This window comes from Ursus americanus, chromosome 32 (assembly GCF_024610735.1).
Source record: "Ursus americanus isolate L20-20 chromosome 32, mUrsAme1.1.p, whole genome shotgun sequence".
NCBI lineage: Eukaryota > Metazoa > Chordata > Mammalia > Carnivora > Ursidae > Ursus > Ursus americanus.
Genome location: NC_142158.1, coordinates 503789 through 789447, shown reverse-complemented (window position 1 = coordinate 789447; position 285659 = coordinate 503789). Strand labels below are relative to the sequence as shown.

At 44.2% G+C, this 285659-nt stretch overlaps 9 protein-coding genes, 4 long non-coding RNA genes and 16 other non-coding genes across 43 annotated transcripts; 8 read left to right on the top strand and 21 right to left on the bottom strand.

Moving 5' to 3' along the window:
• Nucleotides 1-2410: 2410 nt before the first annotated feature.
• TRNAA-UGC (transfer RNA alanine (anticodon UGC)) lies at nt 2411-2482 on the bottom strand. The gene has a single exon. It is a non-coding gene; the product is annotated as a tRNA-Ala (tRNA).
• Nucleotides 2483-6070: 3588 nt separating this feature from the next.
• Nucleotides 6071-6143, bottom strand: TRNAF-GAA (transfer RNA phenylalanine (anticodon GAA)). The gene has a single exon. It is a non-coding gene; the product is annotated as a tRNA-Phe (tRNA).
• Nucleotides 6144-12160: 6017 nt separating this feature from the next.
• Nucleotides 12161-12232, bottom strand: TRNAA-AGC (transfer RNA alanine (anticodon AGC)). The gene has a single exon. It is a non-coding gene; the product is annotated as a tRNA-Ala (tRNA).
• A 7973-nt stretch (nt 12233-20205) lies between these two features.
• TRNAA-AGC (transfer RNA alanine (anticodon AGC)) lies at nt 20206-20277 on the bottom strand. Its single transcript has one exon. It is a non-coding gene; the product is annotated as a tRNA-Ala (tRNA).
• Nucleotides 20278-27587: 7310 nt separating this feature from the next.
• Nucleotides 27588-27659, bottom strand: TRNAA-AGC (transfer RNA alanine (anticodon AGC)). Its single transcript has one exon. It is a non-coding gene; the product is annotated as a tRNA-Ala (tRNA).
• An 8199-nt stretch (nt 27660-35858) lies between these two features.
• On the top strand, nt 35859-35931 carry TRNAR-CCG (transfer RNA arginine (anticodon CCG)). The gene has a single exon. It is a non-coding gene; the product is annotated as a tRNA-Arg (tRNA).
• A 1298-nt stretch (nt 35932-37229) lies between these two features.
• On the bottom strand, nt 37230-47654 carry LOC123794454 (uncharacterized). Its single transcript, XR_015722626.1, has 3 exons — nt 45988-47654; nt 41988-42129; nt 37230-39066 (listed from the first exon to the last, which is right to left on the bottom strand). It is a non-coding gene; the product is annotated as an uncharacterized LOC123794454 (long non-coding RNA).
• A 1608-nt stretch (nt 47655-49262) lies between these two features.
• On the bottom strand, nt 49263-52444 carry LOC148107280 (uncharacterized). Its single transcript, XR_015722627.1, has 2 exons — nt 50869-52444; nt 49263-49950 (listed from the first exon to the last, which is right to left on the bottom strand). It is a non-coding gene; the product is annotated as an uncharacterized LOC148107280 (long non-coding RNA).
• TRNAL-CAA (transfer RNA leucine (anticodon CAA)) lies at nt 52345-52450 on the bottom strand. The gene is made up of 2 exons: nt 52413-52450; nt 52345-52390 (listed from the first exon to the last, which is right to left on the bottom strand). It is a non-coding gene; the product is annotated as a tRNA-Leu (tRNA).
• A 6994-nt stretch (nt 52451-59444) lies between these two features.
• TRIM27 (tripartite motif containing 27) lies at nt 59445-76805 on the bottom strand. Of its 2 annotated transcripts, none has more exons than XM_045800656.2 (8): nt 76083-76805; nt 74824-74919; nt 72477-72731; nt 66081-66103; nt 64259-64374; nt 64095-64127; nt 62600-62626; nt 59445-61069 (listed from the first exon to the last, which is right to left on the bottom strand). In XM_045800656.2, exons 1-8 carry the CDS (start codon nt 76500-76502, stop codon nt 60474-60476), a joined length of 1566 nt encoding a protein of 521 aa, XP_045656612.1. In that variant the 5' UTR covers nt 76503-76805; the 3' UTR covers nt 59445-60473. The 2 variants fall into 2 exon arrangements, with proteins under 2 accessions (XP_045656612.1, XP_045656613.1); XM_045800657.2 differs by having other exon boundaries at nt 72477-72707; nt 76083-76800.
• A 29-nt stretch (nt 76806-76834) lies between these two features.
• LOC123794456 (uncharacterized) lies at nt 76835-89836 on the top strand. 4 transcript variants are annotated; one of them, XR_006780204.2, is made up of 4 exons: nt 76835-77549; nt 77919-78124; nt 79913-80009; nt 83688-89614. It is a non-coding gene; the product is annotated as an uncharacterized LOC123794456 (long non-coding RNA). The 4 variants fall into 4 exon arrangements; XR_015722605.1 differs by adding an exon at nt 89623-89836 and having other exon boundaries at nt 76852-78124; nt 83688-84027; XR_006780203.2 differs by having other exon boundaries at nt 76852-77549; nt 77950-78124.
• Nucleotides 89837-93395: 3559 nt separating this feature from the next.
• On the top strand, nt 93396-93501 carry TRNAL-CAA (transfer RNA leucine (anticodon CAA)). Its single transcript has 2 exons — nt 93396-93433; nt 93456-93501. It is a non-coding gene; the product is annotated as a tRNA-Leu (tRNA).
• A 299-nt stretch (nt 93502-93800) lies between these two features.
• TRNAQ-CUG (transfer RNA glutamine (anticodon CUG)) lies at nt 93801-93872 on the bottom strand. The gene has a single exon. It is a non-coding gene; the product is annotated as a tRNA-Gln (tRNA).
• Nucleotides 93873-97295: 3423 nt separating this feature from the next.
• TRNAL-AAG (transfer RNA leucine (anticodon AAG)) lies at nt 97296-97377 on the bottom strand. The gene has a single exon. It is a non-coding gene; the product is annotated as a tRNA-Leu (tRNA).
• A 639-nt stretch (nt 97378-98016) lies between these two features.
• TRNAM-CAU (transfer RNA methionine (anticodon CAU)) lies at nt 98017-98089 on the top strand. The gene has a single exon. It is a non-coding gene; the product is annotated as a tRNA-Met (tRNA).
• A 1813-nt stretch (nt 98090-99902) lies between these two features.
• TRNAK-UUU (transfer RNA lysine (anticodon UUU)) lies at nt 99903-99975 on the top strand. The gene has a single exon. It is a non-coding gene; the product is annotated as a tRNA-Lys (tRNA).
• A 2159-nt stretch (nt 99976-102134) lies between these two features.
• Nucleotides 102135-102207, bottom strand: TRNAM-CAU (transfer RNA methionine (anticodon CAU)). The gene has a single exon. It is a non-coding gene; the product is annotated as a tRNA-Met (tRNA).
• Nucleotides 102208-108019: 5812 nt separating this feature from the next.
• On the bottom strand, nt 108020-108092 carry TRNAF-GAA (transfer RNA phenylalanine (anticodon GAA)). The gene has a single exon. It is a non-coding gene; the product is annotated as a tRNA-Phe (tRNA).
• Nucleotides 108093-108474: 382 nt separating this feature from the next.
• Nucleotides 108475-108546, top strand: TRNAE-CUC (transfer RNA glutamic acid (anticodon CUC)). The gene has a single exon. It is a non-coding gene; the product is annotated as a tRNA-Glu (tRNA).
• Nucleotides 108547-112024: 3478 nt separating this feature from the next.
• TRNAL-AAG (transfer RNA leucine (anticodon AAG)) lies at nt 112025-112106 on the top strand. The gene has a single exon. It is a non-coding gene; the product is annotated as a tRNA-Leu (tRNA).
• A 3678-nt stretch (nt 112107-115784) lies between these two features.
• Nucleotides 115785-131022, bottom strand: ZNF311 (zinc finger protein 311). Of its 11 annotated transcripts, XM_087858102.1 has the most exons (11): nt 129639-131022; nt 129224-129302; nt 127823-127939; nt 125700-125791; nt 125291-125441; nt 124841-124945; nt 121182-122602; nt 119502-119591; nt 119125-119235; nt 117977-118056; nt 115785-116819 (listed from the first exon to the last, which is right to left on the bottom strand). In XM_087858102.1, exons 1-8 carry the CDS (start codon nt 129645-129647, stop codon nt 119544-119546), a joined length of 2022 nt encoding a protein of 673 aa, XP_087714228.1. In that variant the 5' UTR covers nt 129648-131022; the 3' UTR covers nt 115785-116819; nt 117977-118056; nt 119125-119235; nt 119502-119543. The 11 variants fall into 11 exon arrangements, with proteins under 11 accessions (XP_087714228.1, XP_087714227.1, XP_087714229.1 ...); XM_087858101.1 differs by having other exon boundaries at nt 119125-119591; XM_087858103.1 differs by lacking the exon at nt 119125-119235.
• Nucleotides 131023-131089: 67 nt separating this feature from the next.
• Nucleotides 131090-172028, top strand: LOC123794458 (uncharacterized). The gene is made up of 4 exons (XR_006780207.2): nt 131090-131407; nt 131961-132024; nt 132524-132733; nt 170359-172028. It is a non-coding gene; the product is annotated as an uncharacterized LOC123794458 (long non-coding RNA).
• Nucleotides 139147-140095, bottom strand: LOC123794428 (olfactory receptor 2W1-like). Its single transcript, XM_045800609.2, has one exon. The coding sequence runs from the start codon at nt 140089-140091 to the stop codon at nt 139147-139149; it is 945 nt and encodes a 314-aa protein (XP_045656565.2). The 5' UTR covers nt 140092-140095.
• Nucleotides 172029-172638: 610 nt separating the features above from the next.
• On the bottom strand, nt 172639-173598 carry LOC123794430 (olfactory receptor 2W1-like). The gene has a single exon (XM_045800610.2). It carries the CDS (start codon nt 173592-173594, stop codon nt 172650-172652), a length of 945 nt encoding a protein of 314 aa, XP_045656566.2. The 5' UTR covers nt 173595-173598; the 3' UTR covers nt 172639-172649.
• Nucleotides 173599-189745: 16147 nt separating this feature from the next.
• LOC123794459 (olfactory receptor 2W1-like) lies at nt 189746-190690 on the bottom strand. The gene has a single exon (XM_045800669.2). The coding sequence runs from the start codon at nt 190688-190690 to the stop codon at nt 189746-189748; it is 945 nt and encodes a 314-aa protein (XP_045656625.2).
• A 16461-nt stretch (nt 190691-207151) lies between these two features.
• Nucleotides 207152-208096, bottom strand: LOC123794431 (olfactory receptor 2W1-like). Its single transcript, XM_045800611.2, has one exon. The coding sequence runs from the start codon at nt 208094-208096 to the stop codon at nt 207152-207154; it is 945 nt and encodes a 314-aa protein (XP_045656567.2).
• An 11639-nt stretch (nt 208097-219735) lies between these two features.
• On the bottom strand, nt 219736-220684 carry LOC123794460 (olfactory receptor 2W1-like). The gene has a single exon (XM_045800670.2). It carries the CDS (start codon nt 220678-220680, stop codon nt 219736-219738), a length of 945 nt encoding a protein of 314 aa, XP_045656626.1. The 5' UTR covers nt 220681-220684.
• Nucleotides 220685-235266: 14582 nt separating this feature from the next.
• On the bottom strand, nt 235267-236224 carry LOC123779396 (olfactory receptor 2W1-like). Its single transcript, XM_045800612.2, has one exon. The coding sequence runs from the start codon at nt 236209-236211 to the stop codon at nt 235267-235269; it is 945 nt and encodes a 314-aa protein (XP_045656568.2). The 5' UTR covers nt 236212-236224.
• Nucleotides 236225-263992: 27768 nt separating this feature from the next.
• LOC123794511 (olfactory receptor 2W1-like) lies at nt 263993-264941 on the bottom strand. Its single transcript, XM_045800676.2, has one exon. The coding sequence runs from the start codon at nt 264935-264937 to the stop codon at nt 263993-263995; it is 945 nt and encodes a 314-aa protein (XP_045656632.2). The 5' UTR covers nt 264938-264941.
• Between the last annotated feature and the right edge of the window lie 20718 nt (nt 264942-285659).

Genomic DNA, 285659 nt, shown 5'->3' with positions numbered 1-285659 from the left:
AGCTAAGGGGAGAGAAAGCAGAGGCTTAGGCCTGGGGGAGGAGGGTACAGAGGGGAGGGGAGGAGGGTGGGGAGCAGCAGGATTTCTTGCGAGGACGGGAAGGAGCGGCCAGTGAGCCACCGAGTCTCCGTCCGCAGCACAAGCCTGACTTAACCTAAGGAGACGTTTGAATTACGACTCACTCGTATTATAGTTTTTAGCCATTTGATCCTGGACGAGAGAACTGGCCGCATTAGTAGGGCTGCACAAGGAGCCGGGGTGAGAGTCCCAACCGCGAGGGTGGAGAGGACAGTTGCACTTGTTGCTGTAGGGGCTTGGAGTCCTCCGAGCTTGGGTTTCCAATTGAGAAACTCAAATAGCTTGCTCGGACCCCAGGCATTTTGGTAGGTGAAGTCTCCTAGCGCCCATTTGAGTTCATCCGTAGAAAACTCAGTGGGGTCTTTGGTGGGACCTGCAAAGTCGCCTGAAACTATTGCTCTGGGGTTGGACCTGGACTTTGGAAGTTGACAGCTCTCTAATTCCACACAACCTCCCCCCTCCCCCCTCCCACTTTAGTGTCCCACGCACTATTTGCTTAAATGCCCGGAGAAAACAAGCAGATAGTAGAAAATACGTGAAATGACTACGTTATCTCCCATGCGTCCTATACAAATAATTGGCCCCAAGGCGCACGGCCAGGCAGCAGCAGGCAGATTTCTGAAGCCGGTCTGTCTCGCCTCTGGAGTGCCTGCTGTAGATATTTTCCCAGGAGAAGGGGATCTGGAAATAAGGACACCCCAGCCTGGTGGAGGGTGAGAATTACCAACTGGAAACAAATTTCATTCCCTCCCAAAGACACTTTGATCCCACAGGAAGTAAGTACCCAGATAGCCGCAGTTTTGAGACCACGGAGCTTTGGAATTTCTGAAAAGGTGCTGTGATAAGGGGCGCCTGGGTGGCTCAGTCGGTTAAGTGTCAGGCTCTTGACTTCGGCTCAGGTCCTGATCTCAGGGTCCGGAGATTGAGCCCCTCATCAAGCTCCGTGCTGGGCGTGCAGCCGGCTAGGATTCTCTCTCCCTCTCCCTTGGCAACCCCTGGCTCCTCCCCCTGCTCGCACTCTCTGTCTCTCAAAAAAGGGTCTGTTACGGACTGAATTGTGCCCCCCCCCAAATACATATGTTGATGCCCTGACCCCCTGTGTGACTATATTTAGGTCGTTAGGGGGGTAGTAAAGGTTAAATGAGGTCGTGCGGGTGGGGCCCTCCTTGTAAGAAGAGGAAGAGACACCAGGAGTATGCACAGAAAGGAAAGGCCACGTGGGGCTACAACAAACAGGGAGCAGGCAGCCGTCTGCAAGCCAGGTAGAAAGGTCTCAGCAGAAACCAACCCCGGGGGCACCTTGGTCTTGGACTTCCAGCCTCCAAAACCATGAGAAGATACATTCTGTTGTTGAAACCACCCGGCCTGTGGTATTCTGTGACGGTGGCCTGGCAGACTAATGTAGGTGCCAACCGTGCCGCAGAAATTCCTGGGAGTGCCCTGGTCAGACAAAGCTGCTGTGATAGGCTCGGCCACGGAAGGACAGAGGAAGAGGCTGTCCTGACCTGCGGAACCATCCAGCACACCTGCGTTCTCGTCACCCTTTGCTTTGCATCTCTTTTCCATCGTGACAGAAAAACCTTTTCCTACCTCTTCATATGGGGGCCTTCATTTGATGTTAACTGGGGTTTGCAGGCAATGTTGTATTTAAAGATTTAGAACAATGGTAAAAACAAGATGGCGAAGAAATATAGGAAAATTAGTATTATGGAATATCAGTTGAGAATGTGTTGATCCCTATTTATTTCTTTCGTGTTCGGAAGGCCCCTAATTAATTCCCTGACAATCTTTTCTACCTCGTCCAGCATCCTGTGGCTCGCTCATTCACAAGGACTCGGGGTCCCCTGCCCACTGTAGGACTGAGCTGTTGGTGGCACTCTCCATGCAGGTCCTGGGGGTCCCAATAGAGCAGCCAATGGGTTTATGCTGCTTTCCTTTTGTCTTTGTCCCAGAAAACGAACTAAAGAACATGTAGGTGGGGCGACGCTGCTTCTTCGTTGTCTTTCCCTCTCTTTCATAATAGCACGCAGTGGGAACCGAGGTGAGTCGCTCATTCATGTGCTCGGCTTTGCTCGGTTCAAGAGATGCTGTTATAGGATCCCGTTCTCCCCTCCCCCTTCCCTTTGTCTTCTGTCCGAGTCGCCTTAGGTGATATGGAGGTTCACAGCAAGAGATGAAGGAGAAGTCAAGGCAATCTGTTAGGTTATGTTTTTTCGTTCCATATGTGCAGGAATGGAAGAAGAAAAAAGTTAGGAGTTCTAAATCAGTATTTTTGAAGAATGGCTTTGAATGATGTTAGGTCAGAAAGGTTCGGAAAAAAGGATGTTTGGTCTGGAGGTGCCGGGGATCGAACCCGGGGCTTCATGCATGCAAAGCATGCGCTCTACCACTGAGCTACACCCCCCTTTAAGGGTGCCCCTTGCTAACGCTTATCTGGAGATAAGTGTTGTTTTCTAAGGCCCTCGATCCCTGACTGTCGTAGTAGCTCAGTGGTAAGGGACATCAACAGCTGCTCTGGGCAGGAGACCTTCAGGAACTAGAGAAGGGGACTGATTCTTCAGAGTGCAGAGCTTGAAGTAGAAGGCAAAAGATTGGAAAGATGATAACCCGAGAAGTTCCCACTGTGGCTTCAAACCATGGTTATAGTTTCCTTCTCCCATTGGGTACCACTGGACACCATTCTCCTGGCAAGGAATCAGTCAAGCCCCGCTTTTCAGCTCTTTTGATTTGTTGCAGATAAGGCTGCAATAAGCATAAGGGTGCATATATCCCTTCAAATTAGTGTTTTCATATTCTTTGGGTAAATATCCGGTACTGCGATTACTGGATCGTAGGGTGGTTCTATTTTGGATTTTTTGAGGAACCTTCACATTGTTTTCCACAGTGGCCGCACCAGGTTGCATTCCCACCGACAGTGCAGGAGGGCTCCTTTTTCTCCACATCATTGCCAACACCTGCTGTTTCTTGTGTTGCTAATTTTAGTCATTCTGACTGTTGTGAGGTGATATCTCATTGTGGTTCTGATCTACATTTCCCTGATGATGAGTGATATTGAGCATCTTTCCATGTGTCTATCGACCATCCGTATGTCTTTGGAGAAATGCCTGTTCATGTCTTCTGCCCATTTTTAATTGGATTATTTGGTTTCTCGGTGTTGAGTTATGTAAGTTCTTTATAGATTTTGGATACCACTCCTTTATCAGACAGGTCATTTGGAATTTTTAGAATAAAACCAGAAACATTAAGGACAGGTTTCACTGAAAGAGGGACTAGAGAAGTATCATGCGTAAAACTGATGGGTGTGTGTGTGTGTGTGTGTGTGTGTAAATACTGAGGACAATTATCTTGACAGTTTGATGTTGTAAAATATTAGGCTTATGATGCTTTACAATATTAGGAAAGTTTTCAGAAACATTGGTCAGTGCTTGTGTTGCACTTGGAGAAAACTGGATATCTGTCTATTGGAGTCTCAGGAATTCACAATAAGAAGGTATGCTTTTCTTTCTGTTTGCCCCATGAACAAGATGGGAATTTTTTTTAAAAAATTAAATGTCTGTAGCCATCTTCAGACTATGGATTCATGTAATACAAAATTCTTCAGATTTCATCTAAATTTAGAGACAGAGCACATTCATGCCACGCATATTCAGTTCAGAAAATCTGCAAATATATAAAGTATATGTTTAACCCATCACTGTCCAAAATGGTAGCCGGAGCCACACTGAGTATTAAACACTTGAAATACTGAGATGTGCTGTAAGTGTAAAATATATGCCAGATCTCAAAGACTTTATTTGATATTTAAAATGTAAAATATATCACTAATAATTTTAAGATTAATTGTTGAATGATGTTTTAGACATCTCAAATTATTTAAATATATTTTTAAATGAATATAACTTGTTTATTTTTTAATGTGACTACTATTAAATTTAAAATTACAAAAGTGGCTCTCATTTATGGCTTTATTATATTTCCTTAGGACAGCTCTGGCTACAGAAGACATTATCTGCTTAGGTGCTCTTTTGGGGGAATCCTAGAGCCAGAGACTATGAAACATGGTCTTCCATACCATGCAAGGACTGGACAGAATGCACTCATATGAATGATCTCCTTTGATCTTTACAGACGTTCCCCTTCTATGTAGACATCATGGACCTTATTTTTAGGGTACTGAGTGGAAGGCTAATTATGTTTGGGAATTACCATAGACCTTCCCCCTCAATAGAATGTAAAAGGAAGCATTCCTGTGCTAGGCAGTGAAACACGCAGTGATGCTGTTTGTCTGATCAAATATTTTTTAATGAGACAGAATGCAAGCTTCTGAGTTAGGCGGGCTCTGTGGCGAGTGGACAAAGTATGGAATTTCAAGCTCCTGTGAAGTCAGTGTCCCTACCCTGATGTTGATTCTCACTTTGTACTGATTTTCCACTTGCAACTTGAGGCAGTTTTAACCATTTTCCTCACACACGGTCCAGAGTTGTCAGGGAAAAACAGATACTGTGGTGATGCTGGGTGGCTCAGTCGGTTGAGCATCTGACTCTCTTGGCTTTGGCTTAGGTCATGATCTCATGGGTCGTGGTATTGTGCCCCACATTGGGCTCTGTGTTCAGCGGGAGTCTGCTTGAGGTACTCTCTCTCTCTCTCTCCCCCACTTTAATCCTCCCCCAAAAAATAAATAAATCTTAAAATTAAAAAAAAAACTGATATTGTGGGGCGCCTGGGTGGCACAGCGGTTAAGCGTCTGCCTTCGGCTCAGGGCGTGATCCCGGCGTTCGGGGATCGAGTCCCACATCAGGCTCTTCCGCTATGAGCCTGCTTCTTCCTCTCCCACTCCCCCTGCTTGTGTTCCCTCTCTCGCTGGCTGTCTCTATCTCTGTCGAATAATAAATAAAATCTTAAAAAAAAATAAATAAATAAAAAATAAAAAAATTAAAAAAACCTGATATTGTGAAACCAATATATTGAAAAGATAACAGTTCGAAATGACACAAGAATGACCTATTATTCCCAACAAATAATTTCCAGGAAGAAGTTGAAGGAAAATATGGGTTATTTGTACCTGAATCTTGATGACTTTACTGTCCATTTGCTTTTATTTTTCTGTATTCTAGGTTCCCTTATAAATGTTCAACAGATTAATGCTTACTGCAATGTTTATTTTCATTCTTTCCGGAATACCAAAACAGAAATAACTTAAGATGTGCAAATTCTAGACACGGGTGCAAGACCGAAGGAATGTCTTGTCAACAAGAAAACTCAGAATATTCTTACAACCATTTAAAAGCTTAGTGATACTCAAGAGTGTCCCTTATTCCAGCAGTTTATTTTTTATTTATTTATTTTTTAAGAGATTTTATTTATTCATCTGTCAGAGAGAGAGAGTGCACAAGCAGAGGGAGACACAGACTCCCCACTGAGCTCAGAAGCTGATGTGGGACTCTATCCCAAGGCCCTGGGATCATGACCTGAGCTGAAAGCAGTCAGTTAACCAACTGAGTCACCTGGGCATCCCACAGTCCAACAGCTTGATAATGGAGTGGACTCAAGATACAAACCCGGATTTTCTGATTGCAAAATTGTCCTTGCACATACCACACCCTCACACACACACACACCATGTACACCCTACTACACACACTATAGGGGCTACTTTTCCAGTTTTCAGGTTTCTCCCCTACGATTCTTGTGATTAAAAACCACCCCCCACCCCCCACACACACCATCAAAACAGAAATGAATGGTAAGTGGAACAGCATGTAGCATATTGGAATTTCTTAGATTTTAAAACTTTAAATATTCACTCTGTCAGTTAACATTTCATAGAAGACCTCAGTGAACAGAAACCAAAAGAGAGGTGATAAAAATGGGAATGTACACTCCGTGATCAGAGTTGCAAGAAGAAGTGAGAGTTATAGGTATAGATTACTTTCTGAACTGGGGCCCAACCCTTGTATAAAGGGGAGGTGTCCATACCAAAGCAAAACTGAACTGCCGAAACCCGGGATCGAACCAGGGACCTTTAGATCTTCAGTCTAACGCTCTCCCAACTGAGCTATTTCGGCTGCTGAAAACCACCTTTTTTAGTCATTCTTTCAAATAGTAAAGTTTTCGTTTGCAGGGCCAGGGTATTCTTCAATGTCCGTTCTTATTTTATTCAATGTCATCCGTTCACTTGCCCAAAAGGACAGGCGCTCCGCTGAAATCCGTGTGTGGAAATAGGATCTTTGGAGACCGTGGACCAGTTCGCAGGAGAAATGGGGAGAAATTGGTAAAAACAGGAAGGTGCTTTCTGCGTGGTCGCCTTTGGCTGTTCCACGACTCACACCGCTCAGACAATGGAAAGAATTCAAGCTGAAATGAGGGAGGGTCTTCCTTCGGTGGTTTCTCAGCTCTTCAGCGACAGCGCCGCGGGGAACAGAGGATTCCTGGGCACCGGGACTGGGCTTCTTGCTCAGGGCCGAGGAAACTGGGAGCCAGCCGTCTGCTTCCCCTGTCCCTGCCCTTCCCGGGTCTTTCCAGCGCCGACACTGCTCGCCAGCCGGGGCGGAGACCCAGCGCACAGAGGCGCATGGCCTCGGGGACAACCCGCCGGATAATGCGGTCCCTCCCGCGACAGCGTGCCAAGCGTGTTTGTAAACGGAGAAAAGTGCAGGATTGCCCGAGACCAACAGGGAGATGCGTAGGCGTGGTTTCCAACCTTCTCCCAAGGAAAGGACGCACCAGCCCGAGCCACACCTCGCACAACAGAAAGCCCTCCTTGAAACATGAGTCCTATTTCCTGAAGGGTCTTCAAATGCAAGACAGTAGGCTGGCTGGACAAATGCAGGAGGATGGCAGGTAAGATAATACAGTCTGTTCCTGAGACTTGTACCGGGTCAGCCCCAGCAAACTGCCTGAGGTTTGTTTTCTGCAAAATCAACAGGAAACAGTACCTGCTTGAGTGGCTCAAGGTGGTTAAGCAGCTGCCTTCTGCTCAGGTCACGAACCTGGGGTCCTGGGATTGAGTCCTGGTAGGGCTCCCCGCTGAGTGGGGACCCTGCTTGCCCCTCTCCCCTGCTCATGTGCACACACTCTTTCTCTCTCTCTCTCTCTCTCAAATAAGTAAATAAAATCTTAAAAGAAGTACCAGGAAGATCTCTGGATGGAACTTTCTCCTGTGTCTTCAACACCTCTCCCCTTCTTTTCTTTTTCCTCTTCTTAGAAAGTTTTTCAAGCCTGCTCCTCCTTAAGAAAGGAAGATGAAAATCAATCAATTAATCAATCAATCTTAAAAAAAAAAAAAAGGGCAGGAGGCACCTGGTGGCGCAGTTGGTTAAGTGTCTGCCTTCTAAGCGTCTGCCTTTGGCTCAGGTCATGATCCCAGGCTCCTGGGATCCAGTCTCACATTGGGCTCCCTGCTTAGCGGGGAGCCTGCTTCTCCCTGTCCTCTCTACTTGTTCTCTCTCGCTATCTCTCTCTCTAATAAATAAATAAATATTTTAAGAAAGAAAGGAAGATGAGCCACAGTCTGAGAAGATATTTCAATACTTTAAATTACAGAAGGCTCTTATTTGGGATATGTGAATAACTTCTACAAAGCCCCAAGAAACGGTTAAAATCTCAAAAAGAAAGAGCAAATTAGCATGCACTTCACAAAAGGGGATACCCCAAATAGCCAATAAGCAATTTAAAAGGTGTTCAACATCTTTGCTAACAAGGAAATTCAAATTTAAAAGCAATGAAATAATACTTCTCTTCACCAGTATCACCGGCAACTTAGAGGAACTGACAATGTCAAGACCCACTGAGGACGTGGAGCAACTGGAACTCTCACGCATTGCTGATGAGACGGGAAACTGGCACCCACGCTGGGAAACTATTTGGAAACATTTTCTTTAAGATTTTGTTTTTTTAGTAATCTCTACACCCAACGTGGGGCTCAAACTCACAACCACAAGATCAAGAGTTGGAGGGCCCATCAACTGAGCCAGCCAGCCACCCCTACAAATAGTGACTAAAACAAAATATACATATAACCGCTGACTCTGAGACTCCGCACTTGCATTTATGCCTGAGAGAAATGCATGAGTGAAGGGGAGTAGAATGTGCCACCCCAAAATATGCCACTTTGGCATATTGATTATTTGAATTAAAGGTATTTGAGAAATAGCCAGAGCAAGGACATACTGATTCTCTTTGGTGTCCCTGAAAGCAGGAGATAAGTCTCTTATGTGAAAGGTACCTCCTTGTACCAGAGGGTGGAAGGCATTCTTAACACCAGAAACAGGGAATTTAGGGTACAGAAAGCTATATAAATAAACCTGTTCCTTCCTCACAATTTACTACCCCAAGCCCAAACCCCTTTGTCTTGTAAATTCTTTACAAAGTATGGTTTCATTGTTTAAGAGCTATAGAAGCTTCCTGCTTTGATCATTTCTTTGAGTTTCATACTTTTGTGGGGTCTTCATATATATGAAATTAAATTTGTTTTTCTCCTGTTAATTGATCTTACATGAATTTATTATAGTGTTGTTGCTGTTGCCCAGATGCTAAAATTACATTTTTCTCTGTCAGGGCATTACTAACATCTGCCACATCTATTTTAAACCACAGACCATTAACTTGAACCCAACTATATGAGAAACTCAGAGACCTTGAATTAAGAGTACAGATGTAGAATTTAGAAACATTCCTAATTATTTTACAAGTCTATTGTCTTACATTAATTTCATTTTTGGACCAGCCAAAGAACCTAGAAGGGAAGAAGGGAAAAAATTCCACCCCCTACACTTGAAAGACATGTACAGGAATGCTTGGGGAAGTGTTAGACAGGTCAGCCAAAAACTCGGAGCACTCCAAATAGGCTTCACACATAAAATGAGTTAACAAATTGTGATGTGCAGTTTTCATACAATGGAATGCTTCCAGAGCAATGAAAATCTGCTACTACCAACAATACGGGTGAATTCAATTTTTTAAAAGATTGTGTGGAAGAACCCTCAAATGAGTACATGTTGTATGACTCTATTTATATTATTTCAAAACACAAGAAAAACCACTCCATGGTGGTAGACGTCAGAAAGTGATACAGGTTGTGATGAGGCCCAAGGAAGTTCCCAGAGCTGAAAACTCTTGGCTCTCTGCCTGAGGTGTTGGTTACCTGGTGCATGCATGTGTCATAACCATCGAGCTCACTGATTAAGCCTTATGCATTTTACTTTATATAAAACCTCAGTTTAAATAACAAGAAAAGAAGAGCGGGGAAAGAAGGATGTCCTTGAAAACCTCCCCGCCTCCAGGACATACTGTCTCTTCATTACGGCTTTTCAAACTCTGGTCGCCACACTGGTCACTAAGAACTGGTTTCATCCATCTGTGAGCCTTCGAAACTCTTACAATTCGACAGTGCGGGGACTTTGGACTCCTTTGGTTAAATAAGGTAGAAACAATTTCAGGGGTTTTCCAAATTTCAGGAACAATCATCTCTGGAGCCAGGAAATGGCATCCACAAGGGACCCACCTTCCGGGTGAGTTTTAATGAAACCCCGAGTTTGTCTGGACAGGTTCTCAAATCCCCATCTCCAGTGGAGGCTTTAGCCCAAATTTGGTAGGAGGGTACATTTGGATGGGAGGTTTGGGATTATTTTCTCCAAAACTATTCTGATTCTTCTACAGATTCTTTCTCCCCAGCACAGGAAACCTTCCTCGACTGAGGGTCTGCCCCTGGCCGCGCACCACGCCCCAACCGGGCCTGGACTCTGCCTGTGCTGGAGAAGAGCTGACCGGGGAGGAAGGAAACTCTATAGAAAGTGATGTGGAAAATGTCAGCGCAGAGATTCAAGTGGGCCATGAGAGTCCTGGGGGTGCGCTGGGCCGCAGTGAAGTCTTTGGGCGCACAGCGCGCGGAGCGGAGGGGTGCCAGGTGCAGGGAGGGGGCGCGGTGTTGGGAGGGAGGAGGGCAAGGAAAAGCATCCTCGAGAGGAACAGAATCTGCGGGCAGATGAGGCTGGGGAAGCGACGCTCCCATCCCTCCGCGGCTTCCTGCAGGTGTGAGGCCAGAGGAGCGCTCCTTTTCTCTCGAGGGAGGCGGGCCGGTCCCACCGGAGGATCTGGCCCGTTTTGCCCTGGGCTGTAGCGGCTTCAGAGCCTCACGGTTCTGGGGCGCTGGGCGGACAGGCTGCGCGCTCTGGGGACGCGTGAGGCCGACTTCTCGTTTGAAGCCCCGGCGCTGCACAGGTCGGCGGCTTGGGGACCCACCGGCAGCTGGGGGATTGGGCACGAGCCAGGTGCTGCGAGCGCTGTGTTCGTGAAAGTTTTACCTGGAATGCGAGAGAAGCAAGTCCTCATTTCTCTGCTCCACCTCCCCCTAACCTAGAAAGCAGCTCCCCGAAGTCCAGCTTTCTCCCGAAGGGACTGTTGGCCCTGGCGAGGCGCGCCTTTCCTTCTCAGGCCTGCTCCTGCCCCAGCACAGGGCCGGCTCACCCAAAGTCGGGGAGGCCCGCAGAGTCGCAGAGTCGTGCAGGGGCAAAGCCAGCAGTCAGGCGGGTGGTTTGTGAGCTCCGGCGGGGGGGGGGGGGACTGGGAGGGAGGGGGGTGCATTTTGGAAGATTCCCAGGATTCTTGGCTTCTCTCCATGGAAACGAGGCTGCTTTTCTGCCGTCTGGGTGTTGAGTACATTGACTGCTTCTTTCCTTTGGTGAGTGAAAATAAGACTAGGTTTTAAAAACAAGGTGGTGTTAGGAGCTTGCATGGTGTCCTGCGGACTTCTGTTGAGGTCCCGTGATGTCAGAATCCGAAATTCTGCGAAGAGCTCTCTGCTCTGGAGACAGGCTGCTCCGCAGTCTGGAGGGGAGGTGTTCCTGGAGAATCAGTGCATTGAGGGTGAAAAGATCTACGGTGTTGGGGGGCTAAGAGCTCCTTCTTTGTGGGGAGACAGAGAGATGAGCCGTCCCCCAGGCTGATGTTGGACATGGGGGTTCTGAATGTTCGCCACCTCAGACCAGAGGCACCCGTAGAGCCCCGGAGAAGTACGTTTCTCTCGACCTGACTTCAGCTGAGGTGACTGCTGTCTTTTGTCACTTGTAGCTGGCGGTGTAACGGGTTCCCTGTGAGTAAGCTGCAGAGCTGAGGGTCTTGGATGGAAAAGGCACGTCCCGCCGTCCAGCGCCGGCAGTGAAACCGAGTGAAGTGTTTCAGTGAAGGCTTCTCAGCCCTCTGCAAGCTGGGCTAGAACGAGATAGAATAATCATCATAATAATAAACCGTAAGAGAATGTGAGTGCTTAACCCTCTGATCCAGAATCAGACAGCGTGTCCATTAGGCCACATGGACGCATGTTTCCAGATGGTTTCAGATTCCGCACAACTGGAAATCATGTGGTTGGGAGGACTGCTTGCTACTGTTGGAGGCAGCTAGTGAGGCTCTAACAGGAAGCCTGGAGGCCAGCAAGGAGGAGGCCACGGCCGGCTGTGGGGAAGGTCAGAGGCCTGTCCTGGCCGCATCCACAAGCAGCCGGATCCCACCAGACATGCCCACGATGGCGGCGCCTCGACAGGAAACCCCTGAGCGAGTGAGGAGGAAAACCCCCCCAAATCCTGCTTCTAAGAAATCCCCACCCCAACTAATGAGTATTCCACACCCTTGTGAACAATTGTCAATAAAAGATAGAAGCCCAAACCCCAGGGCACACAGCTCTCCTTCGAGCTGCCTGCTCTCGCATCTTGGGACGGTATTTTCACTTTAATAGACTTTCCTGCTTGTGTCCACTGTGCTGTGTCTGTCCTTGAATTCTTTACCGTGAGACCAGGAACCTTTGGCAACATCTTCTCAATGGGCGGGGGCGGGGCCTTGGGGCCTGGGATCTCCCCATTCACCTGACTACACGGCAGGCTTCTGCAGCCTCCTGTTGGGGGCCCACATGCCCGTGACCGCTGAGACTGCTGGCACAGGTGTGCTGAGTAACAGATTAGCCAAGAACTTCCGTGCAGGAGCAAGACTACCTCCTGTGTCCCAGCCAGGCTAAGAAAGAACCGGGGCGGCCAAGACAACTCAAGTTTGACCGGAGATATTTGGGGTGCAGGTGGAGAAGGGAAACCAAAAGTGGAGGTGCTGGGGATCGAACCCAGGGCCTCATGCATGCTAAGCATGCGCTCTACCACTGAGCTACACCCCCATGCTCTTGCTGGTGTTTCGTAGACCTTTAACGACCCCGTGACTGCCGTTGTCTGAGTCTCAGGACTAAGTCAGCAAAGCAGAACCACGTCCTGTTCAGTTCTTGCTCCTGAGCTGCCTGCACCGCATCCCTTCTGCGGCACAGCTGCTCTGGGAGAAAGGCGCCAAGTGGTAGAAAAGCTCCTCCTCCGTGGTCAGCTCAGGATCAGCCCTCCTCAGAGCCGCTTCCCCTCCAAGGGGACCGCCTGGAGCACATTTCCATCCCGCCGCCTGCGTGCTTCCCTGCAGAACATTCTTTTGCAATTTTTCTGAGTATTACTTTTAGTTTTCTTTTAACTCTTGAATACATCAATGTTTTACATAGTAAAAAAAATGAAACCGACCCAGGTGTGTGTACAACTACTCTGAAACTGAGTACACCCAGAAGCAACTCGATCATAACACAACCACATTGAAAAGAAAAAGAACAGGTCCAAGTGAGTGTTTCACACAGTGCTTTGTCTTAATTGTAAAGACAGGGGGGGAAAGGCAAACATCTTAACCTCTACGTAGCAGATTTTTTTTTTTTTGGTAGTGTTTAAGGGTATAGAAGTTGTGATATTTTGTGTGAATTTATTTTCATTTGTGTGTATCTGTGTGAATTTATCTTTGTGCGATTGGAAAAATGAATACATATTTGGTGTCGGAAATCGAGGCCGTCTCTGGTAGAGAAGGAAGCAAGGAAGGAACAGCCCTGTTGGCTCTGGATGGGTATTTGAGGCATCAGTGTGAAATTATACATATGTAAATCTGCCATTTCCCCAGATTTATCTGCTAACAGGGCCTAGAAAAAATTATACATCTGTAGCAAAAAGCAATGCTAGCCCATTTTCTTGATTTTTTTTTTTTTAGATTTTATTTATTTATTTGACAGAGAGAGAGACAGCCAGTGAGAGAAGAAACACAAGCAGGGGGAGTGGGAGAGAAAGAAGCAGGCTCCCAGCAGAGCAGGGAGCCCGATGAGGGGCTCGATCCCAGGATCCCAGGATCCCAGGATCCCAGCATCCCAGCATCACGCCTAGAGCCAAAGGCAGACGCTTAACCACTGAGCCACCCAGGCACCCCCATTATCTTGGTTTTTAAATACCGTCCCCCACTAGAAGGAACCAGAGATACTTTTAGGAATCACTGACTCTAGGACTGGACTGGGGAAAGTACAAGGTGAACTTAAGGTATCTTTCTGTGCTAGAATGTAGGTGCTTAAAAATGATGGGGAAAATTCAGAAGGACCCAGAAGCCAACTTGAAGGGCCTCTCTCTGGTCAAACTGGACACACTTTGAGCATAAGTAATGACAAGTGATTATAATCCTTGGATACTTAAATAAATAAATATGGAAGAAGGGAAGATTTTCCTTATGGTGGTGTGTGAAGTAATAATAGAAGTAATACTAAGGTTAGAAAGTCACCCCTTGGCTGACATCAGAGCAATGACAGATTCGGGCAGAATTCATACATCAATGCTAAAAACAGCTACAGGTTTGATGGGGATCAAGATTTTATATAGTCTCAGAGCATTTCCTTATAGGTTACTCACTAATTACAAGGGGGAATGATAATTTTAAGGGGAAGAAACCTGGTGAACACAACCTTAACCAAGTGATCCAAGCCAACATCACTAATAATGGGAACCTGACATCACGTGCCTCCTGGTGTGATGGAGGGAAACACGTTTCTGGATATCCCTCTCAAATACTCACAACCTGAGTCTAGTCTAATCACAACATAAATTGAAGACCATTTTACAAAACCATTGGCATGTGCTGTTCAGAAACCTGTCTATCTCATGAAAAGCAAGAAGCTTGAGAAACCATTCCAGATTAGAAAAGACTAAAGAGAAACTAAATTCATATGTGATGCTGGAATGGACCCTAGTTTGGGACAGAAATTTCTATAAAGAATTTTGTTGGTAAAATGAAAGTTAATATGGACTGTATATTAGATAATATTATTTTACCAGTGTTAAATTTTCTGAATTCGAAATTTGTGCCGTGGTAAGGAAATTTCCTTGCTCTTAAGAAATATATGCTGACATGTATAATAAAAAGATTATGATGGAAGTTTAAAATAAAAAGATTGTGGATAAAAGGACATAATGTCCAAAAATGGTTTTCAAATAGTTTAGAAAAATAAGAATATCTCTAGGTAAGTAGGTAGGCAGACAGGTAGGGAGGCAGATGGATGGGTAGGTAGGTAAGTAGGTAGGTAGGTAGATATCTAGAGAGAGAGACAGACAGACAGACAGAGGGAGACACCTGGGTGGATCACTTGGTTAAGTGTCTGCCTTTGGCTCAGGTCATGATCCTGGGGTCCTGGGGTCCTGGGATCGAGTCCTGCATCGGGCTCCTTGCTCAGTGGGGAGCCTGCTTCTCCCTCTGCCTGCTGATCCCCCTGCTTGTGCTTTCCATCTCTCTCTGAAAAATAAATAAGCAAAATCTTTTTTTAAAAAAGGATGATAGGTTTGTTGGTTATTGAGGGAGAGGCGCACAGTGCTCTGGAATGATCCCAGCCTTTGGACAGTACCTGCTTCTCAAGAGGTTCCTGTCCTATTTAAAATATTGCTAAGCAGAACAAAGATGCAAATTTGCCCATTTATAATATTAGAATTTAGCAGGTGTTTTGCTCTGCTTCCCTTTCAGACTAAGGACAGCTGAAAGAGATTGAATTTCTTTCTCAGAGCTGGGAGGCAAAGAGGGGCTGCTGTGGTTGGGAAAGAAGCAGTGATGATGGGAGACAGAGTGAGGCCTTGAGTGGACTAGGAATTTTGAGGCATGCCTGGGAAACGCAGAGCAGGAGTGTGGCCGGGAAGCGGTGGAGGCAATAACTGTTCGTTCACGACAGTGGAAATGTCTTAGATATCTGTGGACTACTTGTCTTGTTGTTGGGTGCCTAATAATTTCCATTCTGACTCATACCAAAAGCTTTTTTTTTCTTTTTTTTGCCATTTCTTCCTAGTAGCATGTTTGGTGGTAACTGATATTTCTGGGTGTACTTTTAAAAGAAGGTAGGATAAAAGAAGGGCGTGATGGAATTGCAGAGTATGAAATAGCTCAGCACATGCGGGCTATCTGGGTGATTCAAAGCAGTTGTCTGTCTGTCTGTGTTCATGTTTGGCAGACTCCAGCTCCTGGACAGCTGTCGTTTTGGGGTAGCACCCCCCCACTGAGTCATCTAGTGTCCTGGCTTCTTGTGGGACCAAAGTTTTGGTGATGGACGGAGGAGGTAAGCAGAAAAGTCAGGGGAGCGCTGGCAAGTAATGAATCATTGAACACGACATCAAAAACTAATGATCTGCTGTATGTTGGCTAACTGAATTTAAATACATTTAAAAATTTTTAAAAAGAATAAAAGTCAGAGAGAAGACTTTTGATTCCTCCTCCTAAAACTTCACAGAAAGGAAAGGAGGCCAAAGTACTTTTCCTCAGACCTCTCGTTTTCTTCGTCCCTTTTCTGCCTTTCCTTCTCTGGATGGTGGTGGGAAATAGAGGCCAGCACGACAGGTGCGGGGGCATGGTGGCCCACTCGTTTTGAGCTCAGGGCATCCTAGGCTGAGTAAGGGCTCCGAACATAGCAGGTGTCCGCCCCGGCCCCTGCGTTCCTTACAGGGAAGGAGTGTCTTTGCAGGTGGGATTGCATCAGGGGTCTTGAAACGGGCACCGTGCGGTGGGCCCGCTGTACGCGCAGGTGTCCTTACAGGGGAGGGGAGGGAGCAGCGCGACCCCGGAGGCCGAGCGGGGGCTTGCGGCGGCCAGGTCAGCCCTGGGGCAGCCGCCGCGGCTGGAGGAGACTCGGGGTCTTCGGCCCCCCGCGGGCGGCAACACGTCACCCCCGCCCAGGGCAGGAAGAGACCGTGAACATGTGGTCTGCCCGCCGCCTGGGGTGGCTCCGGGGCTCGCGGAGTCTACACAGGGTGGCGTCGAAGTGAACGCGCTGGGTCGCGTGTTCGCGAGGACGAGGAAGCCAAGTAAGAAGCAGCAGGGCGCAGCCCGCGTCCAGGGGACGGGAGCGCGCGACTGGAGGTGCCGGGGCTCGAATCCGGGGCCTCGGGGCCTAGTGCATGGGAAGCACGCGCTCTCCCGCTGAGCTGCACCTGCTCTGCTGTCCGGCTGGACGCGTCTCCCCGCGGTCCGCGCTCGTCTCTGCGGCAGGCGGGCGGGAGGCGCAGAACGCGTGACTCCGCCAGGAGCGAGCCCCGGGGCTGCGGAGTCCTGACCCTTTAGCGCACGAAGCTCAGAGGGGGCGCGCGGTGGGGAAAACGGTCGCGGGAAAACTGACCGGCTCCTCCGCGGAGGAAACACCGGCGCTGCTCGAGGCTCGCTCCGCAGGAACGTCCGGGGCACGAGGGCGGTGGGAAGGCCCCGGGGAGAATTCGAACCGGGCGCCTGGCAGCGATGAAGGCCTGCAGCGGCCGAGAAGGCTGAGGGGTCGTCGGGGCAGTGATGTTCACGGCGAGGACCACACCGCGCGTTCAGGGGCGGAAAGGACGGGGGATTGCAAAGCGAGTTCGCAGGGAGCTAGCCGCGCGTGGGGAGACCAGCTCTGCCTCGGTTTCCAGAGCTAGACAGACGGAGACGCGTGGAAGAGGCCCGGTCCTCTCGAGCACAAAAGAGAGGCTTGCTGTGAGCGCCGTTGTGCGGGGGATGGAGGGACGTGGAGAGGAGGCCAGGGCTGTGCTTTGGGGCGGGTCAACACACCCCTCTATAGGGTCCCCGTGGCTGCAGCTCAGTGAACCCGCCCAGTGCCCGGACCTGAATGCTGGAGCGTGGGTGTGACCCGGGCCCAAGTGCGACAGGCAGTGAATAGAACGAGATCTGAAAGTGTCCAGAAGTTCTGGAGTCAGGAGCTCGTCTACTGATAGCTGTGAAACCAAACCCAAAAACACTTCTTCCGAGCACCTAGGGTTCACACTGGTTAGCACCATGGCCTGGACACTTCCATGGAAGACCCCGAAAGATGCCTTTCCTGGTATCAGCCTCCTAGCAGGTGTTCTCTCTTCTTCATTCACCTTATGTCTTTGCTATATTCGTAAGTACATCGTTGAGTCTCTTAAAATTCACGGACCTTATTGACGTGGCAGAATTTCTCTCTTGGTTGGCCCATGGGGCTGGTAGAATAGATAGGAGGACACGGGCGTCGCAGGTCTCCCTGGAATTGAGTGCTAGGGAAGTGGTGTCCACAGAGCCCTGCAAGCTCTTGTGTGAGGTTGTGTGTGTGTGTAAGTGTTGGGAGGATGCGTGGAATATTATCTAGGCTGTTTCATGGTGTGAATACACAACTGTGAAAGTTGCCAGTGTCATCGAGCAATTATCCTCTAAATTGCTCCTGCAGAAACCTAGATACCAGTTAGATTACTGGAAGCTCCTCACTAAAAGGTTTGGGTGGGCTTTTTTTCCTGTTTACCCAAAGGTACACCGAACACTGTAACTGTTTATTAATTTTCTCTGACAACATTCAGACTCTCTGCCCACAGCATGATCGAAATATCTGCTCATGGGGACATAGTAGGATGAGTTTCAAATATGATTCTTCTTATGAAATAACCATTTATCTCATAAGATAGAATTCATTCATACTCAAGAAACCTGAAGAGAGTTCCAGTACATTTCTAATGCATCCAGGACCCAGGGGAAAAAATTGTAACTGGTTGGGTGCCATTTTGAAAAAGTTGACAGACCCCAAAGAGTGGATTTTTCACGTAAGAAGCTTTTATGTTGTGCTCCAGAATTTGAATCCACACTTTGGGTTTGTTGTTTTTTTTCTTGGTGTTTACAGTGTCTCACCTTGTTAACATGGACAGGGAAGATTCGTTCTATTGCTCTAAGTCTCCCACCTTGATTAAATGTGAAGGAACTGTTTCTACACTAGGCAATAAAGGTTTAAATAAACTTTTTTTCTCCAATTAAATATGTCTTTGAAAAAAATAAAGCATGTCTGCTCTCACCTTCCTGTGCAGTCCGTGGTCCTGCCCCACTGCGTCCTTGCTCACGTTCACAGAGGGTCCCACACATGGCCACATCTCCTTTCCTCTAAGAGTTTCTTAATCTTTAATTTCTCCCCGAGAAACCTAAACAAAAGATAAGCTTGTTGAAAGATAGAACACCCAAGTAAAACATGGTTGAACTTCCAGAATTCATCTATGGTGTACTTTAAAATGAGTCACTCTTATCCTGAGTCAAAGTTAGGCACAACTTGCTCTCATAGAAGTACTTCAGTCAGCATATATTATTTGTTTTATTGGCACGTAATTTTAAAAATTTCCATCCGATATTTCCTATAGCTTTCTCATACTAAGCTCTTGGCTTTTTCACCATATCCTCTTCCCTTTTGAATTAGAGGTGGATTTCCATGGAGAAGTCTATGCTTGGAAGGAAGGGGAAAAATTTTTTTTTTCTATTTGGGCCCGAGCCCTAATATAATCCACAAAAACAATGGTGATAATTGATGATATTCTTTCTCATATTTTGTCTTTTTTCTTTTTGCAACTTGATGGATTCCCATAGTTGGGGCATGTGAATAATTTCTCCTGGCATGGAAGGTATAAGTGGCAGAAAGATATTGTGAAATTACACCTTGAAAACAATAAAAGGGAAAGAAAATATGTCAGCAGAACAGAGAGTGAACTATTGCCCCCGTTAAAGAAAGTCTGTCTCCTGCACTAGTTCTGAATCTTTTATGGAGAAGTAAATCCCAAAGCCAGGACATCTGAACTGGGGAAAGAATTTCCCTTGGAACTTATTTCCTCCTTTGAAAATTCCCTGATCACTTCACAGGGAAAGAGGTGTTCTGACATGGTCTTTGTTCCGGGAACAGGATTTTCCCAATGGCTGCACAATCCTTCAGCCCACACTTCCACTGTGGTTGCTAAGGCTTTTAGATCTTCACCACCTATCCCAGGACTTAGTACACGAAAGTGGGCTAATACCAAAGTTCCTAAAGATTTGATGAGGAAGAAGCAGCTGAGTATGGAAGTGATTACAAAATATTATCCTACTTAAAACGTCGCTGAGCAGAAACAAAGATACAAACTTCCCAGTTCATACTGGAAGTTAGTACAGTTCTGATTGCAAAACTTCCAAATTTTTATGAAAAATAAAAAGGAACTTCACATCAAATTCAATTATGTATGTTGGTTCAAAAATATTAATAAATACTATATTACCATGGGAGAGAACAAGGTCAATTATTAGAACACAAAAATGGTCCAACAATAGAAGGACAATTTTGCAATTATTTTCCTACATTGGAATAGGAAATTGGAAAAAATTAAAATACAGGCATATATTTATAAGATATACCCACCTGAGCCACGTCCCAGGACCCAAACCCGTGCTTCTGAAAGGTTAATGTGCAAAGGCGTCTCTTAGGGATCAGGTTCTAGTTCAGAAGGCCTGGGGTGGAGCTGACCTCCCGCGTTTCCAGCCAGCTCTCAGGTGCCGCCCATTCTTGGTCCGAGGACCGCACGGAGAGAGAGCGCATCCGCCTCGGGTAAGATTCCTCTGGAAATCCCCTAAGCCATTCAGTGAATTGCAGCTCTCGGGTAGGAGCAAAGTCAGAACCAAACTGGACATGAGTTTTTGGCTGTTGGGATGTTGAGCAGACGCCCCCGGTGCGGACTCGCGCGCGTCTGCAGGGTGACGGTGGCCACCGCGGCCAGGAAGCAGAGGAACTAGGAAAATGGTCTGCGAGCCCGTGTTTCTCTCTCCTTAAGCGTCTCCGTCCTCACGTTTCCTTTCCTGCTGTTAGTAATACTGCAAAAAGAACCGAGGCGACAGCCCCCGCGCCGTGCCGGAGCCCAAGCTGCCGCGCCCGTCTTCCCGGCCACCTGTCCCCGCTCGCCGGCGTGGCCCCTGGCCGAGCCGCGGGGATCGCAGACGTGGCAGTGCGGATACCAACGGCAGAGAAGGGAGCGAAAGTACAAGGAAGACCGGCAGCAAAAGTGGAGGTGCCGGGGATTGAACCCGGGGCCTCGTGCATGCTAAGCACGCGCTCTACCACTGAGCTACACCCCCGCGGGAAAACGCCATGGCCTGAAGTCTATTAAAGGGGAGCGCAGGCGCTTCGGAGCCGGTTTCGGCAGAGGCAGCCCCGGGCCCAGGGCCCCCAGTCTCGGGTCCAGGACCTGAGTCCCTGTCGCTGAAAGAAGAGAAACCACGTTCTGGACCGGAGGCCCGTAAGTATCCCGGATCTGTCCGCGCCGCCAGCGGTGCCCGGGACCAAGTCTTCTCTCGGGTCTCCTTGCTCTCCTTTCCCCGCTCTCCAGGCTGCCAGAAAGCCACCAAGCATAACGTGGGGACACAGAAACAATGCGTGGGCACTGCCTGGGCTCCAGAGCAGAGGGCGACCGAGGAGGACAGGTGCACCGGGCGGAGGGCGAGCGGACACCGCCCCGGGCCAGGCTCTGCTCCCGCGAGGCGGCGGGGGCGGTGCACCTGCCGCCCACACCTGCGCCGCCTGGGCCGCCGCGTGGTGCTCGCGGGCGCCGCGCCCCTCTCTGCAGCCGCGCGAGTCCGGCCCAGCACAGCCGCACGGGGCACGCCGCTCACTTAGGCAAAGATACACTGACGCAATGCGGGTCCCCAGTGCTTCTCCAACTAGACAGTGAGAAGTAAGAGAACCAAATACCCAGCCAGGACGTTAGAAAACGAGCAACAAAATAAACCAGAGGAACCAAAGTAAACTAGAAGAAGGAAGGGCGGCTGGAGGCAAAGGCAGGCAACAATGGGTTTTTAAAAAGTGGAATAAACAAAGAAGCTAGACATTTGAAAAGGCAACAAAATAGACCTCTAGCTAACCTAACTAGGAAAAAAGAAAATAAGTGCAAATACTTAAAATTGAACTGACTGGAGAAAGCAACCATCAAAACAAAAGAGCTTTTAAAAAAAATTAAAAGAAACATCATAGCACAACTCAGCAAATGATTTGAAAACTCAGATGAAGTGGATTTGTGAATACGGTTTATCCAAATTAATCCTTGTAGAGACAGGATTAAACAGACCATTACTTTAGAAAAAAAGAGAAAATAGTTGAAGAGGCACACCCCCAAAAGAGTATCAGGAAAAATACTTTCACAAGCAAATTCTACCAAACTGTTAAATATCAGAAAATCACGGTGCTCCTTAAATAATTCAAAGCAAAGAAAAAGAAGAAAAACTTTCAATTCATTACACAAAGTGAGTATAACATTTACCACAAACTTTCTCAGTTTGCACCAAAAATTAAAACTACAGGCCTATTTCACATAATACAGATGTCCAACTGGGGGTTATTCCAGAAATGCAGAGATCTCTCGTTATTGAGAAAGACATCGACAAAGATTCTCTTCTCCACCAAACTCTGCTCAGGGTCCCCTGCACTCCTTTCCAACTGGGTCTGGATATGTGGACTTCATTTCTTCTCTGCATGGTTCAGTTTCAGCAAAAATCCTTCCTTGGGTCAGCTAGAGTCCCCCGTCCTCCACATCTGATGACCCCCGATATCTAACTGAGTTCCTCCATCCTCCCCCAGGTGATGTAAGATCACCTTGGCCTGCTTCCAGCAAGGATCCTGTTAGGTCCATTTAGCCAGAATCCACCCGTCCCCCTGATGTTTCCTCTTAGTAATTTTCTATCCACCAATGGACCCCCACCCCACTCTTGGCTATGAATTCCTCCTTGCCAAATACTGTATTTGGAACTGGTCCCAGTTCTATTCTGAGGCCTCTTCCCCCTATTACAATATTCCTGAACAAAATCTGTTTTTCCTGCTTAGCTCCTATGCAGCTCTGGCTTATCTTTAACAACATTAATACAGAACATCGACCATCATGTTGAGAAAAAACATACACGGTTATCTCTATAGTTTCAGAAAAAGCATGTGACAAAAGACAACATATATTTAATATCGTAGTGGGTTGAATATGTCCTCCAAAAATTCACATCCACTTGGAACCTGAAAATGTGACCTTGTTTAGAAATAGGGTGACCTTATTTGTGACCTTAATTAGAAATAGGGTCTTTGTAAATGCAATGAGTTAGGAGGAGACCGTATTGAAATGTGGTGAGCCCTAAAGCCACTGACTGTTGTCTTTATAAGACGAGGAAAACATGCAGACCCAGAGACGCCCTGCGGGAAGGAGGCCATCCCGTGATGCTGGCAGAGACGGGAAGTGGAGGAGTGCCAGGTGCCTTCCGAAACTAAGAGGAGGCAAAGAAGGAGTCCTCCCTAGAGACTCAGCGGGAGCAGAGCACTGCGGACACCTTGATTTTGGACTTCTGGACTGGAGAACTCTTAGAGAATAAATCCGTATTGTTTCAAGTCACCCAGTTTGTGGTAATTTGTGAGAGTAGCCCTGATAAACGGACACAAATATGCTAAAATCACTCAATAAAATAGGAATTGATGGACACTTCTCAGCATGATATTTTTTGTCCCGTTTTTTTTTTGGTGTCCTAGTCCTCATGTATTCTGAAACACCCCCCCACTCCACTTCACATCGAATCTGTGGGGTTATGAGAAACAGAATAATGATACAGTATAGATAAGAGACTTTGATAATACGGAGGACAGAACTCCAAGCGCCTGTTTGTCTGGGTGTGAGACTCCATGTCTCTGGGCCTCTACTGAAAATCGTGAAGGAGCTGGATATAATCGGACTGAGCAAGAGCCAATCATTGATTCTACACACTTTACTTGGTTCTATGGCGAAAGTTTTGTTGTCTTTCTATTTGCTGGTAAACCACCAAAAGGAGATTCTGATTTAAAACCCACCTGACCCTCTTTAGGCCAGTGGCCTGAAGCATGGCTCAAAGTAGAGGAGGAGCTGCTTTAATTCACTACGTTCAGTCAGTAGGGCGGGTGACTCGACCTCAGGGTCATGAGTTCGAGTCCCATGTTGGGGATAGAGATTCCTGAAAAAAATAATACAAACACAGTAATTTGAAGAGGCACATGTACCCCAATGTTATAGCAGCAATAGCCAAACTATGGAAAGAGCCCAGATGTCCATTGACGGATGACTGGATGTGGTGTATACACACACACACACACACACACACACACACACACACACTGGAATAGTACTCAGCCATCAAAAAGAATGAAATCTCACCATTTGCAATGACATGGTTGGAACTGGAAGGTATTATCCTAAAGTGAAATAAGTCAATCCGAGAAAGACAAATACCTTATGATCTCACTCATGTGGAATTTAAGAAAGAAAACAGAGGATCATAGGGGAAGGGAAGGAAAAATAAAATAAGATGAAAACAGAGGGAGAGAAATCATAAGAGACACTGAACTCTGGGAAACAAACTGAGGGTTGCTGGGGAGGTAGGTAGGGGGATGGGTAGCTGGGTGATGGGCATTAAGGAGGGCACTTGATGTGGTGAGCACTGGGCGTTATATGCAACTGATGAATCACTAAATTCTACCCCTGAAACTAATAATACACTATATGTTAACTAAATTGAATTTAAATAAAGAATTTTTAAAATAAATTTAAAAAAAAAATCTGAAAAAAACACCACACACAGCACCCAAACCCTAGGTTCCTCTCCCTTCACTGTCCCGGAGACCAAAGCGGTCATCTGCACCTGGAGCTGACTGTGTGTCTAGGTCGGTGTGCTCGCCGCCTTCAGCAGCTGTCCTCGGGGCTGTAGCACTTGCTGCGTCCGTAGTCTGCATAGACGGTGTACGTCGTGGTTCTCCCGAAGGGAAGCCTAGCACCTGTTAAACACAGTTCAGAGGAGGGGAGGTGGGAAACAGTGACACAGAGAAGAATCTTCTGATTCACCAGTTTTTGTGAGCTATGAAAAGACATGCATCATATGAGCAAGACTATATAAAATGGAAGTTCTAAAATAGAATCCTGTTAGGATTCATGCCAGAAGGGGCTGACGCCTGTGCCCACTGCCAAGCTTTTCAGGGGCAAAAGGTCTAGTGAGGTCAGACATGAGTGTATTTACAAGCTGGTGAAGGAGATGGAGGTGACTGACCAGAGTTATCTGCTGACACGAGTGTACTAATGAGCCTCATTGATCTCTTCATCAGACAAAGGGGACTAGCTCCCGACTGCCACGTGCTGACTGATAGTCCCCGTGAACAGCTGTGATGTGGCAGTGGTTCAGATCTTTAAAAATTCAGGGTGTACTTCTTTAAATGCAGTAAAGGAACCTACCTACCCCTTTGCCAACATCTACTCAGATGGTGAGACTGAGAGTTCTGTGAGTGGGAGAACCTGCTAGAAGTTAAGGCTTAACATCTACGCTGAGAGTAGGTGAGACTGTGGTGCTGCAATGCTGTGGAATGGGCTCATGGAGGTTTTCTTGACTTGACACAGAGCTGACACGTAGTGTTACATAGTTTCAGGTGGACAAGAGGTTCTGTACACGTTACGCTGTGCTCACCACAATGGAAACAGATGTTTAACTGTCTTGGGAACCTCAGTTAAAAATTGGAGGGGCACCTGGGTGATTCATTGCTGAGACTCTTGATCTCAGCTCAGGCCTTGAACTCAGGGTCATGAGTTCAAGCCCGGCGCTGGGGTCCACGCAGGGTGTGGAGCCTACTTAAAAAAATTGGAAAATGTTAATGATTTATTAGAGGAAAATCAACCTCTGAAACAGTTGTGGATCCTGAAGCCTATTCTAAAGAGAGACTGTTGGAAGCTAAAGAAAATTCCCTAGACCCCTGCTCTCGGTATGTAAAACAGTTTCTCCATGTGACTTTGAGATTCGGGAAGGACATAATCAAAAACAACAATCTACCATCGCAGACAGTTACTGGCCCTCTCGACTCATCCACAGCACATGACTCTGGTGTGCCCACGGCGGCCGTCAGGTGGCGCCTACACCGTTCTGCGGAACTTTGAAGGGTCTTACTGACGAAAGCGCTGGTGAGGACAAAGACAGCTTCCTCCAGACCTTTAAGTTGTTGTTAGGAAAAGTTTGCCCACACGCTCTTTGGGTGGCCGAACCTTTTCTATCTCTACTTATCATAACCCTCCAAAAAAACAAAACTAAACTAAAGCTCTGGTGAAATTCTTAAGATTCTCCCGTTAAAACATACAAGAGAGAAACATACAGAAACTGAGAAAGCCGTCCAAATTAAACATTTTCAACTTCTCAGAAGAGCGGTCTTTATCCAAAAATTCTACCTTTAGTCCTATTTTAAGAGAAACTGAGGCATGTTAAAATGTTTAAGAGTTTATTTGAGCAAAAACGGATTCGGGTCAGCCAGTGGCACACTGGCCTCCCCCCCACACAAGGTGGGGGGACAGACTGGACACAGAGAAGCCCCAGAAGCAAAGAAGGCAGTTATTTGATTGGCTAGAACGCCCCGGTGGCTGTGATCGGTTGTCCTTATTGTTTCTGTTTCCAAACCTTGAAGCACAGATGGGCTGTGTTTTAATCTGCTTATGCAGACATCAGAGCCCCTCCGTCCACTGGCCTCCGTGTGTAATTGCATCAGAGCCCCTCCGTCCACTGGCCTCCGTGTGTAATCGGTGGAAGAGTCCTAAGATAACGGGACCTACACCACAAAGGCCTTGCAAACCCTTCGCATACAACACCGCGAGAGGACCCCGTAAAGTTCAGATTGACTTCTTCCTCTGACACATTCTACCCTGTCGCCGAGGGAGTTCAGCACATGCTGCTCCAAATATGGCATTTGGGTGTATTAAATATTTTAAGCTGAAGGACTCAGAAAACAGCAAAAGCAGGAAGGTCCCTCTGAGCTCCCCTGTGGCCCTTCTTCCCTGAAACAGGTCCTCAGAGGGGACCTGTGAGAGACACCCTCCCTATGATGGAAAGGAGCATCCTTACTTCCAAAGACAAAGGGATGCCAAGCAGACCCCTAAAAACAAACCTTGCTGAGTTCCCCCCAATTTACTACAGTTTCCTCATACTCCTTACCCTCTCCTAGGCCTGCGTGACTGCCCTCTCTGCAGTAACCTGGCAGAAGGTACCCAGGGCTGTGTCTTTGGACTTCATCTCCTGGGCAAGGCTCTCATGTCACAGTGTCAGGTAGCACTTCTATTAAATAAATGTCTGTTGTCTTGTCCTGTTAATCTGTCCTTGTCATTTTAATGTCAGTCCCAGCCAGGGACCCTAAGAGGGTTGAGGAAATCTTTTTCCTCCCCTACATAACCTTCTAATTTTGCAAGTATTGTCACAGTTTAATGGAAATATACAGCCCTGTGTCCAGCAGGGACAAGGTGTATTTCCAAAAGGGACACTACCAGACACACATACATGAGTCAGGAAACTGGGTATTTTGGGAAGGACAGGCAGTGAGGTTAACCTTAGAAGTACCTTGGAAAGGTTTGGTTAAACAAATACCCCCTAAAACTGTGGAGCATGCGCTCCCTATCGTGCTTACCCAGCGGCAACAGGCGGTGTGCCCTGGGGCCTCCCGGGGCCATGTTTCCTCCTCTGCATATGGAGTCCACACTCCACTTACCGGAACCCCTGGAATTCTCTGTTCAAACAGTCCTATGGTCCCTTCTTCCAGGGCGTGCCCAGGCCTCTTCTCTGAGGCGGTCCTTCCAAGGGCGGCCCATGCCGTTGGCACGCATGCTCCCAGGCCCCGCAGCTGGCCCTTGACTGGCTCTTTGCCAGGGTGTGTTTGAAGCTTGGAAGTGTGTGTTGAGCTGTTCACACATGCAGGTGCAAAGCCCTTCAAAGTGTGGGATGGAGCCAGGAGTGGTAAGAAAAGGGCATGGGGGCTGTGTTTTTACTTTCTGATTCCTCTCCTTAATGTATCTTTCAAAATGAGCCAAGCAGGTGCGTCTTCAAGTCAGATAAGAAGGATTTTTATCCAGACCCGAAGCTTGCTTTATGCCTTAAAAGTTCCTGTAATTAGTCAGGAGCAGCGAGTCACAGAAATGCACAGAACGTATAACGGCAGAGGGAGGGGGTGGGAAACCGACCCGGAAAGGAAGGCGCGTGTCCCCGGAGGAGGGTGGAACGGCTGCAGAAGAGAGCGCCAGGGCAGCTGCGGGGAACTTCCCGGCACCGCGCCCTGCTTCTCTTCTCGCCTTGCCCTTCGTGCGCGTCTTCTCTTCGGTCATGCTGCGGTCTGGCATTTCTGTGCCGCGCTGGTTGACGCGGTGCCGCGCGTGCTCTCGGGGTCGGGGAATCCGCAGGAGCAGGTGCTGCAGACCTGGCGTCCGGGGTGCCGCTCCGGGCCTGGAGCGGAGACGCGTGAGCTCTCCTGGCTTTTCCTGTGAGTTCAGAGAACTGCAAGAGAAGGAAAGAACGAGAAAAGAAGCGCGCAGCAGACACAGTTTAACAAACGATAAGGCCGCCAGGCTGGAGGGCAAGCAAAAGCGGATTCTCAAAAGTGGAGGTGCCGGGGATTGAACCCGGGGCCTCGTGCATGCTAAGCACGCGCTCTACCACTGAGCTACACCCCCTCACGCTTGCAGCAGGCTCGGAAACGCACCTATGGCTTCTCGCCACCGGTTGCCGCCGCGACAAACGGCGGCTGGCCACGTCGAGGTCAGTCCTAGGACTCTCCGTCCTAGACCGTCCTGCGGCCGGGCTCCCCGTCTGGTCCGCAGACCTCACTCCGTCGCCACCTGCCGGGGACGCGCGGCCGGGCGCAGGGCGAGGTCTGCGAGGGGCCTCCGTGCGGGGAGGGCGGCCGGAGAGCCGGGGGCACGCAAGATGGGAGGGGAACTGCGCGCGTGGGGCACCCGCGGGGGCGCACCTGCCGCGGCGAGACACGGACGGCGCGGACCGGGAACCGCGGGGAAGGAGCCGCTCGCGGGCGCGGCGGCCCTGCAGCGCCCTCTTCCGGCCGGAGCCCGCCCCGACTGCAAAGACGCGGAAGGCGGGCCTTGTCGCGGGAGGCTGGGTCTGCAAAGGCCGCTCACCGCCCAGCGGGCTCCAGACTGTGCTGCGTGGGCCGCGCCGCAGTGCGCCGCTGTGCATGCGGATTATTTCCAGGGTAGGGCAATCAAGCCCCAACGGACTCGGGAAGGACTCTTGATCGCCCGCTTAGTTGACTGCCCGAAGAATTCAGACGGGGAGCCTGCACCGGGAGGAGAGCTGTCCCGCGGACAAGCTGGTCTGAACACAAGACAGACTTCTCGGCACGCCGGGCAGAGCTGTATTACCAAGCATTGACCCTTGCCATCTTTTTGTGAATTGCTTTCCTTGCCCTCGAAGTCCCTAAGTCTCGGCATCTGAAGAACGGCTGCTTTCCCTCCCCGGCATCGCTAGCTCTGTCCCCATCTGCATCTGTCTGGGCGCGGGAACCAGCCTGTGGTCGTCGGGCAGCAGGGCCGGGTGGGGAGTGGGCCTCCTGACTGCAGCACCGGCTCTGCTGCTCGCCTCCCCCTTCGCGTGCTTCGTTGGGAATCTTGCGCAGAGAAAACACAGGGTGCGCGCAAATGCGTATGCTTTACAAGATTCTCAGAAAAACACGAAGTTTCTGGATGTAGGCCTCCGAGCGCATTGTACTGACAGGATCCGAGGATCGAGCTCTATCCATGGGCGTGCAAACCACGTCCTTCTCCTCCAAGGGAAGAACCGTTGAGCCGGGCTTGGCCCTGGAGGCCTTACACGTGCCGCTGGCCTTCTGCTGCTCACACGCAGCTGAAGCTCGAAGCAAATCCGAGGAGCAGAACTGGGGGGATAAAGGCAGAGCCAGGGCTGCCACACGATTGCACAGCCAGTTGCTCAACGTCTGATTAATCATGGACCCGGTCTGTCCGCCCTAGGGAAGGAGGCCTGGTGGTGGTACGGGCGCTCGTCCAGTGGAACAGGGTGAAGGCCTCAACCAGCAGAGGCTGCGGAGATGGAAGGATAGGACCTTCTGAACAGAAGGAAGGGCTTAGAGTCTCCAAGTTGAAGACACAGCGTGCCCTCACGGGATGCACACCCGTCACTTGAGTAACGTGGGTGTCCCTGTCTTTCACCAAGCTAGTGAGCTGGGAGCTGTAGGATTTCTGCTTAGTTACTTGTTTTTATTTGTGGTCAGTGGGATGGGACTTCTCTGTTATTTCCTTCTTCTCACATAAACACTTGTTGAAATCGCTTTCCGAGCCCAAGTTGGAGCCACTCCTGCCAGGGGGTGTCACGTCAGCAAACCGAAATTTAGGTAACTGCCACATCCCTGTGAATGACCTGCTTGGCCAGAACTGCAGAGTATCCGGTGATTCCCCAAACACCAGGCCAACTGGGCCTTCTGGCCCCGAACAAGGTTGACGTGGCCCCAGCCAACCAGCAAATTGTTGTTTTTCTCTTCCTTGTTCTTTAGTCTTCCTGCTATAAAAGCTTCCTGCCTTTTACACCATTTTGCAGTTCTCTGCAAGGAGACTATCCATTTCACGAAGAGTTGAAGTTTGTTTGTTTCACCTCAGTGGTTTTCCTTAATCATTTTTTAAACACCAGAAAAGCATCTTGAATTCAGCAGGAGGACTTGGAGATCTGAGCTTCCCGCCACACTTCCCTCACGGGCCAAGGTTCTTTTTCACTCTCTCTTCCCAGGATGCTGTGCAAGAGTGGAAATGCGGTTCACATATGAAAACAACTTCAGGGGTGCCTCGGGGGCTCAGCGGGTTAAGCACCTGACCCTTGGTTTCATCTCAGGCCATGATCTCAGGGTTGTGAGATTGAGCCCCAGGAGGGCTTCCCACTCAGTGCAGAGTTTCCTTGGGATTCTCTCTCCCTCTCCCCTGCACTCTGTCTCTCAAATAAATAAATCTTAAAAACAAACAAACAAACAAAAAGCCTTCAAGGATTCCCCAAATGTAACAACAGTTTGAAAATATGCTTGGCATTGCCAACAATAAGTTGTGAGGAAAAAACAAAAAACCAACACCTCTTCTAAACTATATTGAAGAAATAATTTAACCATGTTAGAAGACTGAATTATCTATTTCTCTCTAAAGAAAATAATACTACAAAACTGTTGTTATGTGAAAAGTAATAAAAATAATGCAGCTAAATAACATAGAAAAAACAAAGGTATATTAATAAGTTAACTTTTTGTGATGTTTGTGGAATTCATCAACATTTCAAAATTTGTAATTTGTTTCAATTTAATTTCTTACTCTAAATAAATATTTACTTTCCTAGCTAATTTTGTATTCACACTTTTGTATTTTTTTCCTAAAGATGGCCCCCAATAGTATATAAGCATTGGTTCCAGAGGATGGGCATCTGCCCTGCCACTGAATTTTAAAAATCATGCATCTTGGGACACCTGGGTGGCTCAGTTGGTTAAGTGTCTGCCTTTGGCTCAGGTCATGATCTCAGGGTCCTGGGATTGAGCCCTGCGTCGGGCTCCCTGCTCAGTCTGCTTCTCCCTCTCCCTACTCTTGTGCTCTTGCGCTCTCTCTCCCTCTTAAATAAATAAATACAGTCTTTTTAATAAAAAAATATAAAAATCATGCATGTTTACCCCAAACATTGTTACCCAAAGCAAAACATTATGATTGATATAGATATATAAGGAATTGAGAGTCCAGTGCTGTGACGTTGACTTGAACTCTCCTGGGGCTCCCCTCTGCCAGCTTGAGTCCTGCTCACAACAGCGTTGCTTTCTAACCTAGACGCTGCTAAGAGTTATTTGTGGCCACGGTACCACTAACTGTTTGACTGTGTTGGCCACGAATTGTTTGACGTCATGTTGGGAAACATTAGTACCAGGAGCGGCACACCCCTTCCTTGTGCCCAGTACTGCTTAGCAAGGTAAGGACGTACGGCCAATTTGAAGCTCACCTTCTGACCTCAGTCTCGGCTTTCTTTTCTTGCTAGAGAAGAACATTCTCAAAGCTGAGGTACTCTGACTTGAAATAATTTCTTATTGGACAATTCTGTAACGCAAAAAGAAAATAAGCCTGATTACTAACATAACATAATAAAAAATTTAAAAAATAAATTATTTGTTGAGAAAAATAAATGAATATAAAAAAGAAAAGAAGCCTGAAATTACTGGTTTTCAGGGAACTTGAGCTGCCCCTCATTATCCCCAGTTCGTTCCATCAGCAGTTCTCACGTGTCTTATCGGAGCAGCTCCACATCTCGCATAGAACCCACAGCATATTCAGGATATAGTAACAATTTTCAGAAATCCTTGAGCAGCTGGTGAAAGAAAAGCAATGTGGCCACCTAAATGATGGCAGGCTGTGAAATAACATTATGTACACTTCCAATGGCATTTACAGTGTTCTGCAGTATATTTTTAAAAATTACATTTTCCTCATAGGGGAAGGGAAGGAAAAATAAAATAAGATGAAAATAGAGAGGGAGGCAAACCATAAGAGACTCTTAACTCTGGGAAACAAACTGAGGGCTGCTGGAGGGGAGGTGGGGGGGGATAGGGTCACTGGGGGATGGGTATTAAGGAGGGTACATGTTGTGATGAGCACTGGGTCTTACATAGGACTGATGAATCACTAAATTCTACCCCTAAAACTAATAATACACTATATGTTAACTGCATTGAATTTGAATAAAGAATTTTTTTAAAAAAATAAGTTTTCCAATTCATTTAAAGTAGCTTGTGTAAACTTGACTCCAAACCTTTCCAAAGCTGAATGAAAAGGAAACAGAAGACTGATCTCATTCATGTGTATTGTTGCAAAAATTATGAACAGACTGTTAGCATGTTACAGTGAGCACCGTATTGAACTAATACTTTCCCAGGAACATGAGAATGATCTATCATCAAGAAAAAAATCATTATTAAGATGAATTAATAGCTTGAAGGAGAAAACATGAAATGAATTCAGTAGGTGTCAAAAGGAATTTGGAAAAATTCATAATCCAAATTGGTGCAGCTACTATGGAAAACAGTATAGAGGATCCCCAAAAATTAAAAACAGAACTACCATATGATCCAGCAATTCCCCTTCTGGGTATTTGTCCAAAGAAAGCAAAACACAAAGTGGAAACGGTATCTGCACCCTATGGTTACTGAAGCGTTACTTACAATAGCCAGGGTATGAGAAAAAAGCCTATGTATGCGTCGACAGATGAATGGGTGATATACAGCACATTTTATTTATATATATGTACATATGCATGTGCGTGTGGATAGATAGATATAAAATGGAATACTGTCCAGCCAGAAAGACAAGGAAACCCTGCCGTTTGTGACAACAGGCATGGACCCTGAGGCCTTTATGCCGAGTGCAATAAATAGACAGAGACACAAATACCATTATGATCTCATTTATAAGCAGAACCTAAAAGAAAACAAAGCCGCCCAAACCCTCATACATACAGAGAACAGATCAGTGGTTGCCAGAGTGGGGGCAAGATAGGTGAAGAGAGTTAAAAGGTGCAAACTTCCAGTTATAAGACAAGTAAGTCCTGGGGATACATCATACAGCATGGCGACTAAAAAGGAAAAAAAACTCAAAAATCAGAAACTTTCCCAGGCAGATTGGAGAAGATTGTTTCTGTGCTTCTACCATATCCTAAAACTAAAACAAGATCGTCCTTGTGAATCCAAAGCCAACATCATATTTAAAGAATAATGTGGTCGGTCTAGTCTAACCAAGTACAAGAACAATGAAGGGAAGAAAGAAAAAGTACAAAATTGGGTTAGGAGAGATGTAATGATGTCAAGATAAAAATCCAAGAGAATCCAGTAAAGAGTTTAGACGTCAGATGTTCAACGTGGTGTGATGAGCACTGGGTGACACACTCAACTAATGAATCATTGAACATTAGATCAGAAACTAACGATGTTCTATACCTTGGCTAACTGAATTTAAATAAAATTTTTTTTTAAAAAAGAAGTTCAACATTACCTCCTCTGGAAGTTTCTAAAGAGTGCTACTTAATTGTCACGCAAACCTTCTTCCCAGCTTGGACCTGCAGTCCACCTTCAAATTTCTAAATTTGTTTGTTAGGGGTATTAAGATTCTTCCCATCTGTATTTTCACTCTTTGATCAAAAGATTATTAATAAAATCACAAACTCTAGCATGCTCTTTGTCTCAGAATTATGTGTCAATTGGTTTTGTTTCTGCCTTTTGGGCCATAACAGAACTGGCAGGTCTATAGTTTGCTGGGCTGTATGTCAGTCCTACTCCCCAACCCCTAACCCTCCCTATTGCCCCCATCACCCTTTCAGGGAAAAGCTCCCAGATATTCAACCATACCTTTCTGTATTAGTGGAAAGCAGCATTCCTTTGCCTCCCTAAGGAACTGAGGGGCATGTCATGGTTAACGAAAATGCAGAAACTTTTGCAGCCCTGTGATTTAACAAATTGGGATTAGACAGCTATAGATAGCTGTAGATGTAAATATTATAATGTAGGAATGTTTTCCCTTTTTTCCCCCTTCCTTCACATTTCCTTGTTTGCTCTCTGAAGTATAAATTCTAAGATTTTAGCCCTAAAGTTACTTTTAAGGCAGTGCAAATATGTTGATTTCTAATTATGAATGGGGGAAGGAAAATTTGTTAATCAGGCAAAGGAGGGGAAGGGGAGAGAGACAGAAGTTAGGGTCCAATAGATTTAGGGAGAACGTGTGAAGCTTTTTTTCAGTGAGGTTTGTGGCAAGTGGGCCCAGCCATTACTTAGTTTGCTGAAAACAGAGGACACATTCGTCTCTGTCCATCCAGCCCTCCCCAGGGCTCGGGCACTTTCCCTGGTCGATACTAGCAGTCTGGGAAGCCAATCTACTGGAAGATTGCCTTGAGCAAAGAATCCACATAACGTTGAATCACTAAATAGCTCAGTTGGCAGAGCATTACTTAGACTGGAGGTTTGAACTTCCGTGGTTAGATCTTGCATTTCACTGAAATTATTTTCTCACGGCCCTATTCCGAAAGTAATTGACTGAGGACCCCCACTCCTTGCAGAAATAAATATGTTAGAGTGACAATGCTTGGTGAACAGGAATTGCAAATCTTTCACCTTTTACCCAAGGGATATGGTGTGGTTCAGGGCATGATCCCCCCAAAATGGCAGCAGCCATTTCTCCTACCCGCGAAATAGGTCATAAGACCATCTAGTGAGAGGCCCCTTCCCTGTACTGAGAGGAAAGGAATGTCCAGAAAACAAAGGAAAATCAAGAAGAATCCTAACGAACAGGCTTTGCTGAGCCTCGCCCAATTTACTACACTTACCCCATACTTTTTGACGTATACCATTTCTCTCTGGCTACCCACTCTTCATCAAACCCAGCATAAAAATATTCAGCTTACACCGTTTCTTAGGGTCTTCACTTCCTCATGAAGGTGCCCATGTCACCCAAAACTTACATCTAATAAATTTCCATACTTTCTTCCTGTTAATCTCTTTGTCCTTTTAATTTTTGGACACAGCCAGAGACCCAAAGGGGTCACTTTTTCCTCCCCTACACTACCTTCCTAAAATGAATTGGGATATTTCTGTCTCTTTTTGTGCTCTGCAGCTATTTCTATAACCCACGTGTTATTAGGACGCATCTTGCGCTCCTTCTGGGACACCCTCCGCGCACGCGCGTCTCTCCCTGGTCCGGGTGCCTGGACCCCAGCCCTCCCCAGCAGGCACTCCAAAAATGCTGACCGGAGGATTGGGCCAGAATGTGGGTTTTGCCTTAATCCCCAGGGAAGATACTGCTGGAGAAAACCTGCAGACATGGGCGACATTGGCAGGAGAGGCCCTCTCCGTGGGAGAGTGGGAGAGCGGAGGAGAGAACTTTGCTTTGACTTGGGTTTGCTTCAAACAACTCGTCATTTTCAAGGGACCCAACCATCAAGTCCCTGGACAGACGGGGGTTACTGCTTTACTTCTAGGGTTGGACGATTCACACCTCCCCTGTTCCACCCACACTCCTGGTGGCCGTGAAGCTTTTCCAAACCGCTGCTGCTCGGTGGACTAAGCCGCAAACGAGTCAGGGGACACCACCGCGTCGAGGACAGTTCCACTCCTTGTCCCCGGAGCTCACAGACACGGAGTGGCCAGCCTTCCTCCGGGCTTGTGCGGCCTCCCCGGCCCGCAGCGCCCTCGAGGCCTCCAGGCGGCCCCAGGCGGGCCCCAAGCAGGTGGCAGCATCAGCCCCGCGCACCTGCGCCGGCTCTCCGAGCATCGGTCAACGCCTCAGTGATGCTCCCCTCCAGCAGCCAGCCTGCCTTTCCTGACGTGCAGCTGTGCGCCCTCGCGGGCCCTGCACGGTTCGTGGCTCAGCTGTGCGCCCTTGAGGGCTCTGCACGGTCCGTGGCTCAACTGTGCGTCCTCGTGGGCCCTGCAGGGTCGGTGGTTCAGCTGTGCGTCCTTAAGGGCTCTGCACTGTCCGTGGTTCAGCTGTGAGCGCTCGCGGGCCCTGCACGGTTCGTGGCTCAGCTGTGCGCCCTTGAGGGCTCTGCACGGTCCGTGGCTCAGCTGTGCGCCTTCGCAGGCCCTGCAGGGTCCGTGGTTCAGCTGTGCGTCCTTGAGGGCCCTGCAGGGTCCGTGGTTCAGCTGTGCGCGCTCGCGGGCTCCGCACTGTCGGTGGTTCAGCTGTGCGTCCTCGCGGGCCCTGCAGGGTCCGTAGCTCAGCTGTCGGTGGAGCTAACCTCGAGCAGCTCTGTAGTAGCAGCATCCCCAGCACGGGCCGCGGGAAGGACCCCTCCCCACTGCGCCATACACTCTTTATACCCAACGTAGTAAAATAGACCTACCAACTGGCCGCGTGGCCTAATGGATAAGGCGTCTGATTCCGGATCAGAAGATTGAGGGTTCGAGTCCCTTCGTGGTCGCTGTTTTCTTCCGCTGCCGGCGGGTAAGGCGTGTATGGTTCCCTCCGGTCCGCTGAGCAGCCTTTTCCTTCTCATTTAACAAGCGCACGCGAGCTGTCTGCTGTGCGACACTTGCTTCACCGACGGACAAGACGCAAGTAGCAGGTGTGTCCTCAAGGCGCTTCCTTTCTAGTAGACAGATGACATCAAGTAGACAGAAACACAATGACCAAAATTTGTTACAAGTCCTAGGAAGGGGGATAAGCGACAGGCTGAGATCAGGAACACGGATGGGGGGCGGGGTCTTCAGGCAGAGTAATCCTGGCAGGAGAAACTGCTAACTCGTGGACAACCTGGAGACACCTGCTCTTCCCTAAGCTCAGGTCACTGAACTTTTTTTTGGGGGGGGGGGAGGGGAAGGGTTCACTGAAAAAATCAGTGAAAAGGGGGTAAGGGTGGGTTGAATTTCTAGGCACAGGATTCCCTATGACTGGGGCTTTGTACGTGGTTTGAAATCAGTGTTCTCCAGATTTCCTTTAGCTACCATAAATACAGCACTACCTCCCAAACAGCGATCGCAGAGAGAAGCCTAAATAAAGACAGAAGGCACGAAGGCTTTTGTCCTAAACTGAACTGTCCTCCGGAGCAACTTCTGTTAGTTGAGTCGTGATGGGTTCAGTTTTTAGCACGAGTGCAAATGCCATAAATGGATCTGAACAGCGGGGAGGTTCCTCAAAAAATTAAAAATAGTACCACTAAAAAAATGATCCAGCAATTCCACTTCTGGGTATAGATCCAGAAGAATTGAAAGCAGCAGCACACCCATGTTCATAGCAGCATTATTCACAATAGTCTAGAGGTGAAAGAAACCCAAATATCCTTGGAAGGATAAATGGATAAACAAAATCTGTATATTCATACAATGGAATATTACTTTGTTTTAAAAAGGAAGGAAACCCTGTCACATGCTACAACATGGATAAACCTTGAGCTTGTTAAGTGAAATAAGCCAGTCACAAAAAGACAAATACTGTATGATTCCACTTACACAGTTTCTAAGACAGTCCAATTCATAAAAAACAAAGTAGAATGGTGGTTACCATTCAGTGGGGGAAAGGAAAATGTGAAATCGTCAAATGGGTATAAAGTTTCAATTTTGCAAGATAAAAAGAGTTCTGCCGATCTCTTCCACCATATAAATATACTAACACTACTTACCACACTTAAAAATGGTTAAGATGGAAAATTTTATAGGTTTTTAAATCACAACTAATAATACACATATAAATGATTTTTTAATCATTTAATCATTATTTTAAATCACAACTAATAATACACATATAAATGATTTTTTAATCATTTAATCATTATTCATGTTTTTTAAAAAATCATTTGATCATAAACATATGGGTTTGTTTCTGAACTCTCAATTCTTTTTATTAGTTCTTAAATTTTACTTCCGGTATACTTAACAAATGGTGTTGTATTGGTTTCAGGGGTGCAATGTAATGAGCCGACAGTCCCATTCATGACTCCGTGCTTGCCACGGTAAGTGTGCTCCTGATCCCATCACCTATGTCCCCCATCCCCCGCCCACCTCCCCTCTGGTGACCATCAGTTTGTTCTCCGTAGTTGAGAGTCTGTGTCTTGGTCTCTCTCCCTTTCGTTCATTTGTTTTGTTTCTTAAACTGCACATGAGTGAGGTCATGTGGCATTTGTCTTTCTCTGACTTATTTCGCTTAGTGCAATAGTCTCCAGAGCCAGCTGTGTTGTTGCAAATGGCACGATTTCATCCTTTCTGAGGCCGAGTAATAGTCCGTTGTGTACATGAACCTCACCTTCTTCATCCATTCATCAGTCGACAGACACCTGGGCTGCTTCCGTAATTTGGCTGTTGTCAATAAGGCTGCAACACACACAGGTGTGGCTATATCTCTTTGAATTAGCGTTTTTGTATTTGGAGGGTAAATACAAACGTGGAGTCTAGGGCAGTTCTATTTTAACTTTTTGAGGAGGCTCCATACTGTTTCCCACAGTGGCTGCACCAGTTTGCATTCCCACCAACAGTGCACAAGTTTCCTTTTTCTGCACATCCTCACCAACACTTGTTGTTTCTGTGGTTTTGATTTTAGTCATGCTGACAGGTGTGAGGGGACATCTTGTGGTTTTGACTTGCATTTCCCTGGTGATGAGTGACGTGGAGCATTTTTTCATGTGTCTCTTAGCCATCTATGCGTCTTCTTTGGAGAACATTCAGGTCTTCTGCCCATTTTCAAATTGGATTATTTGTTTTTTGGTGGACTCCCCATTCTACTCCACTGGTCTGTATGTCCACCCTTACGCCATTAACCACACAGCTTCGGTTACCTGAGCTTTCACTAAGCTTTGAAATCGGAAGTGTGAGCCCTCCGCCTTTGTTCTTCTAAGATCGCTTCAGCAATTCATATTGAAATGTAGTATGAATTGGAGGAACGGCGTTTTCTTTTCTGCAGAAAAGATTGTTGGAACCCTGATAGGAATTATATTGATTGTAGACCACTCTGGGTACTATTAACACCGTCACAACATTGGTCTCCCTATTTAGGGACCCTGGATGTCCTTTCTGGGTCCTCTTTTCTTCTTTTCTCTCGGGAATGTTTATAGATTTCAGCGTACAAGTCTTTCACCTCCTTGGCTGAATTCATTCCCAGGTATTTTATTCTTCAAAAGCTATTATAATTGGGATTGCTTTCTTCACTGTCTGTATGGATTGCTGTTCACTGCCGGTAGATAGAAACGGAACTGACTTGTGTGTGACTGTCTTGTACTCTGCAACTTGCCGAGGTCACTTGTTAGCTCCTGTGGGTTCTTTGGGATCGTGTCCTCGGTGAGTAGAGACTGCATGTTTACTTCCTTCCCAATCCGGAGGCCTTAGATTCTTCTTGTCCAATTGCTCTGATTGGAACATTCAGTACAACGTGAATAGCATAGTGGGGAGAGAGGCACCCTTGCCACATTCCGGTCTTAGGGAGAAAGCGTTTTCAGTGTTTCAACATTGAGGATGATGTTCACTGTGGGTTTTTCATAAATGCCCTTCATAGTGTTGAGGAAGGGCACGCTGTCTTAAGTGGTGAAACACAGTCTCTTTTTATCTCATGTTCCATGAAAGGGGGATATCTGTAATAAAATTGAATGAAATGCACTTAAAATAGGAATACTGTGTCATTTTCACAAATTCTACATCAAATTTATTAAGGATCCCAGAGCAGAGAACTCGCTGAATTCTGTACTAAAGAGTCCTGGTCTAATGATGCAGAGAGAAGTCGCGTTTGGGTACTTGTCCCGTGGTTTCCCTGGGCGCCTTCTGCTGCTGGAGCACATTCGCCTCGTTTGTGCTCGCTCGTCTGTGCAGCTATCAGGGACGTTGGTCACCTGTCCTCTGCACCTACTTTCTATGCTGAATATTCTGCCCCTTTTAAAAATGTATCTTCATTTTTAGTGAAGCAGGAGCTCTCCACCATTCATGTGAATTTTAACTTGACTTTTAGATCTTAGACAAGCTTTACCCTGGGGAATATTGACTTCACAATGATAGGAACTCAACTGTTAGGGTGAAATTTAGTTAGTCCAAGGATAGCTTAGTCAAACCCGCATTTCCTGCTTGATTTAATTTTTAATTTTTTTCTTTTAAAGATATGGAACGCTTCCTGAATTTACATGTCATCCTTGCGCGGGGCCCACACGGATCCGTTCACTTTAACACTGGTGTACGCGTGCCCAAGCGAGCACTGTTCTGCACACGTCAAAATCCAGAGAAGTGATGTGCGGACCTTCTGTTATCCTCCAAACAGTTGCAGTTGGTACACGGCCGTGTGGCCTTGCCTACGCACACTGGATTCACTTACAAGCAAGCTGCTCTGTGTAAAGATCCAAGGAAAGACGGAGCAGTGACTGGGAACTGAATGCTGGGGACAGGGAATGATGACCCCCCGAGAGAACTGCTACGATTTCTTTCACAATCTGTGGGCTGTCCGAAAGTGCCGTCCACCTAAATTCTTATTCTGCGAAGAGGTCTATGTTCTCAAAGGGTGCCTGGCTGGTCAGTTGGAAGAGTGTGTTACTCTTGATCTTGGGGTCATAGGTTCAAGCCCCATGTTGGGTGTGGAAATTACTAAAAAAAGAAAACAAAAAACAAGAACAAAAAGAAACCTAGAAAAAGAGAATGAGGCAGTGAGGTGAGGGAAGACTGAAAGGCTCTGTCAGCAGGGGACATTGGTTCTTAACTGCAAAAACCAAAATGTATTTCTACACCTGTAGGGAAAGGAGGAAAAAGGCAGACCATGCAACGAGTTTCCACAAAATTACATTTACTTAAAGGATTTTTATTCTTTGAGTATGTGCTTTTTAGTTCTGATATTTAAAATGCTTTTCCTTTTGTTCTGACACTTTAGAAATTAATGATTAATAATAAAAGTTGTAGCTTCAGACCCATGGCTTTATAGTTATCTAACACATATCAAGTCAGTGAGTTAAGCAGCTGACTCCTATCTCAACTCAGGCCTTGATCTCGGGGTCTTGGGTTGGAGCCCCACACTGGGCTCCAGGCTGGGTATGGAGCCTACTTAAAGGAAAAAGAAAAAAAGGAGAAGGAAAGTGCTGACTGTCTGTAGCTTAACGCCTCCTTGGCTGTTTGCAACCACTGAATGTAATTCTGAAACCTCGAAGCATCGGTAGGCGGAGTCTGGCCGACTTACATAAGCCGCCAGAGCAACAGGCCCCTCCGTCTAATGACCTCCTGCTTTAATTCACTTATCACACTACGTGGCATTCAGATAAAAGAAACGCACCACTTTTGATAAAGAAGAGAGCACAGTTCAGTCTTACTTGCAACTGGAGCCTAATTGAATTAACAAACCTCAGTAATTAAAAAGAACTATCAAGCCATGAAAAGGCATGCAAGAGCCTTCAATGCATACTTCTAAGTGAAAGAAGGCTACATACTGTGTGATTCCAGCTCCATGACACCCTGGGGAAAAGCAAACTACAGAGACAGTAACAGGATCAGTGTTGCCTTGGGTTCACTTGAGAACAGGCAGAGTGACCCCCAGGGCAGAGAATCTGTCATGTATGGGACTGTCATGATGGGTACAGGACACTGTACATTTGTCAAAACCTACAGAATCGTACAGCACAAAGGGTGAGCCCTAATGTAAACTATGAACTTTAGTAAATAATGTATCAGCATTAGCATCGATTGTACCAAATGTAACAACATGTAACAAATGTAACAAAAAACTAATGCAAAGTGTTAATAAGGGAAACTGTACTGTGAAGAGGAGGAGGGGGTATATGGGGACTCTGCATGAACTGCTCAGTTTTTCTGAGGGATGGGGGCGGCACAGCGGAGGGGGCAGTCTCAGCAATCACTGAGCATGCATTCACGGCATCCCATCTCAGTATGGCACACCTCTCCTCCCCTGGGCTGACCATCTCTCAGTATAGCCACCCTTTCTAGAGAACAGTCTCCAGTATCCACCTGTGACAGAGAAGCAATCACAACCAGCAGTGAGGAACGGGCCGGAGACCCCAGAATCTAAGTGCTTCTTAAACAACTTACACGAACTTTCCTTGTTTCCGCGGCCGCCTGCACGCTCACTCACAGACATAACTGCTGTTGCCTTCCATCCACTGTGTGAACTGAGATTTGTCACTGACGAAACTTGCAAAATCAATTAGCCTTAGTCAATCTGCTTTCCTGCTTCTAAAATGTTAACTGCCCTTCCATTTTCCTTGCTGTTGTGGGTTTGTGCATTTTTAAAAATCTTTCTAGTCTGGTCTGGGAGGGAATTAAATTAGTTGCTCTCGTTATTGTTATCTTTACCTACATGGTCACATCTCCGGTAATAAATAGTACAATGTGCTCTTAAAACTTTATAGGAATGATACCACACACTCAGCAACTTCTTTCTTCAACCAACATTGGAATTTTGGCCCCTATTCTTGTCAACAGCCACAGACATAGTTTATTTCCTTTAATTGCCATATTGCATTCTACTGTCTGACTGTAATAATTTTATTTATTCCTATATTTGACATACTTTTAAAAAATGTGTTCGGGGGCGCCTGGGTGCCTTAGTCCATGAAGCGTCTCCCTTCAGCTCAGGTCATGATCCGGGAGTCCTGGGACCGAGTCCCTGGGTCCTGCTTCTCCCTCTGCTGCTCCTCCTGCTTGTGCACTCTCTGTCAAATAAATAAAACCTTTTAAAAAAAATAGAATAGGGGCGCCTGGGTGGCTCAGTCTTTAAGCGTCTGCCTTCGGCTCAGGGCGTGATCCCGGGGTCCTGGGATTGAGCCCCATATCGGGCTCCTCCACTGGGAGCCTGCTTCTGCCTCTCCCACTCCCCCTGCTTGTGTTCCCTCTCTCCCTGGCTGTCTCTCTCTCTGTCAAATAAATAAATAAAACCTTTAAAAATAAAAAAATAAAATAATAGTGTTTTCAGTTTTCATTTTGCACACCAGCACTTGGAGCCTGCCAGGCTTGCTATACACATACAAGTGTGTGACACACGGAAGTGTGAGTGAAAGAACATGGACGGAGCACCATCAGAGAAGCACTCAGCTCCTGATGTTGGGGTTATGAGTTCAAGTCCCACCTTCGGTGTAGCACTTACTTAAATAAGCTTAAAAAAAAGAAAGAGAACACAGAAAAGCTAGTGGGATTGGGAAAACGAATAAAAGAAACTCAAATTGCACTAAACACAATATGGTTTAGTCAAAAGGAATAATTCTCACAGGACCATAAGCATTCTGTAGTAACAAAACACTATCGTGACAGGAGTTGTATGCCTTTATCATCAAACAAGCCAAGCAAAACCTGGAATCCAGTCTGATCCCTGCTTTTCTCTTTAAGTCATTAAATACGAACAATGTCCTTTCTTCTTCAAGAGTCCCGTTAGAGCAAGAGGACCCCATCGAAGTGGAATGCAGACCCTGCAAGGACAGGGCCTTCAGCTCCCCCCAGGTGCTCTGTCGGAGCAAAGCTCACAGCTGCGTGCACCCCAGGGGCTGCTCCGGGAACAGAGCCCTCAGCATCAGGACCAGGGAGCTCTTCTGCTGGCAGCAGGCACGGATGTCCTTCTTCAATCACACTCTGTAGTAATGCCCAACACACTGGGTGAATGTGCGATTGCCCCACCACGGGCAGCAAGGATGTCACAGTCCCCCGGTGTCCCCTGATCGAACATTCGTACCCATGAGAAGGGGCCCTGCAAGAGTATTTTATCTGCAGCTGATATAAAGTAATTGCAACTGAATTCTCCGGTATGACATACTCCAGTGTGAGGATTTTAGAAGTAGACAATGAAAGGAAAACACTGAACTGGGATCCCTCATTGAAATTTGAAGGATTACAAAGAAATTTAGAAACATTTCCATAGGATTATTATTATCTGTGCTTCCAAATGTTACCCAGCAAAATCACTTCCCTGATAAAGTCTGGCTTAAAACAAAACAAAACAAACAAAACAAACAAAACACCTAAAATGAAAATAAAAAGGGAAGTTTAAACTTTACAGTCTCTGCATTTGGGGACAATATAAACCACGGGATATGAATTCATGAACTCTTTCTGCTGCCACGGCTGCACCTTTAATGGCTGATCGGCGGTCAGGACTTTCTTGCATTTTTCTACGTAACATCATCCACGATCAACACCAGACTCAGAATTCACACGGCCACTTAGTTTGCTGACAGTGCTTAAACGATGTTAGAACATGTAATGGGAAAAGGATCCCTTTTATAACAATAAATTTAAAAAACAAAACCTTAACAAATGCGGAGGGTTTCTACTGGGATTTTAAAAAACTGCTGCCTTATAAAAAGGAAGACTTCAATAAACAGAAATATAGGCCTCGCTCTTAATCTAGGAATTCAATGTAATCCAAATGTAAACACAAATAGTGGAGGGGGTGAAGGAGGGAGGTAATAGCATGATACTAACGTTCACCGGGGAAAATGAACACATACTAATCAGAAAAGCACTGTTAGAGAGCAGTGAGGAGGACCAGCCTTACTAGACATGAAAAATATATCTTATAAAGTAAGATGAAAATGCAAACCATAAGAGACTCTAAACGATGGAGAACAGAGCTGCTAGAGGTGGGGGGGCAGGGATGGGCCAGACCGGGGACGGCACTAAGGAGGGCACCTGCTGTGGGGAGCACTGGGCGTTGTGTGTCAGAGACAAATCACTGAATTCTCCAGAAACCAATACTACACTATATGTTACCTAACTTGAATTTAAATAAAAAGATAAAAATTTAAAGAACTTTTAAAAATGTATTTGAAAGCTACAATGATTAAAGCGCATTAGTCCTGGAGAAGAAATGGACCAACAGGAGGAAGTGGGTCCACCTGCCCACACCCGTCGCTACCAACCTAGAATCCCTGCGGACAGTGAGGTGACTGGGCTACACCACTTTACGTCGTCCAGGGTCTACTTGGTCCAAACTACTTGGTAGTTTGGTCTACCCCTGTAGACTTGTATCAGCCCCCCCGCCTCCCGCCTCCCGCCCGGGTACTTGAAGTCACAACAATCTCACTGATCTAACTTCATCAGTCCAGGACTGCACAGATTCCCTGTAATTAGGAAAGCCTATCTTTCCTTGCAATATGTGTTTACAAGTAAGATGAAATCATTCAGGGGGCTCCCGGGTGGCTCAGCCGGTGAAGCGTCTGCCTTGGGCTCAGGTCATGGTCCAGGATCCAGTCCTACATCGGGCTCCCTGCTCAGCGAGGAGCCTGCATCTCCCTCTCCCTCTGCTGCTCCCCCTGCTTGTGCTCTCTGGCTCTCTCTCTGTCAAATAAATAAATAAAATCTTAAAAAAAAAAAAAAAAAGATAAAATCATTCCAACTGACTTTTTAAAGCTGAAGAACCAAATATGTCACTCTATTTATGCGATCCCTTAGTGAATATTTAGGACAATATGTTTTCTGGATAAAAAGCAAATACTAAAGGTAATGCAAAACAGCACAGCTAGTTTGGAAATCAGTCTGGCAGTTTTCCTGTAACGTTAAGTACACTTACTATCCGACTCAGCAATACCACCTCTACGTATACTTATCCAAGAGAAATGAAAGCGTGTTCTCAGACAGACTTCATTCATAATAGCCAAAAACTAGATACAACCCAAACGTCTATTAACTGGCAAATGAATAAGGTACACCCATACACTGAAATTCTACCCAGCAATGAAAGAGCAGGAACTACTGACAGTACTACACAGAAGAACCGCAAAGCATCGCTGTGCAATGAAAGAAGCCAGACACAAAAGGCGACGCTGTGATTCTACGAAGTTCTAGGTAAGTAAACTACAGTGAGAGAAAGCGAATTGGCAGCTGCCAGTGGTCTGAGATGGGGAAGGGACTGACTCAGAGGAGCAGGAAGGAATGTTTCTAGAGCATGAAAACTTCGTGTGGACAGCTTTATGGCCATTGACTTATTTGTCAAAGCTCATGAAATTGTACTCTTACAACTGCTGGATTGTATTGTACCCCCTCGAGCTGGTGAAAACAACAGCAGCGCGAACACGCGGCCATCTATGGCTGCAGTTTGTCCGTGCAGGACGGCCCAGCTGGGCTTGGTGGGGCTGTTCCTCTCCCTGCACCAAATGTGAGTCTCTCTCTCCCTGCGCACATTCTAGGAGTTACCAGAACACCCCGTCCAGAAAGCTGACCTTGAGCCTAGTAACAGGAGATCGCACAACAGCAAGAGAGGTTCATTTGTACGCGGAAAAGGTCATTTTCCGTATTCATTTTGGTAGCTAGGTATCTGCACTTGCTGAAGCAATGTTCCACTATCTGCCTCTCTTCCCGAGGGCATCAACAGAGTAAAGAATCAGATGTAAGAGAAAAATCCCTGAAAAATCCTAACAGGATAAAAACAAACCCCTAAGCTAGTAGCTCTATGTTTAGAAAACACTGAAAGTTGTCCACTCTGGAAGTGCCGGGTAGATGCCCCACCCCCACCCCGCAGACCAGAGACCTGTACCCCTCCCCAAGGACAGCTCCATTCTGTCCCACCTGCTCTCCCAGCTCACCCAGCTCCCCCTCCAGACTCGCCAGCACAGCCGCGGCCCGCTCCCCGCACCCGGGCCGCAGCTCCTCGGGCAGGACGGTCTGGAACTGCTCTGGCACCAACCGGTCCAACATCTGCTCCTCGCCGGGGTCTTGGACTTCGGCAATCGGTGGCAGAGCTCACCCAGCCCCGTGCCACTCAGAGCTCAAGGGGTCCAGGTGTCTCTGGATAGCAAAACTGTCTGAGCACCTGCGAAAGAGCTCCCTGGTACACAGCTTCTCCCTTCGAACGCGGGCGTCTCCTTTCCGAATGCGCGCACGTTCCTCCACCTTCAGGGTCACAAGCCCCACAGGGTCCTCCGGACTCGGAGGCTCAAAGCTCCAGCTCCGCTTGGCTTCATGGTCTGCTGGACTGAAATAACCCCCCGCGTGCACTACGCTCTCTCGGCTGAGATTCCCCTCGAGGTTCTTCAGTGTGGCAAAGGAGGAGGAAACGCTACGAAGAACAGGACGGCCGAGATGCCAGATACATTCCGACTCAGGAAACTATAAAGAAAGACCAATAGAAAAAAACCGCTGAAGTTATGCACACGCTACAGAAAGACAATTTCCATAGTTGTTCGTAAGCAAAGACGAGCGATCACAAACTCGAACTGCCAGGTAATGAAAGGTTCTCGCTTTTCCTGCTGCCCCGCCAATTGGCTGCCCCTTCCTCTGCGATTCACAACGAGCAGGTGTCCCCCCCTCTTGGGTACCGACCCGGGACGCAGCTACTGAAGTCCACACCCCTGTCTCCACCCCAGGGGCGAGTACCCCGTCTATACAGCACATTCACACCTAAGAGTCCCTTCCGGTTTCTGAAGCGCTGCTGATACCCAGCGGGGCCCCGGGCTCGCCCAGCAACAGGAGCGGCCAAGGGGCCTCACGGGAGCTCCCGGCCCCGCTTCACGGGGGCTGCTGCTCCGCCCCTCGCGGCCGCGGGGAGGAAAGAATTCTCAGGCTGGCGCCGAGGAGCGGTCAGGGAGCGGGCTTCACACACACGCAGGTGGGCAAGAGCGAGTACAAGCAGGTGGAGGCGGGATGGATGAGCACCGGCGCACGTCAAGGTCCCGCGTCTTCATGCGCGGCCCGGCCACTGAACGCGTTGACTCTCCACCCCCGGGGGCGACTTCTACCGTGAAAGCCCAGCGCGGGGGTCCGTCCCGGTGCGGACCGCTTGGGTCCGGCGCCCGCCAGACGCTGGGCTCAGCCCCTCCCTCCGCATTCCTGCCGGATGCGCGGCGCCAGAGGCACGGAGTTCACGGCGGAGCGCGCGGGGTGCGGCGTCCGGGTGGGGGGACCCGAGTCCAGTCCCCGCTCTCCCTTCCGCCAACGTCTCCTTGATGTCACAACCAATGAGGCTAAAAAGAAATACTCTGCAATTCCAAGTAACTCCAGGGCTCCGAAAGGGAAGCCCGGGACGGTCTCGAGTTCAAGCGTCTTCCTGTGATACTTCCCCGCGCCCCGCACAGCGCGCGGCCCCGCGGGAGCTCCGGCGGCCAGCCTGGAGGAGGCGGCGTGCGCGGGGCCGCCGGGAGGCTGCGTTCGGGCGAAGAGCGCGCAGAGGGGCCCAATCAGGCTGGGGCAGCCCTCCGGCCGCCCCGCTGCTGGCCCGCCGCCCCCTCCAGCAGCCTCCCGGCAGGTTCCGGCCGCCCACCTGCAGGCCCACCGCCCCCTCTGAGGGCTGAGCAGGTCTCCCACGGGAGCCGGGGCCGCGCGCGCCGCGGGAGCGGAAGTAAAGATCCGCTGCCGTGGACCTTAAAGAGGCGGGTCCTAGAGCGGCCGGCGGGGGGAACCAAGGTCGCTCTGGAGGGCTCTCTAGGACGCGGGCGGTCTCGCGCTCTCAGTGGTGCCCCAGTGTCTGTCGGCTGCCCCCAGACTGCTTCCAGGTCGTCCAGCTGTGAACACTGTGCCCGTCCCTCCAGAGTTAGGTTTGCTTCTCCCACAGCACCTGCAGACATCTTTCTTTGTCCTGGGAACAGGTGCACGTTGCACCATTACCTCACTGGATCCTGGAATAAGGCATGAGGTTCAATGGTCTGAGAGTCAAAGAACTTTAAACTGGGAGGTGGCCTTTTGCCACAGGCTTCATGATTTTACTGAGCTGCAGTGTTTTCCTCCCAGTCCTGTGACAGCAGAATTCTGCAGTTTGACACCTTTGAAAAGCCATCGCTTGATTAACTCAGAGTCCACAACCTGTCTAGACTCACTTGGGCTCTAAAACCTGAACAAATGTTAATTGCTTCCCCTAACTTTAAGTAGAGGAAGCAATGGATGAAACTCCCAGAAAAGGCTTTTGTAGAATTCTGAAACTTGTAAGAGGGGAAAAAGAATTTTCCCTCTATCCTTCTAAGTTCTTGGTTGGGGTCCCGGTAACAAAAGCGTTGAACGAGAGAAAAACACAAGTTTACTAACGTGTATATCTCATCTACACGTGGGAGAGACCCACGGAAAAATGAGTGACTGTCAGAGGTGGCTTAGAATTCAGGCTTGAACACCATCTTCTGCCAAAGACGAAACAAAGAGGGTGTAGGGGAGGTCAGTTACGGGAGCTGACCAAGAAAAGTATAAACAGCAGTAAGGTCTGTTAGTACCTTCTTGTTTCTTGTGATTTGGGGTCATCCTTCTCTTCCTCATACAGGGGAGACACCCTTACAAAAGGGTAACTTGTACTCTGTTTTCAGAGCTTCTGCTGTGTCTGCTGTTTCTCAAAATAATCCTTATGCCAAAAAAAGCATATTTTGCTACCCTTCAAACTCATGCCTTATTATGATCCCTTTTCTTATTATAATCTCTTGATTTGTGACCATATTTTGAAAGGAAGGAATAACGATCTTATACCCTTTCCCTTCATAACATGTAAGGACATCTTCCAACTTCCTTGAGCTGTCCAGATCAAGCTCCTCTAGCAGGTTTCTCCAGGTCAAGACATATATACTTTACTTCTAGTTTCACTCTTTAACTCTTTCAATTGATACAGGCTATAGACATGGATGACCTCACCCAGCTCCAGCATGGAGACTGAGCTCCTCAGTATTACAAAGTCAAGATTACAAAATCAAGAGTTACAGGGGTACCTGGCTGGTTCACCGAGCAGGGCACACGACTCTTGATCTTGGCGTTGTCAGTTTGAGCCCCATGTTGGGTGTAGAGATCACTTAAAAATAAAATCTGAAAAAAAAAAAAAAAAGGCTATTGGTGGGCTGGAGAATTATTGCAAACTGGAGGGTGCTTGCCACGATGTGATGAGATAAATGCCTATTTCCCACTTTTTAATAAATTCAGCTCTAAAACCCAATTCCATATGAGCGTACTAGTGAAATAAGGAAGATGTTTCAGTTTTGAAGGTCATGATCACAGCCACCTCCACTGTGAGTTTTGTCAGGAAAAATTTTCAGAGGTTTGAAATGGATGACACCAGTTTCCAAGGTACGTTGAGAAGGACAAGTGTCTTAGTGCAGCTGCTGTAGCAGAATGCCACAAACCCGGCAGCTTAACTAACAGAAGTTTGTATCTTAAGAGTTCCAGAAGGTGTAAAGTCCCAGATCAGGGTGGTCCATGAGGCTGGGTTCTCGTGAGGGCCCTTTTCTGTGTCTGAAAGCCTGTCTTCTTGCTGTGTTCTCACATGGTGGAAGAGCACGGTGGGGAACCAGGGTCTCCCAGGATTCCTTACAATGCCCCCAATCCCATTTAGGAGGGTTCTAACCTCATGACGTCTTAATCCTAGTTACCTTCCACAGATCCCGTCTCCTAATACCATGACGTTGGGGGTAGGGTTTCAACATATGAATTTTGGAGGGACACATTCAGTCTGTACAGTGATTTTCATTGATTTTGAGCTGTCTCACGACTCTCCGAGTTGTAGGAAATGGATAACAGTACAAATGGTTTTCATCCACAAAGATGCAAATGCAATTATGTCCAGTGGAATGCAAACGATCATTGCCCTGGAAATTGACAGTTAAAAAAAAATCTGTTTGTAAATTTACTTCAGCATTCCGGATTGTCTATAAATATGTAGTACTTTGAATTTTTTTTTTAATTTATTTTTAATTTTATTTTCTTCTACATTTTTTCCTTTAAATTCAATTAGTTAACATAGAAGGTATTATTGGTTTCAGAGATACAGGCCCGTGATTCATCATGAATTTTCTTTCAAGCCAGTTGTAACATCTTACTGGTTGTAACATTATTCAACAGATACTCATTTGTATAACAGTCATAAATTTACCTTTTTTTTTTTTTTTTAACACAGTCTTTTAACAATTTGGAAACCAGGGGTATACACTAATGACAGAAAGAAAATACCAACTTGTGGCTGGCAAATGTAGACTGAAGAACACAGTTTGGATCTGAGACTAAACTGGGCTGTCTCTACTCCTTCTTCCCATGTCTATACCTGCAACCCAGTAGATACACTAACCCAGCAGCTCTGTGAAGGCACAGGTACTCCATAAAACTACCAATGCAAAGAGCTAAAGAGACCACAGCACAGCTGAACATTAGTGCCACCCAAAAATGCGGATCAAAGAAGGAAAAACTATTACTCTTCCTCGGATTTTTCTTCGTATGGGGAGGACAGAGGCAAGGGTGGAGAAAGTTAAGTCTCTTCCCAATAATTCCAAGACGCATTTGTGTGTGGAACAGAAAGGGGACAGTTCCTCCTAAGAAGTAGTTTTGTAAAAATTCTGTAATCATGTTTTTTGGTATTTGTTTTAAAACTAAAATTAACCTTTTAAAATCCAATATGCCAGACATAGGAGAAGTCAGAAGCATCCTTATTCTCTTCCCTTCTACAATTTTCCAGGTGAAACAGCTACCATTTCCTCTCCCTCATATTATCTTCCTGTCTTTCTCTAACTCACCCAGTTCTCCATAAGAAGCTACAAATTCTTCCAGAGTCTTCAGAAATCCGTTTATCTGCTCCTCTGAAAACGATTTTATGAGGACAGTGGTTATACGTGCATGTGATATTACGTGCCGTACATGTGTGTATTTAATAATAATAGTAGAGATCTTGTAAGAATTCGTTTCATGTCCCCTCGCTAAGCTTTCATATTTCATTTCACATCTCACTTGACCGCAGTTAATGTAAATACTGCAGGGGTGAGGCTGGTGGGTGGTACTGAAACCCTTGGGCTCCGCCGTCTGAATTCAGACTGTGGCCCGGCACGTGGAGCAGGTGGATCTTGTCCATGCTGAATGTCTCCCGAGAATCGTGTTGTTGAGTGAAACAGCTTTCTTTTCACCTGCACCGTCTCTCACGCTTTGACGATTCGCATCAAATCAGTGATGAGGTGGGTACGGTCACGAGTGGTCATGATGACAGAACACACGGTGGTTCAAACACGAATCTTCTAGAGCCGGCCTCAAGCGTTTAGTCTCAAGGCTCGGGACTTAACTCTTCTCCTGAGAGAGAAGGGGAGGGTGGAAGGTGTTCCTGAGGCAGAGCCGAGAGCCGTGTAATTGTAACATAAGCACAGGGCAGAAACGTGCTCTTTTTAAATTTACTTGTTTATCCTATCCTAGTTTCTACTTTTACTGCCACAGCCCCTGGCACATCATAAGCACGCCTGAAATAGTTGTCGGATGAACGGTAACTATACCTTAAATATTTAGGGGGAAAAAAGCGGCTAAAGGAAGCCGGGGGCAGGTGTCCCGGGGAACGGTGCGCCGCGCTTGTCAGGAAGAAGGACGTGTCCACGCGGCGAGCACCGGGCTGTACTGGGCGAGGACGTGTCAGCGAACCGCACGTGTGCAAACGGCTGTCCACGGTGGCACGTATGCAAACGCAGGCCCAGCAGACGCGCAGGAACACAATCCAACAGCGAGGAGGGCGGCAGGGCCGTCCTGCTCTCGTCTCCAGTTAAGACGGTGCTCAGCGGGGGCCAAGGACGCGTGAGATGCACAAAGACAACGTCAGGCCGCGGCTGCACGACTGCGGGACACGCGGAGCGGCACAGAGGGCCCGTGCAGGGCTTCCTGGGCAGCGCGGCGGCGCGAAAGTGCTGCGGGAGTATACGGGACGGGGACGCTGGAGAGAGACACCGCCATCACGCCTCCCTCCTCCACACCGCAGGCGGGACTAGCCCCAAATCTCGCGCTTTCCACATATCTCGCGATGCCATCCTCTAGTCGCCTCGGCTCCCTTAAGTCTGCACGAGATCGCTCAGCTTTCAAAATGTATCGCGATATTTTAGCTTTCGAGATTTTCGGTGTTTTAACAGCCCCGTAAGAAAATTTTAGGTCAGTTTTTAATACTATAGGTTGGTAGGACCTCTTTTCATGCTACTACCACCGGTCTAGTTGTGTAGGAAATTAGAGGGAGGAGAAAAATGATGTGTCAGAAGTGGGATTCGAACCCACGCCTCCATTCGGAGACCAGAATCCCCAGCGCGGGGAAGCGGAGCTTGAGTCTGGCGCCTTAGACCACTCGGCCATCCTGACACCTTGCGAAAGATGAGAGGTTTTCTACTAAAGTCGATGTGGAGGAGTGGCGCTTCTGTGACGTACACCGGCGCGCTGGCGGGAGCGCTGACGCCAGAGGCGCCGCCGGCCCGGGAGGAGGACAGAGCCACCTGTGGATGGGAAAGGAAACTCCGCGGGAGGAGCGCAGGTGCCGCGGCGCGAGAGCGGACACGGTTTCCCGCGGCCCCACGGCGGCGGGCGCGCCTCGAGGACCGACAGCCGGCTTCCCCAGCCCTCTGCTCGGCTCCCAGGCTCTTGCCCTCACGCACGTCCCGGCGCGCTAGTGCTTTGCTTTTGACGAGAGAGGAACGACAACACACGAACAGAAGACCCCAATTCCGTGGCATGGCCCCCGCGTCCCCACAAGTGCCCCGCACTCCCGGGAGTCTGTTGGGTTCCGAAAGCGCCTGCGCCCGGGCTCATCTGTGTAGGGACAGGGACCGGGGCAGCGGCAGCGGCAGCGGCAGGAACAGGACAGGGACAGGACAGGGGCGGGAGCAGGGACAAAAGCAGGGGCCCTACTCCCGGTCCTCGGGGCGCTCAGGGCCGAGCCCCGCGCGTCCGCTGTGAGGTCGGGGACGACGGGGGCCCCGCGCCACACCTGCCGACGCAGGCTTTCTCCGCTTTGCCAGCTCTGCGCGGAGTCCTCCGAGCACCGGGCCCGGAAGCCGCGAGCCGCGACGATAAGCCCGCGTCCTCCCGCTGCGCCGAGAGCCCCCGGGGGCTGGGACACGGCGCGGAAGCAGCCCTTGCAGGGCCGCAGCGGCTCCGGGACCGGCCCGCGCGCAAGGTAGGGGCTCAGCGCGTGGGTCCGACTCGCCTCGGCCGCTCTGCTGGGGGCTCAGCTCAGGGAGCAGAGACGGATTTGGGAATTTTAAGTACATTTTGTCCCAATGGGTTATTTTCTGTATTCACACAAAAACGTTGTTCTTTCTGCAAGGCAAAGGTTAGGTCTCTTTTCTTCCTGAAAAAGATAGTTTGAGTGTTGGTAGCTCTATCTTAGATTTCCAGAGGCCCTTGGTTTCACACCTGTTTTTGATAGTGAAGGAGAAAACGGCTTTGAACTCTACGGAATTCCTTATTCACTCCCATTACGAATCTACGACCACGTGACGAGCGTGACTGGAGAGGTTTAGTTTTATAAACACAAGCAGCTATGAAATGCAAAGCTGCTGTGCGTGCAGCTTACTGCCATCAGTGTCATTCCTGTGGCATTTTCTGTCACGCTACCTTGTGAATAAAATTTTTCTATAGAAATTATTTTAAAACTCACACTGATGACACATTTAATGGTTTTCAGCCTGCTTTGTGGCTAATTTTGTTACTTGATGTGCTAATTTGGGCAACTTAATTTACATTTTAGCAATCTGTGTAGATAACTAAAAGCCCAGTTAAGTATTTTATAATTTTAGGCTATTTGTGCCACGCTTGGGTTGTTGTTTGAAAGAAAGAAAATACACTTCACATATTTCTGCACGTTCACCTTTACCTCTAAATAAACCCGTAGGTGATTTGATGAGTAAATGAACATATTTCTTGTACATGCACACCAAGGACATACTTGTGGCTAAAGTGATTGATAATGTTGTGCAAAGGATAGTTGTCACCACCTCATTTCTTTATGGTCCATATGGAATAAACATCTTGTATACTGTTAATTCTGTAAACACATGCATGTTCAAAAGCTCTATGGTGGTCTTGTAATCTTAATCTATTTTAGATATTTTAATTTTTTTCCCTCTTGGAAAATACATCAAGTATAGTGTAGAAAATACTTCATGACATTTTCATATAAGGTTATATAACTTTTTGTACCTAAACATGAAATTTGTTGTAGAAAATTCTTTAAACCAAACATTTTAATCTAGGACTTGTTTAATCTGTTCCTTGAATCTATTTTTTTGTGGGTCTTAAAAACATATCCAAAAATCCATTGCTAATATAGCAATAAAAATACTTTGGGTACTGACAGCCTCTCTGGAGTGTGTATATATAAAACTGCAAACCTGAATTCATATTCTTTTCTGTGATACGTTGTACTAAAATAAAAACACTTTTGCACCATTTTTAAAAACAATTTTTTCTTTGGACGTTGGTACCAGATTTACTGTAAATGCTGCTTTGGGGGGTGAAACATTTTATTAGTGAAGATACAACCAGAACACTAAATTATGGATAAAAATTTCAGAATAGGTGGCATAGTAAATACTTTTAGGCTTCATTCAAAATTCATTTATTATCAAACCATGCCATTTTTTCTGGAAAGGAAAAAAAATGGTGTGTTTTTCATTGTTAGGTTACATTTTTCTGTAGGAAAGAGGAAATTTCTTGGTCCATGTTGTAATCCTCACTCATACTCCAATTTTAAGGTTGTCTTATGTGTATTATAGTAAACAGATGACTTTGAGATTCAAGGCTCCTAAGAGTTTGATTTGCTTATTTTTCCTTAAAATAAATACTGTCTTTCAAAAAGAAGAGGAAGGAAGGGAGGGAAGGAAGGAGAAAGGAAGGGGAAAATAGTAGTGAGGAAGACAGGAAACAATGGTTTCCTAATTTCCCTCCCTCAAAGATGTGAAATTTGCTGTACTTTCTTTCAAAAGCTGTAGTTATATGGGAAGGAAGTTATCCCAGAAGTGATTCTAGAGGTGGCAATTGTAACCTCTTAAAAATGTGTAATTACTACCTTTTTTCTAATTGCAAGCTACTGCAGATGCCCCATATCAAACCAGTACTGTTGAACATTGGATTATTTCCAATTTCTCTCTTGTCAGCAACACTCTAAAGAACATTCTTGTGTAGATAAATATTTTCAAATACCTGTAATTATTTCATTACATTTCTAGAAGTAGAATCCCGAGATGAAAGTTTATCCAGTTTTAAAGGCTTTTGATACATACCGTCCAAGTGCCTACCAGAAAATCTGAAGCAATCTAGAGACGTCCAACCTGGCCAACAAAGGATACTACGATTAAACAGCAGAACATTTTCATGGGTGAAAGGTGGCATATTGTTCCATAGCTTTACTAGTGAGGCTCAACATTCATGTTTGTTGTTAACTGCTTATTACATTTCTACTGATGTGTTCATCTTTCCTTACTGATTTGCGAAACTCATTATATGAAAGATAAACCCTTGTGATAGTTTCTATTTACCAAGAACCCAGGCAGAAATTCCTTTTACTATATTTAACCTTTTAATCTCATTGTCCCTTATTTAGTCAATTTTCATCTCATAGAAACTATGAGCTATAAAATTAACTAGGTTCCCTTAACAATCTTTAAAAAAAGCCAAGGCGTGGGTCATATTAGTTTCCTGTCATCATGCTATACATTTACTTGTATTCTTGGGTCACTTTTGCCCCATCCTGATTTCTCTTTCTTCTTTTATGGCATGTCAAACTCCTGCTCCTTTCTGGACTAAGGTGAGGTATAATACGTATTTTTACTATTTACTAGCATGATTTACCGTGCAGTAGGACTCCCCCATCCTACATTTTTATGAAAACGTCTTCCACAAGACGGATTTTGAAGGACCTGAAAATTTTGAAGGGTAGAGGGAACTAAAAAGAAAACCAGCTGACAGTGGTGGTCTATATAAATTTTTTTTAAAAAATTTAATTCCCAACCTCGAAATGAATGTTTTATATGAGGCTCATAAACACATCTGATACTCTTTTGATTATCACGTCCAAGGAACGGGGATAGGGGTGGAAATTCAGGGGACGCTACATTGGAAATGGAATTGGCCACAAATTGATGGTTGAAGCTAGGGGACACTATAGGGAGTTCATCGAATATTTTCCTCATTTTTGTGTGTACTTAAAGGTTTCCATAGTGAAGAGTTCAATACAGGGGGAGAAAGCATCCATAATCTCATCATAAGCATCTGTTAATACTTTGGCATATTTCTTTCCAGTTTAAAAAAAAAAACATGTAGGTTGAGAAATGTGCAATCTCTACACTAAAATAAATTATCTCCTCTTTTCCTATTACATTCCTGTGCATCATAAACCCCAAACTGGATTTGGCAATTGTATCCCACACTGTTACTCAGACAAATCCTGTGCGTTCTGAATGGGGAATCAGGGAAGAATGTACCTCAAAAAGTTACCTTCAAATGCCCTGGTTACATTTCAAACTTCAAATATGAAATTAAGCCAACAAATAAGCCAAATCTGAGATATTTGTGCTTTCTCTCCAGTAGGGAAACAGGAAATGTAACAGCCACTATGGTCATATTCAAGTCTGTCTGGAGTTGGAAATGCGAGCTACTCGTCACCTACCCTGGTGTGGCAGGGCTTTCTCACGATTCCTGAGACCTCACGCAGGGGGAGTTCCTGGGTTAAGGAGGTGCACGGTTTCGGGATTTGGTTACATAATCACGTAAAACTTCTATTGCAGGCCCGAGCTAGTGAGTCCCAGCCCCTCGGCCTAGGAAGTGCAGCCGTGGCATTTCAGCCTCCTCAGACCACGGCGGTCTGCAGCACACATCTCACTAGCCCACAAATCAGCTTTTGTGGCTACTTCTTTCATTTTACTTTTTCTCCTCTTAACTGACTTTATTAACTTTTCCAAGAACAGAAGCCATGTTCTCTCGTATCCTCCTGGGGAGTCAAGTTCAGCTGGGGTCCCCAACACTGGGTAATTGTCATTTGAATCAAGGAGTCATTGTCCCTCATTTGTGAAGAAGCACCAGACCCACCACCAGTACACTGAGAAAGAACCTTTGACGTTTTTTTATTTTGCTGGGAGATGTGTGATTTCCACCTACTCTCCGGTGGGGATCGCAGGTAAGGAAAGGCATTGACGAACGGCTCATCGACCGTAACGACAGTGATTTGCTTTCAATCTCGTAGCACCTGTAAGTGTTAGGCAGTTACCCCAACTATTTCTCATCTTCTCAACTGCACACCCAGGGGGGTGGGGGTGCGGGCAGGATCCGTGTTCAGTTTGTTCTCCTTCTCTGCGCCGGCCTCTTCCAGGCCTGTCTGCTCTCGGGGAAGATGCTCTTCTCTGCCTGCCAGGCCAGTGCCAGACAAAGCAGGAGCAGCTGCAAACACACAGTGATGTCCTGGGGCAGGAAAGGTCTGAAGAACGAGCTGCTGAAGTCCTAATATGTAATTACCCACTTCCGACGTAATGAGGAGAACCAGACAGGAGCCAAAGGGTGGTACTTGAGGGGCCCCAACCCTGATCCCACGAATTCAGACGCTGCTTACCTTTCTGCAGATGTGTAAATTTAGAATGACTTACAAGTTCATTCAACCTCACAAAAAATGGCAGGGTTTTTTTTAAATTAAAAAATGTTTAAATACCTATGAACCCACCACCCACAAGAACCAGAAGATAACCAGTGACATACCAACCTCTCCCTCCACCTCTTTGCCATCCCCCCACACCCCCCACTGGAAACCAGCCCTTTTGTTCATACTGTAAAGAGGGTATCGTAAGGTATGTGGTCTTCTGACACTCCCAGCCCGCATGGCTGGGAACACTCATCTCGAAGCACAACCACATCACACTGAACCCAACACACTCCTCGCGATCTAGCTGCCGGGGCTGTTACTAGAAATGCTGCTCCTAGAGCACTGGGTCTCCTGGGGATAAGCAGGCCCACCGCGAGCCCCCCCGTGTTAGCCTGGAGACCGCTCCAGCGCTGGCCCAAGGACTGGCCGCCACGCCAGGGATGTGCTTTCCTGGTCACCTGCAAGGCATCCTCTTTGTGGGCTCTTATTCCTCCTCCCTGCTCCCAGGGGCTAAACTAAGTGAGGCTGGGATGCGGTTTGGGACTCTCCACCCAACTTTCCGACTGCAGACCCTTCCACCTCGAGTAGACAGTTCCTGTTAAAGGCAGATACCCCGGTCGATGGGCCGGCACGTTAAGGCTTCCAGCCAACGCTCTGCCTTCCCACGCGGAAAAGCATAATCACATGTCCTGAGGGGAAGGACAAGGAGTACGTGGTCAAGCGTGTCATCTCCATTTGGCTCGGCAGCTTCCTAGCTGTGCACCTCAGATGAGCCACGGACCCTCTCTGTGCTTCAGTTTCTGCATCTGTAAATTTTTTTTTTTTAAAGATTTTATTTATTTATTTGACAGAGACAGAGACAGCCAGCGAGAGAGGGAACACAAGCAGGGGGAGTGGGAGAGGAAGAAGCCGGCTCATAGCGGAGGAGCCTGATGTGGGGCTCGATCCCAGAACGCCGGGATCACGCCCTGAGCCGAAGGCAAACGCTTAACCGCTGTGCCACCCAGGCGCCCCTCTGCATCTGTAAATTAAGGGCAACCCTACAAAGGGCACTTGTTAGGAACATTCAGAAACTGTGTGCCTCGCCCGTGTCTGTGTCCGTATTTTACATACACACACTGTATCCTCACGGAAGCCCCTCTCCACAGGCCCTGGTTACGTTATTTCCTTGACCAGAATGAAGAGATACATGAAGGAGGACATGGTATCACCAATTCCTGATCTTCAGCCATGGGACCTCGATGCCCCGTACAGGACAAAGTACAGACCACACCATCTTGTCTCCTGAGCCCATGTCCAGACACAGAAAAGACCCAAATCCCTGAAACGGAGCTGTTCTTAGCCTGGTCTTGGCTCCTCAGCACGTGGCAACCTTTGCACCCGCAAGGGCTTAGGCTGGTGGCCGTGGGCTGGGAAGCCAGGTCTGGGCCCTCCGATCTATGCCGACCATCACTGCATTATCCCACACCAGTTACGAAAAGGCCTCGAGAGAAGCCTGTCCTAGTGAAATTGCGAGATCAACCAATACAGAGCTGTAAGCTGCGGACGGCCAACACTGCTTTCTCCCCACCATGGGAGAGTGACATGGTCCGCGTCCAGTATCAAGTAAAATATCGGCCGGAACCGGATTCGGGACCCGTAAGGGAAATCACCACCACGAACCAACCCCTTCGATCCCACTCCAACCCCTACGACCTCACTCCCACCAAGACCCAGAAAACAACAATGTAAACAACATCCATAGTCACTTTATTTTCAAACAGAGGGTCATGTACCCAAAGGGAAGCAGGACTAAGAACCACTGGGGGGGCTGGAAGTGATCTGCCTTCTGGCCCCAGACTGCCTCGGGGCCCAACGGCTATGGGGATGGAACTGCCCCCTGATGGTACACGCATTAGAAAGGTCAATTCCCCCATTCCCCAAAGGAAATGGGGAAAAGGAGGCAAAAAGTCAATGGGTCCCCAGAACACTGCCTCGGAATCATTCCAGGGATGGTGTGTGACTGACCGTCAGTCCACAGATGTGAGTGGGGGGGGGGGGATTCTAGAACGATGGGTGGTGTTGGCAGAAAATTATCCTGGACGGTGTGCACCCGGCACCAGGATACGGCTTTCATTAGAATGAAGGGAGCAGACAAAGCCCTCGGAAAGATACAGAGGCAAAGAGCACATTGATTAGAACAGTATCTCGTAACAGCGGGGGGGCCACTTCCCACCATTACTGTAAAATAACTAACTAATCAAAACACATATAGGCCTCTTGAGTGGAGTTAATAAAACTACGGCGGAATGGGAATCAGGGAAAGAGGTACTATTCCCAAAGGAAAACGGGGTTAGAGGGAGCCATGCTGACAGGGCCAGGCAGGTCCAGTCTAAGTTCTTAGAAAGGAGCCCTGGTCCCGACACAGCAAATATCCACGATCACTATGTGGGACCGAACCAGGGGAAGCCAGGCTGAGCCACGGGGAGTACGCTGAATGCTCTCCAAGGATTATCCCTACTCTGCATCCCCCCCCAGTACTGTGTCAAACCGAAGTGTGGGGACACTGGAGGTGGACATGGGGTTTTTACTTCTGGGCAATCTTCTGACAGTTTGCACGGGAAGGGAAAGGACAGCGGACACCCCGTCTCCCACGGCAGGGTCACGGGCAGTGGCAAGGACATCCAGCTGCGATAAGCGGGACGAGGCCAGGCAACAAGACGCCTCAGGCCTGGGGTGGGATTGTGGCCAACAGCCCTCCTGGCCGGGTTCACCTCCTCAAGGGGAGGTCTCCATGGAATGAGCGTGACTGCCAACGTGGCCAGAAAACCCATCGATGCCACTCATGGGGCAGATGATGAGAGGGGCTGCGCTCTTCCCTCCCGAGTAACTCAGACTGAAGTAGGGCCGCACGGGCCCACAGAAGGTGGCGTGAGAGAAGGTAAAGGTGTGACACCGCTCTGTCACGTTGTAGAAGGAGACCTCGCCCGCGTCATAGTCCAAGAAGATCCCCACCCGCTGGAGAGGGGTCCGCAGGGGGAGGGCCGTCATCGGGGAGGTCAGAGCCCAGTATTCTTTCCCGTACCACAAGGACACGGCCCAGAATCCATTCTGGGGGGCGGAAGTGACGCCACCTTTTCTGCACACCGAGTCTTCACAGACACCTATGGTCCACTTGGCTTTATCTCCCACCTCCACCTCCCAGTAATGTCTCCCAGCGATGAAGCATGGAGAGCCCAAGACACAGGGGAACAGGTTGAACCGCTCAGGGTTGTCGGGCAGGTCCTGCTGGAGGTAACTGTACCGCACTTGCCGCAGGTTATCGGAGAGGATCAGGCTGGGGTAGGCTGTGTCTGGGTCCAGAGTCACATCCACTGCGGAGACACCGAGGGCAAGGGGGCGGTCAGCCGAGGCCGGGACGGCACACCCGAGGACACCCAGCGCGCCTCCCACGTCCCCCCATGGACAGAACACGAGCAGCCCACGCAGGGCTGCGCTCAGCCTCGAAAGTCGTCCTGGAGGTTACAGGTATTCAGAGTGCCGAAATTATACCTCCATTCCCTTTCCTTCAAACATCTCAAGCCACACTGCCCATCATAAACTGAATTCCCAACTTAAATTTGGGGTTCTGGGTACGTAACTAGGGGACTGCAAACCTGTGTCACCTTCAGGGCCGCCTGGGTGGCTCAGTCGGTTGAGCGTCTGACTCTTAGTTTTGGCTCAGGTCATGACGTCAGGGTCGTGACAGGCTCTGTGCTCAGCGCGGTGTCTGCCTCGGTTTCTCTCCCCCATCCCCTCTCCCCCATCCCCACGTGTTTGCACGCTCTCCTTCTCTAACATAAACAATCTTAAAAAATCACTTTTATATCCTCCATTCCACGAGATCTTCCCCAGCACATGCAAACCCCATTCATCTTCTTCTAATGTCCAACGCAACACCCACATCTTCCCGAGAAAGCTGCTGTTAACCGGCCATCACGCTCTCCCTCTCCTAAACCTGAAACTACCCCCCGTGTCACGTCCTGGGGTGTTCAGTATCACAGCTTCCTGCTTTAGAGCACTGGTATGATTCTCTCCGCTGCTGCTCAATCTTGCTCAGGGGGAAAATTCCCAGCACTACCTCCCCGGACCACAGCTCAGGCGGGCTACATGACGCCCACAAAACGTTCCTGACGGGCAACCGTGGGGGTGACCGAGAGCCCCGGGTACTAGGTCCGTGGTCCAACCATCCGTGCACAGCAGTCACTGATCTGTCCCCCAGCTCATAGGTGTGCCTCGTACCTCCAACCAGACACCCAACTCCAAGCTCCTCCCTTCCCCCTACAGAAGCCCGCACGGTGTTACACAGTGCAGGACACGCGCACGGTATCCAGCTAATACTTGCTGAAGGACGAGGTATGGGGCACAGCGGTGGACACCGTAGAAAGGACACCTGTTGTACGCCTCTCTTCCACGCAGCTAAGATGTGAATACCCCTGGGACCACAGATGTACCCAGTTTCCCGACCCTTCGGTGATGCTGATGGTCAAGGAGAGCTGAGTTCCTGCCCCAGCACAGAGGGGATGACCCGAGATGCCTGCACCCCTAGCCCTCAGAAGAACAGTCGGGCCCCGAACTCCTGGCAGGACGACTGCAGAGCACACACGGCCCCCGAGCACGGCAGGCAGCGCTCCCCTGCTGGGGCGGCACCCGAGCCTGATCTGCCTCCAGCTCGGAGGCATTTTGGGAAGCACAGATACTGTAAACACAGAAACAACCCATGGTTTTCGTGGGTGCTGTTTATCACTCTGAGACGCGTAATCTAAAGAACCCCAATTCAGGCGATTTCCAAAATCATTCACACTAGTACTTGGGTCTTTAGGACTTTTTCTCCTGTTTCATATGGTTTTGTGTCCAACACCTACCTGAGTATAACTGAGCTTCTCTCAATTCTGAAAGAACAAGAGAGAAGGAGTTACGACATGTATTTCCAAGAACCACCTAACTGAAGGGGCTCCCCTGAGAGTCCCCGTAAAGCTACAGTCTCATCAGACAGCCCGGAACGCCTGTTGCCAGTCGTGTGCTGACTTCTCTACACAACCTGTGACTCCATCGTTGAACCAAGAGCCCTAAGGGAAGAGGGACTGGGAACTCTGGTGGAAGGGTAACCACGTGCTTGAGACGGGTAGTAAATGGGGTCAAACTGAGCCGAGATCAAGAATTCCACCCCCCAGCGGGCCAGCTGGCCCTGCAGGGGGAAACACGGTCCCACGTCCACGTCAGACGCGACTCTCAGCTTTCCTAAGCCACCTCCGTGCTAGGGGCCGGTGCTCAACTGGGTGGTGCCCACTACCACGCTGGGGCGGACAGGACCACTCACTTCGCGCCACTCAGCAGTGGACAAAGCATGTGCACAGTAAGCTCTCACAAGCCTTTTAAACGGCAAGAGAGGAGGAGAAATCAGTGAGAGCCAGATCACGGAAGGCCACGCCGTCCGGCGTCAGGCACCGTGGCCAGTGCGGTTTGTCCCTATTTGTTTGACTGTGGAAGACACCTGAGTGTCCCCCATGTGTGTATCTGAAAAGATAAAACGCAAACAAGGTCTCAGGATACGTCCTACAGGAAACCAGAGATGATGGGGATCCGTAGTTTGTAACAAGACAAGGGTTTACCAACTTACAGAGGTTTCGGATCCCACTAGACAGTCCAGGGATTTGAGCACTTAGGATACAGCCAAATGTCACCGAGTGCGACCTCCCTGTGCTCGACCAGAACCAGACTGGCATCAAATTTTCCGGTCGGAAAATTTTACATCTACAAGGGCTTCCCTTGAATACCTAACCCACTTGATTTAATAAACATAATACAAGGTTTATTATACGTCAGGCTCCATTCTGAAGGCTTTAGAACTTAATCCTACAACCTCATGAGGTAAGAACTATTCTTGTCCTCATTCTACAGGTGAGGAAGTCAGCGTAGAATCCTTCCTAAGTGCCAGAGCTGGGCCCAGGGCAGCCGGACTCCTGAACCCCCGCTCCCGTCCTCGACCCGGGCTGCTTGATTCCCGCCCCCATCCCCACCCCCAGCCTGCCCTCGAGCGGGAGGAGAGCAAATGAAATGCAACCAGGATGGTTTCTGTTCATTCTTTTTCCCAGTTAAAAAAGAATTAAGCAAATTCTGGATTAATTTTGGGATTGCCTGTTTTTCACCTCAATACAGACTGAGAACTGAGTGCATATAAAGGACGTCATATTCAAAGGAGAGGCTGTGAATTGAAACAACTGAAGCAAAAGGAAGATGCAGCCGATGAGAAGGCGGGCCAGTGGGTGCCGCCCCCTCCCATCGCCCCCCACTTCTAAAGTAGATGTCCACCTTCCCAGGAACTTCAACATCAAAAACCCAGTAAATACATAAATTTACCTTGGATTTTCTCCATATCTGACTGCATTTTTTCTAGGGGAGAAAAGACGACATTCAGTTTGCATCCCACATCTGGCCGGAGAGTCTGTCCTCCCCTCAGGCACGACAGATATTCAGAGCACGATCGCATTTCCCCTAACGGACCCCTCCTCTCCTCCTAGTACCTGTGAACTGCTTGAGGCTCTCGGTCAAGAACAGACATTTTTGCGCAAAAATGTGGATTTTCTCTTGCAGGTCTGGAGGTGTGATCCAGGGCTCAGGGATGCGGATTCTTTCAGCCCTATGTTTAACGAAAAAAGAAAATGAGTAAATCCCTCCCCCAGCCCCGCCACTTGCAGAGCCCAGACCAAGCCTGGGTTAAACTGACCGGCAGTCTTTAAAAGCAGCCACCCCAGCTCTCTCCCTATCCTCCTCCTAGGCTCTGATCCTCTAAACATCTTACCCATTTTCATTCCCCCCACAGCACCTAGCTCATGGACTTTCAAATGACTTGTCCTCAGAAAGGTTTACTGAATTAAACTGAAGGTAAGGCTGACCTTGCCAGAAAGCACTAGATTCCTAGACAAAGTCCTGGAGATTCAGGGTGGGCAACAACCCAGAGCCCTCAGGTTCCCAAGTACGGTGAGAACCCCTCCAGACAGGTACGCGCCCTGCTCGGGGGTCCATGGCAAAAACTGATTGCCGGCTGCCTCCCTAACATCCCTCCCCCCATCTTCCAAATTATACGGGTTCGTGGCTGCCCCGTCTAGATGTGACCTTATGACTGGGTTCTGCCCAATAAGAGGTAAGTAGTGTCTCGCAGTAATTTGAGAAGACTGCTTAGAAAGGAGTATGCTGTGACTTACGTCCCCCGTGTGGCTGGCATTCCATTTCGGACTGTCAGACCGAGGACCACAACTCAGGGACAGCAGGAGAGTGAGGGAAGGAGACCACCAGCCCAGCCCAGGGCTACCTACCTGCACATATATGGCGACGATGTCTTAAATAATGTCTAAGCCTTAAGCCAATGAAATTTGGGTTTCCTCTCTCACACAGACAAACATTAATGTCACAGAGAGCGAGGCTCTTAAGACCGACCTCCCTGTGCTCGGCCGGAACCAGACTGGCATCAAAAAGCACAAGTAACAGGTCAGGGCAGTAATCGCTGGGGCCACGTGGCTGGGACTGGACACCTAACTCCTCTCCCTCGAAACCCTCAATTTCACCAGCATCATCTATCCACGTGGCACTCCAGCCAACCTACTCCGTCTACGCGGCCCTGCCCCAGCCCCTCGGGTGTTCGCACACAGCCCCGCTGGACTCCTCTGCAGGGTTTTCACCACTCAGTATCTTAACCAGCTTCAACGTTCAGCTCCTGCAAAGTCAGTCTCTGTCCCGGTGGGCACTCCTGCACCAACAGCGCGTTCCCAAGGCCGACCCCGCTTGCCCTCACGGTCTGCCCTACAAACACTAGCGAGCCTCGCCATCTTGCCCGCTGAGAGCTCTCCCTTCTCCTAGAGCTTCTCCTCACTCCCCCCGACAACAGAGCCAAGCAACAATGAGAACAAGAGAATCCGGGTAACCCAGCACTAATTCTGCAACTCTGAACCAGTCACACTCTTCTGAGGCCATATTGTCCCCATTACGGAATTAGGGGGAGTCCTGGGGGGAGGTCTCTGAAACCCTGAAGCAGCAAGGACGACAAGAAACCTTGTGCTTTGCCCAGGTGTGTGTGTGCCTTCGCTCCCTCCATGGACGTGTCCTCACAAACCATGGGAGCCCCATCCTACCCGTCACCCTCCCAATTTGTCCGTAATTCCTGAACTTTACGGAGAAGAACTGGTCCATCTAGCTCTTTGCACGCGAGTGACTTGTTCAGAGACGGGCAGGGTGTGTGTCACTCTGGTAAGATGTCCTTCTCGGGCTCTGGGCTCCTTCAGGGTTTACGAGCGCGAGGCCAACGCCCTCCTGCACTTGATTTAGTGCTGGGGAGGGAGAACACGGTACCTGCTCAGGGTGTCCCCGATGTCCTGCAAGAGAAAGGGAAAGGATGACCGCGAGGAGCCAGGGAGACAAGGAACAGGGTTCACAGTGAAGGAGCTACAAATCTGGGGTGCACACTATTTGCTATCCCAGCATTTCCTATGTCCTGCTCCTGCCCCACTGGCCAGGGACCTCACACTTTCAAATTTCCTAACAAGAGTCCCACCCTCACACCCCAACTGCCTACCTGTCCAGTTTGCTTTGACTTTTTCTTGTGAAATAATTTCAAATACACAGAAAAACTGCTAGCACAGAGCTCCTGAATACTCCTTCCCAGATTATTATTACCACATTTACACTCAGAACCATTTGAGAGATCACTGTTTACATTATACAACGTATCTTTGTCCCCTTAGACTTCCTAAGGGCAAGTACGTTTTCTTACAGAAATACCGTCCAGTTATCAAACCCAGGAAAAGGAGCACTGATCTAATGATCTGTGAATCAATGATCTGAATGAACCTTTATCTAACCCACAGTCCATGTTCCGGTCTAACCATCATCTCAATAAAGTTACCTGCAGCTACTCCCCTCCCCGCTCAGTGACCCATGACCATTCTCCACACTCAGCTGTCACAACACGTCTAGTTCCGTAGCACCGATCTGTCTTTCGTGACACTGACTCTGGTTTAATATAGGCTATTTACTCTACAGGAAGCCATCCCTCCTCTGGGATCGTCCCCTCATGATGAAACCCAGGCTGTATCGTCCGTGAGGAGGTATGGTGTGTCTTCCTACAGGTACATGACACTCGCTCGCCCCTTACTGGCCGTATTCTGATCACTGTATAGCTACCATCTTTCCTTTTGTAACTAATAAGCAATCTAGGAGTGATACTTTGAAATTATGTTAGTACTCCAATCCTTACCAAACTTCCTCCCTTGGATTTAGCATCCACTGATAATTCCTGTCTGAATTAACTTTTACTATGATGGTTACTAAAGGGTCACTGGCTCGTTTCAAAATCCCTTCTATATTACTTAGTCGACATTTTACTAGGAGTAATTTCCCCCTTTATTATTAGTATGGGCTCATACATTCTTATTTAATAGGTTATAATCTATCACTGTTCTTACTTATTTTGGTGCTCAAAAAGTCTCCTATCCCATCGCACCCTATTTTCCCCATTCCCATCTGGTTTACCCTTCAACCGTTTCCTCCACAAAAATAAGCAGATACATGATGTTCCAATGATCTCTCTTTTCTTACACAACAAGTAGCACACTCTATACTCTGCACTATGACTTTCACTTAAACATTCCCGGAAACCCCTCTCCATCAGTTCTTAGGTATCTTCCTTGCTCTTCCGTACAGTTGCCCAGAATTCCACTGTATGGACACACACAGTTGATTCAACCTCTTTTCTCGGCTTGGAAGGTGGGGTTTTCCCAATATTTTGCAATTACAAACAATGTTACATCAAGTCACCTTGTATGTATGTATTTTTGTACGTATTTTCATACTTAGATTATATCTTGAACATAAATTCCTGACAGGATTCTTCGTCAAATTCTAACTACATAGATACTTCTGTTAAATACTGCCAAAACAATGTCTTCCCACCAGCATTCCCACATCCTTGCTAACAGTGTACTGAATTAAGAAAATTTTGCTATTCTAATGGGGGAGAAAGGGTATTATAGTATGGTTTTTAATTCGCATCTCATTTTTTTAAAACAAAAATTTTAAAAGACTTTATTTGTCTGATAGAGAGTGAGAGAGAGCACAAGCAGGGGGGAGCAGCAGGCAGAGGGAGACCCAGGCTCCCTGCTGAGCAAGGAGCCCGAGATGGAACTCGATCCTGGGATCATGACCTGAGCTGAAGGCAGATGCTTAACCGACTGAGCCACCCAGGTGTTCCTAATTCGCATCTTATTAAAAGTACAGTAGAACACTTTTTCACAAGTTCATGGTCCAACCATTTTTTTGGTAAATTGCCTATTCATATCTTTTGCTCATTTTTCTATAGAACTTGTCTTCCCCCCCCTCAATTTTTTGAATGTTTTTTATATATTATTTCTATTATCCCTATTTGTGATATTTGCTGCAATTTTCTTTCCATTTGGCACTGGTCTTTTTTTTTTCTTTTTTTTTAAGATTTTATTTATTTATTTAGCAGAGCGAGAGACAGCCAGTGAGAGAGGGAACACAGCAGGAGGAGTGGGAGAGGAAGAAGCAGGCTCCCAGCGGAGGAGCCTGATGTGGGACTTGATCCCAGAACGCCAGGATCACGCCCTGAGCTGAAGGCAGACGCTTAACGACTGCGCCACCCAGGCGCCCCTGGCACTGGTCTTTTGAAGACTTATTTATTATTTTAGAGAGAGAGAGTGCACGGGAGCAGAGGGAGAGGGAGAGAGAACCTCAACCAGATCCCCGCTGAGCACGGAGCCTGACACAGGGCTCAATCCTAGGACCCTGAGATCATGACCTTAGCCTTAATCAAGAGTCGGGCGCTCAACCGACTGAGCCACCCAGGCACCCTTGACACCGGTCTTCTGAATGGTTACAGTGTGTAATGTTATGTTTTTCCATTATGCTGTTACCAGCTGTCTTAGTTACACAGGCATTACAGTACGTTCTAATGTCTAATAGGGCCAGTTCCCACCCACAGCTCTTCTTTCTGTGTTTCCCAGCTATTTTCGTGGGCTCATTTTTCTATCTGAACTTTACCATCACTGTGTCTAGCTCCAGATAAAGTGTGCTGTGTTTTTGCTGGGATTGCATTAAGTTTACAAATTAACTTATGACGAACTGATGTGATGATATCAACATGTCTTGGCCAAGAACAGGGATGTCTTTTTTATTAGCTCAAGTCTATCTTGTGTCATCAGGAGTGTTTTATAGTATTTTCCACACAGGTTTTTACACATTGCTTTTAAGTTTATTTAAGTTTATTCCCTGGTATTTTACTTTTTTTTCTTTTTCAATTGGAAATGGGGCACCCTTTTCTAAAATGTCTTCTGGTGGTTATCAGTGCAAAGAAGGGCTGCTGATTTCTGTCTGTTACCTCACATCCTACTGTCTTGCTGAATTCTTTATAATTATATAACACATATTCTCCAAAAAGACAGTATAATATCTTTTCTAATTCTTTTCTTTTTTTAAAGACTTTAAGTAAACTCTACACCCAACGTGGGGATCGAACTCAAGGCCCCGAGATCGAGAATTGCATGCCCCACTCACTGAGCCAGCAAGGAGCCCCAGGCTTTTCCAATTCTTATGCCTGCAATTGTTCTGACTACATTGGTTAAAACCTCCAGTACAAGGTTAAAGAGGCAGATAACGGTGGGCATCTTGCCCTGTTCCTGACCTCAGCGGGAATGCCTCTAATAGTTCCTCTTAAGTAAGATTTAGCTTGCTTTTCCAGGGCCACCCACCATAACCCTCCCTCTCTCTCATTTCACGTGCACGACCCCTCTCTCTTCAACAGACCCCATCTGTTCCAGAATGTCCTCACAAATATCTCCCGTGTTAAGAACACAAGTTTTGAAGCCTCAGTGCTCACATTGGCAGTACGCACACCAAGTGGGGGGTGGCCCCTGCAGACGAACGCTCCAAGCTGCTGAAGCCCATCACGGCGCCATCAGAGCACTGCCCACAACCACCCCACGGTGAAACGAGGCGGACGTCCCTCAGCTCGTGGACGCAGCCCGAGTCCACAACATGTGCTGTCTACCCACACCACGGAGTATTATCCAGCCACACAAAGAAGGGAAGCACCACTCGGGCTACAGCGGGGACGAACCTTGAGAAAAGTACCCCGAGTGAAAGAAATGCGATACAAAAGGCCACATATTATGCAGACACTGTGTGTCTCCACATAGTGGAGGATTGATGGTTGCCAGTCGGGGGAAAGGAACAACTTTATTTAGTGGATACAAGGTTTCCTTTCGAGGCGCCGACAGCGTCCGGAACTACACAGTGATGACTGGCTAAACGCTACTGAGTCGTACGCTCTGAAGCGGCCGAGACGATGAGCTGACGTTACGTGTATTTTATCGCCGTAACAGAACTAAACCGAACCCTCACTGCACCTTGCAAAGCGCTAATCCGGGGAGCACCCAACCACCTGCTCGCCCCACGCCTGCCCCACGCCTGCACGAGCGGTCACGGGCTCGGAAAGCGCGAGGGAAAGTCGCGCAACAGGGCAGACCGACCCCAACCATAACCCTACTGTGTCTCACAATCCTCCGGGCTTCCCCACACTCTGAAACGGTAATTCCCAAACTGCCCCTATTCTTCAAAGCTTGTTTTCCCTAACTCCTGCTCGAGGGCCGCCGGGGATCCTGCTTTCCCATGTCAGACACCAGAAGCCGCGGGGTTTCTGCTACCAAACCTCACCCCACCCCCTCCCTCCCAAAGATCTCCCAAAACTACCTCCTCCCCATGTGCCTTAGTCCCCTTCCCTTCCCTTCCCCAGCAGACCTGAGTGAGAACTCACCTACCTCACGGCTTCAGGGAGTCTCCTGGTGGATCCTTACAACAGACCCTCCTGCTGCATATTCCTTTCCAGTGCGTGGAGCTTGCTTCTTTAAGCAGCCCCTCCCAGGAAGGCCCACGACCCCACCCCACCTCTCAGTATTTTCTTACCTCCCCTCCCGGTGTTTTCCCTTGACCCAGGCACCTGCTGCTGCACTGGCCGCTCTCCCTGCCCGTCCCCTCCCTATCACGGCTCCTGCCCCAGGCACCTGCTGCTGCACTGGCCGCTCCCCCTGCCCATCCCCTCCCTATCACGGCTCCTGCCCAAACTGCTCGCTGCGGCGGTCCTATCTGAGGGCCCGTGATGCCCATGGTTTTAAACCAAACGGATGTCGGCCCTCAAGTGCATGGGACTCTGCTGTCCACCCCCTCTTTCCTGGTCACACTCTGCTTCTCTGGCCAAGTTCCCGCTGCAAACTCCTCCTTCATCCCTGGCCATTAAATACTGGTGTCTGTTGAGGCTCAAGGCTTGGCCTTCTTAGGAGTCCAAAGCAGGCGTCGGTCAAGTTTTTCTCAAAGGCGGGACAGTACCCACTTTGGGTTTTGTGGGCCAGGCGTCGTCTCGCAGTTGCAGCCCTGCCGTGTGGTGGAAAGTAACCCCGCGCATCAAGTACGGGACGGGATGCGTGTGGCCAATAAAACGTACAGACAACGAAGCTTGAGTTTTACATACTTTCACACAGCACGAAACAAAATTCTTCTGATTTTTCCTCACCGTTTAAACTATAAAAACCAGGGGCGCCTGGGTGGCTCGGTCGGTGAAGCGTCTGTCTTTAGCTCAGGTCATGATCCTGATCGGGGTCCTGGGACCAAGCCCCTGCTCAGCAGAGTCCGCTTCTCCTTCTCCCTCTGCCCTCCCCTCAGCTTGCGCTCTCTTTCTCCCAAAGAAATAAAATATAAATAAATAAATCTGTAAAAACCAGGGGTGCCTGGGTGGCTCGGTCGGGGAAGCGTCCAACTCTTGATTTCTGCTCAGGTCATGATCTCAGGCTGGTGAGATCACGCCCCCAGTCGGGCTCTGCACCCAGCGTGGAGCCTGCCTGAGACGCTCTCTTCCCCTCTCCCTCTGCCCCTTCCCCACTAAACACCACCACCACCACCACCACCACAAGAAAACAGAGAAACAAAAAACAAAACCCCCCAAAACCGTCAAAACCACGCTTAGCCTGCAGGACATACAAAAGCAGGTGGGGCAGTTTGCTGACCCCCGCCGTACGCCCCCAGGGCTTCTAATGACATTTACCCACACCCATGACCCCCACTGTTCAACTGTCTGCCCTGACGTCAGAACACGAACTTCAGGGGAGCCTCTGCACCCTTAACCCCAGAGCTGGGAACCGTGCCTGACCCAGAACAGTTCACACGCAGCGAACGCTCAACAGCTCACCTCCCGTGGCCAGTGCAGCCTGTCACCCGCAGGACAGCAAGGTGAAACCACGCACAGCCCGGGCCAACTGCTCCCTCTCAAGGGCTCAGTTTTGTGGCTGTGCCAACGCCCACACAGATGCGAACATTACAAGATACTGCACGGAGACGGTCTTTAAACGGTATGTGGGCCAAACTCCTCATTCCATCAGGGGCAGATCAGGTCACTGAAGCCCGGAGAGGTCAAGAGCTTTGTGTGTGACCAGACCCCCTGGCACAGGACAGGCCTGGGCGTCAGGGGTTCCCTCTGCTCTTTCTGTGAGACGACGCAACTGCCCAATCCAAGCGGTGTCGACCGGAGCTTCCGCGATGCCTGTGTTCCCTCCGACAAGCCCAGAGAGCTGGGCTGGGGCTCGCTACCGCTGGGGCTGACGGGGAGGAGGGGGCCCTCGAGACGCGTGGCAAAGGGGGAAGGGAGACTTTGTGGCGGGCCCGTGGCGGGGCTGCGAGCCTCACCTGCAGGAGCTCCCTGGTGGGCTGCTGCTGCTTCTCCTCCAGCTGCGCAATCAGGCCGCTCAGGTGCGAGATGTTGCAGGAGAACTGGGTGATGGCGCCGTTGATGCTGTTGTAGATGGCCAGGTCCAGCTCCTCCAGGCGGGCCAGCAGGCGGTACTCGTGCTCCTTCAGGGAGTGGTAGAGCTGCTCAAACTCCCAGACGATCTTCTCCCTCTCCATCTGGGTCAGGCTCTGCGCAGGTGACAGGGCAGGGCACTGAAGGGACGAGAGGCTCCCTTCTAGACCCTCGTGTTTCCTCCCCGACGACGCACCTCATCCCAGCACCTTGTTCCCTCGCTCACGACTGGACACACGACAGCTGAGAAGTGTTACCCCAGGGGGATAACAAAGGCACTCAGTCCGTGAGGGTCAGGTTCACGTGACACGTAATCACAGGTGGTACGTGGGGACGGGAGGCTGGTACAGCCTCCACAAAAGCACCGTGGACACAGTCCGTGGGAGGAACAGGAGTTCACCCTGTGGTCAGAGCGGGCAAAGATTCCATCTGGCTGAGCATGTGAGCGTTGAGGGGAAGCCGGGAAAGGTAGGAGGGCAGAACACACCTTGCCTGGCAGGCCAGGGTGGGGCAAGACTTTGTCGCAACTGGGAGCCATGAAAGGCGGCCAGGGAAGGGATGGGGTTGGCTACGACCACGCGGTGATGGACTGAACACTCAATCCTCGCATTGTCACTGGGACCACATCCCTGAGGCCCTTCCTGTGTAGCCCGTACCCCATTTCTGGCCTCCAGGAGTGTTCGTCAACTGCCCGTCACTGGCTGTGGGTGTGGTTCTGCCCTTCCTTCTCTACCCTCTTCCAACGACAGGGCTCAAGGCTCCCTGCAGCTCCCTGCGTTTACTCCTGGGGAATGAAGTCTTATTGGGGTAGAGCCACACCCATCATCCACATGTTATATTTAGCTGCCTCTGGGCTATGACAACACAGTTGTGGTTGTGAGAGATGATGTGGCCCACAGAGCCAAAAATACAGAAGCCTGTCGACACCTGTCCTAAGCTCCGCCCCTCCTGAGAATCTTCCCCAAGCACCGTCCCTCTCGCCGCCCTCAGCACTCACTGGGCAGCACACACCTTCCTTCCAAATCCTCTGGGTAAGGTCACAGCTCTCCTTAGCTGAAGTCTTTCAAAGACATAAATGATACAATGTAACCTCAGAAATGGAAAATTAAAGCTGAAAGAGACCATAAAGAGCAACTGATTCAGGGCTTCTGGAAGGGGCTGCTCCTGGCGCCCTGGTGGGGCAGTTTTGCCCGCCATGGGACTCCCTTGTACTGCATGACCTCCCCTCCGCAGTCACTCAGTTCCTCGAGTGACAACCGAAGGAACACCCACACGCCACGGGACGGAAGGAGAGGGCAGCACCAGCCTTGCAGAAAACCACAGGCCAAGTCCAACGTACCCATTTCACAGAGGGGGAAACAGGCCAGAGAGGGTGCATCACTCCCACCATCTACGCAGCTGGCTAGCGTCAGAGCCAAGAAGTATGTCCCAGTGTCCTGATTCTCAGAGAAGGGCTTTTTCTCCCCTGGCACTCCTCCCACAGAGAACACAACGGTTGTGCACATGGTGACTCCACTCAGACACACTAGGAGCCCGGCCGCCCGTCAGCCGTGTTTTCAAGCGAGGGGAGCTGAGGTCTCGGGAGCGCAGGCAGAGCAAATGGTGGTTATCTGAAGACATCATGAGAGTAAGCTCCCTGCCCCAAAGTTCTGTCCTGCACCCTGGCCAGGACTGACAGTTTCACAAGACGGTGCTGGACTCTACTAGTCTAGGAGTTTGCTTTTCAGTTGCAAGCACCTGTTGGGAATTCCTCCTGTTTTATTTACAATTAAAAAAATTGCTCGAACACCTGTGTGCTGGATATAAGGATATATTATAAGAGTCTCCGTACTTTTTGGTTTTTGATTGTCAAAAGCCCCAGATGTCCCGAGCACATCAATCACTTGTCAGCCACCGTCAGCACCCGCCTGCAGAACGGCACCAAGGGAGGCTAAGCTGCCCAAGAACTTCCCTACGTCAGTGCTGTCAAGGATCAACCCCGACCTACACAAGACTGGCAGGCTGAACTTTTGATAGGTCAGATCCCCAGGGGTTCCAACTTCACTTCTTCTATCCCTTCCCCCCAAATGCGGGAATCCCGTGTTTCTCCAGGTGAGTTCCCCACTCCCATGTGGGGTTGTTTCCCTCACACCTGGACGTTCTGGGTGACCTAAGGTTAAGGGAAGTAATACCCGCCTTCAAAACAGAGTGGCCGGCAGCAGCGATATTCTCTTGAATTCCAAACACCCTTACCAAGAGCTCAGCCCGTGCCTGCTCCCCCTGCGCCCGACGCCTCTTCTTCAAGTCCTTCACTCTTTTCAGGTGCTCTAGCTGGTTCTGGATTTGCTCCTGAGAAAAGCAAACACAGGTGCACAGTTCAAGATTAGGCAGACCCCAGCATCGGCATGGCTGACGTGCTTATCACATGCAGCCCACATTTCTGAGGCCACGTCCCTGCTTAGAGCCTATCCTTGGACCTGCTGCCCTCGCAGGGCACAGGGGGTCTCCACACCTCTCCCTGGCAGTCTGGTGTAGCTTTAGCTGGTGGGCCACCTGCCTACACCTGGAAGGATACTGCATGGCTCAGTGGAAAGGTGAGTGGACTAGGAGGCTTAGAGCTAACTTGTGGCTCTCCACAGAAGCCACAGAGATAATGATTTAAGTTCTCATTTCCCTCACGTGTGTCACAGGCAAACACCACCTTCCCAACCTACGCCAGGGTTACTGCCAGTGTGAGTAAAGGAATATATCGGAAAGTTATAGCATAACTGCCAAGTGATGAATTAGGCACGAATGTACGCACATTCAAACATCGCTGCGCACTTCCTCTCCCGCAGCCCTGAAATACACAGAGAAGACCGCAGGCGCGCTCTTCCAACGTCGCCTTACACTGTTGTGGTCAGTACTCTGTTTCCGCGTCACTGTTCGGCTGTGCGGTCTGTTGACTCAACGGTCCACAGAGCGCCACCCACTCATTTTATTTCGTTTATCTTCCCGGCAACTGTGTAGAGTCTCACGGTGCTTCAGTGACTTCGGCAGGAAAGAGCTGTTCTTTTCCGGGAGCTTCTAGAACGGGACGGAGCACTGGAAGTGCTGGGGAAGGGCTTACAGACTGCGTGATGGGCACCTGCTTGCCGCGCACACAGCCGGTGCACGCGAGTGTGTGTTGCGTGAGATCATCTGTGATCCGACAGGAGCACAGCGTGGCGATGTGTGCCTGCTTTTACGCACATCCTTTACCCCGTCAAGGGAGGGCGGGGTCTCCGTGGGTAATGTGCCCGAGAGCCGGTAGACACAGGGGCACCTGGGGGGGGGCACTCCTGGCTTCCTCACCAGCTACAGGTTCTCCCCAGTCTGAGTGCCGAGGCTCTGCAGCGGACAGAGAGGAAATGACGGCTGTGAACCCCACGTCCGGCTCAGCCATTTTCTAGGCGGAAAAGAGGAAGCCCCTTGGCTCTCTCCTCCCTTTGTCCGCTCGCGCTCCCGCCCCTCCCGCGCCGCGCGGCCCTCACCTTGAAGCCCTCCACCGCCTCCTCGAGCGGCAGCACGCTGTGGCCGCGGTGCTCGCGGGAGCGGTCGCACACCACGCAGATGGGCATCTGGTCCTCCTCGCAGTACAGCTTCAGCGGCTCGCGGTGCTTCTCGCACACGCCCATCTCGCCCCCGGGCCCCGACGGCCGCTCGGTTCGCAGCTGCTTCACCAGCTGGGTCACGTTGGCCAGGTGCCGGTTGGGCCGCATGTGCCGCTGCGGGAAGGTCTCCCGGCACTGCGGACACGACACGTTGGTCTCCGCCGCGCCCCAGCAGCGGGTGAGGCACGCGCAACAGATGTTGTGGCCGCAGTCGAGCATCATGGGCTCGGCGAAGTACTGCAGGCACACGGGGCAGGTGGTCTCCTGCTGCAAGCACTCGGCCACGCTCCCGGAGGCCATGGCGCGGGCCCGCGGGGGCGCACGGGCATGGGCCCTGGCGCCCAGCTCTGCGCGGAGCCCAACTCTGCCGCGCGCCCTCCCGCTCGCGGCTTCCGGGCGGCGCGGGGAGGCGGGCGGGCGGAGGGCGGCGCCTCCCGGCCCGGATCCCGGACGCGCGCGGGCCCCTGCGTGGCTCGGCCCTCCCTGCGCCGCGGCGCCCCGCCGAGCGGGCGTGGGGGGTCCCGCGGCCGCGCCGAGCCCCGCGGCTGCGCGAGGGGGCCGCCGAGGGGCGCCGCCGGCCGGACTGGCGCAGCCGGCGCTCGGGGCGCGCAGGACAACGTGGCCGCGTCCGAGCGGATCCCGGCGCGAGCGGAAGGGGCGGCCCCGGGGCGGGGCTTGGCGCGGGCCCGGCTCGCTACGCGCATTCGCGGCTTCGGGTGCGCACGGTTGCTCCCGAGCGAACGGGGAGGCCCCGCCACCGCCCGGGGTGCGACGCGCGGGGGCGCGCTCCTCGGGGCCCGGTGACCGCGGCCGACGGTGTTCCGCGGGCGGGGCGGGACGCGGCGACCCCGCCTGCGCGCTGCGGGCCCCGCGCCGAGCTCCCGCGGCCTGGGCCTGGACCCCGAGGCTTTTGTTGGGTGTCCTGCCCGGCGCCCGGGCCTCGGCGCCGCAGAGCGGGCTGGATGTGGGTGCGGGAGGGGGAGCCGCCTGGCCTCCCCGGGAGGCCGGAGGGTGGGAGTAGCCGACTGATTGCACCATTAACCCCACTTGCCGGCGCAGTTTTGTTTCGGAAAAGAAAATCTTAATTATCTGATGGCAACATTTCTGCGGGACAGAATGAGTCAGACCAGCCCGGTTCGGCTTCTTCCCACTGTGCCAGGGCCAGCCGTTACCCTTGCGAGCCTCGGCTTCCTCTCCGGTGACAATGGGGGATGAGCACCGCACCCCAACAAGGAGGGAGACATCATCACCTCTTCAGGTGTTTAACCGTCGGGGCTTCGTCCGCTGGCGTACAACGTCCCAGTGCGAGGAGCGCTGGTAGGACCCGGCCGCGTGCTCCTTCCTGAGGTGCGGGTCGGCGATGCTCCCGCGCTGAGTCGGGCTCCGCGCTGGGTCCAGTCGATACCCGTAGTCCTGCCCTGGCATTCCCTGGTCTCCTCTCGACCTCATTGAATCCAGACAGCCTTGCCTCGCTTTGTTTCTAACTTGCCTCTGTTTCCTTTAATTTCCATGATTACACCTTGGCCGGAATTATTTCAACACTGTCAGTTGCAGGCGGTTATTAGATGAGTTGGTAGCCGGCTGACCGTCAGCTTTTCCACTCATTTCCCTGTTGCCAGTCTTTCCCTCCAACCTCTTTATAGAACGCCTCCAGCGTGAGAGTCATCATTAATAAAACCCTAAAATGCCCCTTTCATTCTCTCCCTTCTCACTCAGAAATCTTCAAAGCTTCCTTTTGTGCCTCCAGGACGTTGTCCAAACCCTTGAGCATCCTCTTAGGAAGCCACAGTCCCAACCCAGCCTCGCAGGGCTTGGGCTGTGCCTGCCTCAGTCCTCTGCAAGGCCCGCTCCTCAGTCCGACTCCTTCCTGCCGGACCGACTGCACTGACCTCGCTCCTTTCCAGCCGGCCTCCCGTGTTCAGGTAGAACTTCAGCTTGGGAGTACTTGGCTCTTTTCTGGGGGAAGACTTTGACTGCCTTGCACAGAACCCTCACTCTCTCAAAGGTCTCAATCAGGGCATACATTTAAAGTAGGAACTGACTTTGGTTTTCACGTAGTCCAACATACTTCATAAATAAGGAAACTGGTATCAGATGCTTAAGTGGGGACAGACTTCTCTGCAGACCCTCTGTGCTCTCAATTTGGAGTCGCTCTAATCACATTGAAAGTAATCATTATTTATTTATTTGTAAAGTGATGGGCGTGCAAACATAAATGCCTGTTAGAGGCAAGAGGGGAGCTTAAATGAGCAGCCCAGACCAGGGAGCAACAGGGAAAGATGGGGACAGTGACTCATTGCGGGACCGAGGTCTTCCTAGGACGCAGCGACTTCTCCTCTCTTGCTAAAAACTGCTGTTGAGAAACTGGGCCCAGCATACTGCCAGATTTTCAGTTCAAGAGAAGGCAGAAACCTGGAGGGTTTTTCTTCTTTTTTTAAAGATTTAAGTTTTTATTTTACAGAGAGAGAAAGAAGGAGCACGGGGTGGGGGAGGGGCAGAGGGTGAAGGACAAGCCGACCAGAGTGCAATGCCAGGCTTGATCCCAGGACGCTTGAGATCATGACCTGAGCCAAAACCAAGAGTCAGACGCTAAACCGACTGAGCCACCCAGGCGCCCCAGAAATCTGGAGTTTTGTATGAAACTTACTGACCTTTAGCTGTTGAAAACTAGAAGTTGTGAAATCATCTCTGCAGCTCAGTTGACCTCCTGGCCTCCAGCCGGGGACTTCTGGCACACGTATTCATTTTAATACGTGTGTTTCAATCTTAACACAACCTAGAAAGGACTGTTGCTTGACTACTGTATACCGAGTTTCCACTCCCTCCTCCAAGTTTCACCGCAGACAGCAGCATAGCAGTTCAAGGGTAGTCCCAGCCCCTCGCTGCTGGTCCTAAGGTACAGTACGTGCTCGAGGACGCGACCCTACGGGCTGGAACCTCGTCCAGCTGGTTATGGATCTGCTGCCGGGTGAACTGGGGGGGGGGGGGGGGGCACAGGCCCTGAGGCCTCGACCCAGCCTGGCCCAAAGAGGCACCCGGGGTTCTCAGTCTCAGGAGAAAGAATTCAAGGACAGACACACAGCATAGTGGATGAGTGACCCAAGCAGGAAAGTTCACTGAAGTGAAAGTTCCGGGGCACCTGGGTGGCTCAGTGGGTGAAGCGTCTGCCTTTGGTTCAGGTCGTGATCTCGGGGTCCTGGGATCGAGTCCCCGTGTTGGGGTCTCTGCTCAATGGGGAGTCTGCTTCTCCCTCTGCCTGCCACACCCCCTGCTTGTTCTCTCTCTCTCTCTTGCAAATCTTTTTAAAAAAGTGAAAGTACCATCTCAAGATGTGAGAGCAAGAGAGAGCAAGAAACAGAGACAGAGAGACGGCGTGGGCTAGACGGGCTGGAGAGGGAGAGGGAGGGGAGTGTGCAAGCCAGCAAGCTGCATGCCGGTGGAGTTCACCTTCTGTCTTTTACGGACAGCTGTTAACTAGGGCAAGGATTTCTTGGAAGCAGGGTTTCCCGCTTTTTCCTCCTCACTTGCTCAGGGGTTTCCTGTCAAGGCGCCGCCATATTGGGTCTGTCTGGTGGGATCCGACAGGCCTCGGACCTTCCCCACAGCCGGCCGTGGGGGCCTCCTTGCTGGCCTCCAGGCATCCTGTTAGAGCCTCACTGACTGTCAGCTCTAACACTGGGGTTAATCTTTGTCCTTCCTTCTTCTTTCAGCCTGGAATGTGCACAGGATGGTAGGAGCTTGGGCAGCTGTCCTGGACCATGAAGCAATCTTGAACACTGGAAGCCAATTAGGATGGTGTAGTGAAAGGTAAATAAGCCGGAGTCCTTACACACTGCAGAATGCTTGCTTCAAACTTCATATATGTGAGAGAGACTAAAGCCAGGGTCTTGTTTAAGCCACTTGTTTGGATTTTCTGCATATGCAACAACAAACTAAACCTAGCTAATAAAATACAATTATTTTTAATGAATTTTTTTCTTTTTCACATTTTAAAAATTTAAATTCAATTAGTTAACATATAGTGTATTAGTAGTTTCAGAGATAGAGATCAGTGATTCATCAGTTGCATACAATACCCAGTGCTCGTCACATCACGTACCTTCCCCAATGCCCATCCCCCAGTTACCCCATCCCCCACCCACCTCCCCCCCCAGCGACCCTCAGTTTGTTTCCTATGATTAAGAGTCTCTTATGGTTTGTCTCCCTCTCTGACTTCATCTTATTTTATTTTTCCTTCCCTTCCCCTATGATCCTGTTTTGTTTCTCAGATTCCACATATCAGTGAGATCATATGATAATTGCCTTTCTCTGACTGACTTATTTCATTTAGCGTAATATCCTCTAATTCCATCCATGTCTTTGCAAATGGCAGGATTTCTTCCTTCCTTTCTTAATTTCTTTCTTTCATTTTTTTTTTTTTTTTTTTTTAGTAAAGCAGTAGAAGCTTATTAAGTGAAGATACAGAAAAAGCTCTCAAAAGTGAGAGATAAGAGGACAAATCCAGACCACCCTACCCTAGGCGTGTGGGCTGGGTGTCTTTATGATAATCACCTGTGACTAACAAAAAATAACCAGATCCTAAAAAGGAAGTAAACCATTGAAGGTGTTATCAGTAGAGATTTTAAAGGGATTTAAGCGCCGGGTTAGCTTCCTATAAAAGACCAACCCCAAAGGCCCTCCTTGGCACCCCTGTCAGGACCCCTCCATCTTACTTCTTGTACCAAAATATATTTCTGATCAATGAAAGGTTTAAATTTAAAAAAAAATGAATCTCCAAAAGCTCTTTTTAAAAAACAGATTGACATTTTTAAAAACGTTGTCACCTACGGGCGCCTGGGTGGCTCAGTCATTAAGCGTCTGCCTTCGGCTCAGGGCGTGATCCCGGCGTTCTGGGATCGAGCCCCGCATCGGACTCCTCCACTGGGAGCCTGCTTCTCCCTCTCCCACTCCCCCTGCTTGTGTTCCCTCTCTCACTGCCTGTCTCTCTCTCTGTCAAATAAATAAATCTTAAAAAAAAAAAAAGTCACCTAGAGGAAGGTCTTTCTAAATATGACCACAAACCCAGAAACCACAAGTGGGTACATTTACATAAAATTAAAAATTGAATGACTTCTATAGAGAAAAGTACTTTTAAACAGTCGAACAATAAAGGAAAATTAGGAAAAAGTGTCTTTAGCAAATAACACAGTGGATAACTTTCCTTGAGAGACAAAATACTTTGGCAACTGTAAGTAAACTGCAGAGAGGAGATGAGAAAAGAATGTGAACAGAGGAAAAAGAACGATTGGCTCATGAGCGTGAAAAGGGGTTCGACTCAATGTTCATGAAATAATGTGAAGCTTTCAGTTTATGAGATTGGTAAAGATTACAGCGATTGTGAGGAAATCGGCCCTCCGTGCACCGTGGGAATGTGAGTTGGGAGAACATTGTGGAGAACAATTTGGCGGTAGCTAAAAAAAATTTTAATACACATCCATTTTGAGCCGTCCACTCCGCTTCTCTCCCATCTGCACAGAGGTGATGGTGACTTAGGGTTCTAATCAGAGCATTGTTTGGATTTGTGAAACACTGGACCCGACATAAGCACGCTTCCGTAGGGGACAGGTTGTGGAGAACACTGCAGGCTTGCGTGCAATACTCGGTACCCAAAGAAATGAGTCAAACCTACATATATAATACGGACAGACGTCTGAGATCCTTTCATTCGTTAATTCATTCCTTCAACAAGTGTTTGCTTAGTGTCCAGCACGTGCCAGGCTCTCTTCTGGACTCCAGGGTACTGCAGGGAGCCAATCAAAGTTCTGGGCACATGGAGTTGCTTTCGGAGGGAAAGATGGACAATAAGCAAACCAAGAAATGAATGCATAGTGTGAAAGATGCCGTGAAAGTGAGTCCAGATGTGAAGGGTGGAGAGTGACTGGCGTGATTCTGTGTACTGGGCAGCCAGGGGAGGGAGCCGAACGGCGGCTCGGCTCGGATGGGTGTGTCAGAGAAAATTCACGTAAAAATCTGCACTCAAATAGGAAGTGTCCCAGGATGGGGAGAACAAAGCCAAAAGAAATGGAGAAAAACTAAACTTCCTTAGAAAACCCATTGACAAATCCTTGAGATACGCAGCGTGACCTTCCTGAAGGAACTCAGAGGCCTTGATGTTAGTACTTTGCTGAGGACAGAAGGCAATCTTAGCCCAATCCCCGGGATCCCGCAAGTCTACTTTAATGTATAAAATCCCTTCAGAGACAATTTCTTTGATCTCTACCCCCACAAGGTCTGTTAGCAATCATCCTCCAAACATACGTCCGAAGGGTCTCATGACTGTTTCACTAGACAATTGCAAATGACCTTATCTGACCTGCAGCTAGCCCCTCTCGGTCCTGAAAGCCTGGCTTCCAAATTCCTTAGAAACTTGTCCCTAACCCCCTCCCAACTTAAAAGTATATCGTCCCCGGGGATGCACTGTATGGTGACTAACATAATATAATAAAAAATCATTTAAAAAAAAGTATATCGCCAGTCACTCCTAACGACCCCAATGCAGCTCTTCCTGCTCATGGGTCCTGCCCCTGTGACGAGGGAGCGGAAGGCGGGCTGAAGACAGAGCGTAAGCTGACAGCCCGCAACCTTCCCCTCCCCCAGCCCTCACTCCTGGGTGGGAGACCTGTGACTTTCCTCCAGGAAGCTCCCAACCATCTTCATGTTAATGCCTTGCTAGAGGGGAAAACAACCTTAACTCGACAATGGCCAGGCCTCTGGTATCTTGTAGGTATCTTGTAGGTCTGTCCTCTTTAGCCTATGAAGGTTCTTTCGAAACCTCCCTTTTCCTTCCCCCAATTCCGGAGTATATAATCCTCAAGACCCTGGGGCCCCAGCGCTTTCTGCCCACGGGTCCTGTCCCCATGCTTTAATAAATCATCGTTTTGCACCAAAGACGCCTCAAGAATTCTTTCTTAGTCGTTGGCTCTGGATTCCACCCCACCGAACCTCACCTCTATTCCAAAACCACATCACCCATGCTTTAATAAAACCACCTTTCTCGCACTGAAAATATCTCAAGACGTCTTTACTGACCGTTGTTCCCAGACCCCAACGTCACGTCACATCATCCCAGAACACCGAGACAAATCCTCACACCGTCCCGAAGACCCTAATTTCGAAGGTTCTTACCCACAGCAAGTTTCCCTTCAATGTCTGGCCACCGCAAAAGGACGTTGGGAAGGGAAGTCTTTCTGAGCACATTGCTAAGCAGGATAAAAACCTGGGTTCCTAAGCAAAGAAGGAGGAAGGTGAAAATGGGTATTAGCAGTTTCTGTCACAAGCCCTGGGTTAGCATATCTGTGACCTAATTTCAGAGTTTCTATGAAACACCTCCTTTTGACGCTTCCCTTTTCCCCATTTCTCTGACGTCACTCAGAGTAGTAGGTGAAACATGACCAGGGCCAGTCCTGCTCTGTTCCTCATCCTGTCCTTGTCTCCTTCATTTTCCAGCATCTTCCCTCCGCCCAAAGCCAAGTGTCCCCATGAAGCCAGCCCGAGGAGCGTGCAGGACGCAGGCTGTGTGTCGTGAGGGCCCGTGGAATAGCAGACACCACTGTCACCGGGGGAATCCCACGTGCTGAGAGGTCACTTCCTGGAGAAGATGAAGGCCAGACCTGTCTTTAGGCGAGGCCGAATTCCTTACAGCACAAAAGCCATGAACACAAGATGAGAAAACCTTCATAGAAATATTAGAACTGTCTCCAGTAGTATAGGTAAGAAGCCTCTCCTTCATCATTCATCTGACCCCAGGTGGACGAGCATTTCTGGGCCACGCGCAAAAGGCGGCAAAGTAAGGAACCCTACAGCCCCTCTTCAGTTCCCTTGCGTCTTGCTGATCTGGAAGGGAGGGATAGCTGGTGCCGGAGGGGTGGGGGGTGCAAAATGCAAGGGGAGGGGAGGGATTTGCTAGGTCCACAATTTAAAAATCCTGCAGAGAAGTGATCAGACTCCCCGTAAGTGGAGACGCTTCTGCATTTCTGCGTGGGGTGAAAAGTTGGTGCACCTGTTGTATCTTTTCAATCTTGTACCGTGTGCATGCCTCCGTTATCCAAGGCTAATTAAAAGAAAACAAGGACACAAATGAATTCTCAAGGGCATAAAGCACTCCTTTCTGCGCAGAGAAGTGGATTCTCTGTTTTAAATTTCGAACTGTCAAGACGGTTTTGCCTGAGTGAAGGAATGAGTTTTCTTTCAGAAATTTCCTTTTTGATTTTGAGAAATATTGGTCCATTTACAAATAAGTTCTGAAATTTTTTCTAACGGGAAAAGAAACACGAGGTATTTCATTTTGAGATAGCAGTCTGTCCATTCCTCAGCATCCGAAAATTTCCATTAGAAGACGTCATTCATCTTGCTATTTTCAGATTTATTTACTGTTTAAATCTAAGTTCTTTTGGTCTAGTGAGAAAGACAAGGAGAACCAAAGTAGTTAAAAAGAAAGCAGCAAAGAAAAAATCATCAAAAATGTATTAGTTTAAAAATTATGGTACACACTACAGTGCGATTCTGTCATTAAAAAGAACGTATGTGCGGATGTGAAAGGTCATCCACGTGTTGTTTTGTTAGAAGCAAGTTGCAGGTCATGTAGAATGAATTCTTTTGTAAGATAATAACGTACAAATGTACACACTAAAAAAATACGTGGAGGAATATGACCCAAATTAGTAAGGGTGTAACGTGTTGTGAGCGCCTGGGTGGCGCAGTCCGGTCGGTGGCAGACTCTCGGTTTTCAGCTCAGCCCATGATCTCAGGGTCATGGGATCGAGCCCCGCATCCGCTCTGCCCCCCAGGAGAGTCTGCTTGGGGTTCTCTCTCCCTCTCCCTTCGTCCCTCCCTGCTCTCTCTCCAAAATAAATTAACAAAGTCTTAAAAAAAAAGTGGGGGTGATATGTCAGAAGGACTGGGAGGAGGGGATAGATTATGAGTGATGTCTACTTTCTAGGTTGATTTTTCTGCAATATGTTTTATTTTGTACAGATAATTTAAGAGTTATAAAAAGGGAGGGATTTTAGAGAGCTAGGCAAGTGACCAAAGGGTTACAAGCCAAGAAACCGAGGCATTCTCTCTCCTCAGACTTTTCCCCCAAATATAAAACTCCGTGTTTTATTATATGATTAGCAGTCTTTGCAAGCCCCTCAGATCCTTTGGGGCTGCCCACGACAGTGGTAACACTGACACCATCGAGGTGTTGTAAACTGTGAGAGACTCTGACTTGCTCTGAGCTTAGGCATGAGCATGTGGAAGAAATGTGGACAGGACGTCCGGATCCACTTGGCCAGGTGCCTTTGGGTAAAGAAGCATCGGTGATGGACAGACTCTGAGCCCTGAACCCTTGCAGGAGGGAGGACCACTGAGGCTCTGTGAGCCGAGCAACCCCGGCACCGCATACGGATCGGAGGCTCCTGCGGTGGTGGTACGAGGGGGTGTTGGCCGGGAAGGAGCTGATGGAACGATGGACACAGGACCGGGTGAGACTCCGAGCCCCGTGCGCTTCTCCTCAGCTGTCTCCAGAGGATGGAGCAGAAGCAGGCGAGGAAGAGAGACCCTGAAACAGACGACTGAAGAAGCACGGAGTGATGGATTGGTGCTGGTCCTTCCTCTTCTCATTCAGGTCGATGGAGGAGAGATGAGTTGTTCGTTTAATAGGTATTAGAGTAGGTGCTTAGAAGCTATTGTATACTGGGCACAGAGTCCCTGGATCCTGCGAGCTATGGGCCCTTATTATGATCCCCGTTTTCTGGCTGGGGAAATTGGTAAGGATACTACCTTGGGTCACAGAGTCAGTGAATGACCAGCCAGGACGGGAGTCCAGGCCGACTGGGTCCACAGTCTGAGCCCTGACCACTACACAAACTGTCTCTTCATCTGACCCGGGGCTCTGCCAGACACTTTTTTTCCCCCCAACCAGACACTGAAATTGCTGGGTTTAGTTCTCCTGACCACACTCCCTGTATAGGTTATTACTTCGAGTGACCAGTACGAAGAGTCCTAGGTTATAGAGCGATCTAAGACCAGACACAGGATATGAGAACTCAAGGCATACTCAGGTAATACCATCCCTGAAAAATGTGATTATCTCCAGTCGCTTAAATATTAACTTTTTTGAATTGGTCATTTGCTTCCCAGCTTTTAACTGTGTTCTGTTTCCTGAGGATCAGATCTTTGGAGACAATGGAGGAAAAGCTAATCTGACCTGTCCTTTTTTTTTTTTTACATAAAATAAATTTTTTGACATAAAATAAATTTTATTTATTTTTTTGACAAAAGAGCATGAGCAGGGAGAGGGGCAGAGGTGGGAGGGCCAGAGGGAGAGAGACAGGTAGGCTCTCTGCTGAGCATGGAGCCAGCTGCAGGCTGATCCCAGGACCCCAAGATCATGACCTGAGTCCAAGTCAGATGCTTAACTGACTGAGCCACCCAGGCGCCCCTGACCTGTCCTTTTAAACGGCAAGGGTTTAGGGGATTTTGTTCAATAAAGGTGCTTGGTTTTTTTTTTTTTTTTTAATTACAAAAAGCTTTATTGCTGTGATTTCCTGACAGATGATGGGAACTGATAGGTTTATCTAGTTTACATTTTATTGGCATTGTACAGAAATTCTTTAGTATAGACATTTTTTGTGGCATAAAAGAAGTTAACCTTAAGTATTTTAATTTTTATAAGTAATGTTGATCCAGAAACATTTGTCAAATAAAAACAAATCTGGACTTAGCAGAGACTTTACTCAAAAGGATAATTACAAGGAAGAGAGAGGCACTCTTGCAACAGGGGGGACTCTGTGCAAACCTCTGAAAAGTTAGAGTTTTTTGTTTTTTGTTTTGGTTTTGTTTTCTCGTTTGCGTTTTCATCTTTAATTACACGTTGATTGAGCACATACCATCTTACAGCCCGGGTACAGCAGTAAACTAGGTAGACATGTTCCAGGCGCTCACGGTTTCTCCAAGTAGAGAAGACCTGTAACTAAGCCAGCAACTGTAATCAAGTGCATTTTGTGAAAATCTCCAACGTGCAGGAAAGTTGAGAGACGCGCATAATGAACATCCGATTATCCTCATTCGGTCAGACAGCAGCTGCGGGTTTTGCAGGCAGGAACCCTGGTGTGAGCACCCGAGGTAGGCCAGATGCTGCCCTGGGGGCTGGGTGGGCAGGGACGGCAGCTCCCTCCTCCCCGTGTGTGCGGTCTACTCCCCGCGCTCGGACCTGGGCTGGGCTGCGCACACTGTGACCAACACAGTCCCGCGCAGAGACTCCCCTGTGCTGGGCGGGCCTGAGGAGGACCGAGGGCCGTGCCTTGGTCTCTTGGGCCCGCCGGCCACCAGGGAACGTGTCTTCGTCGGCCTGGGCTGCCGTAACAATACCAGACTGGCTGGCTTGCACTCGCAGGAATTTGTTTTCTCAGTTGATTTTCTGGAAACTAGAAGTCCAAGATCAAGCTGTCAGAAGCGTTCGTTCTCCCGAGGCCTCTGTCCTTGGTGTGTCCTTGCAGGGCCTTTCCTCTGTGCACACTGCCTCCTGGTAGCTCCCCGTCGTCTTCTCAGGACGCTGGCCCGTCCTCACGACCTCGTTTCGCCTCAGCTGCCTCCGTAAAGGCCTTATCGCCAAACACGGCCCCGCTGGGGGTTAGAGCTCCGGCACAGGAGTTTCCAGGAGACACAACGGAGTGCACGGCGAAGTGTGACTGCGCCACCCCGGGCTCTGCAGCGGGGACGGTTCCGCGGAGCCCAGCCTGGCAGCCGAGCCCTGGATTGGGTGCCCTTGGTTAGCCGGGGTGAAACAGGTCGGTAAGGAGTGCACTAGGTGACCAGGCAAGTCGGCCTGCGGTTACCCAGCGTGACCACGGTGGGTAGGAGAGGCGTCCCGGCTAGCAAGCAGGCAACCGTGGAAGGACCCGGAGCACACCGGGCCTCAAGAAGATGATGTCACCTCTTCGAGCTCTGGGACCACTTCTCTTCCGTTTCTGTGCTGCACTCGAACAGGCAGCTGCCCCAGCTCCCTGCAGGCCACCCACTCCCTCCGAACCCGCCCCTCGGAGAGCCTGCGGTGTCCCCCGAAACAGCAGTTTCTCCCTTCCTTTAGTATCTTCAGAGCTCATGGTCTGGGGCACCTAAGGGACACTGAGCAAGAAGTCGTCTTGGGTTGTAATTTCAAACGTAGGATGTAAAATGCACATAACGGGCGCAGGTCTTCAGTGTGGAGCCTGATGGATTGTTCCGTGTGTGTACCAACAATCGGACCATGATGTTGATCTCCCCAAGGCTCCCTCACGCTTCCCCTCCGTCAGTACCCACCCCCAAGAGTTACCCACGGGAAACCACTCTTCCAAGTTTCCAGAAATATTAATTTTACCTGTTCTTGAAGTTCATATAAATAAATCACGCACAAAACAGCAATGAGATGCCACCTCACGGGGGTCAGAATGGCTAAAATTGACAGCACAGGGAAAGGAAACGACAGGTGTTGGCGGGGATGCAGAGAAAGGGGCGCCTCCTGCACTGTTGGTGGGAGTGCAAGTTGGTGCAGCCACTCTGGAAAACAGTATGGAGGCTCCTCAAGACGTTAAAAATAGAGCCACCTTATGACCAAGCAACTGCACTACTGGGTATTTACCCCAAAGATACTGATGTAGTGGAAAGAAGGGGCACATGCACCCCAATGTTCATAGCAGCATTGTCCAGAGTAGCCAAACTGTGGAAGCAGCCCAAAGGTCCATGGACTGATGAGTGGATAAAGAAGATGTGGTGTCTATTAACACACACACACACACACACACACACACACACACACACACATACATACAATGGAATACTACTCAGCCATCAAAAAGGATGAAATCTCGCCATTTGTAATAACATACATGGAGTTAGAGTGTATTACGTGAAATAAGTCAGTCAGAGAAAGACAAATACTGTATGATTTCACTCACAGATGAACATAGGGGAAGGGAAGGAAAAATAAAATAATATAAAACAGACACGGAAATAAGCCACAAGAGACTCCTAACATGGAGGACAAACTGAGGGTTGGTGGAGGCAGGTGGGTGGGTGGTGGGCTAGATGGGCATAGGGCAGTAAGGAGGGCACTTGCTGTGATGAGCGCTGGGTGTTGGATGTAAGTGGTGAATCACTGAATTCTACTCCTGAAACCAATGTTGCACTGTATGTTAAGTAACTAGAATTTAACTAAGAATTCGAAAAAAAAGGAATTCTGATCTGAAGAAAAACATTTTGTAACTGTATCATGAGGGTTGTTAACTGGACTTACAGTGTGATCATTTTGCAATTTATACAAATATTGAATCACTACATTGTATACCTGAAACTAATATGTATAACGTTATGTGAATTATATATCAAAAAAATTGTTTTAAATATTTTATTTATTTGACAGAGAGACAGCCAGCAAGAGAGGGAACACAAGCAGGGGGAGTGGGAGAGGAAGAAGCAGGATCCCAGCCGAGCAGGGAGCCCGATGCGGGGCTCGATTCCAGGACCCCGGGATCACGACCTGAGCCGAAGGCAGAGGCTTAACGACTGAGCCACCCAGGAGCCCATATATATAAAAAAAATTTTAAAACTAAAAATAAATAAGTAGAATCATACAATAAGCACTTTTTGGTGTCAGGCTTTTTTTTTACTCATTACATTTGTAAGATTTGTTCTTATCTGTAGCATAATTCAATTTTTATTGCTGCTGCTGCTGTAGTGATTCATTGTGTGACTATATCACAATTTATCATTTTGCCACTGATGGGTATTGAGTTGTCTTAAGAATTTTATTCTATTATGAATAGAACTGCCCCGAACATTCTTCTGCATGTCTGTAGATGGACAAACGCACTCATTTCTAGTAGAATTAATGCATCAAGGATATGCTTCTGTTCAGTGTTTCAGACATGCCAACAGTTTTCCAAAGTGATTGTACTAATCTACATTTCCAGCAGTAAATATATGAGAAGTTTAATTGTCCAACAACTCACCAACATTTGGTGTGTTTGTTTTGTTTCTTTAAATTTTGGCCATTCAGGTAGATTTGTAAGGTAACTCATTGTAATTTTAGTTTATTTCCCCTGATTATTAATGATATGGAGCATCTTTTCATATGGCTGCTGAGCATTTGAATGGCCTCTTTACTGAATGTGTGATCAAGTCTTTCACCCACTAAAAACATAAGGTATTTGTCTTTTTTCTGGCTGATTCATAGTAGTGCTTTATATATTTGGAATGAGTCCCTTGCCAGATATATGTATATTGCAAATATTTTTCCCCAGTTTATGGCTTCCCTTTTAACTTTTTAAATGATCTTTTTTGATGAGCAGTCTTTAGTTTTGATGAATTCCGCTTTATCCACTTTTTTCTGTTTGGTTACTACTGCTGTTTTTGAAATCTTTTCCTACCCCAGGTTCAGTAAGATATTCTCTTTCTTCTAGAAGCTTTACTTTCCCTTTCATATTTAGGTGAATGATCCATTTTGGATTCATTTTTATGTTTGATATGTTAAAAAGAAAACCACAATCCCCAAATGGCCCCACTTAGGTTAAGGCCCCAAGTCAGTACACCAAGACTTAATCCCTGTCCTGACTGCAGTTTCAGCCCCCAGAAGTGTAAGCTTTAACCAGTCAACATGGAATTTCCTGGTCAGTGCCAAAAAGGTAATCTGTCACGTGGGGCCTCTTCATCCCCCAAAGGTCAGCCACCTACTAAAACCCTTTTGTCCCTAAATGAAGGTGATTGAACCTGAAATAATCCTTTTTTTCTGTTGATGACTTTCTTGTCCTGCCTTTAAAAACCTTTCCCTTTCTGTAGCCCCTTGGAGCTCCCCTCTACTTGCTGGATAGGATGCTGCCCAATTCATGAGTTGCTTAATATAGCCAATTAGATCTTTAAAATGTGGTCAGTTGAATTTTTGTTGTTTAACAGGTGTGAGATAGGGGTCTACGTCTATTTTTCCCAGTTGGTCCAGCACCATTTATTGAAAAGCTGGATCACGAATTTGCAAATGCATATATGTGTATTCACTTCAGTTTAGCACTGTGTCCTTAAAAGCAGAAAGTAGATGTGGTGATGGAAAACCAGGTCACCAAAGTTACTTGTTTATTTTAACTAATTATAAAACTTACATCAGTTCATATACATTGGGGTGGTTTCAGCAGCTTTTAAAGATTTCTGTGAGGTTATAATTGACCATTAAGATCATTATTTGTCTTAATAATGGCATTTTAGGGACAATTTAATTTTCCTTAGCTGAGCAGAGAAAGGACAGATTGAGGGACATAAAAAGAATATATTCATGAAAGTATGTTTATTCTAAGAATATATCCATAAGAATCCTTTATATTTAAGCATATGTTCTTCATGAATTGCTTTTTGGGGATGTATTTATTTACCCACTCTTCATTAATTCAACAAATACTTATTAAATTTAAATTCTCAAATACATATTTCACTTTTAGTTAAATCACTGTTGAGTTCTCGTCATTATGAGTTCGTAATATTTTTCAGACCTGGGCTGCATGATCGACCATAATTAGTTTTTCCTTCCTTTGACAACCTTTGTTCCTCTCACACCTAATTGCCTCCTCTGTCTCTGATTACTTTTCTTAAGTGTTTATTCCTAATTCGGCAGCAGCTTTCTGACCCTGTTATGGCCCAGCGCGGGGCGACGTCAGCTCCCTTGGAGCTCGGGCTGTGACCCCCTGCTCCCGCCTGCCGCACCCTGCACCTGCTGCTGTCGCGCGCGCACGCACCCTGGAGCGGGTCCGCACCAACCTGCTGCGGTGCGTCCCCTAGTCCCGATTTCACACCTTCTTCCTTCTTACTGGAATTCCACGTTTGGCGGAACAATTCCTCCCGAGCGTCTTGGGGAAAAAGACACGGGAGGCCATTTTTTATTTTTTATTTTTATTTTTTGGAAACCTTGCAGGACCGGAAACGCCCGCCCACCCTTCTCTGGCCTCAGGTCTGGGTTCAGAAGTCTACGGTGATTTCCAAGATCTCCTCTGACCTCAGCGTCAGGGCTGATGTGGAGAAGACGCCATCCTGATCCTAGTCCTTTGCAAGCCACGTTTTTTCTTTTCTCTCTGGAAACTTGTGGGAACTTCACTTTATCCCTGAGGTTCTGATATTTCATGATGTGGGGCTTTTCTCACACACGACGCAGGGCATTTGGTGGGCCTATTTTATCTGGAGATAAAGGTCTTCGGTTCTGGAAAATAATCTTGTGTTATGTTTTTATCTCCTTTCCTTCATTTTCTCCGCTTCTCTTCCTGGAAACCACGGTGGTTTGACGCACACCTTCTACCAAGTACCCTTTCATGCTCTGTTGGACTCTCTTCTGGTTTCCATCTCCGCCCCACACTTTCAAGGAGATTTCTGCAACCTTATGTTGAAATTCTTACAAGGACATTTCTGCCATCATAATAGTAATTTTCAGGCTTCCCCCTTCTCTCCTTGTTTCAGGAACGCTGTATCTTCTCTTACCTCACTGAGGACTTAATTATGCTTTTTAAAAATTCAGTTTCCCGCATGTGTGTGTTTCGCTTTAGCTCTTTCCCAGCTCCTGTGTCAGTTTTGGTCTTTACCCTGGAAATCTCTGCACGAGCATCCGCAGAGAGCTGCTGTCCGTGGTTCCCGGCCGAAGACCGGCCTGCGCACCTGCTGCTGGACGCGGGGCTGGAGCCAACCCGTGTGCCTGCGGGGCCTGCGGGGCCGCCGTCTGTTCCTTGTCGCCCGCGGACCCCGGGCTCCCGCGCGCAGCTCAGTCCGCAGCGGCCGGCAGCTCCCCGCCCGCTCGCCCCGCCCCTCTGCGGTCTAGACCCGCGCGCCGGTGGTCTCCCAGTCTACACCCGCTGGGCTCCGCGCGTTCTTCCCGAGCCGCGCTGCTGGTAGACACAGGGGCTCTCCAGTGTCAGCTGGGGCCATTCCGGGCCCGGGGTCCCGGCGGGGCGGGGAAGGCAGAGGGCGGGAGAGGGATCCGAGTCGCCGCCTGCGTCCAGAGCAAAGCCTCGCGAGTTCACTCCAAGTTCCGGATCCGCCAGGAAAGCGGTTCAGTTCATTCGGGTTTCTCGGATGCACCCGAAGCGGGAGGAAATCCCGGCGGCTCAGAGGAGGCGTTAGTTCATAAGAATGAAAGATTTCACTTCTTCAGGGGGTGCACCTCCGGGTGTCAGGATGGCCGAGTGGTCTAAGGCGCCAGACTCAAGCTTCGCTTCCTCGGAAAGAGGGTTCTGGTCTCCGAATGGAGGCGTGGGTTCGAATCCCACTTCTGACATACCCTTTTCTCCGCATTTCTTCGGTTTTCGCTCTGCTTTTCCTTCTGCGACCCAAGCAGCGGGCTCGGTGAGGTCTGTCCCCTCCTTCCCCCGTCTGGGTTGCAGTCGGCCAGGGCCCTCGTCGTCCCCGGTGCCGTCTTTGTGCACCGCACGCCGACCCGGGACGGAGACGTGGGCGCCCTACGGCGGGTCCTGCGCCCGGGAGCCGGGGGCCGCGGCCGGGGGTCCTGCCCCAGCCCATCAAAAATCGCCGGCCGTAAGGGAAGCAGGAAGTCCGGTAAAAAGACGGGAAATAGGAAGGTTCCACCGAGATTTGAACTCGGATCGCTGGATTCAGAGTCCAGAGTGCTAACCATTACACCATGGAACCCCACTTGATGACGCTTGTATACACTGTCCATCTGAGATCTCTTCTTCCTTTGAGCCTTCTTTTAAAAAGAAAACGAGAGCTGCATAGAATACAATTGAAAATGAAGCATCCCTTTCAATGAAAGTTCTGTCTCTTCTTTCTTCTTGATTTTTTTTTTTTAAATCTACGAGGGCATTTTTTTGGGGGGTAAGTGGAAAATCCCTGCACTTTCCAGCCTCCAGGCGATGGAAAGGCCGAACCCCGAGCGGCACATGGGTGGCAGGTGGTGGGAGGGGCTCTCACCCACCGTCTCCACCGCGCCTAATTCCCGGGTTCCTTCCCCTGGATGTCAGGGCAGCGCAGGGACCGGAGGATATTCTCCCAGTGGTTTTGATGTTGCCCTCATTTCTGACTCACGCAAAGGCAAATTGGATTTTCATCTCTCTGTTCAAAGGGGAGAAAAGAAAAGTACAGCATCTCCTTCCTATAGCTTCGCTTACTCATTCCAAGGACCTGCAGACGCCTTTGGAACAACCTCGCAGGGCGGTGCTGCTTCCCTGGCAGCGGTCATCGTGGGCTCGGAACCTGGAAACCTGAGGTCCCACTCGGAGAGGTCTCGGTGCTGGCCCGTCTCTCTCCTCTTTGACCCCAGGAGCCTGGTACTAACAGAAGCTTCATCCAGCGTGTTGCTTGAGGCCATAGATAATAGGGTGAGTGCATGAATATTCAGTGGAAGGGCCCAGCGTTAGACACTGGGAGGGGTTCCTTTTCTTTCTCTCCAAGCTAAATCTGACAAGGCTCATAGGGATGACTACCCCATCGTTTGTTTTGTTTTGCTTTGTTTCTGCCCTTTCCAGGTCACAGCTCCCAGGTGGACATTCCAGTGTTCACACAGAACCATAAACAGCTGTTCTTGGGTATGGAGGGCAAGAGAGGACATCTAGTGCTAGGCATACTCATTTAGTTTTTCAAAATCTTAACTTCATTAAGATAATGTGATTATTTACGTAGTAACTGTAAGAACAACACATAATAAAGAGATCGTATATACACCATGACTGGAGGGAACACTCAGATATAAACTGCCCTTCGCTCAACATAAATTGACCGTCTGTTCTCCAAGTGCTCTGGTAGCCCTCCCCCCAGGCTGAATTGCTAAGGAATCCTGAATCATTTTCTGTAGCTCATCCTTTTGCTGGATCTCCAACCCGGCAAGGTGCCTGTCACAAGATAGAGGCTCAATAAACATGGTGGGGGGAGAGAAGCGAGAAAGTCGAAGACTTTTGGCCAGGTGACTAACGTTCTCATGTTTATGCACACACAACTTTCCATCCCATGTTCACTAGTCTCCTGGCCTTAAAAGATGGTCTAATTCATCTTAGATCTGAGTAGTGAACCAAGTCTTTCTCCCCCAGTACAGGTGGCATCCTTTTTATTCCCATGAGCCGCAGCCTTATTTCTTAAAGAATTAAAAAAAAAAATGTCCGCTGGTTTTAAAAGGATACCAGCCCATCAAAAGGCCATTATTTAACTATGGGCTTTCAACTCCTCTCTGAGGTAGGCAAGGGGAAGGGGTATGAATGACTGCTTTTTCAGCCTTAGCACATTTATTCCCTAGGAAAGGATAAGTGGGTAAAGCCCTGGAAAATGGGGCAGGTGGCCATGGGTTCGTTTATTTTTGAGGGTGGAATTCAAAAGGGAGCACCTTCTCCTTGGATTGCCCGTGAGTGGTTCCAAATCGCGCAGGGTGAAAGCGAGCAAGTGAGACCAGCAAAGGGAGCAGTGTGGGGAGGGCGGAGAAATGCCTGGGCCCCACAGTCCGGAAACAGGCTGTCGTCTGGTGATCTAAGCAGAAATGACCTGCACTCACCTGGTAGCAGAGCTGAATCCAAAGAGCAAGTCCTCGTGGCGTCATCGGACTCCTACAACCAGCCTCAGCTGGGCTGTCCCGGAAAAAGGGGCTTCAGAACACATGACCCTACGTGAAACCGAAGATCTCAGGGTCTTCCTGGGTGCTCCGCTCTGTATACCCTGCTCACTTCGCAAAGTAGAAAGCTATTCTTTCATATATTTATTCACTGAAATTTACCACACGTGTGTATTCCGCTTTCCCGATATGGGGAAGCCAGAGAAATGCGGCTTTGTGTCCGACGAAGCTCAGGACGCAGGAGGAAAAGCCGGCAATTACACCACAGTTTCCCAAAGTTTCGGCAAATGCCGAGGAATGGATTGACGGATAAGGGAGCATGCCAGCGCACACCCACAGGAATACCAGTGAAGGAGGAAAGCCTGCCGGGGTCGGGAAGTTGCACCGAGGCCTCCTGCGCTGGCCCCAGCACGCTGCATTGCTCCTTTCCTGTTTATCGGGTTGGGGTTTTAAAAAATTCATTTACAAATTCATGAATCCACTTATTTGATTTATGAGCCAAATATGCAGTCGTTCTAACACCTCTGGCAGAAGTGTCTCAGGTAAAATTTATAACTTCCCCCCTTTCTCTCCTCGGACCCTGTTACTAGCGGCAACAGTCCGAAGTGTGTCCTTCTATACCTCGAGCTGTTGTACCATTCGGTCACATTCTTTGTTCTGGTAACACTATGTCTGGCTCTCTTTCATAGTTCAAGCTCTCTCTCGACCGCGGAAGTTGTGCCATCTTGGGGCGGTCATGCGTCTAACGCTTGTCTTCCCTACGAGGCGCCAGGGCGGGGAACCTTGCTGTTTGACTCTTTGTAACTCTGCAGGGGGAGATCAAGGGAGGCTTCCAGGAGAAAGCGCTTCCGAGCTGAGACCTAGGGGATGAGAAAAGGCCTTGAGGTCGGAGGGAAGCGCTTGGAGCGGGAGCAGGGGGAGCCCAGGCGCGCACGCAGAGACGCGGAGGGGCGGGCGCCTCTGGTCTGCGGGCTGAGAGCGGCCGAGGCGAGGCCGGGCGGTGCGTGCGGTCGCCGCGGTGCGGATGAGCGCAAGGAAGGCTCAGAACGTGGAGCCAAAGGCCGCGGGCACGGCGAGAACAGCGCATTCGGGGAGACTGACCGCTCCTCCGTCGTCCATCGTTTATTGAGTAGGAAGCGCGGCTGTATGCGCAGGGCCTAAGAAAGCACCTGGCACGTAGAGATGCTGACAGGTACTTTGTAACATAAATGAGTGGGTGAGATGAAGGTCTTTTACATGTTGGATACTTCTGGGTGGTGAAAATACAGTGATGGAGGGAGTCAGTATCACACACAGTAAATGCTCATGAACTTTTTGTTGATTGAAATAATTAATTGAAGACCCACAATGTGTTGGGGGCGGTGTGGATGGGTGCTCTCTGCGGCCCCTGGGAAAACAGAGGGTGTAGGGGAGGGGCTCCTGCCTGGACTTGGAGTCTGTGGATAACTGTCTACACTGCGAGTGAGAAAGGGACACGTATGCAGCCGGAGAGCCGTAAAAAAAAAAAAATGACACCCTGGCAGCGGTGGGATTCGAACCCACGGCCCCGAAGAGACTGGAGCCTTAATCCAGCGCCTTAGACCGCTCGGCCACGCTACCGCCCGAGAGCCGCGCGCCGCCTACCCTTCTCCGATCTGAGAGTCGCGCGTCTCTCGCCCTGCTCGCGTCCCCTCGCCGCTCCAGCCCGCAGCTCGCGCGGGGACCCCGGCCCGCTGGACGCCCCGCTCGACTTCCTCGCGGCTCCAGGCCGGCCCTGAGCCCGACGCCGCGGCGGAGACCCCCGCCCGGCTTGTCAACAGCGCTGCAGCGAGAGTGTGGCTGCAGATGCGCGGGGACGGCGGGCAGTGAGCCCCCCGACTCCAGGAGCGAGCAAGTCCGGCCGTTTGGGGGCGAGCCCGGGAGCTGCTAAGGGGGAACAGAAGCAAAGGAGGAATCCGGCGGACCGCAGGGCGGAGGCAAGACGCGCTCCCGCCCACCGCGTCCGGCCTCCGGGAAGGTCCAGGTGTCTCCGGGTGGGGCGGCAGCGGGGTTCGCGCCCAGCCCGGCTCAGGTGCGCGCACGGCCGCGGCTCCGCGGGAGAGGTCGCGAGGGCCGGGCCGGCCGCCCTGTCCTGCGCAGCTCAACCCCGGACTGTGGACGGCTTGGCGCGAATTGCTCTGAAACCCCGGCCGCAGGATTGGAGACGGCCAGTCGTACGGTGGTGTTGGTAAGCGTTTTGTGCAGGTGAGAGGCACAGGTGCCTCCTTAGCGCAGTAGGCAGCGCGTCAGTCTCATAATCTGAAGGTCCTGAGTTCGAACCTCAGAGGGGGCACTACTTTTCGTGTTGAGTGTTGATGAATCTTCCTTCTTTCCCTAACCTTTTTTTCCGCTGAAATGTGCACAGTATATCTTTTTTTTCCCCTTTAAACCGAGGAACTCGCTTGATAAGATTGGCGGGCAATTTTCTGTTGTTCAACAGAACCGTGGAATGTTCAGTTACAAAACAGTGATTTTCCACTAAGCATTCAATACTCCAAAGTTCTTCGGGTTCTTTCCTAAACCAATTGCAGATGCAGGTAGAAGATTTTCAAAACGCCTTTCAGATAGGCTTGGCAATTGTTTCTGTTACAAAAACACCAGGGTCAGAAACTTACTGGCCCTGGGGCCCTGAGAGGAGGGGCCGCAGAAGGCTGTTTGGGGATGGGGAGGGTGTAGGATGGTGTGCAAGACGTTTTCATTAATTACTGATTGGTCATCTCTTACCGTTTTTTCTGGAATTTCTTACCAACAGATCACCCGAGACATACTATGTGAAAAAATATGATCCCCGCTCAGTCTCATTACACGTCCCTCTTTTCCGCGCCTCCTCCTGTTACTGGACTCAAATCACCAGAGAGAAACAGGAAGTGATATTTAGAGTCAAGAGAAACACGGACTCAAACAAAAGCGAGCATGATGGATACTTAATATCTTGCTCTGAACATCTCAGCTAATGGAGGAGGAATTCACTGAGAACCGAGGATACGCCAGGCACTAGCCAAAGCCGGGTCCTTTCCTCTGAATCTATTCTCTCTCAGCTTTAAATCCATCCTTGAATACTGCGCGCTGTGATGTCAGGGCTGGGCACTCACCAATTACCTTTCCCAAACCCTCGCCAGGGGACTTGAATGCAAGCAGCTGAACAGCATTTTGGAATCCTGGGCCTAGGACGTGCTCTGTACCACTGTCCTCCTGCCACATGGTCACTAGGCCAAATCTGTGCAGCCTTCGATGGCATGGTGGCCTAGTCTGTGTTCCCATCATGCCTTCCCCCATTCTGGCCCATTCTGTACGTGAGACCAGCATAGTCTCTCCGAGATCACCTCTGATCATGTCGTTTCTCCGTGCTTAAAGTCCGCAGTGTCTTCAGGGCGCTCGCCTGGCCACTATAACCTCAGAACCTGTCAGTCTCTGCTGGGCGCCTGCCTTCCTGTCTTCCTCCACACCATCAACACTCTCCCCAGCTTTCCGCCTGCCAGCACCCTGGGCCTGCCTTCCGCTCTCTGAGAGTGCTGTGCTCTCTGCTCTTCTGGGCATGCTGGAGCCTCATTTTTCTCCAACTTATCATACCAAGCCTTCAATTCTCAGTTTAAACAAGACGTCCTGGGAGAAGTCTTCTCTCACCCCCTTGAAGACATCACCTCCCTTTACAGTCCGTGCTATTTGGGGCGGGGGATGTGTGTGCACTATTTATAGCATGCATATTTCCCCCCTAATTTTCTCCCTCTATTCTGCCTTTATTCTGATTGAAGTCTATTAGGTTTTTCCATTTTACCTTATTCTAGTATAGTTGTGAAGACCACCTCAAATCTGCCTTTAATGGTGGCGTGAATAAATGCATAATTAGAAACAAACCCCATGACAACCATTGTGTTAAAACAAGGATGTGAGTTACTTTTCCCCAGGGACCTGGGGTCAGGAGCTGTCTGGAGCGATATTCAAAGGGACAAGGGTGGAGTTGGGAATAAGGAAAAGGAACACAAACAGAATTTAGAAAGAAAGTCATTAAAAATATTAATAATGATAGAATAAAAAGAAAGATATTTGCACCAGGACATACACTTTTTTTCACACTAGGACATAGGGGAATCCAGCCGAGCCATAGGGCCCGGGTAGCTCAGTTGGCAGAGCATCAGACTTTTAATCTGAGGGTCCAGGGTTCAAGTCCCTGTTCGGGCATGGTTCTTGGTTTTCGGTGTCTAACTGATTCCACCTTTGCAACAGTGTCTGTTTTATGCAGAAATGGGACAGGGATAGATTACCTAAGTTACAACACCAACAGAACACCGTTAGAGTCAGGTACTTCTAGCCCACAAAATGGGTAAGTAAGTGAAGAGAGATAGTGGTGAATAGGTGGGCACTTTACAGTAAGATGGCCCAAATCTATGTGAAGAAAACTAACTTGTGCGTGGTTCCAGAGGCATAATCCTTGCCTTTGATCTCATTTAACTAGAAACATTAGGCCAGAGTGAAGTTACTACATCTGCTTTGTTGGCCATTTCTAGAATTCCCCGAGTGAAGCAGAAGGGCTCTACTCAAGAGTTGGTTGGTAAATGAATGTCTGTGGAGGCTTTTTTGGACATTCAAGTTCAATAAGGGTGAAAAGGATAAAAAGTAAATAGAACTAAAAACTCTCGTCTGACCTTGCATTGTACAGTATCTTATAAAGCTATTGCAACCTTGTTTAGGAGAATAACATGCTACGACCAGAACTCCGAGTTTCCATGTCTGCCCACCACACCGGCCAACACAACTTTAGATCAGCTGGGCTTCGTTTCTGGTGGTGAACGCATCAGACCATTGTTGCTTGATATCATAGATGTTTCATTACTTCTGTTACTCCCATCACAGAGGCAAAGATTTGATTTCTACTGTAGAGTTTGTTTTACAGAGGTGAGAATATGTCCACCAACCACGAATATGGCTATAATACACTCACATTCTGGCTTGGAATGTCTCTGACGTGTGGTTACTGTGTGTCAGTCCTGCAAGCCTCAAAAACTCTGGGGTAAATTAAAAAATAGTTTCTGTTCTACAAACGAAAGGTACAGATTCTGAACAGTGATGGCTCCAAGAAGGATCAAGCATTCTCTAAGCCACTGCCTGAATCCCATCCAGTTCTTTGGCCTCTCCCAAATCTTTAAGTGCATGTCTTCTGGAACCAGAGGCCGAAGGCCCAGAAGACACTAAGATGAGTCCTATGTTATATGCCGACTTGCGTCTGCATCAGAATGAAGTGTTGCGAGAGCTCTCCTGAAATGCCGCTTCTCAGGTACAGACGTTTTGCAGGAGCAGTCCGAGTACTGCCCTCTCCTCTTGTACCACTGAATGAATCAGAGAGGGACGGCCGCAGGGGGATTTCAGTAGGTGTGTCTCCCGTGGGGAGTACTGCAAAAATCCAAATTTGAGATGTTCATTGTCTTGAGTAAGAGAGTGATAGGGAATATGGAAGGAAAAGAAGATTTAATGTGCTAATGAATTCATTGGTTTAGTTGGCAAGTGTTCATTGTCGGATGCTGAGCCAGGCACTGGGAACACAGGAGTGGATAAACAGACAGTGGTGACTTTCACAGAATACGCAGTCTAAGCAGGTGGATGGGTACTGGAAAGTAGGGGTGTTACATAGAAGGACAAAGCAACTGCATATAGTGATAAGCGCTACGAAGAAATAAGACAGGTGCAGCGATGTCGTGGGAGGTTGGTGGCGGAGAGACGGACTGGATATTCATTTCCTACGGCCGCCTTAACAAATGGCCACAAACTAGGTGGCTTAAAATAATGGAAATTCATTTTCTCACAGTTTTGGAGACTAGAAGCCCCAAACCTGGGTACTGACAGGGCTGCGCTCCCTCTGAAGGTTCCAGGGAAGAATCCTTCCTTGCCTCTTCCCAGCTTCTGGTGGCTGCTGGCAATCCTTGCACATGTGGTTTTGGGGATCACTGACCACTGCCGAGAGGGTGGGAAGCTAGTCGGGACCAGATTATACAGGGAGGTCAGGGCAAGGAGACCATGCGTGTAAGAAGAGGAAGCCACAAGACTTGCTGAGAAAATTCAGTATCAGGTTTTCATTTATCTGTCCATTCGTTTTTTCAATAAATTAAGTTGCACCAATAGATGGAGAGCCTCCCAAGAAGGGATAGAAATCAGAGGAACTTGGACAAAACAGCTTGTTTCTTGGAGAGGCGAAGATAAGTCACTGCACGTGTGGAACTACGGAAGCATCTCCGTGCGCACATCTACCAATCAGGAGGAAGAAAGTCGAGACTCGGCCTCTTCGAAGGCATTTCTTCGGCCCAGTGGGGGTCCTTTCCTGACCCAGTAAGAGCGCAAAACAGAACTGCCCCCTCTGAGGTTCGAACTCAGGACCTTCAGATTATGAGACTGACGCGCTGCCTACTGCGCTAAGGAGGCAGGTGATGATAGGTCCTCAGCGCATGGATTTAGCGCTGGATTTTACTTCGCTTCGACTTCGTTCTGTCCCAGATTATTTTCCCTCACGCTTCACAAATAAAACGCTCTCCTGCAACAGTTTCTGAAACCTGAGCCGGAGGGAGGAGGTGGCCGTTGGTGCTCCAGCCTTCGCTCCCCGTCCTCTGAGCCCCGACCCCACCCCGCAGCGGAAGGACGTGTCCTGGACCTGGGCCGGGCCCTGCTCGCTCACCCGCCGCCGCGTCCGCGCCTGTGCTCCGCACCGACCGCTTGCGCACCGCGGTCCACGCCTCGCGTGCGCCCGTCCTGCCAGCGCCGACGAGCTCCTCCTGAGGCCGGCTGCCCGGAGACCCCTTCGGTTCGGAGCTCAGCGCGTAGGGTTGTCACACGGCGACAGTTTCACCCCTCCGGCCACCCCGGGGCTGGAGGCATCGCTGCGTCCAGGTGCACCTGCCCGTGTCATCCCGCTTCTGCACCTGCCGTGGCGGTGGTCTGGGGGTCGCGCGCTCCGGGCTGCGGCTCTCGGTGACTCCACTGTGCGCAGTAAGCGTTCCGGCAACAGCGTGGTTCTGCCCCGAGATGAGCTGTTGCGCTTTGAGTTCCAACAGTGCTGGCTGAACGACTTGCGACGGCCGTGTCGTGGAGCGCGATGGTACTTTAGGCTCAGGTGCTGGACGAGGCTACGCTTCGCTTCGGCCGTAGCTCCCATCTGTCACCGTGCAGCGCGGTTACAGGACCCGACCGTATGCCCTGCGCGGCGGACCTCTCGCCCCGCTGCCCTGTGCGTTCCAGTGCCAGTGTCATTGCTGACATCGTGAGTCGCGTGACCACATTGTCTAAGGCCTTCCAGAGTGAACATGAGAATGCGTGACCCAGACATCACCGAAAAAGTCGAAGGAACTGTGTTACTTCAAGGCAGATGGACCAACAGGTCCAGCTGGATGTGGGCGGTGCCCAAGACAGAGGGTACGGCACGGTATGCGGAGCCGGGCTGGGGACTGACCCCGCCGCAGAAGGACGTGTGGACTTGCACAGGCAAACGGAACCTGCGAGTCGATGACGTTCTGAATCAAAGGGTTTTTCTCCTCCCAAATGACCCCACTCCGTTGAAAATAGCGCTGGGTTTAATACTGGAAAAACCACGCATTATCTTACTGATTGCTCTGTCTCCTGATTCGGGGGTTGCATCGGTGGACAAAGAAAACAGGGCATTTCCATACGGTGTTCGGGTCCCTTGCAGCGTGACGCTGACAACAGCAGGTGCCCTTGCTCCCTACCATCCGGTGTCAGCTTAAGTCATGTGTCAAAATACAGAAGCAACAACGAAAAGTCCCCCTAGCTCCTACCTACTTGGACTTGAAGCACAGCATAGCGTCGAAAACCTTCCTCCTGATCCTTACCTAATTTAATGAAACTACCCACACGTAAAACGATTTATTGTTGGAATCTTGTTCAAATACAAACTGGAGCTTGCTTGCCTATCTGCATGTTTGGCAGAAAGTGCAAATATAAACTTGGCAAATTCCATCTAGCCTATGAACTTTTTACCAAAGAAAATGAAAAGATATTATCTGGTGAATGTTCCATGGATCTTGTAGGCAACACGGCTAAGAAAAATCGTGGTTTGTTTGCTCATGATGTTGAGGCTGTCGTGGTTTATTAAGCTTTATGGTCAATGTTTACTTTCTTCAAAATGGCCCTCGGCTCCCAGCTGGCGGAAAACAAAGACCCGGGTTTTGGAAGAAAGGAATGCAGCCCGCCAACGCCTCGATTTCAGCGTGCTGAGTCCACACCAGACTTCAGGACTACAAACCTCGAAGCTAATCAGTTTGTGTCACTTAAAACCAGTAAGTTTGTAGTAATATGCTGTTGATGAGGTTGGGAAAATCGGTGAGGTTCGCTGGGGTGGAGTCCGGAGCCCACAACCAAGAAAGAATTCTTGAGCCGTCTTTGGTGCAAAACTGGTGGCTTATTAAAGCACGGGGACAGGACCCGTGGGCAGAAAGAGCTGCTGCCCCGGGTTGTGAGAGGGCTGATTATATACCATGGGGTTGGGGGAGGTGAGGAAACAGGGAGGTCGAGAAAGTACTTTCATGTGTTAAAGACGCACAGGATACCGGAGGCCTGGCCATTGTCAAGTTAAGGTTGTTTACCCCTGTAGGAAGGCATTCACATGAAGATGGTTGGGAACTTCCTGGAGGCTGCAGATTATAAGGACATTTAATTGTATCTACATTCCCTTCCGGAAGTTAGGTTATTGGTAGAAATGCTGCGTTCTTGTAAACTGCTAAGACATTTGTAAACTGAGGGAGACTCAGGTCTTGCAGGATTGTGGTCTCTACAGGTTAACTCTTTCTTTGTCCTTTAGGGCAGCCAGGAGTGCCTGAGGAATGTTGTATACATCCTATGGGAGGGGGTGTTGTGGGGTGTCAGCTCCTGCTGTGTCCTCAGCCAGCCTTCTGTTCCCTCGTCAAGGGCAAACTTAGGGAGGAGATCTGAGTGTGTTAATACAGCACGATCAAGAGATAACGTGAAGTGCGGCCTACTTTGTCAGCCATCTTGGGCCTGTCTGGTTTAATCCAGTTTCTTGTAGCTTTGTTTTGGATGCGGCCAGGACAGGCCTCCTCCTTGCTGGCCTCCAGGCATCCCGTTAGAGCCTCACTGACTACCTCCTCCGACAGAACTGTCACAGGGTCACTTCAAGGACATTCCATTAGGCCAGCCCAGATTCACCGGGACTCGGCCACAGGACGATCACTGACAGACGTGCGACTTTGGGGCAGCTTCGGAGACTGGCTAAATCGTCTTTCTCTCAGCCCGTGCACTTCGACTCTGCTCGGGTTTAGTTAAGCTAATAACTAGTGATTTTCAAGGTTGGTTTCCCTGGCAACCTGTCTCCTTCCTCAGGGGACCTGGAGCTTTCCAAAAGTCACCTTATTAACACAAAAGGCACCTTTGTGGATCTCCTCACTTAGAAAATTCCAAGGGCTGTTGGAGCTCTGTGCAGGAACACAACCAAGACTGAATGTATCTTTATTATTGTTACAAAGGAAAACCACAGGCCCCACATGGTGTCATTTAGGCCAAGTCACCAAACCCGGGCTTAATACCTAAACTGACTGCAGTTTCAATGTCCCCCAGAAATGAAAGTCTTGCTGGGCCAGTGGGGAGTTTTCTGATCTGCACTAAGGAGAGAATCCGTCGCTTGGGCCTTCTCCCTCCTCAGGAAGGAAGTTGAGGTAATCCATCTCTGAAGACCCTCCCGCCCCTTCTACCGGAAAACTAACTTCTTCTGCGGGGGGAGGGGAGGGTGTCTGTCAGGCAGGTTACCTCACTAGTGCTGATCACGGGATTCCCAATCGATTGGTTTAAGACTCCATTTCTGGGAGAGCCAAAGCGGTCCTTAAGTCTTGGTTTGGTGACATGGGGCTTAACATAAGTGACTCCATTTTGGGCCTGTGGTCTTTTTTTTTTTTTTTTTTTTGAACATTGTCCTATGCTTGACCTTTAGGTTTTGCCTGCAGTGAAGGGTGGTGTAGTCAGTGGGACTGGAAGAAACTCTTCTTACCAGCCTCATACCCTAGGGACAGCTCCACTCTGCCCTGGGCCTTTCTGAAAACAGTAAGACTGTATCACATTTTGTCAATACTGCTGCCTAAGAATTGCATTGTGTGACAACGGTATAATCCAAGACAGATTTGCAGTGGTCTGAACTTCAAGTTTTTCCAGGGACTTCTCCCACAAAAACCTGTACACGAGTGTTCTTATCGGATTGGACAAAAGACCTGAAGAGATATTTCACCAGAGAAGATACACAGATGGCAAATAGGCAGATGAGAAAGGTTTCAACATCATCAGCCGCTGGGGAAAGGCACGTTCCCAGCACAAGGAGACGTCACCGCACACCTGTCCGAATGGCTACAATCGAACTCCTGACACCCAGGTACTGCTGAGGCTGTGTGTGTGGTGGCCGGGGTGTAAAACTGTCCAGCCGCTCTGGAAAGCAGTTTGCAGTTTCTCTGAAAACTAAACGTGCGAGTACCGTACACCCAGCAGCTGCACTCCTGCCTATTTATTCCAGAGAAATGAAGGCTGGGATTTATACAAAAACCTGTATGCAACGGTCTACAACAGCGTTATTCCCAATAAGTCTGGAAACACCCCAGATGTCTTTCAGTGAGAGCATGTTCCAAGTGTGCTGAATTCCTACCACAGAATAGGATGAAGAGGAGCAAAGTGTCCACGGCCTGGACGACCTGGATGCATCTCAGAGAACCACAGCGAGTGCAAAAGCCAGGCTCAACATCTCAGCAGGTTACATGCTGTGTGAGTCCATACATCCCGCTGGAAATGAGGAAGCCATGGAAATGGAAAGCCCTTCAGTGGTTGCCACCTGTGGGGAGAGGGGTGGGGGGAGAGTGGGTGTGGCCATGAAAGGTCAAACTGGGGACCCCAATGGTGATGGAAACGTGTTGTATCTTGACTTGGTCAGTGTCCCGCCGGGGACTGAAGTTTTGCAGGGTGTCAGCACTGGGGGCAACGAGGTAAAGGTGCCTACTTGGGATCTCTGCCTATTACTTATAACTGCACGTGAGTCTGCGGTCGTCTAACAATTACAAATTAACCCCAAGGAGATGGAGGTCAGGAGCTGGAAAGAAGCCATTTCTAGAGTCCTCACAAGAGGGAAGAGGACAGTGGGAGACAGAGCATGCAGGGCCCAGAGAAGGTGGCAGGAGTGAGGCCCCAAGAACCACGGGAGCTGCTCCGGGAAGGACGGCTGGCCCGTGGTGTGCAGCTGCACACGATTCAGTTTAGGACCACAAAGAACCGCGGCGTTCCAAGGCTGGGAAGCGGGGGTAATATTCTCCTGGGATCGGAAGGCCGACCTCAGCGGATGAGCGACGGAGGAGGCAAAGCGGCAGAACAAACGCTGTTCCGGCGGCCAGTTTGGTGGTGGGTGGAGGTCTGGGCAAGGATCACGAGGGAAGACGCGAGGGCTCGTGCGGGTCCTTGCCGTGGGAACAGGGAGAGCCTGGCATTCCGGGGTTCGGAGAGCGGCGGACCTGGGAGCGCGAGCACGGACCGCGCAGAGCGCAGCGGCCAGAGCGGCCCTAAGCTCGGGCGGGGTGTTCACCGGTCTTGGAAACGAGGGGACGACGCGCGGAGCCAGCGCGCCGGGAGCAGGAGCAGAGGCGAGGGAGCGAGGGCCGCGCCCGGTCCCTCCCGTCCTGCAGCCCCGCAGCCCGGGTTCAGCGCGGAGGGCGCCCTGTGGCAGGCACCTGCCCTGCGGCCCCTTCCTTGCCCTTGTGGCGCCTCAGAGCTGCGGGGAGCCCACTTACGCAACACCTGTTTGCTGAAGGAGCGTGGGGTGGAGGTGTGGCTCTTCCCTCCGCCGGGGGACCGGTCCGTCCGCGCGGAAGGAGGCCGGGGGAAGCGGGTCACGAGGTGGGAATGCTCGGGAGCAGGAGGAACCCGTGGGCCTCCTGGCTTTGGCTCCGGTTGTTGGAAGAAAGGGTGGGTTTGGACAGAGCGGAGCAGAGCCCGAGCCAAGAACGGAACCTGCGGCGCGTCGCTCAGAAGACGGGGCCGTGGTTTTCCCTCCGCTCCTCCCCGCCTCTTACACGCTTCCCCCGGCCTGTCCCCCTGGCGCCTTCCTGTTACCGCACACTCTTCCTCTGTTTCCCTCTTTTTGGGAAAAAGACCACTTTTTTTCGGCTCAACGAGTATTTTCATATCTCTTGTAGACAAATTCAGTATTTTTATTATTTCAAGCTCTAAAAAGGGGTCCTTCTCCTGCCGAAACCCGGGATCGAACCAGGGACCTTTAGATCTTCAGTCTAACGCTCTCCCAACTGAGCTATTTCGGCTCCGCCCCTCCTGCTCTGAAGTAACGCGGACGACTTCATCACCGAAGTCTTTCTGTCCACGACATTCCAAGTACTTACTTAAAAACACCGCGGCAAGACCTTGCAGGGGACGGAAGAGAAATTACAAAAACGGTTTTCGCCCTGGACGGGCTCCCCCGACTATGAGAAACACGGGGAGACAGGCGCAGATCGGTGTCGTGAGAACTGCCGCAAGGACTTGTCACCTCTGCCATTCATCCAGGGCGGGGTTCAGGTGCCTCCCTCCCTGCCCCCCGCTGGCGGGTGCGGCCGGGACGTGAGACGGCCCCGCCATTTGCCGCAGGTCCCATCAGGGACAGGTGCATGCAGCCTGTAGGCTTGTTCTCGGGCGGTTCTAACACGGTCCCTGGTGGTCTAGTGGTTAGGATTCGGCGCTCTCACCGCCGCGGCCCGGGTTCGATTCCCGGTCAGGGAATGTTCATTTTCTTGTTGCGCAGGCCGGGGGGGAATCCTGTAAAGACTCAGCACTAAATGGTGTGAGACTTAACTCTTAGTTTTCACACGAGGCATCTTTTGCCTAGAAATTCTCCAACACTGTTGATAGTCCAAGTGCAAAATGACAAGCAACGTAATTGTTTTAGGAAACGTAATTAAAGAGCACTCCCCCTGCGTAGACCGCGAGGCGGCAGTATTCAGTGTTCGACCGTCTCCTGTCGTTTGGATGGCCCTGTCGCCCGAGAATTTCGGAGAAGCGGTCCCCCGCAGGGTTGTTTGGGACGAGCAGAGCATCTGCAGGACGGGTGGAAGGACGGGAGGGGCCGGGAAGTCACCTGGCGGCGGCGGCAGGTGCACGCGGGGTCGCCCGGCAGCCCTGCCCCGGACGCTGGTGCCGGGGACGGGGAAGTGCTGTGGGACACCCAGACGCGGCACACGCGGCCTCAGCATCCCTGAACGCGTACCTGCGAAAGCGGATGGTACCGCCGGCTTTGTCAAGGTTCCGTGTCTCTGTGCTGCCTGGCTCCGGCCTGAGCACCGTGGCACGGGTCTTTGCTACTTGGTTCGTCTAAATAGCAGCCACATTGTAATGCTTATTTCCTTCTCATTTCTCATAAAAGTTCCAAGCACGCTTGACCTCTCTGCAAGCTGCCAAAGGTCGTGGTGCCTCTGATCTTGCTTCACCAACAGATGGGGACATGATCGTTAGACGATCATGTTAAATGAAGCAGTAGTCTTCTTTCAGGTTAATTGCACATTCCCTGCCTCCCCCCGCCCCCATATAGAAATTAATGATTTCCAAAACCTCTGTGAGCTGGGACACTCGTTTGTCATCTTGCCAATACTTTCCTTCAGTTAATACACTTTGACACATGTATAAGATTAAATTGTCTAAGAAGTTTGCCTACTATGGACCTGGGTGCTAGGCTTGGCACTGAGTGCATGTACAAAACCAAAATCCACAGGCAGCAGTCTGGTGAGCAAACAGAACCAAAAGCTACTGTGCTAAGATACAGATTAGGGAGATTTTTTTTCTCCATGGAGAAAGAGTAACAGCCTATAGCAGAAGGAGAAAAGTCATATAGCTTTCAAAGAAGAGTCCCTTGTCTCTAATCTAGTTAGCTTTATGTGGAGAAGTTAAAAAAAAAGCATTAAGCACATTCAGGGGTCCCACCCAGACTGCTTGCTCCCTAAAAAGAGATGTAAAAAGAAATGAAGCAAAGGATTGTTGCTACCTATGGAGAAGACAAAATATGACAACAAGAAAAGATGACGTGAAGTCACCTGTGCAGGAAGCAGTTGCCATCAGGCTTGGAGGGCTGATTTCCCATGAAAGGTTAGGCAGAAAAGCACAGAAGAGCTTCAGTATATTCTGCAAGCTGACAGACTCTACAGCTCACACGTGGTCAATCCAGCTGAATGAGTGAGCGGACTGCTGATAAGGTCACTTTCTCTCAACTTCCTTCCTCATTGCTCTGCATGTTTCCCCCTCTGAGTTCATCATGCAGGAATGCAAACACGAGAGAGAGAAAACTGGTTCCTGGACTGACGTCTTCATGGATCACAATGAAGTTTGCGAATCACTGACGCAACACCTAGCAGGAGGATACTGTTGCTCTGTGTCTCTAAGCGTTAAAATGGTCACCAAGTGGTGAGTCTGTACCAAGCTCTGGCCATCTTGCACTCAGAGATCCAGAACCCGTGGGAACACACAGTCCTGACAGTGGAGAGGAGTTTGCTACTGTGGTGAGGGATTGAGGGACAACCAGACAGAGAGCTCAGGTGAGGACAGCGGGCACTGCAAGTGAGGAAGGAGGCTCCCAGCTTGGGATAGATGGTGGAACAGGGGACAGTGAGGCTTTGGCAAGGAGGAAGAGAAGGTGGTGATTGTGTTACTTTTGCTCTCTTGATAAAAGATTATCTATCCCCAGGAAAGAACATCTGGTAATTGCTAAATTTTTGCAGCTAAGGATGATTGAGATACCAGTGAACCAATTTGTGACCTTTTAATTTACTGATTGATTGATTGATTGTAGCAACACTAACACTTCATTGATTATTCGTCGATCTGTCCTCCTCCTCCCACCTGCTTCCCAGGGGCAATCCTGAAGTCTCATTCCACATAATCACTGGCTGTTTCACGTGCCTTCTCTCCACTAAAAGGAGGAAGATGGACAAACACGAACCAGCCCCACAGATGGCACTTCCACACGGAGCGGTGGGTGGCGCTCTCTTTGGGCAAATTGTGACTCTGAGTTGTGTTCCTGGGGTCATTAAAAAATGTAATGAAAACAAGTAACTCGATGAGCAGGACGTGAATGTACCTAACGCCACAGAATTCTACACTTACAAATGGTTAAAATGCGAAATTGTAGGTGATGTCTGTTTTTAACTACAACTTAACACAACCAGACACCCCGTCCTGGGCTGGGAGTGAGTTCCAGGCTCTGGAGCGAGCGAGTCCGTCATCGCCAGGCTGAAAAGCTAGGGTTCAGCCAACTGGAATATTCTCTTCCCCGGCAGGTGGACGCACACTGTAAGTGCCAGTGGAACAGGTGCTCTCACACTCGGTGCAGGCTGGGAACTCTGCAAGCTAGCGATCAGGCCAACATTTCCCAAGGGCTTCACTGACGCCCAAAGTCAACCCGCGTCCCTTAAACTCTACCGGCCATATCTGAGTCCACGCGTGTCTCTCAAAGATGGCACTCCCGTCAAAGCCCTGGGAACATAAGCCACGCTTCCAACGCTGCTGGGCTCCCGTGGGAGGGTCTGAGGTGGGCGGATTCTCCCGCGGAGCCCCGGGCCGCATCCTGCTCATGTGGGGGGCGCTCCCACGGGAACCTCATAGGGAGCAATCCGGGGGGATTTACAGGAGGCGGCGGCCTGCCAAGACTGAGCAGAGAGCTTCGCAGGTGCTGGCCCTGAAGCAGCAGAGATGGCAGAAGCAGGGCGGCCGGGAGAGCGCGGGGCGGGCGGGGCGGTGGCCACGAGGACACCCCGGTTCTGGCGGCCGGTTCGGCAATTCGTCACGGCGCGGTGCAATCCACGAGCGTTCAGGCGGGGATTTGTAAGGAAGGCCAGCGTTCCCCGGAATGTCCGCTGTACACACGCCTAGAATTACTGAAGAGGAAGGGCCGAGCAAACAGAAACGGCAGCTTCTAACTTCACGGCGACCTTATTCCCGACACAATATGCCACAGCATACTTCCGGTCTCAGCCTCCCGGGCGGGTCCCAGCGTCGGGTCCTGGAGCTCCGCGCCTGCGCAGAGAAGCGAAGCGCACACCGCCGGCGTCCTGCCTGTGACGACATAAGGATGCGCCGGGGGCAGTGAGGAAAGCCTGTTGCGAGTCCGAGGGCCGAGACCCCGCGATGGGCGGAGGCTCGGGCGGGGCGGTGGCTCCGTGGGGGCGGTGTTCAAGTCTCTAGGGGACCGTGAGGGAGTCCCTGTACCGGAAGTGGTAGCGTGGCCGAGCGGTCTAAGGCGCTGGATTAAGGCTCCAGTCTCTTCGGGGGCGTGGGTTCGAATCCCACCGCTGCCAATGTTTTTTCCTTCTTTACGCCGAGTGTGGCCGGGTCCCCCAGTCAAGACGCTCCTCTCCTCCTGGAACCGCTGTTTGCCCAGCGGCCGGAGCCGGTCCCCCCGGGAACATTCGCCCACGCGGGGTATTCGTCCACGAGGACAGGCCGGTGCAGTGCAGGTGCGGTGGACGCGCAGTCCCACGGCCGAGAAGCGCGTTTGTGCACGACTGCGGCCATCCTCTCGGATCCCTGCAGCGCCTGCCGCGCGGGACTCGTGCTCGGGACCCTGTCATGCAGAGCGGGGAAGACACCGCGGAAAGCGCCGGTGCTGGTCCCACGGCTGCGGACCCGCGGCATCGCCAGGTGCCCCCCAGCCTCGGGTGACCCCCCAGCGTCGGGTACCCCCCAGTCTCGGGTACTCCCCATCCTCGGTGCCGTCCAGCGGCTGCCTCCATCGCCGGCTCTCTCGCCCTCTGCACGCTTTTCCGCTTGCAGTCCCCTGCGCGCACGTGTCTGCGGCTCGGGGCAGGGGTGCTCCCTGCCCTGAGCGGGTCTTATGCACACATGGCTTGTCTTTCTCATCTTCTGGTCTTTAGCTTCAAGCTGTTTCCTCCCGGAAGCCCTCCCTGGTCTGCCCCTCTCCCTCCCAGCAGCCCGGAGTTACGGTTGGGGGGTGTGGAGGGGCTGTGGAGGAGAGCTCGGAGTCCCCCACGCCCACCATGAAGTTTAGAGTCTGGGGGGTTCACAGCATTCGGCAAGTTATTTTGCACATACGGTATAATTTCTACCAAAAAAGATGGTTCTGTGTGTGTGGACTTCAAAGCTGCCGGTATAAGAGAATAGAGAAGTTAGAGAATAGCAGGGACGGCACGCCGACTGCAAGGACGCGCACCCCCTCGTTCCCGTGGCTCCCGGTGGGGTGGCCGGCCAGCTTTCACCCATTCTCAGTTTCTGCTTTGTCATTTTCACTCACCAAAAACCAATTCTCTGATTCTCTGCGGACACCAACAGGTCGCACAAGACTGTACCCCACTTTGGTTTTAAAAGATTTTTAAGTAATCTCTACACCCAAGGTGGGGTTCAAATTTACAACCCCAAGACCAAGAGTCGCAGGCTGTATGGACTGAACCAGCCGGGCACCCGGACTGTAACCCACTTCAGATGGTGTTTGCAATCCCAGACTTCCGTCGTTCTGACTGACCAGCTATAAATCAGGGGTTCCGAGGACCCCCTGCTCAGGTTAGATCATTTGCTAGAATGGCGCATAGAACTCAGGCACACGTTTGACTTTCATTTACTGGTTTATATAAACAGATGTAACTCAGAAACAGCCAAAGGGAGGAGATGCACAGGGCCAGCTCTGCAGGGGTGGGGGAATACCGAACTTCCGTGCCCCCTCCAGCTGGGCCCCCTGCCCAGCACCTCCATGCCTTCATCAGCTCTGAGGCTCTCCCAATTCTGTCCTTGAGAGTTTTTTTTAATGACAGTTTCATCACGTAGGCATGACAGGTTATAATCCCCAGCCCCTCTCCCCTCCTGGGAAGGTTGGGGATGGAGGTGGAGGCTGAAAGCTCTAGGCTTCTGACTGTGGCTCTGTCTTTCTAGCTTCTAGTCCCATTCTGAAACTATCTAGGAAGCTACCCAGCATGGCCTTGGTAGAGCAAAAGACGCTCCTGGCACCCAGGAAATTCCAAGGGACTTAGAAGCTACGTCAGGAACTGGGGACAAAGACCAAATATATCTTTCTTATTGTCCCACAGAGTCAGTAACTGTCCTTTGCCCTGGACTGTCTTTCAAGAATATGCATGTGAAGAACAGCCTTGGAAGACAGAGACAGTGTCCGTCTGGTGCAAAGGACAGGCGTTCTTGCTGAGCTCCTGCGCTCAGAGTTCCTCTTCTGGTACGCTACCCACTCTGTGAGCAGGCATCCATCTGGGCCCATCTGAGCCACCCGTGTGGGAATTAGTGCTTTCCAAGAATCTGCAGGGAAGCTGATAATCTGGCTCCTGCTATTACTGCGAGAAATAAAACATCCTTTATCTCTGAAGGGTGGCAGAATATGTCACTTTGGCATAAGAATTATTTTGAGCTAAAGGCACTTAACAATACGGGTGCAGGAAGGGTGCTCTGAGCCTTTCCTTTTCCTTCTGGAAGGCAGGAGATAAACCCCTTATGTGGAAGATGTCCTCCCTACATACCAAGATGAAAATCATTTTCGTAACACCAAGGGCAGGACGTTGAAGCTGAGAGGATTCCGTACAGACCTTGGTAGGGGAATTCTCCCTTTAGCCTCCTCATCTGTTTTAGTTACCTTTCCACCTTTGCCTCTCTTTGTTCAACGACATGAAAGCAGTTCAGTTCTACCACTTACTGCTGGGTATTCATTTCCTTCTGAGGGTTCACATGTCATGTAAAACCTTTATGAAGTAAGTTTGCATGGTTTTCTCTTGTTCATGTCCTATGTCAAGCCCAGAAAATCCTGAGAGGGTAAGGTCAATTTTTGCTTTACATCTCTGACCCAGGAGTCTCTTGTGTTCCGGGAGCAATCTTGAGGTTAATTTGTTACCTTGTAAATACAGTAAAATATCAGAATGTTCACAGTTCTTGACCAATGCATGTTGTCAACAGGAGAAAGGAGAGAAAAGGAGACACTTCGGTGTTCAGATTGTTACCACTTAAGTGTAAATTATAATTTAAATTTAGGAATTACAGTGCTGCAAAGGGACACAGGTTATGAGACTGCATAAAGCCAAAAAATCGTACTCTCTTGTTATTTCCTTATTTGCCCTTTTAGACACTTGTCTTTTCTTTCCACTTTGGAGTTTAAGAGTTGCCCTCTGGTGCTCATGACCCCATAACTGATTCCCGTCTTCCATCCTCTCAGTACAGCATATTGTTTTATTCTGATTCATGTATGAAATGATGGTGATACTGATGAACTATCTGATGAGATTTTCCATTTTGTAAAATTTGATCATATTGGATTTATCTTGTCACTTGATTAATTTCCTGTCACTCTTGCCTATTATTCCCTAATTCATCACAATAACAGTGAAACTCCTAAATGCTGTTTTCTAACTAGTCAGGGCAGCAGGTGTTATTTCCCTGGAGACCTTCCTCCCAGACTGCTTCTCTGTCATGCGCGTCTGGATTCATTGCACAGAATTGGGGGTTTGCCTTTGCCACCTCCTTCCTTTTGCTGTGAAGTCTGCTTCTTGGATCCCCCCTCCTTTTTTTTTTAAAACTCTTGATTTCACTAATTTGCTTGGGTGGACTTCATGATAAGATAAAGCATGTGAGATAAAATTTTTGAGAACTTTCATGTCTTTAAAATATCTTTATTTTACCTAATAGTTGATTCATCAATTGATTATAAAATCTAAATTAAAATTGTTTCCATTAGGATTTTGAAGGCATTACTCTCTGGTCTGCCATCTTCAAGTGCTATTCTTGATTACTCCAAAGCTAATTAATTTTCTTGTCCTTTGTATTTGACTTTTCTTTTTCCTGCCTGAACACTTTGGCAATCTTTCTTTTATCCACAGTATTTTGTGCAGATGTTTTGCCCTTCATTGAACCATATGCTTGGCAGGCCTTTCCCTCTAGAAACTGATTTTCTTACATGATTAGATAATTTCCTGTCTCTTTTGATCATTTCATTGTTTTGGAACTTCTACTAATTGGGATTCCTGGATTGCTTTTTTTTTTTTTTTTTGGTTTCCCTTTTACTTTATACATTTGAAAAGATACGCAAGTATAAAACTTTTGAAGCACAGGATCAGAAGGAGCACTTTTGAACATATCACTCAAGACTGAGAATTGCTCCGTCCCATACGGGGTCCTGTCGCTCCTTGTGGCGATTTGGTGCTTCAAATGTGGCTCACGTGACTGGGAAAGTGCATTTTTGATTCTGTTTAAAATTTAAATTTAAAAGAGGGTTCTGCATTCTGTTATTGGAAAACTTCTAAGTATGTTTGGGACAACTTGGCTTTGTGAATTTATTTTTTTTAACTATAAGTTTTATGAAATCCAAATACAGATCTAAGCATAGTTTTCTAGTGAAAATCGAGCAGACAAACCGAGGGGTGCTGTAAATGGACAAGACAGCACAAAATAAAATACTTCATTAAAATGTTTTTGATTGTATATTGAAATGATAGTTTGAACACACTGGGCCACGCAGAAACATACTACTAAAATTAATTTATTTATTTTTATTCTTTTAATGAGGACATTTTAAATTGCGTATGTGGCTGGCATTAAGTTTCTGTGGGACAGGTCTGGCAAGAGTATTCCTGAGACTTATGGGCCTCTCTCCTGCCCCATCACTGTGACTCCTTTTCAGAGGCAACCGTTCTACTAAATTCTGTTTATCATTCCTTTACTTACACAAATAATACTCTTAGGAATACATCACCAAACAATGTATTATTTTGTCTTCCTTGTTTCTGAGCTTTATAAATCTGGCACCAAACTGTATGCCGTCTTCTGGGCCTGGCTCTTCCCATTCACCCAGGGCTCTCCACCGCCGGCCCATGGTACTGCGTAGGTAACACAATTAGGTCATTCGTGTTCGCTTCTGTAAGATATCCATTGTTTAAATATGGCAAAACGTGTTTTTCTACTTACTGCTGGTGAACATTTGGGTTGTTGCTGGGCTTTGCTATCATGAGCAGATACGCCGTGAAAATCCTCGTGCGAGGGTTTCTCGGGGCGCATCCCCAGGGATGGATCTGTAAGGTTGTGGGGTACAGGCCAGCTTTACAGGACGGCATCTGTGCATTCTCCAGAGTGGCTGCATGAATTTACAGCATCACCAGGAAGCACTGCAGCCCCACGTCCCGGCCAAAACTGGGTGAGGCTGGCGGGAGTCCCACACGTTGTCACTGTGCTCAGCTCCTTGTTATGGAGACTGGACTGCTTTCTGTGTCTAGTCGTCTTTCTTTGAAATACTTCTTCATGCTTTCTGCCTTTTTTGGGGTTGTCTTTTGCTTATCGATTTAAAGGAATTTTTATATAAGGTCAGACCGTATTAAACTGCCACTATTCAGCCTTTAGATATGGCCATTCGTATGACTCAAACTAAAATATTTATTCACTTTTTTTGAGGGAGAGAGAGTGTGCATGGGGGAGGGAGGGGCAGAGGCAGAGGGGAGAGAGAATCTTAAGCCTGATGCAGGAGGGGATCTCCCACCCTGGAGATCGTGACCTGAGCCGAACTCCAGGATCAGACGCTTAACCTACTGAGCCAGCCAGGCACCCCCAACCTAAAACATTTTAGATGACAATTATTTTCCAAGTGTATGTGTTCAAAATATCTTTTTTCAAGTCATGAGAAAATAGTATTTTCCCTTCTTTATGGTGAATTTGCTTAAAGAAATTCATTTTAATCCAGTTGAATTTATCAGAACTTTTTCTTTAAGATTAACCTTTTTTGGTGTCTTGAGAAATCCTTTCTTAACCTGAGGGTACAAATACTATCCACAATTTACTCATAAAAGGATAAAAGTTTGCCTTTCATAAGTCTTGGCTATTCTGACTAAGAATTATACTGAAAAATAAATTTTAGACTCAGTTTGTCATTTTCCACAAAAATGCACTCTTAGAATTTTTATTTAGGTTGCAATGAATCTATTGATCAATTTTGGGAAGAACTGACATCTTTATAACACTGAGTCTTCCAGTGCATGAACAAATAATACAGCCTTGACCAAGAACAGGCAAGTCGGTCTTGAAGAAAAAGAAATAGGACTTAACTCTACCAGGTGAAAAGGTATTTTAAAGCTAACCAGTTTGGCATTGGTGTAAGGACAGACAGTAGATCGGTGAACAGAAGGAAAGGCCAGGACTCCAGACACCACCCTCACAAACCCATCTTGCACGTGCTCACCGACTGTGAAGACTGCCGAGGGTCTCAGTCCTGCAGCAGGAAACCCCAGGGGACCAGCAACTCCAGGAATCTTCTGCTTCCTGAACATTTAAAAATAAACTGTGAGAGAGCACTAAAGAAATTTCAGGTATTTTGCCTTGTGGAAAAAGAAGTGCTTGATTTGTCTTGAAAACTCTGAAAGACTATCTTGTGAGCCGTGGGTGAATCTTGCTCGGTAAGGAGAGCAGGGCCTCAACTGCGAAGCTACAGAAACACGTTTCTGTTCATGGGTGGCTCAAAATCTGAAACCTGTATCTTGTTCCGCTTTGTAAAACCGAGAGAAGTGGGCATTCTCTACTTCCGTTGTGAAGGTAAAGTGAAAACAATCTCATTGTATCAATGATCAGAGTGACAATTTTCTCAGATTTTGCATTAAGGTAGTCAAGTTAAAAAAGTGTGTTACCTGGTGAGTTTCTAAGTAAATTATAACTAAATCAATAACTCTAGTTTCGGTAACTCTTCAGAATTAGTTACAAACATCTTAGGGTTTTAAGAAATACTAGCATGTTTTCTTATTCAACTATGCATCTCGTCTTTGAACTCCTTCCACGGTATTCCTGCCGAATTTACTACCTATGGCAGACTTTACTCCAGCTTTGGACCCCTTTTAAATGTACAGGCTTTTCCCACAGGTAAAATATCTGAACTTTCTTCAGTGTTTCCCCCCCAACGCTCATTTTAGTATTTACTTAATTTTTGTTTGAATTCCAGTTAGTTAACATGCAGTGAAGTATTGGTTTCAGGAGCATTCAGTGATCCGTCTCTTACACACAACACCCAGTGCTCCTCACAGCAGGTGCCCTCCTTAGTGCCCGCCCCCCTCTAGCCCATCCCCCACCCCCTCCACCGACCGCACAACGCACAGCACTCATTTTAGACGCAGGACTGAGAGTCCTTAGGCAGTCTTCACAGCAGGTGTCTGCACCACAGCAGTGTTCTAGGGAGACGGTGGTCACGTGCACCATGCACGGGTGAGGATGCGTCTGGAATGCTCCTATTTGGGCTCCACACAGAGGCCTTTCATGTTTCACAACAGAACGTGGGCCTGCTACCCCCTGCCGCTAATTGGTGTCTGAAGAGGTGAGCTCTCCAGTCAGGGGCACACCCACCCTCAAGGCTGGTCCGGGCTCTGTTACAACGACTGCACAGGCCACACGAAGGGCTGGCCGGTTCACCGGCTGGGATGACTCTGAGTCCAAAGTCCAAAAGCACACCGTAGCCTGTGGGCAAAACAGACGTTCTGAGCACGCACATGCGTTTTCTAAAAGCTTACACGTGTGGCTGTGAGACACAAAACCTCCGATTTTCTAGGAAAGCACGACAATATTCCGTCGAGCGTTAAAGAACAACTATTGCTGTGTGTGCATGGGTGGCTCAGATTTGTAGACGACCAAACAAGGGGTTCTCATCCTCAAAACTAATCGGAAAACCACTGTCAGTTGTCCAGACACATCCTGAACTCTGCCCTTATGTCATGTTTTCTCACCGGAAAGCCACATATCCAGAACTTCGTCCTCCAGAGGCAACTTCACGGAGTTACGTCTTCAAAGTTTCCATCTCGGCTTTCATCACCAAACTATGTGAGAAACAGTCACATAACGAACACGGCATTTCCTGCAGAAACTGAGCCTAAGGGACAATGTTTCAGTCTGCCCTTTTTTAAAAATAAGAAACCATGTACTCCCCTCTGGAATTTGTTACTAGAAAATCACATCTCTTGGACACCTTGTTTTTAGTATTAGATAGCGTATAACCATTTCCCAAAAGTTTTTCTGTGAAACAAGAGCCCAGGAAAATGCTTCCAACAGGACTGTGTGGTCAATTACTTCCGGAAAGCAGTGGTTTTTATTGCTCCTTTAAGATTTAGATGAGCATATTTTAAACTCTGAGAAGTCTTTAAGGGAATTTAAAAAACCCACCTAGCTAACAGTTCCTAAAGTCATTATTTTAAAAGCTTTAACTTGTAAAACACCTTTGAGAAATGTTGGATAACCCACTGCTCATCCTTCTCTTTCTCTTTTTTTTTACCAGCCGAGGAATTTAGGACTAAACTTAATTCTCAATTATGGTCATTATATTAATTAGGTTGACACATTTGCATCTTCTTATAGGATTAAAAAAATTTTTTTTTGGAGGGAGAGAGGGGGAGAGAGAATCTCTAGCAGACTCCACTAAGCGGAGCTCAGCTCACAACCCCGAGATCATGATCTAAGCTGAAATCAAGAGTCTGGCGCTTAACCAACTGAGCCACCCAGGAGCCCCTAGGATTTTCAATCTCTAGTTAACAGCCTTGTTGACTGTATTTATTTTAATTCTGTCTGTAAAACGTACTTGTAACATTTGAAAGGGTGTATGTTAAGAGAGATTGAAAGACTTGGAAAGGTAGATGCAAACTTCTCATACATTTGAAAGAGCATTTCATGTGTCATGCAAATAGATATAGTAAATATTTAAGAAATCAACACATGCACAGTTTGATGTATTTATAACAAAGTGAGGTGGGTTTCATGCTCTTTCCATATGTAAATGGTTACTGGAGCAGCATAGAGCTGAATCCCGCTTATCGGTAATTTCTAAATCTGCCCGATCTCAGCAATCCTGAACCCACATGGAAAAGTTCCATCCAGTCTTTAAGTTAAAACTAAACAGAAAAACCTTGGTAAAAAGATCAGTATTTTATCAACTAAACCAAGCTCCGAGCCGAACTGAGTTGCAGCCGCCCATCTAAGAGGTGTGCTGCCGGCCTTCGGGAACGGCGCGGGCCTGAGCCCCTGGGAGGCATTTGCGCAGAACTTATAGCTAAGTGACCCTGCGCCGCTGTCCTCCTTGTACACCTTAATTTCCTCATCCTTTTGGGATGTCTTATGGATTAAAGGGATTAAAACTGCAAAGCCGTGAGAAGAGTGGCCGGCACGTGCAAGCACTGGGAAGTATTCGGTGCTAGAACTGCTGATTGGAAGTCCCCGCACAGCAAGGCCGGGCTCCGGAGCAGGAGAAGCGGGAACGTGCACACACAGGCTCGCTTCCCCAGGGGCTGCCGGCCGAACACGGGCTACTGAGACGGCCGGTCAGGTCCCGGGGAGAGGGCTTTCCCACTCTCGTCGAGTGCGTGCGCTCGCCATCCTCCGTGTCGTCTCCTCTTATGTCCCGTGAGGTTCGCGCTCACCCGGAAAGCTCTTCCACACTGCTCACACTCATAGGGTCTCTCCCCGCTGTGCACCCGCTGGTGCCCGAGCAGGGCCGCGCGCTGCCGGAAGGACGTGCCGCACTGGCCGCAGGTGTACGGCTTCTCCCCGCTGTGGATGCGTCTGTGCTGCGTCAGGACGGAGCTGTGATGAAAGGCCTTGCCGCACGCCTCGCACGCGTACGGTTTCTCCCCGGTGTGGATTCTCTGGTGCTTGGTCAGGTTGGACTTCCCGCGGAAGGCTCTTCCGCACTGTGAGCAGGCGAACGGCTTCTCGCCGGTGTGCACGCGCTGGTGGACGGCGAGGCAGTGCCGGTCCTGGAAGGCCTTCCCGCAGTGCGCGCACGGGTACGGCCTGTCCCCGCGGTGCGCGCGTTCGTGAGCCCGGCGCCTGCACTTATGACGGAAGGCGCGCCCACACTGCCCGCACGCGTACGGCTTCTCCGGCGCGTGGCTCCTCCGGTGCCGCCGGAGCTCCGCCGGGCTGCCGAAGGCCTGGCCACACTGCGCGCAGCCACCGCCCGGCCCCCGCGCGTGCGTCCTCGTGTGCTTGCGGAGGTCCGAGCTCCGGCGGAAGGCCCTCCCGCACGTGCCGCACGCGTAGGGCTTCTCACCGGTGTGGATGCGCAGGTGCTTGCGGAGGTCGGAGCTCCCGCGGAAGGCTCTTCCGCACGCGCCGCACGCGTACGGCTTCTCGCCGGTGTGGGTCCTGGCGTGGAGGGTGAGGCAGTGCTTGAGCTGAAAGGCCTTCCCGCAGACGGCACACGCGTGCGGCTTCTCCCCGCTGTGCACCAGCTGGTGCAGACGGAGCCGGCTCCTGCTCTCGAAGGCCTTCCCGCACGCGCCGCACGCGTGCGGCTTCTCCCCGCTGTGCGCTTTCCTGTGCCGGCAGAGTGCGGCTCGGCTGCCGAAGGCCTTCCCGCACTGGGCGCAGCCGAAGGGCTTCTCCCCCGTGTGGGTGACCCGGTGCACCGACAGCTGGCTTCTGGTCTTGAACGCTTTCCCGCACTCGCGACACGCGTGTGGCTTCTCGCCAGAATGCACGCGCTCATGGAGAACCAGGGCGGCACGGCCGCTGAAGCTCTTGCCACAGTCGGCACATCGGTGGGGCTGCCGTTCTGGGAGGACTCCGTTCTGTGGAACACGCTTCGGGGCTGCACCGAAGTTTTCCCTGGTCTTTCCTTCGTTGCGGGTCACCTTCTCCTCTCCCAGTGTCTCCATCCCGGGCGCGTCCCGTGGATTCTCTAACTTGACATCCTGGACACCAGCTCCTCCAGCCTCAGCATCCTGGGACAGGGCTTTCAGGAGATGTTTGACTCGGACCCGGCAGACGTCGCCGCGGTCGAACACCTCCTGTTCTGAACTCGCCTTCTCATTCCCAGGCCAGGTCCTGTCCGCTGATACTTGGACAAGGAAATGAAAATGCCAGATGTTCAGACGTCGGGAAACACGGGGGGGCGGGAGGGGTGAAAGGGCGAAGCCGCTGGAAGGGTACGTGACGCCCGGGCTGGAAGAAAGCTACGGTCACGGCCAAAGGCTGCCAAGACAGCTCAGACTCTGCACACTTTCCAAAAACCCTTAGAAACCTACTCGTTCTCGAGAATCTCCTAGTGTAGTGACTGGCAAACTCATTCACCCAGTCACCTCAGTCAGGAAACTGAGTCACATTCAACCCTCTCCCTCCCTCAGATTTGCTCAGCGGACATTTTACAAATCCCACCTGTCGTGACACGGACTGCAGTCTGACCCCCCAGGGACCCGTCTGCTCTGCAGTGTAACTCTTCCCGCCGGGGGCCAGGGCACATCAGAGCTGGGCCATCCCCCACCCGAACCAGGCCAGGTTCTCTCTCCTTGGACTTGCGCCCTGACAACAGCCAGTGCTGGGGGATGGTGCACCGCCCGGGGGAGGGAACGTTCTGCCCTCGGCACCGAGCAGCAGAGGGGACAGTGGGGTGAGGGGCCTCATGTCCCCCTGCTCTTAGGTTCCACGACACCCCTGAATAATAAATTCTCATTGTTTTGCTTAAGTTCGCTTGAGTTAAGTTCTGCAGGCAACCAGAGTTCAAATCAGTCTTCTCTTTATCTCAGCTCTACCCCTTCCTCTCTATTTCTGCTGCCAGGGTTTTTCTGCTCACTAACTGCCACCCCACCCCCAACTGTCCTTTAATCTGCCTCCCCTTGAATCTGTGCTCTACTCTGCTTCCAGATCGTTCTAAAAATCAAATCTAATCATGCCACTCCTCAGCTTAAAATGTCTCAGTGGCACTGCATCGTTAACAAGACAGGAAGGAGGTGAAGCATGCAGCCAGATCCCCAGCTCTGGAGTGGGACCACAGGCTGCAACCCTAGCTCTGACCCTCCTGGCTGTGCAACCTGGGAGGACGACTGCACTCCCTGTGCCTCAGGTGCTCATCTGTACGACGGGATCGTTACCTAAGCTAATGTGTGTAAGCACCTGCTACACGGATGGGAATGCTTCACCCATGTCAGCTCCTATGGTCAGAATAAAGCTCCAAGTCCGCAGGTTATAAAAACCCCTCTGAACCATGACCTTGCTCCTGCCCTCCCCACACCAGCCGCTCAGAGCCCTTTGTTCTGGTCACGCTGCTCACGCTTCATGAATGCGAGAGTGCATTCTCCCTCTGCCCAGAATGCCTCTCCCCTCCTTCCGCTGAGCCACCTCCCTTACGCCACACGTTTGGTTCATGGTCATTCCCTCCACAGTCATTTGGTCCCCAGTCCGATTTAGACGCTTCTACTCCGTGTTTGTACATCCCAGGTACCACTCCGTGACTCTCACTATTCTGTGCTGTATCATCACTGACTACCTGCCTTCCCTACTTGGCAATAATGTTTGACGCCATCTCCAGTACCTTGTCTAGTGCCTATATACAGTAGTTGCTCAATAAATGTTTGTTGGATGGTAGGAGGGAGGAGGAAGGAAGAGCAGGTATCGTGATAGGGCAGTTGGCTCGGTCTGTGGGTAAGGGACACGTTTTGAAGGACAAATAGAGAAAACAGTTTGAATGAGGAGCTGGTACTGTTTCACGACTGACGAGGTACACAGGTCAGGGAGCGTGGAGAGGCAACGTGAGAAAGAGGGAGGCTCAGGTACAGAAACAGGGAGGGCACAGTGGAGACGGGCTGAGGGGAGAGATGAGTTTGCCTTCAGGTGTGCTGGTCTGCAGATGACAACGGTCTGTGCAGTAAACACCAGGAGTGAGAAACAAGAGTGCTGCCCAGGAAAGGGGAGAAGTGAGCAGTGTCCATGCACCGGGCACCTGTCGCCCAGCTAAGAGCTGAAGCCGTGAGGGCAAACAGAGAAAGGCAAGGGTCAGAGGCCTGAGGCTCAATGTGGGGAAGGTCCTGAACAAAAACTAGGGGCAGTAGAGCAGCGTTCTCTGGGCACTGGAGGAACTGATACACAGAAGGGAGATGAATTCACTGAGCTTTCTCTGAGGCCCAAATTGCAAAGGGCCTATCAGATAGGGGGAAAGAAGCAATTAGATCATGACAGAATAACTGCCCCAACTGTTTGCTGCTATTTGTTTTCTCTTCGTTAGGGAGCCTGGGCACTAAGAACATTCTACGTCCACCTCCCCAGGGCACCTGGCAGGAGGCTGCAGCTTCCCATCACTCACCTGGGAAGGAGCAGGTCAGGAAGCCCCAGTCCTGCAGATCCTGAATGAAGGGCTCGGCCCCCTGCTCCAGGTGGGAGATCAGAGGTGGCTTAGGGACTGCAAAGCCTGGTCGTGGAGAAGGAACAAGAGTGTGGAGAGCAACACTACCAGGGTCCTACACCCAGCCTTGACCCCTCTGCCCACGTAGGGAAACAAGGAAGAAATGGCCACTGGGGTACAGAAGGGGTTTGTTCAGGGGTCTGGTCGCATGGAAACACGCGTACAGATATTCTCAGACAAGTCATACTCAGAAGGGAGAGGAGGAGACCCTAGGGACCAGTCCCTGCTCTTGTGACTACCTTGCTATGTAACAGAGGCTAGAATATGAGGCCCCACGTACATCAATAAAAAATACAACTGAAAGGAAAAGGAGAGGAAACAGTACTGAGCCAAGCGCAGGGACGTCCTTACCGACCGAGATCATGTTCCCGTAATTCTCCAGCATGACGTCCGCGTAGAGGTGCCGCTGAGCGCGGGTCAGACACTGCCACTCTCCACCGCTGAAGCACACGGCCACGTCCTCAAACGTCACAGAGTCCTGAAACAGTTCCCTGCCGCTGTCCTGGAGAAAACCCCCCCGGTGCCCTCAGGACAGAGAGGCAGGACAGGACTCTTGGGAGAAGGTTTACAGAGACGAGAGGCGGTTACTGTGTGTATTTGGGAGAAGTGAAAGGGAGTGGACACAAATGGCAGAGGCGACAACGAAGGAATGGGGATGTTCCTGGTGAGAGGGAGCACCTGCATGTGGGGTGGGGGCGTCAGGGATGAGTGGAAGGAGGCAGGGCTGTATTTCCAGAAGGATGGAGGGGCCGCAGCTTACTTGGGCCGGGCTCATCGGTGCGCTCTTTGCGCCTGGCCGGTCTCCTCGGCTTCCCTCTTTGGCAAAGGCAGGGTGCGGAGGGGTTGGCAGGGCTGAGGGAAACGAGGCGGGTCAATCTGGCACAGTACTACCGAAACCTTCCTCTCTCCTCCTCTCTTCCCCTGTGTAGAAACTTCCCAAACTCCGTCTCCCCCATTATTTCTCCAGCTTCGGGTTCGGTTTTGGGCAGCAGGCCACGGCACAAAGTCATGCGGATGGCCAGCGTTCTGTCCGTCACCTGCTATGCGTTTTTGTCTGGTCTCTCTTTACCCTAGAATGACCTCGCCCCTCCCCAAACGCACGTCACTGACTCCTGGCTTGTGGGATAACCTCTCTTTCAGTATTTGGACTTTGAAGTCACTTCCTCCAGAAAGACTTGGGGTGGGGATGGGGGGATAGAAAGGAGGGGAGGTGTGGGACAGAAATATCCAGAAACGGCCCGAAACTGATTCCTTTCGGTAACTTACTGGCTGCTCTACCTCCAGTTAGTTTCTCCAAGAAACACCACCTTCCCCTCTCCTATTAAGCCGTCCTCCCCACACCAGCGTAGTCTGGCACACTGCTAGTTAACGGGGCCCTGATTTCTTCCTGGTGGGCCAGCTCAACCTTCCTGTAGCCTCACTGTTTGCGGCAAGTAACCTTTCTAGAAAGTTCATCAACACATCCCAAATCCCGGCTTGAATGATCTCTTCCAGAAGATACCAGTGGGGTTAGTCACCAGTGGGTAAGACCTGAGGACTACCCTGTGGCTTTAGGTCCCCAAAATTTCATTCCAATTTTACCAAAACTTCAATTGAGGAGCAAACTGGTTTCTTCCCAGAGAAACCTCCCCCAATTCTTCTCTGGTTTAGGCGACTCTCAGCTTTTGACCAAGACCCAGGCTGTGTGTGGGTCTCTTGGGCCCCACTCTGTCACTTCACGTCTCACTCTGCAAGCCCGCGCTCCCTAATTCTTTGTCGCACACAGTCCCACACCCGCCTGGCCTGCACACAGCTCACAGCAGACGCTCGCTCTGCTCTGCTCCTGTGACAGCAAAAACACAAACCTCCCAACTGTGTTTATTTTTTTCATCCACATTTTATCACGAACATTTCCAAGTACACAGAAAAGCTGAATCGTAGTAAAGATCCACATACCTTAACATTTGTTATGCTCTATCGCACATCTGTCCAGCTAACTAGCCTATTAATCCACTTTGTTTTTTGCTGCATTTCAAAGTAATCGAAGGTATCAGCATACTGCACCCAAAACATTGAACCAGAGTTCAGCATCTGTTTACGTTCTCGTTGAGGGAGAATTTACTACAGTAAAACAAACCAGTCTTGAGTGTACCACTGGATGGCCTTTGACAAGGCGAACCCCTGTTTACCCCAACTTCCCTCCAGACGTAGCGCACCTGGACTTTTACTGTACCCTCTTCACAGACTGGGAAAGTTCTGCTAACTCAGCGGTTCTTCTTACTCTTTTTTCTTTAAGTGCTTATCACACTAAGAATTTGTTTTAAGTGTGGAAAAAAATAGGTAACACAATTTACCATCTTAACCATTTTAAGTGTACAGTTCAGCAGTGTTAAAAATACAATGTTGTGTTGGGGCGCCCGGGTGGCACAGCGGTTAAGCGTCTGCCTTCGGCTCAGGGCGTGATCCCAGCGTTCTGGGATCGAGCCCCACATCAGGCTCCTCAGCTGGGAGCCTGCTTCTTCCTCTCCCACTCCCCCTGCTTGTGTTCCCTCTCTCGCTGGCTGTCTCTTTCTGTCAAATAAATAAATAAAATCTTAAAAAAAAAAAAAAAACAAAACAAAACAACAACAACGTTGTAGAATCTCCAGGACTTTTTCATCCTGCAAAACCAAAACTCTCTACCCATTACCCAAGTTGCTATTTCTCCCGCCTCAGTCCCTGGTCACCACAGTGATTCTCGGGATTTATTTCTTAGCTTTAGATTTTGGAAAGCCAGTGTCTGCCCTCGAGTTAAACATGAACTTGGAGACAGGCTATGTGCTCAAACGGCACGAAACTACCTTTGCCAATGCAGGCCGCGGTAACAAGATACCCAGACTGGGTGCTTACACACTGGAAACCTACTTCTCACGGTTCTGGAGGCTTGAAGTCTGAAATCCAGGTGCCGGCATGGGCTGTGCCTGGCTTGCCGTCCTCCGTCCTCACCTGTGGGGGACGCAGTGAGAGTTCTGGTCTCCTCTCCTAATAAGGACACGCACGAATCTCTTCATGTGGCCCCACCCTTACGTCTTTATCTAAGCCAAATTACTTCCCAAAGGCCCCACCTCTAAATATCATCACAATGGGGGTTAGGGCTTCAATGTGTGAATTTTGAGGGGACACAAACATTCGGTCGGTCACTAAACTACTCGTTAAAATGGTGTACAGATATTATCTAGGATGAGATTCATTCGTTTATATTATATGTTAGGTAACTGTATACTTTATGGTCCTGAAAATCACCTATGGGAAGAGAATTTAAGGTCTTATGAAAAAAAGAGGACCAGGAGACTCAGGTCAGATGTGAACCATAAGAGGGTGTATAATTTTATATTTAAAAAAAAATGAATTAAAATAAACACCCAAGTTAAGCAATGTTGCTTATCTTCTACCTCTCTTAAATTTGTACCGAATATGTTCTATATTATTAATTTTCCTTTATGATTCGTTATATAGTTGAAATTTCAGGATTTCTCCTCTGGAAGTTCCAATAATATACTTTTTCTCTTTGTAGATAATATATACTAAAAGCCTACTTTTGGGGTGCCCAGGTGCCTAGTCCTCTGTCCAAAAGTCTTGCCTTTCAGGGTCTGCCTTTAGGACTCCCGAACTGCTGAATGCTGTCTCCTGGGTTTTACCTCCATCAGCCACAGTCTTGTCCGCTTTGCTCTTCACACACACCACCACTCAGCACTTCTAAGCCCAGCCTCACAGTTCCCCATCTTCCTGTGTTTTTCCCAAAGCTTTACGACAAAACCTTCGCTCCTCCTTTGCTGCTGTTCTATCTTCTGTTTCTCAGGGACTCATACTATACTTCTAAAATCTCAGGGTTCCAAAAAGGTCTAAAGAACTAAAATTACATACACTCAGCATGGACATGGTGGCAAAACCAGTGGGGTAGGAGCTACCGAAAGATACCACAGGTTTCATGTACGCCTATATGAGTCATCTATCATACATGTTGAGTTGTATGTATGTAAGTGATGGAATGCCATTTCTTGGTAAGTTGCTTTGTAGAATCTTCTGATTATTTTTTTCCAAATTTGATGTAAGATGAGGGCAGAAACTGAGTAATTTAGTTTCTTGCAATACTGATCCAAGCCTAGTATAGACGTAACAGAAGAATTCCAATAAATGCTCAATAAGGAGCGGATTTCCAGGCCCCAGGAAGCATCTCCTCCCTGCCTCCCCCCACCCCCAGCCCCCGGCCACATCCCAGCTGTTTTCAGCTGCTGTCCTCCTGGCACAACACCCTGTGTGCCTCACCTCTTTCCTGCAGGAGCTCAGCCTCAGGGGTCCCAGGCAGCTGGCGTGGTGGGCCTGGACTCTCGTGTGACACCATCACCTATTAGGAGACACAGAAAACCTCAGGGACGCTATCGACGGGAGGAAAACAAGCTCTAAGCAACTATAAAGTTTAGTCCATGGAAATCAACTCCCAGACACACCAAGAGGGGAGAGAAATTCAGGGACTCAGTCCCTGATACACCTTATGAAAAACAGAAAAGTCTTTCAATTCCTCTCTATCACCGGAAAGCTTTCATAGTCACCAGGCCGTCCAGGAAAACTATTTTGAATTTTGAAGCGGGAAACTTCCACCACAGCCCCCACTGCTTTCCTTTTCTGTACTCACTTCTCCTTCCTCCTCCTCGGGAAACGCTGCAGACCCTCCTCTCCTTACCTGCTGCATCTTTTCACCCAGCTTTCTCTACAGTCTTCCACCGCAGTCCAGGTTCTTCCCTGCTGCTTGCGTCAAACTCCCAAAGTCAGTTCTGGCTTTGCCCAGACAACAAGTTTGGACGTGGCCTGGGAGATGCCAGCCAAAGGGCCCCTGCTATCCCACAGGGCAGCTTCAAGTGTCACACAGGGCCCTGGATTTGGGGTTCATCAGCAGCATTCAGCTAGCTGTGGTCTCACATCTTGTTTTCCTGAATAGTCCATGAAAAGGGAAAAAGAGGACAGTGAACACAGCAAACAAAAGGAACTGCTGGGCATGATCTCTGGGAGAAGAGGGGCCCAGGGGGACAAACTGAAACCGCTATGTGTCTGGACTAGGACCTCTGCAGCTCCCAACCTTGTCCAAGCCGCCATCCCCTGCCTTGCTCCCCACTGTTACTCACTGGTCTCCGCTCGTCTGTCCTTCCCTTCTGCCTCTTCTCAATACGACAGTGAGAGTGCTGTGCTTAAGCCATAAACTGGATTATTTCATCTCCGCGTAAAACCTGCCATTCTCCAGCTTACTGCACACAGCTGAGCGCCCATTCCCTCTGACCCCCTCGCTTACTCAGAATGAAAGCGGGTCTTACCCAGGCATGCATGCCTACAGGCGTGCCGGGTGGCGCTCCCACGCTTCTCCTCCTCGTTCAGCCGTCCGGACTCACACGGACCTCTCTTTTCTGCCTCAGGGCCTTTGCACCGGCCGCCCCTCCACCTCAAGCAATCCTCAGGGCAGATGACCTCGCTTCCAAGCGTTGGCTTGGTGTCATCTTCCCCAGACCTACTCTCGGGGCCCCCCCTAAGATTGCCACCTACTCTCTCCTTCCGATCCCGACGCCTTACCTGGCTTTTACCTTTGCTCTATTCTTTTCACTAGCACTCGACCACTTTCCAACACGGTAAGTTACTCAAATACGGCGTCGGCGGTGCGTGGTCGGTGTCCCCCCACGAAACCGGGGGCTCCCAGGCTCCCGAGGGCGGGGATTCCCGGCCACCATGATCGCGGCTGGACTTCAGCGCCTCCAACAGCGCCTGCCCCAGCGGCTCGGCGAACGAATGCGTGCGCGGACGCTGCGGGGGACAGGAATCGGGGGGACAAAAGGGAGAGGAGGAGCGGGAGGGAGCCAGAACACCTGCGGGGAGCCCCGTCTGGGGGGCGAGCCCGCCGCGGACCCCTCCCCGCGGACTCGGCTCCAAAGCCCGCCCCTCCCGCTGGCGACCCTGGGGCACCCGGCGGCTGAGCTCCCGCCTCGCCCGCACTGGAGGCGCAAGCCTTCCCGCCCGTACCTCCCCAGGCAACCAGAAACCAGGGACATCTGTGCCAGCTCCACTTCCTAGTCCTCCACCACCCACTTCCGGTGACTTTCTAGGAAACGCGGCCACTCGCTGGTCGGGACTTCCCCGGAAATTCCCGCGGGCCCTCTCGCGCGCCCGGCCCGGGAGTTCGCGCGAGTTCCTGAGGGCGCGAGGGGCGCGGGGGTCGCAGCGTTCAGTGCGTCACAGCACAGCGACCCGTTGTGGTCCGGCTTTGGGTTCCTCGCTGGAGTGCGCGGGAGTTTTGTGACGTAAATATATGAAAAAGTCACTTTTAAATATTAGCCAAAAACACAAGATGAGTGATGGAATGCTCTTTTTCAAAAATTTAAAAAAACCCTTACGAAAATTTAAGCCCACACAAAAGTTGAGCGAAGACTGATGAGCACGCATATACTCATCGCTCAGACTTAATAATAAGTAAGATTCCGCCGCACTTGTTTCGTCTGTCCGCCCCAGCCCCGTTTTTCTTGCTCAAATATTTGAAAGCAAACTCAGAAGGTGTTATTTCAGCATTGTTTTTGAGAATGCATTTCTTAAAAAATAGGGACATTTTCTAGCAGAACCACAGTGCCACTATCCCACCTAAAATTTTTAAATAATTCCTGGTTACCATCTAGTACTAAGTGCGTACTAAACGTGCCCAAATGTATAAAACATGACTGGCTGTTGGCCAAAGTGGACATGGTTTTTTGGGGTTATTTCTTTAAATTTTCTTTTAATTGAGACCTAGAATAGTTCCTCTTTCCATCTCTCACTCACCCTCCTAACCCCAGTTAAACAAACTGGGTCATTTGTCCTGAGTTTTTCGCATGCTGGTTTTGTCCATTTGTATCTTCATTTAATTTATTTCTCTAGGCTTGTATTTCCTATTAGCTAGATGTTAGCTCTGAAAGTTTGATTCGCGGTGGGTTTACCTGTGTGCGTGAGAATCATTCTTAGGTGGTGCTATGTACTTGTTGTTTTGTATCAGGAGGCACACGAGGTCTGACTGTTCCACTCTCTGGGATGCTAACTTGACAGCTGGATATTTCCAGGTAAAGTTCCCCATCAGCCTTTCATTTGGTGCTTTAACCTACTGATCTTTGCCTAAATCCGCCATTTCATTAGGGCTGGCAAAATTGTGATTTTTCTGATTCAGTAATTTTTGTCATATTTATGAACAGGAATTTCTTTTACAGAAGGGTTTTTCTCTCATCAACATATAAATTTAGGGCTATTTGGTTTTCCTGAAATGTAGTTCATACGGGAAGGACAATAAATGTTTACTTTTCTCAATTTAAGTGCCAGTGTTCAGAGTAAGTGGCTTGCCTCAGGTGCCATGACCACTGATGCGCTGGCCGTTCTTTGAAATGGCCATGGGTGAGCCCCGCCTTCCAGGATTCTTCCCACGTGCAGCTCCCTTGCACATTGTGCCAGAGCTGGTGTGTGTGGCCTGTGGACTACGCAGAAGTGATGATACGCTACTTCTAACGTTAAGGTATAAAGGACATTGTGGCTTCCAGCTTTGTGTCTCTTTCTCTCCCTGCCTCTCAGATCACTCACTCTGAGGGAGGCCAGCTGTCACACTGTGAGGAGTGGCCCATGTGGGAGGACTTGAAGGCCCCTGCCGACAGCCACTTGAGAGAGTTTAGACGTGCATCCTCCAGCCCCCAGTCGGACCTTCAGATGACGCAGCACAGCTCAAAGATCCAAAACCAGCAGCTAAGCTGCTCTCAGATTCCTGATCTGCACAAACTGTGTGAGGTAATAAATATTTGACGTTTGATTCTAAATTTTGAGGGTACTTTTTAATGCAACAATTCATAACTATTTTTTTATTTTGGTTTGGTTTCTCTTTTTGAACCTCATTACAAGCTCATGGATTTTTATTTTTATTTATTTTTATATTTAAGGGATTTTATAGCTTTATTTTCTTCTGGGTTATAACTTTTTTATTAAGAAATAAGGCAATGATGGGGCGCCTGCGTGGCTCAGTGGTTAAGCCTTTGTCTTCAGCCCAGGGTGTGATCCCAGGGTCCTGGGATCGAGCCCCACATCAGGCTCCCTGCTCCGCTGGGAGCCTGCTTCTTCCTCTCCCACTCCCCCTGCTTGTGTTCCATCTCTCTCTGGCTGTCTCTCTTTCTGTCAAATAAATAAATGAAATCTTAAAAAAAAAGAATAAGGCAATGTTATTTGTTGTAGGATCTATTATGATCCATTCTTTTTTTATAATAATATTTTTTATTATATTATGTTAGTCACCATACAGTACATCCCTGGTTTTTGATGTAAAGTTCGATGATTCATTAGTTGTGTATAACACCCAGTGCACCATGCAATACGTGCCCTCCTTACTACCCATCACCAGCCTGTCCCATTCCCCCACCCCCTCCCCTCTGAAGCCCTCAGTTTGTTTCTCAGAGTCCATAGTCTATTATGATCCATTCTTAATTTTTTTGTTAACATGTAATGTTTTGTTTCACGAGTACAGATCTGTGATTCATCAGTCTTACACAATTCACAGAACTCACCATAGTACATATCCTCCCCAGTGTCCATCACCCAGCCACTCCATCCCTCCCCCACTCCCCTCCCACAACCCTCAGTTTGTTTCCTGAGAGTAAGAGTCTCTTATGGCTTGTCTCCCTCTCTGGTGTTGTCTTGTTTCACTTTTTCCTCTCTTCCCCTATGATCCTCTGCCTTGTTTCTCAAATTCCACATATCAGTGAGATCATATAATAATTGTCTTTCTCTGGTTGACTTATTTGGCTTAGCATAATACCCTCTAGCTCCATCCACGTTGTTGCAAATGGCAAGATTTTGTTTTTTTGATAGCTGAGTAGTATTACATTGTATATATATATATATATACACACACCACATCTTCTTCATCCATTCATTTGTCGATGGACATCTAGGCTCTTTCCGTAGTTTGGCTACTATGGACATTGCTGCTATGAACATTGGGGTGCATGTGCCCCTTCTTTTCACTACATCTGTATTGTTGGGGTAAATAACTAGTAGTGTAATTGCTGGGTTGTAGGGTAGCTCTATATTCAATTTTTTGAGGAACCTCCGTACTGTTTTCCAGAGTGGCTGTACTAACCTGCATTCCCACCAACAGTGTAAAAGGGTTCCCCTTTCTCCACATCCTTGCCAACATTTGTATTTCCTGACTTGTTAATTTTAGCCATTCTGATTGGTGTGAGGTGGTACCTCATTGTGGTTTGGATTTGTAGTTCCCTGATGCCGAGTGATGTTGAGCACTTTTTCATGTGTCTCTTGGCCATTTGGATGTCTTTGGAGAAATGTCTTCACGTCTTCTGCCCATGTCTTGATTGGATCATTTGTTTTTGGGGTGTTGAGTTTGATAAGTTCTTTATAGATTTTGGATACTAGCCCGTTATCTGATATGTCATTTGCAAATATCTTCTCCCATTCTGTAGATTGTCTTTTGGTTTTGTTGACTGTTTCCCTTGCTGTGCAAAAGCTTTTTTTTTTTTTTTTTTTTAGGATTTTATTTATTTATTTGACAGAGAGAGACAGCCAGCGAGAGAGGGAACACAAGCAGGGGGAGTAGGAGAGGAAGAAGCAGGCTCTCAGCGAGCTGCATGGAGCCCTATGTGGGGCTCGATCCCAGGACCCCGGGATCAGCCCTGAGCCAAAGGCGGACGCTTAATGACTGAGCCACCCAGGCACCCCTGTGCAAAAGCTTTTTATCTTGATGAAGTCCTAATAGTTCATTTTTGCCCTTGCTTTCCTTGCCTTTGGTGATGTGTCTAGGAAGAAGTTGCTGTGGCTGATGTCATGGAGTTTGCTCCCGTGTTCCCCTCTAGGATTTTGATGGATTCCTGTGTCACATTGAGGTCTTCCATCCATTTTGAGTCTGTTTTTGTGTGTGCTATAAGGAAACGGTCCAGTTTCATTCTTCTGCATGTGGCTGTCCAATTTTCCCAACACCGTGTGTTGAAGAGACTGTCTTTGTTTCCACTGGACATACTTTCCTGCTTTGTTGAATATTAGTTGACTCTAGAGTTGAGGGTCCATTTCTGGGTTCTCTATTCTGTTCCATTGGTCTATGTGTCTGTTTTTGTGCCAGTACCATGCTGTCTTGGTGATCACAGCTTTGTAGTATATCTTGAAATCCGGCATTGTGATGCCCCCAGCTTTGTTTTTCCTTTTCAACATTTCCTTGGCGATTCGGTGTCTTTTCTGGTTCCACACAAATTTAAGGGCTGTTTGTTCCAGCTCTTTGAAAAATGTCATTAGTATTTTGATCGGGATGGCATTAAGAGTGTAAATTGCTCTGGGTAGCATAGACATTTTAACTAAGTTAATTCTTCCGATCCATGAGCATGGAATGTTTTTCCATCGTTCTGTGTCTTCTTTAATGTCTTTCAAGAGGTATCTATAGTTTCTAGAATATAGATCCTTTACCTCTCTGGTTAAGTTAATTCCGAGATTATGTATGATATTTGGTGCTATTGTAAATGGGATGGATTCCCTAATTTCCCTTTCTTCAGTCTCATTGTTCGTGTATAGAAGTGCAACCGATTTCTGAGCATTGATTTTGTATCCCGCCACGTTACTGAATTGCTCTGTAAGTTCTAGTGATTTGGTGGTGGAGTCTTTTGGGTTTTCCATATAGAGTATCATGTCATCTGCGAAGAGAGACAGCTTGATTTGCAGAAGATTTTACCTTGGTGAAGTCCCAAAAGTTCATTTTTGCTTTTGTTTCCGTTGACATTGGAGACGTGTCTAGCAATAAGTTGCTGTGGCTGAGGCTAAAGAGGTTGCTGCTAGTGTTCTCCTCTAGGATTTTGATGGATCTGTCTCACATCGAGGTCCCTCATCCATTTTGCATTTATCTTTGCTTGTGGTGTAAGAGAATGGTCCAGTTTCATGCTTCTGTATGTGGCTGTCCAATTTTCCCAGCACCATTTGCTGAAGAGACTTTTTTTTTTTTTTAAAGATTTTACTTATTTGTTTGCCAGAGAGAGAGAGAGCGAGCACACAAGCAGGGTGTTTGGCAGGGAGAGGCAGAACTAGATTCCCTGCTGAGCAGGGAGCCTGAAGCGGGACTCAATCCCAGGATCCTGGGATCATTACCTGAGCCAAACGCAGATGCTTAACCAGCTGAGCCCTTCCCAGGCGGCCCGAAGAGACTTTTTTTCCATTGGATATTCTCTCCTGCTTTGTCGAAGATTAGTTGACCATAGAGTTGAGAGTCCGTATCTGGATTCTCGATTCTGTCCATTGATCTATGTGCCTGTTTTTGTGCCAGTACCATACTGTCTTGGTGATCACAGCTTTGTCATATAGCTTAAAATCTGGAATTCTGATGCCCCTAGCTTTGGTTTTTGTTTTCCACTCCTCTGGCTATTTGGGGTATTTTCTGGTTCCATACAAATTTTAGGATTGTTTGATCCATTTCTGTGAAAAAAGTTGATGGTATTTAGATAGGGATTGCATTAAATGTGTAGATTTCTCTGGGCAGCATAGACACTTAGTAATATTTATTCTTTCAATCCATGAGTGTGGAATGTTTTTCTGTTTCTTTGTGTCTTTCTGCATTTCTTTCATAAGTGTTCTGTAGTTTCTAGAGTATAGATCCTTTACCTCTTTGGTTAGGTTTATTCCTAGGTATCTTATGGTTTTTGGTGTTATTGTGAATGGAATCGATTCCTTAATCTCTCTTTCTTCAGTCACATTGTTAGTGTACAGAAATGCAAGTGATTTCTGTGCATTGATTTTGTATCCTGCCACATTACTGAATTGCTGTATGAGTTCTAATAATTTGGGAGTGGAGCCTTCTGGGTTTTCCACATAAAGTATCTTGTCATCTGTGAAGAGTAAGAGTTTGAGTTCTTTGCCAGTTTGAATGTTTTTTGTTTCTTTTTGTTGTCTGATTGCTGAGGCTAGGATTTCCAGTACTACTTTGAACAACAGTGGCGACAGTGGGCATCCCTGTCGTGTCCCTGACCTTAGAGGAAAAGCTCTCAGTGTTTCCCCATTGAGAATATTTGCTATGGGGTTTTCATACATGGCTTTTATGAGATTGAGGTATGTTCCTTCTATCCACCTACGGTGGAGAGTTTTAATCAAGAAAGAATGCTGTACTTTGTCCAATACTTTTTCTAATTTGTCTGATGTGAGAATTGCTACCCCAGCTTTCTTTTGAGGTCCGTTGGCATGGTAAATGGTTCTCAATACCCTCAGTTCCAATCTGGAGGTGCTTTGGGTCTAAAAATGATTCTCTTGTAGATGGTATATGGATGAATCTTGCTTTTTTATCCCATCTGATACCCTGTGTCTTTTGATGCCAGTGCTTGGGAACTCTGCTGTTCTAGGCACCCCTGTTCTTTCTGTGACCTGTGGGATCCTGAGTCACACTGTCCCACTTAGGATTCTGCCCCGCTTTGCCACCTGAGCACCTTTCATGCAAGGACATCACTCATTGGAGCAGACTTCCAGAAGTTCTGACTGTGTGCTCCACTGCTCTGTCACTTTCTGGTAGCTGGCTTATGGAGGCTCCCTCCCTCATGGTTTATCTTCTGATATGTCCCCTCAGATTCACTTCAGCTCACCTCCTGTCTTGCAAAAAGTGGTCACTTTTCTATTTATGGAGTTCCAGCAATTATTTTCTTAAGTCTCAGGTTTAATTCATAGGTGTTCAGATTGATTTGCTAGGTATCTACTAAATTCAAGGGACCAGATGAAATGAGGTCCCCTAACTCTTCTGCCATCATCTCTCCCTTCCATTTTCTAAATAATAACCTTTTCTATTGATTTCATTTAGGCAAAACTCCTCATTTCCTTCATTTCTCCTATCTAAGATACTTGAGAACTGTTACTCACCTCCTTTCACACATGTATAGGAAGGAAATTAATTAAAGTCCACAAGACCATTTTAAATTTCTTTTTAGAGACTCAGCATCTCCCACTTCTCTGTAACAGTGGTTCTCAAACTTCAGCCTGATTACCTGTAGTGCTTGTTAAGAAACATCAGTTGCTGAGTCCCTACTCAGATGGTTGGTCAGTAGGTCTGAGGTGGGCCCAAGAGTGTGCATTTCTGATAAGGCACCAGGTGATGCTGTTGCTGCTGATTGAAGGACCACACTACCTTCCAGGAAACGCCTGAAGTCCTTATCAGGCCATGGAGGGTAGAAGTTAAGCTCCTCTAACAGAGAGACCCCAAAGTAGAGTGGCTTAATTAATTTTAAATGGTTAGCTTTTCCTCCTGTAATAGTGTGGAGGCATTGCTCTGCTGCAGGGGTGGGTCTGTTCGGTTCCCTCATAGGGTTTGGTAAAGCTAGGTACCCTCTGCAGTCACATTCCAGCCAAGAGGAAGGGGGAGGGGGAAGAGTGAGAGCATATGGCTTCATATGTGAGACGATAACCCAGGAGTTGCCCACATTGCTTCCCTGGCATTGTGTTGGTGGAGGCCAGGCTCCGAATGCGATACGCACATTGTGGCCCTGCATCCAGTTAAAACTAGAAGCCGAATGTGGAACAGATATCAGTATACGGTACCTGATCGCCAGCACAAAGGCCCTATTGGCAGTATCAGGTGCCGGAAAGGGAATGTTATTTCCCATGAAGGTTTTAATTCTGGTGGGAAGAAGTCGTGTCCTGTGTAATCCTACATTAAAATAAATTTCTCGGGGCTCCTGGGTGGCACAGCGGTTGGGCGTCTGCCTTCTGCTCAGGGCGTGATCCTGGCGTTATGGGATCGAGCCCCACATTGGACTCCTCTGCTATGAGCCTGCTTCTTCCTCTCCCACTCCCCCTGCTTGTGTTCCCTCTCTCGCTGGCTGTCTCTCTCTCTGTCAAATAAATAAATAAAATCTTAAAAAAAAAATTAAAATAAAATTCTCTGTGAAATATTTTCTTAATACTTTGCTCATATCTTGATTATTGTATTTAACCACATTTCATAATTATATGTTTACTTATCTGTAATCCTTGAGTAGTGTTGAAGCTTTTTAACTGTATGAAGCTTCTTTATGTGTCTATCTCTCCTTGTAATTTCCGTCTACTTCCTACTTATTTACAAAGTCAGTACCTACAGCAAATCTTGGTACGTGGTGAACACCCACTAAAAGCTCTTTGCATAAATGAATCAGTTCATCTTCTGTTGGTAAAGGTCAATATTTCCTAGCTGTCTTCCATCTAACTCATGACTTGGCTGACCATTTTCCTAAACATAGTGTTCTCTTTACTGCGTTCTTCACATCTTTGTTTCTTAAAGTGTAGATCAGAGGGTTAAGGGTGGGTGTGATGATCGTGTAAAAGAGAGAAAGGAACTTCCCCTCATCTTGGGATGTGCTATTCTGTGGCTTCATGTACATGTAGATGATTGTTCCATAAAACAGAGTTACTACTGTGAGGTGGGAGCCACATGTATTAAGGACCTTACGCCACCTTGCCTCTGATTTGATCCTCACAACTGCTTGAGTGATAAATCCGTATGAGATGAGAATTAGTGATATAGGTGCTAGAAGAAATACCACTCCAAGAGCAAATACAGTGATCTCAATTACTTTTGAGTAGACACAAGCCATCTTGATCAATGCTGGCATCTCACACAAAAAATTATCTACCTCTCGGTGCCCACATCTTGGCAAATTCAAAGTTAAGGAGCATACAGTTAAGGCACTGCTGAGGCCACCCAACCAGGCGGTGAGCACCATCTTCTGGCAAAGCTGAGGGTGCATTATCACTGTGTAGTGAAGAGGTTGACAGACAGCAGCATAGCGGTCATAGGCCATCACAGCCAAGAGAAGACATTCAGCAGATCCCAGGTCAAGGGCAAAGAAGAATTGGAGCACACATCCTCCATAGGTAATAGACTTTGTTGGACCCCATAGATTTACCAGCATCTGGGGGATAATGCTAGTTGCATAGCAGAGATCCAAAAAAGACAAATTGGATAAGAAGAAATACATGGGAGTGTGGAGCTGGGCGTCTAGGTAAGATACAAGAATGATGGTTGTGTTTCCTACCAGAGTCACAATGTAGAAGATGAAGACAAGCCCAGAGATGATGCGTTCCAGTTGGGGTCGATCAGAAAACCCCAGCAGGATGAAATCCGTAGTGGAACTTCCATTGTTTGTGTCCATGGCTCCTTAGGAAAGTCTAGGAGACAAATCACGGTAATCAAAATAGCATCAGCTCTAGGTAGAAATAAAAATCTCTGTAGTTTGCTCTGAGTATCCCAGATGCAGTTGTTTTTTGCTCTCTCCCGTTTGGAACACCTCTGTTAACACTCTCCCTGTGTTCAGTGCCCCAAACCTCTCTGTGTTCACTCATAACCAGGGTGGTTTTGACAATAACATGGCAAACCCAATCACACTGAATTGTAAGTCATTGAAGGAACTTAATATGCCATGACACCTATGGTTCTGTGTGTTTTGGTTAGGTAAGAAATCCACGTTAATGATATAATTGAAGAGTGAGATGTATTTTGAGGAGTTGTTCTTTCTTGAATATATGGCATAAGCGTCACTTAATCATGACACATTTTTCCCTTGTCAAAGGAGTGCAGTTTGGGATAAAAAGTTACATGACCCATTTTCTAGGGATGAGCTCCACCATTGGTAGCAGGGTCACTTCCATGTTCGCTTCTAGACGTGTTTGTTCCAGCCATTGTCATCACAGCACCACCAGCCTCCTCCTCGTGTTTCCGCTCCTACTCATTATTGCAGACACTGCTGTTCCTGCACCAGTTTTGGTGTTCCCCATCATAGTGACCTTGTGTGGTGCCAGGAAAATATCGTCTTTCCTTTTAACCTTCATTTCATGTGCAGAGGACCCATGTTTCTTGGACTGCCTTTCATGACTGCTGTTACACTGTCAACAGCCTACTGACTTGTTGCAGAGTTAAAAACTAATTCCAGAAACATTTGGTTACCACATACACACAGCAGTCACCCGTGTTAGCTCCTACTCACCTGCCACTCAGCAGAATTAGCAAGGGAGGGAACTCGAACAAGCAGTCAGTGGGTTGTTTTTCTGCATGGCCTTTACCAATTATATGAGTCAATCCTCTGGTAGCTTTGGAACCATGTAGGTAAAGCCTCATTTCAATTCTGAAAGATTACAGAAGAGGGATTAAGAACACATAGATTTCACTATTTCTGAATACTTTATCATATCATTAAATAGATGGAATGTTTAATGATTGGATTATTTATACTTTTTCAGTTTTTAATTTTTTTTTTTGGCTTATAAATGTTTTTTGCATATAATTTCTGACCATGAACTTCAGACCTAGGGTGCTTTGTATTCAGAGTGTGTTTGGGGACAAGGACTAATAAATTTATTTGCTGCGGTTACAGTAAAGTAAGGAAATTAAATTACAGTATATTTCGCAGTTTAGTTAGAACATGGAAGTGTTACAGTCGTGAAAAGGAACGGTTATTATCAAGTAGTACGAGATAGGGATATCGTTTTTCTCAATACAACATGGAAATTTAAGTGTGAAGTTTTTATGTGGTCGGAGGTCAGCTAAGTTGAGCGTAGTGCTTAAGTGCACAGATTCTGGACTCAGAGCTTGGTGTCAAATCCCAGCTTCACTACTTGGAGGTAATGTGTCCTTGGGCGGTTTTGTAACCTGTTTGTACACCAGGTTTTCTGTATGTTCACTGAAGATAATAATATTCCTCAAAGGGAGGTAGTGAGGGTTAATATTTGTGAAAACACTAGGAACAGTGCTCGGTTCATATTTAATATTCAAAATTAAAAATTGTATTCACCTACCCACAAATTATTATTATTCTATTTACCCCTGCTCTCCTCATTTTTCACACTGGTGATTTTACCACGATAGGCTAGAACTAAACTTGGAATGCTTAAAATTTTACGTTTGCCTAACTTTTTAAATGCACAGACACTCATGTACACAAAAGGGCCCACAAGCAAGATGTACATACTGAACCGATAATCCCAGAGGCAGGAGAGGACAGAGGATTTAGCTCCCAACATGGATTATAAAATGCACTGGGTGTTCTCTAAAAACATAGCATTGGGATAGTGTTGGGAATTAAAAGGCCATAGAATTTTAAAGTTGAAATAGACTCAGAAAGCACGATCCAGCCTTCTGCCCCTGAAGGAGGTCTTCCACAGAATGTTCACACACTCCTGTTTTCAGAGCTTCGTAGCTGTCCTTTCATCTGTGCGTCATCCCTACATCCACGCACTGGCTCTTTTTCTTTATTCTGGAAGTAACATGGAGTAAGCCAATTCAACATGACTTCATTATGAAGAACAGTTTATTATACAACAAAACATAGATACAGAGAAAAGCAAAAGTTTGATGAGTTCAGGTGAATTTCTTGTAACTAACAGGCAGGTCCAGAGACAGCACCTTGGCAAGCACCCCAGGAGCTTCTTTGTGCTGCATCCCAATCGTTACCCATCCCTGTCCCCGAAGTATTCACTACCCTGATGTTTATAGTAATCACCTCCTTGTATTTTATAGCTTTATTACCCAAATATGCATCTCTATACAATATTGTTTAGTATAGCTCATTAAAAATTGTTTATATGTCTTTTGAGTTTCCTTCAATATTAGAACCTAGTATCCAATATGATCTTAGCTTTATGTTCGCAGACTAAGTTCTTGCTGGCTGTCAGCTGCCCCTAACGCTCTGTGATGTTTAATTACCATGCTTCTTCGTTTGCTGTCAGTTGGACTCACCGTGGCTTACTGAGTTCCTCCAATTGGCAAGTTGGGAAGTGAGCACGTACTCTAGGTATGCTGTACAACTGAAGACGGACAATTTCTAAAATACCTGTTAGCTAGGTTTTGCAGCTGAAAAACATTACTGGCTCAGTTTAAGCTTTGGGTCCCATAAGGCCCCAGGAATCCTTATCAGATGTGTCAAACCTGAAATTACACATTATGTAGTTTAATGTTGTGAATCCAAATATAGGACTTTTCCTTTATGCTTGTAAACATTTCCATAGTGGTTTAAGCTTTGCGTCTCAACTTTTAGCTATTTTTAAAATTTTAACATATAAGTGAATGTAATATTAAAAAGGAGAGAATGCAAGCTGAAGAAATGGATGTTAAAAAAGAGATATTTCCGGGGCGCCTGGGTGGCTCAGTCGTTAAGTGTCTCCCTTCAGGTCAGGGCGTGATCCCGGCGTTCTGGGATCGAGCCCCACATCAGGCTCCTACGCTAGTAGCCTGCTTCTTCCTCTCCCACTACCCCTGCTTGTGTTCCCTCTCTGGCTGGCTGTCTCTCTCTGTCAAATAAATAAACAAAATCTTTAAAAAAAAAGATATTTCTCCTGAAACAGGTTTTCATTTTTCATGGTGTGGACTTTTTTTTTTTTTTTAATTTTATTTATTTATTAGAGAGAGAGTGCGAGAGCATGAGGAAAGCGAGAGGAGGGGGAGGGGCAGAAGGAGAGGGAGAGCAGGCTCCCCACTGAGCAGGGATGCTCAAGGCACGGCTGGATCCCAGGACCCTGGGATCATGACCTGAACCGCAGGCAGATGCTGAACCGACTGAGCCGCCCAGGCACCCCTGGACTTCAAGTTTCTAATGTTCCTTTGTTTAGTGAAATGTAAGAGAATAAAAGCAAACATATTTAAACATAATTTGAATGTACAGAATGATATAGAGAGAAAACTAGAAAGGAAATTAGAACATATTTACGTTTCAGGAAGGAAGAGTTCACAGCTGTCGTGTTCTTACATAGTCCAAAGGTGCCCATGTTCCCATGATGACGAGCCTTCATTTCGTGGGTAATCAGCGTTCTTGTTTGGCAAGTTACTGAGTCCATGAAATACTGATTAGCCCCCACTTTCTTGTACTGACAGCAGGATCACATTTGCATTGAATGCAACAGCTGAACTAAGATTCAGTGAGTTCTTTAATGTGGATATTGGAGAAAAACTACATGTGGGACAGGTGGAAAATTGGATGAATGGTTTGTTGAATGTATTTTTGATGGGATATTTGTTGTCTTTTGTGTGCACTCCTGTTGGACACGTTTGTAGGTGGATCTCTGCCCAATTCAACCAGGAGAGCCCTCTACTGGTCTCTGTGTGCTCCAAGAAGTGTTTTTGTAGGACTCTAAAGGTTAATGTGGTGTAGACCCCGGGGGACTAGTCCCCCACAGAGGTGATTAATAGATCTTACATCCTGGTCAGAGGCTTACCCAAACAACTATTTTAGGAAAGTTTCCCTTAAGACATTGAGTTTCACCTGTTCTTTTGTTCCTTATTTTTCCTTTTAGTTTTCCTCCATGGAAATTAATTTCAGAGATGAACTTATTTATGTATGAAATTTACTATTGAATATTGAAAATATAATGTAAACCATGTCTATAAAAAGTAACACATTTAACTGAACTTTTTTTTTGAGTGGGTGTGACATCAATCAAATTGGAGAATAGTAGGCAATTTTCTAGGTGTTGTGTTTGCAAGAAAGAAAATGTTTGTTTTTAAAAAAATTAATCATAAACATGTGATTCATGAGCCATATCATCACTGTTCTGTTTTCAGTGAGTTAAAAATAGTACCATGGGGGCGCCTGGGGGGCGCAGTCGTTAAGCGTCTGCCTCTGGCTCAGGGCGTGATCCTGGCGTTCTAGGATCGAGCCCCACGTCAGGCTCTTCCGCTGGGAGCCTGCTTCTTCCTCTCCCACTCCCCCTGCTTGTGTTCCCTCTCTCGCTGGCTGTCTCTCTCTGTCGAATGAATAAATAAAATCTTAAAAAAAAAAATAGTACCATGAACATAAGTAGCCTACCACGCAACTCGGGAACGGGGGTCTCACTACCAGCTTATAGCTCCCTCTATGGCTTTACACTCTCTCTTCTTCCTCCCTGACCCCCAGGGTGATCTTGAATTTGGTGTTCATCACACACGTGCATTAGAATATGATTTGTGTACCAACCCACTCACATGCATATGTCAGTGTCTAAATGGCATGTATTTTAAAGATTAGTTTATTTGAACTTCCACAAAAGATATCACATCTTATCTGTGCTTTTGGGACTTTCCTTTTTTCACCTAATAATCTCACCTGTCAGTGAGATTATCCAATATATTTTGTGTAGGTGTGGTTCATTTATTTCCACGACTGTATAATATTCCATTTGTGAATATATTACAATTAATTTGTTTCTTCACTTTCTGATTACAGTTCTTGGCTTATGTGAAAGGCATTAGGATGAACAATTTTTTTTATGTCTCTCAGGTCCTGTTTGCAGGAAGGTCTTTTGAATGTATGCCTAGGACAGGGATTGCTGGTTATGGGATAAGCAAACTTTAGAAGGCATTTTCTTCCAAAGTGGTTCTATCAATTTATCCCATGCTAGTTTTGTAAAAATTATTCCATTAATCTACATTTTCTCCAGTGCCTGGTGTTGCAGACTTTTAAGTCATTGCCAGCTGAAAGATTGTAAGTGCTATCTAGTTGCCATCTTGATTTTCATTTCCCTAATAACTAATGAGGTTGACTACATCTTCATGGATTTACTTCTACGTATAATTGTCTGTGAAAAACCCATTTGTAGATTCTGACAATTGTTCTTTGGCTTTGCTTCTCCTTTTTTTCTTCTTAATTTATAGGGTTCTTTATAACTGCTTTCAACTGTCTGTTGATTGTGTGTCCAGCAACATTTTTTCTCTGTTTGTCGCTTGACATTTTACTTTAAAAAATATGTCTCTTCGTCATCAGAATTTGTAAATTGAAGCATGGAAGAATCTTTTAATTGGTGGGCGCCTGGGTGGCTCTGTCGGTTAAGCATCTGCCTTCAGTTCAGGTCATGATCCCAGGGTTCTGGGATTGAGTCCCACGTTGGGCTCTCTGCCCAGAGAGGAGTCTGCTTCTCCCTCTCCCTCTCCCTCTGCCTGCAGCTCCCCTGCTTGTTCTCTCTCTCTCTCTCTGTCAAATAAATAAAATCTTAAAAATAAGAAAAAAAGAAATTGTTCTCTATTCTAAAATGAGAAAGATACTAAGGTTCCTAAACGTTTTGAAGTCATACCCTAAATATACCTAGAATTAATATATTTATATGGTAGAGGGTGAGAGACCAAATTTGTTTTGCCATGTAAGTAACCAAATTCCAGTTTAATTTACTGAAATAGTTTTACTTTCCCCAGAGATGCCATCATAGCTCTTGAATATATAAAGGTCCTGCACATATGTGTGCGTGTGAGGGTGCTGGTATGTTTCTAGCTTTGAATTCTGCTCTACCACTCAGTGTGTCTTTTCCTGGGATGATACCACTTAGTGTCAGTTTTTTTAATATCTTATTTTATTTAAATTCCATTAATTAGCATATAGTATTATTAGTTTCAGAGGTAGAGTTCAGTTATTCATCAGTTGCATATAATACCCAGTGCTCATTACATCACATGGCCTCCTTAATGTCCATAACCCGGTTACCCCATCCCCCCACCCTCCTCCAGCAGCCCTCAGTTTGTTCCCTATAGTTAAGAGTCTCTCATGGCTAATCTCTAATTTCTTCTTACTTTATTTTTTCCTCCCTTCCCCTATGATCCTCTGTTTTGTTTCTTAAATTCCACATATGAGTGAGATCGTATAGTAATTGTCTTTCTCTGGCTGATTTCACTTAGCATAATCCCCTCCAGTTCCATCCACATCATTGCAAATGTAAGATTTCATCCTTTTTGATGGCTGAGTAATATTCCAGTGTGTGTGTGTGTGTGTGTGTGTGTGTGTGTGTGTGTGTGTATGTGTGTGTGTGTGTTTCTCACATCTTCTTTACCCATCCATCTGTCGGTGGACATCTTGGCTCTTTCCATAGTTTGGCTGTTGTGAACATTGCTGCTATGAACACTGGGGTGCAGGTGTTCCTTCAGATCACAACGTTTGTATCTTTTGTGTACAGTAGTGCAAATGCTGGGTCATAGGGTAGCTCTATTTTTAACTTTTTAAGGGACCTCTACACTGTTTTCCAAAGTGGCTGTACCAACTTGCATTCCCACCAACAGTGTAGGAGGGATCCCCTTTCTCCTCATCCTTGCCAACATCTTTGCCAACATCAATTGTTGTTTCCTGACTTGTTAATTTTAGCCATTCTGAGTGGTGTGATGTGGTATCTCATTGTGGTTTTTTAAAATGTGAGGTACAATTGATATATTAGGCTCATGTGCACAACATACTGATTCAGTATTTGCATGTACTGCAAGGTGGTGATCACCACACTAAGGTTAGGGAACATTCATCAGCCTACAGAGTTACAAACTTTTTAAATTCTTGTGATAATGACTTTTAAGATCTAATCTCTAAGGGGCGCCTGGGTGGCTTAGTCAGTTAAGCGTCTGTCTTTGGCTCAGGTCATGATCCCAGAGCCTGGGATCAAGTCCTGCGTTGGGCTCCCTGCTCAGCAGGGAGTCTGCCTCTCCCTCTCTCTCTGTCCCTCCCCCCTGCTCATGCTCTCACTCACTCTCTCACTTGCTCTCAAATAAATAAAATCTTAAAAAACAGATTTACTCCGAGAAACTTCCAAATATGCAATACAGTATTATTAACTATAGTCAACACGCTGTGCCTTAGGTCCCAACCCGTTAATTGTTGTATAACGAGTTTTGATCCCCTTCACCTTCTCACCCACCCTCACTTCTGGCAACCACCCCTCTGTTTTCTGTCCAGGTTTTTTTTTTTTTTTTTTTTTTTTTTTTTAAGATTCACACATTGTTGAGGTCATATGGTATTTGTCTTTCTCTGTCTGATTTATTTCACTTAGCATTATTCCCTCAAGACCCATCCGTGTGGTCACAAGTGGCAAAATTTCATGTTTAAAAAAGATTTTATTTATTTATATATTGAAAGAGAGAAAGAGACATAGAGAGAGAGAGAGAGAGAGAGAGAATGAGCTTGGGTAGATCAGAGGGGGAGGGAGGGGGGGAGGGTAAGGCATCTGAAGCAGACGCCACGCTGAGCATGGAGGCAGACCTGGGGCTTGATGTCATGACCCTGAGATCATAACCTGAGCTGAAATCAGGAGTCAGACCCTTAAATTACTGAGCCACCCAGGCACCCCACAATTTCAATTTTTAATGGCTGAATAATATTCTGTGGAATATGTATTACCACATTTTCTTTATCAACGGGCACTTACGTCTCAGCTGTTGTAAGTAATGCTGCAGTGAACATGGGTGTGTACACCTTTTCAAATTAGTGTTTTTGTTTTCTTGAGAATAATACCCAGGAGTAGAACTGCTGTACCATAGGGTAGTTCTATCTTTAATGTTTTGAGGAACCTCCATACTGTTTTCCAAGGTGGCCACCCAACTGACATTCCGACCAGCAGTGCAGGAGCAACCTGCCCAGCTGGGGAAGCCCGGTGCTCACTCACATGTTCCCACGGCCCCTGACGGAGAAGTTGCAGGCTGAGGAGGTCTCTCTTTGTCTGGAGCTTTGCTGCTGTGGGTTTGAGGAGACCTGGGTAGTAAAGGGAAGCTGTTCTTCAGGGCATCCAATCTTGGGTTGGTCTCTGCTCCAACGGTGTGCTGGGACTTCTCTGCTGGATGGCCAGAGTGAACAAAGGCACTGTCGTCTGTTGTTTGTGTCACAATCAGTGTTCTTAGGGTGGGAGATGGTAGACCTCTTTTGCTATATTGATGATGTCACCCTTCTGATTCTAAGCATTTTATTTTATTTTATTTTTTTAATTTAAAATCAATTAATTAACATAGAGTATTGCTAGTTTACTGATTCATCAGTTGCATGTAACACCCAGTGCCATAAAATACATGAAGCACCCTCCTTAATGTCCATCACCCAGTTACCCCATACCCCTACCCACCTCCCCTCCAGCAGCCCTCAGTTTGTTTCAGTAGTTAAGAGTCTCTTATTATTTGTCTTCTTCCCTGATTTCACCTTATTTTATTTTTCCTTTCCTTCCCCTATGTTCACCTGTTTTGTTTCTTAAATTCCACATATGACTGAAATCATATGGTATTTTTCTTTCTCTGATTCACTTATTTTGCTTAGCATAATACCCTCTAGTTCCATCCACGTTCTTGAAAATGGCAAGATTTCATCCTTTCTGATGGCCGAGTAATATTCCATTGTATATATATATACCACCTTTTCTTTATCCATTCATCTGTTGGTGGACATCTGGGATCTTTCCATAGTTTGGCTATTGTGGACATTGCTGCTATAAACATTGGGGTGCAGGTGCCCCTTTGAATCAGTATTTTTGTATCCTTTGTATAAATACTTGGTAGTGCAATTGCTGGGTTGTAGGGTAATTCTAGTTTTTCCTTCCTGAGTACTCTACATACTATTTCTGGAGTGACTAAACCAGTTTACCTTCCCATCAACAGTGTAAGATGTTCCCCTTTCTCCGTATCTTCACCAACATCTGTCATTTCCTGAGTTGTTAATTTTAGCCGTTCTGACTGGTGTGAGGTGGTATCTCATTGTGGTTTTGATTCCTATTTCCCTGATGCCGAGTGATGTTGAACATTTTTTCATGTCTGTTAGCCATTTGTATGTCTTCTGCCCATTTCTTGACTGGATTTTTTTTTTGGGGGCGGGTGTTGAGTTTGGTAAGTTCTTTATAGATTTTGGATAATAGCCCTTTACCTGATAAGACATTTGCAAATATCTCCTCCCATTTTGTAGGCTGCCTTTTAGTTTTATTGATTATTTCCTTTGCTATGCAGAACCTTTTAATTTGATGAAGTCCCAATAGTTTATTTTTGCTTTTGTTTCCCTTGCCTTGGGAGACATGTCTAGTAAGAAGTTGCTACGGCCAAGGTCAAAGAGGTTGCTGCCTGTATTCTCCTCAAGGATTTTGATTGTTTCCTGTCTCACATTTAGGTCTTTCATCCATTTTGAGTTTATTTTTGTGTATAGAGTAAGGAAGTGGTCCAGTTTTATTCTTCTGCAGGTTGCTGTCCAATTTTCCCAACACCATTTATTGAGGAGACTTTGTTAATACCCATCACCAGGAAGGAGGGCACATATTGCAACGAGCATTGGGTGTTATACGCAAACGATGAATCATGGAACACTACATTAAAAACTAATGAAGTACTGTATGGTGACTAACATAACATAATTAAAAAACAAACAAAAAAATGAAGAGACTTTTTTCCATTGGATATATTTTCCTGTCCAGTTTTGTTGAAGATTAGTTGACCATAGAGTTGAGGGTCCATTTCTGGCTTCTGTATTCTGTTCCATTGATCTATGTGTGTGTTTTGTGCCAGTACCATATTTTCTGGATGACTACCTATTTGTAATATGGATTGCAGTCCAGAATTGTGATGCCTCCAGCTTTGCTCTTCTTTTTCAGGATTGTTTTAAGTATTCAGAGTCTTTTGTGGTCTTATGCAAATTTTAGGATTTTTTTTCTAGGTCTGTGTAAAATGCTGGTGTTATTTTATAGGGATTGCAGTAAATGTGTGGATTGCTTTGGGTAGTATAGACATTTTTACAATGTTTGTTCTTCAAATCCATGAGCATGGAATATTTTTCCATTGCTTTGTGTCATCTTCAACTTCTTTCATAAGTTTTCTATAGTTTTCAGAGTAAAGATCTTTTACTTTTTAAGTTTATTCCTAGGTATCTTACTGTTTTGGGTAGCATTGTAAATGGGATTGGTTCCTTGATTTCTTTTTCCCCTGCTTCATTTTTGGTGTGTGGAAATGCAAAAGACTTCTGCACATCGATTTCATATCCTGCAACTTTGCTGAATTAATTGTATTAGGTCTAGCAATTTTTTGGTGGGTTCTTTTGGGTTTTTTACATAGAGTATCATATCATCTGCATATAGTGAATGTTTGACTTCTCCTTTCTGATTTGGATGCTTTTATTTCTTTTTGCTGTCTGATTGCTGAGTCTACGATTTTCAGTACTATTTTGAATAACTGGCGAGCGCGAACATCTTGTCTTGCTCCTGACCGTGGAGTTACAGTGTCTGTTTTCCCCCTTGAGAATGATATTAGCTGTGGGTCTTTTGGATATGGTCTTTATGAGTTGAGGTGTGTTCCCTCTGTCTCTACTTTGTTGAGGGTTTTTATGAAGAAAGTTTGCTGTAGTTTGTCAAATGCTTTTTCTCCATCTGTTGAGAGGATTGTATGGTTCTTATCCTTTCTTTTATTTATGTAGTGTATCACATTGTTTTGTGAATATTGAACCACCTTGCAACACAGGAATAGATTCCACTTGATTTGGTGAATGGTTTTTTAAAAGGATTTTATTTATTTATTTGAGAGAGAGAGCGAGAAAGAGAGAGCACGAGCAGGGGGAGTGGCAGAGGGAGACGGAGAAGCACGCTCCCCGCTGAGCAGGGAGCCTGGCATGGGGCTTGGTCGCAGAACCCTGGGATCATGACTTGAGCTGAAGGCAGATGCTTAACTGACTGAGCCACCCAGGCGCCCCAGTGAATGATTCTTTTAATGTATTATTGGATTCAATTTGCTAGTATTTGTTGATAGTTTTTGCATCCATGTTCATCAGGGGTATTGGCCTTTAGTTCTCTTTTTTTTTGGTCTTTGTCTTGTTTTGGAATTAGGGTCAATCTGGCTTCATGGAATGAATTTGGAATTTTCCCTTCCATTTCTATTTGTTGGAATAGTTAGAGAAGAATAGTATTAACTCTTCTTTAAATGTTTGTTAGAATTCCCTTGTGAAACCATGTGGCCCTAGACTTCTGTTTGTTGGTAGATTTTTGATAACTGATTCAGTTTTTTTTGTTGGTTATCAGTTTGTTCAAGTTTTCCATTTCTTTCTGTTTTAGTTTAGGTAGTTTACATGTTTCTAGTAATTTTCCCATTCCTTCCAGATTGTCCAGTTTGTTGGCATATTTTTCACAATATTCTCTTATAATTGTATTTCTGTGGTAGTGGTTGTGAATTAACCTTTCTGATTTGTGATTTTATTTATTTGAGTTCTTCTTTCTCTTTTCTTTCATGTCTGGCTAGGAGTTTATCCATTTTATTAATTTTTTTAAAGAAACATTTCCTGGTTCCATTGATCTGTTCTACTGTTTTTTCTTTAATTTCTATAACATTGATTTGTTTTAAAATTTATTTCTCTTCTGCCGGACTTTGGCTTCATTTTTTTTTTTCTTTTTCTAGTTCCTTTAGGTGTAAGGTTTAGTTGTGTATTTACGATTTTTTTTGCTTTTTGATATAGCCTGTATTGCTGTTTCCCTCTTGTGAGTGCTTTTGCTGCATCCCAGAGGTTTTGGACCATCATATTTTCAATTTTGTTCGTTTCCATGTATTTGTTAATTTCTTCTTTAATTTCCTGGTTGACCCATTCATTCTTTAGTAGGATGTTCTTTAACCTCCATGTATTTATGGTTCTTCCAAATTTCTTCTCCTCCTCCTCCTCCTCCTCCTCCTCCTCCTCCTCTTCTTCTTCTTCTTCTTCTTCTTCTTTTTTAAGATTTTATTTGACAGAGAGAGAGACAGCCAGCGAGAGAGGGAACAGAAGCAGGGGGGGTGGGAGAGGAAGAAGCAGGCTCCCAGGGGAGAGCAGGGAACCCCATGCAGGATCCCAGGACCCTGGGACCACACCCTGAGCTAAAGGCAGATGCTTAACGACTGAGCCACCCAGGCGCCGCATTCCAAATTTCTTCTTATAGTTGATTTCATGTTGCATAGTATTATGGTCTGAAAATATGCATGGAATTATCTCAATTTTTTTATAACAGTTGAGACATGATTTGTGACCCAGTATGTGATCTATTCTGGAGAATGTCCCATGTGCCCTTGTAAAGAATGTGTAGTCTGCTGCTTTAGGATGAAATGTTCTGAATATATCTGTTAAGTCCATCTGGTCCAGTGTGTCATTCAAAGCCCTTGTTTCCTTGTTGATCTTCTGCTTAGATGATCTGTCCATTGGTGTGAGTGGGGTGCTAACGTCCCCTCCTCTTATTGTATTATTATCAATGTATTTCTTTAATTTTGTTATTAATTGGTTTATATATTTGTATGCTGCCATGTTGGGGGCATATATATGTATAATTGTTAGATCTTGTTGTGTAGGCCCCTTTAATTATGATATACTGCCCTTCTTCATCTCTTGTTACAATCTTTGGTTTAAAATCTAATTTGTGTGATATAAGTATCGCTACTCTGACTTTCTTTTCACGTCCATCCCCTCGCTTTCAATTTGCAGGTGTCTGTATGTCTGAGATGAGTCTCTTGTAGGCAGCATATAGATAAGTCTTTTTTTTTTTCGTTTAAATCCATTTTGACACCCTATGTCTTTTGATTGGAGCATTTAGTCCATTTACACTCAGAGTGATAACTGGTAGATAGGAATTTGGTGCCCTTGTATTATTTGTTTTGTTGTCTCTGGAGATTTTCTCTGTGTTTTCTAGTCTTTGTAAGTTTTGGTTTTTCTTTGCCACTGAGAGTGTCCTCTTTACAATTTCTTGCAGGGCTGGTTTAGTGTTCATGAACTCATTTTGTTTTTGTCTGGGAAAGTCTTTATTTATTATCTATTTATCTTATTTTTCTACTCTGAGTGATAGCTTTGCTCAATAAAATATACTTGGCTGCCTATTTTCCCCATTCAGTATGTTGATATATCATGCCACTGCCTCTGGCTTGCCGTATTTGTGGAGAGATCTGCTGCTAACCTTATTGGTTTACCCTTGGAAGTTAGGGACTTCTTTTGTCTTGCTGCTTTTAGGATTTTTTCTTTATCTCTATGTTTTATAAATTTAAGTACAACATGTCTTGGTGTTGGCCTTCTTTTGTTGATTTTGATGAGAGTTCTCTGTGCCTCTGGGATTTGGATGTCTCTTTTCTTCCTCAAATAGGTAAGTTTTTAACTATAATTTCCTTGAGTAAATCTTCTGCCCCTTTTCACCACTCTTCTTCCTCTGGGACTCCTATGATAGAAATGTTAGTATTCTTTATGGAGTCATTGAGTTCTGTAAGTCTAATTTTGTGATCAAGGTTTTTCTTTCCCTCTTTTGTTCACCTTCATTATTTCCCATGTTTCTGTCTTCTATATGACTTATTCATTCCTCTGTTTCATCCATCTTTGTGGTTAGTACATCCATTTGGTTTTGAATCTTGGTTATTGCATTTTTCATTTCAGCCTGCTTAGTTTTTAGCTCTTTTATTTCTGCAGTAAGGGCCTCTGTTGTGTTCTATGCTTTTCTCAAGCCCAGCTAGTATCCTTATGATTGTTGCTTTAAATTCTGGATCAGATAGATTACTTATATCTGGTTCTATTAGATCCCTCTCTGTGACCTTTTCTTTTTCTTTCTTTTGGGATGAATTCCTCTGTGTTGGCATTTTGAATAGGTCTCTGTCTTCTTCTCTGTGTTAGGAGAGTCTGTAATGTTTCCTGCTCCTGGCAGTAATGGCTTTATAAGAAGAGATCATGGACTGTCCGAGGCCCTGCGCTTCAGGAAGTGTGTCTGGTGTGTGCTGCGTGCACTCTGCTGCTGTGTTGTGGTGCTCTATCCCTCAGGTCAGTTGCCTGCACAGTTTCTCCTTGCCTGCAGTGGGGAGTGTTTGGACCTTGGCCAGAGTGTGGCAAGTTTAACTTGGTGTACTCTGGTCTGCTTGTTAAAAGAAACTTGATGCTATGTCCACTAGAGGTGAAGCTTGGCAGAACTCTCTGGTCAGTACATATGGTGTGTGTGGGGATGGTGCTGATCTGGGAAAGGGGCTCACTGTGCTGGTTCTTAGGCACACTTGCCCTAGAATAGCAGTACTAGCAGAGTGCAGTGGGGTATTGCTTAGTGTAAGCCATCGTAGTTGGTGCTGTACTGCTTCTGGAAGTTAGTTTATGCTGTGGGTCAGGGGAAAGAATGCCCCCCAGCCCTCTCCCTCATCTCCAGCATCGGGTATTTATACTTGCTGCTGTCAGGAAAGGCCTCCTAGAAAAGTAACTTCCCTTTGTGTGTCCTAGGTATTTTTCAGATTTCTGTTTTCACCCTATGTCTGGGTTGCTTGCCTGCCTGGAGCAGTGCCGTTCACTTTGGGCTCTATCCCACCAGGCCAGCTGAGTTTTCAAACTCCAAACATTAGGGACCTGGTATGGTGGGGACCTGGACTGGACTTCTGGGGGATGGTTTTGCTGTGCTGGGACTGATTGCAGGTTTGACCCAGATGGGCGGTCACACCAGAGCACAGGAGTAAGGGGTTTGGAGCAAAGTGCATTAAAGAGCCAGGGTCCAGGTTAGCCGCACTCAGTAGATGACTCTGTGCCTGTGCACAGGGGCTGGAAAAGGTAATGGTGACTGCCAGCCCTTTTGTCCTCAGGGAGTCCATGCCACCTCACTCAGTCATGCAACAAGAGGAGGGAACAGTCTCTCCCAGTGCATCTTAGGCATTCCTCAGATCACACCATCTGACCCTAGGTTACCTGCCTGCCTTCCCTGCAGGGGTACTGAATCACCTTCAGGGCTCTATTGCCACTCTACGGACCTCTCAAACTCCAGGCTTTGAGCCCTGCTGGTTTTAAGAACGCATAAAAACCAGCCCCTCTTGTTTTCCCAGTTGGTGTCTTTGGGGTAGTGTTCGCGTTTTGAGATCCTCTGTGTGTTCCTCTCTCTCTCTCTCGCTTCTCTCCACAGTGAGGGCTCCCTCTCCTCCAGTGTACCCATGATCCATTTCTACCTCAGACCATGTCTTTGCACCTCCTACTTTCCACGGTTGGCCTCTTCTCTCCCTCTGGTTGCACAGTGTGTTCTGTCAGTCATCAGATAGATTTCCTGGATATTCAGTATTATTTGATTTTTATCTAGCTGTGTTTGGTGGGTGAGGCAAGCCTAGGGTTCTCCTACTACTCTACCATCCTAGCTCCTCCCCTAAAATGCTTTTTAAAGATCAAACACCAAAGCTTTTGGGGAGATGAAACCAAATAAGAATTTGATGATAAAATTCAGGAAATTACTATGAAGTGCCTTGACTGCATGTCCTTTATTTGGGATGCAAGGTTGGCACTACTCAAATGTTTATTCATACACACAGGATATTGGTCTGTTGAAAAGTCAGTCTGTTTTTTTCCTGCTTAAAAGTGCATGGTTTTATTTTTTTGTCTTTGCTTTTTTTTTAAACTAAAGTATAATTAACATACAGTGTTATATTAGATTCAGGTGTACAACATGATGATTCAACAGTTCTATACATTTCTTAGTGCTTGTCAAGATAAGTATACTCTCAATACCCTTTATATACCTCACCCATCCTGCCACCCACCTTCCCTCTGGCAACCAGTTTGTTTTCTGTATTTAAGAGTCTTTTTTTGTCTCTTTTTCTTTCTTTTTTTCTTAAATTCCACGTATGAGTGAAATCATAAGGTATTTGACTTATTTCACTCAGCATTACACTCTCTAGATCCATCCATATTGTTGCAAATGATAAGGTACCAGTTTTTTTTATGGTGAAGGACCTGAATAGATATTTCTTTTTTTTTTTTTTTAAAGATTTTATTTATTTACTTATTTGACAGAGAGAGACAGCCAGCGAGAGAGGGAACACAGGCAGGGGGAGTGGGAGAGGAAGAAGCAGGCTCATAGCAGAGGAGCCTGATGGGGGGCTCGATCCCAGAACGCCAGGATCACGCCCTGAGCCAAAGGCAGACGCTTAACCACTGCGCTACCCAGGCGCCCCTGAATAGATATTTCTAAAGAAGACAATCAGATGGCCAACAGACACATGAAAAGATGCCCAGCGTCATCAATCATCAGTGAAATGCAAATCAAAACCACAATGAGATATCGCCTTTCAAATGTCAGAATGGCTAAATAAAAAAGAAAAGGAGTAACAAGTATTGGTGAGGATGTGGAGATAAAGGAACTCTCTTGCACTGATGGTAGGAATGTGAATTGTTCAGCTACTGTGGAAAACAGGATGGAGGTTCCTCAAAAAGATATGGCATAAGATCCAGTATTTGCACTGCTGGGTATTTAACGAAAGAAAATAAAAACACTTCTATTTTGTTTTATTTAATTTATTCTATTTTACTTTATTAATTCCAGTATAGTTAACCTACAGTGTTACATTAGTTTCAAGTGTATAATATAGTGGTTCAACAATTCCATACATCACCCAGAGCTTATCATGACAAATGCAAAAAAACCCAAAAAACAAAAACCGCCACCACTAAAAGGAAAACAAAAATACTAATTCAAAAACATATACATTTATTGCAGCATTATTTTCAATAGCCAAGTAATGGAAGCAACCCAGTTGTATATTGATAGATGAATGGATAATGAAGTTACAGTTTATATATGTATATGTATACATACAATGTTACTCAGCCACAAAGATGTGCATGGTTTTATTTTTTTATTTTTTATTTTTAATATTTTTTATTATATTATGTTAGTCACCATTACAGTACATCCCTGGTTTTCGATGTAAAGTTGGATGATTCATTAGTTGCGTATAACACCCAGTGCACCATGCAATACGTGCCCTCCTTACTACCCATCACCGGTCTACCCCATTACCCCACCCCCTCCCCTCTGAAGCCCTCAGTTTGTTTCTCAGAGTCCATAGTCTCTCATGCTTCATTCCCCCTTCTGATTACCCCCCCTTTCTTTATCCCTTTCTTCTCCTACCGATCTTCCTAGTTCTTATGTTCCATAGATGAGAGAAATCATATGATAATTGTCTTTCTCTGCTTGACTTATTTCACTTAGCATTATCTCCTCCAGTGCCGTCCATGTTGCAGCAAATGTTGAGAAATCGTTCTTTCTGATAGCTGAGTAATATTCCATTGTATATATGGACCACAACTTCTTAATCCAGTCATCTGTTGAAGGGCATCTCGGCTCCTTCCACGATTTAGCTATTGTGGACAATGCTGCTATGAACATTGGGGTGCATATGGCCCTTCTCTTCACTACGTCTGTATCTTTGGGGTAAATACCCAGTAGTGCAATGGCTGGATCATAGGATAGCTCAATTTTTAACTTTTTAAGGGACCTCCACATTGTTTTCCAGAGTGTCTGTACCAACTTGCATTCCCACCAACAATGTAGGAGGGATCCCCTTTCTCCACATCCTCTCCAGCAATTGCTGTTTCTTGCCTTGTCTATTTTTGCCACTCTAACTGGCGTAAGGTGGTATCTCAGTGTGGTTTTGATTTGAATTTCCCTGATGGCTAATGATTTTGAACATTTTTTCATGTGTCTGTTAGCCATTTGTATGTCTTCATTGGAAAAGTGTCTGTTCTTATCTTCTGCCCATTTTATGATTTGTTTATTTGTTTCTCGTGTATTGAGTTTGAGAAGTTCTTTGTAGATCTTGGATACCAGTCTTTTATCTGTAGAATCATTTGCAAATATATCCTCCCATTCCATGGGCTGCCTCTTAGTTTTTTTGACTGTTTCCTTGGCTGTGCAGAAGCTTTTTATCTTGATGAAGTCCCACAAGTTCATTTTATCTTTTGTTTCTCTTGCCTTTGGAGATGTGTCATGAAAAAGGTTGCTGTGGCCGGTGTCATAGAGGTTGCCGCCTACGCTCTCCTCTAGGATTTTGATGGATTCCTGTCTCACATCGAGGTCTTTCATCCATTTGGAGTTTATTTTTGTGTATGGTGTGAGAGAATGGTCAAGTTTCATTCTTTTGCTTGTAGCTGTCCAGTTTTCCCAGCACCATTTATTGAAGAGACTGTCTTTTTTCCACTGGATGTTTTTTCTGCTTTGTCAAAGATTAGTTGCCCAAAGAGCCGAGGGTCCGTTTCTGGGTTCTCTATTCTGTTTCACTGGTCTATGTGTCTGTTTTTGTGCCAGTACCATGCTGTCTTTGTGATCACAGCTTTGTAGTACAGCTCGAAATCCGGCATTGTGATGCCCCCAGCTTTGTTTTTCCTTTTCAACAATTCCTTGGCGATTCGGGGCCTTTTCTGGTTCCTCACAAATTTAAGGGCTTTTTGTTCCAGTTCTTAGAAAAATGTCATTGGGTATTTTGATCGGGATAGCTTTGAAAGTGTAGATTGCTCTGGGTAGCATGGCCATTTTAACTATGTTAATTCTCCCGATCCATGAGCATGGAATATTTTTCAATCTTTTTGTGTCTTCCTCAATGTCTTTCTTTCTTTTTTTTTTTTTTAAATGATTTTTTATTATATTATGTTAGTCACTATACAGTACATCCCCGGTTTCCGATGTAAGGCTCGATGATTCATTAGTTGTGTATAACACCCAGTGCACCATGCAATACGTGCCCTCCTTACTACCCATCACCGGTCTATCCCATTCCCCCACCCCCCTCCCCTCTGAGGCCCTCAGTTTGTTTCTCATAGTCCATAGTCTCTAATATTTCATTCCCCCTTCTGATTACCCCCCCTTTCTTTATCCCTTTCTTCCCCTACCGATCATCCTAGTTCTTATGTTCCATAGATGAGAGAAATCATATGATAATTGTCTTTCTCTGCTTGACTTATTTCACTTAGCATTATCTTCTCCAGTGCTCTCCATGTTGTAGCAAATGTTGAGAACTCGTTCTTTCTGATAGCTGAGTAATATTCCATTGTATATATGGACCACAACTTCTGAATCCAGTCATCTGTTGAAGGGCATCTCGACTCCTTCCACGATTTAGCTATTGTGGACATTTCTGCTATGAACATTGGGGTGCATATGGCCCTTCTCTTTACTACGTCTGTATCTTTGGGGTAAACACCCAGTAGTGCAATGGCTGGATCATAGGGTAGCTCAATTTTTAACTTTTTAAGGGACCTCCACACTGTTTTCCAGAGTGGCTGTATCAACTTGCATTCCCACCAACAATGTAGGAGGGATCCCCTTTCTCCACATCCTCTCCAACAATTGTTGTTTCTTGCCTTGTCTATTTTTGCCATTCTAACTGGCGTAAGGTGGTATCTCAGTGTGGTTTTGATTTGAATTTCCTTGATGGCTAATGATTTTGAACATTTTTTCATGTGTCTGTTAGCCATTTGTATGTCTTCATTGGAAAAGTGTCTGTTCTTATCTTCTGCCCATTTTTTGATTTGTTTATTTGTTTCTCATGTATTGAGTTTGAGAAGTTCTTTGTAGATCTTGGATACCAGTCCTTTATCTGTAGTGTCATTTGCAAATATATTCTCCCATTCCGTGGGCTGCCTCTTAGTTTTTCTGACTGTTTCCTTGGCTGTGCAGAAACTTTTAATCTTGATGAAGTCCCATAAATTCATTTTATCTTTTGTTTCTCTTGCCTTTGGAGATGTGTCATGAAAAAGCTTGCTTTGGCCGATGTCGTAGAGGTTGCTGCCTATGTTCTCCTCTAGAATTTTGATGGATTCCTGTCTCACATCGAGGTCTGTCATCCATTTGGAGTTTATTTTTGCGTATGGTGTGAGATAGTGGTCAAGTTTCATTCTTTTGCATGTAACTGTCCAATTTTCCCAGCACCATTTATTGAAGAGACTGTCTTTTTCCCACTGGATGTTTTTTCCTGCTTTATCAAATATTAGTTGCCCAAAGAGCCGAGGCTCCATTTCTGGGCTCTCTATTCTGTTCCATTGGTCTATGTGTCTGTTTTTGTGCCAGTACCATGCTATCTTTGTGATCACAGCTTTGTAGTACAGCTCGAAATCCGGCATTGTGATGCCCCCAGCTTTGTTTTTCCTTTTCAACAGTTCTTTGGAGATTCGGGGCCTTTTCTGTTTCCATACAAATTTAAGGACTATTTGTTCCAGTTCTTTGAAAAATGTCCTCGGTATTTTGATCAGGATAGCATTGAAAGTGTAGATTGCTCTGGGTAGCATGGACATTTTAACTATGTTAATTCTTCCGATCCATGAGCATGGAATATCTTTCCATCTTTTTATGTCTTCCTCAATGTCTTTCAAGAGTGATTTATAGTTTCTAGAACATAGGTCCTTTACGTCTCTGGTTAAGTTAATTCCAAGGTAACGTATGGTTTTTGGTGCTATTATAAATGGGATGGATTCCCTAATTTCTCTTTCTTCAGTCTCGTTATTCGTGTATAGAAATGCAACTGATTTCTGAGCATTGATTTTGTATCCCGCCACGTTACTGAATTGCTCTATAACTTCTAATAGTTGGGAGTGGCTTCTTTTGGGTTTTCCATATAGAGTATCATGTCATCTGCGAAGAGAGACATTTTGACTTCTTCTTTGCCGATTTGAATACCTTTGATTCCTTTTTGTTGTCTGATTGCTGTTGCAAGGACTTCTAGTACTATGTTGAATAATAGTGGTGAGAGTGGGCATCATTGTCGAGTTCCTGATCTTAAGGGAAAGGCTTCCAGCTTTTCCCCATTGAGAATAATATTTGCAGTAGGCTTTTCATAGATGGTTTTTATGAGATTGAGAAATGTACCTTCTATTCCTACACTCTGAAGGGTTTTAATCAGGAAAGGATGCCCTCAATGTCTTTTAAGAGTGATTCGTAGTTTCTAGAATATAGATCCTTTACGTCTCTGGTTATGTTAATTCCAAGATAACGTATGGTTTTTGGTGCTATTGTAAATGGGATGGATTCCCTAATTTCTCTTTCTTCTGTCTCATTATTCATGTATAGAAATGCAACTGATTTCTGAGCCTTGATTTTGTATTCCACCACATTACTGAATTGCTCTATAACTTCTAATAGTTTGGGGGTGTATTCTTTTGGGTTTTCCATATAGAGTATCATGTCATCTGCGAAGAGAGACAGTTTGCCTTCTTCTTTGCCGATTTGGATACCTTTTATCCCTTTTTGTTGTCTGATTGCTGTTGCAAGGACTTCTAGTACTATGTTGAATAGTAGTGGCGAGAGTGGGCATCCTTGTCGTGTTCCTGATCTTAAGGGAAAGGCTTCCAGCGTTTCCCCATTGAGAATGATATTTGCTGTAGGCTTTTCATAGATGGTTTTTATGAGATTGAGAAATGTACCCTCTATCCCTCCACTCTGAAGGGCTTTAATCAGGAAAGGATGCTGTATTTTGTCAAATACTCTTTCTGCATCTATTGAGAGGATCATATTATTTTTGGCTTTTTTCTTGTGGATAAAATCTAAGACACTGATAGATTTGCAAATATTGAACCATCCTTGGATCCCAGGGATGAATCCCACTTGGTCATGATGGAGAATCCTTTTAATGTACTGTTGGATTCTGTTAGCCAGGATCTTGTTGAGAATTTTGGCGTCCATGTTCATTAGGGAAATCGGTCTGTAATTCTCCTTTTTGATAGGGTCTTTGCCTGGTTTGGGGATCCAGGTAATATTGGCCTCATAGAATGTGTTTGGTAGCTTTCCTTCTGTTTCTATTTTTTGAAATAGCTTTAGGAGAATAGGTATTATTTCTTCTTTGAACGTTTGGTAGAATTCCCCAGGAAAACCATCCGGGCCTGGAGTTTTGTTTTTTTGAAGGTTTTTTATCACTGTTTCAATCTCTTCATAATTAACTGGCCTGTTTAAAAAATCAGTTTCTTCCTGTTTCAGTCTTGGTAGTTTATGGGTTTCCAGGAAGGCCTCCATCTCTTCCAGATTGCTTAATTTATTGGCATAAAGCTGTTGATAAAAGTTTCTAATAATCCTTCCAATTTCATTGGTGTTGGTTGTGACCTCTCCCTTTTCATTCATAATTTTATTAATTTGGGTCCTTTCTCTGTTCTTTTGGATAAGTCTTGCCAGTGGTTTGTCAATTTTATTTATTCTTTCAAAGAACCAGCTTCTAGTTCTGTTGATCTGCTCTACTGTACTCCTGGTTTCTAATTCATTGATTTCTGCTCTAATCTTGGTCAACTGCTTCCTCGTGCATGGATTCGGCCTGTCCCTCTGTTGCTCTTCCAGCTTCTTGAGGTGAGAATATAAAAACTGCATTTTAGATTTTTCTATTCTTTTGAGAGAGGCTTAGATGGCTATGTATTTTCCCCTTAGGACTGCCTTTGCAGTGTCTCATAGGTTTTGGACCATTGTATTTCCATTCTCAGTGGTCTCCATAAATTGTTTAAATTGATTTTTGATTTCCTGGTTTATCAAGTCATTCCTGAGCAGAGTGGTTCTTAGTCTCCAAGTGTTTGAGTTTCTTCCAAATTTTTCCTTGTGGTTGAGTTCCAATTTCAGAGCGTTGTGGTCTGAGAATATGCAGGGGATAATTTCAGTCTTTTGGTATCGGTTGAGACCTGTTTTGTGCCCCAGAACATGGTCTATTCTTGAGAATGTTCCATGGGCATTAGAATAGAATGAATATTTTTTGGTTCTGGGGTGTAGTGTTCTGTATATATCTATGAGGTCCAACACGTCGAGTATGCTTCAGAGCTCTTGTTTCTATGTTGGTTTTCTGCTCTGGTGCTCTGTCTATTGCTGCTAGTGGAGTGTTGAGGTCCCCTACTATTAGCGTATTTTTATCTATATGTCTCTTTATTGTGGTTAAGAGTTGGCTTGTGCATATTGCTGCTCCCCTGTTGGGGGCATATATATTCATAATTGTCATATCCACTTGTTGGATACATCCTTTAAGAATAATATAGTGCCCTTCTGTGTCTCTAACTATAGTCTTTAGTTTAAAATCCAATCTGTCTGATATGAGAATTGCTACCCCAGCTTTCTTTTGAGGTCCATTGGCATGAAAGATGCTATTCCATCCCTTTACTTTCAGTCTGAATGTATCTTTAGGTTCAAAATGAGTCTCTCGTAGACAGCAAATGGATGGGTCATGTCTTTTTATCCATTCTGCAACCATGTGGCATCTATGGTAGCATTTAGGCCATTTACATTGAGACTGATTATTGAGAGATCTGATTTTAATGATGTCATGTTGCCAGTAAAGTCTTTGTTTCTATAGATTGTGACTTTCTGTTCTGTATCCCTCTTGGGGCTTTTTTACTTTTATAGAACCCCCCTTAATATCTCCTGTAGGGCTGGTTTCGTGGTTATGAAATTGGTCAATGACTGGCGATTCTGGAAGGTCTTTATTTCTCCATCAATTCTGAATGACAGCCTTGCTGGATAAAGGATCCTTGGCTGCATGTTTTTCTCTGAAAGAGCTTTAAAAATGCCCCCCACAACCCTTTCTCTCATTCCTGGTCTGTGTAGACAGGTCTGATGTAATTCTTATATCTTTGCCTTGGTACATGAGAAATTTCTTTGCCCTGGCCACTTTCAATACTGTATCCTTGGATCTAATATTTGCGAATGCACTATGATATGACGTGGTGTAGGTTTGTCGTGGTTGAGCTTGGGAGGGGTCCTCTCTGCCTCTTGGACACGAATGCTTGTTTACTTTGAAAGATTAGGGAATCTTTCAGCTACAATTTGTTTAAATTGTATGGTGACAGTGGTGACTATACGTATCATGGTGAGCATGTCATAACGTATATGATTGTTGAATCACTATATTGAACACCTGAAACTAATAGAACATTATATGTCAACTGTACTTTCCCCCCCAGACTCCCCCAAAAAAGGATTCCAGTACTTTGGTCACTTGTATTTTTCTTGCCTTTTCTCTGTCCTCTAAGTGAAGAATAGAGTTTGTGTCTTAATCCCTAGATAAGTAACTTATTTACCCCTCTGGCAGCTATGGTCTAGAAGGGTAGAGAGGAATGAGCACTGCACTTTGGTTTGATTTATTGATGGTGGTCCTAATATTTTCTGAGAAATCAAGACCTGCTGCATTTTCTCGTCCTTTCTCCCAGAATGGTGAGGACATCTCTGTGGACCTGGTTAAAGAGCAGTGTTTGTTGTTTAAAGTTAGAAATGTAGTTAGGGAGATTTTAAAAGTATGCACCTCTGCCTGAGAGGGAAGGCAGACCCTCGGGACCTCGTTATTGAGCTGGCTGAGTACAGGGACTGAGAGTGAAGAATTCATTTTCCCCAGGTCCCCAAGGACTCTGTCATACTTGGAAGAGAGACCCGATGAGATGTTTTATCCCCATACTCAGTACAGCTCTTGAAGATTCCAATATTTCATATCTGTTCACATGGCGATGTAACCTCTGGGGTCATCTCCTTCAGAGAAGAAAGAGACAATTAAGGACTGTTTATCGCTGAAGGCTAATTGAGGTCATCCCCTCCCTGAGCCTGTCCCTTGTGGACCGTTTCCTTAGTGCTGGTGCCGCTGGGCCATCTCCTCAATGCTCTTGCCGCCTCAGTCCTCAGACGTTGTCAGTAATCAGCATCATTCACTCCCCCAGAATGGTAGCAGGTGAAGAATTTGGCCGGAAACTGAGAATAGGTCCTAAAAGGGGCAATATGGTTTTGTACATTCCAGAGACAATGATCACAATGATCTTTAATGTGTAATTGTTATTCTTAACGGGGCTTGAAAACACTGGCTGCAGAAAAATACATATAATGCCATATGCTTCAAGTTTAAATACCTACAATGTCTTACTTCATATCATGTCAGGGTATATTACTATGTAATAAAATATGATGAACAATAAAGATAAAGCAAAAGTCATAATAGTGATCACCTCTGAGAAGAAGGAGTATAATTGTGCAGGAGTAAACATGTGCCTTTACTTATTGATATTGTGCTTTATTTCTTAAGTTGAGCAGTGTAGGTAAGTGTGTTTCCAAGAAGAACAAAATGGTAGCAGGGCCAAGCCTCAGATTCAGTAGCAGTCCACTTCTGTGCTGTCTCAATTTTAACCAAGTCTGGACTTTGAAATCCTATGTCCACTTTTGTCTTTTCTTTTTCTTTTTTTTAGATATTATTTAATTTCAAGTTATTTAATATGTAGTGTATTAGTTTCAGGGGTAGAATTTAGTGATTCATTACTTGCATATAACACCCAGTGCTCATGACATCAAGTGCCCTCCTTAATGCCCATCACCCCAGTTACCCCGTCCCACCACCCACCTCCCCTACAGCACCTCTGTTTGTTCCTAGAGTTTTGTCTCTTATGATTTGACTCCCTCAATGTTTTTATCTAATTTTTCCTTCCCTTCCCCTATGTGCATATGAGTGAAATATATGGTATTTGTCTTTCTTTGACTGACTTATTTCCCTTAGCATAATACCCTAGAGTTCCATCCACATTGTTACAAATGGCAAGATTTCATTCTTTTTTATGGCCGAGTAATATTCCATTGTATTTATACACACCACATCTTCTTTATCCATTCATCTGCTGATGGATGTCTGGGCTCTTTCCATATTTTGGCTACTATGTACATTGCTGCTATGAACATAGGGGTGAATATGCCCAGTCAAGTCACTATTTTTGTATCCTTTTGATGAATACCCAGTGGTGCAATTGCTTCATGGTAGGGTAGTTCTATTTTTAACTTTTTGAGGAACCTCCATACTGTTTTCCAGAGGAGCTGTACCAGCTTGCATTCCCACCAACAGTGTGAGGGATTCCCCTTTCTTCGCATCCTCACCAACATGTGTTGTTTCCTGAGTTGTTAATCTTAGCCCTTGTGACTGGTGTAAGGTCATATCTCATTGTGGTTTTGACTCATATTTCCCTGATTGCAAGTGATGTTGAGCATCTTTCATGTTTCTGTTAGCCATCAGAATGTCGTCTTCAGAGAAGTGTCTGTTCATGTCTTCTGCCCATTTCTTGAGTGGATTTTTTGTTTTTTGGGTGTTGATGCTCGACATCACTAGCCATCAGGGAAATACAAATCAAAACCACAATGAGATACCACCTTACGCCAGGTAGAATGGCAAAAATTAACAAGTGAATAATTAAAGTTTGACTACTTCCTTGCCAATTTGGATGCCTTTTATTTCTTTTCGTTATCTGATTGCTGAGGCTAGGACTTTCAGTACTATGTTAATTAACAGTGGTGACAGAGGACAGCCCTGTCTTGTTCCTGACCATAGAGGGAAAGCTTTCAGCTTTTCTCCATTGGGGAAGATGTCTTGCTGCTTTTAGGATTTTTAAAATCTCTATATTTCGCTTTTTTTAATGACAATATGTCTTGCTGGTGGCCTGCTTTTGTTAATTTTGATGGGAGTTCCCTGAGTCTCCTGGATTTGGATATCTGTTTCCTTCCCCAGATTAGGGAAGTTTTCAGCTATAATTTCCTTGAATAAAGCTTCTACTCCCTTTTCCTCCTTTTGTTCTTCTGGAACTCCTGTGATAAGAATGTTATTTTGGTTTATGGAATCACTGACTCTCCTAAGTTTACATTCGCAATCTAATACTTTCTTCCCTTTCTTTTTAGCTTCATTATTTTCCATAATTTTATCTTAATATCTCTTATTCATTCCTGTCCTTCTTCCATCCTTGTGGTCATTACATCCAGTTGGTGCCAAGTCTGAGTTACAGCATTTTTCCTTTTCCTTTGGCCTGACTAGTTTTTATGTCTTTTATCTCTGTGATAAGGGCCTCCCTGATGTCTCTATGCTTTTCTCAAGCCCAGCTCATATCCTTATGATTGTTGCTTTAAATTCTGGATCAGGCATCTTACTTATATCTGTTAGATCCCTGGCTGTGGCCTTTTCTTGTTCTTTCCTTTGGGATGAATTGCTCTGTGTTGGCATTTTGTCTAGTTCTCTGTCTTCTTCTCTGTGTTAGGAAAGCCTGTTATGTTTCCTACTTCTGGCAGTAATGGCTTTATAAGAAGAGATCATGTACTGTCCACGGTCTGGTGCTTCAGGAAGTGTGTCTGGTGTGTGCTGCGTGCACTCTGCTGCTGTGTTTTGGCTGTTCTTTCCCTCAGCTCAGTTGACTGCAGAGTTTCTCCTTGCCTGCAGTGGGGAGTGTTTGGACCTTGGCCAGAGTGTGGCGAGTTTTAACTATGTATGCTCTGGTCTGCTTGTTGAAAGAGATCTGGTACTGTTTCCACTAGAGCTGAAGCTTTGCAGAGCTCCAGTCAGTAGAAGTGGTGCATGCATGGGGTTTGTGCTAGAATCCTGGGAAAGTGGCTCACTGCTCTGGTTCTCAGGCACACTTGCCTGAGAAAAGCAGCACCTGCAGAGTTCAGAGTGTCTGAGTTTGGTTGAAGTGGTTTAGGCCACCACTCATGGTGCCGTGCTGCTGGCTGCTTACTGAACTTAGTTTATGCTGAGGGGCAGGGCAGAGAAATTGCGTCAGCCCCTTCCCTTGTCCTGGAGAGGTGATTTCATGCACACCAGCATCTGGGAAACCCTCCCAAGGAGTGAGCATTTTCCCCCTTTGTGTCCCAGGCGTCCCTCAGATCCTTACATTCACTCTGCCTGTGTCCTGGCCATCTGCCTGCCTGGCAGCATAGTGCCCTTGACTTCTATCTCAGGCAGGCTGGCTGAGTTTTAAATCTCCAAACTTCAGGGATCTGGCATGGCTGGTCCCATGCTTGTCCTCGGGGGGGTGGGTCTCACTGCTCTGGAACTGATGCATGTTTGTCCCAGAAGGGCATTTGCACCAAAGTGCAGGTATTTGGAGCGTGGAGTAAAGCCCAGCAAAGAGCCAGTGTCCAGGCTTGCCACCGTCAGCAGGTGTCTTCGTGCTTATGCCTGGCGGGGGGTGGTGGTGATGGCACCCACCACCTGTTTTGTCCTTGGTGAGGCATTGCCACGTCTTCCAGATGCACTTGAAGGAGGGGGTACTGTCTCTCCCAGTTTGTCACAGGGGATCCTCAGGTCACGTGCACTGATCCACGGCTATCTGCCCTCCACAGGAGCACTTCGGCACCCTCAGGGCTCCACACCAGCCAGGCCACAGACCTCTAAAACTCCAGACTTTCAGCCCCACTTGTTGTAAAAACTCACAAAAATCAGCCCTTCTTGTTTTCTCAGTCAGTGGCTTTGGGGGAAGTGTTTTACTTGTGCGGTCTCTCTCTCTCTCACCTCTCTCTGTGACCGGAGCTCCTTCCCCTCACGGTACCCACTATCCATTTCTCACCCGAATCTTGTCTCCACACCTCCTACCTTCTATGATCTGGCCTCTTCTCCCCCTGCAGTTGTGCAGTTTGTTCTGTCAGTCATCAGATAGATTTCTTTTTTTTTTTTTTAATATTTTATTTATTTATTTGACAGAGAGAGACAGCCAGCGAGAGAGGAAACACAGGCAGGGGGAGTGGGAGAGGAAGCAGCAGGCTCATAGCGGAGGAGCCCGATGCGGGGCTCGATCCCATAACGCCAGGATCATGCCCTGAGCCGAAGGCAGACGCTTAACAACTGCACCACCCAGGCGCCCCCATCAGATAGATTTCTTGGTTATTCCAATGGATTTGATATTTATCTAGCTGTGCTCAAGGGAAAAGGAGGCCTAGGGTCATCCTAGTCCTCTGCCATCTGGTCTCCTCCCTCCTTAGGGTTTTCTACATATGATATCATGTCATCTGCATATACAGACATTTTTTATGTCTTCCTTTTGATTTCAGTGCCTTCATTTCTTTCTCTTGCCCAGTTGCTCTGGCTAGGACTTTTCGTACTGTGCTGAATTGAGGTGGTGAGGAGGGACAACCGCCAGCGAATGTGATGTTAGCTGTCGGCTTACCACATAGGCCTCTAAACGTTGTGGTATTGGGGTGCCTGGGTGGCTCAGTCAGTTAAGTGTCTGACTTCAGCTCACGTCATGATCTCAGGGTCCTGGGATCAAGCCCCATGTCAGGCTCCCTGCTGGGTGGGGAGTCTGCTTCTCCCTGCCCTCTGCCCCTCCCCCCATTCATGCGCACTTTCTCTCTCCTTTCTCTCTCAACTAACTAAAATCTTAAAAGAAAAAAATATTGTGGTATCAACCAATTCGGAGACTGAGTGCAGGGCTCACAGCAACCTATCTGTCAGGAAAAGGCAGAGAGGGGAGCGTGCCTCTGTAGGACACGCACCGAAGCAGAGACCTCATTATGACACAGACGGTCAGGCCCTATGCTTGCAGTACCATCACCCGCCCAGCAGTGCCCGTGGCACCTGTGGCATCATCCGCTAATACAACCATGGCACCTGTGGCACTGAGCAGAAATGGCAGTAGGGCGCTTAATACAGGGGATTTACTGGTTGGCATGCTCCCTGATAGGCACTTAATTTTGGAATTTGCTATTCGGAGATCATTCATGGGATGGGGAGCCCAAAATGAAGACAGTGGATGTTCTGCAACTGGGGGCTGGTGCATGAATTGGAAAATAATGATAATAAAGTAAAACAAGAGGCCATGTTTGTACTCTGAGTTCATGGAACTTTTCTTATCAGCAAGATACAATGATACAAGGGACAGAAACTTTTCTTTTGATATTTTCATTGACAAGAACGTGAAACATGACCCATCATTTTCATGTGGCCATTATAAAGGTGCACTTATAATTGATAAAAATAGCTGAAAGCTAAGTTATTCTTTAGCATATTTCCTTTGATGGCACCACTGCATCCTAAAAGAGTCTAATTGCTCTTGAATCCTCACCTCCTAAGAAAATGTATGGTTTTATAAGGTATGGCAGTAGTGAGTGTCCTCCCTAAAAAAGTGGCTACTGTTGCTGACAAATGACAAATAGCTAATATTATTCTCTCTTACAGAGGAATTCTTTTCTTTTAACACAAATCTGCCTTTTTTTTTTTTTTTTTTTTTAAATTAAAGAACTGAAAGCAGAGAGCGGAAACAGCCTCACGTCCATTTAGGACAGCTTTGCTGCCAACAGAGTTATTAACATTTTTAGATCCAGAATTCTGGGTAAGTGATTTTCAGCCTATGTCTGTCATTTCTAGCGGTCCTGTTTGTTTCTTTAAAAAATATTTATGTAGCAGTAGACTAATGCAACCAGGAAAGAGAGAAATGTCTTTTTCTCCAAATTCCTGAGAGTACATTTGTTACCAAACTTTTTTATGGTATTCTAAGAAATCTCCAGCATTTGACCCTGATTAACTGAGGCCATCCTTGGGTCCAAGCTGTCAGTCACCAACCTAGAAGACCGTTCATGCCTTCCTCAGGTGCTAGAGCCTGGGTATGTTTCCTCGTGAATTGGTTTGGCTCAGGGGAGATCTCAGTCATCTGTGCAGACCGGGACAAGCATGTGCTATAACACGGAGACATTGTTTTTCCAATCTTGTTGTCACTGTCAGCATCTTCCTCCCAGTGACACTTTCACATCACAGTTATATGGGGAGTCTGTTCATGTACAGTGGCCTTTGGAGGGGCACCAGTCACTGTACTAGCTGAGATTTTTTCTGCTCCTCTAGGGGCGAAGTTTTTCTCCCTTGGGAGTGATTTATCTGATGTGAATGTATTCAATACATTGGGAGAAATAAATCAGCTACTCAGTGTGACCCAAACTTTAGTGTGGAAGGGAATAATTTAAAAGGAAATCAACTAAAATGTTAACAGTCATTATTTCCAGGTTATGAGATAATGAGAAACTTTTTCTTTTATTTTTCCTGTTTTTCTCATGTCCAAATACACACTTAAAAGGATTCTATAATATTATGCTGGTGAAAGAAAACCTATAGTGTCTTTCCCTTCTCTTAGGTTTCAGGTGTTGCAAATGTCCTAAATGTTAAAAGACTGAATATGTTGCTCCTGTATTCAGGAACAAACCTAAGGTTGCCAAATTTTTGTTTTGTCAACTAAGAGCATCAAGCCCCTTTCAGAAATTACCATTACTAACACCATAATTCATGAAAGAAAGAACATTATAAAATTGAAGAACTAGGAGGAGGGCACTTGATGTAATCAGCACTGGGTGTTATATGGAACTGTTGAATCACTAAATCCTACCTCTGAAGCTAATAATAATACAGTGTATGTTAACTAAATTGAATTTAAATAAAGAATTAAAAGTATCCCAAACAGCCAGAAGATAGTATTAAATAACAAATGACCTTTTATATTGAATTCATTTCCACCATTTCTTTTATTTAAGAGACTTAAGAAACTGTTACCCACCTCCTTTCATAGGTGTGTAGGAAGGAAATTAATTAAGATCCATAAAACCATGTCATTTTTCTGTTTAGAGACTCAGCATCTCCCACTTCTCTGTAACAGTGGTTCTCAAACTTCAGCCTGATTACCTGTAGTGCTTGTTAAGAAACATCAGTTGCTGAGTCCCTGCTCAGATAGTTGGTCAGTAGGTCTGAGGTGGGCCCAAGAGTGTGCATTTCTGATAAGGCACCAGGTGATGCTGTTGCTGCTGATTGAAGGACCACACTACCTTCCAGGAAACGCCCGAAGTCCTTATCAGGCCATGGAGGGTAGAAGTTAAGCTCCTCTAACAGAGAGACCCCAAAGTAGAGTGGCTTAATTAATTTTAAATGGTTAGCTTTTCCTCCTGTAATAGTGTGGAGGCATTGCTCTGCTGCAGGGGTGGGTCTATTCGGTTCCCTCATAGGGTTTGGTAAAGCTAGGTACCCTCCGCAGTCACATTCCAGCCAAGAGGAAGTGGATGGAGAAGGGTGTGAACAAAGGCTTCATGTTTGAGACGATAACTCTGGAGTTGCACGCATCGCTTCCCTGGCGTTGTGTTGGTGGAGGCCAGGCTCAGAAATGTGATATGCAGCATGGGACCCTGTGCCCAGTTAAAACTTGAGGCAGAAATCAGAATCTGGTGTAATCCTACATAACTAAATTTCCCTGTGAAATATTTTAATGCTTTGTACATATCTCCCTTTCCGTACTTAACCACATTTTATAACTTTATGTTTACTTGTCTATAGCCCCTGTTTGGTCTTGAAGCTTTCTAAGTGTATGAATTGAAGTTTATGTGTCTGTATCTCTTTCTGCTTGTAATTTCCGTCTACTTCCTACTTATTTACAAAGTCAGTACCTACAGCAAATCTTGGTACGTGGTGAACACCAGTTAAATGCTCTTCACATAAATGAATCAGTTCATCTTCTGTTGGTAAAGGTCAATATTTCCTAGCTGTCTTCCATCTAACTCATGACTTGGCTGACCATTTTCCTACACACATTATTCTCTTTACTGCGTTCTTCACATCTTTGTTTCTTAAAGTGTAGATCAGAGGGTTAAGGGTGGGTGTGATGATCGTGTAAAAGAGAGAAAGGAACTTCCCCTCATCTTGGGATGTGCTATTCTGTGGCTTCATGTACATGTAAATGACTGTTCCATAAAACAGAGTTACTATTGTGAGGTGGGAACCACATGTATTAAGGACCTTACGCCACCTGGCCTCTGACTTGATCCTCACGACAGCTTGAGTGATAAATCCGTATGAGATGAGAATTAGTGATATAGGTGCTAGAAGAAATACCACTCCAAGAGCAAAGACAATGATCTCCATTACTTTTGAGTAGACACAAGCCATCTTGATCAATGCTGGCATCTCACAGTAGAAGGTATCCATATCCCGGTGCCCACATCTTGGTAACTTCAAAGTCAGGGAGCAAAGAATTAAGGCACTGCCAAGGCCACCCAGCCAGGCGGTGAGCACCATCTTCTGGCAAAGCTGAGGGTGCATTATCACTGTGTAGTGAAGAGGTTGACAGACAGCAGCATAGCGGTCATAGGCCATCACAGCCAAGAGAAGACATTCAGCGGCTCCCAGGTCAAGGGCAAAGAAGAATTGGAGCACACACCCTCCATAGGTAATAGACCTTGATGGACCCCATAGATTCACCAGCATCTGGGGGATAATGCTAGTTGCATAGCAGAGATCCAAAAAAGACAAATTGGATAAGAAGAAATACATGGGAGTGTGGAGCTGGGCGTCTAAGTAAGATACAAGAATGATGGTTGTGTTTCCTACCAGAGTCACAATGTAGAAGATGAAGACAAGCCCAGAGATGATGCGTTCCAGTTGGGGTCGATCAGAAAACCCCAGCAGGATGAAATCCGTAGTGGAACTTCCATTGTTTGTGTCCATGGCTCCTTAGGAAAGTCTAGGAGACAAACCACGGTAATCAAAATAGCATCAGCTCTAGGCAGAAATAAAAATCTCTGTAGTTTGCTCTGAGTATCACAGATTCAGTTGTTGGTGTGCTCTCTCCCGTTTGGAACACCTCTGTTAACACTCTCCCTGTGTTCAGTGCCCAAAACCTCTCTGTGTTCACTCATAACTAGAGTGGTTCTGAAATAACATGGTAACCCCATCACATGAATTGTACTGGAGGGGCTTCATGTGCCATGACACCTATGGTCCTGTGTATTTTGAGTAAGTAATAAGTCCGTGAAGTTAATGATGTAATTGAAGAGTGGGGTGTTTTGATTTTTTCCTTGTTGAAATTATGACATAAGCATACTTGGTCCTGACAAATTTTTCCCTTATCAAAAGAGTGGAGTTTGAGATAAAAAGTTAAATGACCCATTTACGTGCGATAAGTTCCCTCGTTTGGTAGCAGGATCATTTTCCATATTCATTTCTGAGTGTGCACATTCCAGCCATTGTAATTTCCATCACTACCTACCTCCTCCTCATGTTTTCCCTCCTCTTCCACATCGCAGACACCTCTGTTCCTGTATCAGTTCTGGTGTTCCCCACTCTACTGACCTTTTTTTGTGCATGTGTTTTTGGTGCAAGGAATAATTATCTTTCTTATTAACCTTGATTTCCATGTACAAATGCCATGTGTTTCCTGGAATACCTTTCATGACTGAAATTACACCTTTGAAATAGACTGTTGACTTGTTGCAGAGTTAAAAGCTGAACTAATTCCAGAAACATTTAGTTTCCATATACATACAGCAACCATCTGTTTTAGTTCCTACTCACCTGGCCATTGAACAAAAGTAGCAAGGTAGCTAACTTGAACAAGAAGCAGCTCAGTAAAGTGTCAGTGAGATGTTTCTCCCCATGGAATTTACCAACTATATGAGTCAATCCTCTGCGTGCTTCAGAACTCTATATGTAAAACCTCATTTCAATTCTGAAAGATTACAGAAAAGGGATTAAGAACACATAAATTTCACTATTTCACTATTTCTGATTACCTTATCATATCATTAAAATAGATGGAATGTTTAATGACTGAATTAGTTTATAAATTTTTTTTTTTAGTTTTAATTTTTTTTAGTTTAAATGTTTTATGCATATAATCTGACCATGAAATTCAGACCTGGGGTGCTTTATATTCACAGTGTGTCTGGGGCCAAGGAATAAAAACCTTGTTGCAGTTTTAGTGAAATATGGTTAGGTTACCTACAGTATGTCATTGCTATAAGCAGTTTAGTTAGAACATGAAAATCTTACAATCACGAAGAAGAAACTGTTATTATCAAGTTGTATGAGATTGGCATATAGTTTTTCCTTGTTACAACATGGAAATTTAATTTAGTAATGAGTATGAAACTTTTATGTGGTCGGAGGCCAGCTAAGTCGAGCATAGTGCTTAAGTGCACAGATTCTCAGAGCTTGGTGTCAAATCCCAGCTCTACTGCTTGGAGGTAGTGTGTCCTTGAGTAGTTAATGTAACCTGTTTGTACACCAGGTTTTCTATATGTTCACTGAAGATAATAATATTCCTGAGAAGGAGGTGGTGAGGGTTAGTATTTGTGAAAATACTAGGAACTGTGCTTACTTCATATTTAATTCTCAAAATTAAAAATTGTATTGACCTACCCACAAATTATTATTCTGTTCACTCCTTACTGTCATCATTTTTCACACTGGTGATTTTACAATGATGGTCTAGAACTAAACTGGAATGCTTACAATTTTACATTGGCATAACTTTTAAATGGACAGACACTCATGTACAGAAAAGGGCCCACAAGCAAGATGTACATACTGAACTGATAATCCCAGAGGCAGGAGAGGACAGAGGACTTAGCTCCCAACATGGTTGATTACAAAATGCACTCAGGGGGCGCCTGGGTGGCGCAGTCGTTAAGCGTCTGCCTTCAGCTCAGGGCGTATGGGATCGAGCCCCGCATCAGGCTCCTCTGCTGGGAGCCTGCTTCTTCCTCTCCCACCCCCCCTGCTTATGTTCCCTCTCTCGCTAGCTGTCTCTGTCAAATAAATAAAAATAAAATCTTTAAAAAAAAAATGCACTCAGTATTCTTTGACCACATAAGATTGGGAATTAAAAAGCCACAGAATTTTAGAGTTGAAATAGACTCAGAAAGCACGATCCAGCCTTCTGACCCAGAAGGAGGTCTTCCACAGAATGTTCACACGACTCCTGTTTTCAGAGCTTCATAGCTGTTCTTTCATCTGTGCCTCATCCCTACTTCTCATGTCGAGCTCAGAGATGGCTCTTTAACATCCAGTCACTGATGATTTTTCTTTATTCTGGAAATAACAGAGAATAAGTCAAGGCAACATGGCTTCATTACAAAAACAGTTTTATTATACAATAAAACATAGATACAGAAAACAGCAAAAGTTCACAGAGTTCAGGTGAATATTCTTGTGACAGGCAGGTCAAGAAATAGAACCTTGGCAAGCACCCCAGGAGCTTCTTCTCTTTGTGTCTTGACCAATTATTACCTTTCCTTGTCACCCAGGTATCCACTATCCTGATGTTTATAGTAATCACCTCCCTGTGTTGTAATTGCTTGATTACCCAAATGTGCTTCTCTAGACAATATTGTTGAGTTCAGCTCATTAGAAATTGTTTATACGTCTTTTGAGTTTCCTTTAATATTAGGACCTATTATCAAATATACTCTTAGGTTATGTTCCCAGACTACATGCATACAGTTATCAGCTCTTCCTAACACTGTACGATGTTTAACTACCATGCTTTTCTGGTTGCTGTCCTTGGACTCACCATGGTTTGCTGAATGCCTTTGATTAGTGAGTTGAGAAGTGAGCATGTACTGTAGGTATACCACTGAAGAAGGCTGTGAGCATCCGTAATGCATGTACAGATTCTAAAATGTATGCTAGCTAGCTTTAACAGGTGAAATATATTACCTGTTCAGTTTAAACTTTGGGTCATATAACAACCCACATATCCATATGGAAAGTGTCAAACCTAAAATTACATTTTATGTAATTTTATGTTATGAATCCAAGTATAGGACTTTTATGCTTACAATCATTTTCCATATAGATTTAAGCCTTGGGTCTCAATTTTTAACTATTACTGTAATTTTAATTTAGAAGTGAACAGGATATTAAAAACAAGAGAGCACAAGCAGAAGAAAGAAATTTTAAAAAAGAGACATGATCTTCACTGAAAATGTTTTCATTTTTCATGGTATGGACTTCAGTTTCTAATAGCATGGCATGATTTTCCATTTGACTTTGTTCACTGAAATGTAAGACAAATGAAGCAACACATTTAAACATAATTTTCAACGTACACAATGATGTGGAGAGAAAACTAGAAACAAAACTAGAACGTATTTACGTTTCAGGAGGGAAGAATTCACAGCTGTTGTGTTCTCATGTAGTCCGGTGGTACCCATGTTCCCACGATGACGAGCCTTCATTTCATGGGTAATCAGAAGGATTCTTGTTTGACAGGTTACTGAGTCCACGAAATACTGATTCGTCCCCACTTTCTTGTACCACAGAATTGCAACAGCTGAACTAAGATTCCATGGGTTTCTATTTAATGTGAATAGAAGAGAAAAACTACACGTGAGACTGGTGGAAAAGTTGATGAATTTGGTTTGTGCAATGTATTTTTGGTGGGATATGTGTAGTCTTTTCATGTGCGCTCCTGTTGGACACATTTGTGGGTGGACCTCTGCCCAGTTAAACCAGGAGAGCCCTCTACTGGTCTCTGTGTGCTGCAAGAAGTGTTTATGTAGGACTCTAAATGCTAGTATGTTAACGTGGTGTAGACCATGGGGACTAGTGCCCCACAGAGGTGATTAACAGATCTTACACTATGGCCAGAGGGTTATCCAAACAAGTATTTCAGGAAAGGTTCCCTTAAGACATTGGTTTCATCTTGGTTCCCCCCCCTTTTTTTACATATCCTCTATGGAAATTAATTTCAGTCAGAGATGAATTTATTTATGTATGAAATTTACTGTTGAAGATTGAAAATATGTAAACCATATCTATAAAAATTAACACATTTAATTGAACTTTGTTTTCTTTCTTTGGGTAAGACATCAATTAAGTTGGAGATCTATAGGCAATTATCTAGGTGTGTGTTTGCAGGAAAGAAAATACTTGCTTTTTAAAAAATTATGAAATAATAATTCCGTGGTTCATGAGCCATATCATCATTGTTCCATTTTCAGTGACGTAAATACGGTGCCATGTACAAGTACTCGCCTACCGCTCAATTCAAGAACTGGGATCTTACTAATAACTTATTGTTACCTCTATACTTCTACACTCTCCCTTGTTCTTACCTGACCCCCAGGGAAATCATCTTGAATTTGGTGTTCATCACACACTTGCATTAGAATATAATTTCTGTATTAACACACTCACATACATATGTCAATGCCTAATAGCATGTATTTTATTTTATTTTTTATTTTTTGGTGCAAAATTGGTGGCTTATTAAAGCACGGGGACAGGACCCGTGGGCAGAAAGAGCTGCTGCCCCGGGTTGTGAGGGTGGCTGATAATATACTTTGGGGTTGGGGGAAGGTGAGGAAACAGGGAGGTCGAGAAAGTACTTTCATATGTTAAAGATTCACAGGATACTGGAGGCCTGGCCATTGTCAAGTTAAGGTTGTTTACCCCTGTAGGAAGGCATTAACATTGAGATGGTTGGGAACTTCCTGGAGGCTGCAGATTATAAGGACATTTAATTGTATCTACATTTCCTTCTGGAAGGTAGATAATTGGTAGAAATGCTTCCGTCTTGTAAACTGCTAAGACATTTGTAAACTAAGGGAGACTTAAGTCTTGCAGGATTGTGGTATCTATAGGTTAACTCTTTCTTTGTCCTTTAGGGCAGCCAGGAGTGCCTGAGGAATGTTGTATACATTCCATGGGGCAGGGGGTGTTGCGGGGTGTCAGTTTCTGTTTTGTAATAGCATGTATTTTAAAGTTTAGTTTATTTGAGCTTCCACAAAAGGTATCATATCATATATGTACTGTGGGGACTTTCCTTTTCTCAGCTAACATTTTGTCACTGAGATTATCCAATATTTTTTGTGTCCCCGTGGTTCATTTATTTCTATTTCTGTATGATATTCCATTGTGTGAATATATTAGAATCATTAAAAAAAAAGAATCGTTTTGTCTCTTCAGTCACTGATGACCATTTTTACTGATTATAGTTCTTGGCTCATATGAAAGGCATTAGGATGAACAATTTTGTTTATGTCTCTTGGCGCATGCATACAGGAAGGTCTTTTGGGTGTATGCCTCGGACAGGAATTGCTGGTTAAGGGATAAGCAAACTTTACAAGGCATTATCTGCCAAAAGGCACTGTGAATTTATCCTGCCCTAGTTTTGTATAAGTTATTCCATTGATCTACATTTTCTCCAATGCCTAGTCTTGTGGACTTTTGAGAGATTGATGAGGTTGTGGAATATAGGTGAGGTTCAGTGGGGTGGAGTCCGGAGCCGACGACCAAGAAAGAATTCTTGAGGCGTCTTTGGTGCAAAATGGTGGTTTATTAAACCACCGGGACAGGACCCTTGGGCAGAAAGAGCTATTGCACCGGGGTTGTGAGGAATGGCCCATTATATACCCTCAAGTTGGGAGGGGGTTAGGGATAGCGTAAGTCTCTAAGGAATTTTGGAAGCAAGGTTTCCAGGACCTTGAGGGAGTTAGCTATTGTTGGGAAAAGGTCATTTATTACGTCTAATAAAACCTGAGTCATGAGACCCTTCAGATGTATATCGGTGGGCCATATGCTTGGGGCATGATTGCCAAAACGTATCTTGGGGGGGCGGTTAGAGATAAAGGAAGTTTCCAAAGGAATTTTTATACGTTAAAGTAGACTTACAGGATCTTGGTGGAGGGGAGGGTTCAGGCTAGGACCGCCTTTTGCCCTTAGCAAAGTATTAACCTGGAGGCAGCTGAGTTCCTAGAGGAATGTCACCGTGTCTGTTTCAAGGACTTGTAAGTAGGCTGTAGGTAGTAAGGACTGTTTCTTTGTCCTTTAGGGCAGCCAGGAGTGCCTGAGGAATGTTGCATACATCCCGGGGGGAGGGGCGTTGCAGGGTGTCAGCTTCTGCTTTGTCTTCAGCTTGCCTTCCGTTCCAAGATCATGAAAGTTGTCTAGCTGTGGCCTCGATTGTCATTTCCCTAATAACTAATGAGGTTTAGTACATCTTCATATACTTGCTGCTGTGTACAATTGTCTATGAAAAACCCATTTGTTCATTCTGACAATCGTTCTTTGGCATTGCTACTCTTTTTCTCTTAATTTAAAAAAATTTTTATTATTAAATTTTTTTTTTATTAATTTATAGGGGTCTTTATACTTACTTTTAACCCCCTGTTGGCTGTGTGCCCTGCAATATTTTCTCTTAATTTGTTGCTTAGCATTTTACTTTAAAAAATGTGTCCCTTGATGGTCAGGATTTCTAAATTTAAACATGGAAGAATCTTTTAATTAATCGTAAAGAAAGCCTTCTCTGTTCTCAAGTGAGATAGATATTAACATGTATTTTTTCCTAATGTTTTAAAGTCATACCCTAAGTATACCTGTACTTAATGTATGGTGGAGGGTGGGGATCCAAATTTGTGTTTCCATATGGATGACCAAATTCCAGTTTAATTTGTTGAAATACTTTTTCTTTGCCCAGTGATGCCATCATATCACTAGAATATACCAAGGTCCTGCACTTGTGTGTGTGAGCTTGCTGTTCTGGGCTTTGAAATATGCTCTACTGCTCACTGTCTTTTCCTGCTTCAGTGACACTCAGTCGCAGTTTTTTATTTTTAAGTGAGGTATATTTGATACAAATATTAGTTTTAGCTGTACAACATAATGATTCCATATTTGTATATATTGGGAGATGGTGATCACCACAATAAGTGGAGTGGTCATTCATCACCATATATAGTTATAAAAAGTTTTTTATTTCTTGTGATGAAGACTTACAAGATCTACTCTCTGAGCAACTTTCAAATATGCAATCCAGTGTTATTTTTTAAAATTTTTTATTATGTTATGTTAGTCACCATACAGTACGTCTTTGGTTTTTGATGTAGTGTTCCATGCTTCATTGTTTGCCTGTAACACCCAGTGCTCCATGCAATACGTACCCTCCTTAATACCCATCACCAGCCTATCCCAATCCCCCACCCCCTCCCCTCTGAAGCCCTCAGTTTGTTTCCCGGAGTCCATAGTCTCTCGTGGTTCATTCCCCCTTCTGTTTACCCCCCCCTTCATTCTTCCCTTCCTTCTCCTACCGATCTCCCTGCTATTTCTTATGTTCCACAAATGAATGAAACCATATGATAATTGTCTTTCTCTGCTTGACTTATTTCACTTAGCATAATCCCCTCCAGTCCCGTCCATGTTGCTGCAAATGTTGGGTAATCATCCTTTCTGATGGCTGAGTAATATTCCATTGTGTATATGGACCACATCTTCTTTATCCAGTCATCTGTTGAAGGGCATCTCGGCTTTTTCCACAATTTAGCTATTGTTCAATCCAGTGTTATTAACTACTGTCACTGTGCTGTACTTCGTATCTCAATGAGTTAATTGTTTTTTTTTTTTTTTAAAGATTTTATTTATTTATTTGACAGAGAGAGAGACAGCCAGCGAGAGAGGGAACACAAGCAGGGGGAGTGGGAGAGGAAGAAGCAGGCTTCCAGAGGAGGAGCCTGATGTGGGGCTCGATCCCAGAACGCCGGGATCACGCCCTGAGCCGAAGGCAGATGCTTTAACGACTGAGCCACCAGGTGCCCTGCCCAATGAGTTAATTGTTTTATAACAATTTTTGATCCCCTTCACCCATTTCACCCACCACTACCTGACCTCTGTCAACTACTGCTTTGTTCTCTGTGTTTCTGACCTGTTTTTTTTTTTTTAAGATTTCACACATAGATAAGGTCATATTGTATTTATTCTCTTTCTGATTCATTTCACTTAGCATAACCCCCTCAAGATCACTCATGGTGGGGTGCCTGGGTGGCTCAGTCATTAAGCGTCTGCCTTCGGCTCAGGGTGTGATCCCAGAGTCCTGGGATCGAGCACCACATCAGGCTCCCTGCTCCGCTGGGAGCCTGCTTCCATCTCTTCCACTCACCCTACTTGTGTTCCCTCTCTCACTGGCTGTCTCTCTGTCAAATAAATAAATAATCTTAAAAAAAAATCACTCAGGGTGTCACAGGTCGCAAAATTCATTCTTAGCGGCTGAATAACATGCTATGGAATATATGATACCACATTTTCTTTATCAGTAGGACACTAGTCACTATTGAAAATAATGTAGCAGTGAACGTGGGGTGCATATATATTTTTTAAATTAATATTTTCATTTTCTTTGGATAAATATCCAGAAGTGGAATTGCTTAATCATGTGGTAGTTGTATTTTTAATTTTTTTCTTTTAAAAAAATTTTTTTAACTTAAATCCAATTTATTTATTTTTTATTATGTTAGTCACCATAGAGTACATCATTAGTTTTTGATGTAGTGTTCCATGCTTCATTGTTTGTGTATAACACCCAGTGCTCCATGCAATACGTGCCCTCCTTAATACCGTATCATCATCGGCCTAGCCCATCCCCCCACCCCTCCTCTCTAAAATGGTCAGTTTGTTTCCCAGAGTCCATAGTCTCTTACGATTCGTCTCTCCCTCCGATTTCCCACCCCTCACTCTTTCCTTCCTTCTCCTAATGTTCTCCCTGCTATTCCTTATGTTCCACATGTAAGTAAAACCATATGATAATTGTTTTTCTCTGCTTGACTTACTACATTTAGCATAATCCCCTCCAGTTCCATCCATGCCAAAGCAAATGGTGGGTAATCAGCCTTTCTGATGGCTGAATAATATTCCATTAAATATATGAACCACATCCTCTTTATCCATTCATCTAATGAAGCGCATCTCAGCTCCTTCCACAGTTTGGCTACTGTGGACATTGCTGCTATGAACATTGGGGTGCATGTGCCCCTTCTTTTCTACTACATCTGTATCTTTGGGGCAAATACCTAGTAGTGCAATTGCTGGGTCATAGGGTAGCTCTATTTTTAACATCTTGAGGAACCTCCATACTGTTTCCAGAGTGGCTGGACCAGATTGCATTCCCACCACAGTGTAAGAGGATTCCCCTTTCTCCACATTCTCGCCAACATTTGTTGTTTCCTGTCTTGTTAATTTGCCATTCTAACTGGTAAAAGGTGGTATTTCATTGTGGTTTTGATTTGTATTTCCCTGATGGATAGTGACGTTGATCATTTTTTCATGTGTCTGTTAGCCGTTTGTATATCTTCTTTGGAGAAGCGTCTATTCGTGTCTTCTGCCCATTTCTTGAGTGGGTTATTTGTTTTTTGGGTGTTGAGTTTGAAGTTCTTTATAGATCTTGGATACCAGCCCTTTATCTGTAATGTCAATTGCAAATATCTTCTCCCATTCCGTGGGATGCCTCTTAGTTTTGTTGACTGTTTCCTTTGCTGTGCAGAAGCTTTTTATCTTGATGAAGTCAAAAGTTCATTTTTGCTTTTGTTTCCCTTGCCTTTGGTGTCGTGAAAGAAGTTGTTGTGGCCGAGGTCACAGAGGTTACTGCCTATGTTCTCCTCTAGGATTTTGACGGATTCCTGTCTCACATTGAGGTCTCTCATCCATTTAGAGTTTATCTTTGTGTATGATGTTAGAGAATGGTCCAGTTTCATGCTTCTGCATGTAGCTGTCCAATTTTCCCAACACCATTTATTGAAGAGACTGTCTTTTTTCCATTGGATATTCTTTCCTGATTTGTCGAAGATTAGTTGAGGGTCAATTTCTGGGGTCTCTATTCTGTTCCACTGCTCCTTGTGTCTCTTTTTGTGCCAGTACCATGCTGTTTTGGTGATCACAGCTTTGTAATATAGCTTGAAGTCAGGCATTGTGATGCCCCCAGCTTTGGGTTTCTTTTTCAACATTCCCCTGGTGATTTGGAGTCTTTTCTGTTTCCATACAAATCTTAGGATTGTTTGTTCCAGCTCTTTGAAAAATGTCAATGGCATTTTGATAGGGTTGGCGTTGAAAGTGTAGATTGCTCTGGGCAGTGTAGATATTTTCACAATGTTAATTCTTCCAATCCATGAACATGGAATATTTTTCTGTCTCTTTGTGTCTTCCTCTATTTCTTTCCTAAGTATTCTGTAGTTTCTAGAGTATAGATCCTTTACCTCTTTGGTTAGGTTTATTCCTAGTTATCTTATGGTTTTTGGTGTTATTGTAAATGGAATTGATTCCTTAATTTCTCTTTCTTCAGTCACATTGTTCGTGTGTAGAAATGCAAGTGATTTCTGTGCATTGATTTTGTATCCTGCCACGTTGCTGAATTGCTGTATGAGTTCTAGTAATTTGGGCGTGGAGTCTTTTGGGTTTTCCACATAAAGTATCATGTCATCTGCGAAGAAAGAGAGTGTAACTTCTTCTTTGGCAATTTGAATGCCTTTTATTTCTTTTTTGTTGTCTGATTGCTGAGGCGAGGACTTCCGGTACTATGTTGAACAACAATGGTGAGAGTGGACATCCCTGTCATGCTCCCTGACCTTAGGGGAAGAGCTCTCAGCTTTTGCCCATTATGAATGATATTTGCTGTGGGCTTTTCATGGGTGGCTTTTTATGAAATTGAGGAATGTTCCCTGGAAGTCCTTACCTCAGATACCTAAAATTTGTATAGAGCAGAAAAGATCCTGAGTGAACTTTTGGGACTTCATCAAGATAAAAAGCTTCTGCACAGCAAAGGAAGCAGGCAACAAAACAAAGAGGCAACCTACGGAATGGGAGAAGATATTTGCAATTGACATTACAGATAAAGGGCTGGTATCCAAGATCTATAAAGAACTTCAAACTCGACACCCAAAAAACAAATAACCCACTCAAGAAATGGGCAGAAGACACGAATAGATGCTTCTCCAAGAAGATATACAAACGGCTAACAGACACGTGAAAAAATGATCAACATCACTATCCATCAGGAAAATACAAATGAAAACCACATGAGATCCCACCTTACACCAGGTGGTATGGCAAAAATTAACAAGACAGGAAACAACAAATGTTGGCGAGAATGTGGAGAAAGGGGAATCCTCTTACACTGTGGTGGGAATGCAAGCTGGTCCAGCCACTCTGGAAACAGTATGGAGGTTTCTCAAGATGTTAAAAATAGAGCTACCCTATGACTCAGCAATTGCACTACTAGGTATTTACCCCAAAGATACAGATGTAGTAGAAAAGAAGGGGCACATGCACCCCAATGTTCATAGCAGCAATGTCCACAGTAGCCAAACTGTGGAAGGAGCTGAGATGCGCTTCATTAGATGAATGGATAAAGAGGATGTGGTTCATATATTTAATGGAATATTATTCAGCCATCAGAAAGGCTGATTACCCACCATTTGCATTGGCATGGATGGAACTGGAGGGGATTATGCTAAGTGTAGTAAGTCAAGCAGAGAAAGACAATTATCATATGGTTTCACTCATATGTGGCATATAAGCAATAGCATGGAAGACCATAGGGGAAGGGAGGGAAATCTGAAGGCGGAGAAATCAGAGAGGGAGAGGAACCATGAGAGAGTATGGACCCTGGGAAACAAACTGAGGGTCTCAGAGGGGAGGGGGTGGGGGGGTAACAGGGTGATGAGTATTAAGGAGGGCATGTGTTGTGATGAGCACTGGGTGTTGTACGTAACTAATGAATCATCGAACACTACATCAACAAGTAATGATCTATACAGTGGCTAACTGAATATAATAAAAAAAGATGTGGTTCACATATACAATGGAATATTACTCAGCCATCAGAAAGGATGAATACACACCATTTCCAACTAGAGAACACTGATGAAAGACATTGAAGAAGACACAAAAAGATGGAAAAACATTCCATGCTCATGGATTGGAAGAATAAACATAGTTAAAATGTCTATGTTACCCAGAGCAATCTACACTTTCAATGCCATCCCAATCAAAATACCAATGACATTTTTCAAAGAACTGGAACAACAGTCCTAAAATTTGTGTGGAACCAGAAAAGACCCCAAATCGCCAAGGAAATGTTGAAAAAGAAAAACAAAGCTGGGGGCATCATGTTGCTTGATTTCAAGCTATACCACAAAGCCATGATCACCAAGACAGCATGGTACTGGCATTTCCATCGACATGGATGGAACTGCAGGGGATTATGCCAAGTGAAATAAGTCAAGCAGAGAAAGACAATTATTATATGTTTTCACTCATATGTGGAGCATAAGGAATAGTGAGTGGGGAAGACCATAGGGGAAGGGAGGGAAAACTGAATGGGAAGGAATCAGAGAAGGAGAGAAACCATGAGAGTCTATGGTCTTTGTGAAACAAACTGAGGGCTACAGAAGGAAGGGGGCTGGGTAATGGGGTAGCAGGGTGACGGGTATTAAGGAGGGCACGTGTTGTTTTGAGCACTGAGTGTTATTCACAACTAATCAATCGCTGAATACTACATCAAAAACTAATGATGTACCGTATATTGTGTATCTGAACATAAAGAATTGTGGTTAAGGGATTCAGGCTATGTCTGTTATTTCTAGCGGTCCTGTTTGTTTCTTTAAAGATGTTTATGTAGCAGCAGATAACTAATACAACCAGGAAAGTGTGAGAGGTCTGTTTCCCCAAATTCCTGATGATACATTTTGTTATCAAACATTGTATATAAATGTCAGGAAGTCTCCAGCATTTGAACCTGATGAAGTTTGACCTTGGGTCCAAGGTGACAGTCACTAACCAGGTCATTGGTGCCTTCCTCAGGTGCTAGAGCCTGGGTAGGTGTTCCCCATGAATTGCTCTGGCTCAGGGGAGATCTCAGTCATCTGTGCAGACAGGGACAAGCATGTGCTATAACACGGAGACATTGTTTTTCCAGTCTTGTTGTCACTGTCAGCATCTTCCTCCCAGTGACATTTTCACATCAGAGTTACATGGTGTGTCTTCTCACATAGACCGAGTCTTTGGAAGGCCACCAATCACTGTATTAGCTGAGATTTTTTTTCACTTCCCCAGGAGCCAAGTTTTTCTCCCTTGAAAATGATTCATCTGATGCGAATGCATACATTGAGAGAAATAAATCAGCTACTCAGTGTGGCCCAAACTTTAGTATGGATGGGAATAAATTAAAAGGAAATCAATTAAAGAGGTAGCAGTTATTATTTTTAAGTTATGAGATAATGAGAAACTTTTTCTGGTTTTAATTAATTTATTTTTATTTAAAATTAATTAACGTAGTATATTTTTAGTTTCAGAGGTAGAGTTCAGTGATTCATCAGTTGCAGTTTTCCCATCCCCCCACCCATCCCCCTCCAGCAACCCTCAGTTTGTTTCCCAGAAGCCAGAGTCTCTCACGTTTCTGTCCCTCTCTGATATAGTCTTATTTTATTTTTCTTCCTTTCCCCTATGTTTCTGTTTTGGAGAAACTTTCTCTTTTATTCCTCCTGTTTATCTCGTGTCCAAATACACACTTGTAAGGATTCTATAGCATTATGCAGGTTAAAGAAAAACAATACTATCTTTCCCTTCTTTTAGGTGTCAGGTGTTGCAAATGTCCTAAATGTTAAAAGTTCATTACCCAATGAACAGTTTTTGTATTCTGTAGAATAGGAACATTTTCATTTATATTCATATTTATTTAAAAAGTATTCATTCACTTGAATCCTTATATGAATCCTATATTCATTCACTATTTGACAGAGAGAGACAGCCAGTGAGAGAGGGAACACAAGCAGGGGGAGTGGGAGAGGAAGAAGCAGGCTCCCAGCGGAGGAGCCTGATGTGGCGCTCGATCCCATAACACCGGGATCACGCCCTGAGCCAAAGGCAGATGCTTAACAACTGAGCCACCAGGTGCCCCCATCAGAAGCCAATTTAGACACAACAAAATCACACATGCACAAGAGGTTCCGTATTGTTGAAAAGCTCACCAATACCTTTTCCTCAAACAAACATACAAGCAAAAATAAAAAATGAGATAATGCTAAAATAGTGACAAGGACAGGTTTTGGAAGGAATTTAAAGGACAGATTGATGAGATTTGTAGGGACGTCTCTCATGAGGTAAGATATCAACTGAGTTTAGGTGTCCAGTAAGTGCTTTGCAGTAATAAATTATTTGTTTATCAATATCGGGAATTAGCTTTTCTCATGAAGAAGAGTCGATACTCGTTTCCAGTGACCACACTGCCACCATTCTGTACGTTCTTCTCCCAAGTCCTTAGAACACCATAGAGGTTATGTTGTCTCTAGGCCTTCCTGTCTTTGGGTGTCATCACGCTCTCTCAGATTCTTTATTGTTTCCAAGGCTTACACACAAGGCAATGTTAAATTTACCTACCAAGAGAAATCAGAACTTTAAAGTGAAGGTATAGTGTTTTCCCTGTGGAATCCTGGGAACCACAAGCTTTGAGGATAGGAGAGAAAAGACCACTTTAATCCTTACAACCCCTACTCCCCACCCAAATACTCCAGGTGGATGCTGGCTGACTTGGCCTTGAAATCACAGAGCAAGGGCACCATCAATGTCAGGACTGTCACGTGTGGAGTGGATTTCCAGTCTATGCAATGGTGGTTTGTAGAGAAGGGAAGTAGTTTCCTCTCTAGCACAGAGATTCTCAGAGTTTGAATGTATTTACCACGAAAACAAGGTAAAAAAATATGGGAACAAAGATGACATTGCTGAATTTTTGTTTTTACAGATAAGATCTTTGAGCCCTTTTACTAAAAGTTACCATTTATTAGCACTATAATTCAACGAAAGAAAGAATATTATAAAACAAGAACAGACAAGATAGTATTAAATAAAGAATACCCTTTTATATTGATTTCATTTAGGCTAAACTCCTTATTTCCTTCATTTTTTCTACCTAAGAGCCTTGAGAAACCTTTACCCACCTCCTTTCACAGGTGTATAGGAAGGAACTTAATTAAAATCTATAAAGCCTTGTTAATTTTTTGTTTAGAGACTGTGTCTCCCTATTCTATGTAACAGTGGTTCTCAAACTTTAGCCTGTAGTGTTTGTCAAAAAAATATCAGCTGCTGAGTCCATCCTCAATGGTTGGTTCAGTAGGTCTGGGGTGGGCCCAAGAGTGTGCATTTCTGATTAGGGACCACATGACGCTGTTGCTCCTGGTCCAAGGGCCACAGTACCTGACAGGGAAAACCCAGACTCCTTATCAGGTCATGGAGGGTAAAAGTTAAGCTACTCTAACAGACCACAAACTAGAGTGGTTTAATTAATTTTAAATGATACAGAAGCTTTTTCTCCTGTAATAATGTGGAGGCATTGTTGTGCTGGAGGGGTGGATCTGCTTCTATCTTACTGTTCTGTTCGCTGTTAGGGTTTTTGGCAAAGCTAGGTAGTCTTTGCAGTCACATTCCATTCCAGCCAGGAGGAAGGGGATGGAGAAGGGTGTGAACAAAGGCTTCATGTTTGAGACGATAACTCTGGAGTTGCACGCATCGCTTCCCTGGCATTGTGTTGGTGGAGGCCAGGCTCAGAAATGTGATATGCAGCATGGGACCCTGTGCCCATTTAAAACTTGAGACAGAAGGTGGAATGGGTATTAGTGGGCACATGGTCTCCAGTACAAAAGCCTGCTGGCAGTATCAGGTGGATGAAGGAAGGGTTATTTCCCATAAAAGTGGTAAGTCTACGAAGAAAAATCAGTCAACTGTGAAATCCTATATTAAAATAATTTCCATGTGAAATGTTAATACTTTGTACCTATCTCTATTACTGTATATAACCACTTTTCATAATTATATGTTTACTTACCTGTAGTCCCTGATTACTCTTGAAGCTTTTAAAGTGTATCAGTTGAAGTTTCTTTATGTATCTGTATTTCTATCTACTTAGAATTTCTGTGCACTTTTTACTATTTACGAAGTCAGTACCTAGTACATTTCTTGGTACATGATAAAGACCGATTAAATGCTCATTTAATAAATGAATCCATTCATCTTTGGTTGGTAAAGGTCAATATTATTTCTTCAGCTGTCTTCCATGTAAATCATGACTTTGCTGACCTTTTTTCTACACACAGTGTTCTCTTTACTGCACTCTTCACATCTTTGTTTCTTAAAGTGTAGATCAGAGGGTTAAGGGTGGGTGTGATGATCGTGTAAAAGAGAGTAAGGAGCTTGCCTTCATCTTGGGATGTGGTATTCTGTTGGTTCATGTACATGTAGATGACTGTTCCATAAAACAGAGTTACTACTGTGAGGTGGGAACCACATGTATTAAGGACCTTACGCCACCTTGCCTCTGACTTGATCCTCACAACTGCTTGAGTGATAACTCCATATGAGATGAGAATTAATGATAGAGGTACTAGAAGAAATACCACTCCAAGAGCAAAGACAATGATCTCCATTACTTTTGAGTAGACACAAGCCATCTTGATCAATGCTGGCATCTCACAGTAGAAGGTATCCATATCCCGGTGCCCACATCTTGGTAACTTCAAAGTCAGGGAGCAAAGAATTAAGGCACTGCCAAGGCCACCCAACCAGGCGGTGAGCACCATCTTCTGGCAAAGCTGAGGGTGCATTATCACTGTGTAGTGAAGAGGTTGACAGACAGCAGCATAGCGGTCATAGGCCATCACCGCCAAGAGAAGACATTCAGCAGATCCCAGGTCAAGGGCAAAGAAGAATTGGAGCACACATCCTCCATAGGTAATAGACCTTGTTGGACCCCATAGATTTACCAGCATCTGGGGGATAATGCTAGTTGCATAGCAGAGATCCAAAAAAGACAAATTGGATAAGAAGAAATACATGGGAGTGTGGAGCTGGGCGTCTAGGTAAGATACAAGAATGATGGTTGTGTTTCCTACCAGAGTCACAATGTAGAAGATGAAGACAAGCCCAGAGATGATGCGTTCCAGTTGGGGTCGATCAGAAAACCCCAGCAGGATGAAATCCGTAGTGAAACTTCCATTGTTTGTGTCCATGGCTCCTTAGGAAAGTCTAGGAGACAAACCACGGTAATCAAAATAGCATCAGGTAGAAATAAAAATCTCTGTTCTTTGCCATGAGTATCCCAAATTCACTTATTCATGTGTTTTCTGTCATTTTGAACACCTCTGTTAACACTCTCCCTGTGTTCAGTGCCCCAAACCTCTCTGTGTTCACTCATAACTAGAGTGGTTTTAACAATAACATGGCAAACCCAATCACACTGAATTGTAAGTCATTGAAGGAACTTAATATGCCATGACACCTATGGTTCTGTGTGTTTTGGTTAGGTAAGAAATCCACGTTAATGATATAATTGAAGAGTGGGATATATTTTGACGAATGTTCTTTTTTGAAATTATGACATAAGGATCACTGATCAGGACAAATTTTTTCCTTGTCATTAGAGTGGAGTTTGAGATAAAAAGCTAATTACCCATTTTGTTGGGATATCCTCCACCATTTTGTGGCAAGATCACTTTCCATATTCATTACCAAGTGTGTGCATTCCAGCCATTATCATCACATCACCACCAGCCTCCTCCTCGTGTTTCACTTCCTACCCAAACTTTGCAGACACTGCTGTTCCCGCATCAGTTTTGGTGTTCTCTTATAGTGCCCTGTTTGTGCATACATTTTCGTTGCCAGGAAAAAATTGTCTTTATTATTAACCTTGATTTCTACATACAGAGATCGTGTGTTTGTTTGAATATCTTTCATGAGTGCCATTACACCATTTAAATAGCCTTAGTGACTTGTCACAGAGTAAAAAGTTGAACTTTCACTTCCAGCAGCCTCTGGTTACCACAAACACACAGCCACCACCTGTGTTAGCTCGTACTCGCCTCGACATCCAGCAAAAGTAGCAGTGGAGTTAACTGGAGCAGAAAGCAGCTCATTAAGGTCAGTGAGTTGTTTTTCTGCATGGAATTTACCAACTACATGAGGCAATCCTCTGGTTGCTTTGGAATTCTATAGGGAAAACCCCATTTCAATTCTAAAAGAATACAGAAAGGGGATAAAATATATATATTTCCCTATTGTGAATACTTTAGCATATCATTAAATAGATGGAATGGTTAATGACTGAATTAATTTATAAATATTTTTTAGTTTTTGTTTATAATTTTTTATTCATATAATTTCTGACCATGAACTTCAGACCTAGGGTACTTTATATTCATAGAGCATTTGGAGTCAAGGAATAATAAATTTATATTCTGTAGTTACAGTTAAATAAGTTAAATTACCTGCAGTATATCATGGTTATAAGAAGTTCAATTATAACATGAAAATATTACAATCATGGAGAAGGAACTCTTACTCCCAAGTAGTAAGAGCTTGCGATATAGTTTGTCTCAATACAACATGGGAATTTAATTTAATTAATGATGTGAAGTTTTTATGTGGTCGGAGGTCAGCTAAGTCGAGCATAGTGCTTAAGTGCACAGATTCTGGACTCAGAGCTTGGTGTCCAACCCCAGCTTCACTACTTGGAGGTAATGTGTCCTTGGGCGGTTATGTAACCTGTTTGTACACCAGGTTTTCTGTATGTTCACTGAAGATAATAGTATTCCTCAAAGGGAGGTGGTGAGGGTTAGTATTTGTGAAAACCCTAGGAACTGTGCTTGGCTCATAGTAATTCTCAGAATTAAAAATTGTATTCACCTACCCACACATTATTATTCTACTCACTCCTTCCCGTCTTCATTTTTCACACTGCTGATTTTATGATGGTCTAGAACTAAACTGGAATGCTTACAATTTTACATTGACATAACTTTTAAATGCACAGACACTCATGTACACAAAAGGGCCCACAAGCAAGATGTACATACGGAACCGATAAATCCAGAGGCAGGAGAGGACAGAGGACTTAGCTCCCAACATGGTTGATTACAAAATGCACTCAGTATTCTTTGACCACGTAAGGTTGGGATAGTGTTGGGAATTAAAAGGCTATAGAATTTTAGAGTTGAAATAGACTCAGAAAGCACCATCCAGGCTTCTGCCCCTGAAGGAGGTCTTCCAGAGAATATTCACACGACTCCTGTTTTCAGAGCTTCATAGCTGTCCTTTCATCTGTGCCTCTGGCTCCTTATGGGAGTGAGAGATGCCTCTTTAACAGAGCATTGGCTCTTTTTATTCTGGAAATAACATGGACTAAGTCAATTCAACATGGCTTCATTATAAAGACAGTATTATTTTATAATAAAACACAGATACAGAAAAAGCAAAAGCTCGATGAGTTAAGGTGAATATTCTTGTAACTAAAATGCAGGTCAAGAAATAGAACTTGCAAAGCACGCTGAGAGCTTCTCTTTGTGACTTGTCCTGATTGTTACCCATCCCTGTCCCTCAGAGTATCCACTATCCTCATGTATAATAATCACCTCCTTGTATTAATAGCTTGGTTACCCAAATGTGCATCTCTAGACAATATTGTTAAGTTTGGCTCATTAAAATTTTTTATATGTGTTTTGAGTTTCCTTCAATATTAGAAGCTATTATCAAAGATACCCTTAGCTTTGTGTTCCCATAATAAGTGCTTGGTAGTTGTCAGCTCTTCCTAACACTGTATGATGTTTAATTACCATGCTTTTCTGGTTTCTATCCATGGACTCACCATGGTTTATTGAATGCCTTCCATTAGTGAGTTGAGAGATCAACACAGTACTGCAGGTGTGCTATTCCACTGGAGAAGGCTGTGAGCATCCATGATGCACATGCAGTTCCTAAAATAGATGTTAGCTAGGTTTAGCAGGTGAAATACATTACCAGCTCAGTGTCAGCTTTGGTCTCTTAAGAACCCAGGTATCCTTATTGGAAGTGTGAAGCCTGAAATTACACTTTGTAATTTTATGTTGTGAGTCCAAATATAGGACTTTTCATTTTATGCTTGTAAACATTTTCTGTATGGGTTTAAGCTTTAGATCTCAAATTTTAGCTATTATTGTAATTTTAATTTAAGAGTGGATGTGATATAAAAATGAGAGAGTACAAGCAGAAGTAACAGATGTTAAGAAAGAGGTATCAGTGTTTTCACTGAAACAGGTTTTCATTTTTCACAGTATGAACTTCAGTTTCTAGTAGTATAGCATAAGTTTGCATGTTACTTTATTCAGTGAAATGTAAGAGAATAGAAGCAAATATATTTAAACATAACTTCTATGTATAGAATGATGTGGAGAGAAAACTAGAAAGAAAATTATATGTTGGCTAATTGAATTTTAATAAAAAAAGGAAAAAAATAAAGATGGGCATTAAAGATGGCACGTGATGTGATGAGCACTGGGTGTTATACTCAACTAATGGATCATTGAACATTATATAAAAAACTAATGATGTACTATATATTGGTGAATTGAATTTAAATAAATAAAAATAAAACCAGAAAGAAAAAAGAAAATTAGAACATATTTACGTTTCAGGAGGGAAGAATTCACAGCTGTTGTGTTCTTACATAGTCCAAAGGTGCCCATGTTCCCACGATGACGAGCCTTCATTTCACGGGTAATCAGAAAGATTCTTGTTTGACAAGTTAGTGAGTCCATGAAATACTGATTGGCCACCAGTTTCTTATGCCAAAACCACAATCATATTTGCGCTGAAATGCAACAGCTGAACTAGGATTCAGTAAAGTCTCTATTTAATGGGGATGCTGGAGAAAATCTAGATGTGGAACTTGTGGAAATGTTGGTGAATTTGATTTGTTAATGTATTTTTGGTGGGATATTTGTAGTCTTTTCACGTGCACTCCTGTTGGATACATTTGTAGGTAGTTCTCTGCCCAATTAAACCAGGAGAGACTTCAGCTGGTCTATTTGTGCCCTAAGAAGTGTTTAGGTAGGACTTTAAAGGATAGTGTGTTAACTTGGTGTAGACCCTGGGGACTAGTGTCCCACAGAGGTGATTAACAGATCTTAGACTGTGGTCAGAGGCTTAGCCAAACAACTATTTTAGGAACTCTTCCCTTAACACATGGGTTTCACCTTGTCTTTTTTTCTTTTTAGATATCCTCTATGGAAATTAATTTCAGAGATGAATTTATTATGTATGAAATTTACTATTGAATATTGAAAATATAGTGCAAACCATGTATATAAAAATTAACATGTTTAATTGGTCTTTGTTTTTTTAAATGTGTAAGATATCAGTCAATTTGGAGAAGTATAGGCAATTATTAGGTTTTCTGTTTGCAGGAAAAAAAATATTTGATTTATTAATTATTTTTTATTCACTCATTTATTTATTCATTCAACAAATGCCTACAGTGTGTCAGGCACAGTTCATATACTTAAAATGTGCTACCACATATATATTTCCATATCCCTCCTACTCCACATCACTCCTATCCCTTGCTGGGCCTACTGTGATTCTTTTTTTTTTTAATAAAAAAAATTATGTTCAGTTAGCCAGCATATAGTACATCATTAGTTTTTGTCGTAGTGTTCAGCAATTCATTGGTTGTGTATAACACCCAGTGCTCATCACAACATGTGCCCTTCTTAATACCCATCACTTGGTTACCCCTGCCCTCCCTTCTGTAACCCTCTGTTTGTTTCCCTGAGTCCAGAGTCTTTCATGATTTCTCCCATTCAGTTTTCCCTCATTCCCCTGTTGTCATCTGTGATATTCCTTATGTTCCACATATGAGTGAAACCATATGATAATTGTCTTTCTCTGATTAACTTATTTCACTTAGCACAATCCCCTCCAGTCCTATCCATGTCGATGCAAATGGTGGGGACTCGTCCTTTCTGATGGCTGAGTAATATTCCATTGTATATGTGGACCACATCTTCTTTATCCATTCATCTGTTGAAGGACATCTCAGTTCTTTCCACAGTTTGGCTATTCTAGACTTTGCTGCTATGAACCTTGGGGTGCATGTGCCCCTTCTTTTTGCTATATCTGTATCTTTGGGGTAAATACCCAGTTGTGCTATTGCTTGGTCACAGGGTAGCTCTATTTTAACTTTTTGAGGAACCTCCATACTGTTTTCCAGAGTGGCTGTACCAGCTTGCATTCCCACCAACAGTGTAAGAGGATTCCCTTTTCTCCACATCCTCACCAACAATTGTTGTTCCCTGTCTTGTTAATTTTTGCCATTCTACCTGGTGTAAGGTGCTTTCTCATTATGGTTTTGATTTGAATTTCCCTTATGGCTAATGATGTTGAGCATTTTTTCATGTGTCTGTTAGCCATTTGTATGTCTTCTTTGTAGAAGTGTCTGTTCATGTCTTCTGCCCATTTCTTGAGTGGGTTATTTGTTTTTGGGTGTTGAATTTGAGAAGTTCGTTATAGATCTTGGATACCAGCCCTTTATCTGTAATGTCAATTGCAAATATCCTCTCCCATTCCGTGGGTTGCCTCTTAGTTTTGTTGCCTGCTTCCTTTGCTGTGCAGAAGCTTTTTATCTTGATGAAGTCCCAAAAGTTCATTTTTGCTTTTGTTTCCCGCTTTTGGAGATGTACCATGAAAGAAGTTGCTGTGGCTGATGACGAAAAGGTTACTGCCTATGTTCTCCTCTAGGATTTTGATGGATTCCTGTCTCACATTGAGGTCTTTCATCCATTTAGAGTTTATCTTTGTGTATGATGTTAGAGAATGGTCCAGTTTCATTCTTCTGCATGTGACTCTCCAATTTTCCCAACAGCATTTATTGAAGAGACTTTCCTTTTTTCATTGGATGTTTTTTCCTGCTTTGTCAAAGTTTAGTCGATCGTAGAGTGAGGGTTCATTTCTGGGCTCTCTATTTGTTCCATTGGTCTATGTGCCTCTTCTTGTGCCGATGCCATGCTGTCTTGGTGATCACAGCTTTGTAATACAGCTTGAAGTCAGGCATTGTGATGCCCCCAGGTTTGGTTTTCTTTTTCACCACTTCCCTGATGATTTGGAGTCTTTTCTGGTTCCGTACAAATCTTAGGATTGTTTGTTCCAGCTCTTTGAAAAGTGCAGATGGTATTTTAATAGGGGTGGCATTGAAAGTGTAGATTGCTATGGGCAGCAAGACATTTTGACAATGTTTATTCTTCCAATCAATGAGCATGGAATGTTTTTTCATCTCTTTGTGTCTTCCTCCATTTCTTTCATAAGTGTTCTGTAGTTTCTAGAGTATAGATCCTTTACCTCTTCAGTTAGGTTTATTCCTAGGTATCTTATAGTTTTTGGTGCTATTGTGAATGGAATCGATTCCTTAATTTCTCTTTCTTCAGTCACATTGTTAGCGTATAGAAATGCAAGTGATTACTGTGCATTGATTTTGTATCCTGCCATGTTGCTGAATTGCTATATGAGTTCTAGTAATTTGGGGGTGGAGTTTTTTGGGCTTTCCACATAAAGTATCATCTCATCTGTGAAGAGAGTTTGACCTCTTCTTTGTCAATTTGGGTGCCTTTTATTTCTTTTTGTTGTTGGAATGCTGAGGCTAGGACTTCTAGTACTATGTTGAACAATAATGGTGAGAGTGGGTATACCCGTTGTGTTACTGTTTTACAGGAAAAGCTCTCAGCTTTTGCCCATTGTGAATGATATTTGCTGTGAGCTTTTCATAGATGGCTTTTATGATATTGAGGTATGTTCCCTGTATCCCTACACTCTGAAGAGTTTTAATAGGGAAAGGATGCTGTGTTTTGTCAAATGCTTTTTCTGCATCAGTTGAGAAGATCATAAAGTTCTCTGTTTTTTATTAATGTGCTCTCTCACCTTGACTGATTTCCTAATGTTGAACCACCCTTGCATCCCAGGAATAAATCCTACCTGATCGTGGTAAATAATCCTTCCTTTCCTTTCCTTTCCTTTCCTTTCCTTTCCTTTCCTTATCTCCAATCAGTCTTTAATGAAAACTCTAGAAGAGGTAAATTCAATGAAATAAAGGTAGATTAATTTTAGGAGCACAGAGAGCCATTAAAGTAAAAGGTGAAATGTTTTCTTTTTTTATTATGTTCATTTAGCCACTGTATAGTACATAGTTTTTGATGTAGTGTTCAGTGATTCATTAGTTAAATATAACACCCAGTGCTCATCACAGAATGTGCTGTCCTCAATACCCATCATGCTGTTACCCCCTCCCCCCACTCTCCTCCCCTCTGAAACCCTCAGATTGTTTTCCGGGGTCCATAGTCTCTCATGGTTCATCTCCTTCTCTGACTTCTCCCCGTTTGGATTTCCTTCCCTTCCCCTATGGTTCTCCATGCTATTGCTTATGCTCCACATATGAGTGAAACCATATGATATTTGTCTTTCTCTGCTTGACTTACTTCACTTAACATAATCCCCTTCAATTCCATCTATGTCGATGCAAATGGTCAGTATTCATCATTTCTTTCTCTTTTTTTTTATGTTATGTTAATCACCCACAGTACGTCATTAGTTTTTGAGGTAGTGTTCCATGATTCATTGTTTGTCTATAACACCCAGTGCTCCATGCAATACATGCCCTCCTTAATACCCATCACTGGGCTAACCCATCACCCCAACCTGTTTATTTCCCAGAGTCTTTGAAACCCTGTTTATTTCCCAGAGTCCATAGTCTCTCACGGTTCATCTCCCCTTCTGATTTCCCCCTCTTTATTTTTCCCTTCCTTCTCCTACTGTCCTCTGTGCTATTCCTTATGTTCCACATGTAAGTGAAACCATATGATAATTGTCTTTCTTTGCTTGACTTATTTCACTTAGCACAATCTCCTCCAGTTCCATCCATATCCATGCAAATGGTGGGTATTCATCCTTTCTGATGGCTGAGTAATATTCCATTGTATATATGGACCACATCTTCCTTATCCATTCATCTGTTGAAGGGCATCTTGGTTCCTTCCACAGTTTGGGTTTTGTGGACGTTGCTGCTATGAATATTGGGGTGCATGTGTCCCTTCTTTTCATTGCATCTATATCATTGGGGTAAATACCTAGTAGTGCAATTGCTGGGTCATAGGGTAGCTCTATTTTTAACATCTTTAGGAACTTCCATACTGTTTTCCAGAGTGGCTGTACCAGCTTGCATTCCTACCAACAGTGTAAGAGGATTCCCCTTTCTCCACATCCTCATCAACATTTGTTGTTTCCTGCATTGTTAATTTTTTGCAATTCTACCTGGCGTAAGGTGGGATATCATGTGGTTTTCATTTGTATTTCCCTGATGGCTAGAGATGTTGAGCATTTTTTTCATATGTCTGTTAGCCATTTGTATATCTTCTTTGGAGAAGTGTCTGTTCATGTCTTCTGCCCGTTTCTTGAATGGGTTATTTGTGTTTTGGGTGTTGAGTTTGAGAAGTTCGTTATAGATCTTGGTTACCAGCCCTTTATCTGTAATGTCATTTGCAAATATCTTCTCCCATTCCATGAGTTGCCTCTTAGTTTTGTTGACTGTTTCCTTGGCTGTGCAGAAGCTTTTTATCTTGACAAAGTCCCAAAAGTTCATTTTTGCTTTTGTTTCCCTTGCCCCTGGTGACGTGTCTTGAAAGAAGTTACTGTGAGTGATGTCGAAGAGGTTACAGCCTATGTTCTCCTCTGTGATTTTGATGGATTCCTGTCTCACATCGAGGTCTTTCATCCATTTGGAGTTTATCTTTGTGTATGGTGTTAGAGAATGATCCAGTTTCATTCTTCTGCGTGTGACTCTCCAATTTTCCCAGTACCACTTACTGAAGACACTGTCTTTTTTCCATTGGATACTTTTTTCCTGTTTTGTCAAGGATTAGTTGACCATAGAGTGGAGGGTCAATTTCTGGGCTCTCTATGCTGTTCCATTGGTTTATGTGTCTGTTTTTGTGCCAGTACTATGCTGTCTTGGTGATCACAGCTTTTTAGTATAGCTTGAAATCAGGCAACGTGATGCCCCCAGCTTTGGTTTTCTTTTTCTTTTTCTTTTTTTTAAAATTATATTATGTTAGTCACCATACAATACATTCCCGGTTTCCGATGTAAAGTTTGATGATTCATTAGTTGCGTATAATACCCAGTGCACCATGCAATACGTGCCCTCCTTACTACCCATCACCAGCCTATCCCATTCCCCTCCCCCCTGAAGCCCTCAGTTTGTTTCTCAGAGTCCATAGTCTCTCATGCTTCATTCCCCCTTCTGATTACCCCCCTTTCTTTTTTTTTTTTTTTTAAAGATTTTATTTATTTATTCGACAGAGATAGAGACAGCCAGCGAGAGAGGGAACACAAGCAGGGGGAGTGGGAGAGGAAGAAGCAGGCTCATAGTGGAGGAGCCTGACGTGGGGCTCGATCCCGTAACGCTGGGATCACGCCCTGAGCCGAAGGCAGACGCTTAACCGCTGTGCCACCCAGGCACCCCTACCCCCCTTTCTTTATCCCTATCTTCCACTACCGATCTTCCTAGTTCTTATGTTCCATAGATGAGAGAAACCATATGATAATTGTCTTTCTCTGCTTGACTTATTTCACTTAGCATTATCTCCTCCAGTGCCGTCCATGTTGCAGCAAATGTTGAGAAATCGTTCTTTTTGATAGCTGAGTAATATTCCATTGTATATATGGACCACAACTTCTTAATCCAGTCATCTGTTGAAGGTTTTCTTTTTCAACATCCTCTTGGTGATTTGGGGTCTTTTCTGGTTCCATATGAATTTTAGGGTTGTTTGTTCTAGCTCCCTGAAAAATGCCAATGGTACTTTAATGGGGATGGCATTGAAAGTGTAGATTGCTCTGGGTAGGATAGATATTTTAACAATGTTTATTCTTCTAATCCATGAGCATGGTATGTTTCTCCATCTTTTTATGCCTTTCTCAATTTCTTTCATAAGATTCTGTAGGTTCTAGAGTATAGATCTTTACTTCTTTAGTTAGGTTTATTCTCTTTCTACAGTTACATTGTTAGCATATAGAAATGCAACTGATTTCTGTGCATTGATTTTGTATCCTGCCACGTTGCTGAGTTGCTGTATGAGTTCCAGTATATTGGGGTGGAGTCTTTTGAGTTTTCCACATAAAGTATCATGTTATCTGCGAAGAAAGAGAGTGTGACTTCTTCTTTGCCATTTTGGATGCCTTTTATTTCTTTTTGTTGTTGATCGCTGAGGCTAGGACTTCTAGCACTATGTTGAAGAATAGTGGTGAGAGTGGGCATACCTGTCGTGTTCCTGAACTTAAGGGAAAAATTCAGCAGTTCCCCATTGAGAAGGATATTCACTGTGGGCTTTTCATAGATGGTTTTTATGAAATTGAGGAATGTTCCCTGTATCCCTACACTCCAAAGAGTTTTAATCAGGAGAGGGTATTGTATTTTGTACAATGCTTTTTCTGCATCAATTGAGAGGATTATACGGTCCTTGTCTTTTTTTTTTATTGATATGCTCTATCACGTTGATTGATTTGGGAATGTTGAATCAACCTTGCAACCCACGCATAAAACCCAGCTGGTCATTATGAATAATCCTTTTAATGTACTGTTGGATCCTATTGGCTAGGATCTTGTTGGGTATTTTGGCATCCATGTTCATGTGGGATATTGGTTTGTAATACTTCCTTTGGCTGGGGTCTTTGCCTGGTCTTGGGATCAGGGTAATGTTGGCCTCAGAGAATGAGTTTGGAAGTTTTCCTTCTGTTTCTAGTTTTTGGATCAGCTTCAGTAGAATAGGTATTATTTCTTCCTTAAATGTTTGGTAGTATTCTCCTGGGAAGCCATCAGGCCCTGGGCTCTTTTTTGGGAGAGGTGTTTGATTACTGCTTTAATTGTGTTACTGGTTATTGGTCTACTCAGATTGTCTATTTCTTCCTGTTTCAGTCTTGGTAATTTTAAGTTTCCAGGAAGGCATCCATTTCTTCCAGGTTGCTTATTTTGTTGGCATATAGTTGTTGGTTATAATTTCTAATAATTGTTTCTATTTCCTTGCTGTTAGTCATGATCTCTCCTCTTCCATTTATAATTTTATTTTTTGTATGCTTTCTCTTTTCTTTTGGATAAGTCTGGCCAGAGCTTTATTGATTAATTCTTTCAAAGGACCAGCTTCTAGTTTCATTGATCTACTCTCTGGTTTTTCTGGTTCTATTTTATTGATCTCTGCTCTAATCTTTATTATTTCTGTTCTCCAGGTTGGTTTAGGTTTTATTTGCTGTTCTTTCTCCAGATCCTTTAGGTTAATGTTAGCTTGTGCATTTGGGATTTTTCAACTTTTTTGAGAGAGGCTTGAATGGCCATGTATTTCCTTCTTAGGACCGCCTTTGCAGTATCCCATTAGTTTTGGACCAATATGTTTTCATTCTCAAGTTTCCATGAATTGTTTAAGTTCTTCTTTAATTTCCTTGTTGACCCAATCGTTCTTTAGCAGAACGATTTTTTTCTTGTGATTGAGGTCCAGTTTCAAAGCATTGTGGTCTGATAACATGCAGGAAATAATCTCAATCTTTTGGTATCAGTTGAGACCTGATTTGTGACCCAGTATATAGTCTGTTCTGGAGAAACTTCCATGTGTACTTGAGAAGAATGAGTATTCTGTTGTTTTAGGGTGGAATGTTCTGTATATATCTATGAAGTCCATCTGGTCCCTTGTGTCATTCAAAGCTCTTGTTTCTTTGTTGATCTTCTGCTTACATGATATATCTATTTCTGTGAGAGGAGTGTTAAGGCCTCCTACTATTAATGTTTTATCATCAGTTTGATTCCTTATTTTGGTTAACAGCTGGCTTATGTAGTTGGCTGTTTGCATGTTGGGGGCATAAATATTGACAATTGTTAGATCTCCCTGTTGGATAGACCCTTTAAGGATGATGTAGTGTCCCTTTACATTTCTTACTACAGTCTTTGGTTTAAAATCTAATTTGTCTGATAATGAGAATTGCTACCCCAGCTTTCTTTTGATGTCTGTAGGCATGATAAATGGTTCTCTATCCCCTCACTTTCAATCTGGAGGTGTCCTCAGGTTCAAAATGAGTCCCCTTTATATTATTATTATTATTATTATTATTATTTTCAAATTTTTTATTATGTTAGTCACCATACAGTACATCATTAGTTTTTGATGTAGTGTTCCATGATTCATTGTTTGCCTGTAACACCCAGTGCTCCATGCAATGCATGCCCTCCTTAATACCCATCACCGGCCTAGCCCAATTCCCCACCCACCTCCCCTCTGAAACCCTTAGTTTGTTTCCCAGAGTCCATAGTTTCTTGTGGTTCATCCCGCCTTCTGTTTACCCCCCCTTCCTTCTTCCCTTCCTTCTCCTACCGATCTCCCTGCTATTCCTTATGTTCCACAAATGAATGAAACTATATGATAATTGCCTTTCTCTGTTTGACTTATTTCACTTAGCATTATCTCCTCCAGTCCCGTCCATGTTGCTGCAAATGTTGGGTAATCGTTCTTTCTGATGGCTGAGTAATATCCCGTTGCATATATGGACCACATCTTTTTTATCCATTTGTCTGTTGAAGGTCATCTAGGCTCCTTCCACAGTTTAGCTATTGTGGACAATGCTGCTATGAACATAGCCATCCAAACCTCACTCAAAAGAATAGAACAATCTAAAATGCAGTCCTCATATTCTCATCTTAAGAAGCTGGAGTTGGAACAGAAGAATAGGCCTAACCCACACACAAGAAGGCAACTGATCAAAATTAGAGCAGAGATCAATGAATTAGAAACCAGCAGCACAGTAGAGCAGATCAACAGAACTAGAAGCTGGTTCTTTGAAAGAATAAATAAAATTGATAAGCCACTGGCCAGACTTATTCAAAAGAATAGAGAAAGGACCCAAATTAATAAAATTATGAATGAAAGGGGAGAGATCACGACCAACACCAAGGATACAGAAAAAGTCATTAGAAACTATTATCAACAACTATATGCCAATAAATTAAACAACCTGGAAGAAATGGATGCCTTCCTGGAAACCTATAAACTACCAAGACTGAAACAGGAAGAAATTGATGATCTAAACAGACCAATTAATCATGAAGAGATTAAAGCAGTGATCAGAAACCTCCCCCAAAAACAAGAGTCCAGGGCCTGACAGATTCCCTGGGGAATTCTACCAGACATTCAAAGAAGAAATAATACCTATTCTGAAGTTGTTTCAAAAAATAGAAACAGAAGGAAAACTACCAAACTTATTCTGTGAGGCCCGTATTACCTTGATCCCAAACCCGGGCAAAGACCCCATCAAAAAGGAGAATTACAGACCAATATCCCTGATGAATATGGATGCCAAAATTCTCAACCAGATCCTAGCTAATAGGATCCAACAGTACATTAAAAGGATTATCCATCATGACCAAGTGGGATTCATCCCTGGGATGCAAGGGTGGTTCAACATCCACAAATCTATCAGTGTGATAGTTCATATCAACAAGAAAAGAGTCAAGAACCATAGATCCTCTCAATAGATGCAGAAAAAGCATTTGACAAAATACAGCATCGTTTCCTGATTAAAACCCTTCAGAGTGGAGGGATAGAGGGTACATTCCTCAATCTCATAAAAACCATCTATGAAAAGCCTACAGCAAATATCATTCTCAATGGGGAAAAGCTGGAAGCCTTTCCCTTAAGATCAGGAACACGACAAGGATGCCCACTCTTACCATTATTGTTCAACATAGTACTAGAAGTCCTAGCAACAGCAATCAGACAACAAAAAAGAATAAAAGGTATTCAAATTGCAAAGAAGAAGTCAAACTCTCTCTCTTCGCAGATGACATGACACTTTATATGGAAAACCTAAAAGACTCCACCCCCAAATTACTAGAACTCATAGAACAATTCAGTAATGTGGCAGGATACAAAATCAATGCACAGAAATAAGTTGCATTTCTCTACACTAACAGTGTAACTGTAGAAAGAGAAATTAGGGGATTGATTGCATTTACAATAGCACCAAAAATCATAAGGTATCTCGGAATTAACTTAACCAGAGAGGTAAAGGATCTATATTCTACAAACTACAGAACACTGATGAAAGACATTGAAGAAGACACAAAAAGATGGAAAAACATTCCATGCTCATGGATCAGAAGAATAAACATAGTTAAAATGTCTTTGCTACCCAGGGCATTCTACACTTCCAATGCCGTCCCGATCAAAATACCAATGACATTTTTCAAAGAGCTGGAACAAACTATCCTAAAATTTGTGTGGAAACAGAAAAGACCCTGAATCGCCAAGGCAATATTGAAAGGAAAAACAAAGCTGGGGTCATCACATTACCTGATTTCAAGATATACTGCAAAGTTGTGATCACCAAGACAGCATGGTACTGGCACAAAAACAGACACATAGCCCAATGGAACAGTATAGAGACTCCAGAAATGGACCCTCAGCTCTTTGGGCAACTAATCTTTGACAAAGCAGGAAAAAACATCCGATGGAAAAAAGACAGTCTCTTCAATAAATGGTGCTGGGAAAATTGGACAGCTACATGCAAAAGAATGAAACTTGACCACTCTCTCACACCATACACAAAGGTAAATTCCAAATGGATGAAAGACCTCGATGTGAGACAGGAATCCATCAAAATCGTAGAGGAGAGCATAGGCAGTAACCTCTTCGACATCAGCCACAGCATCTTCTTTCATGACGTGTCTCCAAAGGCAAGAGAACCAAAAGAAAAAATGAACTGTTGGGACTTCATCGAGATAAAAGTTTCTAGACAGCAAAGGAAACAGTCATCAAAAGAAAGAGGCAACCTACAGAATGGGAGAAGATATTTGTAAATGACACTACAGATAAAAGGCTGGTATCCAGGATCTATAAAGAACTTCTCAAAGTCGGGATAGGCCGGTGATGGGTATTAAGGAGGGCACATATTGTATGGTGCACTGGGTGTTATCTGCAAATAATGAATCATGGAACACTAAATCAAAAACTAAGGATATATTGTATGGTGACTAACATAACATAATAAAAAATTATTATAAAAGAAGTCAGCCATCAGGGAAATTCAAATCAAAACCATATTGAAATACCACCTTACGCCAGTTAGAATGGCAAAAATGGACAAGGCAAGAAACAACAGATGTTGAAGAGGATGTGGAGAAGGGGGATCCCTCTTACACTGTTGGTGGGAATGCAAGTTGGTACAGCCACTTTGGAAAACAGTGTGGAGGTCCCTTAAAAAGTTAAAAATAGAGGTATCCTATGAGCCAGCAATTGCACTACTGGGTATTTACCACAAAGATACAGACATAGTGAAGAGAAGGGCCTTATGCACCCCAATGTTCATAGCAGCATTGTCCACAATAGCTAAACTGTGGAAGGAGCCGAGGTGCCCTTCAACAGATGACTGGTTTAAGAAGATGTGGTCCATATATGCAATGGGATATTACTCAGCCATCAAAAAGAACGATTACCCAACATTTGAAGCAACATGGGCAGGACTGGAGGAGATTATGCTAAGTGAAATAAGTCAAGCAGAGAAAGAAAATTATCATGTAGTTTCACTCATTTATTGAACATAAGGAATAGCAGGGAGATTGGTAGGAGAAGGAAGGGAAGAATGAGGGGGGTAAATAGAAGGGGGAATGAACCACGAGAGACTATGGACTCTGCGAAACAAACTGAGGGTTTCAGAGGAAAGGGGGGTGGGAGATTGGGATAGGCCAGTGATGGGTATTAAAGACGGTACATATTGCATGGCGCACTGGGTGTTACAGGCAAACAATGAATCATGGAACACTACATCAAAAACTAATGATGTACTGTATGGTGACTAACATAACATAATAACAAATTAAAAAAAAACAAAACACATTTTCCACCAAGAAAAAAAAAAAAAAAGAAATGTGATATGCAGCATGGGACCCTGTGCTCCGTTAAAACTAGAAGTTGATTGTGAAATGGATATTGGGGGGTAGTTGCTCTCCAGCACAGGGGCCCTGCTGGCAGTATCAGGGCCATGAAAGGGAGTGTTGTTTCCCCTGAAAGTGGCAATTCTGGGAAGAAAGAAATCAGGGTGGGTCCAGTGCAAGCCTACATTAAAATAAGTTTCCTTCCAAAACATTTACTTAGTATGTTGTACTTATCTCTATTACTGTGCTTATTCACATTTTATAATTATGTGTTTACTTGTCTGAGAACCTTATTAATCTTTTTAAAAAAAAATATTTGAGAGAGACAGAGATAGTGAGAGAGAGAGCATGAGTTGGAAGGAGGGGGAAAAGCAGACTCCTCACTGAGCAAGGAGCCCTATTAGGGGTTGATCCCAGGACCTTGGGATCATGATCTGAGCCGAAGGCAGACACTTAACTGACTGAGCCACCCAGGTGCCCCAACCCCTGATAAATCTTGAAGTTCTCTAATTATATGGATTGCAGTTTTTTTATGTATCTGTATCTTTATCCCATAATTTTTGTCTTCTTTCTACTTATTTAGAAACTCAGTACCTAGTGCAATTCTTGGTATGTGTTAAACTCCCAATAAATACTCTTTGCATAACTGAGTTGATTCATCTTCTGTTGGTAAAGGTCTATATTATTTCCTTGCTCTCTTTCCTCTAACTCATGACTTCGCTGACCATTTTTCTACACACATTATTCTCTTTACTGCGCTCTTCACATCTTTGTTTCTTAAAGTGTAGATCAGAGGGTTAAGGGTGGGTGTGATGATCGTGTAAAAGAGAGAAAGGAACTTCCCCTCATCTTGGGATGTGCTATTCTGTGGCTTCATGTACATGTAGATGATTGTTCCATAAAACAGAGTTACTACTGTGAGGTGGGAGCCACATGTATTAAGGACCTTACGCCACCTTGCCTCTGATTTGATCCTCACAACTGCTTGAGTGATAAATCCGTATGAGATGAGAATTAGTGATATAGGTGCTAGAAGAAATACCACTCCAAGAGCAAATACAGTGATCTCAATTACTTTTGAGTAGACACAAGCCATCTTGATCAATGCTGGCATCTCACAGAAAAAATTATCCACCTCTCGGTGCCCACATCTGGGCAACTTCAAAGTTAAGGAGCAAACAGTTAAGGCACTGCCAAGGCCACCCAACCAGGCAGTGAGCACCATCTTCTGGCAAAGCTGAGGGTGCATTATCACTGTGTAGTGAAGAGGTTGACAGACAGCAGCATAGCGGTCATAGGCCATCACAGCCAAGAGAAGACATTCAGCAGATCCCAGGTCAAGGGCAAAGAAGAACTGGAGCACACATCCTCCATAGGTAATAGACCTTGTTGGACCCCATAGATTCACCAGCATCTGGGGGACAATGCTAGTTGCATAGCAGAGATCCAAAAAAGACAAATTGGATAAGAAGAAATACATGGGAGTGTGGAGCTGGGCGTCTAGGTAAGATACAAGAATGATGGTTGTGTTTCCTACCAGAGTCACAATGTAGAAGATGAAGACAAGCCCAGAGATGATGCGTTCCAGTTGGGGTCGATCAGAAAACCCCAGCAGGATGAAATCCGTAGTAGAACTTCCATTGTTTGTGTCCATGGCTCCTTAGGAAAGTCTAGGAGACAAATCACGGTAATCAAAATAGCATCAGCTCTAGGCAGAAATAAAAATCTCTGTACTTTGCCATGAGTATCCCAGATGCAGTTGTTTTTTGCTCTCTCCCGTTTGGAACACTTCTATTAATATTTTCCTGTGTTAATTGTCCAATATTTCCCTCTCCATGTTTACTCATAACTAGAGTGGTTATAAAATAACATGGTAACCCAATCACATGAATTGTAAGTCATGGAAAGGGCTTAATAAGCCATGACACCTATAGTTCTATGTACTTGGAAAGCTACTAAACCCCTGTGTTAATGATATACTTTAAGAATGCGATATATTTTGAGGAGTTGTCCTGCTTAAATGTATGGGATAAGTATCACTCTATCATGACAATTTTTTCCCTTATCAAAGTGGTGGAGTTTGGGGTAAAAAGCTAAATGATCCATTTTCCTGAGATAAACTTCACCATTTGGTAGTAGGATCCCTTTTCATATTCACTTCCAAATGTACGCATTCCAGCTGTTGTAATCTCCATCACCACCAACATCCTCTTCATGTTTCCCCTCCTCTTCATCTTTGCAGACACTGCTGTTCCTGTATCAATTTTAGTGTTCTCCACCATAATGCCCTTTTTTGTTACATGTGATTTGGGTGCCAGGAAATATAATCTTTCCTGTTGACCTTCATTTCCATGTACAGAGGCCATGTGTTTCTTTGAATACCTTTCATGACTGCTATTACACCGTTTAAATATCCTTACTGTCTTGTCACAGAGTAAAAAATTGAACTTTTAATTTCAGAAACATTTGGCTATCACAAACCCACATCAACCACCTATGTTAGCCTCTACTCTTCTGGCCATTCAGCAAAAGTAACAAGGTAGGTTACTTGAACAAAAAGCAGCTATTTAAATGATTATTGTGTTGTTTTTCCACATGGAAATTAACAATCATAGGATTCAATCCTCTGGTTGCTTTGGAACCCTATTGATAAAATCTTATTTCACTTCTGAAAGATTACTGAAAAGAGATAAAGAAGACATATATTTCACTATTTGTGAATACTTTATCATTAAATAGATGGAATATTTTATTACTGAATTAATTTTAATTTTTTTAGTTTCTGTTCTTTTGGTTTATAATTTTTTTCATATAATATCTGACCATGAACCTCAGAACTAGGGGTCTTTGTATTCGTAGTGGGTTTGGAGCCAAGATATAATAAATTTATTTGCTGCAGTTACAGTAAATAAGGTAAATTACCTACAGTATATCATTGTTCCAAGCAGTTCAATTAAAACATGATAATGTTACAATCATGAAGAAGGAACTGTTATTACCAAGTAGTATGAGATAGGGATGTATTATTTCTCAAAATGGAAATTTAATTTAATTTATGAATATGAAGATTTTTTTGTGGTTGGATGTCAGCTAAATTGAGCATAGTGCAAATTCTGGACTCAGAGCGTGGTGTCAAATTGCAGCTTCACTACTAGGAGGTAATGTGTCCCTGGGCAGTTTTGTAAACTGTTTATACACCAGGTTCTCTATATGTTCAGTGATGATAATAATATCCTGCAAGAGAGGTGGTGAAGATTAGTATTTGTGATAACACTAGCAACAGTGCTTGGTTCATATTTAATCCTCAAAATTAAAAATTGTATTCACCAACCCACAGATTATTAGTATTCTTCTCACTCCTTCCCGTCTTCATTTTTCACACTGCTAATTTTATGATGGTCTAGAACTAAACTGGAATGCTTACAATTTTACATTGACATAACTTTTAAATGCACAGACACTCATGTACACAAAAGGGCCCACAAGCAAGATGTACATACTGAACCGATAAACCCAGAGGCAGGAGAGGACAGAGGACTTAGCTCCCAACATGGTTGATTACAAAATGCACTCAGTATTCTTTGACCACGTAAGGTTGGGATAGTGTTGGGAATTAAAAGGCCATAGAATTTTAGAGTTGAAATAGACTCAGAAAGCACGATCCAGCCTTCTGCCCCTGAAGGAGGTCTTCCACAGAATATTCACACGACTCCTGTTTTCAGAGCTTCATAGCTGTCCTTTCATCTGTGCCTCTGACTCCTTATGGGAGTGAGAGATGCCTCTTTAACAGAGCATTGGCTCTTTGTCTTTATTCTGGAAATACATGGACTAAGTCAATTCAACATGGCTTTGTTATTAAAAAACCAGTTTTGTTACACAATAAAAGAAAAAAGCCAAAGCTTGATGAGTTAAGGTGGATATTCTTGTAACTAACATGTGCATCAAGAAATAGAATCCTACCACCGTAGGAGCTTCTGTTCATGACTCGTCAGATCATCACCCACCCTGTCTCCCGAAGTATCCCTATCCTGTTTATTGTAACCTCCTTGGTTTTTAAATTTTATTACTCAAATGTGCATCTCTAGACAACATTGTTTAGTTTGACTCCTTAAACTTGAGTTTCATTTAATATTAGAAGCTATTATCAAACATACCCTTAGCTTTATGTTCCCAGACTAAGTGCTTGATGGTTGTCAGCTCTTCCTAACACTGTATGATGTTTAATTACCATGCTTTTCTGGTTTCTATCCATGGACTTACCATGGTTTATTGAATGCCTTCCATTAGTGAGTTGAGAGATCAACACAGTACTGCAGGTGTGCTATTCCACTGGAGAAGGCTGTGAGCATCCATGATGCACATGCAGTTCCTAAAACAGATGTTAGCTAGGTTTAGCAGGTGAAATACATTACCAGCTCAGTGTCAGCTTTGGTCTCTTAAGAACCCAGGTATCCTTATTGGAAGTGTGAAGCCTGAAATTACACTTTATGTAATTTTATGTTGTGAGTCCAAACATAGGACTTTTCAAAGCCTTGGTCTCAAATTTTAGCTATTATTGTAATTTTAATTTAAGCGTGGACGTGATATAAAAACTACAGAGCACAAGCAGAAGTAACAGATGTCGAGAAAGTGGCATCAGTATTTTCACGGAAACAGGTTTTCATTTTTCACGATATAGAATCCAGTTGCTAATAGTATAGCATGAATTTGCATGTAACTTTGTTCAATGAAATGTAGGAAATGAAGCAGATATATTTAAGCATAATTTCAGTGTCCAGAATGATGTGGAGAGAAGATGAGAAGAAAATTAGAACATATTTACATTTGAGGAGGGAAGAATTCACAGCTGTTTTGTTCTCATGTAGTCCGGTGGTACCCATGTTCCCACGATGATGAGCCTTCATTTCACGGGTAATCAGAAGGATTCTTGTTTGGCAAGTCAGTGAGTCCATGAAATACTGATTGGCCACCACTGTCCTGTACTAACACCATGATCACATTTGCACTGAATGCAACAGCTGAACTAAGATTCAGTGAAGTCTATTTCACGTGGATGCTGGAGAAAAACTATTTGTGGGACTGGTGGAAAAGTTGACGAATTTGGTTTGTTAAATGCATTTTTGATGGGATATGTGTAGTCTTTTCATGTGCACTCCTGTTGGACACATTTGTGGGTGGATCTCTGCCCAGTTAAACCAGGAGAGCCCTCCCCTGGTCTCTGTGTGCTGCAAGAAGTGTTTATGTAGGACTCTAAAGGCTAGTGTGTTAATGTGGTATAGACCCTGGGGACTAGTGTCCCACAGAGGTGATTAACAGATCTTACAGTATGGTCAGAGGGTTATCCAAACAACCATTTTAGGAAAGCTTCCTTTAAGATTTGGGTTTCATTTTGTCTTTTATTCTTTTTTTTTCCTTAAAGATTTCCTCCATGAAAACTAATTTCAGAGTTGACTGTTATTATGTATTAAATTTACTGTCGAAGGTTAAAAATATAATTTAAACCGTATCTATAAATTTAACAGATTTAATTGAACTTTTTTTTCCAGTGGGTAAGACATTGGTCAAGTTGGAGAAATATAAGCAATTATGTAGGTGTTATTTTTACAGTAAACAAAACACTTGCTATTTTTAAAATTTATTTATTTTTTATTATGTTCAATTAGCCAACCTATAGCACATCATTAGATTTTAATGTAGTGTTCAGTGATTCATTAGTTGCATATAACACCCAGTGCTTATCAATACACATGCCCTCCTTAGTACCCATTACCCAGTTACTCCATCCCCCCACCTCCTAACTTCTGTAACCCTCAGTTTCATTCCCGGAGTCCAGAGTCTCTCATGATTTGTCTCCTTCTCTGATTTTATCCCATTCAGTTTTCCCTCCCTTTCCCTGTGGTCCTCTGTGATATTCCTTTGTTCCACATATGAGTGACCATCTGGTAATTGTCTTTCTCTGATTGACTTATTTCACTTAGCATAACCCCCTCCAGTTCTATCTATGTCAATGCAAATGGTGGGTATTCATCGTTTCTGATGGCTGAATAATATTCCATTGTATATATATATATGGACCACATCTTCTTTATCCGTTCATCTGTTGAAGGGCATCTCAGCTCCTTCCACAGTTTGGCTATTGTGGACATTGCTGCTATGAACATTGGGGTGCATGTGCCCTTTTTTTTCACTACATCTGTATCTTTGGGGTAAATACCTAGTAGTGTGCAATTGCTGGGTCATAGGGTAGCTCTATTTTTAACTTTTTGAGGAAACTCCATACTGTTTTCCAGAGTGGCTGTACCAGTTTGCATTCCCACCACAGTGCAAGAGGGTTCCCCTTTCTCCATATCCTCACCAACACTTGTTATTCCTGCCTTGTTAATTTTAGCCATTCTAACTGGTGTAAGGTGGTATCTCATTGTGGTTTTGATTTGTATTTCCCTGATGGCTAGTAATGTGGAATATTTTTTCATGTGTCTGTTAGCCATTTGTATCTCTTCTTTGGATAAGTGTCTGTTCATGCCTTCTGCCCATTTCTTGAGTGGGTAATTTGTTTTTTGGGTGTTGAATTTTTTATTTATTTTATTTTTTTATAATAATTTTTTATTATGTTAGTCACCATACAGTACATCCTTAGTTTTTATGTAATGTTCCATGATTCATTATTTGCGTACATTGGGTGTTGAATTTGAGAAGTTCTTTATAGATCTTGAATGCCAGTCCCTTATCTGATATATCATTTGCAAATATCTTCTTCCATTCTGTGGGTTGCCTCTTAGCTTTATTGACTGTTTCTTTTGCTGTGCAGAAGCTTTTTATCTTGATGAAGCCCCCAAAGTTCATTTTGATTTTGTTTCCCTTTCCTCTAGAGATGTGTCTTGAAAGAATTTGCTGTGGCCGTTGTCAAAGAGGTTACTGCCTATGGTATCCTCTAGGATTTTGATGGATTCCTGTCTCACATTGAGGTCTTTCATCCATATGGAGTTTATCTTTGTGTATGGTGTTAGAGAATGGTCCAGTTTCATGCTTCTGCATGTGGCTGTCCAATTTTCCCAGCACCGTTTATTGAAGAGACTGTCTTTTTTCCTTTGGATATTTTTTCCTGATTTGTTGAAGATTAGTTGACCACAGAGTTGAGGGTCCATTTCTGGGGTCTCTGTTCTGTTCCACTGCTCCTTGTGTCTGTTTTTGTGCCAATACCATGCTGTCTTAGTGATCACAGCTTTGTAATATAGCTTGAAGTCAGGCATTGTGATGCCCCAGCTTTGGTTTTCTTTTTCAACATTCCCCTGTTTTTTTGGAGTCTTTTCTGTTTCCATACAAATCTTAGGATTGTTTGTTCCAGCTCTTTGAAAAATGTCAATGGCATTTTGATAGGGATGGTGTAGAAAGTGTAGATTGCTCTGGGCAGCATAGATATTTTCATCATGTTAATTCTTTCAATCTGTGAACATGGAATGTTTTTCCATCTCTTTGTGTCTTCCTCCATTTCTTTCATAAGTGTTCTGTAGTTCTAGAGTATAAATCCTTTACCTCTTTGGTTAGGTTTATTCCTAATTATCTTATGGTTTTTGGTGTTATTGTAAATGGAATTGATTCCTTAATTTCTCTTTCTTCAGTCACATTGTTAGTGTGTAGAAATGCAAGTGATTTCTGTGCATTGATTTTTGTATCCTGCCACGTTGCTGAATTGTTATATGAGTTCCAGTATATTGGGGTGGAGTTTTTTTTTTGGTTTTCCACATAAAGTATCATGTCATCTGTGAGGAAAGAGAGTGTGACTTCTTCTTTGCCAATTTAAATGCCTTTTATTTCTTTTTGTTGTCTGATTGCTGAGGCGAGGACTTCCAGTACTATGTTGAACAACAGTGGTGAGAGTGGGCATCCCTGTTGTGTTCCTTACGTTAAGGGAAAAACTCTGAGTTTTTCCCCATTGAGAATGATATTCACTGTGGGATTTTCATAGATGGCTTTTATGATATTTAGGTATGATTCCTCTATCCCTATCCTTTGAAGAGTTTTAATCAGGAAAGGATATTGTATTTTGTGAAATGCTTTTTCTGCATCAGTCGAGAGGATCATATAGTTCTTGTCTCTTCTTTTGTTAATGTGATCTATCATGTTAATTGATTTCTGAGTGTTGAACCACCCTTCCATCCCGGGAATAAACCCAGCTGGGCATGGTGAATAATCCTTTTAATGTACTGTTGGATCCTATTGGCTAGGATCTTGTTGAGTATTTTGGCCTCCATGTTCAGTGGGGATATTGGTCTGTAATTCTCCTTTTTGGTGGGAGTCTTTGCCTGGTTTTTGGATCAGGGTAATGCTGGCCTCATAGAATTAGTTTGGAATTGTTCCTTCCATTTCCATTTTTTGGGAACATCTTCAGTAAAGTAGGTATGATTTCTTCTTTAAATGTTTGGTAGAATTCCCCTGGGAAGCCTTCTTGCCCTGGACTTTTGTTTTTGTGGAGGTTTTTTTTTTTTTTTTTTTAAAGATTTTATTTATTTATTTGACAGAGACAGCCAGCGAGAGAGGGAACACAGGCAGGGGGAGTGGGAGAGGAAGAAGCAGGCTCCCAGCAGAGGAGCCTGATGTGGGGCTCGATCCCAGAACACCCGGGATCACGCCCTGAGCCGAAGGCAGACGCTTAATGACTTTGCCACCCAGGCACCCCTTTTTGGAGGTTTTTGATTACTGGGTTTTTTTGTTTTTGATTTTGGAGGTGGTTTTGAGGTTTTGATTATTAGGTTTCAATTTCCTTGCTGGTTATTGGTCTGTTCAGATTGCCAATTTCTTTCTGTTTTGGTCTTGGTAGCTTGTAATTTTCCAGGAAGGCATCATTTCTTCCAGATTGCCTAGTTTGTTGGCATATACCTGCTGGCAATAAATTCTAATAATTGCTCCTATTTCCTTGGTATTGGTCATGATTTTTCCCCTTTCATTCATGATTTTATTGATTTGGGTCCTTTCCCTTTTCTTTTGGGTAAATCTGGCCAGAGATTTGTCAATCTTATTAATTCTTTCAAGGAACCAGCTTCTAGTTTTGTTGATCTGTTCTATTCTTCTAGTTTCTATTTCTTTGATTTCTGCTCTCATCTTTATTATTTCTCTTCTCCTGCTTGGTTTAGGCTTTATTTGCTGTTCTTTCTCCAGATCTCTTAGGTGTAAGGTGAGCTTGTGCATTTGAGATTTTCTAATTTTTTATTTTATTTTATTTTTTAAAAGATTTTATTTTTATTTATTTGACAGAGATAGAGACAGCCAGCGAGAGAGGGAACACAAGCAGGGGGAGTGGGAGAGGAAGAAGCAGGCTCATAGCAGAGGAGCGTGATGTGGGGCTGGATCCCGTAACGCCGGGATCACGCCCTGAGCCGAAGGCAGACGCTTAACCGCTGTGCCACCCAGGCGCCCCGGAATTTTCTAATTTTTGAGAGAGGTTTGGACAGCTATGTATTTCCCCATTAGGACAGCCTTTGCAGTATCTCATAGTTTCTGAATCAATGTGTTTTTATTTTCATTGGTTTGTGTGAATTGTTTACATTCCTTCTTAACCTCCTTGTTGAACCAACCATTCTTTAGCAGGTGCTCTTTAACCTCCAGGTATTTGAGTTCCTTCCAAATTTCTTCTGTTGTTGAGTTCCAGTTTCAGTGCATTGTGGTGTGACAATATGCAGGGAATAATCTCAGTCTTTTGGTATCTGTTGAGACCTGATTTGTGACCCAGTATGTGATCTATTCGGGAGGAAGTTCCGTGTGCACTTGAGAATGAGTATTCTGTGGTTTTAGGATGTAATGTTCTGTATATATCTATGAAGTCCATCTGGTCCAATGTGTCATTCAAAGCTCTTATTTCTTTGTTGATTTTCTGCTTACATGATCTGTCCATTGCTGAGAGTGGAGTGTTAAGGTCTCCTATTATTAATGTATCATTATCAGTATGATTCTTTATTTTGGTTAAAAGTTGATTTATGTAGTTTCATGGTCCCATGTTGGGGGCATAGATATTTACAATTGTTAGATCTTCTTGTTTGATAGACCCTTCAAGTATGATATGGTGTCCCTCTACATCTCAAATACAGTCTTTGGTTTAAAATCTAATTTGTCTGATATGACAGTTGCTACCCCAGCTTTCTTTTGAGGTCTGTTGGCATGGTAAATTGTTCTCCATCCTCTCACTTTCAATCTGGAGGTGTCTTTAGGTTCAAATGAATCTCTTGTAGACGGCATATGGATGAGTCCCTCTTTTTTATCCAATCTGAACATCATTCAGTCCAAGGTGTCAGTCACTAACCTAGAAGACCATTCATATCTTCTTCAGGTGCTAGAGCCTGCACATGTTTCCTCATCCGTCATTTTATCCCAGGGGAGATCTCAGTCATCTGTGCGGACCGGGACAAGCATGTGCTATAACACGGAGACATTGTTTTTCCAGTCTTGTTGTCACTGTCAGCATCTTCCTCCCAGTGACACTTTCACATCACAGTTATATGGGGAGTCTGTTCATGTACAGTGGCCTTTGGAGGGGCACCAGTCACTGTACTAGCTGAGATTTTTTCCGCTCCTCTAGGGGCAAAGTTTTTCTCCCTTGGGAGTGATTTATCTGATGTGAATGTATTCAATACATTGGGAGAAATAAATCAGCTACTCAGTGTGACCCAAACTTTAGTGTGAAAGGGAATAATTTAAAAGGAAATTAACTAAAAAGTTAGCAGTCATTATTTCTAGGTTATGAGATAATGAGAAACTTTTTCTTTTTATTCCTCCTGTTTTTCTCATGTCCAGATACACACTCACAAGGATTCTATAATATTATGCAGGTGAAAGAAAAACTATACTGTGCTTCCCTTCTCTTAGGTGTCAGGTGTTGCAAATGTCCTAAATGTTAAAAGCCTGTAAGCGTAGCTGCAGTATTCATTACCCAATGAACAGTTGTAACATTCTGTAGAATAAGAACATTTTCATGTGTATTTGTTAAAAAACTCTTCATTCACTTAATCATTATCCAGACATTTACTGAATATGTAATCATGTCAGAAACCAGATTAGACACAGTAAAGTCACACATGAATAAGAGGCTCTGTGTTGTTGAAATGCTCACCAATGCCTTTTCCTCAAATACATATGCAACAAATATAGAAAAGGATAATGCCAATATAGTGACTGGTTTTGGAGGGAATTCACAAGACAGATTGATGTATTTATGAGGATATCTCTCCTAAAGTAAGATAACAACTGATTTTAAGAGTTGAGTAAAAGGTTTGTAAGTGATAAATCACATTTACTATGATTGGGGATGAACTTCTGTCACAAAGAACAGTTGATACTCGTTTCCAGTGTCCACAGTGTCACCATTCTAAATGTTGTCCAAACGAAGTCCTTACAACACCATACAGGTTATATTGTCCCTAGGGCTTCTTGTCTCTGGGTATCATCACCCTCTCTCAGATTCCTTATTATTCTCAAGGCTTACACACTTGGCAGTTTTAAAGTTACCTGAAGAAAGGAATCAAATGTTTATTTTTAAAATTTTAAAATTTTTGTTTTGCAGCATAAAAATTTATTTTATTTTTTATTTTATATGTTCAGTTAGCCACCATGTAGGACATCATTAGTTTTTGATGTAGTGTTCAATGAGGAATCACGTGTTTAAAATAAAGGTATAATGTCTTCCCTGTGGAATCCTGGGAACCACAAGGTTTGAGGATGGGAGAGAGAAGACCATTAACCCCTACAACCCTCATAACCCCACCCAAATACTCCAGGTAGGTTGTAGCTTATTTGGCCTTGTAATCACAAAGCAAGGACACCGATGATGTGAGGACTCTCACATGGAGAGAGAATTTCCAATTCTGAAATGGTTGACTAGTACAGAAGGATAGTAGTTTTCTCTCCAGCATAGAGATTCTCGGAGTTAGAATGCATTTACCACTAAAAAAAAGTTAAAAAAAATGGGAGAACTAATATGAGATTGTTAAATTTTTATTTTGTTAAATAAGATCAAGGCCCTTTCCAAAATATTACCATTACTACCACCATAGTTCAACAAAACGAAGAATATTATTAAACCAAATAGCAAGAAGATAGTATTGAATAAAGAATACCCTTTTATAGTGATTTCATTTAGAGGAAACCCCTCGTTTCCTTTATGTCTCTTATCTAAGAGCCTAGAGAAACTATTACCCACCTCCTTTCATAGGTGTATAGGGAGGAAATTAATTAAAATCCATAAAACTATGTTAATTTTCTATTTACAACCCAACATCTCCCTCTTCTCTGTAATAGTGATTCTCACACTTTAGCCTGATCACCTGTAGTGTTTGTTGAAAACATCAGTTGCTGGGTCCCTGCTCAGATAGTTGGTCAGTAGGTCTGAGGTGGGCCCAAGATTGTGCATTTCTGATTTGGTGCCAAGTGATGCTGTTGCTGCTGGTCCAAGGCCACACTACCTTCCAGGAAACGCCCAAAATCCTTACCAGGCCACAGTAGGTAAAAGTTAAGCTACTCTAACAGAGAGACCCAAAAGCAGAGTGGCTCGATTGATATTAAATAATATAGAAGCTTTTTCTCCTATAATCGTTTGAAGACATTCCTCTATTGGTGGGTGGTTCTCTTTCCATCTTATTTTTCCATTCTCTCTTAGGGTTTGGTAAAGCTAGGTACCCTCTACATTCACATTCCAGCCAAGAGGAAGGGTGGGGGAAGAGTGAGAGCAAATGGTTTCATGTTTGAGAAGATAACTCAGGAGTTACACACGTTGAATCTCTGGCATTGTGTTGGTGAGGCCACGTTCAGAAATGTGATGTGCAGAAATGTCATATGGTGGCCCTGTGCCCTGTTAAACTAGAAGCAGAAGATAGAGTGGGTATCAATGGGTAGTTGGTTTCCAGCACAAAGGCCCTGCTGGTGTATCAGGTGCCTCTAAGGGTGTGTTATTTCCCATAAAAGTGGCAAGTCTTGGAAGAAGTAATCAGTGTCCTGCTAATCCTACATTAAAATAAATTTCCCTGTGAAGTAATTTCTTAATACCTTATACATATTTCTATTACTGTACTTAATCACATCTCATAGTTATGTTTATTTATCTGTAGCCCCTGATTAGTCTTGAAGTGTATGAATTGAGTATTTCTCTCCGTATAATTTCTGTCTAATTCATACTTATTTACAAAGTCAGTACGTAGTACAATTCTTGGTACATGATAAACACCCAATAAATGCTTTTTGCATAAATGAATCAATACATCTTCTGTTGATAAAGGTCAATATTATTTCCTTAGCTCTCTTCCATCTAACTCATGACTTGGCTGACCATTTTTCTAAACATAGTGTTCTCTTTACTGCACTCTTCACATCTTTGTTTCTTAAAGTGTAGATCAGAGGGTTAAGGGTGGGTGTGATGATTGTGTAAAAGAGAGTGAAGAACTTCCCCTCATCTTGGGATGTGCTATTCTGTGGCTTCATGTACATGTAGATGATTGTTCCATAAAACAGAGTTACTACTGTGAGGTGGGAGCCACATGTATTAAGGACCTTACGCCACCTTGCCTCTGATTTGATCCTCACGACAGCCTGAGTGATAACTCCATATGAGATGAGAATTAGTGATAGAGGTACTAGAAGAAATACCACTCCAAGAGCAAAGACAATGATCTCCATTACTTTTGAGTAGACACAAGCCATCTTGATCAATGCTGGCATCTCACAGAAAAAATTATCGACCTCTCGGTGCCCACATCTTGGTAATTTCAAAGTCAGGGAGCAAAGAATTAAGGCACTGCCAAGGCCACCCAACCAGGCGGTGAGCACCATCTTCTGGCAAAGCTGAGGGTGCATTATCACTGTGTAGTGAAGAGGTTGACAGACAGCAGCATAGCGGTCATAGGCCATCACAGCCAAGAGAAGACATTCAGTGGCTCCCAGGTCAAGGGCAAAGAAGAATTGGAGCCCACACCCTCCATAGGTAATAGACTTTGTTGGACCCCATAGATTCACCAGCATCTGGGGGACAATGCTAGTTGCATAGCAGAGATCCAAAAAAGACAAATTGGATAAGAAGAAATACATGGGAGTGTGGAGCTGGGCGTCTAGGTAAGATACAAGAATGATGGTTGTGTTTCCTACCAGAGTCACAATGTAGAAGATGAAGACAAGCCCAGAGATGATGCGTTCCAGTTGGGGTCGATCAGAAAACCCCAGCAGGATGAAATCCGTAGTGGAACTTCCATTGTTTGTGTCCATGGCTCCTTAGGAAAGTCTAGGAGACAAACCACGGTAATCAAAATAGCATCAGCTCTAGGCAGAAATAAAAATCTCTGTACTTTGCCATGAGTATCCCAGATGCAGTTGTTGGTGTGCTCTCTCCCGTTTGGAACACCTCTGTTAACACTCTCCCTGTGTTCAGTGCCCAAAACCCGTGTTTACTCATAACCAGAGTGGTTCTAAAACTTAGTATGGTAAACCCAATCACACTGAATTGTGAATCACTGAAAGGGCTTAATATGCCATGACACCTATGGTTGTGTGTTTTGGTTAGGTAATAAATCCATGTGTTAATGATATAATGTAAGAGTGGGGTATATTTTGAGGAATGTTCTTTCTTGAGTGTGTGACATAGGCATCACTTGATTATGACAAATGTTTTCCTTATCAAAGTAGTGGGGATAGAAAGTTAAATGACCCTTTTGCTTGGGATAAGCTGCACCTTGGTAGCAGCACCTCTTTCCGTATTCATTTCCAGGTGTGTGCATTCCAGCCATTGTCATCACATCACCACCAACCTCCTCCTCGTATTTTCCCTCCTATTCTATAGACACTGCTATTCTTTGTATCAGTGTTGGTGTTTCCCACTATATTGCCCCATTTTCTGTATGAATTTTAGTGCCAGGAATGCTCATCTTTCTTATTAACCTTCATTTCCATGTAGAGAGGTCCTGTGTTGCTTCTGAGTTAAAACCTAAACTAATTCCAGCAGCCTCTGGTTACCACAAACACACAGCCACCACCTGTGTTAGCTCGTACTCACCTGGCCATCCAGCAAAAGTAGCAACGGAGTTAACTGGAGCAGAAAGCAGCTCATTAAGGTCAGTGAGTTGTTTTTCTGCATGGAATTTACCAACTACATGAGGCAATCGTCTTGTTGCTTTGGAATTCTATAGGTCAAACTCCATTTCAATTCTAAAAGAATACAAAAAGGGGATAAAATATATATATTTCCCTATTGTGAATACTGTAGTATATCATTAAATAGATGGAATGATTAAAAACTGAATTAATTTATAAATATTTTTTAGTTTTTGTTGTTTATAAATTTTTTTATTTGTATAATTTCTGACCATGGACTTCAGACCTCAGGTGCTTTATATTCATAGAGTTTTTGGGGTCAAGGAATACTAAATTTATTTGCTGCGGGTACAATAAAATAAGGTAATTTACCTATGGTATGTCACTGTTATAAGCAGGTTAGCTATAACATGAAAATGTTATAATCATGAAGAAGGAACTGTTATTACCAAGTAGCATGAGATTGGGATATAGTATTTCTCAATACAAAATGGAAATTTAATTTAATTAATGTTGTGAAGTTTTTATGTGGTCGGAGGTCAGCTAAGTCGAGCATAGTGCTTAAGTGCACAGATTCTGGACTCAGAGCTTGGTGTCAGACCCCAGCTTCACTACTTGGAGGTAATGTGTCCTTGGGCAGTTTTGTAACCTGTTTGTACACCAGATTCTCTATATGTTCACTGAAGATAATAGTATTCCTCAAAGGGAGGTGGTGAGGGTTAGTATTTGTGAAAACCCTAGGAACTGTGCTTGGTTCATATTTAATTCTCAAAAATAAAATTGAAATCATTCCTTACCCTCTTTGTTTTTCACACTGGTGATTTTACCATTATCGTCTAGGACTTAACGTAAAATGCTTAAAATTTCATGTTTGCTTAACTTTTCAAATGCACAGACTCACGTACACAAAAGGGCCCACACACATGATGTACATACTGAACTGATAATCCCAGAGGCAGGAGAGGACAGAGGACTTAGATCCCAACGTGCCTAAAGTACAAAATGCACTGGACATTCTTTAACCACATAAGGTTGGGATAGATTGGGAATTAAAAGGCCATAGAATTTTAGAGTTGAAATAGACTCAGAAACCACAATCCAGGCTTCTGCCCCTGAAGGAGGTCTTCCACAGAATGTTCACACGACTCCTGTTTTCAGAGCTTCGTAGCTGTCCTTTCATCAGTGCGTCATCCCTGCTCCTCATGTTGAGCTCAGAGATGGCTCTTTAACATCCAGGCTCTTTTTCTTTATTCTGGAAATAACATGGAATAAATCAATTCAACATGGCTTCATTAAAAAGACAGTTTCATTATAAAAGAAAACGTAGATACAGAAAAAACAAAAGCTCAATGAATTAAGTTGAATATTCTTGTAACTAACATGCAGATCAAGAAATAGAACCCTACTAAGCACCACAGGAGCTTCTCTTTGTGTCTGGACCAATCGTTACCCTTCTCTGTTCCTCAGAGTAGCCACTATTCTGATGTTTATAGAAATCACCTTCTTGTATTTTATAGCTTGATTACCCAAATGTGCATCTCTAGACAATATTGTTGAGTTCAGCTCATTAAAATTTTTATATTTGTTTTGAGTTTCCTTCAATATTAGAAGCTATTACCAAACATACCCTTAGCTTTATGTTCCCATAATAAGTGCTTGATGGTTGTCAGCTCTTCCTAACACTGTATGATGTTTAATTACCATGCTTTTCTGGTTTCTATCCATGGACTCACCATGGTTTATTGAATGCCTTCCATTAGTGAGTTGAGAGATCAACACAGTACTGCAGGTGTGCTATTCCACTGGAGAAGGCTGTGAGCATCCATGATGCACATGCAGTTCCTAAAACAGATGTTAGCTAGGTTTAGCAGGTGAAATACATTACCAGCTCAGTGTCAGCTTTGGTCTCTTAAGAACCCAGGTATCCTTATTGGAAGTGTGAAGCCTGAAATTACACTTTATGTAATTTTATGTTGTGAGTCCAAACATAGGACTTTTCAAAGCCTTGGTCTCAAATTTTAGCTATTATTGTAATTTTAATTTAAGCGTGGACGTGATATAAAAACTACAGAGCACAAGCAGAAGTAACAGATGTCGAGAAAGTGGCATCAGTATTTTCACGGAAACAGGTTTTCATTTTTCACGATATAGAATCCAGTTGCTAATAGTATAGCATGAATTTGCATGTAACTTTGTTCAATGAAATGTAGGAAATGAAGCAGATATATTTAAGCATAATTTCAGTGTCCAGAATGATGTGGAGAGAAGATGAGAAGAAAATTAGAACATATTTACATTTGAGGAGGGAAGAATTCACAGCTGTTTTGTTCTCATGTAGTCCGGTGGTACCCATGTTTCCACGATGATGAGCCTTCATTTCACGGGTAATCAGAAGGATTCTTGTTTGGCAAGTCAGTGAGTCCATGAAATACTGATTGGCCACCACTGTCCTGTACTAACACCATGATCACATTTGCACTGAATGCAACAGCTGAACTAAGATTCAGTGAAGTCTATTTCACGTGGATGCTGGAGAAAAACTATTTGTGGGACTGGTGGAAAAGTTGACGAATTTGGTTTGTTAAATGCATTTTTGATGGGATATGTGTAGTCTTTTCATGTGCACTCCTGTTGGACACATTTGTGGGTGGATCTCTGCCCAGTTAAACCAGGAGAGCCCTCCCCTGGTCTCTGTGTGCTGCAAGAAGTGTTTATGTAGGACTCTAAAGGCTAGTGTGTTAATGTGGTATAGACCCTGGGGACTAGTGTCCCACAGAGGTGATTAACAGATCTTACAGTATGGTCAGAGGGTTATCCAAACAACCATTTTAGGAAAGCTTCCTTTAAGATTTGGGTTTCATTTTGTCTTTTATTCTTTTTTTTTCCTTAAAGATTTCCTCCATGAAAACTAATTTCAGAGTTGACTGTTATTATGTATTAAATTTACTGTCGAAGGTTAAAAATATAATTTAAACCGTATCTATAAATTTAGCATTTAATTGAACTGTTTTTTTTTTTTTTTCCAGTGGGTAAGACATTGGTCAAGTTGGAGAAATACAGGCAATTATGTAGGTGTTATTTTTGCAGGAAAGAAAGTACCTGCTTTTTAAAAGATTATGAAATAATCATAATTGTGTATTTCATGAGCCCTATCATCATTCCATTTTCAACGAATTAAAAACTGTACCATGAATATATTGTAGCCTACCACTGAACTCAGGAACTGGGATTTACTATCAGCCCATAGCTGCCTGTGTACTTTTACACTCTATTTTGTTGCTACCTGACCCCCAGGGAAATCATGATCTTGAATTTGGTGTTCATCACACGCTTGCATTAGAATATAATTTCTATATCAACATACTTACATACATATGTTGTACCTAAGTAGCATGTATTTTAAAATTTAAATTATTTGAACTTCCACAAAAGGTGTCTTATCTTACGTGTGCTTTTGGGACTTTCCATTTTTCACCTCACATTTTGTCGGATTATCCAATATCGTTTGCATAGGTGTGTGGGGTTCATTTATCCCCCTGCTGTATAATGTTCCATTGGATGACTATATTACAATTATTTTGTCTCTTCTCTCGCTGATGGTCATTTTTGCTGATAGCTGTTCTTAGCTCATATGAAAGGCGTTAGGATGAACAATTTTGTTTATGTCTCTTGTAGCATCTATGCAGGAAGGTCTTTTGAGTGTATGTCTAGGACAGGAATTGCTGGTTATGGAATAAGCAAACTTTTCAAGCCATTTTTCCCCAATGTGGTTCAATTGATTTATCCTACCCTAGATTTGTATAAATTATTCCATTTATTTACATTTTCTCCAATGCCTGTTCTTGTGGACTTTAATCAGTGCCAGTGGAAAGATCATAAATGCTATCTAGTTGTGGTCTTGATTTTCATTTCCCTAATAACTAATGAGGTTGACTACATTTTCATACACTTGCTGCTATGTACAGTTGTCTTTCTATGAAAAACCCATTTGTAAATTCTGACAATTGTTCTTTGGCATTGATTCTCATTTTTTACTTATTAATTTATAGGGGTCTTTATAATTCCTTATATCTCTGTTGGTTGTGCACCCTGCTTTATTTTCTCTGTTTGTTAACTAGCATTTTACTTTAAAATATGTGTCCCTTGCTGGTTAGGATTTCTAAATTTAATCTTGTAACAATCTTTAATTATTCTTTAAGAAATCCTTTCTATTCCAAAGTGAGAAAGATATTAGTGTATATTTTTCCTGTTATTTCTCATTTTTTATTATTCAGTTAGCCAACATATAGTACATCATTAGTTTTTTTAATAATAATTATTTTTTTATTATGTTCAGTTAACCACTGTATAGTACATCATTAGTTTTTGTAGTGTTCAATGATTCATTAGTTGTATATAGCACCCAGTGCTCATCACAACATGTGCCCTTCCTAATCCCCATCACCTGGTTACCCCATCACCCACCCCATCCCTCTCCTTTCTGTAACCCTCTGTTTGGTTCCCGAAGTCCAGAGTCTGTTATGGTTTGTCTCCCTCTCTGATTTCTTCCCATTCAGTTTTCCCGCCTTTGCCCTGTTGTCCTCCATGCTATACCTTATGTTGCACATATGAGTGAAACCATATGATAATTGTCTTTCTCTGCTTGACTTATTTCACTTAGCATAATCCCCTCCAGTTCCGTCCATGTTGATGCAAATGGTAGGTATACATCCTTTCTGATGGCTGAGTGATATTCCATTGTATATATGGACCACATCTTTATCCATTCATCTGTTGAAGGGCATCGCCACTTTTTCCACGATTTAGCTATTGTGGACATTGCTACTATGAACATTGGGGTGCATATGCCCCTTCTCTTCACTACGTCTATATCTTTGGGGTAAATACCTACTAGTGCAATTGCTGGGTCATAGGGTAGCTCTATTTTTAATTTTTTGAGGAAGCTCCATACTGTTTTCCAGAGTAGCTGTACCAGCTTGCATTCCTACCACAGTGTACGAGGGATCCCCTTTCGCCTCACCTGCACCAACATTTGTTGTTTCCTCCCTTGTTAATTTTAGCCATTCTGACTGATGTAAGGTGGTATCTCAGTGTGGTTTTGATTTGAATTTCCCTGATGGCTAGCAATGTGGAACATTTTTTCATGTGTCTGTTAGCTATTTGTATGTCTTCTTTGGAAAAGTGTTTGTTCATGTCGTCAGCCCGTTTCTTGACTGGATTATTTGTTCTTGGGGTGTTGAGTTTGAGAAGATCTTTATAGATCTTGGATACCAGCCCTTTATCTGATATGTCATTTGCAAATATCTTCTCCCATTCTGTGGGTTGCCTCTTTGTTTTGTCGACTGTTTCCTTTGCCGCGCAAAGCTTTTTCTCTTGATGAGGTCCCAACAGTGTGGAGTTATTCTTAGAAAATATATTGTAAACCCTAAGGAATGACTGTGGAAGCAGCTGAAACATCAGCAGCATTCCTGTTCTCGGGCTACTGAACGCAATGGCCCCGTAGGAGCAGGATCCCATGATCTCCTGGGTTGTCTTACAAAGTGTATATTGTGAGCCCTAAGGGGTGACTGTGGAAGCAGCTGAAACGTCAGCAGCATTCCTGTTCTTGGGCTGTTGAATGCAATGGCCTGGTAGGAGCAGGATCCCACATTCCCAGGGGCAAGGCATAAGTTAGGATGTATGAAAGAATGTAACCCTCAGTCTCCCCTTTCTGCACCTGGTGACTGCTAACTCAAACATCCTGCTCCTCCCTCATCCATAACTGACTCCCTGCATGCCTACATGTAGGGGAAAATGCAAGCCTGCTTCAATATTTGCCATCCTTTTGTACTCCTTTCCCATGCTTGGAGGCATCTGTCCTTGCTTTTCTGATAAAAAACAAAATTAAAGCTATGTGCAGGATTCAGCTGCACCTGCTTTCCCTCTCAGAGGCAGCCGTGCATGGCCGCTCAGATTGCTGTCTCAGAACTTTTTTTCTGTGCCCGATGACACAATAGTTCATTTTTGCTTTTGTTTCCCTTGCCTTTAGAGTCGTGTCTTGAAAGAAGTTGCTGTGGCCGATGTCGAAGAGGTTACTGCTATGTTCTCCTCTAGGATTTTCATGGATTCCTGTCTCAAATTGAGGATTTCCATCCATTTTGAGTTTACCTTTGTATATGGTATAAGGAAATGGCCCAGTTTCGTTCTTCTGCACATGGCTGTCCAATTTTCCCAGCACCATTTATTGAAGAGGCTGTCTTTTTTACATTTGGTGCTTTTTCCTGCTTTGTCAAAGATTACATGACCATAGAGTAGAGGGTCCATTTCTGGGTTCTCTATTCTGTTCTTTTGATCTATATGTCTGTTTTTGTGCCGGTACCCTGCTGTCTTGGTGATCACAGCTTTGTAGTATAGCTTGAAATCAGGCAACGTGATGCCCCCAGCTTTGATTTTCTTTTTCAACAACCCCTTGGTGATTTGGGGTCTTTTCTGGTTCCATACAAATTTTATGATTGTTTGTTCTAGCTCTGTGAAAATTGTCGATGGTATTTTGAGAGGGATGGCATTGAAAGTGTAGATTGCTGTGGGCAGCATAGACATTTTTACAATGTTTATTCTTCCAATCCATTAAAGTGGAATATTTTTCCGTGTCTTTGCGTCTCCCATTTCTTTCATGAGTGTTCTGTAGTTTCTAGAGTCTAGATCCTTTACCTCTTTGGTTAGGTTTATTCCAAGATATCTTACGGGTTTTGGTGCTGTTGTGAATGGAATCAATTCCTTAATTTCTCTTTCTTCAGTCACACTGTTAATGTATAGATATGCAACTGGTTTCTTTCTTTTTTTTGAGTTTATTTTTTTATTTTTTTAGTTGGTTATTTATTTATTTTTTTAAAATAATATTTATTTTGTTATATTAGTCACCATGCAGTACATCGCCAGTTCTTGATGCAATATTCCATGATTCATTACTTGCATATAACACCCAGTGCACCATGCAATATGTGCCCTCCTTAATACCCATTACCGGCCTATCCCAGTCCCCCACCCCCTCCCCTCTGAAGCCCTCAGTTTGTTTCCCAGAGTCCATAGTCTCTCATGGTTCATTCCCCCTTCTGTTTACCCCCCTTCATTCTTCCCTTCCTTCTCCTACCGATCTTCCTACTCCTTATGTTCGATAAATGAGTGAAACCATATGATAATTGCCTTTCTCTGCTTGGCTTATTTCACTTAGCATAATCTCCTCCAGTCCCGTCCATGTTGCTGCAAATGTTGTATAATCATTCTTTCTGATGGCTGAGTAATATTCCATTGTATATATGGACCACATCTTGTTAATCCAGTCATCTGTTGAAGGGCATCTCGGTTCCTTCCACGATTTAGCTATTGTGGACAATGCTGCTATGAACATTGGGGTGCATATGGCCGTTCTCTTCACTACGTCTGTATCTTTGGGGTAAATACCCAGTAGTGCAATGGCGGGATCAATTTTTAACTTTTTGAGGGACCTCCACACTGTTTTCCAAAGTGGCTGTACCAACTTGCATTCCCACCAACAATGTAGGAGGGATCCCCTTTCTCCACATCTTCTCCAGCAATTGTTGTTTCTTTCCTTGTCCATTTTTGCCATTCTAACTGGCATAAGGTGGTATCTTAGTGTGGTTTTGATTTGAATTTCCCTGATGGCTAATGATTTTGTACGTTTTTTCATGTGTCTGTTAGACATTTGTATGTCCTCATTGGAAAAGTGTCTGTTCATATCTTCTGCCCATTTTATGATTTGTTTATTTGTTTCTTGCGTATTGAGGTTGAGAAGTTCTTTGTAGATCTTGGATACCAGTCTTTTATCTGTAGTATCATTTGCAAATATATCCTCCCATTCCGTGGGCTGCCTCTTAGTTTTTTTGATTGTTTCCTTGGCTGTACAGAAGCTTTTTATCTTGATGAAGTCCCACAAGTTCATTTTATCTTTTGTTTCTCTTGCCTTTGGAGATGTGTCATGAAAAAGGTTGCTGTGGCTGGTGTCATAGAGGTTGCTGCCTACGCTCTCCTCTAGGATTTTGATGGATTCCTGTCTCACATCGAGGTCTTTCATCCATTTGGAGTTTATTTTTGTGTATGGTGTGAGAGAATGGTCAAGTTTCATTCTTTTGCTTGTAGCTGGCCAGTTTTCCCAGCACCATTTATTGAAGAGACTGTCTTTTTTCCACTGGATGTTTTTTCTGCTTTGTCAAAGATTAGTTGCCCAAAGAGCCGAGGGTCCGTTTCTGGGTTCTCTATTCTGTTCCATTGGTCTATGTGTCTGTTTTTGTGCCAGTACCATGCTGTCTTTGTGATCACAGCTTTGTAGTACGGCTCGAACTCCGGCATTGTGATGCCCCCAGCTTTGTTTTTCCTTTTCAACAGTTCCTTGGTGATTCGGGGCCTTTTCTGGTTCCACACAAATTTAAGGACTATTTGTTCCAGTTCTTTGAAAAATGTCATCAGCATTTTGATCGGGATAGCATTGAAAGTGTAGATTGTTCTGGGTAGCATAGACATTTTAACTATGTTAATTCTTCCGATCCATGAGCATGGACTATTTTTCCATCTTTTCGTGTCTTCTTCAATGTCTTTCAAGAGTGATTTATAGTTTCTAGAATATAGGTACTTTACGTCTCTGGTTAAGTTAATTCCAAGGTAACGTATGGTTTTTGGTGCTATTGTAAAAGGGATGGATTCCCTAATTTCTCTTTCTTCAGTCTCGTTATTCGTGTATAGAAATGCAACTGATTTCTGAGCATTGATTTTGTATCCCGCCACGTTACTGAATTGCTCTATAACTTCTAATAGTTTGGGAGTGGATTCTTTTAGGTTTTCCATATAGAGTATCATGTCTTCTGCGAAGAGAGACAGTTTGACTTCTTCTTTGCCAATTTGGATACCTTTTATCCCTTTTTGGTGTCTGATTGCTGTTGCAAGGACTTCTAGTACTATGTTGAGTAATAGTGGTGAGAGTGGGCATCCTTGTCGTGTTCCTGATCTTAAGGGAAAGGCTTCCAGCTTTTCCCCATTGAGAATGATATTTGCTGTAGGCTTTTCATAGATGGTTTTTATGAGATTGAAGAATGTACCCTCTATCCCTCCACTCTGAAAGGTTTTAATCAGGAAAGGATGCTGTATTTGTCAAATGGTTTTTCTCCATCTATTGAGAGAATCACATGATTTTTGGCTTTTTCCTTTGGGATAAAATCTAAGACACACCGATCGATTTGCGAATGTTGAACCACCCTTGGATCCCAGGGATGAATCCCACTTAGTCATGATGGATAATCCTTTTAATGTACTGTTCGATTCTGTTAGCCAGGGTCTTGTTGAGAATTTTGGCATCCATATTCATTAGGGAAATCGGTCTGTAATTCTCCTTTTTGATGGGGTCTTTGCCTGGTTTGGGGATCAAGGTAATATTGGCTTCATAGAATGAGTTTGGTAGCTTTCCTTCTGTTTCTATTTTTTGAAATAGCTTTAGGAGAATAGGTATTATTTCTTCTTTGAATGTTTGGTAGAATTTCCCAGGAAAACCGTCCAGTCCAGGAGTTTTGTTTTTTTGAAGGTTTTTTATCACTGTTTCAATCTCTTCATAATTATTTGGCCTGTTTAAAAAATCAATTTCTTCCTGTTTCCGTGTTGGTAGTTTTTAGGTTTCCAGGAAGTCCTCCATCTCTTCCAGGTTGTTTAATTTATTGGCATAAAGCTGTTGATAAAAGTTTCTAATAATCCTTCCAATTTCATTGGTGTTGGTTGTGACCTTTCCCTTTTCATTCATAATTTTATTAATTTGGGTTCTTTCTCTATTCTTTTGGATCTGTCTTGCCAGTGGTCTGTCAATTTTATTAATTCTTTCAAAGAACCAGCTTCTAGTTCTGTTGATCTGCTCTACTGTTCTCCTGGTTTCTAATTCATTGATTTCTGCTCTAATCTTGGTCAGCTGCTTTTTCGTGCATGGATTAGGCTTGTCCCTCTGTTGCTGTTCCAGCTTCTTTTGAGATGAGAATATAAAAACTGCATTTTAGATTTTTCTATTCTTTTGAGTGAGGCTTGGATGGCTATGTATTTCCCCCTTAGGACTGCCTTTGCAGTGTCCCATAGGTTTTGGACCGTTGTGTTTTCATTCTCATTGGTCTCCATAAATTGTTTAATTTGATTTTTGATTTCCTGGTTTATCGAATCATCTTGAGCAGGATGGTTCTTAGTCTCCAAGTGTTTGAGTTTCTTCCAAATTTTTCCTTGTGGTTGAGTTTCAATTTCAAAGCGTTGTGGTCTGAGAATATGCAGGGAATAATTTCAGTCTTTTGGTATTGGTTGAGACCTGTTTTGTGACCCAGAACATGGTCTATTCTTGAGAATGTTCCATGGGCATTAGACTAGAATGAGTATTGTTTGGCTCTGGGGTGTAGTATTCTGTATATATCTATGAGGTCCAACTTGTCGAGTATGGCATTCAAAGCTCTTGTTTCTATGTTGGTTTTCTGCTCTGGTGCTCCGTCTATTGCTGATAGTGGAGTGTTGAGGTCCCCTACTATTAACGTATTTTTATCCATATGTCTCTTTATTCTTGTTAAGAGTTGGCTTGTGTATCTGGCTGCTCCCCTGTTGGGGGCATATATATTTATAATTGTCATATCCACTTGTTGGATACATCCTTTAAGAATAATATAGTGCCCTTCTGTGTCTCTAACTATAGTCTTTAGTTTAAAATCCAATCTGTCTGATATGAGAATTGCTACCCCAACTTTCTTTTGAGGTCCATTGGTGTGAAAGATGGTATTCCATCCCTTTACTTTCAGTGAATGTATCTTTAGGTTCAAAATGAGTCTCTTGTAGGCAGCAAATGGATGGTTCATGTCTTTTTATCCATTCTGCCACCCTGTGGCGCTTTATGGTAGCATTTAGGCCATGTACATTGATACTGGTTATTGAGAGATCTGATTTTAATGATGTCATGTTGCCAGTAAAGTCTTTGTTTCTATAGATTGTGACTTTCTGTTCTGTATCACTCTTGCGACCTTTTTACTTTTATAGAACCCCCCTTAATATCTCCTGTAGGGCTGGTTTGGACCACATCTTGATCCAGTCATCTGTTGAAGGGCATCTTGGCTCCTTCCACGATTTACCTATTGTGGATAATGCTGCTATGAACACTGGGGTGCATATGGCCCTTCTCTTCACTATGTTTGTATTTTTGGGGTAAATACCCAGTAGTGCAATTCCTAGATGATAGGGTAGCAAAATTTTTAACTTTTAAAAAAAATTTTTAATTTTTTTTATTATATTATGTTAGTCACCATACAGTACATCCCCGGTTTCCGATGTAAGGCTCGATGATTCATTAGTTGTGTATAACACCCAGTGCACCATGCAATACGTGCCCTCCTTACTACCCATCACCGGTCTATCCCATTCCCCCACCCCCCTCCTCTCTGAGGTCCTCAGTTTGTTTCTCATAGTCCATAGTCTCTCATGTTTCATTCCCCCTTCTGATTAACCCCCCTTTCTTTATCCCTTTCTTCCCCTACCGATCATCCTCTTTCTTATGTTCCATTGATGAGAGAAATCATATGATATTTGTCTTTCTCTGCTTGACTTATTTCACTTAGCATTATCTCCTCCAGTGCCGTTCATGTTGCAGCAAATGTTGAGAATTTGTTCTTTCTGATAGCTTGAGTATATTCCATTGTATATATGGACCACAACTTCTTAATCCAGTCATCTGTTGAAGGGCATCTCGTTTCCTTCCACGATTTGGCTACTGTGGACAATGCTGCTATGAACATTGAGGTGCATATGGCCCTTCTCTTCACTATGTCTGTATCTTTGGGGTAAATACCTGGTAGTGCAATGACTGGGTCATAGGGTAGCTCAATTTTTAACTTTTTAAGGGACCTCCACAGTGTTTTCCAGAGTGGCTGTACCAACTTGCATTCCCACCAACAGTGTAGGAGGGATCCCCTTTTACCACACCTGCACCAACATTTGTTGTTTCCTGCCTTGTCCATTTTTGCCATTGTAACTGGTGTAAGGTGGTATCTCAGTGTGGTTTTGATTTGAATTTCCCTGATGGCTAATGATTTTGTACATTTTTTCATGTGTCTGTTAGCCATTTGTATGTCCTCAATGGGAAAGTGTCTTTTCATATCTTTTGCCCATTTTTTGATTTATTTGTGTCTTGTGTATTGAATTTGAGGATTTCTTTGTAGATCTTGGATACGTCTTTTATCTGTAGTGTCATTTGCCAATATCTTCTCCCATTCCGTTCACTGCCTGTTAGGTTTTTTGACTGTTTCCTTGGCTGTGCAGAAGTTTAAATGAAGTCCCACAAGTTCATTTTGTCTTTTGTTTCTCTTGCCTTTGGAGATGTGTCATGAAAAAGGTTGCTTTGGCCGATGTCGTAGAGGTTGCTGCCTATGTTCTCCTCTAGGATTTTGATGGATTCCTGTCTCACATTGAGGTCTTTCATCCATTTTGAGTTCGTCTTTTTGTATGGTGTAACAGAATCGTCCAGTTTCATTCTTCTGCATGTGGCCGTCCAATTTTCCCAGCACCATTTATTGAGGAGACTTTCTTTTTCCATTGGATATTCTTTTTTTTCAAGCTTTGTTGGAGGTTAGTTGACCATAGAATTGGGGGTCCATTTCTGGGGTCTCTATTCTGGACTCAGGGAACGAAACTGAGGATTACAGAAGGTTGAGGGGTGGGAGGGATGGGGTATCTGTATTATGGGTATTAAGAAGGACACGTGTGGTGATGAGCAGTGGGTGTTATATGCAACTAATGAATCACTGAACACTACCTCAAAAACTTATGATGTACTGAATGCTGGCTAATTGGACATAATAATAATAAAAAGAGAACATATAGGTTAGAGACTGCTAATAGAAAAATAAAAAAATGAAAATCTCACCATTGCCTTTTCCTCAATCATACAAACAGACAAATATATAAAATGAGAGAATGTCAAAATAGTGTCAGGACAGGATTTGGAGGGAATTCACAGGACAGACTGATGAGATTATAAGGATATGTCTCCTGAATTAAGATGTCAACTGAGTTTAGGAGTAAAGGTTTATAAGTCATAAATTACTTAGCAAAATTGGGGATGAGCTTTTCTCACAAAGAAGAGTTGATACTCTTTTCTAGTGTCTACATAGTCACCATTCTGTATGTTCTCCTCACAATGTCCTCACAGCATCATGAAGATTATATTGTCTCTAGCCTTCCTGTCTTTGGGTATCATCACCCTCTCTCGGATTATTATTCCCAGGGCTTACACACCTGGCAATGTTAAAATTACCTGCAAAAAAGGAATCAAAACTTGAAAAAAAAAGGTATAATATTTTCCCTTCTGGCAATATCAGGTGGATGAAAAGGAATGTTATTTCCCATCAAAGTGATAATTCTGAGAAGAAAAAAATCAATGTCTAGTGTAATCCGACATTAAAATTAATTTGCTTGTGAAATATTTTCTTTACACTTTGTACATATCTCTATTACTGTACTTAATCACATTTCATATGTTTACTTATCTGTAGCCCCTGATTATCTTGAAAATTTCTAAGTGTATGAATTGAAGTTTCATGTGTCTGTATCTCTCTCTCCTTATATTTTTTTCTGTGCTTATTTTCAAAGTTAGTACTTAGTACTATTCTTGGTACATGGTAAACCCCCAATAAATACTCTTTGCTTAAATGAGATGATTCATATTTTGTTGATAAAGGTCAATGTTATTTCTTTAGTTCTCTTCCATCTAACTCATGACTTGACTGACCATTTTTCTACACGCAGTGTTCTCTTTACTACACTCTTCACATCTTTGTTTCTTAAAGTGTAGATCAGAGGGTTAAGGGTAGGTGTGATGATCGTGTAAAAGAGAGAAAGGAACTTCCCCTCATCTTGGGATGTGCTATTCTGTGGCTTCATGTACATGTAGATGACTGTTCCATAAAACAGAGTTACTACTGTGAGGTGGGAGCCACATGTATTAAGGACCTTACGCCACCTTGCCTCTGACTTGATCCTCATGACAGCCTGAGTGATAACTCCATATGAGATGAGAATTAGTGATAGAGGTACTAGAAGAAATATCACTCCGAGAGCAAAGAGAACGACCTCAATTACTTTTGAGTAGACACAAGCCATCTTGATCAATGCTGGCATCTCACAGAAAAAATTATTGACTTCCCGGTGCCCACATCTTGGTAACTTCAAAGTCAAGGAGCAAAGAATCAATGCACTGCCAAGGCCACCCAGCCAGGCGGTGAGCACCATCTTCTGGCAAAGCTGAGGGTGCATTATCACTGTGTAGTGAAGAGGTTGACAGACAGCAGCATAGCGGTCATAGGCCATCACAGCCAAGAGAAGACATTCAGTGGCTCCCAGGTCAAGGGCAAAGAAGAATTGGAGCCCACACCCTCCATAGGTAATAGACCTTGTTGGACCCCATAGATTCACCAGCATCTGGGGGATAATGCTAGTTGCATAGCAGAGATCCAAAAAAGACAAATTGGATAAGAAGAAATACATGGGAGTGTGGAGCTGGGCGTCTAGGTAAGATACAAGAATGATGGTTGTGTTTCCTACCAGAGTCACAATGTAGAAGATGAAGACAAGCCCAGAGATGATGCGTTCCAGTTGGGGTCGATCAGAAAACCCCAGCAGGATGAAATCCGTAGTGGAACTTCCATTGCTTGTGTCCATGGCTCCTTAGGAAAATCTAGGAGACAAACCACGGTAATCAAAATAGCATCAGCTCTAGGCAGAAATAAAAATCTCTGTAGTTTGCTCTGAGTATCCCAGATGCAGTTGTTGGTGTGCTCTCTCCCGTTTGGAACACCTCTGTTAACACTCTCCCTGTGTTCAGTGCCCAAAACCTCTCTGTGTTTACTCATAACTAGAGTGGTTCTAAAATAACATGGTAACCCCATCACATGAATTGGAAATCCCTAAAGGGCTTAATTAAGCCACGACACCTATGGTTGTGTGTTTTGGTTAAGTAATACATCCATAAATTTAAAGATATTACTTAAGATTGGGATACATTTGGAGGAGTTGTTCCTTGTTGAAATTATGACATAAGCATACTTGGTCATGCCAAATTTTTGCCTTACCCAAGAAGCGGGATTTGAGGTAAAAAGTTACATGACCGGGAACCAGAAAAGACCCCAAATCTCCAAGGAACTGTTGAAAAGGAAAAACAAAGCTGGGGGCATCACAATGCCGGATTTCGAGCTGTACTACAAAGCTGTGATCACAAAGACAGCATGGTACTGGCACAAAAACAGACACATAGACCAATGGAACAGAATAGAGAACCCAGAAATGGACCCTCGGCTCTTTGGGCAACTAACCTTTGATAAAGCAGGAAAAAACATCCGGTGGGAAAAAGACAGTCTCTTCAATAAATGGTGCTGGGAAAATTGGACAGCTACATGCAAAAGAATGAAACTTGACCACTCTCTCACACCATACACAAAAATAAACTCCAAATGGATGAAAGACCTCGATGTGAGACAGGAATCCATCAAAATTCTAGAGGAGAACATAGGCAGCAACCTCTACGACATCAGCCAAAGCAACCTTTTTCATGACACATCCCCAAAGGCAAGAGAAACAAAAGATAAAATGAATTTATGGGACTTCATCAAGATTAAAAGTTTCTGCACAGCCAAGGAAACAGTCAGAAAAACTAAGAGGCAGCCCACGGAATGGGAGAATATATTTGCAAATGACACTACAGATAAAGGACTGGTATCCAAGATCTACAAAGAACTTCTCAAACTCAATACACAAGAAACAAATAAACAAATCAAAAAATGGGCAGAAGATATGAACAGACACTTTTCCAATGAAGACATACAAATGGCTAACAGACACATGAAAAAATGTTCAAAATCATTAGCCATCAAGGAAATTCAAATCAAAACCACACTGAGATACCACCTTACGCCAGTTAGAATGGCAAAAATAGACAAGGCAAGAAACAACAATTGTTGGAGAGGATGTGGAGAAAGGGGATCCCTCCTACATTGTTGGTGGGAATGCAAGTTGGTACAGCCACTCTGGAAAACCGTGTGGAGGTCCCTTAAAAAGTTAAAAATTGAGGTACCCTATGATCCAGCCATTGCACTACTGGGTGTTTACCCCAAAGATACAGACGTAGTGAAGAGAAGGGCCATATGCACCCCAATGTTCATAGCAGCAATGTCCACAATAGCTAAATCGTGGAAGGAGCTGAGATGCCCTGCAACAGATGACTGGATTAAGAAGTTGTGGTCCATATATACAATGAAATATTACTCAGCAATCAGAAAGAATGAGTTCTCAACATTTGCTACAACATGGACGGCACTGGAGGAGATAATGCTTAGTGAAATAAGTCAAGCAGAGAAAGACAACTATCATATGATTTCTCTCATCTATGGAACATAAGAACTAGAATGATCAGTAGGGGAAGAAAGGGATAAAGAAAGGGCGGGTAATCAGAAGGGGGAATGAAACATGAGAGACTATGGACTATGAGAAACAAACTGAGGGCTACAGAGGGGAGGGGGGTGGGGGAATGGGATAGACCGGTGATGGGTAGTAAGGAGGGCACATATTGCATGGTGCACTGGGTGTTATACACAACTAATGAATCATCGAGCCTTACATCGAAAACCGGGGATGTACTGTATAGTGACTAACATAATATAATAAAAAATCATTATTAATAAAAAAAAAAAAAGTTACATGACCGTTTTCTAGGGATGAGCTCCACCATTTGGTAGCAGGGGCGCTTCCATGTTCATTTTAAAATGTGTTCATTCCAGCCATTGTCGTCACCATCACTACCAACTTCCTCCTCTTGCCTTCCTCCTCTTCCACATCGCAGACACTGCTGTTCCTGTATCAGTTTTGGTGTTCCCCACTCTACTGACCTTTTTTGATGCCAGGGAAAATCATCTTTCCTATTAACCTTCATTTCCATGTACAGAGGACCCGTGTTTCTTGGACTGCCTTTCATGACTGTTGTACAGCATTTAAATAGCCTTACAGATGTGTTGCAGAGTTAAAAATTGAACTGATTCCAGAAACATTTGGTTACTACATACACACAGCAACCACCTGTGTTAGCTCCTACTCACCTGGCGATTCTGCAAAATTCGGGTGGTAGGTAACTTGAATAAGCAGCAGCTCAGTAAACAGTCAGTGAGTTGTTTTTCTTCATGGAATTTACCAGTTATATGAGTCAATCCCCTGCTTGCTTCAGACCTCTATAGGTAAAAGCTCATTTTAATTCTAAAAGAATTCGGAAAAGAGATAAGGATCACATACATTTCACTATTTCTGAATAGTTTATCATATCATTGTATAGATGGAATCTTTGTTGACTGAATTAGTTTATTATTATTTTTTAGTTTTTATTTTTTTGCCTTGTAAATTTCTTTGCATAGACTTTCTGGCCATGAGAATCAGACATAGGGTAGTTTATATTCATAGTGTGTTTGTGGCCCAGGAATAACAACTTTCCTGGCTGTCATTACAGCAAAATAAGGGAAATTAAATTACCTACAGTATCTGATTGTTACAAGCAGTTTGGTTAGAACATGGAAATGTTATAATCATGAAAAGGAACTGTTACTACCAAGAGCATGAGATTGAGATATAGCTTTATCAATACAAAATGGAATTTAATTTAATTAATGAATGTGATGTTTTTATGTGGTGGAGGTCAGCTAAGTTGAGCAGTGTGCTTGAGTGCACAGATTCTGGACTCAGAAATTGGTGTCAAATCCCAGATTCACTACTTAGCGGTATGTGCCTTTGGGCAGTTTTTTTTTACTTCTTTGTACACTAGGTACTCCATATGTTCAGTGATGATAATAATTTCCTGAAAGGGAGGTGGTGAGGGTTAGTATTTGTGAAAACACTGGGAACTGTGCTTGGTTCATATTTAATTTCAAAATTAAACATTGTATTGACCTATCCACAATTTATTATTCTGTTCACTCCTTACTGTCTTCATTTTTCACTCTGATGATTTTACCATGTTGGTCTAGAACTAAACCAAAATGCTTAAAATTTCATGTTTGTATAACTTTTTAAATGCACAAACACTCATTTTCATAAACGTGCCCATAAACACTAACCATCAGAGAAATACAAATGAAAACCACAATGAGATACCATCTTACACCACTCAGAATGTCTTAAATTAACAAGACAGGAAAGAACAAATGTTGGAGAGGATGTGGAGAAAGGGGAGCCCTCTTACACTGGTGGTGGGAATGCAAGGTGGTACAGCCACTCTGGAAAACAGTATGGAGTTTCCTCAGAAAGTTAAAAATAGAGCTACCGCATGACCCAGAAATTGCACACTGCTAGGTATTTACCCCAAAGATACAGACATAGTGAAAAGAAGGGACACATGCACCCCAATGTTCATAGCAGCAATGTCTACAATATCCAAACTGTGGAAGGAGCTGAGATGCCCTTCAACAGATGAATGGAACCACAAAGATGTGGTTCATATATACAATGGAATATTACTCAGCCATCAGAAAGGATGAATACCCACCATTTGCATTGATATGGATGGAACTGGAGGGTATTTTCCTAAGTGAAATCAGTTAAGCAGAGAAAGACAGTTATTATATGGTTTCACTTATAAGTGGAACATAAGGAATAGCTCAGAGGACCATAGGGGAAGGGAGGGAAACTGAAGGGGAAGAAATCAGTTAGGGAGACCAACTGTGAGAGACTCTGGACTCTGGGAACCAAACTAAGGGTTACAAAATGGAGGGAGGTGGGGGGATTAGGTAACTGGGTGATGGGCATGAAGGAGGGCACGTGTTGTGATGAGAACTGGGAGTTATATGCAACTAATGAATCGTTGAACACTACATCAAAAACTAATGATGTACTATATGTTGGCTAACTGAACATAATAAAAAAATTTTTAAAAAGGAAGAAAAAGGTCCCACAAGTAAGATGTACATACTGAACTGATAATCCCAAAGGCAGGAGAGGACAGAGGACTTAGCTCCCAACATGACCACATAAGGTTGGGAATTAAAAAGCTACAGAATTTTAGAGTTGAAATAGAATGAGAAAGCACGATCCAGCCTTCTGCCCCTGAAGGAGGTCTTCCACAGAATGTTCACACGACTCCTGTTTTCAGAGTTTCATAGCTGTTCTTTCGTCTGTGCTTCATCCCTACTTCTCATGTCGAGCTCAGAGATGGCTCTTTAACATCCAGTCACTGATGCTTTTTTTTTATTCTGGAAATAACAGAGAATAAGTCAATTCAACATGGCTTCATTACAAAAACAGTTTTATTTTTTTATAAGAAATTTTATTTTTTATTATAATATTTTTTATTATATTATGTTAGTCACCATACGGTACATCCCTGGTTTTTGATGTAAAGTTTGATGATTCATTAGTTGCATATAACACCCAGTGCACCATGCAACATGTGCCCTCCTTACTACCCATCACCAGCCTATCCCATTCCCCCATTATACAGTAAAGCATAGATACAGAGAACAGCAAAAGTTCACTGAGTTCAGTTGAATATTCTTTTAACTAACAGACAGGTCAAGTAATAGAACCTTGGCAAGCACCCCAAGAGCTTCTCTTTGTGCTGCATCCCAATCATTACCCTTCAGTGTCACTGAGGTATCCACTATCCTGATGTTTATAGTAATCGCCTACTTTTTTTTTTTAAAGGATTTAATTATTTATTGTAAAGAGAGAGATTGAGAGAACATGGCAGGGAGGGACAGCGAGAGAGGGAGAGAGAAACTCAAGCCAACTCTGTGCTGATCAGGGCTCGATCTTACGACGCTGAGATCACAACCTGAGCTGAAACTAAGAGTCCAGCGCTTAAACAACTGTGCCGTGCAGGTGCTCCTCCTAAACACCTTCTTGTATTTAATAACTTGATTGCCTAAATGTACATCTCTTGACAATATTGTTTTGTTTGGCTCATTACAATTTTTTATATGTCTCTTGAGTTTCCTTTGATAGTAGAATCTATTATCAAATATACTCTTAGAATTACATTCCTAGACTAAGTGCTTGATGGCTGTCAACTCTTCCTAACACTGTATGATGTTTAATTAGCATACTTCTCTGGTTGCTATCCATTGGACTCACCATGGCTTATTGAATGCCTTCCATGATGAGTTGAGAGATCAACACAGTACTGCAGGTGTGCTATTCCACTGGAGAAGGCTGTGAGCATCCATGATGCATGTAGAGTTTCTAACATATGTTTGCTAGGTTTAGCATGTGGAAAACATTAATGGCTCAGTTTATGCCTGGGTCAGACAAAAACCCTGGTATCCTTATCAGAAGTGTCAAGCCTGAAATTACGCTTTATGTAATTTTTGTTGTGAATCCATATATAGGACTCTTTCTTTATGCTGTAAACATTTTTCATATTGGTTTAAGCCTTGGGTACAAATTTAGCTATTATTGTAATTTTATTATTTATTTGATTCATATCCAAACTTTTTTTTTTTACTTTTATTTTGAAACATTTTTAGACTTAAAGTCTAAAAATAAAAATAAAAGCAGGATGCCTGGATGGCTCAGTCAGCCAAGTGTCTGCCTTGGCTCAGGTCATGATCCCAGAGTCCTGGGATCAAGTCCTGCGTCGAGCTCCTTGCTCAGCAGGGAACCTCCTTCTCCCTCTCCCTGCTGCTACCCCTGCTTGTGCTCTTTCTCTCTGACAAATAAGTAAATAAAATATTAAAAAAATATAAAAATAAAAATAAAACAGCACAGGGTTCCTATATGCCCTTCACCCAGCTTATTTTATTTTATTTATTTTATTATTTATTTAATTTATTTTTAATTTTTTAATTATAATTTTAATTTAAATGTCAACATGATATTAAAAAGGAGAAACCACAAGCAGAAGAAACAGATGTTAAAAAAGAGACATGTGATGTTTTCACTGAAACAGGTTTTCATTTTTCATGCTACGGACTTCAGGTGCTAATAGAATAGCATAGCATGAGTTTACAAATTACCTTGTTCTATGAAATGTAACACAAATGAGATAAACATTAGGAGAAGGAAAGGAAAAATGAAGAGGGGGAAAACAGAGGGGGAGCTGAACCATGAGAGACCATGGACTCTGGGAAACAAACTGAGGCTTCAGAGGGGAGGGGGTGGGGGAATGGGATAGACCGGTGATGGGTATTAAGGAGGGCACGTATTGCATGGAGCACTGGGTGTTATATGCAAATAATGAATCACAGAACATTGCATCAAAAACTGGGGATGTACTGTATGGTGACTAACATAATTAAAAAAAAACAAATGAAGCAAACATATTTAAACATAATTTGAATGTACAGAATCATCGATGTGGAGGGTAAACTAGAAAGGAAATTAGAACATATTTACGTTTCAGGAGGGAAGAGTTCACAGCTGTCGTGTTCTTACATAGTCCAAAGGTACCCATGTTCCCTTGATGATGAGCCTTCATTTCACGGGTAATCAGAAGGATTCTTCTTTGGCAAGTTACTGAGTCCGTGAAATACTGATTAGCCCCGACTCCTTGTGCTAACACCACAATCACATTTGCGTTTAAATGCAATAGCTGCACTGAGATTCAGTGAAATCTCTGGTGTGAATGTTGGAGAAAAACTAGTTGTGGGACTGGCATAACATTTGATGAATTTGGTTTGCTGAATGTATTTTTGATGGGATATTTGTAGTCTTTTGGTGTTAGACACATTTGTGGGTGGATCCAATTAAACTAGGAGAGCCTTCCGCTGATCTATGTGTGCTCCAACAACCGTTAATGTAGGAATGCAATGGCTAATAAGTTAATGAGGTGTAGACCCCGGGGGACTAGTGCCCCACAGACGTGGTTAACAGATCTTAGGCCATGGTCAGAGGCTTAGCCAAACAAGTATTTTAGGAAAGGTTCCCTTAAAACATTGGGTTTCACCTGTTCTTTTTTCTTTATTTACTTTTAGATTTCCTCCATGGAAATTATTTCAGAGATGAACTTATTTATGTATGAAATTGACTATTGAATATTGAAAATTAATCTAAACCATGTCTATAAAAATTAACACATTTAGTTGAACTTTGTTTTTTTCAGTGGGTATGGTATCGATCTAATTGGAGAATTATAGGCAATTATCTAAGTGTTCTGTTCACAGGAAGGAAAATACTTTTATTTTTTAAAATAATTTTTTATTATGTTATGTTAGTCACCATACAGTATATCCTTAGTTTTTGATGTAGTGTTCCATGATTCATTATTTGCATATAACACCCAGTGCACCATGCAGTATGTGCCCTCCTTAATACCCATCACCGGCCTATCCCAATCCCCCACTCCCTCCCCTCTGAAGCCCTCAGTTTGTTTCCCAGAGTCCATAGTCTCTCGTGGTTCATTCCCCCTTCTGTTTACCCCCCCTTCATTCTTCCCTTCCTTCTCCTACCGATCTTCCTATTTCTTATGTTTCATAAATGAGTGAAACCCTATGATAATTGTCTTTCTCTGGTTGACTTATTTCACTTAGTGTAATCTCCTCCAGTCCCGTCCATGTTGCTGCAAATGTTGTGTAATCGTTCTTTCTGATGGCTGAGCAATATTCCATTGTATATATGGACCACAACTTCTTAATCCAGTCATCTGTTGAAGGGCATCTCGGCTCCTTCCACGATTTAGCTATTGTGGACAATGCTGCTATGAACATTGGGGTGCATATGGCCCTTCTCTTCACTACGTCTGTATCTTTGGGGTAAATACCCAGTAGTGCAATGGCTGGATCATAGGGTAGCTCAATTTTTAACTTTTTAAGGGACCTCCACACTGTTTTCCAAAGTGGCTGTACCAACTTGCATTCCCACCAACAGTGTAAGAGGGATCCCCTTTCTCCACATCCTCTCCAACATTTGTTGTTTCTTGCCTTGTCCATTTTTGCCATTCTAACAGACGTAAGGTGGTATCTCAGTGTGGTTTTGATTTTAATTTCCCTGATGGCTAGTGATTTTGAACATTTTTTCATGTGTCTGTTAGCCATTTGTATGTCCTCATTGGAAAAGTGTCTGTTCATATCTTCTGCCCATTTTATGATTTGTTTATTTGTTTCTTGCGTATTGAGTTTGAGAAGTTCTTTGTAGATCTTGGATACCAGTCTTTTATCTGTAGTGTTATTTGCAAATATCTTCTCCCATTCCATGGGCTGCCTCTTAGTTTTTTTGATTGTTTCCTTGGCTGTACAGAAGCTTTTTATCTTGATGAAGTCGCACAAGTTCATTTTATCTTTTGTTTCTCTTGCCTTTGGAGATGTGTCATGAAAAAGGTTGCTGTGGCCGGTGTCATAGTGGTTGCTGCCTATGCTCTCCTCTAGGATTTTGATGGATTCCTGTCTCACATCGAGGTCTTTCATCCATTTGGAGTTTATTTTTGTGTATGGTGTGAGAGAGTGGTCAAGTTTCATTCTTTTGCATGTAGCTGTCCAATTTTCCCAGCACCATTTATTGAAGAGACTGTCTTTTTTCCACTGGATGTTTTTTCCTGCTTTATCAAAGATTAGTTGCCCAAAGAGCCAAGGGTCCATTTCTGGGTTCTCTATTCTGTTTCATTGGTCTATGTGTCTGTTTTTGTGCCGGTACCATGCTGCCTTGGTGATCACAACTTTGCAGTATAGCTTGAAATCTGGCAACGTGATGCCCCCAGCTTTGTTTTTCCTTTTCAACAATTCCTTGGCTATTCGGGGCCTTTTCTGGTTCCACACAAATTTAAGGGCTGTTTGTTCCACTCTTTGAAAAATGTCACTGTTATTTTGATCGGGATGGCATTGAAAGTGTAGATTGCTCTGGGTAGAATAGACATTTTAACTATGTTAATTCTCCCGATCCATGAGCATGGAATATTTTTCCATCTTTTTGTGTCTTCTTCAATGTCTGACAATAGTGATCTCTAGTTTCTGGAATATAGATCCTTTACCTCTCCGGTTAAGTTAATTCCGAGATAACGTATGATTTTTGGTGCTATTGTAAATGGAATGGATTCCCTAATGTCTCTTTCTTCAGTCTCATTGTTCATGTATAGAAATGCAACTGATTTCTGAGCATTGATTTTGTAACCCGCCACATTACTGAATTGCTCTATAACTTCTAATAGTTTGGGAATGGATTCTTTTGGGTTTTCCATATAGAGTATCATGTCATCTGCATAGAGACAGTTTGACTTCTTCTTTGCTGATTTGGATACCTTTTATACTTTTTTGTTGTCTGATTGCTGTTGCAAGGACTTCTAGTACTATGTTGAATAATAATGGCGAGAGTGGGCATCCTTGTCATGTTCTGATCTAAAGGGAAAGGCTTTCAGTTTTTCCCCATTGAGAATGATATTTGCTGTAGGCTTTTCATAGATGGTTTTTATGAAATTTAGGAATGTACCCTCTATCCCTCCACTCTGAAGGGTTTTAATCAGGAAAGGATGCTGTATTTTGTCAAATGCTTTTTCTGCATCAATTGAGAGGATCATATGGTTCTTGACTCTTTTGTTGTTGATATGATCTATCACACTGATCAGTTTGCACATGTTGAACCACTCTTGCATCCCAGGGATGAATCCACTTCGTCTTGATGGATCATCCTTTTATTTATTTATTTATTTATTTATTTATTTATTTATTTATTTTTATAAAAATTTTTTATTATATTAAGTTAGTCACCATACAGTACATCCCAAGTTTTTGATGTAAAGTTCCATGATTCATTACTTGCGTATAACACCCAGTGCACCATGCAATACATGCCCTCCTTACTACCCATCACCAGCCTATCCCATTCCCCCACCCCCTCCCCTCTGAAGCCCTCAGTTTGTTTCCCAGAGTCCATAGTCTGTCATGGTTCATTCCCCCTTCTGTTGACCCCCCTTTCTTCTTCCCTTTCTTCTCCTACTGATCTTCCTATGTCTTATATTCCATAAATCAGTGAAACCATATGATAATTATCTTTCTCTGCTTCCTTTTAATGTACTGTTGGATCCTATTAGCTAGGATCTTGTTGAGAATTTTGGCATCCATATTAATCAGGGATATCAGTCTGTAATTCTCCTTTTTGATGGGATCTTTGCCTGGTTTGGGGATCAAGGTAATACTGGCCTCATAGAATGAGTTTGGTAGTTTTCCTTCTGTTTCTGTTTTTTGAAACAGCTTCAGGAGAATAGGTATTATTTCTTCTTTGAATGTTTGGTAGAATTCCCCGGGGAATCTGTCAGGCCCTGGACTATTGTTTTTGGGGAGGTTTTTGATCACTGCTTCAATCTCTCATAATTAATTGGTCTGTTTAAAAAATCAATTTCTTCCTGTTTCAGTCTTGGTAGTTTATAGGTTTCCAGGAAGGCCTCCATCTCTTCCAGATCGCTTAATTTATTGGCATAAAGCTGTTGATAAAATTTTCTAATGATCCTTCCTATTTCCTTGGTGTTGGTCGTTATCTCTCCTCTTTCATTCATAATTTTGTTATTTTGGGTCCTTTCTCTATTCTTTTGAATAAGTCTGGCCAGTTGCTTATCGATCTTATTTATTCTTTGAAAGAACCAGCTTCTAGTTCTGTTGATCTGCTCTGCTGTGCCCCTGATTTCTAATTCATTGATCTCTGCTCTAATCTTGATCATCTACTATCTCGTGCGTGAATTAGGCCTGTTCTTCTGTTCCTGCTCTGGCTTCTTGAGGTGAGAATATAAAAACTGCATTTTAGATTGTTCTATTCTTTTGAGTGAGGGTTGGATGGCTATGTATTTCCCCCTTAGGACTGCCTTTGCAGTGTCCCATAGGTTTTGGACCATTGTGTTTTCATTCTCGTTGGTCCCCATAAATTGTTTAATTTGATTTTTGATTTCCTGGTTTATCGAATCATTCCTGAGCAGGATGGTTCTTAGTCTCCAAGTGTTTGAGTTTTTTCCAAATTTTTCCTTTTGGTTGAGTTCCAATTTCAAAGCATTGTGGTCTTTGTGAGAATGTGCAGGGAATAATTTCAGTCTTTTGGTATTGGTTGAGACCTGTTTTGTGACCCAGAACATGGTCTATCCTGGAGAAAGTTCCATGTGCATTCAAAAAGAATGAATATTCTGTTGTTCTGGGGTGTAGTGTTCTATATATATCTATGAGGTCCATCTGGTCCAGTATGTCATTCAAAGCTCTTGTTTCTTAGTTGATTTTCTGCTTAGGTGATCTGTCTATTGCTGAGAATGGAGTGTTGAGGTCCCCTACTATTAACATATTATTATCTATATGTCTCTTTATTCTGGTTAAGAGTTGGCTTGTGTATCCTGCTGCTCCCCTCTTGGGGGCATAGATATTTATAATCGTCATATCCAGTTGTTGGATACATCCTCTAAGAATAATATAGTGTCCTTCTGTATCTCTAACTACAGTCTTTCATTAAAATCTAATCTGTCTGATATGAGAATTGATACCCCAGCTTTCTTTTGAGTCCATTGGCATGAAAAATGGTTTTTCATCCCTTCCTTTTCAGTCTGGATGTATCTTTAGGTTCAAAATGAGTCTCTTGTAGACAGCAAATGGATGGGTCATGTCTTTTTATCCAATCTGCAACCCTGTGGTGTTTTATGGGAGCATTTAGGCCATTCACATTGAGAGTGATTACTGAGAGATATGATTTTAATGATGTCATGTTGCCTGTGAAGTCTTTATTTCTATAGATTGTAAATTTTTGTTCTGTATCACTCTTGGGGCCTTTTTACTTTTATAGAACCCCCCTTAATATCTCATGTAGGGCTTGTTTGCTGGTTACAAATGCCTTCAGTTTCTGCTGATCTTGGAAGGTCCTTATCTCTCCATCAATTCTGAATGATAGCCTTGATGGATAAAGGATCCTTGGCTGCATGTTCTTCTCAGATAGAGGTTTGAAAATACCCTACCAACCCTTCCTAGCCTGCCAGGTCTCTGTAGACAGGTCTGACAATTCTGATATTTTCCCCTCTGTACGTAAGGATTTTCTTCCCACTGGCCATTTTCAATACTGTATCCTTAGATGTAATATTTGTGAATTGCACTATAATGTGACGTGGTGTAGGTCTGTTCTCATTGGCCTTGGGAGGGGTCCTCTCTGCCTCTTGGACAAGAATGCTTGTTTCCTTCGCCAGATTAGGGAAGTTCTCAGCTACAATTTGTTCATATATCTCTTCTTCCTCTTCTTCTTTTTTTTTTTTTTTAGGTAGTGTCAGTGCCTTTTTTTTTTTAATGTTTTTTTGTTACATTATGTTAGTCACCATACAGTACATCCCTGGTTTCTGATGCAAGGTTCGATGATTCATTACTTGCGTATAACACCCAGTGCACCATGCAATACGTGCCCTCCTTACTACCCATCACCAGTCTATCCCAGTCCCCCACCCCCCTCCCCTCTGAAGCCCTCAGTTTGTTTCTCAGAGTCCATAGTCTCCCATGCTTCACTCCCTCTTCTGATTACCCCTCTTTCTTTATCACTTTCTTCCCCTACTGATCTTCCTAGTTCTTATGTTCCATAGATGAGAGAAATCATATGATAATTGTCTTTCTCTGCTTGACTTATTTCACTTAGCATTATCTCCTCCAGTGCCGTTCATGTTGCAGCAAATGTTGAGAACTCGTTCTTTCTGATAGCTGAGTAATATTCCATTGTATATATGGACCACAGCTTCTTAATCCAGTCATCTGTTGAAGGGCATCTCGGCTCCTTCCACGATTTAGCTATTGTGGACAATGCTGCTATGAACATTGGGGTGCATATGGCCCTTCTCTTCACTACGTCTGTATCTTTGGGGTAAATACCCAGTATTGCAATGGCTGGGTCATAGGGTAGCTCAATTTTTAACTTTTTAAGGGACCTCCACACTGTTATCCAGAGGAGCTGCACCAACCTGCATTCCCACCAACAATGTAGGAGGGATCCCCTTTCTCCACATCCTCTCCAGCAATTGCTATTTCCTGCCGTGTTGATTTTTTGCCATTCTAACTGGCGTAAGGTGGTATCTTAGTTTGGTTTTGATTTGAATTTCCCTGATAGCTAATGATTTTGAACATTTTTTCATGTGTCTGTTAGCCAGTTGTATGTCCTCATTGGAAAAGTGTCTATTCATATCTTCTGCCCATTTTATGATTTGTTTATTTGTTTCTTGCGTATTGAGTTTGAGAAGTTCTTTGTAGATCTTGGATACCAGTCTTTTATCTGTAGCATCATTTGTAAATATCTTCTCCCATTCCGTGTTCTGCCTCTTAGTTTTTTTGACTGTTTCCTTGGCTGTACAGAAGCTTTTTATCTTGATGAAGTCCCACATGTTCATTTTATCTTTTGTTTCTCTTGCCTTTGGAGATGTGTCATGAAAAAGGTTGCTTTGGCCGATGTCATAGAGGTTGATGCCTATGTTGTCCTCTAGGATTCTGATTGATTCCTGTCTCACGTCGAGGTCTTTCATCCATTTGGAGTTTTTTTTTGTGTGTATGGTGTGAGATAGTGGTCAAGTTTCATTCTTTTGCATGTAGCTGTCCAATTTTCCCAGCACCATTTATTGAAGAGACTGTCTTTTTTCCACTGGATGTTTTTTCCTATTTTATCAAAGATTAGTTGCCCAAAGAGCCAAGGGTCCATTTCTGGGATCTCTATTCTGTTCCATTGGTCTATGTGTCTGTTTTTGTGCCAGTACCATGCTGTCTTTGTGATCACAGCTTTGTAGTACAGCTCGAAATGTGGCATTGTGATGCCCCTAGCTTTTTTTTTCCTTTTCAACAGTTCCTTGGTGATTCGGGGCCTTTTCTGGTTCCACACAAATTTAAGGACTATTTGTTCCAGTTCCTTGAAAAATGTCATTGGTATTTTGATCAGGATAGCATTGAAAGTGTAGATTGCTCTGGGTAGCATGGACATTTTAACTGTGTTAATTCTTCCGATCCATGAGCATGGACTATTTTTCCATCTTTTTGTGTCTTCCTCGATGTCTTTCTTTCTTTTTTATTTTTTTTTAAGATTTTATTTTTATTTATTCGACAGAGATAGAGACAGCCAGTGAGAGAGGGAACACAAGCAGGGGGAGTGGGACAGGAAGAAGCAGGCTCATAGTGGAAGAGCCTGATGTGGGGCTCGATCCCATAACACCGGGATCACGCCCTGAGCCGAAGGCAGACGCTTAACTGCTGTGCCACCCAGGCACCCCCTTCCTCGATGTCTTTCAAGAGTGATTTATAGTTTCTAGAATATAGATCCTTTGCGTCTCTGGTTAAGGTAATTCCAAGGTAACGTATGGTTTTTGGTGCTATTGTAAAAGGGATGGATTCCCTAATTTCTCTTTCTTCGGTCTCGTTATTCGTGTATAGAAATGCAACTGATTTCTGAGCCTTGATTTTGTATCCCACCACATTACTGAATTGCTCTATAACTTCTAATAGTTTGGGAGTGGATTCTTTTGGGTTTTCCATATAGGGTATCATGTCGTCTGCGAAGAGAGACAGTTTGACTTCTTCTTTGCCGATTTGGATACCTTTTATCCCTTTTTGTTGTCTGATTGCTGTTGCAAGGACTTCTAGTACTATGTTGAATAATAGTGGCGAGAGTGGGCATCCTTGTCGTGTTCCTGATCTTAAGGGAAAGGCTTCCAGCTTTTCCCCATTGAGAATAATATTTGCTGTAGGCTTTTCATAGATGGATTTTATGAGGTTGAGAAATGAACCCTCTATCCCTACACTCTGAAGTGTTTTAATCAGGAAAGGATGCTGTATTTTGTCAAATGGTTTTTCTCCATCTATTGAGAGAATCATATGATTTTTGGCTTTTTCCTTCTGGATCAAATCTAAGACACCGATCGATTTGCAAATGTTGAACCACCCTTGCATCCCAGGGATGAATCCCACTTGGTCATGATGGATAATCCTTTTAATGTACTGTTGGATTTTATTAGCCAGGATCTTGTTGAGAATTTTGGCATCCATGTTCATTAGGGAAATCGGTCTATAATTCTCCTTTTTGAGGGGGTCTTTGCCTGGCTTGGGGATCAAGGTAATATTGGCCTCATAGAATGAGTTTGGTAGCTTTCCTTCTGTTTCTATTTTTTGAAATAGCTTTAGGAGAATAGGTATTATTTCTTCTTTGAACGTTTGGTAGAATTCCCCAGGAAAACCGTCCGGGCCTGGAGCTTTGTTATTTGGAGGGTTGTTTATTACTGACTCAATCTCTTCATAATTAATTGGCATGTTTAAAAAATCAATTTCTTCCTGTTTCAGTCTTGGTAGTTTATGGGTTTCCAGGAAGGCCTCCATCTCTTCCAGATCGCTTAATTTATTGGCATAAAGCTGTTGATAAAAGTTTCTAATAATCCTTCCAATTTCATTGGTGTTGGTTGTGACCTCTCCTTTTTCATTCATAATTTTATTAATTTGGGTCCTTTCTCTATTCTTTTGGATAAGTCTTGCCAGAGGTCTGTCAATGTTATTAATTCTCTCAGAGAACCAGCTTCTAGCTCTGTTGATCTGCTCTACTGTACTCCTGGTTTCTAATTCGTTGATTTCTGCTCTAATTTTGGTCAACTGCTTCCTCGTGTGTGGATTAGGCCTGTCCCTCTGTTGCTGTTCCCGCTTCTTGAGGTGAGAATATAAAAACTGCATTTTAGATTTTTCTATTCTTCTGAGTGAGGCTTGGATGGCTATGTATTTCCCCCTTAGGACTGCCTTTGCAGTGTCCCATAGGGTTTGGACCGTTTTGTTTTCATTCTCGTTGGTCTCCATAAATTGTTTAATTTGATTTTTGATTTCCTGGTTTGTCGAATCATTCCTGAGTAGGATGGTTCTTAGTCTCCAAGTGTTTGAGTTTCTTCCAAATTTTTCCTTTGGTTGAGTTCCAATTTCAAAGCATTGTGGTCTGAGAATGTGCAGGGAATAATTTCAGGCTTTTGGTATCGGTTAAGACCTGTTTTGTGTCCCAGAACATGGTCTTTTTTTGAGAATGTTCCATGGACATTAGAATAGAATGAGTATTCTTTGGTTCTGGGGTGTAGTGTTCTATATATATCTATGAGGTCCAACTCGTCGAGTATGGCATTCAAAGCCTTAAATCTTTGCTTAGTTTTTGCAAGGGTGTTCTGTCTATTTCTGATAGTGGGTTGTTGACGTCCCCTACTATTAAAGTATTTTTATCTATGTGTCTCTTTATTCTGGTTAAGAGTTGGCTTGTGTATCTCTCTGTTCCCCTGTTTGGGGCATATATATTTATAATTGTCATATCCACTTGTTGAATACATCCTTTAAGAATAATATAGTGCCCTTCTGTGTCTCTAACTATAGTCTTTAGTTTAAAATCCAATCTGTGTGATATGAGAATTGCTACCCCAGTTTTCTTTTGAGGTCCATTGGCTTGAAAGATGGTATTCCATCCGTTTACTTTCAGTCTGAATGTATCTTTAGGTTCAAAATGAGTCTCTTGTAGACAGCAAATGGATGGGTCATTTCTTTTTATCCAATCTGCAACCCTGTGGTGTTTTATGGGCGCATTTAGGCCATTTACATTGAGACTGATTATTGAGAGAAAGGATTTTAATGATGACATATTGCTTGTAAAGTCTTTGTTTCTATAGATTGTGACTTACTGTTCTGTATCACTCTTGGGCCTTTTTACCTTTATAGAACCCCCCTTAAAATCTCCTGTAGGGCTGGTTTTGTGGTTATGAAATTGGTCAATGACTGGCGATTCTGGAAGGTCTTTATCTCTCCATCAATTCTGAGTGACAGCCTTGCTGGATAAAGGATCCTGGTTGCATGTTTTTCTCTGAAATAGATTTAAAAATGCCCCCCCCCTTCTCTCATTCCAGGTCTGTGTAGACAGGTCTGACGTAATTCTGATGCCTTTGCCTTGGTACGTGAGAAATTTCTTTGCCCTGGCCGCTTTCAATACTGTATCCTTGGATCTAATATTTGCGAAATGCACTATGACGTGACGTGGCGTAGGTTTGTCGTGGTTGAGCTTGGGAGGGGTCCTCTCTGCCTCTTGGACATGAATGTTTGTTTCCCTCGCTAGATTAGGGAAGTTTTCAGCTACAGTTTGTTCAAACATCTCTTCTAGACCTCTGTTTTTCTCCACCCCCTCGGGGATGCCGATGATTCTGACATTGGATCGTTTCATTGAGTCAGTGATCCCGTAACCTACATTCGTGGGTGTGGATTTTTTTAAGTCCAGATTCTATTTTTGCTTTTTCTTCTACTAACCCATCCTCCAATACACTAATACATCCCTCTGCCTCAGTGACCGTGGCCGTCAGAGCCTCTAGTTTTGCCTGCATTTGGCTCATAGAATTTTTAATTTCTGCCAGATTCACTCTCATTTCTGTCCTTAGGCATTCTATATTCTCATTAACATTTTCGTTAATACTTTTTTCAAGTCTACACATCATCTTGACCATTGTTACTCTGAATTCCATTTCTGATAATTTGGTTACATACATATCCATTAGTTCTGTGGCAGAGGCCACAGACTCATTGTTTTTTCTTTGCTGGGGGGGACTTCTCCTTCTCGTCATTCTGATGAGGAGAGGTCGCGGGGTTGTCCAGAGCCCAAATTATTGACTGGGGCCCAGGCCGTGCACCCTTGTTTTATAGGGATCTTAGGGGTGTGGGCTTCTTCTTTAAAGATTTTATTTATTTATGTGGCAGAGAGACAGCCAGTGAGAGAGGGAACACAAGCAGGGGAGTGGAAGAGGAAGAAGCAGGCTTCCAGCGGAGGAGCCCGATGAGGGACTCCTTTTCGGATCGCCGGGATCACGGCCTGAGCCGAAGACAGGCGCTCAATGACTGCGCAACCCAGGCGCCCCAGGTTGTGGGCTTCTTGATTTTTCATCCCGCCTTCTGTGTTCTGGAGGAGGGGCCTGCCGTGCCGACACTCAGGCAACTCTGTTTGGGTAGAGTCTCCGTGTCACCTGCGAGGGGGGATGGGGATGGGCACCCTGTGAATCGGTATTTCCAGGCTTTTGTTCTCTGGCGGCTTTCCCTGGTGGTTTGCTGTGCCTCTTCTGAGAGTCAGAGCAGCAGTGGCCGAATCTCAGCCTCTGTCACAGAGCAGAGGGATCGCGGACCGCTCTCCACTGATGTTCTGGCCACTTTAACTCTGTTTCTGTTGGTGCTGCTCAACCCTGCAGTGTCCCGGGGTGTGCGCCCCACACCCAGCATCCCAGCCCTCACTTCCAGGGCTAGCGCGTCTCTGTCCTTTGTGTGTCTAACACCGCCAGCCGCCAGCTGTCCCCGTGCGCTCCCGGAGCTCCCGGTCTCAGTCTGGTTCCAGTGAGCACACCGGAGTTCCTTGAGAATTCTGGTGGCGCGCGCTCTCATCTCACTGTCTCAGTCTGCTGTCTCGCGGGTGCCGTCTGTCCGCGAGTCTGCCTGCTCCCCCGTGCAGGTGGCTACCGTTTCCCAGTGCCCGAACGCGGCGGCTCCCTCCCCCTTCCGTTTATCTTCCGATACCTGTGCATGGTTTCATGACTCCCCGCTTCGTACCTCAATACTCATCGCTGGAGATGTTCATTTGTAGAGATCCAGTATCTTCCTGCGTCTCAGGCTGATTCTGTGGATGTTCAGGCTGGTCTGGTACCTATCCAGCTTGACTCAGGGGACCAGCTGAAAAAGGGGTCCCCTACTCCTCCGCCATCTTAACCCCTCCATATATCTCTTCTAGACCTCTCTCTTTCTCCATCCCCTCAGGTATGCAGATAATTCTGACATTGGAACATTTCACTGAGTCAGTAATCTCCTGTAATCTACATTCTTGAGATTGGATTTTTTTTGAGCCAAGTTTCTGTTTTTACTTTCTCTTCTACCATCCCATCCTCCAAGTCACTAATTCGTTCTTCTGCCTCATTCACCCTGGCCGTCAGAGCGTCTAGTTTAGACTGCATTTGACTCAAAGCATTTTTAATTTCTGCCAGATTCGCTCTCATTTCTGCCCTTAGAGGTTCTATATTCTCATTAATATTTTTTTCAAGTCTACACATCATCTTGACCATTGTTACTCTGAATTCCATTTCTGATAATTTGGTTATATCCATATCCATTAGTTCTGTGGCAGAGGCCACAGACTCATTGTCTTTTCTTTGCTGGGGGGGACTTCTCCTCCTCCTCATTCTGATGAGGAGAGGTTGTGGGGTTGTCCGGAGCCCAAATTATTGACCAGGACCCAGGCAGTGTGCACCTGTTTTATAGGGACCTTAGGGATGTGGGCTTTTTGATTTTTCAGCCTGCCTTCTGGGGGAGGGGTCTGCCGCACCAATACTCAGGCAACCCTGTTTGGGTAGAGTCTCCGTGTCCCCTGTGAGGGGGAATGGGGATGGGCACAATGTGACCTGGTATTTCCAGGCTTTTGTTCTCTGGCGGCTTTCCCTGGCATTTTTTGTGTCTCTTCTGAGAGTCAGAGCAGCAGTGGCCGAATCCCAGCCTCTGTCTCAGAACAGAGAGATTGCAGTCTGCTCTCCACTGAGCTCTCTTGGCCACTTTAACTCTGTTTCTGTCAGTGCTGCTAAAAACCCTGCAGCGTCTGGGGTTGTGCGCCCCACAGCCGGTGTCCCAGCCCTCACTTCCAAGGCTGGCTCGTCTCTGTCCTTTGTGTTTCTAACACTGCCAGCCGCCGTTACCTGGATGGGCTCCCAAGCTCCCTGTTTCAGTGTGGTTCGCACGTGCTCCGGATCGCTGGGTTTCTTTCTGGTCAGACCGGAGCTCCGGTTTTCAGTTTGGACGCGCGCACACTCGCACGCTCTCGAGCTCCCAGTTTCAGTCCGGTTCCAGTGAGCACTCCAGAGAGCACTCCAGAGCTCCGGTTTTCAGTCTGGTCGCATGTGTGTTCCCAGGATCACGGTCTTAGTCTGCTTTCTTTCTTTTTTTTTTTTTTTTTAAGAATTTATTTATTTATTTGACAGAGACAGAGACAGCCAGCGAGAGAGGGAACACAAGCAGGGGGAGTGGGAGAGGAAGAAGCAGGCTCATAGCGGAGGAGCCTGATGTGGGACTCGATCCCATAACGCCGGGATCACGCCCTGAGCCGAAGGCAGACGCTTAACCGCCGTGCCACCCAGGCGCCCCCTCAGTCTGCTTTCTTGTGGGTACCGGTCCTTAGTCTGGCCCGTTCCCCAGTGCAGGTAGCTACTGCTTCCCGGCACCCGAGTGCGGTGGCTCCCTCCCCCTTCCGTTTATCTTCCGATATCTGTGCGCGGATTCACGGCTTCTAGCTTTGTACCTCAATACTCAGCGCTGGAGATGTTCATTCATAGAGATCCAGGTGTATCTTCCTGCGTCTCAGGCTGATTCCGTGGATGTTCAGGTTGGTCTGGTAGATAATCAGCTCGACTCAGGGGACCAGCTGAAAAAGGGGTCCTCTACTCCTCTGCCATCTTTTCTTGGAAAATACTTGCTTTAAAAAAAGATTAGTAAATAACATAATTATGTGGCTCATGAGCCATATCATCACTGTTCCATTTTCAGTGAGTTGAAAATAGTACCATGAACATAAGGAGCCTACCACGCAACTCAGGAACGGGGATCTCACTACCAGCCCATAGCAACTCAGGAACGGGGATCTCACTACCAGCCCATAGCAACTCAGGAACGGGGATCTCACTACCAGCCCATAGCAACTCAGGAACGGGGATCTCACTACCAGCCCATAGCAACTCAGGAACGGGGATCTCACTACCAGCCCATAGCAACTCAGGAACGGGGATCTCACTACCAGCCCATAGCAACTCAGGAACGGGGATCTCACTACCAGCCCATAGCTATCTCTATGCCTTTACACTCTCTCTCTTGTTCCTACCTGACCCCCAGGGAAATCATGACCTTGAATTTGGTGTTCATCACACACTTGCATTAGAATATCATTTCTATAGCAACATACTCAAATATATATGTCAATGCCTAAGTGGTATGTATTTTAATATTAATTTGCACTCCCACAAAAATTATCATATCTTGTATGTGCTTTGGGACTTGACGTTTTTCACCTAACATTTTGTCAGTGAGATTATCCAGTATTTTTGTGTGGGTGTGGTTCCTTTATTTCAACTACTATATAATATTCCATTGTGTGAACTATATTATTTTTGTGTGTTGACTTTTTGATTACTGTTCCTGGCTCATATGAAAGGCATTATGATGAATAATTGTGTTTGGAACTCTTGGGTCCTGTATACAGGAAGGTCTTTGTGGTGTATGCCTAGGACAGGGATTGCTGTTTATGGGATAGGCAAACTTTACAAGGCATTTTCTTCCAAAGTGGTTCTATCAATTTATCGTACCGTAGTTTTGTATAAATTATTCCATTGATCTGCATTTTCTCCAACACCTAGTATTGCAAGTTTTAAGTCATTGCCAACTGAAAGATTATAAATGCTATCTAGCTGTGGCCTTGAGTTTCATCTTCCTAAGAACGAATGAGGTTGACTACATCTTCATATACTTACTGCTATGTACAATTGTCTTTCTGTGAAAAACCTGTTTGTTCATTCTTTGTCATTGCTTCTCTGTTTTTCTTATTAATTTTTAAGGGCTTTATAATTGCTTTTAACTGTCTGTTGGTTGTGTGCTCTGCGACATTTTCTATGCTTATTGCTTGACATTTTACTTTATTTTTTATTTTTTTAAAGATTTTATTTATTTATTTGACAGAGAGAGACAGCCAGCGAGAGAGGGAACACAAGCAGGGGGAGTGGGAGAGGAAGAAGCAGGCTCCCAGCTGAGGAACCTGATGTGGGGCTCGATCCCAGAATGCCAGGATCACACCCTGAGCCGAAGGCAGACGCTTAACGACTGTGCCCCGCTTGACATTTTACTTTAAAAATGTGTCTCTTGGACATCAGAATTTGTAAACTGAAAAATGGAAGAATCTTTTTTTATTGTTATGTTAGTCACCATACAGTACATCATTAGTTTTTGAGGTAGTGTTCCATGATTCATTATTTGTGTATAAAACCCAGTGATCACTACAACATGTGCCTTCCTTAACAACCATCACTGGGCTACCCCATTCCCCACCCCCTCCTCTCTGAAACCCTCAGATTCTTTCCTGGAGTCCAATAGTCTCCCATGGCTTGTCTCTCCCTCTGATTTCCCCCCTTCAGTTTTCCCTTCCTTCCCCTAATGTCCTCTGTGCTATTCCTTATATTCCACATAGTAGCAAAACCATATGATAATTGTCTTTCCCTGCTTGACTTATTTCACTTAGCATAATCCCCTCCAATTCCATCCATGTTGATGCAAATGGTGGGTATTCATCCTTTCTGATGGCTGAGTAATATTCCATTGTATATATGAACCACATCTTCTTTATCCATTCGTCTGTTGAAGGGCATCTCAGCTCCTTCCACAGTTTGGCTATTGTGGACATTGCTGCTATGAACATTGGGGTGCGTGTGTCCCTTCTTTTTACTACATCCGTGTCTTTGGGGTAAATACATAGCAGTATGCTATTGCCAGCTCAGAGGGTAGCTCTACTTTTAACTTTCTGAGGAACCTCTATACTGTTTTCCAGAGTGGCTGTACCAACTTGCCTTCCCACCAACAGTGTAAGAGGGTCCCCTTTCTCCACATCTTCTCCAACATTTGTTCTTTCCTGCCTTGTCAATTTTTGCTGTTCTAACTGGTAAGGTGTTATCTCAATGTGGTTTTGATTTGAATTTTCCTGATGGCTAATGATGTTGAACATTTTTTCATGTATCTGTTAAACATTTGTATGTCTTCTTTTTTTATTATGTTATGTTAGTCACCATACAGTACTTCCTTAATTTTTGATGTAGTATTCCATGATTCGTTGTTGTGTATAACACCCAGTGCTCACTACAACATGTGCCCTCCTTAATACCCATCACCAGACTAACCCATCCACTCACCCTCCTCCCTTCTAAAACCCTCAGTTTGTTTCCAGGACTGAAGAGTCTCTCATGGTTCAGCTATCCTTCTGTTTTCACCCCCTTCGTTTTTCCCTTCGTTCTCCTAATGTCCTCCCTTCTATTCCTTATGTTGACAAATAAGTGAAACTGTATGATAATTGTCTTTCTCTGCTTGCCTTACTTCACTTAGCGTAATCCCTTCCAGTTCCATCCATGTTGATGCATATGGCGGGTATTCATCCTTTCTGGTGGCTGAGTAATATTCCATTGTATATATGGACCACATCTTCTTTATCTATTGGTCTGTTGAAGGGCATCTCAGCTCCTTCCACAGTTTGGCTATTCTGGACATTGCTGCTATGAACATTGGGGTGCATATGGCCCTTCTTTTCACTATATCTGTATCTTTGGGGAGTAAATACCCAGTAGTGCAATTGCTGGGTCATAGGGTAGCTCTATTTTTAACTTTTTGAGGGAGCTCCACACTGTTTTCCAGAGTGGCTGTACCAACTTGCCTTCCCACCAACAGTGTAAGAGGGTTCCCCTTTCTCCACATCTTCTCCAACATTTGTTTCCTGCCTTGTCAATTTTTGCTGTTCTAACTGGTGTAAGGTGTTATCTTAATGTGGTTTTGATTTGAATTTCCCTGATGGCTAATGATGTTGAACATTTTTTCATGTGTCTATTAGCCATTTGTATGTCTTCTTTAGAGGAATGTCTGTTCATGACTTCTGCCAATATTTTGACTTTGTTTTTTGGGTGTTGAGTTCAAGAAGTTCTTTATAGATCTTGGATACCAGCCCTTTATCTGTAATGTCATATCTTCTCCCATTCCGTGGGTTGCCTCTTAGTTTTGTTGACCATTTCCTTTCCTGTGCAGAAGCTGTAGAAAGAGAAATTTGGGAATCTATTCCATTTACAATAGCACCAAAACCATAAGATACCTAGGAATAAATCTAACCACAGAGTTAAGGGATCTATACTCTAGAAACTACAGAAAACACGTATGAAGGAATTTGAGGAAGATACAAAAAGATGGAAAAACATTCCATGCTCGTGGATTGGAAGAATAAACATGTTAAATATCTGTGTTGCCCAGAACAACCTACACTTTTAGTGCCATCCTGCTCAAAATACCAATGTCATTTTTCAAAGTGCTGGAACAAACAATCCTAAAATTTATATGGAACCAGAAAAGACCCTGAATCTTCAAGGAAATGTTAAAAAAAAAATAAAGCTGGGGGTATCCCGTTGCCTGATTTCATGCTATACTACAAAGCTGTGATCACCAAGACAGCATGGTATTGGCACAAAAAAGGACACATAGGTCAATGGAACAGAATATAGTCTCCAGGAAAGGACCCTCAACTCTCTGGTCAACTAATCTTTGACAAAACAGGAAAAAATATCCATTGGAAAAGAGAATCTCTTCAATAAACGGTGGTGGGAAAATTGGACAGCCACATGCAGAAGCAACTGGACCATTCTCTTACACCATATACAAAGATAAACTCTGAATGAAAGAAAGACCTCACACAGTACATCCGTGGTTTTTCTCTAGGATTTTGATGGATTCCTGTCTCACATCGAGGTCTTTCATCCATTTGGAGTTTATCTTTGTGTATGGTGTGAGAGAGTGGTCAAGTTTCATTCTTTTGCATGTAGCTGTCCAATTTTCCCAGCACCATTTATTGAAGAGACTGTCTTTTTTCCACTGATGTTTTTTCCTGCTTTGTCAAAGCTTAGTTGCCCAAAGAGCTGAGGGTCCATTTCTGGGTTCTCTAGTCTGTTCCACTGGTCTATGTGTCTGTTTTTTTTCCAGTACCATGCTGTCTTTGTGATCACAGCTTTGTAGTACAGCTTGAAAACCGACATTGTGATGCCCCAAGCTTTGTTTTTTCTTTTCAACAATTCTTTGGCGATTTGGGGCCTTTTCTGATTCCACACAAATTTAAGAGCTGTTTGTTCCAGTTCTTTGAAAAATGTCATTGGTATTTTGATCGGGATGGCATTGAAAGTGTACTGTATCGTGACTAACATAATATAATAAAAATATTATTATTAAAAAAAATAAAACATGTTTCTTTGTAATAAAAAAAAAAAAGAAAGAAAGACCTCAATGTGAGACTGGAATCCGTCAAAATCCTAGAGGAGAACACAGGCAGCAAGCTCTTTGACATTGGCGATAGCAACTTCTTTCAAGACATGTCTCCAAATGCAAGGGAAACAAAAGCAAACATGAACTTTTGGGACTTCATCAAGATAAAAAGCTTTTGGAAGAATCTTTTAATTAGTCTTTATGAAATCCTCTATTCCAAAATGAGAAAGATATTAAGTTATATTTTTTCCTAAACTTTTAAAAGTCATACCCTAAATATACCTGGAATTAATGTATGTGTATGGTAGAGGGTGAGGTCCAAACTTGGTTTTCCATATAAGTAACCAAATTCCAGTTTGATTTATTGAAATTGCCATCATAGCTCTTGACTATATCAAGGATCTGCATATGTGTGTGTGCATGTGAGGGTGCTGGTATATTTTGGGCTTTGAATTCTGCTCTACCACTCAGTATGTCTTTTCCTGCAATATCACCTAGTGTCATTTTTTAATCTTTTTATTTAAATTCAATTAATTAACATATTGTGTATCATTAGTTTCAGATATAGACTTCAGTTATTCATCAGTTGCATATAACACCCAGTGGTCATTATATCACATGCCCTCCCATCACCCAGTTACCCCATCCCCCAACCCAACTCCCCTCCAGCAACCCTAAGTTTGTTTCCTATAATTAAGAATCTCCTATGGTTTATCTCCCTCTCTTATTTCCTCTTATTTTATTTTTCCCTCCCTTCCCTTATGATCCTTTGTTTTGTTTCTTAAATTCCATGTATGAGTGAAACCATATGATAATTTTTTTCTCTGATTGACTTATTTCACTTAGCATAATACCCTCTAGTTCCATCCATGTTGTTTCAAATGGTAACATCTCATCCTTTACTGATGGCTGAGTAATATTCCATTGTATATATATATATACCACATCTTCCTTATCCACTCATCTGTCAATGGACATTTGGGCTTTTTCCATAGTTTGGCTATTGTGGACATTGCTGGTATAAACCCTTTCACATCACAATGTTTGTATCCTTTGTGTAAATACCTGGTAGTGCAATTGCTGGGTTGTAGGGTAGCTCTATTTTTAACTTTTTGAGGATCCTCCATACAGTTTTCCAGAGTGGCTGTACTAGTTTACATTCCCACCAGCAGTTTAACAGGGTTCCCCATTCTCTGAGTCCTCACCAACATTTGTTAACATCTGTTAATCATATGGTTTCACTCATTTATGGAACATAAGAAATAGGAAGATCGGTAGGAGAAGGAAGGGAAGAAGAAAGCGGGGGGTAAACAGAAGGGGGAATGAACCATGAGAGATTGTGGACTCTGGGAAACAAACTGAGGGCTTCAGAGGGGAGGGGGGTGGGGGAATGTGATAGGCTGGTGATGGGTAGTAAGGAGGGCACGTATTGCATGGTGCCCTGGGTGTTATATGCAACTAATGAATCATGGAACTTTACATCAAAAACCAGGGATGTACTGTATGGTGACTAACATAATATAATAAAAAAAGACATAAAAAAAAAAAAAAGAAATTCAACATCTCCCTATTTTTTGGTGACAGTTATTCTCAAACTTTTGTCTGATCACCTCAAGTGTTTGTTAAAAAAGCATCAGTTTCTGGGTCAATCCTCAGATGGTTGGTCAGTAGGTCTGAGGTGGGCCCAAGAGTGTCCAGTTCTGATAAGGGGCCAAGTGATGCTGTTGCTGCTGATTGAAGGACACACTACCTTACAGCAAAAAGCCCAACCTCCTCATCAAGCCGTGGAGGGTGAAGTTAAGCCACTCTGAGAGACCACCAGAGCAGAGTGGCTTATTTAATATTCGATAACATAGAAGCATTTCTCCTGTAATAGACTGGAGGCATTGACTGGTGGTGGGTGGTTCTGAGTCCATCTTATTGTTCCATTCCATGTTGGTTTTTTTTTTTTCCAAAGCTAGATACCTCCACATTCTCATTATAGCCAGAGGAAGGGGAGATGGTAGGGTGAGGGCAAATGGCTTCATATAAGCAGAAGGTGGAATGGGTATCAGTGGGCAGTTGGTCTCTACCACAAAGGCCCTGTTGTCAGTATTAGGTTGATGAAAGAAAGTGTTATTTCCCATAAAAGTGATACTTCTACAAAGAAAGTAATAAGTATCCTCTTAATCCCATATTAAATAAATTTCCCTGTGAAATATTTTCTTAATACTTTGTACATATCTCTGTTACTATACTTAATCACATCTTGTAACTATATGTTTACTTATCTGTGGCCCCTGATTAGTCCTGAAGCCTTTTAAATGTATGAATTGAAGTTTCTTTATGTGTCTGTATCTCTCTCTCTTTATAATTTCTGTCTAGTTCCTACTTATTTAGAAAGTCAGTACCTAGTACAATTCTTGGTCATGGTAAACACCCAAAAAATAGTCTTTGCATAAATGAGTTCATTAATATTCTGTTGATAAAGGTCAATATTATTTCCTAGTTCTCTTCCACCTAACTCATGACTTGGCTGACCATTTTCCTACACACATTATTCTCTTTACTGCACTCTTTACATCTTTGTTTCTTAAAGTGTAGATCAGAGGGTTAAGGGTGGGTGTGATGATCGTGTAAAAGAGAGAAAGGAACTTCCCCTCATCTTGGGATGTGCTATTCTGTGGCTTCATGTACATGTAAATGGCTGTTCCATAAAACAGAGTTACTACTGTGAGGTGGGAGCCACATGTATTAAGGACCTTACGCCACCTTGCCTCTGACTTGATCCTCATGACAGCTTGAGTGATAAATCCGTATGAGATGAGAATTAGTGATAGAGGTACTAGAAGAAATACCACTCCAAGAGCAAAGACAACGATCTCCATTACTTTTGAGTAGACACAAGCCATCTTGATCAATGCTGGCATCTCACAGTAGAAGGTATCCATTTCCCGGTGCCCACATCTTGGTAACTTCAATGTCAGGGAGCAAAGAATTAAAGCACCTACAAGGCCACCCAACCAGGCGGTGAGCACCATCTTCTGGCAAAGCTGAGGGTGCATTATCACTGTGTAGTGAAGAGGTTGACAGACAGCAGCATAGCGGTCATAGGCCATCACAGCCAAGAGAAGACATTCAGCAGATCCCAGGTCAAGGGCAAAGAAGAATTGGAGCACACACCCTCCATAGGTAATAGACCTTGATGGACCCCATAGATTCACCAGCATCTGGGGGATAATGCTAGTTGCATAGCAGAGATCCAAAAAAGACAAATTGGATAAGAAGAAATACATGGGAGTGTGGAGCTGGGCGTCTAGGTAAGATACAAGAATGATGGTTGTGTTTCCTACCAGAGTCACAATATAGAAGATGAAGACAAGCCCAGAGATGATGCGTTCCAGTTGGGGTTGATCAGAAAACCCCAGCAGGATGAAATCCGTAGTGGAACTTCCATTGTTTGTGTCCATGGCTCCTTAGGAAAGTCTAGGAGACAAACCAAGGTAATAATAAATAGCGTCTACCCCTAGATAGAAATAAAAATCTCTGTAGTTTGCTCTGAGTATCCCAGATGCAGTTGTTGGTGTGCTCTCTCCCGTTTGGAACACCTCTGTTAACACTCTCCCTGTGTTCAGTGCCCAAAACCTCTCTGTGTTACTCATAACCAGAGTGGTTCTGAAAATAATATGGTAAACCCAATCGCACCGAATTGTAAGTCATTAAAAGGGTTTAACTATGCCATGACACCTATGGTTGTGTGTATTTTGGTTAAGTAGTAAATCCACAAAGTTAATGATATAATTTTAAGATTCAGATATATTTGGAGGAATTATTTCTTCTTGAATGTATGGCATAAGCATCACTTGATCATGACAAATGTTTCCCTTTTCAAAGGAGTGGAGTTTGGGGTAAAAAGTTAAATGATCCATTTTCTTGACTTAAGAGCCAGCATTATGGAGCAGGATCAGTTTCCACGTTCAGTCTAGATGTGTTCGTTCCAGCCATCGTCATCACATCACCACCAGCCTCCTCCTCTTGTTTTCCCTCCTATTCAGCAGTGTAGACACTGCTGTTCCTGTATCAATTTTGGTGTTCTCCCCTATAGTGGCCCATTTTGTGCATGCGTTTTGGTGCCAGGAATACTCATCTTTCTTATTAACTTTCATTGGCATGTACAGAGGCCCTGTGTTTCCTGGAATACCTTTCATGACTGTGATTACAGCATTTTTTAGCCTCACTGATTTGTTTCAGAGTTAAAAACTGAACTAATTCCAGAAGCCTCTGGTTACCACATGCACCAGTCACCACCTGTGTTAGCTCCTACTCACCGGCCAGTCAGCAAAATTAGCAAGGGAGGGAACTCGATCAAAAAGCATCTCATCTATTGGTCAGCGAGTTGTTTTTCCGTGTATAATTTACCAGCCATCTGAGGTAATCCTCTGGTTGCTTCGGGACTGTATAGGTAGAACCCCATTTCAATTCTAAATGAATACAGAAAGGGGATATATCTAAGAAATGTATCTTTTTTCTCTATTTCTGAATTCTTATCATATCATTAAATAGATGGAAGTTTTAGTGACTGAATTAATTTAAAAATATTTTCTATCTTTTTGGCTTATAATTTTTTATGTATATAATTTCTGACCATCAACTACAGATGTAGGGTGCTTTATATTCACGTGTGTTTGGGGCCAAGGAAAAATAAGTTGATTTGTTGCAGTTACATCGAAATAAGGTAAATTACCTACAGTATATCATTGTTACAAACAGTTCAGTTAAAACATGAAAATGTTACAATCATGGAGAAAGAGCTGTTATTACCAAGTAGTATGGGTTAGGGTTATATTTTTTCTCAAAATGGGAATTTAATTTAATTAATGATGTGAAGTTTTTATGTGGTCGGAGGTCAGCTAAGTCGAGCATAGTGCTTAAGTGCACAGATTCTGGACTCAGAGCTTGGTGTCCAACCCCAGCTTCACTACTTGGAGGTAATGTGTCCTTGGGCGGTTATGTAACCTGTTTGTACACCAGGTTTTCTGTATGTTCACTGAAGATAATAATATTCCTCAAAGGGAGGTGGTGAGGGTTAGTATTTGTGAAAACACTAGGAACTGTGCTTGGCTCATAGTAATTCTCAGAATTAAAAATTGTATTCACCTACCCACACATTATTATTCTACTCACTCCTTCCCGTCTTCATTTTTCACACTGGTGATTTTATGATGGTCTAGAACTAAACTGGAATGCTTACAATTTTATATTTGCATAACTTTTAAATGCACAGACACTCATGTACACAAAAGGGCCCACAAGCAAGATGTACGTACTGAACTGATAAATCCAGAGGCAGGAGAGGACAGAGGACTTAGCTCCCAACATGGTTGATTACAAAATGCACTCAGTATTCTTTGACCACGTAAGGTTGGGATAGTGTTGGGAATTAAAAGGCCATAGAATTTTAGAGTTGAAATAGACTCAGAAAGCATGATCCAGGCTTCTGCCCCTGAAGGAGGTCTTCCAGAGAATGTTCACACGAATCCTGTTTTCAGAGCTTCATAGCTGTCCTTTCATCTGTGCCTCTGACTCCTTATGGGAGTGAGCGATGCCTCTTTAACAGAGCATTGGCTCTTTTTATTCTGGAAATAACATGGACTAAGTCAATTCAACATGGCTTCATTATAAAGACAGTATTATTTTATAATAAAACACAGATACAGAAAAAGCAAAAGCTCGATGAATTAAGGTGAATATTCTTGTAAATAAAATGCAGGTCAAGAAATAGAACTTGCAGTACATCCCCGGTTTTCGATGTACTGTATGGTGACTAACATAATATAATAAAAAATCATTATAAAAAAAAAAGAAAAAAAAAAAGAAATAGAACTTGGAAAGCACGCTGAGAGCTTCTCTTTGTGACTTGTCCTGATTGTTACCCATCCCTGTCCCTCAGAGTATCCACTATCCTCATGTATAATAATCACCTCCTTGTATTAATAGCTTGGTTACCCAAATGTGCATCTCTAGACAATATTGTTAAGTTTGGCTCATTAAAATTTTTTATATGTGTTTTGAGTTTCCTTCAATATTAGAAGCTATTATCAAAGATACCCTTAGCTTTATGTTCCCATAATAAGTGCTTGGTAGTTGTCAGTTCTTCCTAGCACTGGGTGATGTTTAATTACCGTGTTTTTCTGCTTGCTATCCATTTGACTCACCGTGTTTTATCAAATGCCTTTGGTTATGAGTTGAGAAGTGAACACAGTACTGTAGGTGTGGCATACCACTGAAGAAGACAGTGGGCATCCATGATGCATGTACAGTTTCTAATATATATGTTAGTTTAGCAGGTGGAAAACATTACCAGGTCAGTTTATGCTTTGGGTCTTATAAGAATCCAGATATCCTTTTCAGAAGTGTCAAGCTTGGAATTATACTTCATTAATTTAATGTTGTGAAATCAAATATAGGAATTGTCTTTCTGTGCCTGTGAACATTTTCCATATTCATTTTAGCCTTGGGTCAACTTTTAGCTATTGTTGTAATTTTAATTTGAATGTGAAGGTGACATTAAAAATGAGATAGCACAGGGGTGCCTGGGTGGCACAGCAGTTAAGCGTCTGCCTTCGGCTCAGGGCATGATCCCGGTGTTGTGGGATCGAGCCCCACATCAGTCTCCTCTGCTATGAGCCTGCTTCTTCCTCTCCCACTCCCCCTGCTTGTGTTCCCTCTCTCGCTGGCTGTCTCTATCTCTGTCGAATAAATAAATAAAATCTTTAAAAAAAAATGAAATAGCACAAGCTGAAGAAACAGGTGTTAAAAAAGAGGCACGCAATGTTTTCACTGAAGCAGGTTTTTCATTTTTCATGGTATGGAATCCATTTTCTAATAGTGTAGTGAATTTACAAATTACTTTTTTCCTTGAAATGTAAGACAAATGAAGCAAACATATTTAAATATAATTTGAATGTACAGAATGATGTGGAGAGAAAACAAGAAAGAAAATTAGAACATATTTACGTTTCAGGAGGGAAGAATTCACAGCTGTTGTGTCTCATGTAGTCCGGTGGTACCCATGTTCCCACGATGACGAGCCTTCATTTCACGGGTAATCAGAAGGATTCTTGTTTGGCAAGTCAGTGAGTCCATGAAATACTGATTGGCCACCACTGTCCTGTACTAACACGTGTCATGATCACATTTGCACTGAATGCAACAGCTGAACTAAGATTCAGTGAAGTGTCTCTTTAATGTGAATGCTGGAGGAAAATTAGATGTGGGACTGGTGAAAATGTTGGTGAATTTGGTTTGTTGAATGTATTTTTGATGGGATATTTGTTGTCTTTTGTGTGCACTCCTGTTGGACACATTTGTAGGTGGATCTCTGACCAATTCAACCAGGAGAGCCCTCTACTGGTCTCTGTGTGCTCCAAGAAGTGTTTTTGTAGGACTCTAAAGGTTAATGTGGTGTAGACCCCGGGGGACTAGTGCCCCACAAAGGTGATTAACAGATCTTAGACTATTGTCAGAGGGTTATCCAAACAACTATTTTAGGAAAGCTTCCCTTAAGGCATATTTCATCTTGTCTTTTTCTTTTTTGAATGAATAGATTTATTTATTGAAAACAATTTGTAATCTAAAATTTATTAACATTCCTTTTTTTATTTAAAAATTTTTTTTCTTATATTATGTTAGTCACCATACAGTACATCCCTGGTTTTTGATGTAAAGTTCGATGATTCATTAGTTGCGTATAACACCCAGTGCACCATGCAATACGTGTCCTCCCCACCACCCATCTTGTCTGTTTCTTTTTCTTTTTTCTTTTTTTTTTTAAGATATCCTCCGTGGAAATTCATTTCAGAGATGAACTTATTTATGTATGAAATTTACTATTGAATATTGAAAATTAATGTAAACCATATTGATAAACACATTTAATTGAACTTTTTTTTGGTGGGGAAGACATCAGTCAAGTTTCAGAAATATAGGCAATTATCTAGGTGTGTATTTGCAGGAGAGAAAATATATATTTTTTTAAATTAGTAAATAATCATAATTGTGTGGTTCGTGAGCCATATCATCATTTTTCCATTTTCAATGAGTTAAAAATAGTACCATGAACATGTGTAGCTTAACACTCAAGTCAAAAGCCGGGATCTTACTACTAGCTATTGCTATCTCTGTGCTCTTACAGCCTACTTGTTCCTGCCTCCACCAGGGAAATCATGATCTTCATTCTGTGCTCTTCACACACTTGCATTACAATATAATTTCTATATCAACATACTCCCATACACACGTCTTTGCCTAAATAGCATGTATTTTAAGGATTAGTTTATTTGAACTTCCACAAAAGTTATCATATATATACTTTTGTGACTTTCCTTTTTTCACCATTTGTCAGTGAGATTATTCAGTGTTTATTGCATAGCTGTGGTTCATTTATTTCCACTGCTGTATAATATTCAGTTGTGTGACTATATTAGAATTATTTTGTCTCTTCACTTCCTGATTGCCATTTTTGCTGATTACAGTTTTTCACTCATATAAAAGACGTTTGGCTGAACAATTTTGTTTATGTCTCTTGGGGCATGTATGCAGGATGATTAGGGTGTATACCTGGCATACGAATTCCTGGTTATGGAATAAGCAGACTTTACAAGGCATTTTCTCTCAAAGTGTTCTTTTTTTTTTTTTAAATGTTTTTTTATTATATTATGTTAGTCACCATACAGTACATCCCTGGTTTTTGATGTAAACTTCCATGCTTCATTAGTTGCGTATAACACCCAGTGCACCATGCAATACGTGCCCTCCTTACTACCCATCACCAGTCTATCCCAATCCCCCACCCTCCTCCCCTCTGAAGCCCTCAGTTTGTTTCCCAGAGTCCATAGTCTCTCATGCTTCACTCCCCCTTCTGTTTACCCCCCCTTTCTTCTTCCCTTCCTTCTCCTACCAATCTTCCTGCTATTTCTTATGTTCCATAAATGAGTGAAACCATATGATAATTGTCTTTCTCTGCTTGACTTATTTCGCTTAGCATTATCTCCTCCAGTGCCGTCCTGTTGCAGCAAATGTTGAGAATTCGTTCTGACACCTGAGTAATATTCTATTGTCTATACGGACCACGTCTTCTTAATCCAGTCATCTGTTGAAGGGCATCTCGGCTCCTTCCACGATTTAGCTATTGTGGACAATGCTGCTATGAACATTGGGGTGCATATGGCCCTTCTCTTCACTATGTCTGAATCTTTGGGGTAAATACCCAGTAGTGCAATGGCTGGATCATAGGGTACCTCAATTTTTAACTTTTTAAGGGACCTCCACACTGTTTTCCAGAGTGGCTGTACCAACTTGCATTCCCACCAACAATGAAGGAGGGACCCCCTTTCTCCACATCCTCTCCAGCAATTGTTGTTTCTTGCCTTGTCAATTTTTGCCATTCTAACTGGCGTAAGGTGGTATCTCAGTGTGGTTTTGATTTGAATTTCCTTGATGGCTAATGATTTTGAACATTTTTTCATGTGTCTGTTAGCCATTTGTATGTCTTCATTGGAAAAGTGTCTGTTCATATCTTCTGCCCATTTTTTGATTTGTTTATTTGTTTCTTGTGTATTGAGTTTGAGAAGTTCTTTGTAGATCTTGGATACCAGTCTTTTATCTGTAGTGTCCTTTGCAAATATCTTCTCCCATTCCGTGGGCTGCCTCTTAGTTTTTTTTGACTGTTTCCTTGGCCGTGCAGAAGCTTTTTATCTTGATGAAGTCCCACAAGTTCATTTTTTTCTTTTGTTTCTTTTGCCTTAGGAGATGTTTCATGAAAAAAGTTGCTGTGGCTGATGTCGTAGAGGTTGCTGCCTATGCTCTCCTCTAGGATTTTGATGGATTCCTGTCTCACATCGAGGTCTTTCATCCATTTAGAGTTTATCTTTGTGTGAGGTGTGAGAGAGTGGTCAAGTTTCATTCTTTTCCATGTTGCTGTCCAATTTTCCCAGCACCATTTATTGAAGAGACTGTCTTTTTTCCACCGGATGTTTCCTGCTTTGTCAAAGATCAGTTGCTCAAGGAGCCGAGGGTCCATTTCTGGGTTCTCTATTCTGTTCCACTGGTCTGCGTGTCTGTTTTTGTGCCAGTACCATGCTGTCTTTGTGATCACAGCTTTGTAGTATAGCTCGAAATCTGGCAATGTGATGTCCCCACTTTTGTTTTTCCTTTTCAACAATTCCTTGGCGATTCGGGGCCTTTTCTTGTTCCATACAAATTTAAGGGCTGTTTGTTCCAGTTCTTTGAAAAATTCATTGGTATTTTGATCAAGATGGCATTGAAAGTGTAGATTGCTCTGGGTAGCATAGACATTTTAACTATGTTTATTCTTCCGATCCATGAGCATGGAATATTTTTCCATCTTTTCATGTCTTCTTCAATGTCTTTCAAGAGTGATTTGTAGTTTCTAGAATATAGATCCTTTATGTCTCTGGTTAAGTTAATTCCAAGATAACGTATGGTTTTTGGTGCTATTGTAAATGGGATGGATTCCCTAATTTCTCTTTCTCCAGTCTCATTGCTCATGTATAGAAATGCAACTGATTTCTGAGCATTGATTTTGTATCCCACCACGTTACTGAATTGCTCTATAACTTCTAATAGTTTGGGCGTGGATTCTTTTGGGTTTTCCATATAGAGTCATGTCATCTGTGAAGAGAGACAGTTTGACTTCTTCTTTGCCGATTTGGATACCTTTGATCCCTTTTTGTCGTCTGATTGCTGTTGCAAGGACTTCTAGTACTATGTTGAATAATAATGGCGAGAGTGGGCATCCTTGTCTTGTTCTTGTTCTCAAGGGAAAGGCTTCCAGCTTTTCCCCATTGAGAATGATATTTGCTGTAGGCTTTTCATAGATGGTTTTTATGAGAACGAGGGATGTACCCTCTATCCCTACACTCTGAAGAGTTTAAATCAGGAAAGGATGATGTATTTTGTCAAATGCTTTTTCTGCATCTATTGAGAGAATCATATGGTTCTTCACTCTTTTCTTGTTGATATAATCTATCACACTGATCGAATTGCAAATGTTGACTCACCCTTGCATCCCTGGGATGAATCCCACTTGGTCATGATGGATAATCCTTTTAATGTACTGTTGGATTTTATTAGCCAGGATCTTGTTGAGAATTTTGGCATCCATGTTCATTAGGGAAATCGGTCTGTAATTCTCCTTTTTGATGGGGTCTTTGCCTGGTTTGGGGATCAAGGTAATATTGGCCTCATAGAATGAGTTTGGTAGCTTTCCTTCTGTTTCTATTTTTTGAAATAGCTTTAGGAGAATAGGTATTATTTCTTCTTTGAATGTTCGGTGGAATTCCCCAGGAAAACCATCCGGGCCTGGAGTTTTGTTATTTCGAAGGTTGTTTATCACTGACTCAATCTCTTCATAATTAATTGGCCTGTTTAAAAAACCAATTTCTTCCTGTTTCAGTCTTGGTAGTTTATGGGTTTCCAGGAAGGCCTCCATCTCTTCCAGATTGCTTAATTTATTGGCATAAAGCTGTTGATAAAAGTTTCTAATAATCCTTCCAAATTCATTGGTGTTGGTTGCGACCTCTCCTTTTTCATTCATAATTTTATTAATTTGGGTCCTTTCTCTATTCTTTTGGATCAGTCTTGCTAGTGGTCTGTCAATTTTATTAATTCTCTCAAAGAACCAGCTTCTAGTACTGTTGATCTGCTCTACTGTTCTCCTGGTTTCTAATTCATTGATTTCTGCTCTAATCTTGGTCCACTGCTTTCTCATGCATGGATTAGGCTTGTCCCTCTGTTGCTGTTCCCGCTTCTTGAGGTGAGAATATAAAAACTGCATTTTAGATTTTTCTATTCTTTTGAGTGAGGCTTGGATGGCTATGTATTTTCCCCTTAGGACTGCCTTTGTTGTATCCCATAGGTTTTGGACCGTTGTGTTTTCATTCTCGTTGGTCTCCATAAATTGTTTAAATTGATTTTTGATTTCCTGGTTTATTGAATCATTCCTGAGCAGGATGGTTCTTAGTTTCCAAGTGTTTGAGTTTCTTCCAAATTCTTCCTTGTGGTTGAGTTCCAATTTCAGAGCGTTGTGGTCTGAGAATATGCAGGGAATAATTTCAGTCTTTTGGTATCAGTTGAGACCTGTTTTGTGACCCAGAACATGGTCTATTCTTGAGAATGTTCCATGGGCATTAGAATAGAATGAGTATTCTTTGGTTCTGGGGTGTAGTGTTCTGTATATATCTATAAGGTCCAACTTGTCTAGTATGGCATTCAAAGCTCTTGTTTCTTTGCTGATTTCTTGCTTAGGTGATCTGTCTATTTCTGATAGTGGGGTGTTGAGGTCCCCTACTATTAACGTATTTTTATCCATATGTCTCTTTATTCTGGTTAAGAGTTGGGTTGTGTATCTTTCTGCTCCCCTGTTTGGGGCATATATATTTATAATTGTCATCTCCACTTGTTGGATACATCCTTTAAGAATAATATAGTGCCCTTCTGTGTCTCTAACTGTAGTCTTTAGTTTAAAATCTAATCTGTCTGATACGAGAATTGCTACCCCAGTTTTCTTTTGAGGTCCATTGGTGTAAAAGACGGTATTCCATCCCTTTACTTTCAGTCTGGATGTATCTTTAGGTTCAAAATGAGTCTCTTGTAGACAGCAAATGGATGGGTCATGTCTTTTTATCCAGTCTGCAACCCTGTGGCAGTTTTATGGGAGCATTTAGGCCATTCACATTGAGAGTGATTATTGAGCGATCTGATTTTAATGATGTCATGTTGCCTGTGAAGTCTTTGTTCTATAGATTGTAAATTTCTGTTCTCTATCACTCTTGGGGAATTTTTAATTTTATAGAACCCCCCCTAATATCTCCTGTAGGGCTGGTTTCATGGTTACAAAATTGATCGGTGTCTGGCGATTCTGGATGGTCCTTATCTCTCCATCAATTCTGAATGACAGCCTTGCTGGATAAAGGATTCTTGGCTGCATATTTTTCTCGGATAGAGCTTTAAAAATGCTGTGTCAACCCTTTCTGTCATTCCAGGTCTGTGTAGATCTGACGTAATTCTGATATTTTTGCCTCTGTATGTGAGAAATTTTTTCGTCCTGGCCACTTTCAATTCTGTATTCTTGGATCTAATATTTGCGAAATGCACTATGATGCGACATGGCATAGGTTTGTCGTGCTTGAATTTGGGAGGGGTCCTCTCTGCCTCTTGGACAAGAATGCTTGTTTCCTTTGCTAGATTGGGGAAGTTTTCAGCTGCAATTTGTTCAAATATCTCTTCTAGACCTCTCTCTTTCTCCACCCCCTCAGGGATGCCGATGATTCTGACATTGGATCGTTTCCTTGAGTCAGTAATCTCCCGTAAACTACATTGTTGAGATTGGATTTTTTTGAGTCAAGTTTCTGTTTTAACTTTCTCTTCTACTATCCCATCCTCCAATTCACTAATTCGTTCTTCTGCCTCATTCACCCTGGCCGTCAGAGCATCTAGTTTTGACTGCATTTGATTCATAGCATTTTTAATTTCTGCCAGATTCACTCTCAGTTCCGCCCTTAGAGATTCTACATTCTCGTTAATATTTTCATTAATATTTTTTTCAAGCCTGCACATCATCTTGACCATTGTTACTCTGAACTCCATTTCTGAGAATTTGGTTATATCCATATCCATCAGTTCTGTGGCAGAGGCCACAGACTCATTATGTTTTCTTTGCTGGGGGGGATTTCTCCTTCTCGTCATTCTCATGAGGAGGGGTTGTGGGGTTGCCCAGAGCCCCAATTATTGACCAGGAGCCAGGCAGTGTGCACTTGTTTTATAGGGACCTTAGGGATGTGGGCTTCTTGATTTTTCAGCCTGCCTTCTGGGGGCGGGGCCTGCTGTGCTGATATTCAGGTGACCCTGTTTGCATACAGTCTCCCTGTCCCCTTTGAGGGGGGATGAGGATGGGCAAATGTAAGCTGGTATTTCCGGACTTTTGTTCTCTGGCGGCTTTCCCTGACGGTTTTCTGTGTCTCTTCTGAGAGTCAGAGCAGCAGTGGCCGTATCCTAGCCTCTGTCTCAGAACAGAGAGTTCACAGTCCGCTCTCCACTGAGCTCTCTTGGCCACTTTAACTCTGTTTCTGTCATTGCTGCTAAAAACCCTGCAGCATTTGGGGTTGTGCACCCCACAGCTGGTGTCCCAGCCCTCACTTCCAGGGCTGGCTCGTCTCTGTCCTTTGTGTTTCTAACACCGCCAGCTGCCCCGGTTCCCGCGCACTCCCGAGCTCCCTGTTTCAGTGTGGTTCGCGTGCTCCTGAGCACCGGTTTTCAGTCTGGTCACTCAAATATAGGCTCATGGTCTCAGTCTGCTCTCTCGCGGGTGCCGGTCCGCGAGTCTGGCCCGCTCCCCAGTGCAGGTGGCTACTGCTTCCTGGCGCCCAAGCGCGGTGGCTCCCTCCCCCTTCCGTTTATCTTCCAATATCTGTGCACGGATTCATGGCTCTCCGCGTGGTACCTCAATACTCAGCGCTGGAGATGTTCCTTTGTAGAGATCTAGATGTATCTTCCTGCATCTCAGGCTGATTCCATGGGTTTTCAGGATGGTCTGGTACCTATCCAGCTCGACTCAGGGGACCACCTGAAAAAGGGGACCCCTACTCCTCCACCATCTTAACTCCTCCAAGATTTCTCTCAAAGTTTTTCTATCAATTTATCCTACCCTAGTTTTGTATAAATTATTTCATTGATCTACATTTTCTCCAATGCCTGGTTTTGCAGACTTTTAAATCACTGACAGCTGCAAATTCATAAATGTGATGTAGCGGTGTCCTTGATTTTCAACTCCTAATAACTAATGAGGTTGACTACATTTTCATATACTTACTGCTATGTAAAATTGTTTTCAATGAAAAACCCATTTGTAGATTCTGACAATTGTTATTTGTCATTGCTTCTGTTTTTTTCTCAGTAATGTATAAGGGTCTTTACAACTGCTTTAAACTTTGTGTTCGTTGTGTGTCCTGTGATATTTTCTCAAAGTTTGTTGCTAGGCATTTTATTTTAAATGATGTATATCTTGGTGTTCAGAATTACTAAATGTAAACATGAAAGAATCTTTTTTTAAAAAATTAAGTTCAATTAGCCAACATATAGTACATCAATAGTTTTTGATGTAGTGGTCAGTGATTCATTAATTGTTTATAACACCCGGTGCTCATTGGATCAAGTGCCCTCCTTAATGCCTGTCACCAAGTTACCCGTTCCCCTACCCCCTTCCTTCTGCAACCCTCAATTTGTTTCCTGGAATCCAGAAGAATATTTTATTTTATTTTATTTTTAATAATAGTTTTTTATTATGTTAGTCACCATACAGTACATCTTAGTTTTTGATGTAGTGTTCCATGATTCATTATTTGCATATAACACCCAGTGATCCATGCAATATGTGCCCTCCTTACTACCCATCACTGGCCTATCCCAATCCCCCCCCTCCCCTCTGAAGTCCTCAGTTTGTTTCCCAGAGTCCATAGTCTGTCATGGTTCATTTCCCTTTCTGTTTACCCCCCGTTCATTCTTTCAGAACCTTTAAAAAATTTTTTATTTGGGGGAGAAGAGGCAAGGTGGTGGAGGAGTAGGGGACCTCATTTCAACTGGTCATCTGAACGTAGCTGGATATCTACCAAACCATCAACGAAATCAGCCTGAGATGTAAGAATATATATTTGCATCTCTACAAGCAGAAAAGCACTGCCTGTTGCAGAGTAGGAAGGGTGGAGTTGGTAATCTTTGGGGAGATACCGGAATATAAACAGAAGTGGAAGGAGCCTCCCCATAAGCTGGCTCCTGGAAAGTGATATAACTCTGGAGTGCAAAACCATCCTGCGCTGGGGACTGGGCAAAAACTCGCAGACCAGTAGCAGCCAAGCAAGGGCTTTAGAGCAGTGCCCAGACACGATCCAGGAGCTGCAGGGATCCCTGAGTGGGTGGAGAGAGAGAGGACCAGAAGGTATATTTGAGCAACTCATAGCTGAGAACTTCCCTAATCCAGGGAAGGAAACAGGCGTTCAGTGTCCAAGGGGCAGAGAGAACCCCTCCCAAGATCAATAAAAATAGACCAACACCAAGGCATATAATAGTAAAACTTGCTAATCTTAGAGCCAAGGAAGCCATCCTGAGAGCAGATAGGGGGGAAGAGACTTCTTAGGTATGGAGGGTGGAACATCAGAATAATGGTAGAGCCATCCACAGAGACATGGCAAGCCAGAAAGGGCTGGCAAGACATATTCAAGGTACTAAATGAGAAGAACATGCAGTCAAGAATATTTTATCCAGCAAGGCTGTCATTCAGAATGGATGGAGAGGCAAAGAGATTCCAGGACCGGCAGAAACTGGAAGAATCTGTGACCACCAAACCCTGCAAGAACTATTAAGGGGGATTCTATAAAAGAAGAAACACCTCAGAGTAATATAGACCAGAAATTAACAGAGACAATCTATAGAAACAGGGACTTTACAGGCCATACAAAGTCACTAAATTCATTTCTTTCAACAGTTACTCTCGATGTGACTGGGCTGAATGCTCCCATCAAGAGACATAGGGTTTCAGATTGGGTAAAAAAGAAGGACCCATCCATATGCTGTCTACAAGAGACTCATTTTGAAAATAAGGACGCCTCCAGATTGAAAGTGAGGGTATTGAGAACAATTTACCATGCTAACAGACCTCAACAGAAAGCTGGGGTAGCAATTCTCATATCAGACAAATTAGATTTTAAAACCAAAGACTGTAGTAAGAGATGTAAAGGGACACCATATCATACTTAAAGGGTCTATTCAACAAGAAGATCTAACAATTGTAACTATCTATGCCCCCAATGTGGGAGCAGCTAACTACATAAACCAATTAATAACCAAAATAAAGAATCATACTGATAATAATACATTAATAGTAGGAGACTTCAACACTCCACTCTCAGCAATGGACAGATGTAGTGAAAAGAAGGGGCACATGTACCCCAGTGTTCATAGCAACAATGTCCACAATAGCCAAACTGTGGAAGGAGCCGAGATGCCCTTCAAGAGACGAATGAAAGGGGCGCCTGGGTGGCACAGCGGTTAAGCGTCTGCCTTCGGCTCAGGGCGTGATCCCGGCGTTATGGGATCGAGCCCCACATCAGTCTCCTCTGCTGGGAGCCTGCTTCTTCCTCTCCCACTCCCCCTGCTTGTGTTCCCTCTCTCGCTGGCTGTCTCTATCTCTGTCAAATAAATAAATAAATAAAATCTTAAAAAAAAAAAAAAAAAGAGACGAATGAAAAAGAAGATGTGGTTCATATATACAATGGAATATTACTTGGCCATCAGAAAGGATGAATACCCACCATTTGCAATGACATGGATGGAACTGGAGGGTATTATGTTAAGTGAAATCATTCAGAGAAAGACCATATTCATATGGTTTCAGTCATATGTGCAAGATAAGAAATGGCAGAAAACATCATAGGGAAGGGAAGGAAAACCAAATTGGAGGAAATCAGAGAGTGACACAACCCATGAGAGACTCTTGACTCTTGGAAACAAACTGATGGTTGTGGAAGGGGAGGTGCGTGAAGGATGTGGTAACTGCTTGATGGCCATTAAGGAGGGAATGTGATGTGATGAGCACTGGATGTTATATGCAGGGGATGAATCATTGAACACTACAGCAGAAACTAGGGGTGTACTATTTATTGTCTCATAGAATTTAAATTAAAAGAAGCAAATCTGGAAGCATCACAATTTGGACTTCAAGTTATTTTACAAAGCTGTAGTCATCAAGACAGTATGGTACTGGCACAAAAACAGACACACAGATAAATGGAATGAAATAGAGACCCCAGAAATGGACCCTCAACTCTATGGTCAACTAATCTTCGACAATGCAGGAAAAAATATCTAATGGGGGAAAAAAACCAGAGTCTCTTCAAAAATTGGTGTTGGCAAAACAGGACAGGATCACTCAGAAAAAAAGAAACTGGACCACATTCTTATACCATGCGAAAAAATAAATTTAAAATGGATAAAACACCTGAATGTGAGACAGTAAACCATCAAAATCCTAGAGGAGAACACAGGCAGTAACCTCTTTGACATCAGTTGTAGCAACTTCTTACTAGGTATTGCTCCTGAGGCAGGGAAACCAAAGCAAAATTAAACTATTGGGACTTCATCAAGATAAAGAGCTTCTTCACAGTAAAGGAAACAATCAACAAAACAAAAAGTCAACCTATGGAATGGGAGAAGATATTTGCAAATGATATATCTGCTAAGGGGTAGTCTCCAAAATCTATAAAAATTTTAGGAAAATCAACACCCAAAAAACAAATATTTCAGTTAAGATGGGGAGAAGACATGAACAGACATCTCTTCAAAGAAGACACACAAATGGCCAACAGACACATGAAAATTGGTCAACATCACTCATCATCAGGGAAATACAAATCAAAACCACAATGAGATACCACCTCACACCTGTCAGAATTGCTAAAATTAACACCTCAGGAAACAACAGATGTTGGTGAGGATGTAGAGAAAGGGGAATCCTCTTATGCTGTTTGTGGGAATGCAAACTGGTGCAGCAACTCTGGAGAACAGATTGGAGATTCCTCAAAAAGTTAAAAATCTACCCTACCACCCAATTGCACTAGGAGGTATTTACCTAAAGGATACAAAAATACTGATTCAAAGGGATACAGGCACCCTGATGTTTATAGCAGCATAATCAACAATAGCCATACTATGGAAAGAGTCCAAATGTTCATCAATTGATGAGTGGATCAAGAAGATGTGGTGTGTGTGTGTGTGTGTGTGTGTGTGTGTGTGTGTGTGTGTGTACACACACAATGGGATATTAGTCAGCCATGAAAAAGAATGAAATCTTGCTATTTGCAATGATGTGGATGGAGCTAGAGTATTACACTAAGCAAAACAAGTCAGAGAAATACAATTACTATATGATTTCATTCATATGTGGAATTTAAGAAAAAAAACAGATGAACACGGGGGAAAAAAGAGGAAAATAAAAAGACAAAAGACAGACTCTTAACTAGAACAAAACAATGGTTACCAGAGGGGATGTGTGTGGGGGATGGGTGAAATAGGTGATGGGGATTAAGGGGACACTTGTCTTGATGAGCATGGAATAATATATAGAATTGTTGAATCACTATATTGTGCATCTGAAACTATTACAACACTGTATGTTAACATACAGTGAAATTTTAAAAAACACAAAAGAAGGGCAGGTCGGAAGATTAAATATTATTATCCCAAAATTATTACATATCATCTCAGTGGATATGCAGTTATATCATCATTCCTCTGGACTAGCAAGCAGTACTGTACATTCAATGTGCCTACAGATTAAATCTGATTTTGACCAGCATTCACTTTTGCCTCATTGTAACATGATTCCCAAAGTTGCTCTCTTTCTCACTCTGATGAAGTATGTATTGAAGCATATTATCCACATCCACATTTTTCTGGCTGCCTTTGTGAGAGCCCTGTGACCTGACACAAGCAGACTCCTGAAAGTCCCTAAGATTCCAAACAGAGTGACCATACTCCAGATTATCTTTATTGTTGATATTTTCAATTTTGATCCTTTTGTTCAATGGCATGCCTCCTCAGAGAAGCCTCCTCTGACCAGGAAGAATCCAACCACCACACTCCCCACCCTCCATCATATACCATCTGCTCCCTGCCTCACTTTCCTTAGCACTCATCACAGTCAAACTCACTGCACTCGATGCATATTTGTTTATTGCCTCTCTTCACCAAATAGACATAAAATCTGTGGAGGCAGGGAGTTTTCCCTTTTGACTGTTTTGTTCTATGTGATACCTCTTTTCGTTGTCAAATATAGGTGCTAGGAATTTGTTAGTGATCATTCAAGTAGAGTGGTGAACAAGAGAGATAGGATATATTCTCCCAATCAAAATACCAATGCCATTTTTCAAAGTGCTGGAACAAACTATCCTAAAATTTGTATGGAACCAGAAAGACCCTGAATCGCCAAGGAAATGTTGAAAAGGAAAAATAAAGCTGGGGGCATCACATTGCCTGATTTTAAGCTATATTACAAAGCTGTGATCACCAAGACAGCAGGGTACTGGCACAAAAACAGACAAATAGATCAATGGAACAGAATAGAGAGTTCAGAAATGGACCCTTAATGCTATGGTCAACTAATCTTTGACAAAACAGGAAAAAATATCCAATGGTCTCTATGAATGATGCTGGGAAAATTGGACAGCTATATACAGAAGAATGAAACTGGACCATTCTCTTACACCATACACAAAGAGAAATTCTAAATGGATGAAAGACCTCCATGTGAGACAGGAATCCATCAAAATCCTAGAGGAGAACATAGGGTGTAACCTCTTCGACATCAGCTAAAGTTTTTATTTCAATTCCAGTCAGTCAACAGGCAGTAGTGTAATGTTAGCTCAGGTGTAAAATATGGTCATTCAACACTTCCATACACCCGGTGCTCATCACAACAAGTGCATTACTTAATCCCTATCATCCATTTAACCCATCCCCCAACACCTCCCCTAACACCCGGTGCCATCTGTTTTCTATGCTGAAGAGTCTGTTCTTTGTCTCTCTTGTCTTTCTTTGATTCTTTTGTATCTTGAATTCCACATATGACTGAAATCCTATAGTATTTATCCTTCTCTGATGGACTTATTTCACCTGGCATTAGATTTCAAATGGCCCCCACAAGTAGAACTAAAACCAGCACACACACACACACACACACAAAAGGCAAATAAACAGGGGACAGAAAAAACATTTTGATTTAACCAAAGAGGTTCAAAAGACATTATATTATTCATGTAAGGCAAAAGCTCCTGCTTCACAATGTAGGCTCATTCCTGGGTAACCAGTGAGAAATTTTTCAAAAATTAAACAATGCAGATGATTTGTCTCATGTGTCCAGTGTAGCAAATCTATGGACTATAATCACAGGATAAACAGTGAGGGACAAGGAAATCACTGTGTGGGAATGTAATATATATATAAATTACATATATCTAATATATGTATCTATGTATACATGTATGTGATATATGTATTTATGTATACATTTATAATATATGTATCTACATATACATTATGTATACATAAGTATATGTATGTATACGTGTATACATTATATATGTGTATATATATACATTTACATATATGTAATACACGATATACGTTTTTGTTTTTCCTCTTATGAAATTTAATTATAACTTTTAAAGAAGTTTTAAAAAAAAAACTAACAAGGAGAGCTATAGAAAACTTAACTAAAAGGGAAAAGAAGAAAACATGAGATTGAAAATTGAGATCTTTAGTCAACGTGAATATTTTCAAGTATCCGTATGTGAAAATTTTGATAGATAAAAATGGGCCATTGGCTGACTTTGTATTTCTTATTATCATCATTAATGACAGTATTTATACAGAATCTGTACACAAATATACATATACTCGCTCTATATATAATCCTAAAAGAAGTGTCTGAGAGGGGGAAAGTGTTTACCAGATATTTTGTCAAATACCAGTAGGAGCTCTCCCAAAACTGGTAAAAGTATCTTTACATCGTACAGACCCCCAAATCGACTGCAATAGTAATAGTTAATACTAATTTGAATGCTTACTGTGTGCCAGCCAATACTGCAATATTTTACATATGTTAAATTTATTTACTCCCCATACTAACCCCTGAAAATATGTATCATTTCCCATCCCCCTATTGTAGACAAGAAATCTGAGGCACTGAAAAGTTAAGTAATTTTCCCAAGTTCACACCAGCTGATAACTGGAATCACCAGGATTTCAGCCCAAAACATCTGGCTCCATCGACATCATACTGTACTCTATCTCACATGTAGAATTCTATGCTTACTATCGTAACAGATACTTAAAATTATTGTGTTATTCAGAGATGAGAATTCATCGGACTTAAAGATGTATCATGAGTCAGCTTATGCTTACGTACTTCATGAGGTATGCAACTTTAACTTACGATCATAAAGCAACTCAAACATCTTCAGACACATACTCGATTCAGGGTCTTGGGTTTAGATAGTGACCTCAGCCCGACGAAACTAACTGTCGTAGACACGGAAGTGTGTGAGTTACTTATCGTGGTCATCAAGACAAAGGCAACCTAGAACTGAATAAAGATACAAATCTCGTGATCCTCAACTTATTATTTAGGGCTGTGCAGATTGAACATCTTCTCTTTCACACACAACTGTTTCAACTTGGCTATCAGAGATAACTATTATAGGTTCCTTAAACGATACTTGCTTCAGCCGCATCAGTTCCAAATATGTGCCTTTAATAGTAAGAGTATTTATAGATTAATATATAGTTCTAGAGTCTGACACGCACGTTTAAACGTACATTTTATTTGTAGCATATTCACTACCAGAGAAAAACTTCTAAATATACATTTTCTCCCCACCCCACTCCCACCGCCCACCTTACAGTTTTCCCTCATATTGGCACGACTTCTGTGTCTATGACATGTGTCCTAGTGAAACATCGGGATACGGTCTAATTGTCCAACCTTTTAATGAGCTGACATTTTCAATGGCACTTTATGGACATCAGCTGGATGCAGGTCAATGGGTTAGAAAATCTTTCTTGAGGATCCGGGTTTTCAGGCAACATCGGGAAATTTGGTTCAATTCTTATTCTGAATTACCTGTTGCTTTTATAAGGTGTCTCTAGGACTAAGATCTATTGGCAGGTTAATTTAAAGTCAGAACAAGTAGTAAGAATCTGTGATAGGTTTCATCCCCTTATGTGAAGTCACATGTTCAGGAAGGAGGAGTCCTGTCCAGAATCAGTTCCTTAACCCACTTGGGGAGCAGCAAAAGTCACAGATGCATTGCGGCAAAGACGTGAAGGAGCCACAGTGCCGGACAGCAAGTGCTTAACTTTTCCATACGTTGTGGGATCCTCACTAGTCGAGAAGCAGAATATCGGGGGAACTCTCTCTGGATCACAGTAATGTTAATCTTTAATATCTCTTGGAAAATAATGTGCCTGGCTTGGTAAAACATCTTGTGGGCGGTAAAAGGAAAAAAAAAACACCTTATGCTTATATGGACTGATTCTTCTGGTTTTCTGTTAGAATTCTTAGACTAAGTATTGTAAATCTCTGCAGAGAAATTCTCCTTTTTATCTCTCTTATGAAAGATTAAATGTATTGTCTGTTATAAGAGGAGGACATGAACCTATTTCTTGATTTGTGATTTCAGACATTTTGATCCAGCAGAAATACAAGAGGGAAATGTAGATTAAATTGCAAATGAAGAACTGAAAGACAATATTTTAATCATGAAGACTGTGGAGCTGGGAAGGAATAGGATATTTTTAATCTGTCTGTAAATCTCATGATGTGCATGAAAAATTATCTGAAGACTTCCTATGTCAGGTTTTTAATAGGCAGAAGAAGGATTTTTCCTTTCCTGAATTAATCTTTGAAGGCTATAGTGATGATGGAAATAGCGAAGGAATTAACAGCATGGCAATGGCTTTCATTTTAAAAGAATTTTCGTTTTTGTTTTCATGTAATTTTAACTGAAGTTTGTCTTCATCAGAAGTTAGCCGCTATCACACACGCCAACCTGTCTGTCAAAACATAAATAAGTGTTGGGTGTTAGATGCAACTAATGAATAATTGGACAGTACATCAAAAACGAATGATGTACGTTGGCTAATTGAACATCGTAACAAAAGCTTTTTAAAAAAGAAGAGTAAAAACAAATAAACAAAAAATAAATAAGTATTAATTATGTATTTGTCCCCCTGCTCAGACATTGCATACCTCTCACGGTGTGTGACAGTGTGTAATACATTTCAGAGTTTTTTTTTCTCTTATCCAACTTGGTCAGTGGCAGAATCGAGACTCAAATCATGATTCTGGAAAAGCTAGTTCTGAGGAAATCACCAAACGACTCTCTCAAAACAACTCTCTTAACCGGTATATTCAGTTGGTCTTCTAAACGGTCCACTTTTGAATCATGGCCGCAGTTTGAAGTAATTTCTCATAATATCCAGGAAACATATTTGAAATGGCATAACGAACATAAAGCATAACCTTTTGTACTATATCTACACAGAGAAAGAGAGAGAGAGAGA

Excerpts from the sequence above, each read along its gene's own strand:
- LOC123794431 (XM_045800611.2), bottom strand. The coding sequence starts at position 208,096 with ATGGACACAAACAATGGAAGTTCTACTACGGATTTCATCCTGCTGGGG.
- LOC123794459 (XM_045800669.2), bottom strand. The coding sequence starts at position 190,690 with ATGGACACAAACAATGGAAGTTTCACTACGGATTTCATCCTGCTGGGG.
- ZNF311 (XM_045800659.2), bottom strand. Across the intron at positions 127,940-129,223 it reads TGAGCTCCTGCAGGAAAGAG|GAGAGGAGACCAGAACTCTC; the intron begins GTGAGGCACACA and ends TGTCCTTATTAG. Across the intron at positions 125,792-127,822 it reads AGCCTCCAGAACCGTGAGAA|CCCTGCCAACCCCTCCGCAC; the intron begins GTAGGTTTCCAG and ends CGTTTCCCTCAG.
- LOC123779396 (XM_045800612.2), bottom strand. The coding sequence starts at position 236,211 with ATGGACACAAGCAATGGAAGTTCCACTACGGATTTCATCCTGCTGGGG.
- LOC123794460 (XM_045800670.2), bottom strand. The coding sequence starts at position 220,680 with ATGGACACAAACAATGGAAGTTCCACTACGGATTTCATCCTGCTGGGG.
- LOC123794428 (XM_045800609.2), bottom strand. The coding sequence starts at position 140,091 with ATGGACACAAACAATGGAAGTTCCACTACGGATTTCATCCTGCTGGGG.
- LOC123794430 (XM_045800610.2), bottom strand. The coding sequence starts at position 173,594 with ATGGACACAAACAATGGAAGTTCCACTACGGATTTCATCCTGCTGGGG.
- LOC123794511 (XM_045800676.2), bottom strand. The coding sequence starts at position 264,937 with ATGGACACAAACAATGGAAGTTCCACTACGGATTTCATCCTGCTGGGG.
- TRIM27 (XM_045800656.2), bottom strand. The coding sequence starts at position 76,502 with ATGGCCTCCGGGAGCGTGGCCGAGTGCTTGCAGCAGGAGACCACCTGC. Across the intron at positions 72,732-74,823 it reads AGGCACGGGCTGAGCTCTTG|TGCCCTGCCCTGTCACCTGC; the intron begins GTAAGGGTGTTT and ends TCGTCCCTTCAG. Across the intron at positions 64,128-64,258 it reads GAGCCTCAAGCAGTTCACAG|AAAAAATGCAGTCAGATATG; the intron begins GTACTAGGAGGA and ends TTTCTCCCCTAG.